Below are 240,763 nucleotides of genomic sequence, written 5' to 3' on the forward strand. Positions count from 1 at the left end.
CAGGGACAAGAAGGGGATGCAAGGGACTTATTTTCATTCAAGTGTGAGCTGTTGCCAGAGATGGAAGCCCCCTTTCCTGACAATTCCTGGGATTAAGTAGAAGGCTATAAGGGCTAACCCAACCAATAAGCCTTCATGAAGAAATTGTGTGAGCTGGTGAACTAACATTTCACCGATTCTGAAGTGTTAACACCCACACATAAGCAGATCAAGGGAGGAAACTAGTGTCATATACAATCCAGCATATGGTAACTACCTTTATGTTGGTCCAGAAACAGAACATTTAGGTGTTCTGTATGAGAGGTAATCTGAGGCCCAAGTCTGGTTCTCAGGAATCCAGATTTTCAGACCAGTCAACTGCATTTTAATGTTAGAGGTGGTTACTGGCTATAAGCCTAAGCCACTCCAGACAAAATTACTATGTTTGGAGACAAAGCACAACATTTCATGGCCTTCTCAAGACTGGCAACTCCCTGAAAGAAGGAAAGCAGAGTCAACTTCTTGTAACAGAAAGCCTGATCTATACCTAATTGCACATCCTTTTCAGCAAGAAGCCTTCAGAAAAAGAGGGGTAATATTGCCCCTTCTAAACTTTCCCATTTATCTTTCAACAATCTAATACTCAATGGAGAAAGGCAGAGATCTTCTAATGATGTTGAGTTAAAAGGCACCTTTAGGTAAAAATTCAGCGTGAGAACTGGCTGTTCACAAGACTGTCAAAGAAACAATTGCCTCTCGAGCCAGTCTCATTTCTTCTGTACATGGCTACTAACCTGAGTTACCTATATTAATATGTGCGACCGTGCACTTCCAACTGCTTAAAGGCATGGACATTTAACTGCACATTGGAAAGCCAAGGCCAAGTTAGATTGAAAATAGGCAACAAATGACCTATCACTTGATCTTGGTGTTGTATAGCAGGTCCAATTATTCAACTCCTACAAAAAGACCTGAGAATGATGTTGAAGCAAATTGCAAGTTTTAAGAGCAATACTTTTTGGAGACAATAAATGCTTTCTTAGGTGCCCCATTTCTCTTGATACATAACTATGTTTCAGGAGGGACAATTCAGGTTTTTTTCCCCCCCCTACAGGTCTAGGGACCTGGAAGTCAATTAACAGAAATAGCTACCTTCTTTTACTCCATCTGGGATCTCTGCTCTCTTAACGTTTCTTTCCACATTAGTCATAATTAAATTGGGCAGATGGTGTAGCTGTTGAAATCAGTAGTCCAATATAATGAAAATGAAGAGTTGAGACATTGGCAGGACAAGAAATTCTGTCATCAGGAAAAACAGAGATGTCTTTGGCCGAGGGTGCAAGTATAAAGTTGGCGGAGCTGCCCAGAGAACAGTTGTCTTCTCTACAGCAGCTAGCCAGACCATTCTTGACCAGAATAAGCACTCTGAATAACTTTAATTCACAGTCCAAACCCATTACTTAGTCCAATTGAAGTTTTGAAGCAAGCAGTCATGTTTTTTTTCAAAAGAAGTAGCAACACAATGGCAATTTGCAAGCTCTGAATAGAAAATCCATGTCCAGCAATTCATATTGGAACACTAATTTTGACCAACAGTGCAGAAAAGTGAAATACTATATCTTTCTCTTGATCCTCACAGGGTCAACTACTATATAGTTCAAGCGCTCCTAATTTAGCACAACACAGGAAGCTGGGCTAAATTTTATTGCTGGAAATTAGGTTGCATGTTGAGATTTGCCCCAAACAGGAACAAGACTGAAAACAATCAGTGTGCTGTTCTCCTACTTTTGGCTTGATGCTACAATGTGAAACCAGCCATGCTGAGAAAACACTAACTGCTTGATATTTGGTGTTCATCTTCCTACCATTTCTACAGAATGCTGTTGCTCCACTACTACTGCTCCCAGGGTAAATATTAGCTAGCTTGGTGATAAGATGAAAATAATATGAATTGGCTGGAGATTTCCCTGCCTGCGAGAGCAAGACAGATGAATAGAACAAGTCTCCTTACAGCCTTTCTCACCTAAGCCATTTTACCATAAGCAAGATTTAAAAGAAATGTCAGTACGACACCAACTTTAAAAAAAAAGAGATGAGTTTATTCCATGATCAGTACAGACCAAATGCATATTCACCGTATTAAAGTAAAACCAATTAATTACTCCAGAGATTGGCCAATACTGACACACCAGTATTGTACTGTATAGTGGGTATTTATGGCACATAAACGTGGAACATTTGAAAGAGTAAAATGGAAACAATATGCTAAAAGTGCTGAGAAAATGATTACTGCTAAAATGTGAAAGGACTTAATGGAAGACAACAGGAACAGGTCTTCCTTCCTGCCAATCCAAATCCATTCCCACCTCCCTCCCCGGAGCTGCTCTGTTGTGTATAAAAACTAATCTGAACAGACTCCATGACATTTAAAACCCAAAATGTAGTTTTCTGGTATTACAGTTAAAAATATAGACTAAAAGTCTGGAACTGAGCAAAATAGAAGCAGTGTCTTTACAGAGTATGGTGAGCTCACCATAAAACTCAAACAAATATATGCCAACTATATTCACTATACAATACAGCCACAGTCAAACACTATTGACAGGGTGGGAGCTTCCCCTGGTATTAAGTTTTCCCCACTCCACTCCACTCTGTAATGAAGAGACAAGAATACCTACTCAAAGAGTTGAGTAGTGCCAATGTATCTGGAGGAAAAGAAACAGATTGAAAGAAACTGACTTTGGTTGGTAGTCTAGCTCAGATTCCTGTCATCCACACAATGCTAAAACAAAAACCTCACTCAAATGGCCAGTTACACTTACTTGACACCTCCACTAAATTATTCCCTTTTTCACAAGCAAACACTTACAGAGAATGGCTCCCAGCTAAAGGCTTGTGGGAAGTTTAGTTAAAGGCAAAGCCAGTGATGAAAGGACCCAAAACAGCTTGTGTGTCTTCCCTGCTAAAGCCAAGGCAGGGTCTTTGTATACACAGCCTCTCAATGCAGAGTGTCTGGTGCTGCCAGCATACAGCACGGTAGCGTCAAAGACATTCTGGAATTCAGAATGCTTTTGAATAGAAAAAGGGTAAACAGCATCAAGTTCTGGATATACTGCAAGTAGGTTTGGCATAGAGAATATCAAGTGATAAGGGGCACCCTTCCCAGCAACTGCATGTCCACTGATGCAAACCTAGTACAGAGTTGACTCATCTTGGTCTCGCTTTCTTCAGTGAGGTTGGGGGAATGGGGTGGGTGGGAATTAAGTCAAATCGTAAGGCAGACTCTGCTGATCCTTCTGAGGCCATAACCGTCACACATGCAGAAAGGCTGCAGGAATGCTCTCCTCCCAGCTGCCAACAACACTATGGAGAGTCAAAAATTTGCTGGGAAATTAAGGAGTTCAGGCGAAGAAAACCAGGTGCTATTAGAAAAGATTCTCTTCAAATATTGCCAACAAATCACTCTGGAAATTCATGTCAATAGTAGATGCCATCTAAAAGGAAAGAGAAAAAGAATGTAGCAGTCATTCAGGTTCACATAAAAAAAAAAATCCCAATAAATTAGAGCAGTAATAGCAACTACCTGATCCAGAACTTTCATCTATAAAAGCTGATCATGCAGATTAAAATTAGCAGAAGCCAGGAGGAAGCCATATTCACTTATCAGAAATCATATACAAGATCATAATACAAAAACATGATACGCTGAGGAATACCCATGAAGGAGTGAAAAAAGAAAAAAAGGTTTACATTACATAGTGACAACAGGAAGGGATTTAGCTTGCGAGAACTGATGGTCCAGATGTGTGGGACTGAGTTAAAAGGGGAGGGGAGGAAGGTCAATATTTTGGGAGAAAGAACTGATAAACTTCAAAGTATATATGTGAAAGGTATATATGTATTTGTAGCATGAACAGGATGAGTTTTTCACAGAAAGCAAATAGTTGAAATAAAAGAAATAAGAAACAAGGAAAGGAAAGGAAAGAAAAGGTAGATGTCTGGAGAGGAAAAACCAGGAAGTTAAAAAAAAGGTAGCAATCTTTCAAATAAACAGTACCAACTTACAAGTAATTTTCTAATTCCCTCAGTATTATTAGTCCTGCTTCACAAATGATAATACAGTATTTTCCCTAAACTGAATAAAATCCAATACTGTTCTAATCTCCAAATAAACATTGAGATCTTTCTTCAAAAGGATCAAGGTACTCATATTACTTGGCTTTATATATATTAGGGATGACACATGTATTTTGTTTTCCTGCACAATTCTAATGTTTCTTTTACTGAAATGTTAAGTGCCATTCGGTCTGTAAGATTGAGGTATATTTACTGGACACTAGCGTCACACTCGGACAAAAGCTGGCATTTCTGGCACTTTGAAAACGACTTCAAAACTAAATTGCCAAGCACGGCCTCTCTTGCTAAGGGAACTGTGAACCCTTTCAAAGCCCAGACGGTGCCATTCTTCTTTTACTTACTGCCTCTCTGCGCCTTCGTTCCTGTTCTTGTTTTCGGAGTTCCTCTCTCTGTTGGTCCAGCATGGACTGCGAAGCCTGCGGTTGAGAGCTCTGTGACGGGGGAGCAGGGGCTGCCGCTGACACCTGCTGCTGAGCCTGGGGATGATGCTGGGGTTGCTGTTCTTGACGCCGCCGGGCTTCCTCGTGAACTCGACGTGCCTGCTCCAGAGCCTCTTCTTCTTCACGACTCCTGTACGTGGATCAGGAATAACAGCAGAAATGATGATCTGGCCTCCGTCTCATAGCATTAGGGAAACTAGAAATCCCACCTAGCCTCGGGACATTGATTGGAAGGTACTGGAAGACCCGACATCCCAGAGAAACATTGGCAGGAACTGTAGCCTGCAATACAGGTAGTCTTCATTTAGTTTTCACAACTGAGATTGAAAACATGGCTGCTAAGTGGAATGTTTGTGTCCACAACTGTGTTCAGGATCTTAATTAGCCTTCCTTTGCCTTATAGTGACAGGGTATGGCTCCAAATGGCTGGGTCAGCCCAAACAGTGGGAACATTTCCAGAACCTGAGTTATGATGAAAATGTGTAAAAGGCCAAATCTTATAACACCTTTGCCCCACTCCTCTAATCTTTGGAAGGTTTACCCTGGCACTGAGATAATTCACAAGAAGAGAATTAATGGATTACAAGAAAGGAAGCAGGCATACCATGGGGCATATACATACAAAGGGATGAACTGGCATTAATTGTATGCCTAGCTGCCCATTGAACAGTGTAGGAGATAAGCAAAAGCTGAAGATGTGGACCTAATTAAAGTCTTGTCTGTCACAGGCAGCAGCTGGGAACCAACTAATTAAAATGAGAACTGAGCTTGTTAACTTGCAATTAGCATTTTGGGGGAAAGTTGTGGCAGCTCAGGAAGAGATTGATTGTTTAGGCAATCTCTTCATTAGCAGTGCAATGTGTACTGACTGACTGTAATGGTGAACAATATGACTGAAACTGATGTCATGAAGGCCGTAAATGCTGATATTTTAGGTTGCAGAGTTACTTTTTTATCATCACTGTAACTGCTGAGGCAGTCATTAAATGCGGTCTACTTGTATGAAATCTCCCATAGGGCACTGAAAAGAATTAAGGCATGGAGGGCCAGCAGAAAAGTGAAATGAAGGGGGGGAAAAAAGAGGAAAATACCAGTTGACAGTGATTTAACCACTAGCAAATACAAGTGCTTATGTTATCTGACTGCCCTGTCTTTGAGTAACATACTGTTTTCAAAAAGGATGAGTCATGGCCAGAATGTTTTGAGATTATTTTTTAAAATTAAATTCATATGCAACCTGACTCCCAGAGATTCTGGTATTTTACAAATAACTTAAAACATAAAAAACAAGACAAGAAAACAACAAGCAACAAAAGGGTAAAGATGCCAGGAAAAAAAAAATGGGTGGGGGAAAAAATAAAGCAAAGCAACCAAAATAAAAATAATCTAGATTAAAAGGAGGCTTAGAATCATCCTCATCAAAGCCCTAATGAGTAGCCAGGTCTTCAGGCTCGTTTAAAACCCCAGCAGAGAGATGCTTACATTAAAGTACTGTTTTAGTTTTTAATATAAATGGCAATGTTTTTAAAATTAAATTACTAAGAAAAAAAGTACTGTAGTCCTTGAGATCAATAGTTTCCTTTGATTCCTCCTTCCTGAATTGTCCTCTGCCAGGTATGCCTTTAATTTTGATCACCAAACAATCCTTAAGGATTGGATAACATTAATTTTGATCACCAAACTTCAAAAGCTATTAGCTATTGTTCCTATCGAATGACAAGAACGAATTCGGTTCCAAACAGTGGTGGGGTTCAATTTTATTTTACTACTGGTTCTGTGAGCGTGGCTTGGTGGGCGTGGCAAGGGAAGGATACTGTAAAATCTCCATTCCCTTCTCACCCCCAGTAACCTGGCTTTCCAGCTCCGTTCTCCTGTGCAGGGCAACAAAAGAAGACCCAGCTGATCAGCTGGGACTCAGAAAACAGAGAATAGATGGGGGCAGGGCCAGTCAGAGGTGGTATTTGCCAGTTCTCCGAACTACTCAAAATTTCCGCTACCGGTTCTCCAGAACTGGTCAGAACCTGCTGAATATCACTTCTGGTTCCAAACCTACACATGTGTTAAATTAAATTTATATGCTGCCTGACTCCTAGAAACTCCGGGTAAAAACATTTTTTAAAAAAACAGCACAAAAGTTTCAACGACAACATACAGCAAAAGGAAAAAAGATGGCAGTGAAAGCAAACCCCATTTGGAACAAAGAAAAAAGAAGAAAAGAGCTTCAGTCAATTGCACCAAACACCTGGGCTTCATCTTCATAGCCCTTCAAAATACCCTGGGGGGAGGGGAATTCCCTCAGAGGGAATTCCCATTCCAGAGGACAGGTACTGCTACTAACAAGGTGTTTTTCCAGAACTCAGCCAACCAGATAATATTATTTAATCAAATGAATTCTGCCACATCTGACCAGCTGGGCAAGATGCTATGACAAGTAACCAGGCCTGATTTATAGATAGTAACCAGCATTTTGAATCACAAACCAACTGGCAACCAGAACTGCTAACAAAGCAGAGGTGTTACATGGGCATACCAAGGTATGCTCATCACTGCCTGCACTGCTGTTCTGGACCAGCTGAAGCTTTTGGGTGGTTTTCAAGGGCAGCTCTATTTATAGTGCATTAAGCTGTTAAAATGTGAGTTGACCATGGCACGAGCTGCGCATCCTTCATGCACTGGGACAGAACCTCAATAGCCTCACTTGGTTAGCCTGGCATCAAAAGATATAATTTTAAAGATATGATGATCATATGCCTCAAACTGGCAGATGTCCTCACCCAGCGGTTTCATGTAGATGTTAAAAAGGGAGATAAATTAGCCTGCAACACCCCATAAATGAGGGTCTAGGGAATGATCTCTCCCCCTCATCCAACACTGACTGGAACCAGGCTGAGAAAGAAGAGAACCCAATCCCCAACCCACAAAACCAACTCAGAAGACACCCTGGTTGACAGCATCAAGAGCCACCAAAGCATCAAGGAACACAAGAATGGATGCACCGCTGCCCTCCCTGCTCCATCACAAGCCATCTATAAGCATGATCAAAGCAGTGTCATTACTAAATTGCAGCCTGAAACCTGACTGAAACAGGTGTGTATCCAGAGTTCTCATCAACTATGGAGCAGCCACCTTCTCAACAACCTTCCCCAGAAAGAGAAAGATGGAGGTTGGTCAATAGATATCAGAGACCCTTGGGTCCAAGGAGAGCCTGTTGAAGAGAGAGCACAGCAATAGCCTTTTCAAGGCTGGGAGCACCACAGCCTCTGTCAAAGAGGCTGACTCTACAACAACGGACCCAACCACAGGTCACTATTTGCTGTTGTCATGACAAGGTTTGTTTTGGTTATTAAGATTTTTCTAGAGGGAAGGCTCAGAATTAATCTTGAAATTTTCCCAAATGTTTTCCCCCACAAAATGTGCTCGCAGAGACTTTAAGGATAACATAAAGTACTTTCTCTCACACACAAAATGGAAGAAAATAAGCACACACACACACACACACACACACCCCTACCTATCTCAACTAATTATGTTTCTCACCTCATTCTTTCCTGTTCCCGCCTTTGCCTCTCCTTTTCCTTCTCTGCTTGTTCAGCTTGAGCTTTCAAGGCTTTCTCACGCTCCTCCTTTTCCCGGGCGGCCCTCTTGAAGTGCTCAAAGCTGTCACTGCTGGATTTTACTGTTGAAGATGGTGTGGTGGGATGTTTCTGCACTAAGCTTGCCCAAGATCCCATATTTTTTATTTTCAAATCCTGTGGAGAAAAGAAGTGCGGGATCAGTAATTAACTTGTAACATGGTGTAATTGGTGCACATGAAAAATCAGAATCTTCCCTTGCCTACAAGAAAGGGATAAAAATAATTTAGCTGGAAATCCCAAAAGTGCTTTTTCAATGACTGAGAATCTCCATAGAAATTTAGCTGGTAACTTACAGATGAAACCCCTCTAACCTAACCTAGGCTGGAACCAACTGGTTACAAATACCCATTTCTAAGGCCCACAACAAAGGAGCTTGAATGCCACTGGATTGTTCTGCATGTCTTTTGCATCAAAAATTAAATTAGCTAAAAAGTTAAATTAATTATTTCTTATGGGTGGTGAGGGTGGGAGTATATTCAGTACAGACAGTCCTAGCCTTTTTTGTACATCAAAGTCTAAACTAAAATTGTAAATGAATATAAGCAAGGAAAACAATATTACCCGATTTCCCAACTATTAAAATCAAGCTTGATGATTCTTGAGACAGTATTTAGAAAACAAAAGATAAAAGTAAAATTGAAGCAAATATTTTCTTAGCTGACCCTCGAATATATCTTGGGATAAATATTATAAAATTGTATTTTAAGCAATGCATAATGTATAAAAGGTCAGTGAAAAGAAAACCAACTGCTACTATTGTGTACTGTTCTACACCCAACTGATTGAGTTCATCAATAATAGGTAGATAAATAGTAAGTTTAATTTATAATTCAGGGAAATTAAAAATGACATGAGTTGGTCAAATGAGGATTCAAGATTGTTGGGGGTAATATACTGACTGTGCAAATTGCTTAAGAGAGGGTTGTAAAGCCCTGAATGATGCGCTATATAAGTCTAAGAGCTATGACTATTGCTAATATTTCTGTATAAACACTTCAGACAATAACATCCTTCTTGTTAGGGAATGGATTATCATAGTTCAGTTAAAAATTGATATTGATCACTAGAGTTGTAAAGCCACACTTGAAATTTAGCAATATTAAAGCTGCTATGGGGGTTCATTACCAACTTTTTTTCCTACTGAGAAAACAATATATAATTCAGTTACCTTTTTAGGTGCTACTGGTGTTTTTGGTTCTTGCTTCTGTCTCTCTTTGTCCTGGACTCCTGGTGGCGCATTTTGTTCTGAAGGTCTTATAACAGGCCGTCCACTGTCCACTGTTTTCATCTCTGTTCCTGAAATAAAAATTACAACTTAACAGTCTTTCTGTCTAGTTAGAATTATTAAAAAAAAAGTCATGAAAACAAACTGAAGTGAAGAATTGGGCTGTCCCCCTTAATGTAAACTAGATCACAACAAAACACACGGAGCTTCTAGACAAAGTGACAAATCACTCACGTTGTTGGATATGTACAGGTGGCTTGATGTTCTCTGGGTGTTTGATAGGATCTTGCCGCAAGGCAGGGCTAAAGGTCTCATTTCGAATGACTGGGGATTGCATCTTCTCCTCTTTGCCCAAAGGCTGCGACTGAACTACAGATGCTGCTCTTAGTTCCTGGCAAAGAAAGACAAACAAACAAAAGCCATAGTAATAATCATGGCTTTTCGTGGCTTTCCCTGTATTGTCTGAGCCTCCCCACCAATAAAAGTTCTTGAAGGAATCTGCTTTCTAATGGATGCTGGAAAAATGTTTATGGAAACAAACATCTGAATAAACTTTTGTTTATAAGATGCCTTTACCTGCTTTTTTGGCTGAACATTTGATTGTGGTGGAGACTGGTGCGGCAACCCCTGGAACGGTGGCATCTGAGGGGAATGCATCATGAGAGGGGAAGGTGCTTCTCTCAAGTGGCCTGGAATAAGTCAGCACCAATGTTTTCAGAAAAATAATAAAAAAAAACTTTGGAAAATGCACTTATGATATTCAGCTGACAACTTGGAGAAAAAAAGCTTTTGAGTTATCTGAGATTTGCTCATTTAAACACCTATTTACACTCAGTAAATTTTCACTTGCAGAACTGTAAATGAGGAAATGTCAGTTTTATAGTTATTTGAAGAAGAGTGGTATAGAAGTGACTATAATAGAATGCAAGGTCAAAAATGTAGTCACTTTTGAACAGTATAAATTCCATCAAAAATATTCATGCAGGGAATAAAAACAAGGCTATTTTGTGGCAGGCCTGGACTAAAATTCCAGTGTTCCAGTCAGCTGACTGGTCAGGAGTCGGGGAGAGTGAGAGCAAGCTGACAATACAGACAGTAGAGGCTGGGGGGGTTCAGCAAAAGAAATTGGGAAAATCAAATTGGGTTGGCTTAACTGGTGGATATGCCATTCTGGGAATCACAATTTATTATGAAGATTACTGCAGTCAGGAACAAAGGCACAGGATAGTACATCAACAGTGGGAGGTAGGGAAGATCCTGGAAAGGTCAGGGTGGGGAGAATATATTGCATTGCAACGTCAGCAATGGGTCAGAAGTAAAGGAAAGGGAAGGTGTTAGGACAGTGGAGATAGCAGGGGCTGAAGACAAGCAAGGGAAGGAAAGTAATTTGAAATACCACATGTGGATCAGAGAAGTGGAACGTATCCACACTAGGGAGGCTCCTAAGAGGAGGAAGAATGCACACCAGAATTTTCTATTTGTCAAATAAAATCATTCTAAGATTCCTCTAGATCAGGGGTGTCAAACTCACGTCGTCCCAGCGGTGTCACGTAATGACTTGGCACCTTCCCCCTCTTTGCTAAATGGGGTGTGGGCGTGGCAAGCACATGATGCATCTGGCTCATAAGCCAGGAGTTTGACAGCCTTGCTCTAGATCAAGCTTCATTTGAAACTTAGAAGAATTTAAAAGTTCTGGGGCTTATCGCTGCCAAAGTATGCCTGACCCCCAAAAATTCAGCAGAAATTTCATACACCAAAGGCCTCAGAACAGAAATAAAACATGTTACATGAATATCCCTATTCCACTTGAATATTAAAAACAAACAAACACTAAGAGTTGTTTGATAGTGGAACCAATTACTCAAAGATGTGGTAAAATCTCTTTTATCAGAGATGCTTATCAAATGCTGGATCACTTTGTATTGGACCATAGGATGAGGGGTAGATTTCTTAGAAGCCTAATGATCCCTTCCAGCAATTTAATTCTGTAATACCACAGAACAGGCAATTGAAGAGGCAAAAATAACATTTGCTTTTATCTTTTACAGGTAACTTTTCCAAATAAAGCGAGTCCACAAAAAGGGACAAGAAACTGAAATGAAATCTAAAAATCTAAGTCACTAAAGAGTATGCTATTGCTCTACAAACATAACTGGATGTAGACCTGCCATTTTTGGAATTTGTAAAGCAAGACCAAGTGAAGGATAGGGGAGAAACAAATGAAGGATGTTTCACTGGACAATGAACAGCAAGCGCATTATTCCTCTTCAGGGATTTAGCTGAATGCATGGATAACTAGAATAGAGAAGAGAATGGGGAGGAAAAGCTGCCCTGTCTTTTTCTGTCTCCAACTTCCACCTCCAACTGAAGGTCTGAAATAAAAATAATGTTGCACTGGCTTGAATGCAAATGCAACTTTGTGAGCACTGGACATCTCTTATTTTGGATTCTGGATTGCTTGTTGAACTCTACTTCTATGAGCTTTTGGAGAGGTAGAAAATAAAATGTACGTTAGCAAAATTTCAAGTTTTTGGTTAAAATGAAATCATCACAGAAAAAAATATATTGAAAGCCATGCCTTCAGCAAGCTTTTAGGTTTCGTATTTTATGCAGTCAGCCATCTTGAGTGTTCCCTCTGAATACAGAAGTGGGATATAAACTGAATAAGCAAACAAACAGATGATCTTAAGAGAAAAGGGAGTAACTTTCATCAGAAAAACCCAGGTTCTTTTAACTTGCTTTACTACATTTCCTCTTTACAGAACTCTTTTAAAGGCAACAAGCAATTTTTCACAAGTGTTAAATCACTATTATGACTTTCATGCACCTGTCCGGATGGCAAGCATCTAAAGACCCATCCATCCAGCTGCCATGTTCCAGGCTCAAACAACTCACCTGTTGCGTAGGGGTCTGGCTTGTGATGTCTTGGTGAAGAGTGGTGCTGGATGACTTGCTGGGGTTTTGACGACTGCGGTGGGGCTTGAGGCTGTTGAGGGGGCAGATGCGGCTGGGGTGGTGGTGGAGGCTGTGGGATATGGGGTGGAAATTGCATGGACTGCATATGGACTGGCCTCTGCTGTGACTGATGTGGTAATTGTTGCCCGGGAGGGTGAGGAGGAGGTTGTAGGGAGGGCTGAGGCTGCGACTGCACTTTCACTGAAGGGAGGAGAGAAGTCTGTGGCTGCACCTTCTGCAACTGCTGCAAGTAGATCTGCATCTGACTATTACTCAGTGGCAGGTTGTGGTGAGGAGCAGGAGGCTCTTCATCCTCCAAAAGCAGCTGGGGAGGCTGGGAGAGTGGGGGCTGGGGAAGCAGAGGCTGCTGGTTAAGAGCCGGTGACACAGCTGGAGGCCGAGAAGGTTTAGGGGGGAGTGCTGCGGCTCGATTACTGGGTCTTGACGGTTGCTGAGGCAGGGCATTGTGCAAAGCTGAAGAGAAAAGAGTAATGTTACATTAAATACTGTGCAACAGGACCCATGATATTACTACTACTACTACTACTATTGATTTATTTTTAATTGCTTAATTAATCACTTAAAATTATGGTTGCCTATTTCAAAAGAGCCAAGGCAAAATCTGTACAAGCAGCTGAAAACTAGATAACTCATTTTGGAGTAAAACTGTAGGAAATATTATAAACCATCTCAAAGAAGGAAAGAAGTAACCCCCTGCCCCACAATTCCCAACTATTCCCTTCATAGTACTTTTCTACTTGAGTACATTTAACTTTATGTTAACTGACATTAAACAGATGTTATTTTCCATTTGCAGCCCATTCTATCATCTCAAAATTTTGTCTTTGCTCCACTGATAGAATTACAAACAGAGGAACAATAGCCTTGATAACATTAGTTAGGATTGTAAAACATACGATCCTGGCTGCAGTGGTGGGATGGAATAACTTAACAAGTAGTTCTTTGATTGGGTAGGCGTGACTGGTTAGTCATGTGACTGGGTGGGTGACATCACTCATCATACCCAGCCCAGCCTCCTGGCCACTTACCTCAAAGGCAGAGGTAGCATTCAGCTGGTTGGGGTTAATCCCACCACTGGTTGGCCCTGCCCCCACCTGTTTTTCAGTCGTTTTTGTCCCGAAAAATGACCTGGAAAAGCCCCCCCAAAACAGGCTGAAAAACAAGCCAGGGCAGGGCCAGCCAGTGGTGGGATTTGCTGGTTTGCTGAACTGCACAGAATCTTAACTACCGGTTCGAACTGCCGCTTCATTTACAGTATCCTGGGTTGATCTGGTGCTCATTTACTGCAAAGCTCCACTGGGAAAGAATGATGTAAGAGAAGGTGGATTGCTAGTTCTCACAAACTCAACATACAGGTTCTAATGCACCTAAAAATAGTTTACCTGGAGGGGACACTACTGCATGTTGATTTAAGTGAGGAGGAGTGCTGTGCTCAGGCTGCTGGGGGAGATGAGGTGGCATCTCAGGTGGGGGAAGGTGCAGAATAGGCTGAGTGAAATGTGAAATAGTGTCAAACATGTTCCCTGGGAGTGGATGCTCCATAACTGGGATCTGCGTTGGAACAAAAGCTGGAGGAGAAGACTTGACTGCGGGGGCTGCTTGCAGAGGGGCAGATGGAGGTGGTGGTGGTGGTAGCTGTGGTGGTTGCACCTGCTGCTGCTGCTGTTGCTGCTGCACCTGTAGATGGTGATGATGGTGATGCTGCAAGGAAAAAAAGCCAGTCCTACAATCAATGCAAAGCAGTTTGGGAATGAGCCATTTTTGCACAGGAAATTAATAGTGGAGAAAGGGTTTTTTCTTCCCTGAAAGTTTTGCCAATGGCATTTTTCTATATGCTTCCTCAACCTCTGCTGTTTTGGTAAATATGAATACTTAGTCAATTCTTTGCAATCAGAGATTGACTCAATAGATGGGCAAAAATAGCAAATGCAATTTAAACATTTGACTGACTGTGCAACCAGCCTTAATAATAATATACCGACTCTCAACTCTAGACTGCTTAGAACAAGCAAAAGAAATTACAGCAAAATCAATAAAAATGAAAGATGGGAAGAGTGATGAAGTAAGGCAACTCAATCTCATTTTCCACAAAGGTGAAGATCCAGGACTTTGCAGGTCTTCTAAATGGCAGATGTAACAACTTAAAAAAAAAGTTAGTCCCTTTATCTATTTTTCTGTCAACTTAGGACTGGTTAGTTAGTTCCAACAGTAAGCAAATTCTTGCCTGTGACCATGGCTAAGAGCTGAAATAATTCAGATATAATGGAGGTACAAACTATTCCTAATGCAAGGAAGCCTAAATATTGTAATTAAAGCACTTCCGTTTCCTTTCAGTACGGTCTAAAAATAAATTGTTTAAAAAGAAATTTGTAGAATGCTTGGCAAACGATTATCATTAATCAACATGTTAATTTATCCCCTCAAAAATCTGAATTATAACATACCTTCTTTTGTTCTCGACCAGGATGCCCTTTTTTCTTAATTTTGGGAGGCATTTCTGTGGGAAAAGAAAATAGAAGATTACTGCATAGCAATGCTTTTGAACATGAATCATTTTATGATTAAGACGTTGAAATTCAAAAGCACAGCACTGATACTTGTAACATATACTGAACATTTGAACCTATTTACTTACTTATTTTACAAAATAAAATATATTTTTTTACAATGAACTATTAATTAGTGTAAGTTGTTGAGGCAAAGCCTCAATAATTTATTTCCCAGCATATCTTTCATTGTGTCTATCTTCCATATAATTTTAAAGGCAGTAAAAAAGAACAATTTTTTTGCATTTAATGGGTAACTCCTGAATTGCCTATAGGAATTTATTACATTATTTGTTCAAGTTTGTGCTGCACATAAATCATCCAATATATTTTCACTCACACAAAAATCAAATTTTGCTTTCATGACGTTAGCTGCTTTTTGGTACTTAAGTTTATAGCGAAAAGATATTTTTCCCCTTTGGGGGAAAATTAGAAAGCTGAGGTAACTCAACTGTTACCTATTTCTGGAAGGACAGTTAGGCTATTCTGCTTAAATTCTTAAGTAGATATGAATGTGTCATATTAAAATAACCTGAAAATGCTATACTGTATATGCCTCTTCTTCACCAAAATTTTTTACACAATCCTAATATAAAATGATAAGAAAAATGTGGTCTAATAACAGATAGCAGTAATACTTGAAATTCATTTTGAAGACAAATTTCTTGTGAGAGAAGAAAAGTTAAATTTATATCTGGTTCGTTGAACCGACTGGCTGCCCCCATGCCCACCCCCTCCCAAGAGTCTCCACATGGCCTGTTTTGGATGCAGGTAAGTGCACGGTCCACGTGGAGGCTCTGGGAGGGCGAAAAACGGCACTCCCGGAAGTCTGGAAATGGGCCTGTTTCTGGCTTCCAGAGGGCCTCTGGAGACCGGGGGAGGCCATTTTCGCCCTCCCAGAGGCCCAAGGAAAGTCTTCGGACTCTGGGGAAGGCAAAAAATGGCCCTCCTGGAAATTCCAGTAGGCCATGCCTACCATGGCCACACCTACCCATCAACCGGGCAGAAGAACCCATTGTTGGGATTTTTGAATCCTAGCCCCGCCAAGGAGGCAACAGTTATGCACTGTGAGCCACAAAATAAATTGAACAAAAGAACTGTAGATACTGAACACTGAAAGCCTGAAACTGAGGGGGAAATACTGTCACTAATTCTAACCAAACTCCTTTTTAAAAAGTAATACTTGGGCTATATGCTAAATTTTAAAATATGGCCAGTACACATTAAACAGTAACGCTTGGACACACTAACACTATGAACATTAAGAAAATCTTATGTTACACATTTTATTGGAACAGAGAATATATGTTAAAAACACATTAGCAGCTCCAAAACACATGCTTTGCTGGCATTATACTATTCATCCAAACATAATAGCTACACTAAAGAGATATACTGCAATCCCATTTTATATAAGAGAACGAAGAGGAATAAAAATATAAAATGATTAAGGCTATGATACCAAAATATTGAATCTGTATTTGCATGGATGAGTAACTTTATTTTTGTGTTTGTCAAGATAAGCTCCCCAATTAGTTCATATAAATAAATAAACTTTAAACTCACAAGACTCTGACATATAATTTGAAGATCACGATTTTCAGAATCTAGTTCATGACTTACAGGACTTTACTCCTATAACAATAATACAGACTGCTTCTAGCATTTTAATTATGAGATGATTTCTAAATTAAGAATTACTGTGTTTAAAAAAGGAAACCTAACTTAAAAATAATTGATGCTACTGTTCTATTGTATTGGGCAGACAAAATTAGGAAAAGCCTGGTGATGTGTTTAGCTTTTAAAAATCAAAAAGGTGGACTTCCTGATTTCTTCACAGAAATGTCCAACGAGTTTTCTTGGCAGCAAACATGGAGATGGGTTTGCTGCTTTCTTCAAGTATTTTATCCCCTCACCCATCCCAAATCCTGATCTAATTTATAACCTTGTAACTCCTCAGAAGTTTCCTATTCAAATACTTATTTTGAATGGGTTAGGGTTTATGGGTTTATGGGATAAACAAGATTGGACATGTGCTGCCATCTCCCGAGACATTAGGCATAGATGTAAATATTTAGCTTAAAATAAGAAAACATTATTGTAATGTAAGGTATTTTCAAGGTCAGTTTGGCAGTATGCCTTCCCTTGAAAAATCACTCTGCTGTGATTAAATCATCAGACTATTCCAATGTCTTCATAAATAGGAAGCTTTTAGTAGTATATACTTGTATTAATTTCAGTAATACACTTTACTGTTTTTTCTTTAGAAGGTTCAAGGGGATAGTAACTGCTCAGTTACCCAGTAATCTCTCCCCGATGAAGTAAGAATTTGAACCTAGATCTCTTGGGTCCCCAGTCCCATATCTTAACCTCAACAATGGCTTTCACTGCATTTTATGTTCTCTAGTGCTGTATTTTACAATTGGGCACTATACTTTATTACTTTATATTATTTGATGTATTACTTGTTAGCATTTCAGGTTTACTGGGCATTCTCAATTGGCTGACAAAAAATACAAAATAAAAGTTAAACATTAGTAAAAATACGTCATAATGTAGACAAGATACATTAGTGCTGCATAAAACCTCTAGATGATAATAAATTTGGAATCATATATAGTAGTACCTTAGTACTCAGCTGCTTTGAAACTCATCAAATTTAGAACCTAAGGCATTTTGACATGAACTTTTTGTCTCAGTACTCATTGTTTGTTTGGCACTCAATGCATGAGCTAGAACTTGACAGTCTCAGCTGCCTTGTGACTTACTACATGATTCCTCATGGGAAAAAATTGTTTCATACTTTTTTTTTTGTACTTATCGCAACTCCTGGAACCAATTAAGGATGACTACTGAGGTACCACTGTATATTGGTTGACCAAAAATGTAGTTCAGGGTGGAGACAGTTATTTGGTTTACAAGAATTGCATTAAAACATAAACCAAAGTAATTTATTTTAAAGCTAGATATAGCTGTTCTATAGGAAATACATTCTAATTGGACAACTATATTATTTTTAAGATTGACTCTGAAAAATTACAGAAGAACTTTTGTACAAAAGTGTACAAAATAAAATATTTTATATAAGTTAACTTTGATAGGGGCAAATCAAATGAATACTTTTCTGTTCAAAAAAGCATTTTGTTTCTTCTCCTTCCCTTCCTCTAGTTGCGCTCAATGTGCATGTCCATATTTGCTTTGGATGATCCATCCAGTTATCTTCCACAGAAGATTTGGAGAGAGGATTAATTTCCCCAGGAAACACCACTGGATTTAATTCTTAAAATATTTCTGGCATCATTTGACTGTAGTTCATTTCTTGTAATGTGTGGCCATGCATTGCCTGAACTATTTCTCTTATATCCAAAGTATATTCCACTGAAGAATGCAACGTAAGCCAGAATTTCACATTTTTAGTGCAATCTAAATTACACTATATTTATTTGTGTCAACTTAATAAAACTATCGATAACATCCTAAGTTGTTCTTCATTACAGGATCATGTAGCAACACTACCTAACATAACTTTTGAAATTAAGAAAGTAGGCCAAAACTGAAGTGTGTATTTTGTTTTAATTGTCTCTGTAGAAATCTTACGAAAATACATGTAGTTCTCAACTTATAATCAAAACTGAACTCAAAATTTCCACTGATAAGCAACATGGCTGTTAAGTGAGTGAGTTTTATGACTTTTTGTGCCACAATTGTTAAAAGAATCACTGCAGTTGTTAAGTTAGCAACACGGTTGTTAGTGGATCTGGCTTCCCCACCATTGACTTTGCTTGTCAGAAGGAACACTGCAAGTGTCATCAATACATGCCGGTTGCCAAGTGCTCAAATTTTGATCACGTGACTATGGGGATGCTACAATGGTACTTAAGTGTGAAGGGGGGGGGTGTCTTAATCACTTTTTTCAATGCCATTGTAACTTCAAATAGTTACTAAAGGTAGTAACAAATATTTCAGAAATCTTGAAACCTGCTTAATCTCAGCTTTAGGTAACTTTTAATTAACATAGCATTATTGAACACCTGTCATTAAATGATTCAAGAATTCCATTTATCACGTTTGCCAAACCTTAAGAATCCATTCCTAAGTGGGTTGGCTTGAAAGTAGTGTATAGCTGCTCCTGTTTATATAAGTGAATTCTTCTATCAGCCACCTAACTATTACTCATAAGGTACCTACAAAGACTGAAGATCTCTGTGAAATGCCTTTCCAGGGGCATAAAAATAGTCTTCCCTCAACTGTCTGTGCATAAACACATAAACAGGGAGGATGTTCCAAGCCTTATTTTTCCTGCACACTTCAAATAAGGAAAATAAAATTTTGAATTCCTATTTGATAATCAACAATAGAATATTTATGATGTGATGTTTAAAGACTTGTTTATTTCCCTATTGAACTTCTAGAGATAGAGACTATTGTCTTATTTTAAAAGGGGGACATGGATATTCATTTTCAAATGTCAAAACTAAGTGTTATTACAATGTTAGTTATTGTAGAAAAAGTAGGTACATTTTTTCCAGCAAAAATAAATTCTTTATTTTTATTATTCAAACAAAAATATAGTAACTGTACAATGACAGCAGATACGCAATTCATGATTAATGCATTTTGAACAGTCAAGGGAAAGAGGAATTACAGCTTTACTTAAACATGCAATTTATACATTCCAATCAAAAAAGGTCAATTTTCCCCATCCCTTAATAAAAATTAAAAACAAATGGTAGGAACAAATGCAAATGGAGAAAAAATTAACAATATTAATAAAGACATTTATTTTAAATCCCCAAATACATATTTTTATTTATAAATAACCTTCCAAAGTAAACTATTTTTTATGATGGAGTTAGAGTATCAATATCTGGGTTTTTGTGTGACTAATTTGGAAGTTCTATATTTTCTTGAAACTGGAAGAATATAGCTACTGCTTTCGCCAATATCAAAATTTATTATTACTAGATATGTAACCCACTAAAACCCTGAAAATTTGGATAATATCAAATCATATATTATTCCTTGTCACTGACTATCAAGCTTACTGAATGATTCTGCTCTGAATGATAATTAAATATGGAACTTAATATTCAGATTTTTCTTACACACGTTTATTTGGGTTTATAAAAAAAGGACAGCCACATACTTCCATAAGTACTGATGTAGATCACAGATTAATTTTTAAGGAACAGTTATAAAGTTGTATTACAGCATGAAAACTCATTGGATTTTTAAAAAAATCTATTTAGAAATACATTTAATGCTATACCAAAATTTTGTAAATAATTAACTAAGTGTTTCAAACCATAGCTATCTTTATATGATTTTCCACAAACTGACACATCCTGTTAGCATTGTTATTTTCTAGTGTAACCTTTCTGTATCTTTCATGCCTGATTACTGAGCTGCTTTTAATGGAAGATGGTTTTTGAAAAGTTTCCCCATATAACAATAAAAGAAGCTTTTGTATGTAACAATAAAGTTTTTGAATATATGCACACACACGCACACACGAAGTGGGGGGGGGGGGCAGCTAAAATTTCTGTAAAAGTTTGGATCAGTTTGGATAATTCTTAATCAGGTTAAAGGATTGGTCTATCTTTCACCTTCACTTTGTTATTAATGGGTAACGATACAAATTCATGATATAGACACAGTAAACAAAAGAGTAACAGATTAAGCACTAAATTATGCCAGATAAAATCATGCACTTAATATACAACTGAAGCAAATTGCTAAGAACACTTTTTTTAAACATAGTTTGTTTGCCATATTTTAAAGCAGAGGCAACATTTTGAAGTGCGCATCGTAACAGGTTACCTAGCCTTGTGCCACAAGCCAGCCAGCTCTTGGATCTCTAGTCTTTATTTAAAATTTCACAGCTGAATCATATTTCAATGAAAATGTTCCTCAGTGAATGCAATACACTAAGTTATGATGTAGATTTAAGGAGTAAAAGAGAATTTGAGAAAAACCATTATAGCTTTTCAAAAAAGCCTAAGTTCCATCCAAATAAAAATATGAGCTAGTTGTAGTCAAGGCCAGGACATGAACTGTCTTCTTCCTGATGGGAGATTATGCAAGAATATAAACTATAACATGGTAAAGTACAGACTCAATTACTCATCTGACACTGTATATAGGAGTTCACAACTGATTCTCCTCCTTACTAAGAAGTCATTATGAATTGCAAAATTGAAAAGGGTGTGAAAGACTTATGTCATCTGTTTCTGATGCTATCTATATTCCATGCAAATCAAAGGTAAAAAAAAACTTAGCTCCTATAGGTAGTCATCGACTTTAGGATCAATTGGGACCAGAATTTTGGTTACTAAACAATGCAGTTGTAAAGCACGGATGTTACATGACTGCATTGTTTAGTGACAGCGATACTGACAGTCCTAATTGCTATCCTAACTCTAGATGTGCAGGTCATTAAGTGAGAAGTGGAGAGATCCAAGGGTAGGAATATGGAGGATAAGGACTGTGCAGACTGCCTACAAGGGGGTGCTGCAGTGTGGCATGAGCTCAGGAAGGCTGGGGCGCACACATGTGTACAAATGCAGGAAGGCCAGACACCCCCCACCCCCGCTATTATAGCTCAGGGGCTTCTTGGAGCATTGTGGTTCTGGGGTTTCAAGAAACCCCTAAGCTGAATCAAAACTGCTGCCATTGAAAGCCTCAGCCTGGCCCAATACCATGGCACAAAAGGGCTTCTTGGCATGCTGGAACCCTGGGGCTGGTTCAGGGGCTTCTTGTTGCGCCAGAGTTGTGGCGCTTCAAGAAGCCTCATTCTGCCAAGCTGCTGGACCAAGCCTGTAGCTCTGGAGCTGGAAGAACCCCTAAACCACAGTGCAAAGCCTAACCCTAGCCCCACCCAGCAGCGTGGTATAAAGGGGTTCCTTAGTGCACCACAGGTCTGGTACACCAAGAAGCCTCTAAGCATCATGCTGTTGCTGAGCCGGGATTGAAACTCTGAGCAGCAGCATAGTGCAAAACCTTTCACACAAAAAGCTCAGTACAAAGGGGCTTCTGGTGCACCATGGCTCTAGGGTTGCAAGAAGCCTGAGTACAGTGTGAAGTCCGCCCCTAGCCCAGCCCACTTCTGTCCACCCTGGGAAGCCACAGCTGCAATTGTCCTGGCCAGCTTGTATTTTATGGTTCCTGCTATCCTGTGCCCTGCTGTCCCCACCTGACCTTTCTCCAGCTGCTGATGAGGCATTTCCAGCCTGGTTCCAAGCAGTTGCTGGCGGCGTGAGACCATTTTCCACACGTCTCACAAGGAAGCCATTGTGCACAACCTGGGGAAGAGAGTCTCATGTGTTCAGCAGCTGCCTTGCAAAGGGTCAGGCTGGCATGCTTGGTCAGCAATGGAAGAAAGATGGTGAAGGTCAGCTAGGGCTGCAGAGGCTGCATAGTGTAGAGAGCCAAAAGGACATAGATGGGATGGGATGGAGAGATAGTGGCTGAAGGGAACGGAAGCAATCCTGCAGGCGTTCAAGTGCGGGCACGCTGTCAAATGCCTGAATTTGGATGACATGACAACGGGGGCATTGCCACCGTGGTAAGTTTGGGGACCAGTCTTAAGGCCCTTCATTCAGCAGGGTTATAATTTTGATTGGTCGCTGAATGAATGGTTATAGATCAAGGACCAACTGTATCCAAGCAAGTGTGGAATACAGATAAAATATACAAAGTTACTGCATTATCATATTAATTAATTAGTTAATCACGCAAACATTATTTAAGTTCTAACTGAATATTACTAATTTAAAATAAAAGGGTGAAGGTAAAGGTTTCCCTATCCAGTCATATCCAACTCTAGGACACAATGCCAAAGGAGCCAGCACATTTTCTGTGGTATGTGGCCAGCATGCCCATATGCCAAAGGCTCACGTGACGCTGCTTCCTTCTTACCTAAGTAGTACCTACTGATCTACTCACATGTTCATGCAATGCTCGAGTGTTGAATCAGAGCTGTCAGCTTTGCAGTTGACAAGCTCAGCGTCTCTAACCACTGATATACAAAACAATTTGTATCCAAACTGGTCCAATTACTTTTGGAGAGTTTTAAACCTCAAAAACCACCACTTAGTATACTGTTTCAAGCTCAAAACACTCCTAAAAGAACTGAAATAACCATTTTGCAACTGAAATGGTGCATTTCAAATTGGAGGCAATTTAGACTCAAAACATACTGCACATCCCTATATGCAAGATACACTTTTTATGTTATATGAAAAAAGAGAAATGGATCAACAATTAAACTCTCTTTCTGCTCTCTGCCAGAGATGTGACATTGGGCACCGTTTAGTAATATATCTGTGTTAATATTCAATCCATGAAGCTACACCTGACATATCTAATGATGCACTAAGCTGTTTCAAAGTGAAATTTTATCCAACCGCAGTTTTACACATTGAAAACATAACATACTTAGACCATGTGTGAAATGATCATTAGTAATCTTAATCACAAGCACAGTTAAAACACAGAACAAGAGAAAGATCTCATTAAAAACCAATACTGACATAGGATAAATATATTATCAGCAAAGATACCCAATGTGACACAAAATGTTACTTAAGCTGCTATCTGCCTGGTAAATACTACCTTCTTTATATTCTACTTCTGGAATAAACCTCTTTAAGTCACTTTCTCAAACACAATGCATGCTAATCTAATAAACAAGCATATCAAGCCAATAATTAAAAATAAATACAAAATACTATTTCACATTGATAAAAACAATAACAACCTATTAGGAGATATTATAAAAATGCCCTTAAGGAATGACATAAACAAATTAAATCAACAGTCTATAGTCGTTTATGAAATAAATGAATAAACTCAATTTCTAGCAAGGCTTTAAGGTCTGATAATAAAGAGCAAGCCTCCCCTTTCCCTTTTTCTAAACAACAACAACAAATCCTATGATAAAAATGAATACTAAAGGAAAAAGTAAGGCACATCATCAGAGCTATCTTTTGTGCCACTAATGAAAAAGAAACTTGTTTTAGAACGAAGACAAAATTAAAATGAGATTTTTCATTACACCAGTGTATATAGACCAGGTGTGTCTAACTCAAGGCCTGGGGCCCGGATTCGGCCCACAGGGTGCTTAAATCTGGCCCGTGGGGCTGCCCTGGAAACAGCAAAGAACCAGCCCACGGTGCTTCTGCTACCAAAAACGGAGGTTGTGAGGGCTCCACGCAGCCCTCCCAGGCTTGTTTTTTGGCTGTGACGTCTTCTGCAGCCCACTGCCACCAAAAAAAAAAAAAAACTACTAGCAAAAGTGGCATTTGATCACGCGAGTGATGTTGAGCTGGCCATGACCCCCCCCCCCCAAGTCAAACACAACCCTGATGCGGCCCTCAATTAAATACGATATGCCTGATTTAGACTACGTAAGGATTTGTGTCTCAGGACTGGTCAAAAGCAGGTAATCTTTGTCTAGTATCAGTGTTTCATCAATACGACGTCAAAATTTATAAACAAGAGGTTTAATGCAGAAATATAAGCCAAAGTCAGCACTATAAAAATAAAAGCAGCACATATTTTTATTAATCTGCTGCACAGAAAGTTTCATTGCAGAATTGTGATTCTAAAGAACCTGTTTTTTTTTAATATATGGCAGCTTAAGAAAGATACATGAAATAATATCTATATCTGAAATTAAATTTAAAACAAAAAAAGCCATTGTAAAGTCCCTATCACTTCACCAACATTAGCTTAAAAAGTCTATTTATATTATTTCCCTTTCTCTTTTATGAACCAACACAGAGCCAGAACAGAAGCCTTTTTACAAAAAAAGCATACTGTACAGTAAAATTCCACCTATTTCACTAAATTTCAGATAAATTTCCTTTCATGCAGCTGGTTTTTGTGACATAGTGTATATTGTTCAAGAAAGCAACCAATTCCTCAACTTTCTGAAGAAGGTTCTTAGACAATGAACAGGAGGAAAAAGAGATAAAGGGGAAAAATGGTTGTTTGAGCAGACTTCCATTTAAAAAAATCAGACTCAATTAAATATGTCTATTCAGAAAACTAGTTTGGTATAATGTTTAAGGCACCAGGCTAGAAACTGGGAAACTGTTGAGTTCTAGTCCCACTTTAGACATGACGCTAACTCAGTGTCAGTCACTTCTACTCAGCGCTAGAAAGATGCAATGGCAAGCCGCTTCTGAACGTTGCCAGTAGAACTGCAGAGACTTGTGCAGATAGTCACCAAGAATCAAAAATGGACTTGAAGGCACATTCACATTTGGAATAGTAGCTTAATGGATAAAATCTCAACTGTTCTTTGAATTGGCCAATACTTAAAAATGTTATAAATGCCAAACATCTACAAAATTAACAGTGTACAAAATTTTATGTATTTTAAATACTTATTCATTAAATTGTAAAAACTGTTTATCTCTGAGAGAATTAAATAACCATGTATGATTTTTTTGGATTATGCAAATACCAAACTTTCAATTAAAAAAATTACACATACAAGTATAATCTTAATGTTATTTTAAAAACAATGTTTATATTTTGAATTATGTGAAATCTATAAAACCTCTCATAGCTAATATCAATTAATATAAAAATTCTGTATGGCAATACAAATATAATTGCACTGCTTTGCCTATTTTCCCCCAAAATTATTTTCTCTACATTATTTTTCTTACACACACACACACACGCACACACAGAGGCTTATATCTATTTGTTTTTTCTTTAAAACTAGTTTAATGTTCTGTTATTTTAGGTGATAAATCATTGTTTCTCTTAGCCTGTGAATTTAATTCATTACATATAAAACTGTATTGGCATCAATTATAAAACGGTTCTGTAAGGTTAAATTAATTACAATGTATAATGTAGTTCATATCAATTATATGGCACTTGTTCAACATATTTGATCCAAACTGGAAGATTTCACATACAGATACATACATATTACTTTAAATACAAATACCAAAATTAAAAATCAAAAGACCAAGCCAGTACTAAAAATACATTTATTTATACAGGAAACAGGTATGGGACTGAGTCTTTAAATAATCTGCATCTAACCTGTTTCTGAATCTTCACTGTCGGAGGAGCTGGACTCACTGGTGCTCTCAGACTCTGAAGAGGAGAATCCCTTCATTTTAGAGGAACCAGCAATTACATCCACTTTCTCTGCTGCAACAAGGTAATAGCATTGTCATTGGATCAGACAATAATCCAGAATCTATTTTTGTGCCATGAAATATTCCTATTAAATATCAGATGTTTGGATAGCTGCTCATAACCACAACAGCTCTTCTTTTTACTTGCTCCCCAATCTAGAGCATCCCAATCTTTCAGATACAGATTACTCTGAAGTGGGTAAACAGAATTCATTCCACTGACAGATAGCTCTGTCTGTCAGAACATAAATGCTCTTTGAATATCATCCCAAGAACTATTTTTCACATAAAAGGTTACCACAGATGGGTATGTTTTCATTAGGTTAATGAAGCATTGATTTCAGAAGAACAGAAAATCTTTCTGATCCATCCATTTTCTTGAAAGCACAAGAACAATTCAGTTTGCTATTTATTGCTTTAGGAAATAAGGGAATAGGAGTTTGAAAATTTGAAAATCTCAAATAATTTAGCATGTTCATGCTCTTGCTATTTTGAAATCTCGCTCTCCCAGTTGTCATTAACTGATCACACAAGTCATTAAACAGAGAATTGGGAAGAGGACCTTCTCTCTGCCCTGGTATGCCTGGGAAGTCCAGGTCCTCTCCCCATCCCACCATGTCCAGGAAGCCTAGGACTCTCCCCACCTCACTATACGCAGGTCTACTTACCTTCGATCTTTTCTGCGGAGGTTTCATTCTTGCCATTGTTGGAATGTTTCTTCTCCAAACTAACACTGTTTGGAGAAGGGGGCTTCCAAACTATTACGGGAAAAGATTAGAAAAATATTTCTAGTCTTTAGAAGAACGGCATTTGCTAGTTTTTCAGCACTCTTCCATGTGCAGAAGAGAAACCTTCTGCCAAGCTGCAGAAATGGGTGCTCAGATCTTCAGGATCCAAGTACCATTTCTGCAGCCTAGCAGAAGAGGGGCTGAGCAAACCACCGTGCGTGGAAAAGAACTCCTCTGTCACGCTGCAGAAATGGGATCAGATCTTCAGATTCTGAGCAATCTTTCCACAACCTGGCAGAGGGAGTGAACTCCTTTTGGCGGGCAGTACTTTCCAGTCAGCCACAAGAGACTAGTCACCACAGCAGGTGGCGGTAACTTGCACTCTTCCCTGCTGGTTTCCCATTGACTTTCTGGAGAAGACAGAAGAGAAGATTGCAAATGATAATCACCTGATTGCAGGGCACTTGGCTACCTGTCATAAATGTAAACAGATTGCCAAGTACCCAGAGTGCAGTCATGTGATAATGTGAGGGGGAGAGCACATTTTACAATAGCCAGAAGTCTTTACAATCATAAAGCAGCCTTTCTGAGGCTGCTGTAACTTTGAACTGTTGTTAAACAACCTGTTATATGTCAAGAACTACCTGTTTATTGTTCTGGAAAAAATAATTTAATTAGCAATAGCAGTTAGACTTTACAGCCCCCTCTAAGCCAGGGGTCTCCAATCTTAGCAACTTGAAGACTTGTGGACAAGCAAAGCTGGCTGAGGAATTCTGGGAGTTGAAGTCCACAAGTCTTCAAGTTGCTAAGGTTGGACACCCCTGCTCTAAGCGGTTTACAGCGTCAGCATATTGCCCCCAACAATTTGGGTCCTCATTTTGCCCACCTCGGAAGGATAGAAGGCTGAGTCAAACTTGAGCCTGGTGGGATTTGAACTGCCAAATTGTAGGCAGCTGGCTGCAGAAGTAGCTTGCAGTACTGCACTCTAACCACTGCGCCACAAAGGCTAATTGCTGGAAAAGGTACAATTTCAAAATGAATGACTCTTGCATAAAGTTTATCATGCTCCAATATTAGTATATTTTCTATCTCTGCACCATAGAAAGTGATTTAGTACATACAGCTGGAATTTGAAACAACTATTCTGAACTTGAAAAATACCTTGTGGTTTCCTTTTTTTCCGTAAACAAGATGTTACATATCGCTCCAGCTCCCGCAAAGTAGATGCCTTTAATGTTTCAAAGTCAATTTCAATCTCATCAGGATTGGAGTTTTTGAGCGAGGGTTCTCTTGATTGGATGATATGGACAACTCGGCCTAATTTTTCACCAGGGAGCTTGTTAATGTCCAGGCTCAATTGTCTTTTTTCTTCATAAGACATTGGCTTACATTTCTCCTCCTCCTCAGACTCATAAACTGGAGGTGGCTTGGTATTCTTCACAGTCACAGGCTCCTTCTTATTACTTTAAAGAACAATTGTAATGCATTATTATATGAAACAAAGTGATTCACTAATTTCATACAAAGATGTTATTCTAGAATGTATTTAAATTTATGAGCATGGTGTTCTACATTCGCAAAGCCACAGTAATGTCTATTTTAATGAGCTATAGCTTAAAAATTCAAAGTTTAACTTTTAAAAATTATTAGGTAGCCTTTGGCAAGCAATTAGAACAGCAATGCAAATCATATAGGAGGCAATCCATATTTAAATATCTTCTGAGCATTGACACAGATAGACTTAAGAGGATCAGAAAAGACTTTGAAGTAGCTGAACTGAAGTTGTAAGGATTGTGCCCACTTTTATATTTCAAGCTGCAGATTTAGAAGGGTCTTTTATAAAATTCCTGTATAGATGACTAGACTGAGCCCAAGGGCAGGGTCAAATGACTAACAATCAAGACAAATTGGCGCTAGGTAAGAGTTAACGGAATTCAAAAGGGCTGGTGGTGAACTTAGCTTCTCTTGTGAGAACATAGCGGCTCCAAAATCATGGAATCAATGAGTGGAACAACTTGCCTCCAGACATTCTGGGTGCTCCAACACTGGAGGTTTTTAAGAAGAGATTGGACAAATATCTGAGATGGTATAGGGGCTCCTATTTGACCAGGCGGTTGGACTAGAAGACCTCCAAGGTCCCTTCCAACTCTATTATTCCGTTATTCATTTGGCCCTATCCTCAAACTCAGCCTGAAACATTTGTTAAGGTCAGAATAACTGGTTTGTAAGTGTTTTAAATCTGAAAATTTTGGCACACCTTGTTTAAAATTATGTAAATTCTACCAGGAATTTAGATAGACAAAATAAAGAAGTTCTGTTATACTTCTAAAAACATTCTCATACTACAGATAAAACTTAAAAAAACACCCTACATATTGGCATATACATGAATATAAAGAGGGAACTGACCTTGAGCTATTGCTATTCCCATTATTCTTCTTAACCTTCTTAGTTGGTGGATCCTTGGCTTTATTTTTTTTATTTTCTTCTACTTCTTCTTTCTTTTTGTGCTTCTCTTTTTTCTTTTCTTTCTTGTCTTTCTCTTTTTTCTTTGGTTTATTCTGCTGTGGCTGTGACAGGGCAGCCAACTGTTCATGCACTGCTTTAAGCTAAGGAGCAGACATATATATCAATACAATTTTCTTTTTTAAAAAAATATTTGTTTTACCTCCTGTCCTATGATGTGATGACCCCACACTCACTTTGGTGTGCAACTAATTGGTTTTCTCAAAACACCTCAGCTCTATGTTCCTTAGTGCTGTGCATGCTTCAAAAATGATTTACAGTTGCTCTGGACCCACACCAAGCAGCCCAAGTGTTTCCAGGTCTCTATGCAAGCCTAAAAAAATTCCACAGCTTCAAGTGTTACACAAATTTTAATATGTCCATACTTTAAAGCAGGGGTGTCCAACCTTGGCAATTTTAAGACTTGTGGACTTCAACTCCCAGAGCTGGCTGAGGAACTCTGGGAGTTGAAGTCCACAAGTCTTAAAGTTGCCACGGTTGGACACCCCTGCTTTAAAGCAATGCCATTTTTTCCAGTCAAAAACCTGAAAAAAATGAACGTGTTCATATAAGATCAAAGGCCCTTTTTCCAAATCATTTTCAAAGAATGCACACCTCCGTGTATGCATGTGCATGCATGCTCACATGTGAGAAAAAGAAGAAAAAGTGCAAAACAGCACACATGAGCAGGAATATATTGAAGCAGCTGTCAATAATGCTGCTTAATGATCAAATGGTAATAATTTGCTGGCCTTTCCTGAGACTGGAAGCAACAGAGTCAAGCTTCTATGATAGATTGGAAGGAAGAAATATCCGTGTTATCAGCAGTAACTTCAGCTTGGCTTAAGGACATCTTTACCTTCTCCTGTGGTACTGAGTGGGTTATGATACTGAAAGTTTTTCTTAACATTCTAAATGTTGAAAGGGGAGCCTAGTGGCTACTATACCCTCAGCACAGGCAACAAAGAAATATCTGCCAGTCTAATACTATCTGGTGAACTTCTGTCTTGGAATCACTTTCCCTACCCAATCAAGACATGATAGATTAAAAAAAACACAGGCACAGGCCGAACCAACTCCTCTTGTGATTGTGAGATTCACAGGCAAGATGGAATTGTTTCATCAGTTGTACAACAATCCCTATCACATTCTCAACTTCAGCAATGGGAAGATGGCCAGGAATAAAGTTGCAAAGACAAAGTGCTTGATGCACTCTTTCCTGCCAGTATGAAGATTTCTGCGGTATATTCAACAACAGGAAACTTCGTAAGGAAGAACTAAGAGAAGAAGCTCATAACCAGATGTATGAAACAGTAAGCTAGAGTGGCTAGTTTTCTTTTGTTAGCTTGTTATTCATGTATATAGTGAAACATTAAAAACTGGAAGGTGTGGGCTAGAATAGGGGTTCCCAACCCCATGTCTGTGGATCGACACCAGTCCGCATCATGACAGAAACTGGGCCGCACAAACAAGCAAAGCCCCATCCGCAGGATGCTGACAGCACACAAAACCATGCCCCCCAAAAAACTTCTCTCCATGGAACCGGTCCCTAGTGCTCAAAAGGTTGGGGGCCACTGGGCTAGAACTGTATATGTATAGTGGGTATGGAAGGAACCAAGCAAAACCTGGTCCCACATTCAAAAACTAGAATTAAGCAAGTAACTGGAGAAAAGAGGATACAGTCAGGGTCAAAAGCAGGATACACAAACGTTTTACCTGTTCCTGGAGCTCTGCTAGTCGCTGAGCTCGTTCTTCTTCAGAATCATCTGATGAACTGTCACTATCAGAAGAACTATCACTGCTGCTGTCACTGGATGATGGTGGGGGCACTTTGGGTTGTGGCTGCACTACTACTGGAGAGGAAGCTGGAACCACAGGTTCTTCAGGTTCATCTGGCATTTTAGCAAACCGCATTTCAAAGACATCCTGGCAAAATACAGTGGGCATATGAATGCTGTGCTTGTAAAAATACATCCCAGCATTATTCTGAAGAATAATGAAGTTTTCTTGTGGCACGCACCAAAATACTAGTATCTCCAAGCTCAGAATTCAAAAAAAAAATGCTCTGATTTGTACCTATCCTGAACAACCCTTTCCTGCAGTTTATCAATCTTTCTGATCAAAATCAGCTTAATCTTGAGGTCCCATTATATATAAGGACAAGGGAAGGGTGTTATCCTGTTCATTTCACCACTGGGAATACAAGAGGCATGATCAGCAATATAATAACATCACTGAGGGTTGTATTTCAAGGATTCCAGAAATGTTGTTTGGATATTAAATATGTTTACTAACACTGACAGAAGTTTAATAATTTTTTCATGATTACTCCAATTAAAAAAACTAGGCCAAAGTATATGAGTGCTTTGCACCTAACATTACACTGGTGTTTGAAGAGAGGAATCAGTAAACATCAAAGTAAGGTACAAAAGCCTTTATCCCTACATATGTAATACGTACTTTAAATACTGAATAACAAACAAATTACAATTCCCAAAGATATAAAATATTTTAGGTTATCTGAAAATTATTCTATGACTTACTAAAAAGTAAACATTTATGTATTTAAAGCAGGACGTTATTTTAAATGATTTTTTTGTTACCTGTAGTTTCCGTGCCATGGCCACTACCTCATGATCTGGAGGGTTATATTTGTAACAATTGGAAAACATCAATCGGACATCAGCTGAAAATTCCTGAGCATCTCTATAATCCCGATTCTCCAATTTGGACTGAAGATTAAACAAAGAAAAAACTTCAATTTTAAATAAGTTTCAAATCATTTTAAAATACAATAAGTATTATTTCCTATAAATAGGGCAAAATATTTTGCCATTTCAGAGATAAGATTATCAGTTTTGTATAGAAGTAACCTGCATGTTTTCTGAATGTATATGAAAATAAAATTATTTTCAACCCAAATGTCATTTAACAGGGTATCTCATTTGTTGATAATCCTATTGATTTTCTGTTTTAGTTTGTATAGTGTATAAGATTACAAAGAAACTGAAATATCTACCCTGGTAGAATAGTTAAAATATGGAAATTAGCTCTGCTTTTCGAATTGCTTTATTTTATAAGAACAGAATGTGAAAAATAAACTAGTATAAAATGGATACTTTTTTACCCAGACATTTTGTTTCTCTAATTTATTTCTCAGGTTCTACTACAATAAACCATGGAATTATAATGCATATTCCAGAATGCATACAGTAGAGAATACAAAAAACCTACCCTATAGATAAGATTTCTCAACATCAATGACTATTGTGCTATGCCATGCTTTTTTTCTTAAACAGGTTTAGTGAATAAAGCCAAATGGTCTAGTTCTCCCATAAATCTAGATCAAAATAGGGAAATGATATTGATGCTTAATGTCCTGTGAAGCAATACTTTATTGCTCAATGCAAAAATGGGAGAATTAGTTCTCTCTAGCAGCAAATAAACTTCTGAACAGGAAATGACTGGAATAAAGAGGTTCCATTTTAACTACTTATTAAAAATATTTTTTCTACGGCAAGTATATGTAAAGTAATATGACATTCATTCAGAAGAAATAAAACTATATCATCACCAAGACCACAAGCTTGACCTTAGGGGAGTTACCAGCACAAAGCAATTCACTTGGTAGTCAGCTTTCATTAATATAGGACTTGTTCATAAATTCTTAACCTATAGTAGTACTTCCCAAGTACATTCATCTCATGTTTCCACATCTACACCCAAAACAAATCTTGTTACTGTTTTGAGAGGAGAAATATTGCTATAATTCCAACACAAAACAAGTTACAATCTGTGCAACTGCTTTCTTAGGAGTTAATCCCTGATTTACTATTGTCTCAAAACTTTTGGTACCACGTGACCAATTATTTTACTAAATAATCTTAAAGTGTCTTTGATGAGAAATAATGTCTAGAAAAGTTTCCTCTGTTCATATTACATAGACAATATGGCCAGTGCATTTTAATGGAGTGCTACAGGAAGATGATAAGACAAACTTTTTCCTTCATCACCCAAAAGCACTTCTCAGGAAGTCATTAGCCAGTGTAGATAAAATTAAGTCAATTTAAATGTCCTGTTGGAATTGGATAATGGGTTTGTGTATCATTATCCAAAGAAAAACCATGTTTACCCAATTTAGGGTAATTTTGAAGACACTGGTGGGCCACAGAGAAGGCTACTTGTCAGGGTGTAAGTGATCCATGGATATGTTGTGTAGACTTGCTCTATTTGATACTATAACAGAGTAGACCCAAAGATGCATTTCCAAAAGGAAACTGGACTTCCTTGATTTTTTTCTTTGAAAAACGTTTCTTCAATGAACTGAAGAAGTTTCCTCAAATGAAGTGAAAAATCATCTTGGATGAGAAATAAAACATTTTCAAAGAAAAAAACCAAGGAAGTCTAATTTTCTTTTGAAAAAAGGACCTTTGGGACAACCATAGGTAGTATTTTTAACATATGTATTTATTACCACATGAGAGTTGAAAAAAAAGACACCCACACTTACTTTAATTGTACTCAGGTCCATGGGATGCTTAATGATATCACGATAATCATGGAGTCCAAGAGCGTCCACATCCACAGGTTTGTAGAAGGGCCATGCATATGCAGCATGTTTCTTAGCAAACATCTCCTTTATGATGCCACCACAATACTTTAATTGCTCTGACACTTTGCTACTGTTACTTTTTTCTACTACATGCTGCTGAGAATCTGGAACATCCTTCTTTGGAGGTTTCACAGGTCGGCTTCGTGGACCTGTCTTGACAGACTTGGGTTCAGCTGGCAATGATGATGATTCATGAACTGGGTCTATTGTAGTAGGAGTTGTAGTGTCTGCTTTCCTCTTCACTCCCTTTTTTGTCTACCAAAGCAAACAGACATTCTATGTAGCCTTCTGTTCTTTATTTGCCACAATGTATACGTGTATATGAGGTTATGATTCCTTGGCATAGGAATATGTTATTATCTATATTTTTAATTGTTGATTATTTTTGTTATCTTAACCTTGTTTATGCATGGTGGGAATGTAAGCCGCTTGGAATCAGTTGACAATTGTAGCGGCATATAAGCCTATTAAAATAAATAAAATAAATGAATGTACCATGGAATTCTCGTAACTAAGCACACTCCATATATATGAAAATAACCAGACATCACGTATAAGTATCTAAAACACTATACAAGGAACAGAAAACAATCATCAGAAAATCTGGCACAGAACTTGTAGTGAAGCTGAATGACTCAATAGTTTAAGAAAGTCAGATTTTTTTCAAAAAATTTTGCTGCTCTTATTTCAGGGATATTATTATTATTATTATTAATAATAATAACAACATGCCATTGTTCGCCACCATGGTCCTAAAATGATCTTGAAAGGAATACTACCTTTGTTTCCCCCAAAATAAGACCGGGTTTTATATTTTGTTTGCCATCAAAAAAAGGCACCGTGTCTTATTTTCGGGCTGGGTGTGGGTGGGAGGATGTAGTCCACTGACTCACCTCACTTGCGTGCTTTGCCCCCGGCCTCTTTTTCACTATCAGAGGCCTTCAGGAACTTTTTTATCCAGCAAGGCTTTCCTGAAGGCCACTCTAGCAGATAACAGAGCTCCAGATCGATCCAGTCTCTGTTATCAGCTACAGAGGCCTTCAGGAAAGCCTTGCCGGCTTTAGAACAAATGGGCCAAGGTGTGTGAGGCCTGGCTGCAGCTATCCAAAGGTAAGTAGTAAGGCAGCTCCACACACCCCATCCCACCCTAGCTTAATTTTTATCTGTGCACCTTGGAGTGGGTGGGGACCTAATTAGGGCTTATTTTGGGATGGGGCTTATATTTGGGTACACTTGTAAAAATCAAGCTATGATTACTTTCTGAGTAGGCCACATTTTCTGGGAAACACGGTAGTTCTTTTGCAATAAACAATTCCAATGGAAGATATGTTTAGCTATTTATCAAATCTTTATTTTAAGCAGTATTATTGAGCCAAGGTAAAAGCAGAGCCATTTTTAAATGCTTCTTCTTCATAGAAGCTTACTAGATTTAGGGTTGGTAACTGTATCTCCATCTAGTTCATTTCATAAGTGTTATAAAGAAAAATGAAAGGAGAGGCTGTATAGTACATATACTACTTTTATTTCCTAGAGGAAGGGGATGAAAAAAAATCCCAAAAAATTCAATCAATCAATAAAAAAAAGATGTTGAAAAGATCGACATTTACGATACTTTATAAAGCCTCTTTTGTATTTGCTTTTAAAGAATTGTCATCACAACCTTATGCAAGTTTATGAAAAACAAATCTGAATTGTTTAATGGAACTTACTAAGCATATTTTAGACATCAACCTTTCATAAATAAATGACAATATTGCTGTCATTACAATGGGAAGACTTGACATTTACTCTTCTATGAAAAGACAGAAATGAAAAACAAGTTTCATGTTGAATACTAGGCTAAATCATGAATGTTGTATTCAGCTGATCTGTCTTTATCTAGCAATTTGTATACATACAGCGCATACCTGTCACTTAAGTTGTATGTTATATTCTGACAAAATTATTCTATTTTTGATATGTGCTTATTTTAGTATTTTACTTTTAACATACACATTTTTAACTTTGTAACTATATTGGTTAAAACCAAATACAATACATTGGTATCAATGTGCTAACTATATATCAAGTATAGAAAGCAATATTAATCAATTCTAATCTAATCTTTGTTGTGTCTCCCCCCGTGAGTTTCTGGCACAAAACACTATATCTATACTAACGTTTTCTACCAATTTCATAACATTTATATGAAGTGTGGTGTGGTGGGAATAGACATTAAACATTCTTAAAGTCTTAGTAAATTTTGTGATCCTTCTAGCCCAGGCATGTAAAACTCAATTTCACTGAGGGCCGCATCAGGGCTGTGGTTGACCTCAGGGGGCCAGGCGGGCATGGCTGACAGGGTGTGCATGGCCAGCTTGACGTCACTTCCCAAATTGCTGGCATGTTTTCTCTTCACACTGGTTAGACCAGGCCAAAGACATGCTGGCCTGGTCTTTCTTCTTCTTCTCATTGGGTAGACTGGGCTGAAGCTATGTTGGTCTGATCTCCCCTCTTCGCATTGGGTAGGATGTGGCCCACAGCCCTTGAGTTTGACACTCCTGCTCTAGCTTATACATTTAAATGTTCATACCCTAATAAAGAACACATTATTTATCCATATAATTCAGTTTTATCTATATTGACTAAAAGCAACTATACATAATTTAAACACTTTTGATAATCTACCTAGAAATTATCAGATTGAATCTTATAATTTTTATAAGCTAGGGGCTCTTGTCCAAAGGTTTCTACATCTTTGTTATCTGAATAGTGCAATAATAATTAAGCTTAATAACCCACTGGTGTTAGAACCCCTAAAATAACCAATGTCTTGCTGAATTAACATTTTCATTTAATCTTTTAAAATTTGAATTTGAGCATTTAAAAATTGAATTTGACAGCACAGAACTGTGCCAGTTATTGGGAGCCCTGCAGAAATAGAGCATTGCAGTATCATAACATATTCCTGCTTCTTAACCTTCAAAATCAGAAGAATAAAAGTTAAAAGTATTTAATGAAGCAGTCTTAAGGAAAGCTATAAAGTACCTGAGCACGGTTTTGTATGACTTACGGCAAGTTTTTCCCTTAGGTGAACAATTAAAATAAGAGGAATTTTAATGTACGCACCTTCATGGGTTGTGCAGATGTTGGGATAATCGGGGTGTGTGTCTGAGAGGGCTGAGGAGCTGAGGCTGAAGGTGGGAGGGGAGGAGGCAGTGCTGCAGGAGGCTGGGGCGGCACCACTGTCATTACTGGTGTCTGAACAATTAGGTCAGGGGTTAGAGAGGGAAAGGAATGAGTTGTTTGCACCGGTTGGGAATTTTGGGGTGGAGCCTGCGTCTGTGGTGGGGATGATGCTTGAGTTGCATTCTGTACCACTGATGCTCCTGCCTTTGATGTCACTGTAAGAGAGTCAATCACAGTATGCATATCAAGTCTCTAAAAATACAAATTGACATTTTGCTTTTTTTCATTTCAGACTTTTTAGTCTGAGAACTCATATTTGTATTTGAATTACAATACAATTTCTCAATGACGAGATATATATATATATTACTAACAAACTCTAACCTTATTCTATTAACTAGTAAAGATAAACCATCCATTTGAAACTATGTATTTTCCTTCTTTCCTTTCTCCATTGTATTTTTGTAATTATACCAGTTTCCCAACTTTTAAACTAAACAGTGAGGGTAAATCTTTACTTTCTGTAAATACATACTGTTCACTTAGATTTAATAATGAGTCAGCTTGCAGGCTGCACTAACCTATGAGTTACTTGAGCATGGCTTATACAATATAATTGGCTGGATTCACACAATATGCAGACCAATAAACTACAGTTTATGCTCACAATGCTTAGATTCACACTACATATTAAGTCAAAACTAAGCAAACTGTATTACAGCTGACTAATGTACAAAACTAGCCTTTATCTGAAAGATTATTTTTCAAGTACAATTATAAACATACATACACATAGAAGCATTTGCTAGTACAAACAAGGAGAAAAACTGAGAGTACAGAATACAGTAGATTAAATATCAATACCTGTTTCCTTCCTACCACGTCCTCTCCCTTTTGTTTGGACTATAACAATTTCTGTTTCTTCCTGGGTCATTTCAGAGATTTTTTGTAAGAAGAGTTTTTCTAGAGCTTCTGCCATCAAAACAATATCATCCCCTGGCTGAACAAATAAAAATATATAAAATTTTAAAAACTCACACATATTTGGAATCATCAATCTGAAGACAGACCAGCCATACTTTTGCCATTTTGCATTGTAGAAATATAGCACGAAATATGGAAGTTACTTTGTCTAGTTGCTATTAATGTAGTCTGCAATCTTTTATGCATTGTAGCTTAAGCTGTATACTATATTTTAATTTCTTTATTTGTATGTTCTATGTTAGTTCCTCTTTTTCCATTAACAGATTAAAAAAATTGCATAATCCTTTTAGCTATCAACCATAGTCCAGAAAAGCTGGAGTTCTCACCTGCACAAACAGGCTGGTTATTAGGAGCCCGTCTTCCTCAGCGCTCTTTTGGTCTGGGCATTTGGTCTCTCCCCACCCCACCCCACGCCAAAGGAAAGCCAGCCGGGCTTCTCCTTCCCTCCTACCCTTCCCCCCACTCAATCTTACTTTGGGAAAGAGGAGAGCGTGCTGGAAACGTGTCTTGGCTTTTCCAACGCGCCTTTTTCTCCGGCGCTCGCTCGCAATTCTTCACGTTCTCCAGGCCTGGCTTGCTGAGGGGGGACAGCAGCCCTGACGTCTCTGCTGCCCCCACCCTCGAAAAAGAAAGCAAGCAGAAACAGCTCTCGCTGGGGCGAAAGAGCAGAGATTGGAAGGCACAGGCAACAGAAAGCGGCACTTTTCAAAGGCAGCAGTTTCCCATCTTCTCTTGCCGGTGCCTTCCTCGATCTCCGCTTTTTTGCCCCAGCAAGAGCTATGTTTTTGCTCGCTTTTCCTGTGCTTTCCCCGGGCAGCGATGGCTTGGGCCGTGCGGGGGGAGGGGGGGCAGCAGAGCAGAGCAGAGCACCAAGAGGGACAAGAAAACTGATGCCAACACTCCATTCTGGACCTCTGAACTGGATGGTGAGCGCAGACTTGCCACCTCCGCCCCCTCCCACCACCACCAGCCAGTACTTTTCTTGCCCTGGGCTGTCCCTACAGCCCATGACCATAGAGGAAGAGCTCAGGCCAGGAGAGGCAAACTGGAAGGTGCGGGAGTGCTGTACAAATGCAAGTAGCGTGGCGTTCCTACACCTTCCGGCCATCTCCATCCTGCCAGCTCCCTCTTGTTGCAATAGCACCATTACCTTGTCCTGCCCGGCGAGGGCTGTGCTGCTTTTTGCAGGTTTGCGCTCAGCCGAAGGGTGGGAGCCAGCAGGTGGGCAGGCTTTGGGGGGACATTTCTCTGCAGCCCACCCAAATTTTCTCATAGCCCACTGGTTGGCAACCACTGCTCTATCTCATGGTTACATTACTAAAAGAGATATACTTTGTGTATGACTAAGTGAGAGACAAACTTGTAAAACTAATTTACTACGGCTTTTTGTTGTTGTTGTCAAATGTAACAGTGTTCTGGACAGAAGTTTAGGAAACTTCAAAGCATGTTTTCTCCTTATAATCTGTAAATATGAAAAAATTGTGGTGGACAGATTCATGAACAACTAACTGGTGGAAAAAACTTGGATCTGAACCTTATTTTACACTGGCAAATTGGCTTTTTCAGAGAAATAGTGTGAAATCAAAATTTGGAAGCATTATTTTCTATTTTTCATCAGTATGGTATATTAATGTTATACTCTTGAAAGGTTTATTTAAAATATTTAAGATTTGTATTAAGGAAAACTATTGTTTAAAAATACTTATAATAATAAACTACACATGTAAAGTACCAGAAGCCATGGCCAGTGAAACTCTTAAGCAAGGATCTTCAAACTTGACAGCTTTTAGACTTTCTGGATTTCAACTCCCAGAATTCCTTCTCCAGTCATGTTAGCTCAGGAATTCTGGGAGCTGAAGTCCACAAGTCTTAAACTTGCCAAGTTTGAAGACCCTTGCTCTTAAGCAAAGTAGCATTGATAAGTGTGGAATTCTTAGGTTTTGTCTAAAGTTTAAATTTTAGAATAAATTATATTTATGTAAACTAAGAAGTACGTAACCTGTAAACGTTGCTACATTCATGCATATATCACCAATTTCAGACCTCCTCTGCAAGAGACTGTTTCAAATATCAGACAAGAAAACAATCTGTTTCCTTCCTGTACCTGCTCTCAACAGAGGAGGTACATTCTAGGTTGATAGACAGAAAAATACAACTTTTCTCATTTCAGTCCAACAGATTATCCGAGACACTATGGCCTTTTGAGAGAGAGAGAAAAAAAAATGCCCACACCTGAAATAAATATACCATTTTACCAAGGAAGGAAAGAAGGAAAAGAGCAACTAGTATACCCAGATTTAAGTCCATTCTTAACTACAAAACTCACTACAACATTCAATTATTTATGTGATGATGAGCCGGTCACATACTATTAGTCTAATATAGCTCACGATTGTTGCTGGAGAAAATGGGGGAAGAAAGTTGAACAACATGCACCAGCTTCAGCTCCTTTAATTTAATAAATTTATTTAAATGTATTTAAATTTAATAAACATATACAAAATAAAAAAATGAAATCTCAAATTGGAAATATACAGGTGATACATCATATGAAAGTCCAATTTATGAGAAAACTAACCTTATTATAGATGTAACAATTTGTAAACATTGTATTGAAGTCCTGGATACATTCTTGAGCATTCCAGTAGTAGTTATTCTCCAAGCGTTTCTTTATTGTTCCCATGTCCATAGGAGTTTTAATAATTTTATAATAATCCTATGGAAAAATAAATATGGCAAATAAAAATTCAAGTTGCAATATATTTTAAAAAAATAAAACTTAAAAACAACATTTCTCATATCTATGATGAGTTGTTGATGCAAATTATTTCATGACTGAAAAACAAGCAGATAGTCCTCAATTTACAACCATAATTGAGACCAAAATCTCTGGTCATTGAGTGACGCGGTTATTAAGCAAGAACAATGTGACTTCTTTACTCCATTAACTGCAATCTCAGGACTCCAAGTTGTAGTTGTTAAGTGATCTCCTGTGTTGTTAAAAATGACATAGCAAAAGAGTTGTATGCTAGAGGGACATGGAAACCCTCAAGCAGGCAGCCTTTTCACTCTCAAGGAGGCTGGCTGAAAAAGGTCTAGTTCAACATTCAAGCAGGATTTTGGTACACAGTGCTTGTAGCATGGAGCATTTGTAGCCAGTCTGGAAAGACAAGAGGGAGTTCTTTTGTTTATAGATATAGCATGCCATGTAAACAAGTGTTTATTAATCAAGGTTTACACTAATCTAGCCACTGTTGCTTTTAACTGGATGAAAGAAGGATTTAGTGTGTTGTGCAAACTCATTCAATTATCCTGACAATTATTGAAATTCATGGCAAGTCAATTTTAGTTTTAAATTTTTAGCACTGTTTGAAGCTAAACACACAGAATCAGCTAAATCATACAATCAGCCAGTATTAATATAAACCAAAGGGAATCCTTTTGGAAGATGGCAGCGACTTGTGATCTTCTCTGGTAACTTCCCTTGGGGAAGCTGGAGAGAAGATCACAAATGGAGTTCACATTTGTGAGGTGCTTGGAACTCATTGTACAGTTTCCCCCCAAATAAGCCCTAGCCTGATTTTTAAGTTTCCACTTAATATAAATCCTACTAAAAAAATAAGCCCTAGTGAAGATTATCATTAGGTAGGGTGTGGCCAGCAATAGAGGCAGCGAGGGGACTGATGGTGTCTGGCAGTAGCCACAGCTTGTGCAGCGCAGATGAATCCAAGTAGCAGGCGGGGAGGAAGGGGTGATCAGGATGCATCCACACGGCCCGTGGGAAAGTCAAGAGTTGGTGGGCACCCATTGGAGGCTCAACTTTGCTTGGTGGCACCATCAGCAGACAGAGGCAGAGGTGCGGGGGAAATGCAGACCATCCTGATGCTCCACACGGGCTGCAGGCAAGCTGAAAGATGCCAAGACGAGCCTTCCATGGCTGGCTGCCACTCAGACCCACCGTCTCTTGGCTTGCCTGCTTGTTGCAGCTGCAAGCAAGCAGAAGTAGGCTGGTGGCCACACAGGGTCCTGCTGGATAAGGTTACTGGAGCCGCAGTCGCAAGGCAAGTGTCGGAGTGTGGATGACTTGCAGTAGGGCCCTCAGGTAAGCTGCTGTGGAACACATGAAATACCTGTACCACCCTGCCTTGTGGCCATGGCACACTACGCAGCCTCCTGTCCTATTGCAGCAGCAAGTAAGCACAAGAAATGGACCTCCCATACATGGAAAAAAATAAGACATCCCCTGAAAATAAGCTCTAGTGCTTATTTTGTGTGTGTGTATACACACACACAATACATACATATACTATACACTCACACAAAATATCATATTGTATATGCTCTTTATATATGCTCTATGTGCTCTAAATATATGGGCTCTCTCTCTCTCTCTCTCTCTCTATATATATATATATATATATATATATATAAATAGATTGGCCTATTTTTGGGAAACACAGGTACGTATGAATAGATTGCCAAGAGCACAGATCACAATCAGGTGATCTTAGCGACCTGAATGGCTGTAAGTTCGAGCACAGCTCTAAATCCCTTCATTCAATGCCACTATAATTTTGAACAATCACTGAACAAATGGTTGTTAAGCAAGAACTGCCTATATCTTGTTCATCCGATAGCCCTACTTAGACAAAATATGGAATCTGCACCTAAACAGCCATCAAACAAGAATTTTAATTGTACTGACTAGACTGGGCGTGGTCAAAATTTATTTTTAGCTCTTCTCCTAAACCAATAGTTGAATATGTTGATTATTATCATGCCCATTGGCAGTTTATAGCAACAGTAGGCCAATTTTTTTCTTACTACTATCTTACTATACCTTTTTTCTTTGGTTCAGTTAATGCAACTTTACCATAATCAAGTTATAGACAAGTTCTGTAACTTTTAGGTTAAAATACATCCTCAAACAAACCAAAGAAATAAGGAGTACCCGTACAATAAGATTTATTCCAGACAATTTACACACTCAAATACAAATGAAGACCAAGAAGCTTTGGGGGTGGTGGTGTATGTATATATATATATAATTTTAATTCACTAATTTTAAGATAAAGAAGCAAAGAAAAGTAGAGAAAGTATCTTTTCCAAAGCCTCATAAATGGTTCCTTTTTGTTCCCCAACGTAGAAATGGTGGTAGACTTTAGAAGAAACCCTCCCATACTACCACATCTTACAATACTAGACTACGTAGTATCAAAAGTAGAGACCTTCAAATTTCTAGGTTTTATTCTATCACATGGCCTAAAATGGACACCTAACATCAAAAAGGTTATCGAAAAAGCACAACAAAGAATCTTCTTTCTGCGACAACTCAGAAAGCTCAAACTGCCCAAGGAGCTGCTGATACAGTTCTACAGAGGAATGATTGAGTCTGTCATCTGCACCTCTATAACTGTCTGGTTTGGTTCTGCAACCTAACAGGACAGACACAGACTTCAGAGGATAATTAGGACTGCAAAAAAACAATTACTACCAACCTGCCTTCCATTGAGGACCTGTATACTGCACAAGTCAAAAAGAGAGCTGTGAAAATATTTACAGACCCCTCACACGTCCTGGACATACATTGTTTCAACTCCTTCCCTCAAAATGACACTATAGAGCAGGGGTCCCCAACCACCGGTCCCCGGACCAGTACCGGTCCGTGGAACAATTTCTACCGGGCCGCCGGTTTGCTGGGCACCGCCATCTTGTTTTGATGAAAAAGTGCTTCCGGTGAGCTTTTCCGGGTAGAAAGTGGTGTTTGGGTGCTGAAAGAATCCTCGCACCTTAGTTTCATCGGGGGAACGGGCTTTGAACAAAACTAAGGCGCGAGGATTCTTTCAGCACGCATGGCAAGGCGAGCAGAGCGACCGTCCCAAAGCCGTTGCGAAGCCCATCAACACAGGTACAAAGGAGGAGTTGAAGGTGGCGGGGAGAAGTGGGGGACGGCTGGCTGGCCGGTCGCTAGGCTCGCCTTGCCATGTGTGCTGATGCCGGTACCGGGCCGCGGATGATTTTGTGATGCCGGTACCGGGCTGCGGCACAAAAAAAGGTTGGGGACCACTGCTATAGAGCACCACTGCACACCAGAACAAGTAGACACAAGAACAGTTTTTTTCCCAAACACCGTCATTCTGCTAAACAAATAATTCCCTCAACACTGTCCAACTATTTACAAAGTCTGTACTACTATTAACCTTCTCATCACTCCTTATCACCCATCCCCTTCCACTTGTGACTGTATGATAGTAACTTTGTCGCTTGTATCCTTATGATCTATATTGACTGTTTCCTAGTATGATTTGATTGCTTATTGTACCCTATGATTATTAAGTGTTCTACCTTATGATTCTTGACGAATGTATCTTTTCTTTTATGTATATTGAGAGCATTTGCACCAAGACAAATTCCTTGTGTGTCCAATCACACCTGGCCACTAAAGAATTTTATTCTATTCTATTTTATTTTCCAACTAAAGAGCAAGTAGCCCTTGCTCAGTGATTGCCTCAACAGCAGTTACTAAAGTGATGGAAAGGGTAACTTGGTAACCAATGTCCTCATTTACAATCTTTTCAACATCTCTTTCTGTCGTATCTTCATTAGTCAATTATTGCATACTGGCCTGAGTAAGATTGTTATTTAGTTAACAGTCATGATTTTTCACTTAGCAAATGCTTCACTTAACAACCTGTGTTCCTGGCCCCAATTGCAGTTGCTAAACAAGGATTACCTGTATGCCCATTCATTTGTCTAGAATTGGACAATGACTAAATAAAATTAAGTTCCATTTTTTCCTCTCCACTAATCTTCAGTGAGAACACAGCTTGAACAGGATAGGAAAAAGAATGGTCATGTCCCATCAAGTCATAATAGAAATAGATTTCTAATTGGAGAATACAAATCATATATGGCTGTTACTATGACTTGCTATACATACACTTACGCATCATTCTCTTAAGACAACATTGTGCTTATAATAAATATTTATTCAATACTGTTCATTCAGTGTGTAGAATGATACAATTTCTACTCAAGAAATTATGTTTCTAAATTAGACAAACAACGCCAAAGAACTGGGAAATTGCATATAAATTGGTATGTCTAAAAGCACTGTTTTTCCAACTCTATCAAATCCAATCTACTGAGTATGTCTATTCTACTTTTTCATTCACTTTCTGTCCCTATTATGACAACTAATATAATCTATCTATATTACTATCCTTATTTTACTATGAATCTCTTTTGCTTTATATTTTAAAAAAGTAGCCCACAGCATGTTTCTGACTGTTTCCAATTTATCAGGAATTCTGAAAAAATGTAACATATATTGCTTTTTCATCCGCATAAAACAGCATATTTATAGTTTATGATTGTTATATCTTTCAAAACAAACCCATTCTTTATTTGCTGTCCATAATTTTTTTAAAAAAATCATTTACATTTAAATTTCCTTTCCCTATGTTAGGTATACTTACAGGGAGGTTTAGTTTGACAGCATCCACAGGCTGCTGAAAAGGCCATGAAAACTGATGTTTCCATAGTGTCCTGAGCACCACTTTGAGTAGGTACTGTAGTTGGTTGGTCATGCGCTTGGGTTTACTAGCATTTGAGGTCTCAGGTGGAGCTGGGTTAATGGATGAAGGATTGCCTTGTTGGGGTTGAGTCTGTGCCTGTGCTGTAGACATTTGTGTAGCTTCTAGTCCATCCCCCATTACTGCCAAATTTCTCAGTCTTGTCCCAGGGCCACTCTCTGAAGACATGCTATCGATCCCATTGCATTCTGAACCAGTCACTCTGCAAAGCAAATTCATAAATTAAATAATTGTATATGTTGCCCAACTCCCAATGAAATTACAAATTATTAATACATTTTAAAACAAAGAACAAATATAAAAAGCACACAAAATAAACAATGATAGTAGAGAAAACAAACATAGATAGGAATAAAGAAAATGTGGCTTCAATCACCTTTGCCAAAGGCCTGGGGAAATAAGGGAAAATTAATGAGTGGTTGATAGTTGTCAGAATCACTGGCTCTAATAGTAAACAATAATCTGGCTGAGTGCAATTCTGAACCAAGATGAAGTCAGTACTAAATGGAGATTCTCCAAAGATGTTAAGTATATCTTTTAGAACTCATCACAAAAAAATATTAATGTAAGAACATTGTTCTGGTTTTCAACAAAAAGAAAACATTCATTTTCTTCTAAAGAATATGGCAATATTAAGCAGATGATTGATGGTATAACACTCATAAAGGTCCATTAAAAAGTTAAATCCTAGCTGTTTTCTCTAGAAATATTAGTACAGTATATCCTTAACCTTTGCTTTTCCCCTTTTTCCTAGAAATTCACCAAACTGAAAATACTGTTTTAACAGTAGAATGATAAATAGGCTCCACACCCATTTGCATCACTCAGGTGACTCTGAAGACACAGATAAACCTCCAGGTGGCCTCAACAACTCTCTAAAAAGAATGCAAATTACCAGCTTTCTTGCAAAGAGTATAAATCCTTCCATTCCTCACCATCCATCCAGAGATGAAGAAGCTTCTTGGATGAGAAGTTAAATATTTTCAAAGAAAAACAAGAAAGTCCAGTTGCCTCTTGAAAAAGCACCTTTGGGATATTTTGATAAGAAATATAGTGGGTTTTTTTTAATGTTGTGCTCAACTTTCAATGAGAAAACTAAACAATTCAATGCTTGTAATATTGCCATCCTAAATTATAGTTAACATTGATAAGAATTAGAATATTTTATTTTCTGTTCTCAATAATCTATGCTACTTAATAATAGATGTTAATACATTTTAAACATATTATGCAAACATACTTTTCAGGACATTGCTTTTAGGGATGCATTACTAGTATGGCTACTATTTATTCATTTTATTCATTAACCATTTTATTCATTGTTTTGTTATGAGCCCTAATTGGTCATGTTTTAAAAGCTGGGGAAAAATTCTGAAAAGCTAAAGTCATGAACTTAAATTTTATAGCAATAATGGAAAGTGATTTTTTTCTCCTCTTTCTTATGCTTTAGTCTTGCATTAAAAAAAAAACCCTTCAACAATATTTTGTACTGTAAGAAACTGCATTGAATACTTTTATAAAGCGCTGCAGTATAGAAGACATCCAGGAGAGGGTGCCAAAAGAATAGAAAATATTAACAAGGACATTCAAGTTCATGGTTCAAAATCCTGTGTCTGCAAGCTACAAATTACAGATACACATTTTAAATGTTTTGCTATATTGTTGGGATACTACTTTCAAAACTAGCAACTACTTGATTACTGGCAATAATTAAATCATCCAAATCATGTCATCTAAAAAGTAGAAGAGGGAACTACAGGGTCAGCTATACTGGACTTACCATATTTTTCGGACTATAAGATGCACTTTTTCACAAAATAGTGGGTGGAAATGTCTGTGCATCTTATAGAGCGAACATGGGCCTGTTTTTGGCTTCCCAAACCCACTGTGCATCCCATTTTTGCCCTCCCTGCCCCCAGAAGCACTCTGCCAGCCAAAATCAGGCCCGTTTGTGGCCTCCCGAATCCTCAGTGTCCCATTTTTGCCCTCCCCAGGGCCCCCAGAAGCATTTTCAGGCTAAAAATGGGCCCGATGCTGGGGAAGACAAAAACAGGACCCGTAGAAGCCTCCGGAGACCAAAAATGGGCAGATTTTGGCCTGCAGAGTGCTTCTGGGGACTGGGGAGGGCAAAAACAGGATGCATGGAGGCAAAAAACTATTTTTTTTCTTGTTTTTCTTCTCTAAACCTAGGTGTGTCTTATGATCCAGTGCATCTTTATAGTCTGAAAAATATGGTAATTCTTACTAACAGAGATGAAATGAAGGAGTTGAAATTGCAGGAATTTGGGGGTAGAGTGATCATGTCATACTGGAATTCAGTATGATGCAGATACAAGCAATAGAACAAAATCAAACTAGTGTTTAGACTTTAAGAGAACCGCAATGAATTTAGGATTGGGAAGGATTCCATGGATGAAAATCTTAAAGGAGAAAATAAATGAAGAAGCTTGGGAGACTTTGAAAAATGAGATTATAAAAGTCCAGTCCAGCAAAATATCCTTGAAAAAGAAAAATAAGAGATCCAAGAAGAAACCAGCATGGTTGCATAAACAACTCTATAAACCGGAAAACAAAAAGGATAAGTACAAAAAGGAGAGAGGGGCACATAACTAAGGCAGAAAACCAACAAGTCAGGAAAATTAAGGGTCAGAACAAAGTAAGACTTGCAACAAATGTCAAAAAATAATAAAAAAATTTTTTATTTCAACATGTAAAAAAAAAGGAAGTGATGACAACAGGGAGAAAGTAGAACTGCTTAATTCATTCCTTGCACGTGTCTTCATACAAAAGGAAAAAATAGACCAATCTAACAAAAAACAGACTAGAAATACTAATTAAAATAGACAAGAAAATGGTAAAATAACATCTGCCTATCCTAGACAACTTCAGATCATGAAGACCAGATGGATTACAACCCAGAGTTCTGAAGGAGGTGGCAGACAACATCCCGAAATCAGTGAACAATATATATCTTTCAAATATCCAGGAGCACTGGGAACTACAAGAGGACTGGAAATGAGCTGATGTGGTTCCTATCTTCAAAAACAAAAAAAAAAGGAAAATATAATGGATCCAGGAAACTACCAGTATAGACCTATCAGCTTGGCATCAATTCCTGGGAAGATCCTGGAAAAGATAATCAAGCAACAGATCTGTGAACACTTGGAAACAAGCAGAGCTATTACTAGAAGCCAACAGGGGTTCTAGTAACAGATCATATCAAACAGATCTTATTATAAGGCTCCCATCCTAAAACCAGGAACTGAGTTTACAAAGTATAGTCAAATGTGCTTACATGGAAGTAAAGCTTAAGGGCTAGATTTGTTTAACAATGGTTTACAGCAGAGTAGGCAACACTCGAATCACAACCACAAAAATGATGGCATGATTTTCCAGTATTTTTGGTTGAAAAACACCTTAACACTGTACTGTATTATTTGTTTAATATACATTAAAAAGTGAACAAATAAAACTCCCCCTTTTTAAGAGGAAAAATTGAAAACCATATCTTCCAGAAGTCCCCTCAATTTCAACATTATAAAACAAAACAAAAAACAAAAGTATCCGAAAACTAAACTGTACTATCAACTATGAAAACTAAAATGATAAATGATTTGATTTGTTTAAGCACAGCATATCATAGGAGCGGAATTATGTAATTATAGTCGGGTGAAAAGTTTCTTACAAACTCAAGTGAATAATTAATCTATGAACATTCCTATGTCTCTCACCAGCTCTAGTAAAAAAAACAGCACTGGCAGCACATGCAAGAGAAATTCAGCAACTTAAGTAACATATAAATGTTAAGCTAGGGGATGGGTGATGTCGAAGAGAAATGAACATGTTTTAATAGGGAGGAAAGCTTTGCTGTTTTCTATTGCATCATGTCATGGTTTAGAAGTACTAATATGTGTGCGGGAGGGGAAGCCTTCCCAGAAATAATGTATTATAAATGCATTAAAGATCATGCGTGGCATTCAATTATAACACTTTGGGGGTTAATGCATTTTGTGCATTTATCCAATTGTGTTTAACAAAAAGCAACAACTACTGCAGTTCATTGTTTGGCTTAGAAATATATAAACACCTGCCCAGAAAAACAAATGCATTTTAAAAATCAGATAATCTGGGGTTAACTGTATCCTGGAGATTAGAGGTGGAAAAGGGAAATATCCTCATTAGTGTGCTGTTCTGATACAACAATCCATGTCATGTTAAGTACCCACAACATGCTCTTAAAGCAGAGGTCCCCAACCCAGCCACGGCCCAATAGTGGATCATGAGCAGTGGTGGGATTCAACCAATGTAACAACTGGTTCGGTGAGCATGTGTCCCCAGTGCCTGGTTTTCGCCCTCCATGGCCTCCTGCAATACTCTGCTGGCTGAAAACGGGCTGCGTGGCCTATTTTTCAGCTGTTTTTGGCCCGTTTTCAGCCGGCAGAGTGTTGCAGGAGGCCATGAAGGGTGAAAATGAGGCATGGCCCCCCCTGCACGTGGTCCGTTTTAGCCACCAGAGGCACCGCAGGCCTTGATATTCCCAGGCCGGCCCAGTGGGCTGGATTTAAGCACCCTGCGCGTCGGATCCAGCCCGCGGGCCTTGAGTTTGACACCCCTGTTCTAGAGTATTGAAAAGCCAAACCTCTGGCAATGGTGCTGGTAGGCAATCCTGTAGATCTAAACATCTCAGCAGATTCACAATAGGGAGACCCTGCTTAGCTAGGAATCACCTGTGGAACATTATGAATCATGACGCAGAGAATTTAGACAACTCAAACCAGAACAATTACCCGGTTTCTTTGTCCAACCTTAAGTGAACTACACGGAGTGAAGGGGCAATGGTCTTACCTGACATGCTCTTTCTCGATGTGCTAAGAGACAACCCAAGGAATAGGTTAGCTCTGCTTTTCTGCTCATTAGACTGAGTCTATCAATCTTTCATAGCCATATCTCTCACGTCTGTGTCCCCAGTTTTCGACAAAGGCAATAATGATTGACCTGAATGTGTTTCCTGGCTTGGCTTGGCCACTCCTGGACTCTGGACCAGACAGCTGCCAGGGTGGGGTTGGATTCTCTCTCAGCACACCAAGAAGGAGCATGTCAGAAGACCAATGCCCCTTCTCCAGTGTGCTAAGGAGAATCCACGGAATGGCACATATCAAAGCAGGCTCATCCTAAGGGTGGGTGGCAGCCTGGTCAAGAGTTCCCAAGTCTGTGTACACCTTCTGGAGAACTTGTCTGCTGAAAGCCGCTTCAGCAAAAGCAAAGACATCCAGCTCCCAACCACGTTGGGAGGACCACGTGCTGCTCTGCATATCTCCTCAATGGAGGCCTGTGTGGCCCACGCTGCTGTAGTGGTTGCGCTTCTAGTGGAGTGGGCTGTCACTCACCGAGGCAATGGGAGAGCCAGAAGCTCATATGATTTGGTGATGTAAGGCCATATCCACCGGCCTATTATTAATGCTGTAACCTTATTACCCAATGTGGAAGGTTGAAAGGATACAAATAGGAACTCCAATTTCTGAAAGAAGGCTGACCTCTTAATATAGATATAGAGAGCCCTCCTGACGTCCAAGGTGTGCCATTTCTTCTCTAGGGCATGGGTCAGGCCAGGGCAAAAATCTAGTAAAATTAGTTCCTGTGTCCTGTGAAATAAAGAATTAATCTTGGGAAAGAACGAAGGATCTAATCGTAGAACCAACCTGTTAGGATCACGGGACCACAGGTCCTCCCTTATTGAGAGGGCTGCCAATTCAGAGATGTATCTCGCCAAAGTGATGACCATGAGAAAAACCACCTTGCAGGTGAGGATGTGAAGACTGGCAGAACGCAACTGTTCGAAAAGTACAGAGGGAAGAGCTTGGAAGAACCATAGGCAGTTCCCAGGTGGGATACTAGTGTACCATCAGAGGTTTTTAATTGGTTGCGCCCCTGACGAAGCTGCGCACAATTGGGTGCTGTGCGAGGGACTCCAGATCCCCGCAAGATAACACGGAAGATCAGACTGCCACTTGTCTGCATATCGTATTGGGTGAAAGGCCCTTGCTAGCCCCTCCTGCAGGAAGTCCAAGATCTGGGCCACCGATATTGAGAGGGAATCAATAGAGGCTTTGGAGCACGAGGTGCAAAAGGTTTTCCAGGTGGCGTTGTAGATCCGGTTGGTAGACTACCTCCTAGAGCAGGGGTGGGCAAACTACGTCCCGCGGGCCACATCCAGCCTGTTGGTCTTTTTAATCTGGCCCGCCGAAGATTGGTACAGAATTAAGGTTGGATGTGAATGATTGAATGATTGCATTCATTTGATTTTGACTTGTAATGACAGGCATTTCAACACCAGGTGGCGCATGAGGCGCAGTGACTTGATTTTGCGGAGATTTTGCAGTTTTTTTATATGTATCGTATCTTGTGCTGATCCGGCCCGTCTGTCAAAATTTAAAAGTCAATGAGGCCCCCGAGCCAAAAAGTTTGCCCACCCCTGTCCTAGAGGCTTGGATGATCAGGATCACTCGGCTGGAGAAGTTGTCCAGCCTCAGAGCTCTCCGCTCAAATGCCAAACGGTTAGTTGGAGGCATTGTGGTTGGAGGAGAGCTCCCTGACTGAGGGAGATTCTGTCTGGTGGAATCTTCCAGGGCCTGGACACTGATAGGGTGACCAGGTTGGCAAACTATACTCTTCTGGGCCATTGAGGAGACAGGCATAGGATCTCTGCTCTCCCCGCCAGTACCTTCCTAATTACTCCTGGGATAAGGGCAAGCAGAGAAAAAGCAGATAGTAGTCCTCGGGGTCATGGAGTGCAGAGTGCATTGGCCCTTTCTGGCCCTGGTGTTGCAAACCTGGAATAAAACCTGGGTAGTTGGCTGTTTGACAGGGTAGCAAACAGGTCCAGGATCGGAGAACCAAACCTTTCAGACAGTGCCTTGAACAGGCCAGGATGCAGGCGCCACTTTAAGTGGTCGACTGTGGCTCAGCTACGGCAGTCCATCTGTACATTGGCTGTTCTTGCGATATGCTCTGCTCTCAGGGATAGATGTCATTCCAACCAGAGTCCCAAGTACTCGACCTCTCGCATGAGGGACCTGGAGCGGGTACCCCCGTGGCAATTGATATGGGCCTTAATGGCTACATTGTCTGTTAGTATGAGCACATGGTGCCCAGAGATTATGTTCTTAATTAAACTTTGACAAAGCCAAGTTCCTTGCTGAGGATGCTAAAAAAAGAATTTTGGGATAAACTAAGAAAGTGATGACTATATATACTATGTGCCTTGGCACTTGGTAGGCTCCATGAATGCATGATTAGATTAGGATTTGGTAAAAAATAAAACTAAAATTGGATGCTAGCATAAGGCAAAGTAAAATGCTAGCTTAAACATTTTTTTTCAAAGTAACATCCTTCAGCCATGCATGTACAACAAACACAATAAAAAAAGTAAAAATGTGAGAGGGCTATAGCCAGTATACCTACTCTTCAGTTAGTGACTGAGTTCCATTCCAACCACCAGGTGATTAAGCAAAATGGTTGCTAAATAAACATGTGATTGAGAGAGATGTGGCAAAAATAATTAGTTGCAGCCATTTCATTCAGATAAGTTGTCTGATATAGCTATGCCAGCGCTACTTGAGTGTGTGTTGTTGTCACATGCATGTTGTTGTCACATGCATGCATTGGTTGCAAAATTAATACTTGATTACCATCATATTTGCAAATAGTTAATAAAGATACTGTAGTTGTTAAACAAGAGCAGGTGTACTTCATTTAAAAATGTATCCATTGCATAGGAAACATAAAGCAGAATAAGGTGACATGCTAACAAGCATTCTACAATTCTAAACACAGTGGTATCAAGTAACCTCACTACTGTAATCTGACCACATCTATTACAACAGTCATTTAGTGAATATGCCCATAATGTTGCCAAATCTCAAACGTGCCTATTGGTTAATTCGCGTTGTTTATTTAAACTATGAGTACCTAAATCTAGGCCACAATGATTGAAGAGGAATTGTCTTAGGTTACATATAAATATATACAATATAATTAATTGTATATAAATAACTTTATTTTAAAATAGTTTTATGATCTTGTGGAGTCAGATTACTAGCTATTCAGGGCTGCATGCCACCTATCGGCCATGAGTTGGACATGCCTGATATAAATATTACAAGCGATCAATGTAGAGAATCCAGAAGATGACTTGGATGGTCATTGAAGTAATAAGTAGTCCTTGCTTAAATCATTCAGCAACCATTCAAATTTATGATGGCACTGAATGAATGGTAGAATAACCAATCCTTGAAGCTATGACTATTACAGTGCCCCCATGATTACATGGCGAAAATTGACAAACAGTTTGTGTTTATAACTACAATATGCACTTCATCTGCCCACCCACCCCTATCTCTGTCCTTTTGGCTACCCTGCCTATTGGGCCAAAAATCCCTGGGTCATGCAGTAGTTTTCTTTCAGAAACTATATCATATGGGCACAAAGCCAATTCTGTAAAGTCTAATTTATATAAGTTGGAACCTGAACTTAAACCAGGGATAGATGGGCCACTTCTCCTCTGTCCACTTCCACTAGCTATTTCTCTTATTGACTATCAAGTACCCTAACATTATTTTTTTTAAAAAAAATTCAAAATAGATTTGCCAGAAACTCAAGTACCATCTACTTACAAAGGGGATGGGCAGTATGTGATTTCAAACCATCCTTAAGTTGTAACTTCCTTCATTCTTCATCACTGGCCATAGTGATTGGAACTTATAAAGCTCAAATACATCAACATCTGGAAGGTCCCATGTTTCCCATCTATGATTTACCATACTGCTTCAGCCCTGATGGAACATCATATAACTTCAAACAAAATATGCACCTACAACACAGCATGTTGACTGCAAATGTGCTCATCCTATGCTTCCACCGCCCCTACCCCAAAATCAAAGATCTAAATGTAAAATATGGAATTTACTTCAAGGCTTCTCCAGGGTTAAAGGTTGAGAAAGGCTAAACCAGAAGCGCACTTATCTGTCAGCATCTTTCACAAAGCAGTGGCCCTGGGAGCTATGGTTCAGCAACACTGGAAATAAAGTTTATCCTTGGAAGGAAGCCGAATAAATGGTTATTTGGTAAAGAGTTTCTTTTTGATTTACCTTAACCATCACATTATTTATCAAATGTTTATACCACTCTTCTCATTATCTAAGTGACTCTGGGCATTTAATAAATTAGAACCATAAAACTTTACAAAAAAAGACACAGTGAAAGATATTTGGAACAGGAAACTCTTATTTTCAAATGTGCTGCCTCTGATAAATATATTCGATCAACACAAAAAAGCCCAAGATACACACAATTAACAAACCAAATCTTCTAATGCAAAAAGAAATAAATATTACCTTGAAGCAGAGCTTATCGCTGATTATTTCCCTCTAGTAATTACGCTCTAATATCCATTTCTGGCATAGAACAATGAAGTACAACTCTGTAACAAGAATGAATTAGATCAGTATCAAAATAAAGGAATGAAGAGAAAAATATTCCATTCCTAACATTTAAATTTGGATAATGAAACTAAACTAAGCCCTAATTCCAGCTTTGCTAAATACAAACCTTTAAAAAACCTGATTTTTTAAAGATGGTGTGTATACGATAAATACCTAATTTATTTAGGCCAAAGATTTATCTATTCTCAGCAAACACTTTCTAAAGCTGACAAGCACATAATAACAAGTTGTTAAACTCCTGAGCATTGAAATACAACCTTAGCAGTTAATACAACTAATTTGATTGTAGATAGACACCTTCATGACTTTTGCCTTTTAAGCCCCTTGTTTGTTTATTTATTGCATTTATATACAGGTGAAACTCGAAAAACTAGAATATTGTGCAAAAGTTCATTTATTTCAGTAATACAACTTAAAAGGTGAATCTAATATATGAGATAGACTCATTACATGCAAGGCAAGATAGTTCAAGCCGTGATTTGTCATAATTGTGATGATAATGGCTTACAGCTCATGAAAACCTCAAATCCACAATCTCAGAAAATTAGACTATTACATGCAATCAATAAAACAAGGATTGTACAAAGAACAATATCGGACCTCTGAAAAGTATAAGCATGCATATGTACTAGGGACTTGGTTTGGGCCCCTTTTGCAGCAATTACTGCCTCAATGCAGCGTGGCACGGAAGCTATCAGCCTGTGGCACTGCTGAGGTGTTAAGGAAGACCAGGATGTTTCAATAGTGGCCTTCAGCTCTTCTGCATTGTTCGGTCTCATGTCTCTCATCTTTCTCTTGGCAATGACCCATAGATTCTCTATAGGGTTCAGGTCAGGCGAGTTTGCTGGCCAATCAAGCACAGCAATCCCAGTGTCATTGAACCAGGTTTTGGTGCTTTTGGCAGTGTGGACAGGTGCCAAGTCCTGTTGGAAAATGAAGTCAGCATCCCCATAAAGCTTGTCTGCAGAAAGAAGCATGAAGTGCTCCAAAATCTCCTGGTAGACGGCTGTGTTGACCCTGGACTTAATGAAACACAGTGGACCAACACCAACAGATGACATGGCTCCCCAAATCAACAGACTCTGGAAACTTCACACTGGACTTCAAGCATCTTGCAGTATGTGCCTCTTCATTCTTCCTCCAGACTCTGGGTCCTTAAGTTTCCAAATGAGATGCAAAAGTTGCTCTCATCAGAAAAGAGGACTTTGGACCACTGAGCAACAGACCAGTTCTGTTTTTCTTTAGCCCAGGTAAGATGCTTCTGACGTTGTTTGTTGTTCAGGAGCGGCTTGACAAGAGGAATATGACATTTGAAGCCCATGTCCAGGATCTGTGTGCGATGGTTCTTGATGCACTGACTCCAGCCTCAGTCCACTCCTTGTGAAAGTCCCCAACACTTTTGAATGGCCTTTTTCCTGACAATCTTCTCCAAGGCGTGGTCATCCCTGCTGCTTGTACACCTTTTTCTTCCACACTTTCCCCTTCCACATAACTTTCTATTTATGTGCTTTGATACAGCACTTTGGGAACATCCAACTTCTTTTACAATTACCTTTTGAGGCTTTCCCTCCTTATGGAGGGTGCCAGTGATGGTTTTCTGCACAACTGTCAGGTCAGTAGTTTTTCCCATGATTGTGATTCCTACTGAATCAGATTGAGAGACCATTTAAAGGCTCAGGAACCCTTTGCAGGTCTTTTGGTTTAATTAGCTGATTAGAGTGGGACACTTTGAGCCTAGAATATTGAACCTGTTCACAATATTCTAATTTTCTGTGATTGTAGATTTGGCGTTTTCATGAGCTGTAAGCCATAATCATCACAATTATGCCAAATCATGGCTTGAACTATCTTGCTTTGCATGTAATGAGTCTATCTCATATATTAGGTTCACCTTTTAAGTTGCATTACTGAAATAAATGAACTTTTGTATGATATTCTAATTTTTTGAGTTTCACCTGTACTAGACATTGAGGTTTGATCTAGCAGTGGAGGACATTAACATCAATCCATGACTGATGGATGGGTCTCTGCATGTCTTTTGATTCACTGCTATCATCCCTTCCATATGGGGAATAGGGCCCATTCAATTGGCAAGCCCCAGGTGACTGACAGCTTAGTGGGATTCCAGGGAGACCTTAGGGATTTTTGAAGTTCAGTTCAGGCCTAGTCACTACCTGCAAAGGCAGGCACCTGGGGCCTTGGATCATATTTGCTCCTAAACAGCCTCTCCTTGTGTGCTGGTCCTAGGGTGTACCTTAGTTTACCAAGCAGCACCAGGATATGAAGAAGTAGAAAAACCATGGTCTTTTTTTGAAGAAAAATGTGAAGTGATATTTAACCAGACGCAGCTAGAAGCTGGTATCATGAATTATTTCATGGTGAAAAGAGTGGCAAAATGTCAATTATTTTTCCTGTCTTTATTTCATCTTCTCATAGCCATTCAGCCACTCTGTTTCGAGCAGTGGTTCCCAAAATGGGCGGTACCACCCCCTGGGGGGCAGTGGGATGCCTTAGGAGGGCGCTAAGAGGCAAGGGGGCACTAAAAGGCGGCAGGGGGGTGCTGGTGGTGGGTCCTTTGCAGGAACCAGTATTCTACCGGTTCATTACCGTTCCCGGTAGTTTGGAGAACCGGTAAAACGGGCCCCTGGCTGGCCCTGCTCCTCTCTGTCCACTCCTCCATTCCCTGCCCAGTCAGTCCTTATTGCACATGTGCGACATCACGTGCATGCGCAACAATCGCTGATGGCCACAGCGGCGTGTTGGAGAAGCAGAACAAGCAAAGCTGCAAAAAGCATCCAGACGCCATGTTTTTTTTATTTTTTTTGGTGCAGCTGGAGTAAAGTTGCACCGAAAGAAAAACATGCAGCATCTGGAGGCTTTTTGCAGTGAAAATTAGTGACCTCCAGCTTTGCTCTGCTTCTCCAATGTGTCACCACCTCTGTGTTCTAGGCACTGGCCATGAAGGCTCACCCCATTGACTGCTGCACCACTCCACTCGGATTTGCTTGGGCAAGTCCCTCCAGTGCAGCGGGCTCAGTGGGGTGGACCTATGGGGCCGGAGCCTAGAATACGGCCGCAGTGGTGCATTGGAGAAGCAGATCAAAGCCGTAGGTTGGTAATTTTCATTGCAAAAAACCTCCAGGCGCCGTGCATTTTTTTTGGTGAGGCTGCAGTCCAGCTGCACCAAAAAAAAAAAAAAAACAAACCCCACACGGCAGCTGCAGGCCTTTGTGACAAGGATGATGTGGGACCAGTGACAACAATAGCTCAGCCCTGGTTTGCCTTCTCTGGCAGCTAGCCACGGAGGAAGGTAAAGTCACGGCCGTGGGATGATGAAAGAGGTTTCCTTGTGGGGGAGGAAATGTGGAGATTAAGGGCCAGGGCCTCTGAAAGGGGAAACGGGGTGATGCAGGATTAGCCCAGGCCTCTGACAGATTAGGCCATGCCTACCTGGGCAGAAAATAGGTAGATAGATTAAGGAAAGAATAGAGAAAGAGGGAAAGAGAGAGATGGAACAAGAGAAAGAGAGAGAGAAAAGAAAAAAGAGGGAAAGAGAGAAAAGAGGGAGAGAAGGTAAGAAAGAAAGAAAGAAAGGAGAGAGGAGAAGTGGATGAGATATTTAGTCCAACCGCCTGCTCCAGAAAAGGTTAGAAGGGTGTATGTGTGTGTGTGTGCGTGCGTGCGCGTTCATGGCTGTCAAAACTCCAAAAACAAGCAAGTAGCTCTGGGGAGGTCAGTCATAAATTAGAACACTTACTAAGCAACCGGCCATTTAGTGAGGACCATTTTGCTAGTCACATGGCCACATCCCCCCAGTCACATGACCACCAAACCCCACCCATCCAGTCACATGACCATCAAGCAACGCCCAGCTAGCAAGCCACCCCCAGCCAGTCATATCACCCCCAAGCCACACCCACAAATTAGGCCATGCCCACAGAACCAGTTAAGAAATTTGAATCCCACCCTGGGTGGGGGGGCACTGAGGACGAGTTTGTAACACCAAGAGGGCGGTAGACTGAAAAAGTTTGGGAACCACTGGTTTAGAGTAACTCTATTGTTATTGAATAGGGGGCCCCTCTGAACATCTAATAGATTATCTGATGAATAAAGCCACTCAGATTGACTTCAACTTGGACCATGAATGGGCAGAGAAGGCTGAGTGACTCCAGAGAAAGTGGACAAGATTCTTTGTGCTATCAGCTTGGCCCCTGTTTACCAGATTGAGGCCCTCCCTTGGATCCTAGAAGGAGCCAAGAGTGATCCATGACTAGGCCCAGGAGGGAAGGATGGTCCTTCTTGCCTTGAAAGATCTGATGATGTGCCACTTCAAAAGGGCATCTTTGGACCCAATGATTTCTGTAATGGACTATGCAGATAACCTTAGGGAACATCAGGAAAAGAAGCTGCTTAGGAAACAGCAGTCAAGAAGGTCAGGACTCTTCCAATGGTTTAATGCTTAGAGAAACAAACTTAGAAAAGTTCTAAGGGGCCAGAGAATAATAAATTATTTCATCAAAAATAGAGCAAAAATCTTTACTGGGCATTTTGGAATTTTGATCTTTAAAATTACTTGATATGATGGGTTATGTAGCAATGAAGTTGCTGAAGAACAAACTACAATGGATAAATCTGAAATTAATTTAAATGTGTATTTAAATAAGACAAAGAGAATATGGAAGTATAAAGAAATTGATGGATGATTCACTGTTTAAAGGAGATGAACAATTATTAGGCCAGAAAAGGAGATCTGGTTTGAGCTTCTTTAGCGACAGACCGAAATCTGTGATTGTGCGCAGTTTCGATCTGTGCTCGCCACTGGAGCGCCCCGAGCCGGCTGGTTTCAGGGCTAAGCCACCCCGTAGAGGTGGTGAAGAGGGGGATAGACTGCCAGCAGGGTCGAGGAGAACTGCATCTCTCCTCCCCAGCTGGCATTACTCCCTTTCCCAAAGGCGGTTGCTGTGGTGGTCAGAAATGGCCACCTCAAAGAACTTGACCGGAAAAGAATGTGCACGAGGAAGATAACAAGAGATAGTTTTTGGCTGACTGGGTCTAACTGGAAAAACAACAATACAAGGTACCCTGAAATTTGAATTATAAAGAACAACATTGTTCCCAAAGAAGTCTTTGAAGCTGCGAATGAGAGGGAAGGGAAAGGATTTGGGTTTTTTTCTTTTCTTCCCTATATTGACAACTAAGAGATTTAAGCAAGAAATTGGCAAAAATCCACTTTGACAGTAACAGGTATTTAAGCTAAAATAAGATGTCAAAGGGATAATAAAGATTTCTGGATTCTCAAAAACTTTTAAAAGAAGGAAAAAAACAAAAGGGTGGAATCTGGAAAAAGGGGGGAGACCACCTGAAAGTGAAAGGAATTAACAGTGAAATTTTAACAAGATTCCTAAAAGATACATTTTAACTGAAACTTTGTAACAAGAGAACCCCAGGAAGAGAAAGTGGAAAAAAGAAGCAAGAAGAAACAGCTTTGGATTATTTGGATTACTTGGTGATTTTTGGCTATTGGATCTAAAGGACTAAAATTAATCGGGTGGTTGTTTAAAAGTTTTTAAAATGGTATCACTCTTGGAAGAATTGATAATGGAACTTAAAAAACAGAAAGAAGATGCACAAGAAGGAAGAGGTTCTTTTGGCTTCGTATTTCAATTTTTAGAAATGGAGATCCTGAACTATGAGAAACAAGAAATACCTGTAGAACAAGAAGGGCGGGACAAGAAGAAGCCATCTTTAATGACCAAGTATTTCTATGTGAGGAAAAGAAAGGAAGGGGAGGGAAAGAGTGAAAAAATTAAGATCTGAAAAAACAACCCAAGATAGTTTGAAAAGTAATTATAACATTAGGAAGAAACAGAAAAGAGAATCAGAATTACAGAGAGAAGGGGTCAAAAAGGGAACGGAGAAGAAGAGAGAAAGGAAAAGAAAGGACAGAACCAGGACATAGAGAAACAGGGAAAACGTACAAGACACAGAGATAATGGGTGAAAACTTAATTGAAAGGGGGATTCTGCAAGGGTATATAAGACAGTATTGTTATATTAGAAATAGAAATTAACTTGGAAAATATGAAACAAGTGTGATTAGAATAATAAAATACTCATTGTAATGTAATGTTTAAAAATAAATGAAATAAAGAGAACGAGAGAATGAAATTAGGAAAGGAGGGGAACATTTTAATTACTATAAATGTGTTATAATTTTTTTTGAATAATCATCTCCTCTGATGGAACATGAGGCTGTTTCCAACATTGTGCAAAAGCCAATCTGGCTGCTGTCAAAATATGTATTATTATATATTTCACTTTTTTTGGTATTTGTTTATCAAAGATCCCTAATAGAAAGGACTCGGGTTTGAATTCGATCTGTTCTCTTGTCGTTTCCTCCAGCCAATTTCTAATTTTCTGCCAATATTTTTGAGCAGGACCACCACATATGGAAGAAAGTTCCCCCCTTTTTTTCATTTTCAGCAATTCGGACTCATATAGGGGTGCATCCGCTAATCTTGGAGGAAGGTGCCATCTATAAAACATTTTATAGGCATTTTCTTTGTATGCTACCGATTTTGTAATTTTGTAAATTTTATTATTTCTACCCCAGACCTTATCCCATTCTGTTATGGTGATACTACGTCCTATATTCCTACTCCAGGCTATCATGTTCCCTTTTACAATTTCTTCTCCTAATTCTACTTCTAATAAATAATTATAAAAAATTTTTTTTTGCCTGATCCAAATAAAACTTTATCTAATCGCTGGAGTTTATTGTTAATTCCAAATTCTTTCTTGTCCTGTTCATATCTACTTTGAATTTGAAGATATGCCCACTGATCAATTTTTAATCCTCGATCTTGAAGTTCTTGCCATGATTTCAGATTTCCTTGCGTATCCAATAGGTCCTTATATTTAATCATTTTAGTAATATGCAGATTATTTGGGTGAATCATCACCTCCATTGTTGAGATCCAAATTGGTATTTTTAAATAGTGTTTTTTTCGTATTTCCTTCCAATTAGTCAATAATGAATCTCTGATTAGGTGTCTGTGAAAATATTTCTGGCTAGTTTTCCCAACATACCATAAAAAAGCATGCCACCCCCTCTGCAAATCATGGCTTTCTAAGAATAATATTCTCTTATTGGTTAAATTCACCCATTCCTTCAACTATACTAAAGAGGCTGCACTATAATACAACTCCCAATTTGGAAGCGCCAGCCCACCCCGCTCTTCATATCCTGCGTACTTTGATTGGGATCATCTGAAATATATAGAGGACTTTTGAATATTGAAAGAATATTCATTTTAATAGCAGTGATCCTGCCAAATAATGAAAGCTGCAGCTTGCCCCATGTTTCTAAATCCTTCTTTATCTATTGCATCAATTTATCATAATTATTTTCCTTAAGTGTGTTACAATGTGCTGTCAACCATATTTCTTTATCACTTGTGTTCCCATAACTTCTTCTAGTTCTATTTTCTGTTTTTCTGTTAAATTTTTGGTCATTTATTTTGTTTTCTTCCTATTAATTTTTAGTCTTGCTATTGCTCCAAATTGTTCTAATTCATTCATTAATTTTTGTCCTCTTTCTATTAGTTCTTCAATGAAAAAAATCATATCATCCGCAAACACTTGCAACTTATATTCTTCTTTCTTAACCTTTAATCCTTTTATGTCTGGGTTCTGTCTAGTTTGTGTTAATAATGCTTCTAGTGATAATATGAAGAGCACGTGTGAGAGTGGGCAGCCCTGTCTGACACCTTTTTCTATTTTTATTGGGCGGGTATATTCCCCGTTTATTATAATATTCGCTTGTTGTGTATCATAAATGGTTGTTATAATATTTTCAAATTTGGTGCCTAAATTCATATTATAAATTTTTTGGATTAAAAATTGCCAATTTAAATTATCGAAGGCCTTCTCTGCATCTAAAAACGTAAGTGCAATTTGTTTTTCGGGGTGGGCTTCGTAAGTTATTCCTGATTTTTCTGGTCGGGAGAAATCCATTTTGGTCTTCACGTATATGCTCATTTAACATTCTTTTTAGTCTACTTGCTATAATAGAAGTAAATATTTTGTAATCAGTATTTAACGATGAAATCGGCCTATAATTTTGTATATATCGGGGATCTGAATCCTCCTTCGGGATCAGCGAAACCAATGCCCCCCTCCATGAATGCAGCATTCTGGCTGCCAATAAGACGTCATTAAAAACTTCCACCATTAAGAGCTCCTATTTGTTCTGCTAGTGCCTTGTACAGCTACCCTGGGATCCCATGTGGTTCCGGGGATTTGTTGTTTTTCTGGTTCTCTATTGCTGATTTCAATTCGAACCAGGTAATGTCTTTGTTTAATAATTCTTCCATTTCTTCCCCAATTGCTTTATCCTTCATTTCATCTAAATAGTTCCTTATCCTATCTTCGTTCACTTCTTCCTTTTTATATAACTCTTCAAAATACTTATGGGCAATTTCTTTTTTCGGTTCTATCTCCTGTTGTATATCCCCCTTTCCATCTATTAGCTGGTATATCAATCACTTTTCTTTTCTTTTTTTTAAAGTCTGTATGATAGCCATCTCCCAGGCTTATTGGCATGCTCAAAATAAGTTTGTCTAGTTGTATTCAAATTTATGATCATTCTCTCTTGTTCAATTAAATTCAATTTATATTTAGTTATTGTTATCTGATTTTGCAATTTTGAATCCTTTGGGGTACTCTGTAATTGAGTTTCTAATTCCTTAATTTTTTGTTGTAATTTGTTTTGCTGGGCGTATTTTTCCTTATTCCTCTTGATGTTATAAGAGATTGTTATACCTCTTATTACTGCCTTCATTGTATCCCAAATGTTTTGTTTCGTAGTTGCTCCATTATCATTCTCCTTTAAAAAATAATTTAATTCCTCCTTGAGTTTGTTGGTATATTCTTTTTCTCTTATTAACTGAGTATTTAACGTCCATCTTTTCTTGGGTTTTTCCCTACCCTTCCATATTATCTGAATTGGCTTGTGATCTGCCCATTCATTGGGTAGAATTTCAATCCCTTTTATCTCATTTGCTATTTCCCCATTCATCCATGCCATATCAATTCGTGTCCATATTTGATGAGGATTTGAATAGAATGTAAATTGTTTTTCCTCAGGATGTAATCTTCTCCATATGTCAATCAAATTTAACTCCTTCATCATTTCTGTGCATATTTTGGGAAGCTCTCTTTTTTTCCCCTTTGTTCCTTCCCCCATTACTGTGGTCTTTTTGATAATCAGCAATAGAATTAAAGTCTCCTATGATACAAATATTTCTTTTTTCCAATCCTATTTTTCCATAAAAATGCTTAAAAACTCTTTTTGATCTCCATTTGGGGCGTGGTTTCCACTAAGAGAATTGGGATGGCATTAATCCAGATCTGCAAAACCAGAGTTCTTCCCTCAGAATCCGACCATAGTAAATCTGCTTTCAAATCCTCTTTAACATATACTGTATCCCTTTCTTTTTCCCCGCATCTGCTGGTGCGGTGAATAGCTCCCCTAATTACAGACAGTCTAAGTATTTTTCATCTGATTTCTTTATATGAGTTTCTTGGAGACATACTATATCAGCATTTTGTTTGATTAGTTTGGCTATTACCCTTTTCCTTTTTATCGAGTTTAAGCCATTTATATTAATTGATAGTAGTTTCTTTTCTTCTTCCATTTAATTAGTTCTGTTTCGCTCTTTTTCTTGTAATGGCTCCAGTCTCTCCTTGTGCCTGGAGATGTGTCCTACTTTCTTCTCTCTCCTGTTGTAATTGAGTATTTCCTTGATTTCCTAAAGTTCCATTTCTGTTATTATGATAGCCTTGATCTTCCTGGGAGTTTGTTTCCAGTTCATCCTTACTGCTCTGGTCTTCTGGGCCTACCAATCGCTCATATAATTCCTGGGCCTTTTCCATGGAGTCTATTTTGATTTTCCTTTCGTCCCAAGAAACGAACATCCCCTCTGTGATTAGCCATTTAAATACGATTCTTTTCTGATTTAGGTAAGCTGCTAAGAATTTATAATCTCGTCTTTGTTCTCTTACTCTTCTTGGTATTTGTTTGAGAACCAAGACTTCATTGCCTTTATACGTGATTGTTTCATCTCTTGACATCCTATATATTATATCCCGGACACTCCTTCTCGCACATCATTTATGGACTTCTCTTGGGCATTTGTGGCATCTCGCATAATTAGTCCTAACGCTGTAAACTTCATCAAACTCCCTCAAAATGTCATCTTTATCCTTTTCTAATAGTCCAGCCAATATTCCTGCCATGAGTTGTTCCAAGTCTTCTTCTTTGGATTCCACTACATTTTAGAATCTCAAGTATGTAGCAGCCTTATCCATCTCTAAGTAAACCAGTGAGTCCTCCATTTCTTTACTCACATTAATTCTTCATCTACCCTTTCTAATTTCCTTTCAGTTCGTTCTGTCCTTTTCTCTACCTCTTTTATTGTTGCTTCACTTTTCTCCAAGGTCTGCTGTAATAATCCAACTTTGTCCTCTACTTTGAAGATATCCGCTTTCATTTCTGCTTTTCATTTCCCCATCTCTTTTAGTTCATTGATATCTGCTCTTGTCTCATGGTTTTTCATCGTTTCTTGCAGCTTCATTATCAATTCCTGTAAAGTCAGCAGAATTGATTGGATGTTGGCATTTGAGATGTTAGCTTGTTTCTCCACTGGTAATGTTTCTTCAATGGTTTTTTGTGCCATGGGCGAAGCTGTTGCCGACGTCGGGGTGAATTTTCTTCCAGTTTTCAGAGCTGTAGTTGCGGAAGTCATTTCTTTTAAGATTTGTTTCTGATGTTGTAATATATTAATTATATTATCACAAATTAACACTGAGTAATAGAATCTCTATATTAGGATTGACTGGTATCTAATTACTTTATCTATCTGCTGGATAGCTGTACTCTTAACTAATTACTGGAGTATAAGTTCTTATAGATAAAAATACTATCACTATATTATTTTAAATCCAAATTCTAAATCACACATATAATTTTGTAAGGTCTCAATGCTCAGCCTCTTCATGTAACATTACATAACTTCATGTAATGAAAAAATATATAAATATTATATCCAACTATATTTAAATATTATAAATAAATATATGTATTATCTAACTTTATTTTAAATATTCTTAAACACAAACAGTATTACATTCGTCCTCAAATGGATTGTGATCGCACAATGAATTATAATATTAATATATAAAATCCTATAGTTATTAATTAAATAATACTTAATGTTCTTACTATTTTCCCTATATATCTAATCAAAGTATAACTATCACTATTATTAATAAATCAATTACATCAGCTAATTCAATTATTTAACAATCAATTACAACAATCAATTTTCCTTTCTCCAGTATACATATTTATAATTATTATAAAGAGAGATTGAAGAAGGAGAGATAGTTCATCATAATGCTGGAGGGTGGGGGAATAAAGAAAAAATGAGCAAATGTATACAGGAAAAGGGGAGTAAAGAAGGAGACAAAGGAATTTCAAAGTAAGTTTTTAGCCGTCTCTAAATTTAAGAGCTTACACTCCAAATGCACCGGAAATGGGGAAGTAAGAAATGCTGAGTAGTGACTGTAATTACACGGTATCTCCACACATTCAGAAGCTTCCACTTTTACTTTTTGTCTTAGCATTCCTTAAGTTCAATTTTTCTGATTTTCTTCATATGGAACCATCACCTCAGTTAAATCAGTATACTCCCTGAGGGGCAGTGAAGTGGTTTATATCAGTTATATTGTTACGATAACTTCAGGGTTTCTAAGTATCGCCTGTGGCGCCGCACTGCCTCTGTTCCGATCTTCCCGTCTCCGATTTAATAAAGTCTTTCAGCATAAAAACTGAGTGAAATTTTCCAAATCATCCACACCTTCCAGCCACTAGATTCCCTTCTATTATTATCAGCGTGGTATATCTCCCGACCTCGTTAACTTCCCTTTTTACTCATTATTATCCTCTATCTTTCTTCTGTCTGCCAAGCCCTTTCACTTGCCTTGCATCCATCTTGGCCGCTTCCTTTTAGGGCTCCGGACAGACACTTGTAACAGCCTTATAAAAGTCTATAGCATTCCAATCATCCTCTCCGCCACTAATTTTCTCTGCCACACTCTTCACCAATGATCCTACAAACTGTCACTCACTCGCTTCTTTACATCGGTGGCAGTCCGGACTTCGGAGCCGCCATTGATAGGCGGCTGTTTCTTGCTTGTTCGGCTCTGGAGGACTCCTCTTTGCTGCAGGGAGGGGGGGTGCCCTCCCCACAATGCAACCCGAGTCTCCCACACGCCGGCACGAATCTCTCCAGGACTCATGCACCCTCAAAGGATCGCACCAACTGCAAAAAGAGATTAACTGAAACCACAGATGGGCTTCTGCATCTCTGTTCGTCCTTGCCTTACCACCGGAAGTCAAATGTGTTATAAAAATTTAAGTGAAGAGAAATATGAAAGAAACATTAAAAAATTATGGAAATAATATAAGCGTTCCTAGAAGTATGATACTCAACTGACAAGGAATGTTAAAGATGTCAAAGATTATAACTAACATTAATGATAGAGCTGAATTGGAATAGAATAAGTATTTTATTTATTATTGTTATATATATATTTTCTCTGTGTGTATTTTAAGAATGTACCAAGCAGAATTCGACTGGAAGTTATGTGTTATATTGAATGTTACAATTGGAAAGGCATAAATTGAAGTTTAAATAAGAGCTGAATGGATAAAAATTAAAAGATACAAAGGTGTCATACTCCAATTAGTAACTGCAGGAGAACATTTTGTTCAATGAGAAAAGAAAATATGAAATTGAAACAGGACAGACAAAAGTATAAATATGACTAGAAAGGTATTGAAACTTACAAAAAAGATATATATAATTGAATTTAGAAAGGAGTGAGATAATTAAAAGAAAGATTGAGAAAAGTAAGGGAAGGGAAAAATAATTGAGAAAATGTTAAAATAGTAATAAGATATGGAATAGAACACAAAGATGAATATGAAATTGAATTTGTGTCTGTATGGAAAAGTGATAACCTGGGACCATGCTATTCTCAAAAAAAGAAAATTTACTTGTATTATGTTTTGTGAAAACCCAAATAAAATTTTTATTTAAAAAAAATGATTAGGCCAGAAAAGTGGTTTGAGTAACTTGTTCTTACTGGATCCACAGTACTGGTGGATCCAGTACTTACTGGTCTGTTAAAATCTCAAAGTACTTTATGACAAGTGATTGTCATAAAGTACTTTGTCATAAAGAACAAAGTTAACTCAGTGGTTTTTAAACTTGTGGAATATTCTTGGGTTAAAAGACAAATACAAAACAAGCTATGGGACTATATTTGAAGGGGTCAAAAATTAAAATTTGAGGAAGGATTAGAGGGTTGGCTTATTTGACCAAGGTTAAAATATAAAATTAGTTATATTTGGTTCCCTTACTGGACTTTTGTTGAAAAAGAACAAATGAAAAGGCTTTTGGTTTTTGCTTTTTAACTTAAGTGATGAATTATGGGGAGAAGATAGTATCTGCTATAGATGAGATGATACTAAACTATTAAAATTATTTTCACTTCCTGGGATGAAGGGGAAAGTTACTTACGTCCTCTTCCCTTTTCCTTTTGACATTTGTTTTCTTTTTCAATTTGTATTTTTATTTTTTTCTAATTTTTTTTGTAGTTTTTATTCTTTCTATTTGTAATGTGTAAAACTATTTGGAAAAATAATAAACCAGTAAACATGACATAAAATAAGGCACTGTATTTGTTGTTAGCTGTTGCCTACAGTTTCAGATAATGCCAAAACAGGGTTATGAATAAAAGTAAAATGGGTCAACGAAAAACTCACTCCCTAGTCATCTGGTAGCTCTCTACATGAGGCTGCCTTTGAATATCATCTAGAGGCTTTAACTGCTCCGGTGTGCTTCAGTAAGCCCATGTAGCACTTCTGTTTCATGAGCTACACTAGTTGCCAATTAGTTCCAAGTATGATTTTAAAATGCTGGTTATTACCTGTAAAGCCTACATGATGTAGGGCTGTCTCCCATTAACATCCATCTAGCTGATTCAACCCTGTAGCATTGGTGTACCCAGATTCCTTCAATTAAATAGCCTAATTTTTAAGGACCTCAGAAACACAACTTCTGTAGCAGCACCTGTACTCTGGAACTAGGTTCACCCCAAGATCTGGATGGCTTCCACTCTACTGTAATTTAGAAGAGCCATGAAGACGTGGCTCTTCACAGAAGCCTTAGACAAGGGAGAGTGAGATTCCTTGCTCCTTTATCTTTGCCATTTTTAAAAAATTCACATATTTGATTGTTGTGAGCTGCCCAGAACCTAGCAAAGCCAGTCCATAGAAATTAAAAGATAATATTTTGTGTGTGTGTGTGCGTGCATGCGTGTGTGTATTATACTCTCTCTCATTCTCTCATCTGGCAGAAGAACTGATATTTATCCTGATTTATGAAATAGCATGATATTTGTTTGGATCATTCATAAAGTACAACACTAATCCCAGAAAAAATATATTCCAGAATTTAAGAATTCTTAGGTCACATTCAGTGTTCAAAAAGATGTGCTTATGTGAAACCACAACAAGTGCTTCTCAAATCTGCTTTGTAAGATTTGGGAGAGTCCACGGATCAAATTTAAAAATATAATTTTAAATATTATGAAAATGTTTCATGCTTTCCAATACCAATCCCAGAAATTATAAAATAGGCTACAAAAATTAAATACAGTACCAACATTACATTTTTAAAACCACAAGTGATTTTATTATAGTCTTTCTCCTTATACGAACTGTGACTATCGGAACAAAAAACTTCTAATAATTACTGCCTAACAAAAATTATATGGAAATCAGGAAAAATGTATTATAATCCAACAACATTTATTCCATTTATCACATATATAATAAAACATTTAAAAACAAAATTGATCCTTTAAAGATTTTAACATAGTTTACAGAATGATATCTTGGTGCATAAGATACAATAAAGCATTATTTGTTGTTGCAGGCTTTGAGCAAAACATTATATCATTTATTAATAAACTTACGAACAGCAGGATGAGAAATTGGGCTTGTTGCAAAACCATGTTTTTATTGCATGGGGATCTTCAATCATACTGTTACAGAGTGAATACTGTGCAACTTGTTTTCTATGCTAATACTATTGCTGTGTATTTCATCATCTTGGTATCAATTCTTTGGTGCAATGTTAAGCATTAAAAGGACAATTGAGGATCCCAAGGTATCTCTGCTTTGTTAAATGGGTAAAAAGTAAATGAAAGCGGTCTGTGTAATTCTCTAAAGCCAGAGAAGACTGTACTTTTTCTTGGTTCTTGGGAACCAGAGTTCCCAAGCCAGAATCACCACAGCACATATTTTTTAAATTGTGAACCATCCAGTCAGCCTAGAGTTGGATGGGAACAAAGCAGAAATAAATAGAATCTTAGTTCCCTTTTACTCATAATTGGAACTATCCACAGGCTTTCATTTCTCCATCAGTAACCAGAGATACAGCAACACTAAGAGATTTAGTTATGGTTTTAGTTATTAAAAAGATAAATAAAATAAAATAAATAAAGCCTTGCTGGATCATAATACAACACTCTACCAAAGACAAACAAAAAAGAAATTACTGGGTTCTTTTTTGTTTTGATAAAGCACCTGTTTAGGTCCCCTCCCTGTAACAAATATGATTTATTTGTGAAACAGGATAAAAAAGGAGGGGACACATCTACATCTGCCTCACATAAGGATATTAGGGAACTTAGTAAGATGCAAGAAAAAGACGACAATGTTAGAATCAGACTCATATAGTAACCAGGAGGAGAACCTCTGCCTTCTCTGCCAGGATTTTCTGTACCACTGCTGATAACAGTGGCACAGGAAGAAAGGCATACAACAGGCCTGGAGGCCACCTGCTGTGGAGAATATTGGTCCCTTCAGCCCCCATGGTGATGAACCTGGTGAAAAATCTTGGCAACTGTGCATTGGCAGGTGTGGCAAACAGGTCCACCAAGGGTTGACCAAATCTCCGAGTCAGTTGGAGAAAAAAGGAAGGATGCAGCCTCCACTCAGCATGGTCTATCATGGCTCTGCTGAGCCAATCTGCTTGCACATTGTTGCTGCCTGAAATATAGTTTGCCTGTATGGACAATAGATGTCTTTCTGCCCATTTGCCTAAGGACTCCACTTCTAACATGAGGGAAAGCTCTGGTACCCCCCTGCCTGTTAATATGGACTTTGGTGGCCACACTGTGTCATCACGAGGACATGCACATCCTCCACATACTGATGACATTGCCGAAGAGCCAGGCAGACCACCCTGAGCTCCAGCTAATTGATATTGTGCACCAGTTCCTCTGCTGACCCAAGACCTTGTGCCATCTCGGACAACAAGCGAGCACCCCAACCTGAGTGATGATCAGTGGTGATGATGATCCTGCCTGCCTCCTTGAAAAACTGCCCTTCAGCAATGGCCCTAGAGAGCCACCATTGAAAGGACTATGGGAATCTTGAGCTTTAACAAAGAATGGCTTCCGCCAAACTTTTGATAAGGCAAGAGGAACCAGAGTTCTGGAATCTGCCTGCTAATTTTGAAGCCGGCACATACATCTATCTGCCAATGAAGCAGCAATGGCCTTAGTAGCAAATCTGGCTCCATGCACAGTGGCATCAGCAGTAAATTCTTCAGCCGCAAACAGCTTATTGATATCCTGGTGGGCTCTAATATCTGAGACTGGAAGTCTATCCTGCAGTTGTCTCAGCCATCTGAGGGAGGCTCTAGTGAAAAAAGCAGCAGCCGTGGATGCCTTCACCGCCTAAGCAGCTGCTTGATGGACCCTCTGCATTGACTGTTCAATCCTTTCTTTGTCAGCTTTGAGAACCTCCTCAGGATCAGAAGGAGCAGATGACAGTGACGCCAATGCTGCCACAGGATCATCTACTACTGGAACTTGCAGGCTCTTGGTAAGTTCCGGCCCCATATTGAAAAATCTACAATCAGTAGTGGATAGACTGGGGCTGGAAGCAGGTGTATCTAGCTGCTTGTGCACCACCTTGAGTAAGAGCTTAGGTATCAGACTCCATATGAGCGTCCCTGCAGGGATCTCTGTCATTAGCATCTAGGCCCGGATTGGCACTATTTCTGGCTTTAAACAGCAAAGACTTGAATAGATTAGGGCAGAACAGATCGTAAAAAGCAGGGTGATTATGAGCCTTCACCTTGAAGAAAGGTTCTCCCCTGCCAAGGAAGAAGGATCATACACTGAAGGATCAGAAGATCCAGGGTCCTGAATTAAGGAACCCCCTTCAGATAAGCACCCCACCTGTTCTCTTGGTGGGATCACAGAGACCTCCAAAACTTCTGAGGAATGATGTCTAAATCTCTGGATTCCTTCAGCTACTCCTTTCTGGATGGCCCATTCTATAATGACCCACATAGTAAGAGGAAACTCTTCTTCAGTGGATTCAGTGGCCCTAAGATCTGCTGCTGTAGAAATTAACGTTGCTTCCACTCCAGGCCTAGGTCTGCCAGTTTGCTGTTGCCAAGGCTCTGAACAAAAAGCCAAATCTTGTAGGTCCCCATAATGCCTGCCTTCTGCATAAATTTGCTGCATAGCAGGACCTTCAGCTCATCTGGGACCAGGCCTGAGCTCTTGTCTTGGTAGAAGGACCAGGCTCTTGCTCCTGAGGAAGATCCTCACTATATTGAGAAGCAGCTGAGTCACCTTTGGAAGGTGATCTGATGTTCCTCCTACTGGAAGCCTTCTGGCTCTTAGCAATTTGTTTTTCTAGAGCATTCTGACACCTTCCTCCGCTTTAAAGAACTTCTTTGCTGGCAAGGCCTTTTTCCTTTGCTTGCTCTTATGAGCCAGAGCAGAGGACGTGGGCTGTGGGTGCATGTCCTGGAGGCCCTGCCTCCCCTAGGGGCATCTGCCATATTGGAAAGGAGGCTTCTGTTGTTGCATACCCACGCAAAGAGAAGTTGATGAGGGGTGATTAGAATTGTGGGGATGAATTATCCTATCCCCCAATGCTCTAGGCCACACCTTCTTCAGCCCTTGTTACCTCAGCAGGATGTTAACATACCCTGCTGGCACTATTGCCCCAAGTAGGGCCTGAAGAATTTGGGCCTTAAACCAGGATTAGGCATGGCCCCAAGGCCTGTAGAGCCTGGTCTACCTCGGAGCTAGGGACACAGTCCCCCACCAGCACAACACGACTCACCCCTTTACCACTATTTATGATCCAGTAGCTTCCGAGGGGCTGATGGCCCAGCGCTGGCCAGCATGGTGCATTGGAGGGCCTGGAGAAGCAGGCCGAATCCACCCACCAAATATAAAATGGCCGCCAAACATTGTGGAGGCCAGAAACAGCCCCTGTGGCTTTTGCCAGCAACGTCGGAGCCGCTGGAGTGGCAAAACACCTGTTTCACGGCTCCGCTGATCAGCTATGAAGCGGAGCTGCATTTTTTAAACTTTTTTTCTCTTCGTGCCTGGAAAGTTTTCCCTTGCAATTTAGTTAGGGAAGAGAGAGGCAAAAACATGTCCATTCTAGCTGAGGACTGAGTCGAAAGCTGGGGGAGTGTGCAGCAACAGGGGCGGAGCTAAGCAGCTTTGACAGACTCAGTCCAATCAGCTAGGAGACAGAGTTAACCCTTTGCCTGGACTCTTGTAACCTTACAAGGGAGAACAGACATGTTACCTAGAAAGGGAAATTAGCAAATGGACTATGTTTATAATTTTGGATCCACCTTTCCTTAGGAATGGTCTCATCACTACTTCTTCTTACTTCCTCTTTTACCGCTTTGGGTGTTGAGGGAGATACTTATCACTACAATCTCCTTTAATAAAGTTATGCACACTCAAAGCTTTGGGTAAGTAAGCCAATTGGATTCCCTCTTCTTAAGTCCTGAGGCTAAAAAATAAGTAGTTGGTTGGTCAAACTCAACCAAGCATATTGTCTGTAATATCTGAATTTACAACTAAAGTTTATACAGAAGACTCTGACCAGTCATGGTCATGTGCACTTTTATAAGCTGAACAGATAAACCATGGCTAATCTGGTAAGATTCTAACCTCAGCAGTATCTAGTCAAGATATTCCAAATCTCCAATTAGGTGAAGTCCCCAATGGTCCTGAATGACTTACAAAAGTTCTGCTGGGTATTACTGAAAGAATTAAATGATGGAAGGATAAAAGCTTTTTGCCTCCATCACAACAAAGTAGGCTCAGTAATAAATTATTGCTCTATAAAATTCATTTATTTAAAACCAGCTTCTAAATCTACCAACCTGCTTCACTTCTCATAGTTAAAATGTATACTAAAAGATGGAATGGCCTACATCATAACTAGCTTGTAATCTGTTCCACAATTAGCCCTTGGCCATGTCTTTGTCATTTTATCTAAAATTCTCTGCTTCCTTCTATCAATTTGATTTCTGTGCTTTCATCTGAAGTCTATGTATCTACTGGCTTCATTTTGGCTCTTTGAAGACTGAGTTAGCAGTGAAAAAAATAATTGGATTGCCAGAAATTGGTACAGAATTCTCCTGCTTAGTTTCTGTTTCCTAGGTCATACAATCCTACTAGATTTTCCTTCTTACTACTTCAAATTTGGCATTTTAATCACCAGTTATGAGCAGAATATCGTGCTGGTATATTAGGTTGATTTTGTATTGAATTTGACCATAAAACTCATCAACCTCTTCTTGATCAATAGCTAAAGCATAAGTTTGGATAATTGTCATATTAAACAACTGTCTATGAAGTATAACTGATTTGCCCAGTCACTGACTATATTATATTCAGATAGTGATTCTACTATATCCTTCATGACTATGAAAGCAATGCTGCTCTTTGCTTTTCATCACTTAAATAGTAAATATGTATGATTTTCTCACTGAAAGCGTCCGATTCCAGACTATTTCAATTGGCTAATGCCAGTATCAATGTGTGCTAGATTCATTTCAACCCTGTGAAGCTTTTCCAAGTCCATGGGTCCTATATTCCATGTTTCCTACTGATCGTATTTGCAGCTTTGGATTTTCTTCACTTGCATGACAATATTAACAACTTAGACATCCACAAAGCTTTAAATCAAGCATCAAAACACCATTCCAGGTAGTTCTCAACTTATGACCATATTGAAGTCTGGCCATTACAATTATAAGTCGTTGACAGTCATAAAGCAAGTCACGTCATGCCTAGACCTATTTTTACAACATTTTTGTGGTGATTGTTAAGCTAACACCATGGTTAAACAAAGATTCTAGTTGTTAAGCAAACCCATTGTTTGCTTTGGGTAATTTTTTGCCAAAAAAGAGAAGTAAATGTGGGCCAGGTGCTGAGTGCCCAAAATAATAGTCTGGCCATTATAACTTCAGAACCAGGTCAAAACTTCCTTTGGGTGGTCTGTCATAAGTCTGAATGGCTGCTAAAGCAACTAGTCATTAGTCAAAGATACGCGTAAAGCTCCTCAGCTCTCCCTCAATAGTACGTTGAGTGTCACCTGACTTGAGGGGATTCATCATCCAGCACTGTATTAACAATCACTATCAGGGCTATCTACAGAGTTTACTTGGGAAAATACAAGGGGATTGTACCGTTGTGTTCCATTGTGTACAAGTGGTTCTTGCTTAACAACTATTTCAACAACCATCTGAAGTTACAATAGTACTAAACGTTAGTATTCATGACCAGATTTTGAAGTCCCAGCCATCCCAGTGTTCCCACAGTCACGTATGCAGAAGACAGCCAATTGGCAACCAGCTTGCAATTACAGCATCAGGGCCCCATAGTCACATGATTGCCATTTATGACTTTCACTACTGGTTTCCAGCAAAGTCATTGCTGGTGGGAGGTTGCAAATGGCAACCACATGATGTTACACTTAACCGCAGAAGCTCATTTATTGACAGCAGGAGAAAGGGCTCAATCTGCCTTCGCTAAGCAGTGGTCATGTGACATGATACTTTATGATCTAATCAGTAACCTACAAAAATTCTAGTCCCAACTATCAGCATAAACCAAGGACTACCTACAGTAAATGATGTCTTTGTCATTGTAATAATCTGACAATATCTCCCATATTGCTGACGCCCAGTACAGATATGGCGGCTTGTTTTAGCTGCAATCTGTGATGATCTTCCTACACAGATGACCCTCATGAAAGTACATACTTTTTGCCATATGCTACTGGCATTCTTTGTTCCTTTCCAGGAAAGCAGCACTGCAGTTACCAGGGTTGATCTAAAATGAAAGATTTTTCCCAGTTTAAAACAAATTTTGTTTCTGCTTTGTACGCTTTGTATTGTGAAGTGAATATGAAATGTGATGCAGTAAATAATTCCATAAAGAATTTGCATCTTGATCATATTTAAGAAACTGCGAATTGTATCTCACTTCTGAACTATCCTCAACTTATCAACTATATTCACAGTAAAGGGCATGAAAGGAATTCAGATTGGAGATTCAGTGGGAATCCAATTAAGTTTAAACAGTTAATTTTAGACAAATATAATTAAGCCTGGAGTGGTGTAGTAATTTATGTTCTGAAAGCAAACAGTGGAAACATATAGAACCATGTACAGGTAGTCCTTGACTTATGAGCAGCTACTTAGTGACTACTCAAAGTTACAATGGACACTGAAAATGGGACATGATCTGGATTTGGAGTTCTAACATCTTGCAATTATCTGACCACAAGGGTTTTTTTTATTTTTTTGCCAGAAACCAGTGTTTACTTCCAATTTCCAGGAAAACACATAATAGTAAGCAATAGATTTGCTTAATGACCACAGTGTTTGCTTAAAAGATCATAACTAGGCAGAGTCACATGATAATCCACTATATCACCATCATAACTTATTACCAAATTTGTGGGCTCAATTATAGTTATAGTACTGCCTGTAGCTACACGGTTAAGTAATGTATTGACATGTTATGTATTAGCTACTTAAGGAAAATAGAAAGCAGTTTCAGTCAATAATATTTTTCAATAGAAAAGCCAAATTTTAGTACATTGAATGACATTGTGAATATTAACATCATTCAAAGGCTTAAAATCTAGTGAGGGGAGATGTGTGTAAGTATAAAATACTCAAGCAACTAGTTTTAAAAATATTTGCATGCTAAAAGCACAGTACATTTGATTAAAATTTTCTGCTCCCCAAAGTTTGAAGTGAAAATGAATTTCTCATTACCATACTCATTTTTAGTTTTTATTTAACATTTTATCACCAAGTCCTCTCTTGTATTTCAATATATTTTATCTCTTTTTCAGCCAAGAACTTCACTCAAGCATTAAGTATATTTAGAAATTCAGAGGTCATACACATCAAAGTCTCTAAATATTCATCTTCAAAACTTCATGGATGTAAAGTACTTTTAGATAATTGAATCCCAGGAATTCAATTTTTAACCAAATGTTGAAAAAGCAGTCTATTCTGTATTCTCTAATAATCTACTTATTCTATCTTGACTTTCTTCCTCTAACAGATCAGAGATAAAAGAATTGAGAATTTAAACAAGAGTACCAACTGCCATCTAGAAAAAAATTGCATCTGTTAGGTTTACAGCACGAATTTTCCTTCTGAAAGCACCCCAAATTAAATTCAAGAAAGGTTTAATCGTGCTCATTCTGTCAGTAGGCAATGGATGCTAGGAGTGTCCTATATTACAGAGTCAAGAAACCTAAGTTAAACACCTTTGTTTGAGCACAGGTTAACTGTACCGACCTACAATCCAGTACTGTATGCATAGCAATAAACTGAAAACAATGAGAAATGCAATCTGAGACTTTATTAAAGAATATCACTATCCAGAAAGCCTTTGGGAATATGGAGGAGCAACTACTGTGGGATCCTCTTAAACTAATGTTTTTTGATCAGACGGGCAGATGGAGGCTTTTGCCCAGGTAAGGCTGTTATGCTAATGTGCCAACTACAACCCATCTTGAATGAAACATTATGACTGTAGCTTGTGTCCTCATAAGAATTTACCTAATTTACTACAGGGCCTTTTAGATGGTGCTGCATTTGAGGACTACTGAAAAATTTCAATTGGACCAAAATGCAGCAACGTAATTCTTGGCAAGTACATTTTGACATGACATCCATGTTTCACATCCTTTAGTATGTATCATTTTGCTTGATGAATAGTTCTCAAAACTCCAAAACACTGCATTTATTAATGCTAGTTTTGCTGGACTAAATGGTGGCAAGGTCTTCTACAGAAGCTGGCAGCTTTTCCTCATGGACCAATAATGCAGCCACCACTTGATTTTCTCCTGCAATGTAGACATTAATCATGGACACTGAGGCCTAAAATAAACAATTCCAACAGACTAAATACAATTAAAAACCACAATACTAACTGCTGTCTAATCGATTAACTATACAGCCTAGACTGATATAAACAGATATTAAAGAGGCATCTATTATAGCATCAGCTATAGTTCATACAATAATCCACTTGCTTTTCAAATACAGAATTGCTTAGAAAAAACATGCAGGTCTTTCCAATTATTTGTTCTGAGTCAATAATACAATATTGTTTCTATTCAGTGCTCTTAAGTAATGATGAATTAAAAAAACAATAAATGGAGCCATTCCTAGCTTTGAATTTTCTTGAAAAAGCATAGGAAAAAACTACAGGCACTTGAAGACGTGTTAAAAGATTAAAATTGAAAAACTTGCAGACCAAAGTTATATTAACATGCATATCTATAAAATGGTACAGTATCTTTCCTAGCTACATTTTCTGATGGCTGATTTGAGTGCAATAAATAGTTCATATTCATGTAAGATCAGAACTTTAACTAAAAAGGGCGTTTTAGATAATTAATCGCAGGTATGAACTCCCAAATTCTACCTCACATAATATTTGTATTGGGTGATCAAATATACCTCAGAAGTGACATCATTTCTAAAAAAAACCTTTTCACTTTTAAAATCCTAGAACTGCAAACTTTCCATAATACCACAAATGACATGGCTACCTACTTTTCATCCTGATCAAGAGAACGTGATGATGTCTATTAAAGGATATATACTGTATGGACATGGATTGGAATGAGTAGCTCTGGGAATTTCAGAGATAACATGATAGTAATAGAAGATTTAAGACATTTTGAGATCTGATTCATAAGACAGGAATGGAAAAAAAAAGTCTATGCACTTAAGCATCTGAAATATTGCAGACTAGAAAAATGATGCCCTTCATCAGCACAGAAAAGTGCAAAACAAATCAGAATGTGTGGTTTGGGGGGGAGGATGACAAATGACACCATAAAAGTATGTCGTGAATCATCTTCATATTCTATGACAAGAACGGGAAAGTTGATGAATGTAAGAAGTGCTGGACACTAATAATAACAATTCCTGATCTAGGACTGCTTTAGGACTTGTGGTCAAAGGTATTTGGAGGACAGCAGGTTCTACACTGTTGCTTTTAGGAACAATTGATTCAAAACATGTATATGATCTAAGATCTCAAATCAGCAAATCAAATTTGTAAAACCACTACTAAATCCTTCCTTTTATGTAGCAATTAAAATGTGAAATAAATTCACATTTTTACATAAGACTTATACTAAGAAAAAAGAACTGCAACAGATTCCTATATTTCCAAAAACTCAAGCAGAAACTTCCAGAGCAAATTGTCACTGTAAAGACATATTTACCATTGATCCTTGGTCTTACTACCATTACAGCATTCCCATGGTCATGTGATCAAAATTTACGTGCTTAGCAACCAGCATGTATTTACAACTGTTGCATGATCCATCATCATAAGAACATCATTTGTCACCTTTCAAGCTTGTTTCTGTTGATAGGGAAAGCTGGATTCACTTAACAGCAGGAGTCATTCAACAACTATGGAAAAAAGTTGTAGCATCAGGTGAGACTTATTTAACAACAGCTTTCCTCAGCAACTGAAATTATAGTTTCAATTTGTGATTGTAAGTCAAGGACTATTTGTTGCTAAGCACCTGAATTTTGATGAGTTATCTGACAGGTTGGATTCGAACTCTCAATATATTTTAAGCACTGCACATAAAGGGCCCACCATCAGAATGTAAATCATATAAACATCACATATATTTATGAATACTAACTACTTAATGCTAAGCAGACAACATTATAATGATAAACACTTGGGGCAAAGTTTTCCATAAAGGTGAATGACTTGATTATTCATTTGAGGAAAAGAATGCTCCACTGATACTAGATATGACTCATATATTTCATATGTGGAAGTGCAGTCTCATATATTGCAGTGTATAAATGTCATTAAGAGTTTTTTAGCATACTTTTCAAAATTATAATGCAAAGCAAATTTTGAATTACACTCAAAACAAATGAAAGGAAGAACTGTCTCCCCAAATACTAGTTTTGCCTATATGACCAATAGTCTTTGTGGCTTTTTGTGTCCAAAAATGATTTACTGAAATCCTAGAGAAGGGATAGCCTATGTTGCAGGCAATGAAAATGGAAAATTTCATGTATGACAAGCAAAATTGTAATTGTTAACTCTGCCAATCATAAAAGCTTCTGGTGACTATTTTAATCGTTTATATTTTGCAATTATGCACAACTGCACTATCTAAACACTTCATAATGGAATTATTTTTTTTCATCAAAATAGTTTTTCCTTTTGAGTAGCAGCTTCTTTTTTAGTAATCAACAACTATTTACCCTTCAATATAGCATACAAACTACCGTATCAGATAAATTAGCTTGCTGTCATCTATACTAAGACTCTTTAATCTCTACTATCTCTACTAGGGATGATGAAATTGAGAAAGGAGAAATACAAATAAATATTTACTTCAAGAGCTTGTCTGTTTTTAAAAATCTTCTAAATAAGTTGCAAACATGTTTACATATATAATGTACACTAAGAATCAAGATGAAAAAATTAAATTAACTATTTTCATACAAGGTGAGTAACTGCATGGCCAGGGAGATACCTGGTTAGTCAATATAACTATATCTATAACCAGTGAAAGCTTGAGTGATTGGAATACAAAAATATATATGACTGAATCACTTTGATAATTGACCAGGATGTCAAAGTTTTATTTTGTTACTTACAAGATAAAAACAGTTTACTCCAAACCAACCTGTCAGTTTAGGTTAAGAGACTGATTAATAATACCGAACAAAATCTTTGATATTGTAAATTTTATTAGCCACCTAACCTGCAACATAACTCTAAATTAAACACAAACAGGAACTGATTGTGCCATAGCATAGTAAGCATTATGCAGTTTACAGAATCCAGTGATATGTTAGATAAAATGATTTTTCACTTATCCAGGTAACTATTTATACAAGAATGAGTGACAGTTATCTCTGACTTATTTAAATGGGAAGTTTTCACGTTCTGAAACTGCTGTCGAAGGTGAGACAGCATATTAAGAATCCCATTCATCGATCGATGAATTGCATTCATGGAAGTTTTCTTTTGAAAGACCTAGTAGGAAAGGTATCCTTTAGAAATTAAATAGCAAGATGCAATCGTTCCTTCTGCTTTTTCTAAACAAATACTTGGATTGCAATCCATGCTTACATTTAAGACCACACGGAACTTTTCGCCTAGTGCTAAGCCTTTTATTTGACCGCATGGGAAAAGGACGGGGAAAGAGAGAACGGTAACGTGTAAAGAGAACATTTGAAGGGAAGTGAAAGTTCAGGAGAATCACAAGGGAGGCAATTGAGTTTTAAAAGGAGCCGTTAAGAGGTCAACGGCCGGCAGCGCGGACCATCCGGTCACAAGCTACTACCGAGCTCGACACGGACGCCAACTGCGGCATGGCTAGTCAGGATGCCGCTCCCCGCGCCACTTCAGCCTTCCCGGTCAGGTTACAAAACACGAGAAACGCTGTGCTCTGGGAGCCAAGAAAGGCACCCAAGGCCAGGCAGCAAAAGCCTCCGCTCTCGGGGAGTCTCTGCGGGCCAAGGCAGGCACACAACCCCGAGCTCTCCTGAAATGCCAGGTGGGGGCGGCGCTAGGAGTGGAGCAGCGCCAGGCCGGGCCTGCGGGAACCACCGCCGCCGTTAGCAGGCGGGAACGGCGCGAAAGGCGGAGCGGCCCAGAGGCGCTCCTTCCTCCACAGCCAGCCAGCCTTCCCGTTCCCCTTCCACCAACTATCGCTGCCTACCAGCCGGCTGCCCTCCAGGCCCGGGCCGCAGCCGCTACCACCACCGCCGCTTCCCCCTCCTGCTCGACGACAAAATGGCGGCGGCAGGAAGTATCATCAGCACCCGCCCCGCCCAGGCTCCCTCACTGCGCCACCCGCGCACTAGACTGGATTCCCAGGCGCCGAGTCTCCTCTCTTTCGGCGCACGGACGGAGATCTACCCCGGCGCGCAGCCATCCGGATCAGCCGGCAAAGGCGGGAAGCGCTCTGGAAACGGAGTCCGACTTCCTAGCGGTACGCGCTGAGGACACAGACACGCTTACGATAATCGCGTATCCTACAGGGGGAAAACGACGACGCTCTTACGCAAACTCCGCAACCTCTCCAAGCCCTCTTCAGCGCCTACCGCAATCCGCGTAACCGTGCAAAATATCAAATCAACTACCACGCAATCGCCCCCGCATACAGTGTGTCCGGTAACTGCGAAATATGCATAAAAACAGACAGAGAAAATGCTCCTTTCACTCTCGGAAAATCGTAGGAAAAGCCCCATCACCAAACGGCGCAGATTCAAAAGACCTTTGCGCAATAGGCCCCGGCGCAAAATACGTAATCCGCCTGACGCAACGGTCACATTACGCAATGCGGGTTACGCCGGCAAGGCAACGTAATTACCCAAGGAGAATACCAACCTCCGCAGCCTCTCCCGGCCCGGCCCAGCTCTTACCTGATACCAAACGATAAGCCGCAGCAGGCTGTGTTGCCACCGATCTTGTTATCGGAGCAAATACCGTATAGCCCCGGCCACAGACAAAGCTCCACACTCCTCTTGGAGGGTCGAGGATCCAAAAAAAAAAAAAAACCCGATTAAAGCAGACCGAGCGACGGGCAGCGGGACCAGCAACAGCGGCACTACGCTGACCTCACCGCGCAGCGCGTTACGTCATCACGCAGCAAGCCCCGCCTCGCGTAAAACAGAGGACTTCGAATTCTCAGGCACGCCCCTTGAATCGAACGGCGGTGGGGCTGGCGAGGAGGGGGAAGTTGCCTTCATTTCTGCGACGGTGCTCGGGAGCGAGCGGGAAGTGGAGTGGATGACGCCTCTGTATTTAAAAGATCCCTATTGCTAAGGACACTGCCTTTCTTTCAATAATGTCACAGTTACGAGAGGGTTAGCTTTCTCTCCAGTACGATACCAGTCCCAGCAAGCCGGAGGATCAAGGTTCCCCTCCCGCTTGCCAAGATGCAGCATTCCAGATCGGTCCATTTGTGAACGCCACATCAGACCGACCTCCGATTCTACTTCTATCAACTCTGTGCTGGTTCCAAGCTTAAAAAACTGGCTTCTTCACACGAGTTCTTCGTGATGATCCACTTTCCCCCCCAAAGCGGGGTTCCCACATCAGACCTGCAAAAAAATCAAAAATAATATCAGGACAGCCGCTAGATGGATTCGTGGGGTTTTTTTTAAAAAAAAAATCTCTCTCCTGCCCTCTAGTGATGCCTTCATTTTTTTTTCCTCTCCACCTCTGAAGATCCGACCGAGTGTATAACACACGGAAGCGCGTCGCTAGTGCACATAGACCAAACAAGCCTTTCTGTGGGCAACCCTTGCGAATGTACCGATTTGCCGGAAAATTACTCCGAATCTGTCCCAAAGGTGCTTTTTCAAGAGGCAACTGGGCTCTCTGTTTTTCTTTTTTTTGCTTCTCCCCAGAAGAAGCTTCTTGGACGAGAAGCGAAATGTCTTCAAAGAAAAACTAGAAAGCCCAGTTGCCTCTTGAAAAAGCATATTGGGGACAACCATGACCTGGGATGGCTGAGAAGCTCTACACGCATACTCTGAATCTGAGGAAGCAACGCTCTCCCCTCCCCTCCTCCACAGACCGAAGGTTGGTCTCCCAAACGCTCTTCTTGCTTCAGCTCCTTGCGACAAAACAGTCCCCGTGTAGTAAAGGACGCCCTCGTCGTCCCCTCGCTCAAGCCTCGGCAGGCGGAGCGGCCTTGTTCGCGCCAAGGACTTTAACCATCCAGACACACTTTTACCTCCGAGGCTGTGGCGCAAAGGACGACCGACCGCCTTGGAGCGGAAGCTTTGCAAGCTGAGGAAAAGGACGCCAGCTTTTTCCTTGACAAATTTAGATTACGTGGAATTAGGATTGCTGGCCGCCTTGCATCGCTCTCCTCTCCATAGAAGAGAGAGGTGGTGCCCGGTCACAGTTACCACGAATCACTCGCGCTGCCAGTTCGTAAGCATGCCTTGAGACCAGTATAGGTAGTTCTTGGCTTACGACCATACTTGAGCCCAACATTTCTGTTGCTAAGTTAATTTTGCCCCATTTTTTGATCTTTCTTGTCACAGTTGTTAAATTTATTTATTTATTTTGTTAAGCGATTATAAGATAACAGATATCAGTATAAACATAGTTATGACTCGATGAAATGAAACACTGGCAGCTTAAAATTCAAAAGCAATACAATAAAAAACAAGATTCCCCAAGCTTTACAGCAGTGCATGCTTTCTTTCCAATTCAGGGTCCTCCATAAAAAGTAGATGTTTGGTAGAGATGTTTGGGATAAAGAGAGAGAGAGAGAGAGAGACAAGCTTCTGCATTTGTGCATTAAAAATGGCATCGTGATGATTTTGGAATTTTTGAGCTATGACATAGATGAAGTAGTTTGGGAAAGGGGCAGTATACATGTTCCAGGATGGCCTGCTGAGATAATAAGCAGCCTCTGGCTCCAGGTGCTGTCAGGCTTATTAACCACTTGATAGTTCCCCTTCAGATGAATACCATGAGAAGGACTAGCTTTCTACCGAACTCAAGATGGCAAAACAGCTTTGCAACTGTTTCAACAAAGATCAGACATTCATGTTCCAAAGGATGGATAGCTGCCTTCTCATTTGACTTTAGACAACACTCAACAGATCTCTTCACCACCAAATTGGAAATGGAAGGACCAGAGGTGGTATTCAGCCAGTTCTGACAGGTTCTGGAGAACCGGTAGCGGAAATGTTGAGTAGTTTGGAAAACCAATAATGGAAATTTTGAGTAGTTCGGAATACCGCCTCTGACTGGCCCCGTCCCCCTCTCTTCTCTGCCTCCCAAGTCCCAGCTGATCAGCTGGGTCTTCTTTGGTTGCCCTGCACAGGAGAACGGAGCTGGAAAGCAGATTAGTGGGGTGGGAAGGGAATGGGGATTTTACAGTATCCTTTCCCCTGCCACGCCCACCAAGCCACACCCACAGAACTGGTAGTAAAAATTTTTTGAATACCACCACTGGGAAGGACCAAACTCAAATGATAATACCAAAGGAAGGGATGGCACCCATTAGCAGCTCTGCTTCAAACCCTCGAACAGACAGTATTGCCAGCTATTACTAATAACAACTTTTGTCAAATTGTACAGGAAGATTGTGGAAGTGTGGATAATCATGAATGAAACATTTTAACCAAAACATGTACTCCAATCGCATGCCTTATATTCCCTCCTTCCCATGATAGCGTCCTTTTAAAAGGAAAAAAAAAGTGCAACCAAGTAGAAGATTTTAGGTGTCAACTACATTGGGATCATCAGCAGAGTCCAGCAGTTGGGAACCAAAGCAGTGGTATAAGAAACAATTCCCCCAGCAGCTGTAGCAGATGAGAAACAGAGCGGCCAAGAAGACCAAGGCACAGATTGTGCAAGGTTTCTGCTCCAACAAGAAACTCAGAAGGTAGAAGCCCATGAACATTGAGTGACTGAACCACAAGGCTGGGTTGAGGGGTTTGGGAATGAGGAGGATGGGCAGTAAGCACTGGAGACAGTACATGATGCCTGGGGAACAGGATGTCACAGTGATGGCAGCAATCCAAGTCGCAGTATGAAATTTCTTCTCTGCACATTCAGCTCTTCACCAACCAGGTACTTAGTCTTCATAAAACTTGGGAATAATGTGCAAGTAAATCCTAGTGCATGCAATTTCATTGAGAGAAATCTTTTCCTTTTTTTGTAGCTTTGGTGTTCAGTGTAGCTAGGTAGTCTTTCTTCCCTGCTCTCCATGCCATAGTGCCCCGTCACCCCTCGCCACGCTAATTTGCTCACATATAGAAAAAATAAAAAGAAATAGGACAAGGACGGTAGGCACTTTGGTGCGCTTATGCACGCCCCCCTACAGACCTCTTAGGAAAGGGGTGAGGTCAATAGTAGACAGTCTAAGGTTAAAGTTTTTGGGGTTTGGGGAAGAAACCACAGAGTCAGGTAGAGAATTCCAGACATTGACCACTCTGTTGCTGAAGTTGTATTTCCTGCAATCAAGTTTGGTGCAGTTTACCTTGAGTTTGTATCTATTGTGTGCTCGTGTATTGTTATGGTTGAAGCTGAAGTATTCATTGACAGATAGGACATTGCAATGTATGATTTTATGTACGATACTTAGATCAGACCGAAGACAGCGTAATTCTAGGTTTTCTAGGTCTAGAATTTCAAGTCTGCTGGCATAAGGTATTCTGCAAGGAATAGAGGAGTGTAGAACTCTTCTTGTGAAATATTTCTGGACTTTCTCAACTGTGTTAATATCAGATACATAATGTGGGTTTCAGACTGATGAGCTGTATTCGAGTATTGGTCTGGCAAATGTTTTGTATGCCCTAGTTAGTAGTGTGGTATTACCAGGGAAAAAGCTACATAGGATTAGGTTAACAACTCTTAATGCCTTTTTGCTATGTAGTTACAGTGGGCTTTAGCACTTAGATCATTAGAGATGAGTACTCCAAAGTCCTTGACAGAGTTTGGATCATCAACAAGGTCTTGACTAGTCAGCTTGTATTTTATTTTCTGATTATTATTATTTTTTGCCAATATGTAAGACAGCACTGATACATAGTCGAGGTCTTTTTGAAGAGTAGCAATATTGTCGGTGGTGTTGAAGAGGTTTACATCATCAGCGAAGAGAACACAGTTGTTCTTAATATGATCACAGTGGTCATTTATGTAGAGTATGAAGAGAGTTGGTCCTAGAACACTGCCTTGGGGGACACCACTGTTGACAATCACTGCAGTTGTTAAATTAGTGATTTGGTTGTTAAGTGAATTTGGCTCCTCTGTTTGCTGTGCTTGTCAGAAGGTGGTGTAGGAAGCCCCCCACCACCTCAGATTAAAATATTCTTTATTAATATTAAAAGAGGCAGAATATTATATTTCCTAAAAGGAGAAATGGAGAAACATGCTCTTACTTAAAGGCAGAAAGCAGCCCCAATTTCCTGCATAGTTAAACAGCCTCCAGCAGATGCCTGAAATCTTTAGAGATGGATATTTTGTGCCCATTCAGGAAGACTGAACCAAACTATTCACAAACAAAGCACCTTCAGATCCAGCTGATGGGATTAAAATTTACATATTCCACCCAGAACAGGATGTGATCTTTAGGACATAATAAGATTAACCCACTGCCATTAGAATAGCAAAAGACACAAGGCTCACTACATTGCACAACCCCCAAAGCAGAGTCCTATAAAAATCCATCTATAGCCCAGGGGTCAGCCATCCCAGTAACAAGTTTCTGTCAATGAAGTTTCTGCAATCCAAATAAACCTTTCCTTGCAGCCAGCCATCCTCCATTTTATTTCTAGCACCTTTCTCCTGGCTTGGAACTGGACCGGATTTTTGTTCCAACAGTGGCAAATGGTGTTCACATGGACACTTGCAACAGTCATGAGTAAGTTGCCAAGCATCTGAATTTTGATCACATGACTATGGCGATGCTGCAATGGTCTTAAATGTGAAAAACTGTCATAAGTCAGTTTTTTCAGTGCCATTGTAACATTGAACAGACACTAAATGAACTGTTGTAAGTTGAGGACTACCTATAACTCCAGCACTCTCTGACACCATTTTTTACTCCAGATGATGAATGAAGATTTATTTTGCTTCTATTGTCTGACTTAATAGCAGATCTGGATTAACTAAGTGGATGTGGAGAGAGACTAGTGAAAGTATAACAGTCAGAAGCATGGCTAACACTGGCAGAGTTATTAGTTGCCCAACTATCTTTCATCCAGCGTTATTTATCTGGGACATTTTCCAAATAAGACACACTGCTCTAGAAGCAGTTATGTACTGTGAAGAAATAAATTACATAAAACATGTTACTTTGGTGTTCTCACTACAGTTCTATTGAATAGTAGTGCTTGTATAAAGCAATCAGTTGCAGAGAAAATGTTGCACCTGTGCTCAACAGATAAAAAAAATGTATCTATAGGCCTAGACTAATGGAAGATCAATATTCCTCTGGAATTTGCCTATTCATAATTTTTGGAAGAATACCTTACACATCTGTACAGTACAGATAGACCTCGACTTTCAACCATTTAGTTAATGACTGAAGTTACAATGGCACTACAAAAAAGTGATACAACCAGTCCTCACACCTACAACCATTGTAGCATCCTGGGTTCATGTCATCATTTGCAATCTTCCCAGTCAACTTCCAACAAACGAAGTCAATGGAGGAAACTGGATTCCTTTAATGATCAGATGATTCAGTTAAGCAGTGATTTGCTTAAGAACAGTGGCAAAAATGATCATAAAACCAGGCACAATTCACATAACATTAATCATCTATTTTCCATCCTTATTAAATACAAGGTACTTCCAATGTGATTATTATTGTATTCAGCAAGCAGATTTCCATTTCATATTACTATAATGCAAATATTCTAAAATTCACATACATTCTGACCATTTAGCAAGGAATGCTGCATGTAGGATAGGAATGACCGAGATCTACTCATATCTTATAAAACCATTATGTAAAAAAATGTTTTCCAAATACCACTTCCCTGTATAATTTTTGTTACTTTTTAAAAGTTCATATTCTGTGGAAAAATTTTGAACCCGGCATACAAACTTTTAAATATATGTCTATGGAGATTCTCAGTCATCCTCACTGAAGAAGCTTCCTGGATGAGAAGCGAAATGTCTTCAAAGAAAAACCAGAAAGTCCAGTTGCCTCTTGAAAAAAATAATAACTATATGTTACTGAGAAGAGTGTAGCTCAATCGTTAGCTCTTAGTTTTAATTTAAAGAACATTTATAATAATCAGCTGTAACATTTATCAACCCTAATCACTGAACCTGAACTCTGAAATATGAAAGAAATAGTAACTGGATCATAATTATCTTACCTTCAAATTTGAATAAGCTACAAATGGGATGTAGAATGAGATTCAACAAAATTCTAGAATCATACAAGTTGGAAGGACTCATTTAGACTATGTAGACCCATATCCTTCTCAATGTAGGAACCCAGATAAAGCATCTTGTTTCAATGTTGCTTGTAGATATCTTAACAAATGTTGGCTACCACCAGTATGGATAATTGGGTGCACAGTTGAATTGTTATTATTGCTGGGTTGTGTGTACTTTTCTAATATTCTATAGCAGTGGTTCTCAATGTTTTCTCCACCACAGACCTCCTTTAAATACCTTTTGTAGCCACAGATCATGGCCACAGACCACCAAGACTTAATTCAAGATTTCAGTCTTAACATTTCTTCAAAGCTTCGTGGACCCCCTATGACATTGTGCCTCCCTGGGGATCCATGGACCACAGGTTGAGAAGCACAGTTCTATAGGCATCATGTAGCTTATATATACATATAGATATACAAATTGTCATCTTGCATTCTGAAATGAAAAAAACTTGATCTTCTAAATGATAACCATTCAGATGTTTGAAATATACTAATATTTGCTCAGGCATTTTTTTCTCAAAACTAAGTATGCACAACTTTCAATTTCTCTTTAGAAAAGTAGGTTTATAGCCCCTAAATTACCCTGTTTATTAACATTTACTTTTGAAGTCCAAATGTTTAATTATGCAGTTTTGTTTCAGCATGACGTTGTAAATTTCTACTACTGATTTCCTCAACTATGCCTTTCCTATTGATTAGTTTTAAATCAGGGAGAATTGATTTGTGTGGTTTATTTTTTAATTTAAAAAAGCAGTTTATTCTGTTAATTTGCAGAATTCTGGTCAATGACCACAATAAAGAACTAATTAAATGACTGGTTTTCTTAGTTTTCTTGTGCAGAAGAGAGTTATCTGCAAGAAAGCAGACATGTGCTACATCTACACATTTAAACTCAATTCCTTTTATGGAAAATGTGTGGATGTAGCATATCCATTGTGGAAAATGGAGGCATATCTGCTAATTGAAGCAGAGGAATAAATTATACATCCTCAAATGCTGCCCCAAAGTCCCTATTATAGTATTAAGCTGAGCAGAATTTGAAAACCTTTGTGGGTTGCAAGTACAGAAGGCAGTTCTGTCATATTATAAAAATTCCACGAAGAAGACCTGCCAAACTGGTGGTCAATGGACCAGATGAGTCACATGCAGCCCACGCCCACCCTGGCTCCGCAAAGGCAAAAAATGTCACGATATGTCAGCTGACATGATTGTTTGACACCTGTGCATTAGCGCAAAGTTGAATTGTAAACACTAACATTTTATCCAACATCCAAGTTGATCCTTAGCTCTTTTGATTTCACAATTCTGATTGCTTTAATTTGAATCACCAGAATTACAGAATTAAGGCAAATGTCATAAATTAACACCAATGTCACAAATTAACAATTAAAACCAAATAATCAATGTATTTGCAAAAGCCTACAACAGCAAATCTCCATAATTTTCCACCATGACTCTTTTAGCTATCCTTATCTTTTTCTCCAGTAGTTTTGCTTCCTCTTCTGCAAACATATTGGAAGAAAATGTTACCTAACCAGTATAGTTACAAATCTGTGGGTTTGTGGTAGTTTTCAGTAGCACATGACTATGAGCAGACAGTTAATTGAAACTGTAGTTCAAAACATATGGAATAATCACATGATACACCCCAATTCACTCACTATGTCTGTATTAAATGAAAGTTTGCAGATCTTGAAGAAAATCATATTTATTGTGAGGAACTTATTCTGAGCCTATATATCTGGAAACAATAATGAACAGAAAAACACCTACATTAAGCATCAGAACTGTGATGACATAAGAACATTATTTCAGATATAAAACAGGGAAATTTACGTACAAAATACTTGCCAAACAGAATATTGAAGGAATGTTCCCTTTCATAGAAAGTGATAGGTAGAAGATAGCGTTTTCCAAATTCCATCAGTGGAGGGAATTTTTTTATAAGGATTCTGTCCCAGGCCGAGTATTTTCAGTATTTTCATAAAGCAGTTAAAAGAGGGGATAGAATTATGCTCATTAAATTTGCATATGATACAATGTTGGAGTGTGTCAGTGGTGGGATTCAATTTTTTTTTACTACCGGTTGTGTGGGTTTGGCTTGGTGGGCGTGGCAGGGGAAGGATACTGTAAAATCTCCAGTCAGAGGTGGTAGTTGCCGTTTCTCCGAACTACTCAAAATTTACGCTACCGGTTCTCCAGAACTGGTTAGAACCTGCTGAATACCACCTCTGTATTGCTAACACTCAGAAGCAAAGTTCTAAGTTTAAAAGGATTTTGACAGCCTTGAACACTGGACCCTTGTAACAAAATACAATTAATTGGTAAGAAATGGAGGGATATGAACTTGGGTAGGAAAAACTGGATGCAAGGTACAACATAGGACATCTGGATGTCCTAGTACACCACAGTTTGAGTCAAGTAATATGTGACAGAGGTGCTAGAATGTCTAGCAGTATCAAATATGTATGAGATCGCTGTAAGTTAGTTTTCTATGCTGACTGATTAGATCATACCTAGAATACTACACCCAATTCTTATCACCAGAATTCAAGAAAATGCTGAACTGGGAAGAGTGAAGATGGTGAGAGGCTTAAACAACTGGGTATGTTGAGCCTTTGGAAGTTTGAAGAGTGTTCTCCCGATCAGATCAGACCAAAGGATAAACTCCATAGGAAGATATAACTATACAGTTGCTGTGAGGTGATGATGGCAATTGGGACTGGAATTTCCATCACTAAGCAATGTGGTCATAAAGTGCAATGCCATGTGATTATGTCACTTAGCAATGGCAGTTCTAAGATTGCAGTTAGTCTTGGTTGCAGTCATTAAGCGAGGACCATATGGATTGTTGACTAAGGATCTCACTTGACTGCAACTTCTGACTTCCTGCTGGCTTCCCTATTGACTTCACTTGTGGGGAACCAGTAGAGAATGTGGGAAATTACAGCGGTTCAATAGTGAGCACACTGCAACTACAAGGATCCATTTTAACTACCATTCACTCAGTGCCATCCTAACCTTGAACAGTGTTCAAATGAATGGTTGTAACCCGAGGACTATCTGTACTTTATTGCGATAGGTAATATCAAAATCTTGCATATGTGATTGTGTTATCCCTCCTCTCCTTTTATCCCAGTGAATCGGGGAGATGTTTCCACTTCCAAATATTACCTTGCTTCCCAGAACTCAGAATGTTTCAGCCCTCCTTGACTACAGGAAGACACAATAGCACAGTGCTGTCACAGAGAAAATATGGATGTATTATCCATCTCTCACAAGGTAAGAACAGAAAAAACAGGTGAAAGCTTTATAAAGGAAGACTTAAACTTAAAATTAGAAGGAATTTCCTGAAAGGAACATTAAGCAGTGGAACAGCCTGCCTTCTGGAGTCATGGGTTTCAAATTATCACAGCAGGTTTTCAAGCAAAGTTTGGAAAGCCATTTATCTGGGATAGTATGAGGATTCTTGTCTTGGGCAAGGCACTGGTATACACCTCCAAGTCTTTCCAAATTCTGACTACTGTACATGTATCAGAAGTAAATCGATCAATAAAAAACGCAGTTCGTTATTCATTAGTAGACACAGTTTTGCTGTTTTGAAAATGAACATGGACTCCCTTGCTGGAAATTATACACAAATTTGGAAACTTCTACCCACAAAGCACATGTTCTGCTAAGTAGTTGGCGTTATAGCATGTCAGCCATGTGTATAGCATGGAGAGTCCTATCACTGTGATTTATTCAATAAAGGTTGATTAACAAGTCACTTAGTACAATGTGATGATTAGGTCCTTGGAAATAAGCACTCATGAAATGCAAAGAAAAATGTTTATGGCCAACAGTAGGTATTTTAATTCCAAGCTATCAACAGTTCTGAATGATCTTAACTAACAAACATTAATGGAAGCCAGATAGTCTGCTTTACAAGCTGTTGTGAATAGAAACCAATGCCTTTACTAAAATAGGTAATCACACGTTTGATAACTAGGTAAGACCTCATTCCCTTGGTTTTTGTTTTATGCAGGGGCATGGGCAGCATATAAATATATTAAATAAATAAAACTTCAAAATAGGGCACTTTTGTGGAGCTTTATTATGTGACCTCAGTGAAAATTGACATTTTTTCATAGCAACTGGATAGATTCTTCTGCCCATTTTGAATACACAACTACTAACAAAAGAAAAACGTTTAGAAATCATTTAAAAACATGTGGTTTGGGTATGGTTAATAATTTGTGAGCGTGGTTATGCAATACACTTTAAATTATTTGTGCGCAGAACAAATCATAAAACAATATTGTTAGATAATAATTTTGTCTCTCTTTTTTCCTGATAAAAGGTTGAAATTGCTATTATCCTATATAATTGATACAAAAGTTTGACCTAGAATTAATATTTATTCAGCTTTTTATATACTATCTGAAAAGTTTATTTCTCTTATCTAATAGCTCTGTTATTCTGAAATAAGAAAAGAAGTTTGCACCCTGAACTACAACAGTCTATAATACAGGACTTTTCGCTTGAATAAATTATGTTTTCAGTGCCTGTTTTGGAGCCAATTAAACTAACACCAGACAGTAATTCTCCATGTTGGAAGTTTATTTAATTGCCAATTCAACAAAAGAGTGTTCATTCTACTTTCAAATATTATGCTACAGGCATCAATCATAACAATTTATCTATGTTTTACTGCCCTTGATATTGCTTCATTATTCCTGGCATGCAGAGTTTTTGACAATCTATTCTCCAAATAATACCCCTCTGATAGATTTTGGGAGACAAGAGGGAGGTGAGACTGCAGTTGTTGCAATAACATTCCTCCCAGTGTATGCTTCTCTATCAACATAATGAAGAAGAATCAGCTTATCATTCCCTGTACAACTTCTGAAATAATGCACAGCATAAACGACAACTCAAGTGTGATACACAGTAAGTTTGTGCTTAACATTTTGTATATAATTAGATGCTATTTTTCATGCAATACTGCAAACTGGCTAAATGACATTAACAGTCGTTATGGCAAGTTCTTTTTCCAGAAACTTAAATGAATAATCAACTTTACAAGAGAGAAAAAAAGACATTTAACATCTACTCCCTCCCTGTTTTCAAAATGACACCATATTTCCTTTCTGCATCGGAAAGTGAAAGCCAAAAGGATTTCAGTATCAACACATTTATTTATTTCTATTATTTCTATTTGTTCTAAATGCAGGAAGGTATCAATTTACAGCTAAGTAACCTGACCAGCTTGCCAATTTCTACCTTATTCACAATACAGTACAAGACTGTTTCCCATACAGAAAGATCAATCCTTTGCTTCAGACAAAAACAAAGCTGGCAACAATTCAGGAATATATACCAAAAGATTATGAGGAGGAAGTACTGAAAAGATTATACAGCAAAGCAGGAAAAACACCTCCACACAATCATTCATTTGGTGATTCCTGAGACAGCTCTGTATTTGTTACCCGCACAGGATCCTCCTCAACACGGCTGCTTTCAGCTGTTATTATTTCAGGGGCGTTTTCCTTCCCTTCCTCCACAAACTGCTGCTTTTCCACTTGGACTTCTTCGGCTTTTGCATCAGGATTTTCTTGAAGAGGTTCTTCTGCTGTTTCTGATACACCTGGTCTCTCTTCTGCCTGTTCTTCCTTCACGTCAGTTTCACCTTTTGAAAAACCTGTAGCAGAGCAAGGTGCTTCATCTTCTTCTGGTTTACTAGATTCAATGATTTCACTGGTTTCGATCACCTCCCCAGTATTCTCCCTTTTCTCTACAGTAGCACTTTCCTTTTCACCTTCAGTGCCTTCTACAACTTCAGATTCTTCAACATCTTGGTCAATACTTTCATCTGTAAATGGATCATCACCCTGATGAAGGGAGGAAGTACAATGTTATCAGTGTTTAACCATCTGATCTTGTCTTAGAGACTCTCAGACCTAGAATACAGAAGTTTGAGACTGAATGTCTGAAAAATGAGTATCTACTTCAGTGCAGAAGGGCTCCTTCTTCTGTCTCAAATTACCCCAAAAATTGTTTCTATATTTTATTCAAGGTATTATTTTTTTTACGTATCACTGTTGGCCACTAAACCTCCTGAGACTGACTAAGTCTCCGACTTACAGTAGGATGAAAGAATTCCAATAGGTTCACTATGGATTTATAAGGGTAATTTTACAATAAATGGAGTAAATATTAGGTAAAATACAGTACTTGTGACCTCTGTAGACTATTCATTTCTCAAATTACTTTTAGAGCATAAAATTTAGGGGCAGAAACTCCAATCTTTAAGAAATGGCCAGTTTTATTCAACAGCCAACAAGTCAGCTCTCTAGATCCTATTAAGCAAAGTCCAGCATTGACTCAGGGCTATAATTAATCATGGATACTTACAGATTTCAGTGGTATTATTAAGTAGATTACTTTCTGTCCAAGAACACTAGGTGGCAACTGTAATGGGAATTGTACAAATAGAAGCCATGCTAATTTTATTCAGATTGGGGTTAGGTTTTGGCATTGTCTACCACAGGAACAGGGCTTTTGTTTGATTCTATAGTGGATTTTGGTTCTTTAATAAAGAAAATAACATATGAAAGCATCAGGCATATACTAATGATATGCCTGTCCATTCCATGATAGTATCCAAAATCACTATGTTCCCTACTCCCATCCTTGTAACTCTTGTCTAATGTATGTACAATAAACAGCAGCATCATGCTAAGGGCAGAATCTAGTCAATTACCTGATTGCACAGAAGCAACAGTTTCTGAACTCCTACATTCATGGGGGTAGTGAGTGAAGTCCCGTGCCTCTCTGTATCCACAGAATCCCACCCACAGAACAGGGCTGAATAATGATTTCTCTATCTAGAAATTAAGAATCTGTTCTATGATCCAGAAGGATCAAATTCAGACCTGACTGCCATTTCCATGAAATAAGTTTCATGCACGTGTAACATAAGTAGTCCCTTCTTCTTTGACTGAAAAACCAGCCAATCGGCCTTATTTATTGATGTTCTGGACTTTTCAAAGAGCATTAGGCTCTACCCTGCAATTTGGATTTGTCCATTAATTGCTATTAAAGAAAAAGGGGAGAGGGATTCAGAGTCCCAGATTGGTGGAGACTGTCACAAGCTTCCTCAGGAAGGGCAAGGTGCCATCATCCTTTAGGACAGGAAGCATTAAGTTAGTATTTCAAGACTTATCTCTTGATGTCAACAATCTCACCCTGCCTTTAGCCTTCCTTTCTTGGGGAAGGTGATGAGAAGTGTTTTGATGGGGCATCTCTGGCATTACCTGGAATCCTCAGATTTCCTTCACCCCTTTCAGCTTGGTTTTGCACCTGGGTATGGTACGGAGACAGTGCTGGGTGGGTCGAAGATCTCCTCCTGCTGATGGACAAAGGTCAGGGGTCCATGCTGATTCTGTTAGACCTGTCGGCAGCCTTTGATACTGTTGATCATGAGGTGTTGCTGAGGCACCTGCGGACCCTAGCAGGGGTAGACGGAGTTGCGCTTGAGTGGTTCCATTTTTTTTCCTCCGAGAGATCCCAGAGGGTGGCACTGGGCAACTGCTCATCTGCCCCAGGGCTCTCTCATGTGAGCTACCGCAGGGTTTATTTTGTCACCCCTCTTGTTCAACGTGTATGAGAGGCCGCTAAGGGAAGACAGCCTCAATATATGGGCCATCAGTACCAATAAGAGGCTGATGTTCTCAGCTCAAAGTCTCTTTCAATGGACCCAGAGAGCAGTGTCTCAATTTTGCTAGTGCTTGCCTAGCAGGAACTAGTTAATTGGCAGGTGGTCAGTCTGAGTAAGACCAAAGTGTTGCCAGTGGGAGAGGGTGCAGACACACAAGACCCCATGATTCGTGTTTGTCAAAAGAGGGTCCCTGCTGAATCTTGGATTGCTCCTTGATTCCCAGGTCATAGTAGCAGCCAAACTTGCTTTTCATCTTCACTTGGACAGACGATTGCAATCTTTCCTCTCAGAAGTGGAAGTCATCAATTATCTATGACTAGGTATATGCTACATAAGAAAACCCTTGATGGTCACCAGAAGTTTTCGCATGACATGCAAGTGCCCATCTAGGCATGCACTCTTTCCATCATGGGTTTATCACACTCCTGCTTTGGAGACTGTACTGCCTTCTCAATTCTTAGCAAGGCAAAGGGCTAATCTGATCATGACCCACAGAGCCATATGCAAGTATTTTTGTCACCTAATATATCAGTGTCTAACAGTTGAGATTGGCTAAGCTGATGTCAATTATTTCTATACAGGATTTTTGGGAATACAGGGAAATAAATGCTTTGACTTTGGAATGCTGGGAGATCAAAGCAGAGCTATTTCATTCAAGAAAGATTAGTCCTTGCCATAAGCAAGAAACCCAGTACTTTATCCACAAACAAAAATATTTCAGACAGTGCTGATTTGGGGCACTAAGCTCCCATTTAGGGTTTTACTATACTGTTCTCATCAAATTTAATTTTAATTTCTCCAACACCACTTAGAAACAGCTAAAGACTTCTTATACATTTTCTGCTAATTGTTAGAATAAGTATCCAACTTATCCAATGTATCTGAAAAAAAGTGAATTCCACACTATTTCTAGACTCAGACTATGCATAACTGGACAAATAGCATTTTACATGAAAGATACATGCAGCATACTCAGTAACTAATAAAATGCTCAGTCAAGACCAAACTGGAGTTTCTGCTCCACTGCTCTGACAGAAGTTGGACTGAGCAGCAAATATCCTGCTTTCTTACCTTGAGGTACTTTTCTAGCATTTTCACAATGTGCTTGCTATTTAGGACACTTTTAGCAATATGAAAACTAGCCTTCTTGAAATGTTCAGCAGCCGTCTGAAAAGAACACATACAATGTATAAGTAATTCTAATTATTAAGTACAAAATAACCATGAGATTGACACGGAAAATTGCAAATATTTAAGATTAAAAACAGTAAATTCTTTTGGGGTTTTGTCTATACAGTTACATAGGATTCAATCTAGAGATCTATAGCAGGGGTGTCCAACCTTGGCAACTTTAAGACTTGTGGACTTCAACTCCCAGAATTCCTCAGAAGTCCACAAGTCTTAAAGTTGCCAATGTTGGACACCCCTGATCTATAGTTTCCTTTATAGGACCTTGTTTTCAAGGTAGAGCAGGATAAAACATTTTTTCCTGCAGCTTACCTGGACCTATGAAGCCCCACTATACTGTTCCAATTTGGAGAAAATGAATAAAAATCATTTTCCTTCAGCAGACCCTCAAGTAGGTTTCCTTTCCTTTCATGTCTAGAAGACATTTTCACTCATGGAAGCCAACTATTTCCAAACCTTGTTAATCAAAATCTTTGTAACACTTAAATATAGAACAGGAAATTAAAATATGATTGTGTAAAGCAAAGGTTCTTTAAATGTCTCTGTTAAAGTTGATTCATACCACCTATTAGTGAAAAAAGTGAATCTATATTTCTACAATACTTCAAACCATTTATATTTCAAAAACTTTCTTAAGTCTATAAGTCATAAATTGTCCTTTTCCTTCCTGCAGTAAGAATGATTTATTTTACGTCCATTAACAACATTCCTTCTCTTTTTTTTATCAGTCTGGGTTAAAATCACTAATAATCACAATTTAGTCTAATGGCAGAAAAAGTCAAACTTACTGCTTCTGAAAAATAAAAGCAATCCTTATACTATGGAAATATTTCTATAGTATTCATCATTTTTATTTAAACTGAAAAGTGTTTGTCACTCTATAATGAGGATTGGCAGTACTGAGAATGCAAGCATAAGTATCTGATTTTGAACCTTATATTAACCTTTGATTTTATACAGCGGGTTTGTTGGTATTAGACTGGAACTATCACATAAACAATAGTGAAAGAATTAAGTACACTCCTTTGAAATTTTTAATGTATTTTTCATATATTTTAACATACAAGCATTTTATGTTAATTTCAACATTAATTTTAAAAAAACCATAAATGCAAATTTTACATGTGGAAAAAGTATGTATGGCCCCTATCACCCTCCTTAAATATGAATCAATCAAAACCCAGATCTAAATCCCATGAAGATGTTGTGAGGTGATTTGAACCAGGCTGTGCATACAAGAACACCTCCAACACTGAACAATTGAAAAAATGGAGGAATAGAAAAAAAATCATCCCAAACAATATCAGAGACTGTGAGAAAGTTATGGTAAAACCCTCACTTGAAGTTGTTTCTGCCAAAGAGGGTGATATTATAGCCAAGAGAAGACTTACTTTTTCCACAGAAGGATATGCCATGTCTGCAATTTTTTGGTTGAATAAATGATTAAGTCAATTTTTCATAGTTTTTTTTTGTTTAGTTATATCACCTTTAACTTTATATATTGTTATAATGAAGATAAATATTTATATGTCTGCACACATTAAAAAGAAAAGAAACTTTACATAAAATGTACTTACTTTTTACAGAATGTTAGTAATAGCCTGAGGCTTATAAAAGAATTATGTATACCACCCTTAAATGATTTGACTGACAAAAAAAGGAGACATGAAAATTCTTTGAACTTTAACTGATCCCTGGATGAAAGATAGCTAACAAAATAAATGTATCTGTTCTTTCTACACGTCCCTTTGCTGCAAGGTTGTTATCTTCCAGAGGTAATAGACTTGTCCAAAAATAAATAAATTTATTTTGCTTACTCTGCGATTCCTATTGTGATCAACAGATCTCAGATGTCTCTGAAGAAGATGTTGTTGTGCAGGAATTAGCATGTCACAAGCCATACAGTGAGCAGCTTCTATCTTCTTAAAAAAGTGCTCCTGGCCAATTCCTGGAAAAATATAAATCAGAAGTTTTCCATAAAATTGGAACAAAAGCTATTGACAAAGTCCTAGATATGCTATTAAAATTACAAAAATTGAATGTTCCCATTCAATGCTGGGGTAATAGAAATGAAACACATATTATTTACCAGAACAATAGCTATAATCTGAATATGTAAACCAGACTTCCTTTTTTAAAAAAACGTTCATATGGTCATGATCACTATTAAAACATCTTACAGCTTTTAAAAGTAACATCACTGAGAGCCAGTTTGGTACAGTGGTTAAAGTGCTGACCTAAAAACAGGAGACTGTAAGTTCTAGTCTTGCCTTAGGCATGAAAACCAGTTGGGTGACCCTGGATTGAACCAATAGGAGGAGAAAGGAGTATTATGTATGTTTGTCATCTTGTGTTATTTATAAAAAAGCAAAGACAAAATAAAAATAAATAAATCATGAAGGAAAAGGATTATAAGATTATCATGTAATGTCTAATAGCATTATTAGGGATGTAAACATAAAATAAAGTAACATTAAAGAAATACATTTTAGGTGCAAGTGAAAAAAGGTTGTAGAGTATGGAGTTCTTACATTTTGGTAATGAAGTAATTCAAGATTCCTGATAGTTCTTACAAGATTCTAACGAATTGGTACTATAAACCTGAAAATAAGTTCTTTCACTGCTCTCTGCCTGTTTTCAGTTCACTCCATCTTATATAGGATTGCACAACATTTGAGAAATTAGAAGCACAGTTCAATTCCCCAAACCTCCAAATGAAAGAAAGGATTTATCCCAATATTAATTTTAGCAACAACAAATAGCACATAGACTTGCAAACTGCTTCATATTGCTTTATAACACTCTCTGGGGGGTTTCCAATATCAGCATATTGCCCCCAACAATCCGGGCCATCATTTTATTGACCTTGGAGGGATGGAAGGCTGAGTCAACCTTGAGCCTCATCAGGATCGAACTCTAGGCTGTGAGCAGAGTTTGCTTGCACTGCAATACTACATTCTAACCACTGCATCACCAGGACTTGGGGTCTATGACAAATTGTCATGGCCAACTTGCCACAGCTAATATCAAAGAAATGATAGAATAGGATTGTTAAAGAAAGGATGCCAAAGGAGTGACAGAATGAAATGTGAATGATAAAAATTGAAATATTTTTTATTTATTTTAAATAATTAAATTGAATTGCTAAATTGTCCTGAAGTGAGTTGTCCCATGATGAATTGTCCTGTGGCCAATTGTCCCATGGTGAGTTGTTCCATTTTGCAGGGCTTATGTCTATATGTATTTGTATTCTATTCTACTCGACTGACTCGCTGAAAGAGAACAAATTGGTTGTTTCACATGCTCTGGCTTTCTGATGCATAAGGCAACCGTTCTCATCGGGTGCCTGTAGACATGTTGGGTTACAGTAAAGACTGAACCTAAAGACATAAGACATAAGATTTTATTTGTCATTACACTCGCAAGCGGGTGCAACTAAATGAGGTGCTCTTCCACAAGTAAAACTGGACAACACCATTGAAAGAAAAATAAAATTAAACACAACAGACCATACAATAATCTCTATACAATTTAAAAATGTAAATACCCCATTACTCTCAGCCATTAAATTCCACAAAAATCTTATGACCCTGCATTCAAACTCAAAACTGCACTTGGATAAAAACTGTTCTTAAATCTAGTCGTCCTTGTTCTTAATACCCTGAATCTCCTTCTCGATGGTAATAGTTCAAAGAGCTGATGTCCCGGATGAGAGGAGTTATTCAATATATTAAATATCTTCCTCTTACATCTATTCCTATACCGTTCTTCCAAAGAGGGGAGTGAGCAGCCAATGATGTTTTGGGCCATCTTAATCACCCTCTGAATTGCCTTTTTCTCTGCCACTGTGCAGCTCGAGAACCATACACAGAGACAGTAGGATAATATACTCTCAATTGAACTCCGATAGAAGGTAGTCAGTAGACTCTCAGCCAGTTGTTGTTTCCTAAGAATCCTTAGTAAATACAACTGTTGTTGTGCCTTCTTAATTAAAGCAGCGGTGTTTGCACTCCAGGTCAGGTCATTTGTAATGATGGTCCCGAGATACTAAAAGCAGATGCTAGATCAGTCTCCCACAACTCACTGTTCTAAATGTTCTTTTTCCAAATCTCTACATTATCCTTGGAACTGCTGTAAATGACCAATTAAACCCAGACTCAAGGCACTCTCAGTAATTGAGCTACTGTATATTAAGTGATATATATCCCAAGGTCATGACTGCCCAGTCCAACCAAGGAAAGCTTTGCTCTAGCGGGAAAGTTTTGGACAAGGGATACGCTTTTTTGAATTCTTGGGGAGAAAATAAAAAGAAATTTCTTAGCCTGAAATTTCTTAGCCTTTATCTTAACCCTGAACAGGGTTAAGATAAAAATAGAATAATCTCGTGTTTAATGCCCTGATTAAAGGAAGACCAAAATACAAATGTAAAATTAAAAAGTCATTTGACAAGATACACATATCTTGTCTCCAGTTTTTTGTTGTTGTTGTCATTGTTATTCCTGCATGATACTGCATTGTCTGCTATATTCCTGCTGTCTCAAATTAGTAGTTGTTATATTTTTTTCCTTCTAAATGTCAACTTTCTTTTCTTGCATTACAAGTTGCTCTTGTTTAACAACATTAACTGGACCAGAATTTCTGTTACTAAGTGGTCCTTAGGTGAAAGTCCTTAGGTGAAAGTCCTTAGGTGAAACATCAAGTGATCATACCGCTTAGCAACAGCAGTTTGAGTATTCAGAGTTACATTTCCCTATTAAGCCACAACTGTGCCATCGATAGTCCAGAACTCAGCCCTGTTGCACTTGTTTCTGCTTTCCTGATCCCCACTCTTTTTGGCCATCCTGCTGTCCACTGCCTCTAGTGCCCATACTGTCTCCCGCTAACCTTTGCCATCTTCCTCCCTTTGCTGACAAGGCAAACCTAGTCTGGCTCATAGAGTCAGCAGCTGTACAAGGCCTTGGAAGGCTTCAGAAAGGCTGTGCACAATGAGGAGCTAAAGCCAACAAGAGCCCAAGCCAGCTGTTGGTTCATCAGCAGTGAGAGGAAGATGACAAAAGTCAGCTGGGAGTGGCAAGTAAGGACAGTGAGTGCAGGGCATCCAAAAGATATGGGGTACAGGCAGGTGGAGGGTCCCATGCAGATGGGCTGTCGAGTGCCCAAAGTTTGATCACACGACTGCAGGGGCATTGTAACATCTGTTATTTCAAGGACCAGTTCAAAATATCATTTGTTCAGCAATGACATAAGTGAGGACCACCTATATAGATTACTTAAAACATTATTTCTCAAGGGATTAAGACAACTGCAGCATTGTGTACAATTTCTAGATGATAGTTAAAGCATATCAAATGGTCTTCTATTCTTAATAATGTTCTTACCCTTAAATGGGTCAGGTTTTGGTTTGGTACCCTCTTTCTCACTCAGCTCTTGTCGGCGCTTCCCAATTTTCTTGTTTCTGTTCACAATGTATTTCTACGGAATGAGAGTAGACATTGTTAAATATACAAGTTACTGGCCCTAAATTATAAATAAAAGCAGCCCAATAAAATATGTTTTTGCAACTACGCCTCCAGCCTTATGGCAATACTATCTTCCCAGAAAGTTAATTAATAGTTAAGTAGCAATGTACAATTTCAATTACATTTTTCCACTGAAAGCCTTAGTTACTACTTATGAAAATGTACAGCAGAAGCCTTTATAGTGGCTCTAACAAATCATTTATAGCAATAATAAATTTAATTTTACAAAAACCCATGAACTAAAACGTGTAGCCCTTCAAGCAACTTTAACATCTTGTCTAATTTGGAAATTTAACTATTTAAATGAGTACTGAAATATTCAATCTAGGTTTTATGTTACTTAGAGGTATTTTTAACTGCTTGGAATCTTTTGGAGTGAGGGTTACAATAAATCTAAGTAACAATAACAACAATAACAAATGTTTTAATAGTTTTTCACTTTTTTAATGATTAAATTAATTAAACTGTTCAACAGCGAAGACAGTTAATTGTTTCTAATTATTTACATCAATTTAGAATTTTCTGAAGGTATACCTGCAGGAATTCCACTGTCTTATCAGGTAATTTGGTTCTAATGTATCGCAAGACTTCTTTATGAAATTTGCTTTGCAAATGTTTCTCCATTTCTTCATTCTCAAAAGTTCGGAACTTACAGATAGAGCAGGCAAACTGAATTCTATAAGAAACCATTTTGTTATAAAATGCAGTTTCAAAAGTATGAAGCATTATGAAGTTAAATTTATAAATTAATAAATTAAGTACAATTCATCTTACAAATTTGACAAAAACTATGACCTAATTTAATTTTGAAATGTTTTCTCCAATATAACATATAGCATTTTAATAAAGCAAATATGTCAAGTATCCGGGTTAAGAACGCTCTGATCTAAGGATGAACTATAGTTAAGAATGGAGCCTGCTATAGCAAAATTCAAATTAAATATGAAATGATTCCAAACAAATAGACAAGTTGTTCATTATACAATACTAGTTACGTAGTATTATACAATACTACTTACGTAGTATTATACAATAATGCTGTTCTTTCTTACATACACATTCAACTTAAGGACAGATCTTGGGAATGGAACTTATTCTTACACTGGGGACTCTAGACTGATGTTGAATTTTCATTTTACCATTATAAAAGAAACAATGTTTTAGCAGTATTTTTTTTTCCAACAAGACACTATCTTTACTCTCATAGATATTCTTCTGGAAAAACATTCTGTTAAGTTTTGTATTACATTCATTTTTATGGTAGTGTAACATAAATGTTTATTTTGTACATATTGTACACTATAGGAAATATTAATAAGAGTCTAAATAATTGCCCTATGAATGGGGCTACAATTAAGGAATTTGAATATATTTGTGGTTCTGTTATATCTTTTCAGAAATTTATAATTATTAGCACATACTTAGATCAATTTCTGTATTCCTAAGATACATACTATCATCTATATTCCTAGTATTTGTAAACAGGAATTGTAGATTAAACACCTGACTAGATGATAGATTACAAGCTTCAAAACACACATAACTGACTGACAAGTAAATCTATCAAAATAGAGTTAACACCATTCCCAACCACCAATCAAATCTTTCCCAAGAAACAATAGGCAGTTCCAATAAGGTTCCAGCCTTTATTTGCGCTATTCATATGATTCTGAGGGCACCGATAAACCTCCATGTGATCTCAATGACTCTCAGAAAGAGTGCTAACAATCAGATGACTGCAAGGAATATAAAGCCATCCATCATCCAACTTACAGCCAGGACTGAAGAAGCTTCTTGGATGAGAAACAAAACGTCTTCAAGGAAAATCAAAGTCCAGTTGCCTTTTGAAAAAGCACCTCTGTTTATCTAGTGATCTGCCTTGAATTGGTGGGGTCAAAATCTCCTGCTAAATTACTGCCTGGCTTGGTGGGGGTTTGTTGCATGGTTTAGTCATAGCTGGGCTTAGTACTACTGGAACACAAATGTAGTAAGTGTGTCCAGTTATGCTGTTATAGATGCATATGTGGTACTCAAGAGTGCAAATGTGGTAGCAATTAGACCACCAATACAAGAGGCCTATATTATAAGACCTGACAGAAAGATAGACTTCCACAATTACCATCAGTGGGGTAAAAAAAGCATCAAAATTGCCCATCCAAAGTAGGAAGCCTGCCTCCACAACTGTGACGCTTTCTAACAGAAGCAGGGATGGTCATAAACCCTATAAATGCCAAGCAAAACACTCAAAACTATAAAATGAACAAGCAATGTGTTACCATTGTGGCACTCAGAAGACAGTTGGCAGGAGCCCCATTGCTTCATACAGAATGTTGCAAAAAGCAGAGCTCGCTCCAAAATCTCAAGCATGGGAACATTCCAGTGGTATAGGCACCAATGTTGTATGTTAATCACAGAAATCATATTAAACAATGCAGGCTATTTTCTTCTGGGTATAATTTCAGAAGTTTCGAATATTTCAACTAGTGATACCTAATCATATGAACATTTTAAAAACTAAAATAAATATTTTATACCAAAGAAGTACACCACCTCAGGTTGCAGGTTTGTATATATCACACAAAAGTTTGGATATAAACCATAAAAGGTTTCAGTAATTGTTGACAAAGTATAATACATTTAAAATGATAATGAAATAACAGTAAATAACTTGGAAATAATTAGTGATATGTAATTATACATTTATCTTTATTCATAAATTAGTTTATTTTTTCTCTTCACTCCACCCACTAGATTTTGATATGTAGCTCAGTAAATACAATCTTATGTATGCTTACTTTAAACCAATTTTTATTTGTTTTAATTACCTGTCCATTGCACGGTCACGCATTCGATCCCTTTGCCTCTGTTTCTCTTTTCTTTGTTTTGCCTCTTCATCATCATCATCACCGCCATCACCAGTTGCTACAGAAAGTCATATTTAAGAGGCAACATTCATTTATTTATCCTCTTTGACCTATATGCTGATAATCTCGTGGGAATAGTATTAAGAAACAAGTACCACAATTTCATGTTTAATGTAATTTCAAACATTTATTTATACATCATAGACTCAGACACATATGCGTAGTTTTACTACAAATACGAAGCTGACCTAATTTGGCTATTTCAGACCTGTTTAATACCTGGATGGGAGATCACCAGGAAACAGCAGGGCTGTTCATTAGGCTGAGAAATCAAAGTAAACATGTAATGAAAGATGGCAGTGTAATGTAGCTAAGGTGTCGGGACTAGAACCAGGGAAACCTAGTCCACACACAGCCAGAGAAAATTTCTAGGTTGCTCTTTCAGACCAACCTACCTCACAGGAGTTTTGTGCAGAAAAACAAATGGGAGGACTTTCTTTTTGCCACCCTGAACTTCTAAATGAAAGACAAGTTACAACTCAGTCATTCAATCATACGACAAAGAACATTACAAATTTGACTTTATGGTGCCAGTAGGAGCTGAATTTGACTGAAAGGTGCTTCAATTTTGATAAAGCAACAACAAATACTGATTTCAGTCATTCTGAGGTTTTGCTTATAAGCATTTAGGGAAGAAGTCACCAACTATTTTGGAACAGTAGGCACATGTAGAATTTTGAGAACAAGATAGGGGAATGTTATCATGGACAAAGTTGCCACTTTAAAAACATTCATTAGCAGTAATTCTCTGGGCACAGCCACTTACTATTTTATTTTCTAAGAGCACCTCTGGGATTTATAGGGATGTCAGAGACATTAATGGAAATATGGATTGTTCTTGAGGCAGATGGTTGTCACCTATATTTTTTTTCAGTTAAAATAATCTAAAAATATAAAACTAGATGAAGAAGGAAGCTTCCAAAGAACATACATGTTCAAGGTTTACAGATATCTGGTGTATTATTACAATATTAACCTAGATTTAATGAGGCCATGGCCATGGTTATAGATAAAAAGGCCATTAATATATTCTAACAAACTAAAATGAAATCTTGATTAAGCAGACTAACTGAGGAAAAGTGAAATTTGTTATTTGGGAATCTCACTGAATTAAACAGAGGGCATCATGAAGATTTGTGGATGTCATTATACCAATGACACAAGCCACAGCAGAAATTTGTTTCACTGAATCCAAAGTTTGTTATATCAAGACCTATGCAAGAATTGTACAACTTGTATATTTATTAACTATTCTTTTTTTTTTAAAAAAAAAAACACATTATAAGCAGGAAAGCTTGGATATTAGAATGCTATCCCCAAAGAAATAATAGTGGTTCAGTCTAAAGTTAATTTATGTTTCCAAGTGAAAAGAAACATCGCTCTTTCAATTGCATCTATATATCTTACCCTACTTTTTCCTTTGAGAGCTTCATTGCCTCCTTTTATACTCCTTGAAAAAAAGAGGAAGAAGCAACACATTAATTCTAGAGTTATAAAGAAATTTATATAAAGTGTGTTAACAATGATTTTATATTGATTTTAAAAATATTTAACAGAAATACAACTTCTGAAAATTCAACTTTTAAAGGCAGAATTTGAAAACAACTTTCAGAAGGCTGACAAATAGACTGATTTTATCGATTCAAATATAAACAACTTATATTCATTTAGATTAAATCCTCCCTAGTTCTTAGAACTATAGCCTCTTCTATTTGAAGATGTATTCATTCCAGTATTTAAAAATTATGGAAAGTGCAATTGGACTTTTGGACAGCAGGTAGTTCAAAACTAATGGAAGAAAGGGATTTCAGGATTCACATGTGCTCTTTTCAAGCATGCTTTGCGGAGTAAATAATATTAAGCTCAATCTGCATTTAGGTTACATGTAGCACAATTGTCTCATAATTGGAAATGACAATGTGGAGATGAGATAAAAAGTCTCTTTTCAGATAAATGAACTGTACAGAGTGTGCTGGTTATATGCAGACAATCGTAGGCAACCATGAAATTATCTTCACTGTTATACTGATTTTCTGAGGAGGCAATAACACTTACTGTATCCTACAATGATTTAGCTTTTGATCAGCCTTTGCTGACCTAATGATGGGATGGGAAACAAATATTTTTCTGAAAATGAATTCTTTACTTTGTATCATTTTAGGTACTGATGATGTCTCAAGCAGCTGATCCAGCTTTTCTCGCAGTGGCCCAGAGCAACATCATACAACTTCTTAAGACGTTTCATCTCTGGAGACAGAATGATTTTGTACATGACTAGTAGCATTCTTGGAATGCACAAGGATTACAATTCCCTGAATTCCCAGCAAGCATAATTATTATCTTGTTGGTTGGAACATAAGAGGTGTAGCTTCAACACATCTGGAGGCTGTGCTTGATAATATGATCTTTGAAATTAGAATTCTAGAGTAAGAATGAAGCAATTGTCCTGTGTGCTATGAAGAGCAAATGCTTTCTTTTTACTCTGTATTGAATTACAGGTAGCCCTTGCTTTTACTGACAGTAATTGGGGCCAGGTACTCCTTTACTAAGCGACACAGTTGTAAAGAACAATGTCATGTGACCACACCAACATATGATGGCAGCTTTGAATGTCCCACCTGCCATCATTAGGTGAATCATGCGCCAATCTCGTGTGGTCACATTAACATCATTTCCAACCTCTTGTTGGATTCACTGAATTTGTTTGCAAAGACTGGTGGTGAAGGTTGCAAAATCGTGTAGACATGATTGTGGAACACTGCGACATAATTATGAGCCAGTTGCCAAGTACATGAATTACAATCACATCACTGTAGGGACAGTGCAACAATCACAATGAGGACCAATTGTAAACCCCGCCACCTTTCAGTGCCGGTGTCACTTTGAACATTCGCTAAACAAAAGGTTAGATGAGGACTATCTGTATATTTTTGGGACATTAAATCTCTAAGGAACAAAAACTTTAAAGAAATAAAAATGGGAAATTGCACTGTTCCAATTGCAATGGTTTTCAAAACTGCATATGGCCCATCATGAACATACTGTATATTATTCTTATTTACTCTATGAATAGAATAACTCATACACTATTTATAATACTTTTCGCTTCAAAGACATGTCAGAAAACAACATTTTCATCTTATTTGGGAAAGATACTTACACCTTTATCTCCTTCATCTGCTGACTTATCTTCTTCACCATCATCTGTCAATACACAAGATATAAAACCACTGTGAATGCATGGCTTCTATTTTTCAACAGTCCAAACAACAGTATCAGTTTAAAACAATAGTACCGTTATGCACAAGATCTCTTTTCTGAACCATTTTTATCTAGATATGAAAAAATTATAATTATTAAAAATGAATACATTATTTTAAAAAATGACAATGCTGTGAAGTTCTGAGTTTCAGAGACGCGTTTCTACTGAATGTGGATGTTGCCAAAGTATAGAATAGATTAGAAGCTAGGTATTAGTCTCAGCAAATAATGCATCCAGATCTCAAAATAAATTAAATGTTTACCATTGTCCGAGTCATCTCTTTCACTTTCTGTCTTTGCCTGCTTGCTGTCAGGTTCCTCTCCACTTTGGGGTTGTTTCCGCTTGTATAACCCGCCTTCATTATCTGAACGCCCACCCAGACGACCACGAAAAGCTCTCCTCTTGGGCTAGGGACAAGTTGAACAAAACATTCTTGGCCCATTTATTGACACCAGCAGTGTACTAGAGAAGATTTTAAGAATGCTTCTTGCTATTCCTTGCTGATCGTAGCAATATCATTTCCATCGAAAAAATTAAAAATTGCAAGGAAAGACAAAAAATAAGATGGTATGCATTTGAAAATGTAAAAAGAATAAGATTATCACAGTTACTAAAGTAATCTCAGTCATAATTATTAAAATAGCTATGAGAATACCCAGTATTAGCATGTTAAACTTACTCTGCCACGTGTTCTGCTGAATCCAAAGGGCATGTTCCCAGGAATCCTTCCCATTCCTTGCATTCCCATCATGCCATAATCATAATCCCCATAGTTGCCATACTCTCCATAGTCGCCATAGTCTCCATAATCACCATAATCCCTATACTCAGGGACAAGTGCTCGAGAAAAGAGTGACGGTAGCCTGTTGGGTCCAGGTCCTCCCATATTCCTCCCGCCCATGTAATTCATTTCATTCCAATGTGTAGACAGCCGTTCTGTACTTGAGGGCATGAAGTGGTCACGATTGAAAGTGTTTGGACGACCTCGATTTTGGACCCTCCCTCTAACAAAACCATAGTTGTTTCCTCTGTTACCAGGTTGATCTCTGCGGTTACCAGGACCATCATAGTGACTTCCGAAAGTATCATTCCGATCTAATCCAACTTCATTATAATCATAACTGGTTCTGTACAGATCACGGTCAGGAACTGCGGCTCTGGAGTCGTATGATTCAAAAGACTCAAATCTGAAAGAGCTGTATCACAAGTAAAGAATCCAGTCAGTAGCTAGGAGAGATTTTAAAGAACTACCAATACCCATGTTAGGGATGTTCCAGTTCAGTTGTAACGATACTGTCTATTGAACAGGTGAATATCTGTCATAGATGCAGAAATCCACAGCCATCATTCACTGATAGGTTGTGAAGTAGTTAGGCTGGGAATGAACTCCACCTGAGAGCCAAGAACCTCTACACAATCAGAACTGATAACGTGGGCAAAACAGATCCATCATCTGATGTATTGGACAACAGTTTTACACACTTTATAAGATTTATGAGTAAATACTCCATATTTTTATCAGGGGCTCATGGCAGCAAGAGATCTTGAGGAGACCTGAACTCACTGATAGCCTCACATTGCAATGAACAAGAACATAGATTCACTTTCGCAGCTACTAAGATAGTTGGCCATGCAATTACAAAGACAGCCAGGGAAGTGATTGAAGCCTGCCAAACAGGGCCCCTTGTCAGTCAACAGGAGTGCTGATTTACCACCAGCTTATCAGGTACTTAGGAGCCGAGGGATTGGCAGCCCAAGGAAACAACAGCCAATTGCCAGCCAGTAGCACACCAATCAACCAATAGGAAGGCGCCACATACATACAACACATATATAGCAGCCCAAAGCAAGTATTCCAATAGAGAGAAGTTCCCTGAAGATGTTATGGCACGAGTCTGAAAGCTTGGAACAGTAAACCTCTGGTCCTGGTGACTGACGCAGACTGAATCTTGCTCAAGGCAGTATACAGAACATTCTATCCCCTCTTTTCACCCCACAACTATTCTGATAGGTTGGACTGAAGAAAGTATCTGTCCAATGCAAGCTTCCAGGGTCACTTTGGACCTTCCAACAGGTTTTGCACTACACCATGCTGGCAGTTCCATTATTTTTTTCCTCACGGATTGCTACCAATTTTTCTGTTGAGTTATCTGAAGGGTCAGAAAGAAAAGCCTATGACCAAGAAATCTATTCAAATGGATTATTTCCCCTTTGTCACAAATTTCTTATTTTAAAATATTATATAATATTTATATTTTATTTGTTTAAAAAAATACCTGGGTAGCAACTTTAAGGGACCATTATTCTAAAAGGTTGTAATGATTTTTCTGGAGAAGCAGGTCACTACTTACTATGGGTTGAAACAGTCTAATAATTCAGATTTGATTTGGAAAAGACACTTCAAAATGTGCAGGACGGCAATCTCAAAAACAGTTATGTGACTCATTATTAAAGTTGTGCAATCAATTATCGGTGCAACATTTGCAATCTAATCATTCTTCCAAATCAAGCCTATTACCACTGTAATAGAGAAAGGAAGCTCCTTATCAATATATTAAATAGAAATTATTGTTTTCCTTGAGACAACCTAGCCTTATTTCAAAACAAATGTTTTGGCTTTTTGGAGCTCTGTGTGTGTGTGTGTGTGTGTGTGTGAGAGAGAGAGAGAGAGAGAGAGAGAAGAAAGAGAGAGAGAGAGAGAGAGAGAGAGAGAGAGAGAAGGAGGCAGGCAGGCAGGCAGACAGACGGAGAGACAGAGAGATTTACGGCAATTGCCTGAACAAATTGCTGTGGCTTTCTTGGCAATATTTTCAGAAGTGTTTGGCCTTCCTAGGGGTGAAAAGAATGATAGGCTCAAGGTCACCTAGGTGCCTTCTGCCTAAAGTGGGACTAAAATGTAGCTTCCTGGTTTCCAGCCTGATATCTTTAAAATCGCTCTCTTTGGACTAATCTATGCAGGCAAAACATTATCCCATCAGTTTTTTACTGAAAAAATCAAGTCTTAAAAACTGATTAAAAATAAAATTTAAATTACCTTCCCTGATCTTCCATGCCTTCTCCAGCATTGCCACTGGTTTCCTTTGATAGCATATCCAAACGCTGGTTTATTTTTGCTATGATGGAATCGGAGTTTTCTGCCTCCATTGTTCCTGTATTATAATTTACAACTGGCATACTAGTACCCATTGTCATGTCAGAAGCTTTAGAATTATTCCAGGTAGTTGGGGGAACAGTAGCATCATAGTTATATGTGGGACCCGTGGTAGTGTTACTGGCTTGAGCACCATAATAATCATAACCTTCATAACCTGGTTAAAAAAAAAGAGATAAGTCTAGGTTGCACAACCAACAAAAATAGAATTTAGAAGCTTTCACCTAAATTAATGGAAACCAACTCCATATCAAAAATCATACACACCTTCAAATACAACAGACAGAAATATTTACAGTATTAGTTTAATGCTGTTCATTGCTTTAAGACCAAGGTCTGTGTTAAACGATACGCCCATAGATGTACAGTATGAGGTAGAGACGATACTTTTAAAAATATAACTACCATATTTTTCACTCCATATGACACACCTGACCATAAGTCGCACCTAGATTTAGAGGAGGAAAACAAAAAAAAGTATATTGTAAATCGGAACCTGAGAGGACCGCAGATAGGTGTCCTCTCATGTGCCAGCTCTGCCTATTGACTCCTGGACTGCAGAAAAGAGACAGAAGAGGCAGGTAATGACAAATACAGAGGAGGTGGATTACAGCACTGTAAAAGGACCCTGCTGCGGCAGCCCGGTTGCTATTCACCAAAGGACCGGCACTGTAACTTTAGGGGGAGGGGAGTGCATCCTATGGAGGGAAAAATATGGTATCACAGAACTGTCATAAATGTTGATAAAAGAACATTTATGCATAGCTTCTTGAAAGGAATTCAAAACTAATGTTAGAAAGTATTACTTTTACAGAAAGACCAGTGGAAGCTTGGAGCCAACTTCCAATAGAGAGTCAATTATCAGTAACTGAGTTAAGCATGCTTGGGAAAAACATATATCTATCACCTGACAAAAAATTAAAAAATAAATTAAAAAATAGTAATAATAAAATTTAAAAAAATAAATAATTCACAATTCAAAATAATAAATAAAAAGAAAACAAAAATGAAAAATTCAAAGGGCAGACTCAATGGGCTACTGGGTCTTTTTCGGCCATCTGTTTTCTGTCTTTTTAAAAATAAAATACAAAAGTATAAACTGCAATGGACCAAAATATGTCCAACATATCTTGATGGCACGTATCAGGCTCCTTGTCACACCAGAACTTTTAAAGTATTATTTTAGTATAACAAAACAATCATATTTATATGGAGCAATACTTATAGTCCCATATATAAGTTTCAATGAGATGGTAAAGAATACCTTAGGGGTATAATGCACCTTTTGATAAATCCAGTAGACACCTGATGAGTCTGAAACTTTCCTGGAACCCACTGCCAGACCTTCCCTTTGCCATATGCTTCCCTCCGCACACTTTGGAATGCTTTCCAAATGTTTTATCTCATCATTCTGCACTGAAAATTGCAATTTTTGAAAGGGATGCGTCCTTGTTGTAGGTCATTGATCCTTTTTTACTGTTAGGTAATACTTTGGGACAAAGTTCAAAATGAGAAACACATGGATTTATGTAACTTATATAAGTAAAGTGGATGCCACTTTATTTCTAAAAAAAAGTGGGGAAAAGGCCTCCCATTCTCTTTCACTGAAAAGCAAAACTTTGGAAAAGTAAGCAAAACACATACCTTGCCAACTTCCTATGTTCGTGGCATATGTACCTTAGTGAGACACAGACAAAGTTTATTTCTACCTTAAATACATCGAGATTTTTTATTTAACATGTACATAGCCAGTCATCTATCCAAAGAAATAATTAACATTTCAACCCAAATGAATAAATCAATTAAAAATAAATGTATAAAATGTTATTATTAACATAGTTAAACATAACAAATAGGCCCCAAAGCCACCAACATTATTTTGATTTTAGAGCTTGGGGAACTGCCAATTTTCACAGGCTAAAAGAGTCAATTCTATTTGTATCTCCAGAGGGAGGCTGCATTACAAGTTTTCCTTTGTCTTCTTGTGATGCTCTAGGCATCTGTTATGCTGCTTCATCTCCTGGTTCCTCTGAAAACCAGGGAGCTCTCCAAGAGAAACACGCATAGAGAATCTGCATAAGTTCTATGTGGTCTAAGGTAGGTCTACCAACCTCTGAGCCGTGGCCCAACAGTGAGCCATGAGCTGTTTGCAACCGGATGGCAGAAATGGCGGGTGAGCACGCGCGCACACACACATCTCCATTTGTACAAGCAGCAGGCGAGCATGTGCACACGCTCTCCATTTGCGTGAACAGAAGGCGTGCATGCAGGGGTGGGATACGACAGGGTTAATTACCGGTTCGGGATTTATGAGGTTCGGTGATTTATGATGTGCTTCCCTGCACGCTGTGAGATGCGTGCCTGTAAATCGTCATCAGCACGCTGCGTGCAGAGAAGCAGCCTTTGAAACAGCCCTCTTTTCCTGCTTTTTTAACTGTAGGTGTGCCTCGTTCGGCAGCTGAAGTTGAAAAATCAGGAAATAAAGATTAGGTAGGAGCCCGGGTGGACAGGTGGGCAAAAACATCAGCAGACATAGAACCGGTTCTATGTCTACTGCTCTTCAGAGCTACTGGTTCTACAGAGGTGGACAAAACTGGTAGAAACCCACCCCTGCGTGCATGCACACTGCTTGTGCAAATGAAGCTGCACACGCTTGGCCGGCCACTTGCACAGAACCATCCCCTACGCCATCCTGCTGGTTCACAAAGCCAAAAAGGTTGGGGAATTCTGGTCTAAGATGGCTGCTTCCTAATTTCAAGCAGTGGCTAAAATCTTGGTGAAACCGAAGACCACAGTTTTAGGGACTACCCCATATGCTTTCTGAAACCCCTTCAAGCAACCTGATCAAATGGGCTTTCTTTCTTGCAGTGGGAGCAGCTTGGAAAATGCACATTCAAATAAGTATGAAGTTATTCTTTATTGTATACCATGGCAAAAATTTAGCATTAATATTATATATTAGACAAATCAGAAATTAACACTAGCTTTATTAAAATTAGTGAAACAAGTGATTCCAAAATCTTCCTATACAAAGGATATTAAATGATTTATGTCAAGAAGGAGCTGAATATTTTTATTTTACATAAAATCAAAGCTCTAATTTATATAAATTCTGATAGAAATTTGCATGATAGAAAACTGACATGAACTATATTTAATCTAATAAGCCCAAAAGAAAATTACTCTCAATATATTTCAATATACTTTGAAATTACTCTCAAAATATTCTGCTATTGAAAATTCATGCTCTTAATATGATATATTTAATATATTTTGTGACTCAGGTTTAAAATAGTCATGATTATAATCAACTTATCAGTGTAGCTATATTTATTTTCTTACCATGAGTATTGGTGTTATCAGTACCCCAAGAACTATAACCTGTAAAAGAAAAGTTAATATATTAATAAATTTTAAAACTCCACAATATATTTCTAAAGATTTGCTCTGTATCTTCTGTATTCATTCAGAGGTTTATCTTCAATACATTTTGTGTATCTGATAGGAATCAAACCATTGTGAAGTTGTGTGTTTTCCATTGCTACCAATAAAATAGGAAATCAGGCCAAATGCCAAGGTTATACACAATGACTTACATTTTGTTCTATTCTCCGTAACTAATTCTGAAAGCAACATTATACATGGTCTATAAAATCTTCTTAAGCAAACTCTTATTAACCAGTCATGCTTCCCGAATGATTAGTAGGAATTAAGGATTATCTGAATTCAACTCTTTCAAATGTGCAAACTAAGAATACTGAAATATGGAAGATTTTACTTAAAAATAATTTAGTTTCATATCATACAATACAGAGAAACAAATCCTTATCTGGAACCAAGGTTTCTTATGAAAAGTACCAAAAACCCCTCTGAAAGGAAACAAAATAAACAATTCATTTTATACTAAATGAATATTTCAGGAAGGAAATGCTTGAACATATAAAGCTAACATTACGTACTTTCTGTAGTTGTTGGTTGTTTGCTTCCAGATATTTCATTACCTGACTAGGTAATACTTGCAATGTGGCTTTACTCTCTGTTTATGTACAATAGTTTTCCCTGCCTGCATTGGGAGGGCTGTTGTTTTCTCCTTGATAGTTCCTTCATTAGGTATTGTTTTCTGTCTGTCTGCCTGCCTGCCACTTATCTGAATGTTGGTTGCTACAGATGATGGGGTTTTGTTTCCTTCTTAGCTTTATTATTTTCTTGCCCATACAATTGTTTTTATTTTATTGTCAAAACACTAATCAAGGAATTACCAAAAAGAAAACCACATCACCACTATCACTAGTAGAGCAGGCTACTTTACATAAACAGGGAACAAATCTGATACTCACTAGCACTGATGATGTTACTTAATTGGGTAATGAAATGTTTGTAAGCAAAGGACCAAAATCAAAGAGCATCAAGCACTCCAAAGTTCATCCCTGAGCTAAATATATTCTCTTCTATTGGATTATGTACTTTATGTAACACAAATCAAGGCAATATACTAAATAAAATTGGAATAGAATTGTGACACTGACATTTTCTATAAAAAAATAAATCAATTTCTTCTGAGAAATTAATATAACTGATTCCTATATGTATTCAAAATGCAAATAGTTATAAACATTACTATAAATATTACTACTTTTATAGGTGTACTCTTTTAACATGTTCTCATTAAAGTACTTCAGAACATTAAACTAGCAAGCAACCGTGTCCTATTCTCAGAGACTGCTGAGACAAATCCCTGCAGTTTTCTTGGTAAAGTATTCCAAAAGTGGTTTAACACTGCCCCTTTCCTAGGGCTAAGAAAAAGTGATTAGCCAAGACCACCTAGCTGGCTTTGCGCCCATGGTGGAACTAGAATTCCCGGAGAGAGATAGCGGGTATATATGAGATAGCGTGCAAATATATGAGAGGTAGCAACCCTCCCTTGGTCTTTTGAAAAAGATTAAAACATGGCTCTGCAGCCCCATGCAGGAAGCCCAGAGAGTTGGCACCCTGAGAACCTTCCCTCCTTTTACCTTTTTAACTAATTTTCAACAGTTCAATCATTCTTGTCTGCTTTTAAATTTTTTTTTTTTTAATTTTAAAGTCTTGTATGCTTTTTTTATATTTTAACATTTTATTATATACTGTCTCGAGTGCCTCTCTGAAAAATATGGGCAATTCAAAAATGTGAATTCCATCATATATACACAGTGTGAATACACATGTATTTGTTGCATTCTCTGGTATAACTATGTTAATTGTTGCAAAAGAACATCATTAAAATTGTTATGTAATAAAGAAATGGAAACAGCAGCAAGATTGAGAGTTCCGATTTTTTTACATAGGATCCTAAACCCTTTCAGTCATTATGTAGTATCATATAGTCTCTTATAACACATAATGCCTGGCATCTTGGATTTCAATATTCAGCTAGCATCACAACTGGCAAGAAGTTTGTGGAAGCTATAGTACAAGCATCTGGCAGGGACCCAGGTACTTGCTGTTGCCTTGGATACCAATCAGGATTATTATGGTATAATGATTTCTACACTAAACCCCATTTTATTTGTTTTTAAGATTCCACTTTATAGGGGGATTAAGTTTAGCATTCAAAACTTCCATGAGTATTGAAATATCTAGTTATTCCGTTTCATAGGAAGTATCATTGCTTCTATATTCATGCTACCTGTTTTATTTTCAGTACTACTACATCTACAAGATCTGAAAACACTTTTGACAGAATGAAAGATGACTTAATAAAGCTGAATCTCCTCTGATCTTAGCCTCTGGATACAATTAAAGAAAAGCAATAATGTACACAGATATTTCTAAGTTACATTAAAAAGGTATTCCCTTTTTTCCCCTTGGTGTATTATCCTCCTCCCTCTCTAAACAGCTATACTGTTTACAAATAAAACATTTTAATAAACACCCTGGCATTTTAAACCAAATAGGCAATATATCCACACAATACTCATAACAAACAATTTTCTAGTTTGACAAAATGCACTGTACCATAACATAATCACATAAGTTGAGTTCAGTCAACTCGCTAAGCTTCAATGTAGCTGGCCAAATTTGCGAGTGCCTGGTGCCACCAATAAAGTCAATATATCACTTGCTACCATTATAAATGTCACAGAGCCCTCAGACCCTGGGTTTTCCCCACTGCTCAGTTGAAGTACTCTAGTATTTATTTATTCACCCTTGAACTGGCAAACAACTACACGTAAGCATAAAATGTATTGTTTCCCTTCATCCTATTTTGCCTGAATTCCAAAATGATGAACCGCAAAACCGATTTTACACTCCTTGGGTCTATTCTGGAGTGTGTGAAAACAAGCCCCCAAACACTACTTTAGCACTTAGGACTGGGACAAGATGGAAGACATCGTCATGGAGACCTGACGGGGAAAAAAACGAGGTGGCTAGGCAAGTTTGTTCTTCCTGACAGTGAGAACAATTAATCAGGGGAACAACTTGCCTCCAGAAGTTGTGAATGCTCCAACAGTGGAAGTTTTTAAGAAAAGGTTGGACAACCATTTGTCTTAAATGGGATAGGGTTTCCTGCCTGAGCAGGTGGGTTGGACTAGAAGACCTCCAAGATCCCTTCCAGCTGTTGTTATTCTGTATCCTGAGATAGGTAAGAAAGCAGATGATGGCCTATTGACACTCTTAATGGGCATGTTGGCAATCCGTAACACACTGCGATGAGGGTTGTAAGGGACGTGTGAAGGGGGGGGGGCGATTACGTCCCTCGTAATCTGCTCCCGCCTGTCAATTGAGGGGGAGGGGGCTGGCTGTGGAAATACAACGCGGGCCAGAATGAGCTTTTCAACCGATTGACTGGTCCGCTTCTCTTCCAGCCAGAAGCGCCGTCGGCGGACAGGCAAGACCCACGAGTCACTGTTTACAAACTGGAAGGCATCGACCTCCGCGACAGGCAGGCAGGAAGAGAGCGTTATCGCGAGCAGGACTTCCTCCACGCCATTTTGTGTCGTCTTTAGAAATAGGACTTCGGTCCTCCTTTCTCGCTCGGTACCGCGAAGGTGGGGGGCGGGGGGGTAAAGGTAAACTCGAACCGCCTGCCTCGCTGGCCAAATAGCACTCCGGTCACCAAGCGGAACCTGGGTGAGGGACAAGCGCAAGGTCCAATCACCGCTGCCGGCGCCTCTCCGAGAAAGAAGGCACCGACACCGAGGGCTGCGCGACTCGCAACTGGTACTACGTAATTGAGAAGAGAAACCGGTTCTGTTAAAGCCCGAAGCTCTCCTTACACTCGCCGGAGCATCCATCGGCAGGACTCACCGTAACTTTGATCCATGGCTTCGCTTGGCGACCTCTTCCCCACCACGGACAGCTACCCACCACCCGAGTGCGCGAGCGCCATATGTCGCCACAGATTGGCTTCTGCCTCTATTCCTGAAGTTCGATTGGCCGGACGTTTAAACCGAAGAGGGTCTGTTGCTCCCGCCTCCCCGTATGAAGGTCGTTCCCATTGGGCCGTTCGTTAGCTTGCCTGTCGCTGGACATCTACGTTCTACGCCTTCCGACGCCCGGAGAACTTTCCTTATTTGCAGCTAAAACGGTTTGTGCTGCTAGAGAGATTTCCGGTTCCCATTTCTGTCCGTTTATTCTTCCAGTAAGGAGAGGCGGCTGGTGCTTATAAGCGTTCAGAGGACTAAACAGCAAACGAAGCCGGGTGGGCTGAGGTTCGTTTTTATTACTTGCGAATAATGAAGGACGCCGTAGATAATTTGGCGGCTTGAGCTTTGTCTGAAAAGAACCTTTAGATCAGAGGTCTCCAACCTTGGCAACTTTAAGACCTGTGGACTTCAACTCCCAGAATTCCTCGGTCTTAAAGTTGCCAAGGTTGGAGACCTCTGCTTTAGATCCAGTCTTTTGCTTGGAGGGGCGGGGCGAAGGGCAGGCTGACATTTCTCTGAGTGAAGCCCACGTGCCTTTTTGTATTGCTGGGAGTTTGGACCAATGAACTCTTATAAAAAGGCTTCCGTTATTTGGCCCGTCAGTACTTTCCCTAATCCAGGTCTCCAAAGTTGACAACTTTAAGACTTGTGAAGTCCACAAGTCTTAGAGTTGCCAACTTTGGGGACCCCTGCTCTAACCCTTTCCTGGTTTGGTGGATCCGATTTGAAATGCATTTGTAATTTTTATTTTTATTTTCGTCTCTGTTCACCATGCTGGCGCTACTACTGCACTACATTTGAAAGGAATTCCGCGAACATGTTCTTTGCAATGGAGTTTATGGTTCAGGATATAGTGCAGAAAATAGGATGAGGAAATGTCAGGTGATCCCAGCCTTTTTCTAAATAATTTTCTATGTAGCTCAACTGTTTGACACTCCCCCTGCCACCCATCATGTTGAGCTGCAGTAGGAAATGACTTGGATGTGGGTGCTGATTTTTGAAACTACTTTCTGCCCATTTCACTTACATGGTTAGAGAAGCATCTTATTAACTTTGTTATTCATGGAAGATGCCTTATAGTGTGTACAACTATTGGTCAATCCTCCTCTAGTTTTGTTCAAACTGACTAGCAATGGCTCTCCAAAATGCCGGGCAAGAAGTTCTCATGAGACACATCAGTGAATGTGCAAGCTTTGTAAAAAGTACATGTACAGTATCTACAATACAAAATTTGAAAACAGTTTTGTCTCCATCTGTCACTAAATGTAGTTTATCAACTGGTGAGGTAACTAGTGCTTTAACATCGTAAAAGATTGTCACTGACGCTATTGGTATAAAATATAATAAATCTTGTTGGTCAGGCTCTAAGGATTGGGAGGCACCATTCTGTTGGCCTTTCTCTGTGGCCAATGCTAGTTGTGCGGGGGTGCCTCAAGACTTAGATCTTTCTCGCCTCCTATTCAACATCTCAATGGAGCTGTTGGGAGAGGACATCTGGTGGTAAGTTTGGTAAGCTGATAATGCCCAATTTATTTACTCCATGCAGATGAAGTGATGCTGTTCAGGTGCTGTAAAGGCTTGGGTGAAGAGAAACTGGTTGTGACTCAAACTGAGCAAGATGGAGTGGCTTTTGCATTTTGGGTTAGGTTGAAGAGAATTGACATCTCTGACTCTGGATGGGGTAACATGACCTCACACAGTTCTGATATACAGTTCTGATTTGGGAATCCTCCTGGACTCATGGTTCCTGCTGAAGCAGCAGGTGGCAGCCGTGGCCGGGGAGGCTTTGTAAAAATTCATCTTGTGAACCAATGCCCATTCCTGACCCAAACGGCCTTTGCTCATGGTCACTTAGAACAAGGGTTTAATAGTGTGGGAAGAGCCCCCTACCCAGAATAAAATATTCTACAGAATATTAAAAGAGGCAGAATAGAGTATTTCTCCTAAAGGAGAAGAGGAGAAAAATCTCATAACAAAGGCAGAAAGCAGCCCATCTCTCTGCTATAGGAAAACAGCCTCAAGTAGAAGCCTCAAGAGGCTAGACTTTATGAATGGGTATTTTCTATTTCTATTCTTAAACAAAGGGCAGCCAGCAGCTCCAAATAAGCAGCATCATAGGCAAGGAACTGAAACTGACAAAATTAGCTCAGACAAAACACCTAGGATTCGTTTTTCCCCTTTTGCATGTAGAGCCAGTCACAACCCCTACATGACCCTATAGGAATCTGGCAACTGCCATTAAAGGACATATTCTTGCACAGGAACAGGCATCTCAATTACAAAGCCCCCCAAATTGTATAAAAGCCCATCTACTCTCAATCCAAATTTGTCAGCCACCCAGAAACATGCTGTTGTTTCTGGCTACCAAATAAATGGAAACCACCTTTCTAAATGTAGCCTGCCTCCAATTCATTTCTTCCAGATTGGAATGAGAAAACCAGACCATATTTTACTTCCAATAACAGCTCTGAAAGAGTACTACATTTATATTTGTTTCCAAATAAAACAACTTTTACCTTGAAAGAGTAACAGTCCTATGTTGCATTTATGATAAGTTTAAACAAGGGTTTGTTGATATTGTTGGTTGTATCACCAATGAATGTATTACAGATTTTCCACTGCTTCTAACAAAAGGTTTTGTGTAGGTTTTTATTGTTTGTTATTTATGTGCAGGGTTACATTACCTATTCAACAGACTACCTCCAGATGCTGTCAGCCACATCCATTCACTGCTAGCACTATCATTCCTCTGCAGCAGTAGTTGAGGACAGAGCTCAATCTTTAACTGTCCCTCCTGCTTTATTCTATGCCACTCTTGTGACTGTAATGTTATCTGCCAGGTTATTTTGGGACACAAGTGTAGTATTTATAGAAGAGGATTACAGTTCTGATCAAAAAGAACCTCACTGAAAGGAAACAGGAACAGAACAGCTTGGCATGTGCAGTTTATTAGTCAACTTGGTGACTACCATTAATCAGGCATCCCAAGCAGCTACTACATCCATCTGTCAGTCATTAATGAGAGAAATTAGTGGTTCTAATAAAGGAGAATATTTGTAGCTCAGGGTTGACATGAAGTGTCCTTGGTGCTCTCTGAGCTTGCTTGTTTTCTTGCAGAGATTTCATTATCCAAGCTAGGCAACATCATCAGTGATAGTAAGGAGTGCACCTTTGCAGTCAGTTTATATTCTAGTCAAGTGGCTTGCCCTGTCAGTGTTAGTGGGGCATAGTCTTAGAGATTCTTTGGTTGGGCTGTTTGCTGTTGGCTTTTTCGGCAGTTTCTTGATTGGAGTATTGTTTATTTGATTGGATGTTAACCTTGGAGTTAATCCATGCTACTCTAGGTGCTGATAGCTGCTGGAGAAGTGCTTGGGTCATTTTGTTCCCTTTTTGGTTGGTTGTCTCCAGGGAATTCCTAGAAGCCTGGCACTGTGACAAATCAACCACCAATAGACACATAGACACCAACATCTATAGACTATGCAAAAGAGACTATCACCCAGCCCAAAAAGGAACAAAAGACCCAAGCACTTCTCCAACATCAGGCCAACAATCAAGTAAACAATATCCCAATCAAGTAAACAATATCCCAATCAAGAAACTGCCAAAGAAGCAAACAGCCCAACCAAAGAATCTCTAAGACCATCCCCACCAACACTGATAGGCAAATCACTAGAATATAAACTGACAGCAAACTGCACTCCTTACTAGAAGGGATGATATTATCTAGTTTGGGTAATGAAACCTCTGCAAGAAAACAAGCAAGGTCAGAGAGTACCAAGCACACCTCAAATTGGTGGCTATTTTCCCTTTAAGGTGACATTAAATGGGAGGGAATGTCAAGTCAGAAGCAGCCACCGCCAAAAGTTAATGTAGGTGGGACAAATCAAGTTTTTCTGAACTTGTCCTACATTAAAGCAATAAGGACAGCACTTGCCAAGTTAATTATTGAAGTAGAACAGACAAGAGGAGCACAAATTGCTAGCAATAAAGGAATACGTTGCACTATTAAAGCTGAAGCCTGTAATAATAATAAAAAAATGATCATAGACTGAAGGAAAGTACTTGGCTATCTTGATGTGCCTTTGTCTTTTTAAACAATAAAATCTGAGCAGGTGGTCCCATCAACCCTTTACTGATTTGAAAAGCAAAGCAGGATTAAACCTGGTTAATATTTGAATGGAAGAATGTCTGACTCACTAGACTGAGATGGCATAAAAATGTATTATAAGGTGGTAGTATCAAATCACTTCCATAATGCTGCCAAGGAAACTGCCAAAATGCAGTCACTAGAAGTTAAGTTTAACTTGATTTAAAAATGTTTATACAGAGAGAACATTGTTGTTCATGAAAAATACAATTTTAAAAACAATTGAGGTGCAAATTTAGTATTTCATACAGGAACACAGACAAGCAGAAGAGAAACTTGTGTTGCAGCAGTGACAGAAGATGAGATGAAATTATTCTATGTAACTCTTTATAACGTAAGAATATATATTGTTTATAAAGAAAGGCATTGATGCTGGCATTCTTCTCTTATGCAGAGATAAAAATTATAGTATGTGTTATATGGAAATAGGATTAAGGACGGTACATTTATACAATGAATAATTTTTAAACAGTTGGAACTAGAGACAAAAACAGTCTCTTGGTTATCTGGTCTAGGAGAACACCTGATCTTCTGGAGAACTGCTGCTCCACCAGTCAACTATGCCACTATAAACCCTTTCTTATGCCTACCAATCTATTTCTACAAAAGTAGAACAGCCAAATCTTTCTCCTGACTCTGTAATCTATCTTGCTGCTCTAGTATGACTTATATTTTGGTTTCTATTTTTCTTGGACCAATTCCAGAGGTATGATCTTTTTAATCTCTTCTCAAATATTCAATCCATCAATTTCTCAGGTGTTTTCCTACAGTTGTCAGTCAGGCTAAATTAAAATAACATAGGCAAAATAATTTTAACATTAACTATAATATTGCAAAAGAATGGGTGCGTTCTTTTGCAAATCCTGTTCTGCTCGTGGGTGAAAAATCCACAAGCAGAATGGTATTTTTAAAATCATTTTTACCTTGCCTGTTTAATAACAAAAGAACATTTTGATTAAATCCCCAAAGCTTGTTATTCTCCCCCCTCCAGTTTTCTTGGAAGATAAAATTTTAAAGCCTTTTCCTAAGCCACTTGTATCATAGGAAAACACTTTCTGAGATAAAAACATCTTTAAAACTTGAGCTGTTTGTTCAGTGACAGCTAATTACAATATATACTCTGTAATTCACAGGAAAAAGGTATTACAAATATTTTCCTATTATATATTTTTTTCATTCAGAATCTAATAGTTGAAGAACATCAACACTTTACACCAATATGAATTGAAATTCTTATGTGAATATGAAAAGCGCATAAAAGAAAATTATTCTACCATTTCAGTCATAGACAGCAAGCAAAACAAACTGGTTATTGTAATATCTCCTTTGAAGTTAAGAAAACCATGAACAAATAAAAGCATATATTAGTTTATAAAGTTGGGCTATTACTGTTCTCTTCCACCTTTAAGTTTTTTTTTTTATATGACCTCAAATTGTGTTGAAGAATATTTCCAACTTTCTGGACAAATTAGATGAACAAGCAAAAGATTTTAGGGGGCAGGTTACATTGAAAAATGGAAGTTTCCATTAGACTACAAGAATTTGGAAACTGTAATAGGACAGACTATTTCTTTGATTCTCCTATAATAATACCAGTTTTGCAACAGTACATACATATAACAACTCAATAATTTCTTAACTTTGAGTACAACGGTTTAGAAATGTGCTTTTGAACTTTCCAGATTGCAATGTAGGAAACAATTATAGATACCTTAAATAGCTACTCCTACATGAAAGAAAAAGGGCTTAACTCAAAATGCAATGTGGAAACCAATGGCTGACCCATGGCCAGATCCTGTACATATATATTCAGGAAATTCCTGAATATCTATTTAATTGAATAAACATAGTTGCAGTCATCTGCCTATATAATTTGGAATAAAATCAGTAACTATAGTAGCATTTTCTTTCAAGTATACAGATTCAAATTTTCAAAATGGTCTTAGGCAGAAAAACTGGGTAATCGCCATATTATGTTAGTAATATGTAGCTGGAGTATCAAAGCATCATTTTCAGATGAGGCTCTACAAAGTAATTGGTTAATTCCCAACCTCATTAATTCTATTCAAGATTGCTTCCCATCTAGTAGTACCTTATTTCAAACAGGAGGGGTTTCCTCTCCAAGATTTATGTCCCAGCTGGAGTATATTGGAAGGGGGGGAGAGAGGAGGTGGAGAGAACAGGGTCAAAGGAAGAAAGTATCAGATTCTGGGAAAAAGTTAGCATCCTTCATCAGTGCATACTACCCTGTACAAATATCCCAATCCAGAGAGAGAGAAGCTGAAAAGCCAGTATGGTGCAGCGGGGAAGGTGCTGGATCAGAAACCAAGGAGATTTGAGAGTTCCAGGCCTGCTAGGCATGAAAAGTGGCTGAATGAATCACTCACTCTCTCAGAACAACCCACATCATAGGTGATTGTTGTGAGGAAAACAGGAGGCAGGAGAATTAGTTTTCCCCTTTGAGTTTTATATATATAAATGGCAGGATAAAAATATAATAAAAAGAACACCCCTGGTTTTAAAATTATATGAAAATATAGATTTGTTTTAGTAAGGCTGAATCCCAAGTATAATTACTCAGTCTATGAGTAAATTTGCTTACAAATTGACTAATAATCCAAGAAATAATGCATTTGAGTTACTCTAAAACAGGGGTGTCAAATGCAGGGCATCACATGTCGTATCACAACTTTTCCCCCCTTTGTTAAACTGGGCATGGGCATGGTCAACATGTGACTCATCTGGCCCACGGGCTGCGAGTTTGACAGCCCTGTTCTCAGGTAATGGTAAATGCTATTTATTTGGAATTAACATGTGGCTTGATAAACGTTCAGACTGATGTAAAGAAAATTCTCATAGCACCTAATATCATTTTGCAAAAACATACCACTGGCATGTATGAGCCCAAATGTTGAAAGAAGATGGAAGATTTACTGAAGTCCTGTATTGGCAACATGTCTCTGTCAGTTATTTCCTGAAAACTAATACCTCAATGCTGTTTTGTAAATTTTGTATTCCTTGTTCAGCCCAACCACTAATACCTTTTAAGATACCAATCCATATGTATAAATACAAGTTTATATTGGAATTTCAGTACTCCCAACATTCATAAAATTTATTATCTACAATTCGATTGAGTACAAGACAAAGCTACCACTATGAACATTTGAGTCATTATACATTAAGAATAAGCAATACATTGAAACTTTGTCAATGTTTCAGTTTCTGTCAATTCGATACATTACTAAATGCTTTTTCTCACAAAACTTATTTTTACATGTTTCTCCAGCAGCTATTTGCTGCTTGAGTCTTAAGGAAGTAGTAGTATAATAAGGCAGAAAGACCTCCACCCAGTGTGTAATGATTCCTTCACTCACCCTTGTCTTTGCTAATGTAGGTTTCCAGAAAAATATGTCCATTGAATATTTTCAGGTTCCATTGCTTGATCTCCACTATAGGAAGAAGGCATGTACATAAAGAGAAATGAAAGGATAATAAATTGAGCATGAACAAGAATATCAGTATCTGTATCACTTATTGCTTGGAAACTGGGGTAGCAGCAAGGGTTAAACTAATAGCATTAATGCCTGAAATTCTTAATAAACAAAGAAACAATGAAGCAATACTATATTCTGGCAAATGCAGCAGAGGTGATTTGGAGGATTTAAAATGAGACAACTGGAAGACCTGCTTTGAAGGGAATATTTAATGTTTTGTAACACTCTTCATCAGTAGATTTTTGTTGGGCTGCTATAGACTTCATTTTCAGAACATCCATCTAAAATAAGCAGAAACTAAGAAATCCTCCTGATTTCAAACAGAACAATATAAATTAAATTTTTGGAAAGTGCCAGAATGCATTTATTTCTCCTTGAGGCTTTCTGCACAATAACAAGGTTTCTGCTTCTGTCAGAAACTTACACATATAGCCCTAATAGTGTTTTATAACCCACTGTTGCAAATGTTCCCTCTTAAATAAAAGCACTGCAAAATTATTGTGCTGACCAAAGTCTTTTTTGAATATTAAAAGTAAAAAGATAGAAGAATGCTACACTTGCATGGAAGATATTCCAATCATGCAGAATTTAAAACCCAGAATTCTGCTACTGACATTTTCAGACGAGACTAGCTATGGAACTAAAACATTTTCAACTATATACAAAAGTAAATGGGAAAATTTAGAGGTTATTTATCCTTTCAAGGTTTAGCATGGTATAAGCCAATTGACAAAATTTGATTTTGATTATTTACTAAAAAAAGTATACTTCCCTAGTACAAAGCCACTTAAAAATTGTACTGCACAAAATCTAGCTAATACAATGAAAAGTTGGTTAAAAAAGCTATTTTCAAAAACACTTTACAAATAAAGGTTGTTAACTAGGTGAAAGTGAGGTCAATGAGAACCAAAAGCCACGTGCCATGGTGTGTCACAAATACAGGTATGGTTTTAGAAGATTTAATGCAGAGTCTCAAAATGATTCAACCTTCTTTGCAAGTTCACTCATCAGGTGGTTCCATCTTCTCTGAAGGTACAATGTCTTGTGTTTCTTCTGTTTTTTCTTTTTCTTCATGTTCTGGATTCTGCTCAGTAGCAAAACTTTCTTGAGATGTGGTCAAATTCCATTCCTCCATTTGTCCTTGTAGTTCTTCTCCATCACCTTTATTTTCTGCACTTTCATCAGCCACTGGATTTTCCTCAGAAGGATTGTCATCACTTTTACTTTGCTCTTCATTTAGGTTTCCTTCACCTTCAGCTGCTCCTTCCTCAATGATCCCACTTGTTCCTGCCTCACTTTCTTCATGTTCCTCTTTCTCTTCAGGATCATCTGTGAAGGGATTCTCGCCCTACAAAATACGACACTGTACTGAGTTTTGGACATTTTAGTCAGAAATTATCAATGCCCAGAATTACAAAAAGACATGTCTTATACAAATATATAGTTGTGGTATTATTTTTATTAATGCAATGGAAATGACACTTGAAAATAATCAAATGACATAATTCCACTAATGGAACATCCAACAAACAGATCTGTTTTAAGAGATCAACAAAGTTTCTGCTCCAGATTTGGAATACATATTGAATTGGAAGAAAGGAAAACTAAAACTCTTGAATATGTGCTGACATTTTGCATGCTGCTAATATCTTCAAAGCAGATCTGAAACTTAACTTGGGCAATAAGTAGCAGAGTCTTATATGTGCTGTGTATTTAGTGGAGCAGAATGCTTACAACCAATCACTAACTGCCATGTAAGACACTAACTGCTATTTTTCTGGTATGAATTATTTGGATCCTTATACATTTCTATTATTTCTCTATTATTTTGATAATGTTGCCAGAGTGCTGATTCTCTCCAGATTTATTTTGTGAAATGGTCCTTGCAGTTGAGGTCTGAACATAAATAAAAAAAAATGGATAAGGATGAAACTGAATAGACCTATTTTGGAAACCATGACAATCCAACCAAAGCACATCTTGATAATGCTGTTCGGTAAAGTTTCCAAAAGGAGAGAATATGCTATCCATTAATGAGCATTCCAGAGTCAGTCACAATGAAATGGGAACCATATAAATTTAATAAATAAATAAAAATTAATTAGCCAGTACATTTTTTAGTTTTTATTCTTATGAGGTATCATTTTAAAAAAAAATCCATTTTCAGAGGAAAATAAATACAATTGAGAAATACCAAGTACATTTAAATTGAAATGTCAGTAATCCTGAAAACTGGAGCTAAAGGTGAATATAATAACTAGCAATAAAGGAACTTGTTGCACTATTAAAGTGAAACCTGTAATAATAAAAAATGTAACCTAAGAAATAGAAGTCTGAGAATCTGGACTCAGAAACAAAAGCTGGATACAGAAAAAAAACCAAAGAATTTGAGTGCAAGAAGAGAAAATAAGCACACATGTAATACAAACATCAGTAGTATGCTGGGGGGAAAAGTATATCTAAAAGAAAGTCTCAGAAAAAAATGTTTGCTAACCTTTAGATACCTCTCCAATTTTTTACTGATAAGTTTATTGTTAAGAATACTCCTTGCAACTACTAATGATGATTTCTTAGATTGTTCCATCATAGCCTAGAAAACAAAACCAACAACAAACAAAAAAAAAGAAATCATGCATATCATTATTTACAACATGAATGTACATCTTTTTCATTTCAAAGCGACATTCACTTAATGTTAATCATTCATTTAAAGGAGGACAAGGTAAGGGTAGAGGCATAAGTTCAGCTATAACAAAAAGCAAGTACCCTGCATGTGTCGTTCAATTACGTTCCATCATTAATCTTTTTTAGTAAGTTAAAATGACCATCAGAATAAATGTATCTGATATATATTGGACCACTCATAAATATTCTGTTGCTTCAAGATACTCAGAGAAAACAGTGAATTGCAAGCAAAGATATCTATATATTTTGTGTAATAAGAAATGTACAAAATCAAAAGGGAAACTGCATCTTTAATCACAGAAATGAAAATATAGGATGCCACTTGTAACTATATAATAAATTTATACAGAAGAATCTCGTTACACAAAAATAAAAACTAAAATACTAATATATACACTGTAACATTTCTTAATTTTATTTTGAAATGAACAGGCATTTATTACAATTTATATTACTATTTTAGTAATGAATCTGCAATTTTTTGGGCAGTTACTTGGATTGGATTTGACTTTAGACTTGGACTGGACCTCGGTTAGGCTTATTCTGCTTTTTGGTGGTGGGGGGGGGGCTGGTTGAAGACAGGCAGATTGTGTTTGCTCTCTGGCTGTAGATACTGTATTGCCATGCCCACCACACCCATGCTGTGCCTATTCATGGTGGAGCTGCAGGGAACTGCAGGCACTCAAATGCAAGAATGAGCCAGAGATTATATGAGGTTGAAGTCAGCTGAAGCACTGAGGCTTGCTATGAGTATTAGAGTCTGGGGCAGTGGGACACTTGGCAGTAGATGGAGACAGCTGGAGCACATGGACCTGCTGCTGGTTGCCATTGTTGAGCTGTATTGTATTTTCATTTCTTTGCTGCTGCCATCTCTCATCACACGGATCAGATGATGGCATGGGACTTTCCCTCTGTAGAGGCCAACCAGGACTCGGGGGCTTGGTTTATTGGAGAGGCTGGGTGAGTGGGATAGCAGTGTAGTGGCAGACTGCTGTGGACTCCAAACATATACATCATGCAAAGCTTTTTTCTCCAACAGCTGCAAAGAAGATTATTTTCCTCCCCAAATTTGTCAGGTGAGTGTTTTGTCCCTATGCTACCTTTAGGGCGAGAACCTGAAAAGGGTATTGGCTGTGGATATTCTATTATGATGTCTGGAGATTATGAAGATCTACTAGATGGAAAATAACAGTTTCAACTAAACCCTGGCAAGACTGAGTAGCTTTGGGCTTTGTGCCTCTCTGGTTTTGGGACTTTACCATTTTAGTACTAGACAGGTGTGCACTGGACCAAATAGACCCTATTAACAATCTGGGGGTTCTCCTAGATTCATAACTCCTGTTCAAAGAGTTAGTAGCAATTATGACTAGGAAAGCTTTTCCACAAGTTCATATCATGTGCCAGTTACACCTATTCCTACATTCATGGTCACTCGTTCTCTGTCACTTCCCAGTGACTATTGCAATGTACAGTACTCTACCTTGGGCTGCCTCTCTCTGATGAGTATCCGGAAATTTCAGTGAGTGTGAAATGCAGAGGTGGAAGCGGTGATATGTTTCTTTATGAGCTGTATTGGTTGCCAGTTTGTACTGGGTCCAATTAAAAGTGCTGTGTTGACCTTCAAAACATGGGACTAGGTTCTGTGAGGAAGCACCTCTTCCTGATTTAATCTACCTATCAGATCCAGCAGAAAAGGCATGATATGGGTTCCGTTGCCTAAGGAGTTACATTTGGGGGGCTTTAGCAGTGGGCCTTTTCTGCTGTGGTGCCCACAATGTGAAGTCTTCTCTTCCCTGAGGTGAAGTTGGCCTTGTCAATATTGAGCTTCAGGAAGTCCACAGAACTGGGGAACACAGGAGATAGTTAACCAGTGAAGTGACTCCACTATTTTTAACATTCTTTCATCTAAAAGTCTTCGTTTTTTAAAACACTTTTTAATGTATAAACTGTTTTAAGATTTGTTGTATAGCCCCTGGGGTTTCTTGTTTCTGAGATTGGCAGTTATATAAATTGGTTTAATAAATTTTAAAAAATTCACTTACTCTACGGTTGTGGTTATGATCAAGAGATTTCAGATGTTTCTGGATGATTCCATATTGCATTGGGATGAAAAGGTCACAGGCAATGCAGTGAGCAGCCTCCACCTTTTTTACAAAATGTTCCATGCTTATATCTAAGTAAAATAAAGTCCATACATTACATCCTGTAGGAGAATACGCATTACCATAAGATGACATCTGTCTATCAAGGAACCTAGAAACATTGCATCTTCTCTAAGGTTCTGGAAATATCAGCAGATTAATTCAAAAAATAAATTTAATAAATATTGATGGAACTGAATAATAACAAAAGATGGAGACCTATCCATACAAATTAGAAAAAGGAAGGGTGGGAATAGATCTTCATTTTTTAGGATACTGTCACTTGTAAATAAAAATATTTTTCTAAGAAATATCCCTATTCTGTATAATATCCTGAAACTGCTATTATTATTATTATTACGTATTCTTTCCCATGAAGTAGCTATGAAATTATCTTGACATGGGGACAGATCCCAAAGCTGTGTATAAGCCTGGAAAAATTAACTCACTATACCAATTTAAAAAGATGTTTCTATGTGCTCCTGTATGCCATGACTCAAAAGATCTTTGCTAGCGGAATATAGAATTTAGGACCATTATACAAAGAGTATTGAAGCATTTGCTAATCAATACTCTGGCATTTTTATAATAGTTATACAAAAAAGGAACAAGTATATACTTCACTTTATACCTGATTTTAAGAAACTTTCAGATAAAAAATATATATACCTTGTGTTAGATCTTGGTCTTTATAAATCTGTTGTATAACTGCATTAATATCTTCAACTGCTTTACGGCGTTCTTCTGTCTTCTTTGTTTTATTAGTTACATATTCCTGCATTGAAGAAAACTTATGTTAATACTAAAACAAATGCTAGTAAAATTCAGAGTAGGCCTTCTAATGAAATTCCATTCTCAATTCCTCTCCCAATTCCTGCCAAGTTACATTTTCATTTCTTTCTAAGAATTAAAAAGAGCAAAGCAACCATGTTACTTTATGGTGAAAAATACAAGTAAACAATCCTTTTCTGGCATATTTTCTGGCAGTCCACAATTAACTGCTATAAGTGGGACTGCAAACTGTCACTAAGCACTGTGGTTGTAATGTGAAAAAAACCACATGACTGTGCTGAGATATGATGGTAGTTCTTATTGTACTTCTTAAGTGCCACATCATGTAACATTACTCGCAAATGCTTGCTAGCTTCTCTATTGATTTTGCTTATTGGAAACAGGATGCAAAGGTTGTAAGTTGAGATCATGTGACAATGGGATACTGCAACTGTTGTAATTATGGGCTGGTTGCCAAATGCCTGGGTTAAGATCATGTAACTGCATGAGAAATGGCCACAAATCTCTTAGTTCAGTACTGTTATAATTTCAAATGGTCACTGAACAAGGGCTTGTTAAGCAAGGACTGCTACTCCTTGATTTCTTTCAGAGGAAAGTATCATTGATGCTTTTGGAAATATGAATAGAAGGCAAGTTTAAAGAGAGAAAACTCACCTGCAGGAAGTCAGCAGTCTGCTTCGGTAGCTTGGTTCCAACAAATGTAAAATGCTCTTTATGAAATTTGCTTTCCAAATGATTGGTCATCTCATCTTCATAGAAAGTGCGATACTTGCACAATGAACATACAAATTGAATTCTGTAAAGAAATAGCAAATAAAATAATTATTTAAAGATTTGCTTTTTTTGAACAGTATATTCATTGGGAACTTATCTTGAATTTAGGAAGAGAAGCTGATGTATTTTAGATATATACCATCTTTTCCAGCACAAAAAGAATCTTCACATGTTGTGTTTTATAAAACCATTCTGAAGTCTTATAATTTTGCTCTCTGTAAATCACCTGTCCCTAAACATAACTTGAGAATTACTGGGACTACCAGCACCCTAATCTTAAATTTGCTTATTTTTCCTCTATATAACTGCTCAAAATTCCAGTAACAAAAAAACTCAATGCAAGGCAGAATTATGAAAAAATATTGGTTTCTTTCTACTATAACTTTTCTCTTTTACTATTCTTCCTAATCCTAACTCAAAAATAAGACATCAAGTCAACTTTCATCAAGTCAACTTTCATCAAGTCAACTTTCCTTATGTTAACAGTTTGGATGTTTTACAAAACCAAAACATGTAAATATAATGAAATAATCAAATCTGAAAGAGAAAAGACCACCACACAAAAATGGACAATCTAAATACTAGCAAAGAGCGCTGGTTAGAATGCAGTTTTACAGGCAAACTCTGCCCACAGCCTGGAGTTCGATAACGATACAGCTCAAGGCTGATACAACCTTCTATCCTTCTGAGGTCAGTAAAATGAGGACCCAGATTGTTGGGGGAAATATGCTGACAACTGTAAACTGCCTAGAAAGTGCTGTAAAGCACTGCGGAGCAGTATATTAGTCTTAAGTATTATTGCTATTGAGTCAAGCCTTCCCACAGAAACAGCTTACCTTTCTACCATACGATCACGGTATCGTTTTTTTTGCCTCTCTTGAGTTTTCTTCCCAGCCTGCAATTTGCGCTTAATTTGGCTGATTTCTTCTTGAATTGTCAGAGCACCTAAATATATATATACAGACAAACACAATACAGAAGCCTGATGATGGCAGATGAGATTCTGCCGGAACGTTGCTACAACTTTAAAAGCACAACTATAATGACGTGGGAAAATACCCAAACAAAGCTGAATACCATGTATATATACACATACACATAATTATTTCTATACACATACATATTAAAATAATATCTATTGCTTTAAATACAAAATCAGTTATTTATAACAACTTTAAAGAAGCATATGAACATATTTACTCTGCAACCTTTGGAATGATATTCTTATTTGCTATACAAATTAGAACTAGGTGTGTTTAGAAACTATGAAACTAATTTCTTTTGGTCATAAAATGTAGCTAATACATCTTACAATTTGTTCAGTAAAGATTGATTACAAGTGCTATGTTGTTGAATATGTTGATCAGGAGTTAGACATTATCTTACAATAGGATTGTTTTACCATCATCAAATTTTGGGCTCACATCCCCACATGCCTTCAGACAATGTTATTTATATCAAGGATGCAAAATTATTTCATAGTTATATCTATAATCTCAATTTTGAAATGTAGTAAGACATCAAAAATTAGAATTTCTGTGTGTGAGGCGGCCAAGAGGTATTAACACACAAAATATGAATTTACATCTGATTGCAACAGTAAATTACCAATAATGTACTATTTCCAAGCCTTTTAATTTCATATCATATATGGTCAAATGACTTCATTTGTAAATTCAGATGATATACTATTATGTATACTACTGTCTGAATATTTTTATGTATAATTATGTCTTACAAGTTTTCTCTTTATAAATGTTAGAATAAACATAACTGAAACTGGTAAACTTATTTTAATCTTTTTTCTGCTTTAATGTTTTATTCTGTAACCTGGCCAGAGTTGTTGGATATAAGATGGGTGGCAAATAAATTCTGCAAATAAACAAACAAACAATGGTACTGCACAAAAAGTAATAGCTAATAGCTATCCTAATAGCTTTAAGTACAAAACTGAATTATAGTTCAAACTAATCTTGGATTTGATCACACATACAAGCTGTAAACAGAGGTCTTCTCCATCTGCTGTCCTCTAGATCAGGGTCCTCAACCCCTGGGCCACAACCTACTACCAGGCAATGAGCTATTCAGAACCAGACTGCTCAAAGCACAAATGGAGCTGTGCATGCGCACATCCATTTGCCCCCACTCTTGCGGAATGATCCCCCTAAGTCTGCAAAGCTGGAAAGATTGGGGAACTCTGCTCTAGATATGTTGAATAACTGTTCCCATGCAATTACAGAAGTAGTTAAACATATGTCGATTGCACCATGTTGGGGAACATTAAATAAGCCCGAAGACTGCACAATTTCCCTGAAGGACTTGCTGATTACATGTAGTGTGATTCCATTCTGGTTGGCATTTTTGTGATCAATATATATGTTTTGATAACTCAGTTGAAGTTATTTCCTTACTACTTAAATAGAAATTCAGTGGATAATCATCCTAAAATATTTTACCCAAAGACAGATTACTCAGTATGAAAATACTGAGTAAACATTGATCTTTTAGTGGATTTACAATGTTGATAAAATGGCCATGCTAAAACTAACGAATAGAAACATTCAAGTTTGTGCAACAAATCAATGGAGAATTGAATTGGAAGAAAAATAAAATTTAAGTAACAATATTGAGGGATAAGAGTAACAAGAAGACAAATTCAATAACAAGTTAAAATCCCTACTGGAGATTTCCAATAGGAAATTTACCAGCAAACTAGCAAGAAACTATATTGCTTGGAGACAGGCAATGTCCCATTTTAACAAGCTGGACCAGAATTATAAAGATGGAAGGAATGTGAGGCATTCATAAGCAGAAGAGACAATTCCTATGTAGGCTTCTAATATTCTTCCCATGAAATAAGTTCTGTGTGGTAACTATCTTCTTTACCGGTAACAGTACACAAAAGTAATCATTTGACTTAGGTGGAAAGTTCCTCAGAATGCTAATGAAGGAATCTGGAATCTGCTACTTCCTGCTCAAAACAGACCAATCCAGTCCTCATCTTCACAGTGTGACAACAGTAACTACTGATATTAAAAACAATCCTATCCAATTATTCCATTATTATTCTCATGACACATTATTTATAATTTGAATAAATAAAATTAATTTAGCTAATTAAAAGTATCTAAGCTAATTAAAGAACATTAACTGATTAAAGTGATGATAAGATACATTGGCCTTTAAAAGTCAAAGGGTATTTTCCCCCCTCTGACACTTGTAAAATGAAGGAGGTTCGGAGTCTAATTAGTTTATTGATTAATTATTAATCTATTGCTGAGATTGCAGTGATTTTTGGAATGAAAAGTTCAAAACAGTATATTACCATTATGAAAGAATAAAATTTGTTTTAGGGAAATATTAAGCGTTAACATTTTCCAATACATTTTGCAACTCTACTAATTTACCAGTAAGCATTTTGATCATGATGAATTTACGTACAAGTACTAAGATGACAATTTATTTTTCTTAAAACAGATTATGGCCTAATCTGTAAGTAAGCTCGGCATTAAAGATAAATGAAATACTTCAATTTGTAGTAAAACAGGTATTAATTTTTACAATCTCAGTTCTTGCTAACACACAAATCTATGCATATTTATACTTGCCTTTCTCTGATTCTTCTTTTCTTTCTTCATCTTCAGCACCATCGCCCTCTCCCTCCTGAAATTATAATAAAGAACAATGAAGAATGGGGCTTACAGTCAAGGTCACAACAGATCAAGTAATCAGAAGTACTGTTAGCTATCAAGATGGTTTAGAGTGAAACAAAAATGCTACTAGGCTAATTAATAAAGTACAATTGCACATATTAATATTAGCAATAATTAATAATTTATTTGCAGACAACGAACCCTAAGAAATATATAATGTTCAAAATTTCAGAATTCTATACAATCCTTATGATTTCAATGGTTTTAGGAAATATCTCTATAATTACTCTGAGACAATGATTATTTAAAATAAAATCAGAAGTAGCATTTGCTCTGAATTTGGAGAGCAACCTAACTTAAATCTGTGCAATTTCAGATAAAACAATTGCTATGTTAAGGAACCTCCTAGATACTGTATATGCAGACTCAGATATAATATGGGAAAATGGAAGTATGCCAAGTGGTCTTTCACTTTTGATGTACACCATCCAACTCTGGCTCTGACAGAAATCTATGTTAATAGTATCCCAGAGTTTTGTATACAATGTAAAACAATGACACCGCAAATCTGTAAACAAAATTACACAAATAAGGTGCATTTGAACTAGTTATATACCAACAATGATACCCAATGTATGAACAACAGAGCGAAGAGCAGGGGCAGCTGACTTAATCACAATCATCTTTGCACAGAACCCAATATAATGCAAGGCCTAGGATGAGTTTGCCCTTCTATTTGAGCATAAGTACAAATTAGCAATGCTTTTTCTTTTCACTCTAGACTAATGCTCTCTATCAGTAATATGCAGTCCATACCAGGTCTTCAAACTCCCAGTCCACAGGCTGGATGCATGACAGGCTGGCCATGCCCACGCTCAGTTTAACAAAGAGGAAAAAAGTCCCGATATGTCACGTGACACTGCCATGACAATGTGACTTTGACACCTTTGGTCTATACTAATGCCCACATGATAACAGCAAAAATATGGATGAATATATAATGCCTCCTTCCCTATTACTCTATTTGACTATTCAGTTCTTCATTATGTGTTTTAATTTGAACTTGCTAATAACAATGGAGTCCTTCAATGTGGTTTCAGTTTTTTCGTTTTCCAAGTCATTTGGTTGACAAATACTATTATTATGAAGATATCTAATATAGCAGTATTACAAAATGAATACATAAAATGACAAAATCCATTAACACTTTTCCTTCAAAACTACACAGCAGAATTGCACCACTGCTACATGCAAAGAGAACAAATCTTCACAACATAGTTATTATCAAATTAATCCGACTGTACTATATGTGTTTACATGATCCAGCCACTCAATTTGATGCATTGGTCAAATTGTACTGAGTACATCAGATTGCTGGTTTTCTGTAACCATGTATTTTAGTAATAGTGTGTTATTTTGCTTTGGCTCTTTACAAAGCCCTTGACCCATTATTTCTTCCATTTTTCTTCTTCAATGAGCCCTAGATATAGGATTTGGCAAAAAAGAAAAAGGAAAAAAAAGACATAAAATGGGGCAAAACTCACTTAACTTCCTTGCTTAGCAATGGAAACTTTGGGCTCAATTGGGGTCTTACACCGAGGACTACTTGTACTATATAGAAAGATAAATGAAACCTTTGGAAATTGACATTATTGGTAGTTGACATGATTAGAGAACTGCAAAAGCAAGTCATAAAAGGCTACCACCTCTGCTCAAGTCACCAACTCATTTCCTTTACATTTTTAATTAAGAAAAATATCAAGGCAATCACATTGCCAAGAATTCCTATTTAGCCAGCTCAGTAAAGTTCGGTGGGCATTTCTTGTGGGTGCCAGCAAGATTTTTAAAATGTAATAGTCACATTTCTAATTTATTTTTGATAGCTGGATTTGACTATATAACTAATTTTTTCTTCAGAACTGCTAGAATTAATTGTATTAGATTAATTATATTTCTAGTATGCCTTTACATTGGTCCATCAGCCTGAAAAAGAATATTTAAGCCCTTATCCTATATCCCTGGAAATTTGTTGTTTTCAAATTGTAGATTCCCATGATTTACTCATTATTCCTATACTCGACTTACAACCATCAATTTATTGACTGCTCAGAGTTACAACAGTGCTTTAAAAAGTGACTTATGACTATTTTTCACACTTACAACAAGTACAACATTGCACTGTCACAAGATCATATGATCACCAACTGTAATCTTCCCAACCAGCTTCTGATAAGCAAACTCAATGATGAAAGCCATATTTACTTAATGACTGCATGATTCACTTAACAACCACAGAAATTCACTTAACTTGTGGCTAAAAAATTGTAAAATGGGGCAAAACTCACTTAACAACTTCCTTACTTAGCACTGGAAATTTTAGGGTCAATTAGAGGACTACCTGTACTATATAGAAAGATAAGAGATAAAATATAGATACTATCTCTCTCCATCTAATCATTTAACCACATTTAAATGGAACATAATACACTGCTCAAAAAAATAAAGGGAACACTTAACACAATGGAACACAAAAGTCAATCACACTTCTGTGAAATCGAACTGTCCACTTAGGTAGCAACACTGATTGACAATCAATTTCACATGCTGTTGTGCAAATGGAATAGACAACAGGTGGAAAGCATAGGCAGTTAGCAAGACATCCTCAATAAAGGAGTGGTTCTGCAGGTGGTGACCACAGACCACTTCTCAGTTCCTATGCTTTCTGGCTGATGGTTTGGTCACTTTTGAATGCTGGCGGTGCTTTCACTCTAGTGGTAGCATGAGACGGAGTCTACAACCCACACAAATGGCTCAGGTAGTGCAGCTCATCCAGGATGGCACATCAATGCGAGCTGTAGCAAGAAGGTTTGCTGTGTCTGTCAGCATAGTGTCCAGAGCATGGAGGCGCTACCAGGAGACAGGCCAGTACATCAGGAGGCTGTAGGAGGGCAACAACCCAGCATCAGGACCACTACCTCCACCTTTGTGCAAGGAGGGACAGGAGGAGCACTGCCAGAGCCCTGCAAAATGACCTCCAGCGGGCCACAAATGTGCATGTGGCTGCTCAAACGGTCAGAAACAGACTCCATGAGGGTGGTATGAGGGCCCGATGTCCACAGGTGGGGGTTGTGGCATTTGCCAGAGAACACCAAGATTGGCAAATTCGCCACTGGTGCCCTGTGCTCTTCACAGATGAAAGCAGGTTCACACTGAGCACATGTGACAGACATGACAGGGTCTGGAGATGCCGTGGAGAACGTTCTGCTGCCTGCAACATCCTCCAGCATGACCGGTTTGGCAGTGGGTCAGTAATGGTGTGGGGTGGCATTTCTTTAGAGGGCCACACAGCCCTCCATTTGCTCGCCAGAGATGGCCTGATTCCCATTAGGTACCGAGATGAGATCCTCAGACCCCTTGTGTGACCATATGCTGGTGCGGTTGGCCCTGGGTTCCTCCTAATGCAAGACAATGCTAGACCTCATGTGGCTGGAGTGTGTCAGCAGTTCCTGCAAGATGAAGGCATTGATGCCCGTTCCCCAGACCTGAATCCAATTGAGCACATCTGGGACATTATGTCTTGCTGCATCCACCAACACCACGTTGCACCACAGGCTGTCCAAGAGTTGGGGGATGCTTTAGTCCAGGTGTGGGAAGAGATCCCTTAGGAGACCATCCGCCACCTCATCAGGAGCCTGCCTAGGCATTGTAGTGAGGGCATTCAGGCACGTGGAGGCCACACACACAACTGAGCCTCATTTTGACTTGTTTTAAGGACATTACATCAAAGTTGGATCAGCCTGCAGTGTTTTTTTCCACTTTAATTTTGTGTGTAACTCCAAATCCAGGCCTCCATGGGTTGTTAAATTTGATTTCCATTGATAATTTTTGTGTGATTGCGCTGCCAGCACATTCAACTATGTAATGAACAAAGTATTTAATAAGAATATTTCATTCATTCAGATCTAGGATGTTTTATTTTTGTGTTCCCTTTATTTATTTATTTTTGTAAATTTTACTTGAGTTTTCACAAAGAAAAAAAAATACAAATAAAACATCTTTTTTGAAAGTAGCATAATCCCGGGTTACATTTCTTCGTACAGACACAAATTCAGGTTCATGCTCATTTTTATATTCTATCCCATATCTTATTACTATTTTACATTTTCTGCAAAGCTTCTCCCTCTTTTAATTTTCTCAATTTTATTTTAATTATCTCATCTCAATTCAAATCATTGTATTTATATTTTTTGTCTGTCCTGTTTCAATTATTATCTTTTCTCATTAAACAAAATTTCTCCTGTAGTTACTGATTGGAGTATGACGCCTTTATATCTTTTAAGTTTATCCATTTCACTCTTATTTAGGCTTCAATATATACCCTAAAGTTATAACATTCAATATAATACATAACTTCCATTTGGATTCTGCTTGGTACATTCTTAAAATACACACTATATTCTTAAAAAAAGAAAAAATTACAAATGTATGTAATTAAAACAACACGTTCCATTCCAATTCAATTCTATCATTAATATTAATATTCATTAAAGTCTTAACTTCTTTAACATTACTTTTCATTTAGGTATCATACTTCTATGGGAACAATTATAAGCTTTCCATAATTAATTCCCCCTCCTCTTCACTTGTATTTTATAAAAAATAACTAATTAAAATGTTCCCGTTCCTTCCTAATTCAATTTTCTCATTTATTTTATTTCACTTATTTTATTAACAAACATTTCATTACACTATTTTATCCCTCATTTTAATCATACATTGTTTCCAATTTTCTAAAGTTATTTCTATTAGTAATATAACAATACAATCTTATGTACCATTACAGAATCCCTTTTTCAGTTAGATTTTCACCCATTATCTCTAAATAAGTCCTGTTTCTCTGTATCTTGCTCCGGTCCTTTGTAACTTCTTTTCCTTTCCTTCTTCCCTCTCTTCTTCTCTCTCCTCTTTTTACCCCCTTGTCTCTCTACCTCTATTTCTCTCTTCTGTATTCCCCTTTTCTGTTGCTTTCCAGTATTATACTTATTTTTCGAATTATTTTTCTTTTCTTTGGTTGTTTTTTTAAGTCTTAAATTCTCCATTCTCTTTCCCCCCTTTCCTTTTTCTTCCCCACCTAAAATTACTTGTTCATTAAAGATGGCTTCTTCTTTGTCCCAGTCTTCTTGTTTTGCAGACATTTCTTGTTGTTTCTCATAGTTCCAAATCTCCATTTCTAAGAATTGAAAAACGAAGCCAAAAGAACCCTTCCCTTCTTGTGCATCTTCTTTGTACTTTTTAAGTTCCATTTTCAATTCATCCAGAAGTGGTGCCATTGTATAAATTTTTAAACAACCATCTGATTAATTTTAGTCATTCAAATGTAATAACCAAGAATCCAAAGATCACCAAATAATCCAAATACATGCAAGCTGTTTCTTTTTGCTCTTTTTTTTTCACTTTCTCTTCCTGGGGTTACTGTTTAGTTACAAAGTTTCAGTTAAAATGTATCTTTTGGAAGTCTTGTTGAAGTTTTACTGTAGATTCTTTTTAACTCCAGGCAGTCTCCTCCCTCTTCCAGATCCTGCCCTTATTCTTTTTCTCTCCCTTCCTGCTTATGAAAAAAAAAAAAATTAGTGTCCAGAAATCTTTATTATCCCTTTGACATTTTGTTTTATTTTCAGTTTAATTGCCTATTGATGTCAAAGCGGATTTTTCCAATTTCTTATTTAAGTCTCTTAGTTGTCAGTATAGGGAAGGAAAGAGAAGAAAAACAAACAAACAAACCTTTCCTTTTCACTTTCCTTTGCTGCTTCCGACTCTTCTTTGGGAGCGATGTTATTTTTTTTGTAAGTTTAAATTCCAGGGTACCTTAGTTGTTGCTTTTACAATTTGACCCGATCAGCCAAAACTTTCACTTCTTATCTTCCTCCTGCACATTCTTTTCTGGTCGAGTTCTTCTTTGAGGTGGCCATTTCTGACCACCGCTACAACCGCCTTTGGGAAAGGGAGAAATGGCCAGCTGAGGAGGAGAGATGCAGCTCTCCTCAACCCTGCTGGCAGTCTCCCCCTCTTCACCACCTCTAAGGGTGGCTTAGCCCCGAAACCAGCCAGCTCGGGGCGCTCCAGCAGCGAGCACAGACAGAAACTGTGCACGATCACGGATTTCTGTCTGTCGCCGAAGAGACTTCAAACCGGAATTCCATGTTCCCTTTATTTTTTTTGAGCAGTGTATAATGAAGATGATCAGAGCCCAATCTTTTTGAATTTATGCCCTTTGAAGCTCTTCTCTTTTTTTCAGTTTTGGCATTTTTACGATAACATTTCTGAGGCCCTGAGAAGGTTGTATATTGCAAATCCATTTGAAGAGAATTCAGATAAAAAGTAGTGTTTTAGATACATACAATGAGCCCAATTTCTCACCTTGTGTAAACTTTTTCTGCAACTGGTATCTCATTCACAGATTAGATGAGGTACAGAGCACAATTTATACACAGGCCTCAGCAATATATCCTGCAATAGCCCCAATCTACCACACAACACTAACTTTATTACATACTTCTGCTTACCTCTACTCCGAGTCTTAGTGTTTCAATTTTTCTAGCTATTTCATTTAATGTTGTGCTAGTTCTGTTTACAACTGCAGTCTGACTCTTTGAATGACCAGCAAGCTTCACTTGGTTTACTTGCTGCCTACATAGTTACTACACATGCTTTATTTTATCTATACTAAACTCATTAGCCTTATATGACCAGCCTGCAATTACTAATTATGCTTTATGAGAAAAATGACTTACAAGAACTGTTTCATTAATTCCTTAAAGTAATTTGGTATATGTTGTTATTCTAAAGGACTAAAGAATCCACAAAATAGCTCATCAAAGCCATCATTCCACAGACTAGGTCTATAAAGTTTTAACCAATTATTTTTCTTTTGCAATCACCACTGTAGTTTAATAAATCTTCGTACAAGTGGAATTTTGGTTATAATTATGGTATATTGTATGTGCTTCAGAAGCCTAACAAGATGTAGAAACAATCAAAGTAAATCTGACTGAATAAACTGGAAAAAAATCATAGTTATACCAGTTATATCTTTGTAGAATCTACAGCCGTGACTGCGAACCTGTGGCACGCAGAGCCATTTTTGCTGGCACACGAGCCGTAGGCAAACTTACCTTACTGCACATGCACACGCCTCACAGCTGATTTTCTTTTCCAGTTGGTTTGAGGTCTTTTTCGGCCTCCCAGAGGCTTGGAAAAAGCCTCTGCAAGGCTTCTCAGACTGAATTGTAGGCCTGTTTCGTCACTTCCAGCAATGTGGGCCTATAATTCAGTCTGAGAAGCCTTGAAGAGGCTTTTTCCAAGCCTCTGGGAGGCCGAAAAAGGCCTCAAACCAGCCAAAAAAAAATCAGCTGTGAGGCATTTTGCAGATAAGGGCGTGGGAGGTGGGGGATTGCAAGCGCATGTGGAGGGGGCATGGGGAGGGGGGAGCACATTGTATTCTGGGTGCTGGCATGCGAGTGCAGGAGTGCTGGCACACTCATAATTTTTGGCACAGGAGCCCAAAATGCTTAGCCACAACTCATCTAGAGTATACTATTGAACAACTGCTCCCTTCGAAACCCCATTTCATGTACACCCTACTGTAAAGTAGATGTTTCCAGCTCAGGGATTAAGGTGCCTTGAGAGAGCTTTGCTCTTTAAGCATTCCTTCAAAACTGCCCTAGCCACTGCTCTTTGTTCTTTGTACAACAAAACTAACAATACATCATTCATCGCTATGCTGGGTTAGCTTGCCAAAGGATCCTTTCCAACTCTTGTCTCTATTATATCAAATGAGAATGATAAATCTTTGTAGTAAGACTAAATTCAAACTCACATTTTTAGAACCCTTCTCAGCAGCTTCTCCTTCAGGCCCTTCTTCTAAAAAGAGCAGCATATCAGGTGACCATGCATAATACAAAATAGCTGAAACATTTAATCAAAAATACTGGTGTGTGTACACACACACACACACAAACACACACACAAAGTATGCAATGAAAATAAAACAGGATTACTTCTCAATCTAGATAGACTTTAGAAGTAAGTTCTTACCATTATCAGAGTCTGAGTTATCTGAGTTATCTGTTTTTGCTGCTTTGCTATCAGGTTCATCAGAACTGTTAGCTTGTTTACGTTTATTACCAGTTGTCTCATTCTTTATTCTTTTCTTCTATGAAGAGAAACATAGGAGTATATTGAGCCTTAAGTAACAACTAATTATTTTCTTATTATCAATAAAAATGTATTGAGACATACTTTTTTATACTCAAATTACCTCAAACAGCTAAAAACATGCCCAGATTTAATTTGGTCTATTTCATACAAAGCTGAAAGAATTTTTCTCCAAGGACTTTTCTCCAAGATTATTGGTTCATATATGGGATGCAATGAGAGTATCCAGGAATAGGTTTTTTTAAAAAAGCAAACATCTGAAACAAGGAATCTGTTTCCTATAATTAAAATAATAAACAAATCACTTAACAGATACCTTTGCATTCTATTTATTTATTAAATTTATATGCCCCCCTCACTATCCAATTAGCATTGATAAGCAAGCAGTGCTGCATGCAGAACAGTATTATTACATGTGCCACCCTAGAGGCCTCAGAACTGTCTGTGCCACTGCTTTCTGAAACAATTGTAGCTTCCAAATACCCTTCAAGAGTAGGCCCATGTAGAGTGCCTTGCCATAATCCAGGTGAAAGCTGACCAGGGCATGAGTGAATGAGCACAGGGCCTCAAGATCCAGAAAAGAACTTGTACACAACACAAAGTAGCACAGAGCCATTTCTAGCCACGTTTGCCACCCACTCTTTGAGGAGTTTGACACTGGGCATTGGTGAAGAACATTAAAAAAAATGGAGAAGATTGCATAGGTACTTACTTTAAAATCTGCATCCCACATTTTCCAATTTCTCCTCATTCGTTGTTTCATGCTGCCTCCTCCAAAACGCATATTGCCAGAGAAACCTCGCATGCCCTGGAACATGTTGTAATCAGGGAACAGTTTGTGGGAAAAAAGCGATGGTGGTCTATTGGGGCCATGGCCCCGTCCTCCCATTGGTACTGGTGGGTCATTCCATTGTCCACCCATACGCCCATATGAAGGTGCCATGCCTCTGTTATTTCTTCCATCTCTGGACCAGTTTTGACCCCGGTGGCCAAAGTTGTCACGTGCTCTGTTGTGGTACTGGTCCCTGCGGTTGCCATAGGAGTTGTCATAGTGACCTTCATAGGCATTGTCGGATTCATGTTTGGCCTCACTGTATTCATAGCCAGATCTGTATGGATCACGATCATTCATTGAAGACCTTGAGTCATAGGATTCATATGTATCATACCTACAAGAGTTGCAGAGTAAGGTGAGAATCTAGGTCAATAGTATACAGAGCACTGTATTTAGGAATCTGTAATAGAAACAGTCAGAATTCTATATTCAGTAAAATCATTAAAAGCTGAACTCATCAGGAAGCATACTCATTGTGCATTACGGTAGAAAATAAATACTGCAGCTTCATACATATAAGGGCTGAATAAAAGAATAATTATCAAGTTTAATCTCAACAAATCATCATAAAAGTAATCTAATGAAATTTACAAATATGCCTTCACCTGGGAGAGTTATGCAAATAATTATATTTTATATATAATTAAATTTTATATTATATCTAGTCCTGATTCACATACCAATTTCTATATATATTTTACTACGTTAAACAAATGAAACCCATGGGAATGACTTTACAAAATAAGTTTCTACCAATTTACTCTATGCTATCAAGTAATTTTTGAAAGAATCAGAAATCATTAGCTATATAAAACAATATATTTCATACATGATACCTAGCCAGTAATATCTTCATTGTAGAAAAACACCAGAAACAACATCTAAGAAAATAATATTTTGTGCTTCTTATAATGACAATCTAACTTGGATACTTTTTTCAACCTGAAACAGCTTTGAGTTACCACTATTTCATGATAATATTCATGATAAAGTTCTAAAGATTCAAGCTACTTTTATTAAATTGTAATAAAGTGTTTGTATAGTTATCCAAATGTAATTAAATATTTGAAGCTAAACCACTTTTATTTCTGTAGCATGTTGTTTTGACTGCTATGGAAAACTAAAAGTCATGCTGTGTAAATAAGTCAGCACTGGACACAAGTACACAAATTATGGTTGGTATCGAGGATCTGAAAGCAAGGATATGGAAAGGAAAGAATGGCTGAGGAGGAGACTTTAAAAGCTAACTCAGAATAGAAAACAAGGCAAAGTGAATTGGACCATTGACCAATCTTATAATCCTCATACCAATGTATAGCATAGTATGGCTCACTGCTGCAATTTTCTGTGTTTTCTTAGAAATTTGAGTATTTAACCACAATGTAGCATTAGCCCACTAAGGCCAAATAAAAATGCCCACTCTGTATGATATAACTGAAATCTGGAAAATTCTGAGAAGGAAATCTCACTGATTTAAGTTTGTACAAAATTGCCACTTTAGCCATTCTCAACTTGGAAAAGTTATTTTGTTGATGTAATGCTTAGGAATCCTTATAAACCTTTCTAAGCTTTATGTGTAGAAACCATTCCAGCCTGTAAAGAATGAGTCATAAAAACAGAAATAACTATTCGAATGTGGCACAGTTATCTGCAACAACTCTTTTTCTGAAGGCAAGAAACATTTCAATGAACAGAAAAAGTAACAATGTATCACAAAAATATATTTCATACCAATTAAATTCTAAACAATTTTGTTAATTTCCAGAATATACTTTTATAGCAATGAAAAACTGTCGGGTGGAACAATACAGTCAACTTTTCAGTAGCATTTTAAAAATAAAAATTATATTAAATGGCTCTACAAAACCAAAAGCTAGTTTGGGAAGCTAATGCTGTATATGTTAATGTATGTCATTACAATGAGAAGACAATACAAGATATGTCTACTTCAGTGACTATATTTCAACTACTCAGCCCTTATTCAACAAAGGAATATGTAATTAAGAAAAAGTTGGAATATAGTAATCATTTGATTTAATGATACTTAAATATTTGTAGCTCCAGATATAAATAGTAGATATATCCAATTTAGACCAACCTTCTATATCAGTGATGGCAAACCTATGACATGTGTCAAAGCCACACATTTTGAGTGAAGACAACCGTTCTCAAAAGTATGGCTTGTTCTTATGTGATTTTTGGAGCCTGTATGAGAATGGGATGTGCTCGTGTGCCTGTGGAAATTGCGCGAGAGGGTTATGCTCTTGCATGGCCACCAGATCCTCTGAAAATCACATGAGAATGGGTCATGGTTTCAAACAGTTTTCAGGGGCTGCAGAGGCCATGGAAGAGCATACTCTGAAGCCATTTCAAGAATGAAGAACTTGTGCAACCTGGAGCTGTCTCGGATAGACCACAGGGGCCTATCAACAGAAAGAAAATACTGATTGAAGGCAAGTGGCACCCTGGTGATCACACAGAAATTTGGACCTTATTTTTTAAAATAAAAGAATATATAAAAATTGATTTTCTTTTGTTCCAGGGATGCTGTGACAGGTTAGCAAAATCAAGTTAGGCAGTTAGGCAACTACTAATTCTAGTATAAACAATATATATTTTAATCATATAATATCTAAATGCAGGAATTTCAAAAGCAAAAATGTAAATATTCAAAATGTATTTTCTTTAAACTAACAATGTATACATTTACATTAACAATGACACATACTGTACACTAAGGAGACATTCTCTTTTTATGAATTTTTAATTTCAACTGACGCAAAATCCAGAGAAACTCTGCCTAATGGATTTGCTATTTGAATGCGATGTAAAACTGCAGTCTTTGGATAGGTCACTGTTTTCAGAAATTGATCAAAGTACTCACACCCACATTTATTTCAGAACATTTTATTGCAATTCAGCTACCATATTTTCATAATTCAAAGACATATTTAAGCACCTTACCTGTAAAGTTCAATTAAAAGTACAAACTTAGCTAAGTCTGTATTTCCCATAAGTTTTCGGTAGTAGTATGGAGCAATGTTTAGGCAGCAGCACAATATTAGATAAACATGCCTTCCAGAAGCAGTAACTACCCTGTTCTATAACTATTACTGAACCTTTGTCTCTACACTCACCTGTCTCCACCTGAGCCATAATGTCCTCCTTGCATCGTTTCAGTGTCTAGATGAGATACCATATCTAAGCGCTGGTTAAAATTTGAAATTACATCATCAGCGCTGGTGCCAGTGGATGCGTTAAAGTTCATGTCTGCATTTGAATTAGGCATTTCCCAAGAGTTTGAAGTGCCCATACCATACCCATAATTGCCAGAGTTATCCTGACCGTATCCATATCCATAATTATAATCTTCGTAACCTGAAATAAAAAAGAGTTATTGAGTTTTCTTTTTAGATATTTAGAATGCTATTAGGCCTGTCTAATACAAGATTGGCAGCACCAAGAATATCACTTTCATGTGGCTACACTTAGAAAAATAAATTTTGTATCTACTTCCAATTCAACATATAAAATTAAATCTTATTTCGATGACAGCAGCGTTTGATACATGTCTTGAGAAACATTCATTCCCATCATACCTAAAAGTAAGTATTGCTAAGTCTTCGTCTATAATACCACAATCCCATCTGTAGATCAATTTTAGGACAAAGCCATACAATACAAAAGCAGAAATAACATCATTATTTCCAGTCTATTCGGTTTTCTAGGAAGCTGCCCGCAACAAAATATTTATTACTCTAGATAAAGATACTACTTGATATTTGGAGATAGAAAACTGCAAGAGAACTATAGTTTAGAATATTGATGGTACTTTTCTTCACTGAAGGAGATATTCTGTAAAAAGTACTCAGGTCTTGCACATTTAAAAAAGTATGAATTAACAAAATTGCATAACTGGGCAAATGTACAGGGTTACTCTTCTAAGGCATGGAAAAGAATATACATCATGTAAGAAAAGATGAAGGATATCTATTTCAACTTAATACAGTTTTGTGAGCAAAGAACATTATTTATTTATATTTCATATTTCTTAATAGCCCGTCTCTCTTAGAGAGAGGCTCTGGATGGTGCACAATATAATCAATAAAATTAAGCATTAAATATAAATATAAATTAAGAATTAAAAATAAGGGTCAATATATATATAATAAAAACATATGAAGTGAAAGCATTAACTATTAGGATGTCGATTAAAGAAGACTACTTCATGAATAAAGACAGAATATATATTTACATATTTATATATAAGTTAAAATATATCTATATGGATACATCATGTAGCTGAAGATTCCACAAAAGCATGCAGTTCAGTATCTGAATTGCAAATAGTTATTCTAATTAGGGATTCAGATATTTCAGTGATTTGAACGAAGAATATTCTACATTTGTTCTGAATTTTATTTAAAATTGTATTGATAACCCTCAAACAAACTGGACATCTTAATCATCTGTATACCTTCTACATTATGAAAGTCTCCACTTTCCCAAAGTATTGTTTCTCAAAGATGTAAAGCAGTGGTTCTCAACCTTTTTGTTCACTATGGACTCCCTTTAAATACTTTTTGTGGCCAATGGACTATGGCAACAGACCCCAAGACTTAACTCAAGATTTAAATAATAACATTTCTTCAAGCCTTTATGGATCCTGTGACGATATCACGGATCCCCAGGGGGTCCGTGGACCACAGGTTGAGAACCACTGATGTAGAGGATGATATAATTTGAAATCTTTAGCACACAAATATTCAATTTATCTATTTGAAATGAAGCCCTCCTGTGTTTCATTAGGTTAATTGTAAGGTATAACTGATGAAAAATTTGAATTCCCATGGATGCATGAAGTTCTACATTATATATTTAGAAAAGTGCTAGGCAGGGAAGCCAGATTAGGTGAAATGTTGCAAACACTTTTAAAAATAAATACTTTTTAGGATGCATTTAGTAACTACCGATGGAACTATAAATATTATAAAATCTGCCACCATAGCTTAGGGTCCCAGCACCGGTCCATGGCATGTGTCAATGTGGAAGCTTCTCAGATTTTTTAATTTTAATTGGAGTTGGGTTTTTCTGGAACCCTGACAGCATGTCAGAAATTGGGTGCGCAAACAAGTGAAGCCCCATCCACAAATGCGGGCAGCACACAAAACCATGTCCCCTCAGGTCTGCAGAAAAACCTTTCTCCACGGAACCGGTCCCTGGTGCCCAAAAGGTTGGGGCCGCTGCTATAGCTCATAGGGTGTACCAAAATTCATTATGAAGGTCAAAGATCAGTTATAGCTAAGCATCAATTTTACTGATTTACAGGGAATGGTGCAGTTATATAAATTTGGATTTAATCATAAATGAAAAGACAATATAAAAAATCATAATTGAATTAATAAAAAATGTGACATTTTGGTATTTTTTTCTGGTTAAATTAGTGTGATCGAGTTATCTGTAAAATAAATGCTAGCATTCCATTAAAACTGTACTTACCTCTATTTATTCCAGAATTCCAATTTCCATAACCTAGAAAGAAATTTCCAAATGAGTATTTCTCAAAATGATTCAGATTTGTGTTTATATGTAAATTGATATGTAAATTGATAGTGCTCCACACTCTATGCCACATTGCTCTACAATTTTAATCTCATTTATGGATTTCCCTTTGCTAAAATCTTAAATTTGTGTATTTTTCATATTCTGCAGTATAGTGAGATCTGGAATTGAACAGCCTAAGGCTTATGTTCAGCTGGTGAAGCAGCACTGTATACCTCTTTTTCTAGAATTTACTGTAGAAATACACTGCTCAAAAAAATAAAGGAACACTTAACACAATGGAACTCCAAATCAATCACACTTCTGTGAAATCAAACTGTCCACCTAGGTAGAAACATTGATTGACAATCAATTTCACAGGCTGTTGTGCAAATGGAATAGACAACAGGTGGAAAGCATAGGCAGTTAGCAAGACATCTCCAATAAAGGAGTGGTTCTGCAGGTGGTGACCACAGACCACTTCTCAGTTCCTATGCTTTCTGGCTGATGGTTTGGTCACTTTTGAATGCTGGTGGTGCTTTCACTCTAGTGGTAGCATGCGACGGAGTCTACAACCCACACAAGTGGCTCAGGTAGTGCAGCTCATCCAGGATGGTACATCAATGCGAGCTGCAGCAAGAAGGTTTTCTGTGTCTGTCAGCGTAGTGTCACATGATGTCCATCCAGAGCATGGAGGCGCTACCAGGAGACAGGCCAGTACATCAGGAGACGTGGAGGAGGCCGTAGGAGGGCAACAACCCAGCATCAGGACCGCTACCTCCACCTTTGTGCAAGGAGGGACAGAAGGAGCACTGCCAGAGCCCTTCAAAATGACCTCCAGCGGGCCATAAATGTGCATGTGGCTGCTCAAACAGTCAAAAACAGACTCCATGAGGGTGGTATGAGGGCCTGAAGTCCACAGGTGGGGGTTGTGCTTACAGCCCAACACTGTGCAGGACATTTGGCATTTGCCAGAGAACACCAAGATTGGCAAATTAGCCACTGGTGCCCTGTGCTCTTCACAGATGAAAGCAGGTTCACACTGAGCACATGTGACAGACGTGACAGGGTCTGGGGACGCCATGGAGAATGTTCTGCTGCCTTCAACATCCTCCAGCATGACCGGTTTGGCAGTGGATCAGTAATGGTGTGGGGTGGCATTTCTTTAGGGGGCCGCACAGACCTCCATGTGCTCGCCAGAGGTAGCCTGACTGCCATTAAGTACTGAGATGAGATCCTCAGACCCCTTGTGAGACCATATGCTGGTGCGGTTGGCCCTGGGTTCCTCCTAATGCAAGACAATGCACGACCTCATGTGGCTGGAGTGTGTCAGCAGTTCCTGCAAGATGAAGGCATTGATGCTATGGACTGGCCCGCCCATTCCCCAGACCTGAATCCAATTGAGCACATCTGGGACATTATGTCTCGCTCCATCCACCAATGCCACGCGGCACCACAGACTGTCCAGGAGTTGGGGGATGCTTTAGTCCAGGTGTGGGAGGAGATCCCTCAGGAGACCATCCGCCATCTCATCAGGAGCCTGCCCAGGCATTGTAGGGAGGTCATACAGGCACGTAGAGGCCACACACACAACTGAGCCTCATTTTGACTTGTTTTAAGGACATTACATCAAAGTTGGATCAGCCTGTAGTGTTTTTTCCACTTTAATTTTGTGTGTAACTCCAAATCCAGGCCTCCATGGGTTGCTAAATTTGATTTCCATTGATAATTTTTGTGTGATTGCACTGCCAGCACATTCAACTATGTAATGAACAAAGTATTTAATAAGAATATTTCATTCATTCAGATCTAGGATGTCTTATTTTTGTATTCCCTTTATTTTTTTTTAGCAGTGTACAATGGTGTGATCTAGTGCTGAAAATTTGAGGAAATACATTAATATATATTCTCAGATTAGAAGACTATGGAATTATGTTTAATACGTAGGTAGGTAGATAGGTAGATAGATAGGTAGATAGATAGATATGCTGAAAGTATAGGCAGAATAGAATAGCATTCTTAAAGAGATTACTGGAAACAACATAAATATATATAATCCCTTAGATCTGTCCTTATCTGAATATTGATAGTTATATATGGAAACCTTATCAAACAACCATAGTATTAATCTACAGTCACAGTATCCATTTCACAGAATACTGACAAAAAATTCAAAATAGAAAAGTATAATTTCTGCACCAATTATATACATTTATTACTTCCTAGTAATAGTTTCTTAACAATAAAGAAGCAGCAAGACAATTCTTTTCATGGGAGTACCACCATTACTGAGACTTACAAAAGCAGGTCACTAAATGATTGCCCATATGAGAATATTTAAATCTTATTATACCATCCTACCTTTCTTCATGACCACATATTATCAGTTGTTGGTTCTTTAAGAAAATACCTAAATACAATTTCTAAATACTCCTAACAAATCTATCCTATAGAAGTTGAGAAGAACAGTATCATTTTAAATGAGAAAAAAAATCTAATTGTAGGTACAGGTAATCCTCAACTTATATCCACAACTGGGACTATGAATCCAGCTTCTCCAACGGGCATTTTTTGCCAGAAATCAGCAGAAAAGGTTGTAAATTGCAATTACATGATAGTAAGACACAGCAACTGTTTGCAAATGCGAGTTGGTTGCCAAACGCTCCAATTGTGATCCTGTGACTACAGGGGATGGTACAATGATTTTAAGTCATTGTTTCTAAAACTGTCATAACTTTGAACCATCATTAAACGAACACATCATAAGTCAAGGGCTACCTGTAATAAGTTGTATATTACGTAAATATTTATTTCTCAAGTGCTGTCCTAGAAGGAAAAAATAGAACTGATAGTCTGAAAATTATTTTTGTAGTTAACTAAAGTGCATTACCAGAATAGCTCCATATGCTCATTGTATTATAGCAGTAGTGCCCAACCTTTTTGGCACCAGGATCCAGTTTAGTGGACGACAATTTTTCCACAGATCGGGGGTGGGGATGGTTTGCTTTTGCCTGCTTGCTCATCCACTGCTTCACCTCCAGCTGTGTGGCCCAGTTCTTAACAGCCAGAGACTAGTAGTGATCTGTTGCCCAAGGGTTGGGGATGCTTATATTATAAATTGAATCTTATACTGCTATCCAGGCAGTCAAAGAAAAAAAATCAATGTGTGATATGAGGGAGAATGAAAATGCATTATCTGACCCTGGCTCTTCATTATGCTACATTGATCTGACTACCCAAGACTGCAACAAACTTTTTTGTGCAAAATTTGCATTCTTATTAAAGATCTATCTACTGAAAGTATTATGCCTGTTTATTTTTAGCCTTCAACTGGGTTAAATGGTGCGTCATAATGCAAAAGTTTGGAATCAAAGAACTTCTAATGGGCTAACTTGGTAACCTGGTTTGGTTCTACAACCCAACAGGACAGATACAGACTTCAGAGGATAATTAGGACTGCAGAAAAAACAATTACTACCAACTACTGCCTTCAATCGAGGACCTGTATACTGCACGAGTCAAAAAGAGGGCTGTGAAAATATTTACAGACCCCTCACATCCCAGACATAAACTGTTCCAAGTCCTTCCCTCAAAATGATGCTATAGAGCACTGCACACCAGAACAACTAGACACAAGAAGTTTCCCCCCCCCCGAAAACCATCACTCTGTTAAACAAATAATTCCCTTAACACTGTTCAACCATTACAAAGTCTGCACTACTATTACTATTAAACTTCTCATCACTCCTTATCACCTATCTCCCCCACTTGTGACTGTACGACTGTAACTTTGTTGCTTGTATCCTTACAATTTATATTGACTGTTTCCTAGTTTGATTTGATTGCTATGACTATCATTAAGTGTTGTACTTTATGATTCTTGCTTCTTAACGAATGTATCTTTTCTTTTATGTATACTGACAGTATTTGCACCAGGACAAATTCTTCATGTGTCCAACCACACTTGGCCAATAAAGAATTCTATTCTATTCTATTCTTACAGAAGGCATGCAAAATTTAGGAGCAATAACTTCCACTGGGTTAAAATGTGGTAAAGTTGTAGCCACTTCAGTACTACTGTGCTGCTATGGTCGGCTGTGGCCAAATGATCATCGTTTTCAATGCTCCCTGCAAGCTTCCCACAAGGAAAGTCAACTGGGAAGCTGGCAGGAAGCTGAATTTCCCAGACCAGAGGACAGATAAATGGCTGCTGCAAGGTCGAGATGAGAGTGAGGGGTGCATGGGGCTGCAGGGAAGAATTAATGCAAGTAAGAGAGGAAATGAAGGGTGAACAGGAGATGCCACGTGGATTGGGAAGGGTGCATGGGAGAGGTATAATGTGAGCCAGGGAGGCTGCACAGGAGTATTGAGTATTTAACTACCGTAGAAGAATTGAACTGGAAATGGGCTGGTCACATAGCAAGAACAACTGCAGTCATAGAATGGATCCCACTTGATAAAAAACGTCGACAAAAGAGACCCAAAACAAGATGGATTGATGACATCAGCAAGTATTGTGTGCCCAATTGGCAAAGGAAATCTCAGGACCATACAGGTTAGAAACATGCAGAACAGGCCTTCATCCTGCAATGGATGGATTATGGCTAAAATGATATTATGAAGAAATGTAATTTAGCTGATAACATAAAACTTCTAAATGTCTGAAGGAAGAGAGTTTTTAGCATGTAATGATTTCTACCTGTCAAAGTATTTGTATGGTAGTGTGTGCCTCATGAAATTTTATCTGCCTAACCACCCTATATCACAACTGTTTTACTTCAATACCTCATATTTAACATAAAAAAATAAAATCCCATTTCATCTCATAGCCATCCTATACATATGATTGAGTTGCAGCTCATGGAAGCTTATGTGTTATAGCAAAATATGTAAGCCTCAAAGATACTATGAGAGTCTACCTTATTTGTAGAATACTAAGGAAAAAAACTTTATTTAAAAACCAAGTAGGGTAGTCAGAACTACACAAAGTTCATTCTATACACCAGCATCAGGATTTTACTGAAGTATTTGAAATCAAAAGTGGCACTAGAATTTGAAAAATTACTTACATGGATTTTAAGACTTTGGAGCTAAAGAAGATGCTATACACACACTGACAGCAATCACTTTTGAAGAAATTGAGGAGGCCTATTTAGCTAACCCTAACTCAGACCTCACCAAAGCATTACAGAAAAAATGTTGTAACGTATGTATGAAGACACAGAAAACACCCAAGATAACCATAAAGATTCTGAACCTCGCACCCAGCTTCAAAAAAAAAAGTCTAAAAGTTTCTAATACAGGTAGTCTCGACTTACAATCACAATTGAGGCCAAAATTTCTGTTGTTAATTGAGACATTTATTAAGTGAATTTTGCCCCATTTTACAACCTTTCTTGCCTCAGTTGTTAAGTGAATCAGTGCAGTTGATAAGTGACTAACCCGATTGTTAAATGAATGCGGCTTTCCCATTGACTTTGCTTGTCAGAAGGTCACAAAATATGATCTCATGATCTTGGGACACAGCAATGGTTATCAATATGAGCCAGCTGCCAAGCCTCTAAATTTTGGTCACCTTATCATGGGGATACTGGAAAGATCATAACTGTGAAAAACGGTCATAAGTTTTCAGTGCAGCTGTAACTTTGAAGGGTCACTAAATGAAAAGGCAACAGGCCTAGCAAACCCCCCTCTCTCTCCCTCTGTCTCTCTGTGTGTGTGTGTGTGTGTGATGTATTTAAAGGGAACCACCGCCGAGGTGGGTCCGTCTTCCCTCATCCCCACTCCTATTAGAACTACTGGCAAGGACGGGGCAGGAGCGGGGACCTCTAGGCGTGCGACAGACTTTATACCGAAGATGCCCGGCTCCCTTTCCCTCACGCCGGCGGCGCAGAGGATCGATGCCGCTCTTCGTTTCTCGCGCCTTCCACAAATGGGCGGGGGAGCGGAGGTTGAGCCCCGGTGACCAGAATGAGGCGAGGCCCCTCACGAACCCTCCTTTCCGACGGGCCAAAGCCCCCGCTTCCCCGCCCGTTTCACAAGAACGATGAACGAAAGGAGGCCGGGCAGAGCCTTCGGCTTCGACCACGGGCGATGGCGAGGGACTCGAGCCAGCAATGCCTGAAAACAGGGGGTGGGGTGGCGGTGGCAAGGCTCGTGACCCCACCCCCGGACTGTTGCCATGGGCTGGGCCTCCTCTCAGTCCCCTCCCGTAGAGTCAAAGCCGTGACCGTCCTCAGCTCGAGAGCCCCCGTCTTCTCACCCACTCCCCTTACCTGAATAGCTCATGATGGCGGTGGCGGTGGCGGTCCCGAGCGCTTCCCACCCGTTACCTTCTGCGCCAGACAGCAACCGTAGCTGACTTTAACCCCGCCTCCCGACACTGTTCGCCGTGCTCACTTTCCCTAGCTTCACTCTTCCATTGGTGACGGTAGCCCTCCGTCCCGCCCCTTTCCGGTTCTATTGGGCCGTGTGGGTCCAAAGCTCCGCGGCTCACTCGGTAAGGAAAACGTCCGTCAGATCTATTGGGTGAGCGGTAGGTAAAGAGGGGTGTCAGTTGTAGCCCGCCAAGCGAACGACATCTTCCGCTCGACGTCCTCAGCGAGGGCTAAACTCTTTATCAGTTTTAGCGGGCTTTATTGTCGGGGACTAATTTGCATACGCTGTTTTCTAGAGGGTAACGGTGTTTCTTTCACGCCTTTAAATGGGAGCCGCCGCTGAATTCTTGGCTTGGCTAGGATGAGCGCGCCTTTTATCGGGAGCTGCCCATCGGAATGTACAACCTGTTGTGTCGCCCACAACACAAGCGCGCACAATTGGGGTGGGGGGGCGGAGTCCTTGTGTGCGGCGAACTCTCTTCCTTCCTTCGGTCCCTGAAGAGCCTTTGAAATGCTGGAGCGTCCGTTTCCCGATAATGAGGGGGAGGAGCAGCCATTAAGCGGTATCGCAGGCGGTCCCAGCGGGCGATGAAAAGAAAAGAAAAGAAAAGAAAAGAAAAGAAAAGGAGGCGGACCGCGATGATACCCGGCGGGGATTGAGATACTGCGCATCGAGCGACGTGTTTTGTGTAGGCCGGGCCCATCTCGCTTGGCTACTTGTGGGAATCGCTTGAGCCGCCCCCTCGTGCAGAGCACCGGCGTAATAAGCTCATGGAGGATATCAGTGGGGTGGTTAGAAGTCGAAATTGACGGCCCATGGTCAGTGCAGAAAATCAATAAATAGGCTGTTCGTTAGAGAAAAAAAAGTTTCCAATCGAGATACCTCTGGGATCATAGTTCGTTCTTATGTTGGATTAAATTGAAACCATTTGAAGGACCGTTACATAACATCCCGGGTTATATGCAAGTTGAGATTGACATGAATTAAAACTTTCGAGTCAACTCCTGTTGACTTCAGAGACATAACCCACACAGTATTGTTTTCTTGGCAGTTACAGAACTGATTAGTCATTGCTTGCCCTTCCAGGTCCAGTTTCAGGTTTGTTTTAATTCTTGGGCTGCAGCACAGATCTCTGCAAATAGTCCTTTCGAGCTAAAGAGATTCATTGCTCTGCAAATTTTAGCCTGCTAATTACAGTGAATATATAAAAGCATGGCTGCCTGACAAGAGAAAATAGCTCTTGGCAGTGAGATAAAGGCTACTGCCTTTTCATTAGACTGGACTCTGCAATACAATCTACTGCAATGCAGCATCGTTCTCTAATAATGAAACACCCCTTGAAAGAGTCTGGCTAAAAATCTTGCTAAATCTGATTTCTGAAAATCTAGCTAAATCAGACTTTTAAGTAAGGGGCTCTGAAGTAGGAGCTGACAGACTTCAAGTATTGGCTGCTTTTTAAATCTCTGGCATCGCTTCCTATTGAGGCCCCATGTTTTCAATATAAAAACTACAGTACTGCTACAGAATGACACCCAAACAAAACCTGTGGAACTGCTAGCAAGTGGGAGCATCTGGTGGGCCATGGCTGGGCTCAGATAGTTTTTATCTAATTATATTACCTGTCCCAGGATTGCAGTGCAGCACCCCTCAGGGATCAGATCAGCCTGCATCAAAGTAGGCACAAAAATTGTTACTTCACTCCCACATCTTTGGAAGAGGCAGACAACAAGGATCCAAGAGGGGGTAGGCACTAAACAACTGGACCCTGTTGCTTGTGGTACAGTTGGATACCCAAGAGCTTTGGCTTCTACGGTCTTGTTCAAATATTTAAAGAATTGATTATGGGTTTTCCATTGACTCTTTTGTTCCTCAAGAGATGCTGCCATTCTCCTTGAATGTCAGACTCAAGCCTTTACAAATTAGCATATAGCCACTTAAGAAGCATGGCTTCTAGCTAGTCCAGGCTTGAAGCAGTGTACAGATCTGGTCATTTCACTTTTGGATGCCATTTCTTTTATTACGAAAGGCAATCACTTATCAGGCTGCTAAGGAGTGTAGACTGGTAAAGAACATTGTGTTGTTCAGTTTTGCACTTGTTCTCTCCGGTATTGCTTATGAGAAGGTTCTTTCAGTTCGGGCAAGATGAATTGCCAAATTGTTTCTATCCTTACAGAAGCAGTAAAGTGAGCTCTGGAAGGCAGCAGTGGTAGAGACCACAGTTCTGAGTTGACTAGATCTGTCCATTCTAGCTGGGAAATTTCATGTGGCTTAAAAAATGCCTGATTTCATAACAGATGGGGAAATGAACTGTTGCTGACTTTGACAGACTCTTGGAACTGGCCTGATGAAATTTTTTTCAGAATCTTTGTGGACTTCTTATTTTTAAGCAGCCATGACTTCTGTTTCTTTTGCAATTTTTTAATGCAACAAATGGATATGGGATGGGCTAGGAGAGCATACTCCTGTTCGGCTCAAGCTTTATGTGATCAAAAATGCTGGGCTGCAAAATAAAACTTGTAGGATTTTCTCCTTTTCATCAGCACCCCCACCCCCACCCCCGGAGGTAAGGGATACCCTATTTTTCATATTCCCCCAAGCACTGATTGGTAAGTAACTCACATTATTGCATTTGACAACATTCCCCCACCCCACCCCACCCCAGACACACTTTATTTTATAAACAGGATTTTACATGAGTCATGGTGGCACAGTGGCTAGAAAGCAGTACTGCAGGCTGCTTCGGCTCAGTGCTGGTTGCCTGCAATTTGGCAGTTCAAATCTCACCAGGCTCAAGGTTGACTCACCATTCCATTCTTCTGAGATGGGTAAAACAAAGACCCAAATTGTCATGGGCAATATGCTAAGTGTATAAACTGCTTAGAGGTCTGTAAAGCACTATAAAGCGGTATATAAGTCTAAGTGCTATTGCTATTTAGCTGAATTTGTTGCAAATGTATAGTTTGTTTTTAAAATCTTTCTTAATGACACCTCAAACAGCTGTTTGATCAGTTTAATCAGAGTCAGGTAGAATATTCCAGACATTGACCACTTTGTTCCTAAAGTCGTATTTCCTGCAATCAAATTTGGTGCGGTTTACCTTGAGTTTGTATCTATTGTCTGCTCTTGTATTGTTGTGGTTGAAGCTGAAGTATTCATTGACAGGTAGGACATTGCAGTAGATAACTGTATGTACTATACTTAGATCGGACCGAAGGCGGCGTAGTTCTAGGTTGTCTAGGTCTAAAATTTCAAGTCTGGTGGCATAAGGTATTCTGCTATGAGTAGAGGAGTGGAGAACTCTTCTCATGAAATATTTCTGGACTTTCTTGACTGTATTAATATCCGTTATGTAATGAGGATTCCAGACTGATGAGCTGTATTTAAGTATTGGTCTAGCAAATGTTTTGTATGCTGTAGTTAGTAGTGTGATATTACTGGAGAAAAAGCTACGCAGGATTAGGTTAACAACTCTTAATGCCTTTTGGGCTATGTATTATTAAGCCACTAAATTGGAAACCTTCAAGGTGACTGATGTTTTTAAAAAATCACTATACATCCATTCAGTGTTATCACACACCAGCTCATGGCCTATTTGAAAAGCCCAATTTTTCACCGCCTTTCTAAAAGCAAGTGGGAAGGATAGGGCTGAGCAGAGTAGCAATATTTTCCAGAGTCCAGAAGTGATAACATTCCAAGGCATTTCTCTAGAATTCAGATGGCATTGTTTAACAGAAATATATCAACCCCTGCCAGATAGGTCAGGCAGTGAATACCAGAGAAAAGTGGTACTGAGACATGTATATTTTTATAGATGACAACCTGTACTTTGAATTACACCTGGAAACACAAGTATCTGAGGATGTAAATTTGAGCTGCAAAAATCCAAAAGACCACAATATCGTTTGCAGTGTGTAATGGTCACCCAGAGATTTCTATCCCAAATCTGGCAGAACTACTGCCTGCTATATTCTGATAACTGTCTCATGGCATTGTTTCCTGCTCACCAATCCTAGTCATGCATGCTAATATTTTTATCTACACCTATGTATATTGTGTGTCTAATTTTCTAAAACTCACCCAGTTAAATATTTATTTTAACTCATCCAGTTAAATATTCCTGAGGCAAATGTTTAAGATGTAACAAATCTATTTGTGGATTGAAATGCATGTCATTTAATCATGTTGTACTGTTTTTATACATATTCTTCCCATTTTTGATCCATTAATTTGAATATACTATTTGAATTACTTTTTTCTTCTACTGATTAGTCTGACCCCTTCAATTAGATTGCTTCTTTAATTATGCTTAACTTCTTCTATTAACCATTAGGCAAATTTTACAGAAATACATGCAATAGTAACTGAATGACTAGAGTTGGGTATAGTAACTCTATATCAACACACCATTATGACTTTTTTTCTGAATGAAGGAACTCTATTCACAATGAGCTTTATGGTTTTTGACTATATTTGTGGGAAGGCATATTTGTTCCTTTAATAAAGACCTTTGTTCTATCAGTACATGTGAAGCGATTTTCTAGTTTTAATGAAGTGCAAAGCTTAGCTAAACCAAATCAGTCCATTTTTGCCTCTGTGTGGCTATCAAAGCTAATATGAAATAAAACAAGAAACATATATTTTATGACCCCTACATGCTTTTTATAGAAAGCAACTACTGCAGCAAGTCAACGCAACTGATTTTACATTAAGATATGAGCATAGAACCTATATAAGATCATGATAAGATTCTCACAGATTCTCAGATTCGTTCTGAGTTTCAGAAACAATGAATAGTTAAATCAATATTTATGATTTGTGTTTTTCTTTTGAAAAGCTTGAATAGCATTTTTCAATATTACATAATATTCTGCCTGCTTCCTCCTATCCGATTCCCATTTCAAAAGAAGGAGTCCAGCCAGGCCTCTGCCCCAATCAGCTGACAGTCAGGAAGGGAAAGGTTTTGGGAAGCTTGTTCTGGAGCTGCCACTTTTTCATGTAAGGAGCTGGCTTCCTCAAAGCCTAACAAGAATAGGAGAGGCCTGCAGTCTCCCAACTGTCAGCTGATTGAGACAGAAAGCTCCAGAAGCAGCTGCTATTTCTGCAAGGAATTTTTGGTGCACTGAAAATAGTGGCCACTTCTGGGATGCAGTCCTGTGGTCCAGGGATGATTAGCCTTTCCTAACATAAAGTTCACAGATCTTCAAAAGGTATGTGTGCAATGGGTGTGGGAGAGGAGCAGCGCTAAGATCTGTGGGTACACAGTGTGTGTGTGTGTGTGTGTGTTGCAATGTTTCTGTGGTCAGTCATAACGGCAAATGACTTGGGCACATTACAGCAGCCATACATTCATAATATCATTATAAACAGTTTTTGGAGTCTGTTGTCAATTTGAATGGCCGGTTGCATCTTGAATTTAAGAGATCAGTTGTGTGGACTTCCAGTTTGGGCTTTTTTGGCGATAGACTGAAATCCGCAATCATACGTGGTTTCGATCCGTGCTAGCTGCTGGAGCGCCCCGATCCTTTGGAATTGGGACTGAAGCCACCCCATAGAGGTGGCAAAGAGGGGGGAAGCTACCAGCTGAGTCGAGGGGAGCCGCATCTCTCCTCCTCAGCTGGTCATTACTACCTTTCCCGAAGGCAGTTGCAGCGGTGGTCAGAAATGGCCACCTCAAAGAGGAACCCAACCAGACAAGATTGAGCAGGAGGGAAGACAAAGGGGAGAGCTTGACAGACTGGGCTAAGCAGAAATAACATCTAAGCAAGGTACCCTGGAACTAAAATTATTAAGAATGTTATTCCTAAAAGAAGATTTTTAAAGAGGCGGAGAAGAGTCAGAAAAGGAAAAAGTACTTTTTCTTTCTCACATGGACAGTTGCAATTGGCTTTTAATGCTAAAAAGAAGAGATTTAAGTAAGAAATTTGTGTTAATTTACTTTGACACTAACAGGCAATTTTAAGCTGAAATTAAAGTGTCAAAGGGAAAATAAAGACTTTCTGGATGTTCTAAAGCCTTCAAAAGGAGGAAAGTGGAGATAAAAAGAAAGGGTGGAACTTGGAAACAACAGAGAGTACCACCTGGAAATAAAAAGAATTAACTGAAAATTTAACAAGACTTCCAAAGGATATATTGTAACTGAAACTTTGTTACAAGATAACAGAGCCCTGGGAAAGAGAAAGTAGAAAAAAGAAGAAACAGTTTTGGATTATTTGGTGATTTTTGGAATTTTGGGTGTTGGATTTTTAGTGGTTTGAATTAAAATTAATCGGGTGGTCGTCTAAAAGTGCTTAAAATGGCAGTACTCCTCGAGGAATTAAAAATGGAACTTAAAAAATGAAAGAAGAGTCTCAAGAGGGAGGAGGATCCTTTGGCTTCACACTTCAATTCTTAGAAATGGAGATTATGAATTATGAAAAACTAGAAATGCTTGAAGAACAAGAAGGGTTGGACAAAGAAGAAGCCATCTTTGGTGACCAAACAATTCAATGTGGGGTAAAATGGAAAAAGGGGGGGAAAGGGAATTAAAAATACAAGATTTGAGGAAACAACTAAAAAAAAAAAAGAATAGTCTGAAAAGTAAATATAACATTAGGAAGAAGCAGAAAAGAGGATTACAGAGGGGAGAATCAGAGAAAGAGGGGGACAAAAAGGGTGATGAGAAAAAGAGGGGAAGGATAAAAAGGAAAAGAAGTTATAAGGGACAGAAACAGGAAATAAACAGTGGAAACATACAAGGATTAAAGGTATTAGCCTATTTAAAAGACATAAAGATAATGGTTAAAATATAAATTAAAAGGATTCTGCAAGGGTATAAGATATAGTGTTGTTATATTGGAAATAGTAATGAGCTAGAAAATATGAAACAGGTGATTAAAGTGAAAGACAAAACTGGTATTGTTATATAATGGAATGTTTGCTAATAATTAAATGAAATAAAGAGAGAAAGGGAATAAAAGTAAAAGAAGAGGGAATAAGAGGAATGAATGAAAATACTTTAATTGTTCTTAAAATACATTGTATAAAATACAATTTAAAAGAAATGTAAAAGATTTATAATGAAATCAATACCAGTTTTCAGGATGAATTGGAATAGAATAACTACTTTATTCATTATTGTTATATAATTTTTCTTTTTTTAGAATTTAGTGTGTATTTTTAAGGGAAAGTACCAAGTGGAATTAGGTTGATAAGAGTTATATGATACAAAATAGATATTAGAAATTGGATGTTATAATTATATAATGTATAAATTAAATGTTTAATGAGATTTGAAAGGATAACAATTCTAAGATATAAAGGTGACACACTCTACTTGGTAATCATAGGGGAAACCTTGCTTTTCAATGCCTGGAAGGGGAGGGAATTGTTTTTTTTTATTCTCCCTTTCGGGATGATGATGGAAAAAGAATGTATGGAATTGTAAACAGGACAGACAAAAGTACAAATATAATGACTAGAAAGATATAGAAATGTAGAAAAAGATATGTAATTGAATTAGAACGGAATAAAATAATCATAAATAAGGTTGAGGAAAGTAAGGGAAGGGAAAATTATTGAGACATTGATAAAATAGAGACAAGATATGAAATTGAATACAAAGATGAATATGTAACTGAGATTATGTCTGTATGGAGATGTGATAACCCGGAATCATGCTGCTCTCAAAAAGATATTTGTATTATGCTTTATGAAAACTCAAATAAAACTTTTATCAAAAAAAAAGAGAGATCAGTATCTTGAGGACTACCTGTATGATATGGCATGCATATTATAGAGCAGTAAGGCTTGCATCTTGATTTATTTACCATTTTTCTGGTTATGACCTCACTAATCTTAGTGATTTTCACTATTCAATTTTCAATTGAACTAAAATCAACAATTAAACTTTGCAAAGGAATGTATTCAGCTCACTAAAGTGGTTATTGTTACAAAATGCCTTGTTATTGTAGCTTTCTGTGTTGTAGTTACATGTGGAGGGGAAAACTCCTTGACATGGAAATTCTGGTTTTAGATTAAGATCATTTCATACCTTAAGGGGTGACTGAATTAATATTTTAACTATCAAAGGAAAGTACATGGATTAATACTTTAACTATCAGAGGGAAAAATTGCATCTCAAAATAAATATCCTCTTGATAAAAATGAGCTTACTGACACTACTGATCCCTTAAAAATGTAAGACCTTAATTATTGTTTTGATTGCCCTAAGAAATTTAGTTTACAATCTCCTATGCCACATTAGTTGTGAAAATATCTTGGATAAAGAACAACATTTTTCAAAAGCTTAGTTTTTCCATTAAGAGAAAAGAAGAATGAGAAAGCACACAATGCTTCAATATATGCTAGGTGGTAAGATCTAGGACTTTTTCAGGAAATTGTTTCCATATCCACTCTTGGAATTCCCTCTACATAAACTCCAGGTTTGTCTGTCTGTCTGTTTCTCTCTCTCTCCCTCATTTCATATTTCTACAAAGACAAAAAGCACACATTCAGTTTCTCCATTTTGTTTCCAGAACAGAAGTTTAATCTAATATACATATTCCTAGGTACAATAATAACCAGAATATGCCTATTGAAAAAGTTAAAGGGTAATTTCTCTTCTAGCTTTGATCAGCTTGAGTTCCAAATAAAAACAAACGCTCATTATTTCTACACAAAACTAGAGTTTAAAAAGTTGAGGTTCAATGAAGAGAAAGAAGACGGCAACGGTAATCGAAAACAGGAAAGCAGAAATTCCAGTAGGACTTACTGTTGCTGATCCGGGAACTGCACCAAGTGCCTGCTAGAAAGGAAACAACATATAAAGCCCCTCCAACAAGAAGTCCAGAAGGCTGTGCGGCAAGTTCGTCAGTCGCTCCTGGATATAACTTATTAATTCAGAACTGGCCAGAAGGACATGTCATCTTCAGGCAGAGGTCAATCATTAGCCCAAGGCTTAAGATAAAAGAGAATCTTATCCCTCTACCAAAATCAAACTGCCATAGTATTGCAGAGTAGGATTACCTACATATAAAATTCCACAGGAAACAAGGATAACCAACTGACGTTAGGAAGTAAGGAAGAGGCAAACGTATATGGTCAAGAAGTTCTTGATTTCCCCTATAACGTACTGGGATGGAGAACCCCATTACACACAATTAGAGGATGTGAACATGCACAACAGGATCCAACGTCCACAGAAACTAAAGACTTGTCATCTAAGGAATCAAACATATATTAAGGTCACATATAGAATCAATAGCTTTCCCCCACACAGCAAATTAGCTCTTCTTCTACCCTCCCAGCTTATGTTTGGGCTCAAAATGACCCCCATGTTCACAACTTTCACTAGAACCTCACATTCATCTCTCTCACCAAAACATCTTCTACAGCCTGAACTGCAACATAGCGAGTGAAATGTTTTCTCCGTGGGAGGAGAGTGTGTCTTTGGAAAAAATTGCATTTACTGGGAGGTTAAGGACAATTCTTTTTTGCTTTTTTTAAAAAAAAAAAAAACCAACCATCCTCCCTCTGTGCAGACAGTACACACACAAGAAGCTCTAGTGTGGAATGCCACTGCTATCAATAAGGACATCTCCAAAAAAAAAACAAAAAAACCCCAACTTGGTTTTGTTTAGTGCTCAAACTCTGGACTCTTCTCTTAGCCTCTGAAAGTCCAAATTAAGTCTACGAATATCTGGACTCTGTAGCGAAACTATAGAACCCAGAAAAACAAATGTTGTGTTCACTCCTATTTGTTGAACATTATTCTTGTACATTTGGAAATATAAGGCAGAAAGCCTGGAATGCTGGTGCTTCCTAAGAGCTTTGCTATTGGGCTTCAGCTACAGGTGGTGCTGCAGGCATATCAGTCCCACTTCGCAACGGATCAGCCTTGGAGAAGTTAGTCTCCAAAATGTGGCGCTGAAGATGCCGCACCCACTCTTCTTGGATGGAGAGGGGTCCTTGAAACTCCACTTCACAAAATCTGCAGAAAGAACATGATGTCAGTTAGTGTCGTTAGGATGCCAAAGAGTGAAACTTTATATATGCAAAAAGATCTATTGAGATTCCCGATTTATCTCTTTGTTTCTAAAGAGGTTTCAGAAAAGAAAAATTGTCTGAGGTCACACAGATGCATGGTGTAGCCACAGATAATCCCATGATTAATATACTGAATTTGGGAATTCGTACAATAGAAGAATGAGACAAACCTGCACTTTAGTGTGTAGATGTTGCCCACAAATTTCACCAAGGAAGTCTGTGGTGGCCTAGGAACCAAAGAGGGCACTGGTCTTACTCTGGGGGCTGGCTGGCGGACCTCTTCAGCCCTCTGTTGCAAGTCACTGGATTCCTCTTCCCTATGTAGAGGAGCCTCAATGGGCTTAGCCTGCCTCCGTTCAAACTCTAATGAAGAGAAAGATTCAGTTCAAAAAGTGTGATGGGATATAGTAAATCAATTGCAGATCAGATAGAGGTTGAATAAAAAAGACCTTTTAATATTAAATGTATTCAGGAAAGTCAGTGCTGGAAAGGCGGATAAGAAAAGGGAGTCTGAAAGTCACATCAGATCTTCTGCCCATTTTAGAATACAACATTATCGGAGCTTTTAACCTAACGGTCTCTTAATTAACCTTACTCAAATGCTTTACTATAACTACTCAAACCATTTGAACCATCAGGCACAGGCAATGAGGCTTTTACAAAGTACCAGCACTCAAATCCCTGCCAGCACACCCACCTCCCCACAAGGAAGCTAATACCTCCTCTACCAAGACCTTTCTCTCCAGCAAGCTTTGCAATGCATCTTCGGCTGGCAATCTTAAGAGCAACGACTCACTGTTGATGTTATGTTGCTGATGCTCTTCCACCTTTACAAGCGACAAAGGGGACGTGATTGCAGGTCGCTCACTGCTGCCACAACCATCCACAGCTTTACTGTGCTCGTTTGGCATCATTTCCCCACTTAGGCTTCTGCTCATCAGTGAAGGGCTGCCTGCATGCAGGCTCAGAGCAACTCTCTTCCCAGAGGCATCACCATCACGCAGGTGAGCAGCGTTGCGGAACTTCTTTGCAAAGGGCCGGCCACCTTGGATGTAGCTGCGATAGGCTCCCGCTTTCTGGGGGCGATGCTTGATCCATTCACTTAAAGTCTCAATTGGGGATCCATTCACACACCATTCAGTTACGCCAAACTGTCTGAGATGTGCCCGAGCATGGCTGGCTAGTGCTTTGCGGTTCTCAAAGTAGAGGCCACAGAGTTCACAGCAGGCTTCACTGGCTGGAAGCAGAGAAGGCAGGGAGCTAGACTGAGCAAAATCCTCAATAAAGGACTTAATCAGCAGTTCAGAATTTGAATGATACCCTTACCTGTTCCATCTCATGATTTCTATGTCTCCCTAAATATTACTCAGGATTAAGGCTTTTGAACAGTTCTGTTTGAAAACCCTAACACACTGTTTTCTCCAACTCTTAATATCCTACTTACAAGCTAAGTAAACTCACTATTCTTTGCATGAAAACAGTTAGGCTGCAAATACCTTTTGGTCATTTTGAGGGCATGGAACTATGATTGAAAGACAGTAGTTTATTTATTTGTTTGCTTGATACTCACTTCTGCAAATGATGAAACTTCTTTATCAACCATGATGACAGGGTGGGAGAATTAAACATACAGAAAGGAAGAAAGATATGCTCACAATTATACACCTTAAAACTATCCCAATAGATAATGATTTGCACTAAAGAGCTTGCAAAAAACCGCTGAGTATACTACTACTACAGGCTTGAAGTTATTATAAAACAAAATAAAATACCCAGAGTTACTTTGGCATCTGTGCCTGGTTTACTATTTAATCATCCCATCTTTTTCACTCTACCAAGTCAGAAAGCAATTCAATTTCACAAAGAAAAGCCCCGTCACCGAATTCTGAATTTTATTTGAATCCCTCTCAAATCCTTTCCCTGTACCTTGATAGCACTTACATGTATGAGTGGGCTTTTCATGTAACAACTTGGCTTTGAATGGTAATTCGGTCTGGATGTATGTTTTATGTTTCATTTCATGGCCACTCAGTCGTTCATCTGACAGTGGCCGTTTAGCAGAGAGTGGTGCCAAGAATCCCTCCTGTGACTTGAGTAAGGACAAGGACATATCCCGACCAAGATGTGGTTTTCCAGTCTTTCCGCCCAGTGGAGACAATGTCATGGGCTGCAGAATTTTCCCAGGCAATTTAGGATCAGCTCCATCGTCTCCCATAGATGTGGGAAGCTCAATGCTCATTGTGTTTGGCTCCTTCTTTATCAAGCACGGCTTGTTCTTTTTCTTTATGATTTCACGTAATGTATCAATGGGAGATCCATTGACTGACCATTCAGTTACTCCCATCTGACGTAAGTGAGACCTGGCATGGCTGGACAACCCCTTCCGGTTCTCAAAAAACTCGCCACAAAATTCACAACGAATTTCCCGGACAGGGTCTGCACGAGCAGCTTAGAGAAAGACACACACAGAAAATGTTTAACAAACAAGGAACTAGCAGTAAATCTGAACACTATGATTTATTTCTACAGCATTTTTCAAGTCACATAAGGGTGGGCAGATCCAACCTTGTCTATTTGTCTATATTTATGCTTCAACCATTTACAACTTAGAGGATAGCTGTTCTCCAATGTTGCCAAATTTTTAGATTTTCAGCAAGGGATATATGCTGGTTGGAGAATTCTAGTATTTAAAGTCTAGGGCATCCGGAGAGCTCTCAAGTTTGGGAAAAGCTACTCTACAATGATTGGCTGTTTAGACCTGTATTTTGGGAATTACTAAATGTTTTAAACCTTCTTGCTTTATTAAGAAACTATCAAAAACAAAACTATCCTTTTCCATAGTATAAAATACATTTGCATACACAGATAAAATTGTCAAAATGGCATGCAGTCTCCTGTTATCCAAAATTCACTGCCTAACAAAACAAAAACAAAAAAATGAAATATCTTATGAAATTTGGTTTCATTTAGATGTGCATCAAAAAACTATGTCGTGTGGGCATCCAATACCCATTACTAACACTTACAGAGATTGAGTGGAGACATCTCTTCCCGTGGTGACCAGGCTCTGTCGGACAGATGCGATTCATTATGAAGTCCCCCAGATATCATTTCCCGCTTGATTTCCATTCGTAATTGGTCTTGCTTCAATTTCTTATGCAAAGAAGAAGGAAGCCCGGAGAATATTTTTCTAGCGGTTGGGGGAGGGGAAGAGGTAGGCGAGTGTCCCATAGGGCTCCCTGGCTGCTGTGCCTTCTTAGAGATCCCAGGCATGTGGCTTTCTCCTGGGCTACAGGGTTCCAGAGAGCCTCCAAGAACCGACTGGGTCACTGACTTCTGACCATGTGCTGGGGAACTTGAGGTACTGGTCCGAGGTTGAGCTCGCCTTTTCAGAATTTCTCGGAGTGTGTCAATTGGAGAACCGTTCACGTACCACTCAGTCACTCCCATTTGACGTAGATGGGATCTGGCATGGCTGGAGAGCCCTTTGCGATTCTCAAAATATTCCCCACAGAATTCACATCTGATGTCCCGCACAGGTTCTGCACCAGAGGCTGAGAATAAAAGAAAGAAAGAAGAGCCAGTAAATTAATGTGACTGAAAACAATATGCAGGAAAAAGCAGGATGATGTGGGTACCAACTATGTATTCCCATCCAATATGGAGTATGAAGCAGATATATAATGCAAGGGTTTTTTTCACAAGCAAAGCTGGTATTTCAGTAAATTTGGCCAAAAGAATAAACACCAATAATTCCAATAAAACACCATGAAATCTAGGTTAAAGCAAGGCTCCCTGTTAATATGGACAAAGAACTGAGAACAGCAGAAAATGTCCAATTAAAAAAGGGTGAACACAGCTGATACAAGATCGTCTAATGTTAAAGTATAGCACAGTTATATAGTTTCCTTCTAATCCGACTTCATTCAGCTTTTGAGGGAAGAAGTTCACACATTTCCATGGCAGTTACCACATAGTCACTGTTAAAATACAAAAGCACACCCGCCCCCCGCGCCGTCTGCATTAAGCACACTGGCTTATTGTACACTTGAGCAGTTAATCCCAAAGTATAAATTAATAATTATATTTTCCATCCCATCATTCAATGTCTACATAAGTCTCCCTATAAAAGAACTCGCCCCCAGAAAGCTTGGGGAAAACCACCAAGTGTCCTTTATTTGCCACCATGCAATTGTCTTTAGGTAATACAGAACAATCAAACAATTGTTAAATCAAAAGGGTAGGAAGATACCCTTTGACTGGTTTTATCTAATTACATTAAGGGAGGAAAACAGCTATGATCTTAATTACCTTGAAGTTACACTCCTTCACCCCTGATACGGGATGGTGAAAACATTAGTTAAAGCCCTGATATAAATGGCAAAAGAAACCATCTTCATCCTAGTTCTCTAAAAGCTAAGACTGTATGTGTCAAAGAGAAACATATTGGTATTCAATATTCTGTAGCGAATGAATACAGCTAGTGAATGCCCTACAAAATGGAGAAGTCAGAAACCAACCCAGGGCCACAAAAAGGCCCAGGGGCTGCAAAAGAAAAAATGTTTTAAATAGCAAAAAAACAACAACACCAAACCCTTCCCTTTCTATAAGGTACTATGTGGAGTCCACACTTGTCTTTTGATATTTCTAACTGCATAGAAAACAAGCATATCGCTGGGTCATACCTGGGTCAAGGTTTGGTTATCTATTCTGACCAAATAGAGCAAATGCCCAGAGAAGGAACTTCAGCATATATGCAGAGGCCAGCTGGGAAAGGTTTACCCTTGAAGGGAAAGTGCAATGGAGATTGCAAGCCAAAGAGTATGATTCTCCACCCCATTACTGGTTAAATCAGACATAAGGCAGGTAATGACAAGAGGTCTGCATTTCTAAGTGCACAGCTCCATGTCACATAAACAAAACTAGAGGGGGAGAGGGGGAGGAGGAAGAGAAGGAGGGGACAATAGCCAGTGCTGATAGAACCTACAGAGATTGAGTGGAGCCATCTCAGCATCTGATGCCCAGTACGCACTGGAAGAAAGACCCTGTTTCCTTTGTAGACTGGCCACAAGTGACAGCCTGTGCCCATGTGGCTTCAGCTTCTTGGATGGTGGAAGGGAGTGAGGTGAGAGTATAGATGGCTGTTTGCCCAAAGGCCTTGGTGAGTGTGCTTGTTTCATGCCTGTGGTAGGTGTTGCTGTAGCTGTACTCTTTGGGCTGTGTCCATCAGAACTCCCAATCTCCCCTAATGAGTCTCTCTCGCTATGGATGAGAGAGGAAAGACGGCCTTTGAAGTCTTCATTTTTGATGAGATCATTTAAAACATCAATAGGAGATCCTTTAGCATCTGGATTGCTCACTCCCAGGTGTCTCAGGTGGGCTCTAGCGTGACTTGACAGCCCTTTTCTGGTTTCAAACCAGGCACCACATAATTGGCAGTCAATTTCTCTGCCCGAGTCACTATCTACAGCTGCGGAAAAAAAAAACATTGATCACAAGAGATACGATTACATAAATAATGTGTCTCAAGCACCTTTTAAAACCTGAAAAGGACTTTTCCCTAAAGGTCTCGTTTCTTAGAAAGGGCATGTTAAAAATATTTACCTATAGGAGTAATTGATAAACAACTCCAAAGGAGAGGCTTGTTATTCACCCTTAGCAGAGCTGCAGATTTAATAGTTAAAATAAACAATTTTGCAGAAGAGATATTTAACATTTCCTTTCACTGACCCAGGTCAATTTTTCCAACAACGTTCTCTTTTTTGATGTATAGGTTTGTTCTATCTCAGCTTAAACCAACAGCTGTTTAAGTATGCGTAACTACTTTTGAGAATGGAATATAAAAAGTTAGTTATAATGTCAAATTTCCAAATATCAATTGATGCCAGAAAAATCAGATAGCCGACAGAACAGTGCTATTTGTATTTGCCTAATATTTCATGACTTGAAGCTCCTTACCAATCTGGTCAGCACAGCTAAATGACATTCAACTGAGTGGAATTCTTCCCATAAGAAATCATTTCTCCCATCTATCCATTTGCTAGAAACATCTTCATTTAATAAGCTTTCATTTTGATTTCAAAATAAGACGGATTGAGAAGACACTGTCATACCTTTTGCAGTGCTGTGCCTTTTATGTATTACAAAATGTAAAACTGACAGGAGTTGTTAGTTGGGTTTTGCAGAACTAATATTTTAAGAGCTTATTTTAATTAATTACATTTATGCCTATGACAAATGTACACAAATGTTCAGAAAAGCCATATAAGCCATAAAGAAAATAACAAGTTATAGTTTAAAAATCTTCTATTGGATATGTAAGACAAAATAATATTTGACATTTCTTCATTCAAAATAAAGGCAGCATAGGTTTTTAGAACACAAAGTATTTAGAGAAGACATCCATTTAGAGATGAGTAATAGCTCAGAGCAGGATTGGAAAATTAAAGTTTCTGGTGGCAACCTCTTAAGCGTTATAACTGATGCAGAATTGTACCATATTTTAGGATTGTAATTAAAAGTTAAACTATTACATTGTGAACAGTGTGTCTGCCCTAAATTTATTCCGAAAAGCAACAAACAGTACTTGGATACACTATATAATTTTTAGTCAGTGAAACTAGTGTAGAATTCAATGATGGGATGAATATATCAGGTTGAAATACATTTTGCATAAAAGTAGTGCTGTGGACTTTACTGCTGATACAACAATGAAAAGAACCACAACAGAAGCCTTATGTATTATTATTCCTTATCCACTTCCTAGACATAAAAAGTTATCTTAGAATCCTTGCTCAAACCCATCAGACAACTGCTCTTTCTTTATAATTCTACTTACCTCAGCCTATATGCAAAACTAAATGAAATTCACTGTAAACTACCAGTAACAATTACTAAAGAGCTGCAAAAGGCTGAATCAATAGCACAGACACTAAAAACTCTCCAGTGCAAAAGAAATCACGGTAGGATAGTGGATGGCTTATACCATTTCTACAGATTTCACAGAAAGGCTGAACAGATTTAGCCCTGAATATAGAAGCCAGAAATATATGCTAAATTAGTTTCAGATCAGAGAAGTTCCATTATGAGTCACAAGTCCACAAATCTTAAAATAAATCCCAACAACGATGGCAAAAAGGAAAAATGTGCATGTAATTGGGGGAGGACCGTTGTGTAAACTAGAAAGAATTCTTCAGTCAGAAAACTAGTGATGCTAGTAGCATTAAAGTACTACCTTGTATTCTATAATTATTATATATTTTTAATGATTATTTCTTCCCAGGAGTCTAAGAATGTAATCTATTATTTTCAAAGGTAATGTAACTTTGCTCAAGATTTTAGAAAGAAGAAGATGGTGTTTATGCCTGCTGGCCCTTTAATGGAGAAATATCGTTGAGTTCCAACCATAAGAACATATGATCTCTGGGCACAAATAAAAATGGCACACACAAAAGCTTCGCAGCAAAACCTGGAATTGTGTAAGTATGAGGGAAAAGCTGGACAAAGAGACTGCTAAATTACATAGAATTGCCTCTTTTGCTGAGATGAAGTATTTAGGATTTTAAAAAATGCAAAACCCACTTACTCGGAGAAAAAAAAATGCTCCATCTAATTGACACATAATCTCAACCTCAGTAGTTCTTTTAGAACAGAAATCTTTGCACCAGATCAAATGCATCCTATTTGTCTTATTCGCTCATATGGTGCATGTCACAAATACTATACTGTACACAAGTTGCGATGTGTGTGATTGGAGTAACCCAGGTAAAGCCCAAAGTTGTAAAAATGCGTCTCCCGACTGGGCAATCCTGCAGAGATTCACGCTACAAGGTAAGGTGCAAGTCAAAGAGCTCCCTGCAGTAGCAACCTGCAAAGCCAGCTCTCCTATTTGCAAGCAGCATCAGGATCAAACAGACTCACTTAGATTTAAAGGGCCTTCATCCTCCAGTTGTGACCACTGTGTTTTAGGTGAATTCTGCAGAGGGCCCAACGGTAGCTTGGGGCTTTTGTCTTCAGGGTTCTTTTGTGGCGGAGAACCAGGCAGAGCAGATGCCATTTTCTTGAATATGGGAGATCCTGGTTGGGAAACATTCTTGGGGGTGAAACCTGGAGGGGATTTGATTGCTTTGTTTACAGGTGGCTCTTGTGACCTTTCCGAAGCTTTGTCGAGAGGCAGCAGCAGTGTTGGCCGGGAGGACCCTGCAGACCTTTCTTTGGGAGAGGCAGATTTTTTGCTAAGACTTGGAGAGACGGGGCTGCTGTCCACTTTTCCCTTCTGTTTCATCAGTTCATAAAGTAAGTCGATAGGAGCTCCACTGCTCTCAGACTCAGCCACACCAAGCTGCCGTAAGTGAGAACGAGCATGGCTGGACAGGCCCTTGCGGGTCTCGAAGCAGGTGCCACAGACCTCACATTTCGTGAGGTTTGGTGCTGGAAAGAGGAGAGTGACTGATTGAGACAATGTTAAGCTTAATCCTAGACTATCTTTGCTACCACTCAGCAGACCAGAAATGTATTTATGTTATCTTGTTTGGGACCCTTCTCCACAAAACAGCCAGACTTAGATGAGGAAAATGATTTCTGCAGTCTATTTTACAACAGATACATTTGCTAAATGATAAGTGGTGGTTGCAAATTTCTTCAGTAAAAATCAAATCAAGATTAACTTCTCATCCGTTGTGTAGCCATCACTCTGAAACATGTTCACACATAAACTCGTTTCAGCTGCCTTACCATAACTAAATCCTAGAAATCACACAGGATCAATTCCCTACACTGCCTAACCATCTTAACACAACATTGTAACTCTTACTAGACTTTCAAACTTATGGCAAATGTAGTTTCTCATCTGTTGCTGGACATACAGCAGTAACAGGACTCTATTATATATACAGCTGCAGTGGGGAGAGATGAGAAATAGGGTCTTCCTCAAGTATCCACAGCATTCCATCTAGTCTACTGAGGGATCAAATATATCTGTCTCTTCTGGATTTTTTTTCTTTCAAACTTCCTGTTATAACAATATGATATGATTTTAAGAATTAGTGCTTAAAAATAATTATTTTCCTCCCAGTGTTTCTTTTGTGTTTTTTAAAATATATAAGCTTTTGGAAGGGAAATGTCTTGTTTTTATTTATATTTTAGGTTGCTCTTGAATTGTTTTCAGCTGAAGATCAAAGCAAAATATTTTAAAGAAATATAGCTATTGATTTGCTATATTAAATAAAATAAAAAGATGCCTATGTTTCAATCTTCTCTATGTATCGTGCCTGTTTCAGAAATATACAAATGAATATACAAATCAATATTTAAGATTCCTGCAAAATAAAACTTCATACAATCATGAAAAAAACTTGTGAATCCCCAAGTTATATTTAATCTGGAAGCATTGTGACCTACAATGTGATCTGAATCTTACCTAGTTCCTATTAATTTATTGAGATATTCTGGCTAAACAAACAACACACATCTCCACTGAACACACTGAATCAACACACACACTCTCTAGATTTAATAACTGGTGGTACTTCCTATAATATCAATGACTTCAACTAAAAGTTTCCTGTATCTGTTGACAAGTCCTACATATCAGTTTTAAAGTATTCTGTCTGCTTCTTTTTACAGAGCTACTTAAATTCATTGTAATGTTGGGGCTTGTTTTGCCCACAAGATTCAATTAGGGTCAGGGTTTGGGCTGAGTCATTCCATATGAAATTTCTTCTCCTTCAGCCACTCCCAAGATTTCTTGGTTGCTTAGGGTTATCATATATCACGATCTGCATTTGTTTAAATTTCAGCTCAAGAATAAATATCCTGATTTTTTTTTGTAGAATTTGCTGATAGAATCTAGAATCTACTGTTTCATCAATGAATGTCAGACTTTCAGATTCTGAAGATGCAAAGAAGCTTCAAATCATTATCTGGCTACCATGTTTTATAGCTGGCATAAGTTTCTTTGTTGGAATGCATTTTTTCCCTCCAGATGTAATACTTCTCATGAATGGCAAACATTTCCACTGTAGTCTCATTTGTGCAAACACTTGTTCATTGTTTTTTTAATGATGGGCTCATGAACACTGATAAGAGACAATGCAAGAATGGCTCATAGATCCTTTATTACCTCTTTGTAGTTTCCCAGTTTCCCATAGTATTGTATATTTTGTTTTCCGGGTAATTTCTGCTGGACCACTTCTCAGAAAAATAACAATGATACTAGAGTACATTTTTTTCAGTCTGTATGCTATCTCCTTGATCATGGTCTGACAGAGGCCAATAACTTTGGCAATGATTTCAGTACCATTTCCATCCACAAGGGTATCACCAAACCCTTTTCCTGTAGAGTCTGTAGAGATCTCTCTTGATCAGAACATGATTCATTTCCATAAACTTGGATCAGGAAGAGCAGATTCCAATGGTAACAACTAACTGTAATCATCAACAGCAGATTTCAGTTGTGTGAACTCCTTTTTAAAGAGGAGAACACCTTAGACTCATACCTGATTGTTAACTTATTTGCCTCATATATTGACTGGAATATCTAATTCGACTTACTACTTAAGAGAGGTGGTAACCTAAAACTAAAATTAACTTTTCTACCAAAAAACCAGTAAATATTGATTCAACGTGTTCAGTAAAGATGTGACACAGTGCACTGTTCTAGTATTGTTCATTTAGCCAGTAGTGCAGCATTGGATAATTCTACAGACATCTTCTATTATACTGTCTCTGTACGTACAAAAAGATTTGTGGCTACACTTTATAACAATGAGAAAATATTTTGAGTCTCATTAAGTACCGTATCAATGCATATTATGGTCATCAATTCATATCAGAAAAAGGATACTTCAATTAGATGAATGGTAATCCTATTAATGAACAAAGGTGTATTTTCACATACAATTTTGAATTATTTTTAAAATGCATGAAAATATATAGAACAGCATTTCTCAGCTCTTTCCTTTAAGCAGGCTACTAACATTAGCAGCAGCATTTAAAGATTACATTTGACTCACCCAAACAGCATCTATGGTATTCCAAAATTAAATTAAAAATTACATTTGAAAAAAATTAAAATATCCAATATATGTAAGGTTGCTAATCTTACTTGCAAAATTTGAAGTGGGTTTCACAATCTCCTGAAATTTGTTTTTCATTTGATATTCAGATGAAGGGTCACCTGAAGTAACTTTACAAACCATTAGAATAAAATCATTAGTAGAACTATTCTACCATTATACACATAAACGTTTTGAAATTTTTATAGATTTATTTATGTAATATTTTATCTAGATAAATAAAAGTTTTTAATCATGAAAATTGTATACTGGGCAATAAAATCTATAATTAATATTCACCCTACACATCCTTCACACAAGTTATAAATGATTAGATATTTATTAAAAGTAAGCTGAGGCACAGAGAAGAGTTTCTCCACCATGGATACCACACAAGGTTCAGTAGCAACCGTGAGAGACTCACATTTGGCATCCTGGGAGTCTGCTTTGTTGCTTGAAGATTCAGGAGAAAGTGAGGTTCCTATTCGGTTTGGAATCTGATCTAGTGATCCAGCCAAAGAATTCTTCTTCTGGAGGAGTGGCGAGCTCATCTCTGAGGTAATCATCTCCTCTTCTTCCTCAGAAACCATAACTACCAAACGACAGAAGGGATTATAGGGATTGAATTGAAAACTGTAGATTAGGAGTGTGACAATATTAAGTACTATATAAGTTATTCACTACTTGACCAGGTTAATTAAGAAAAAATCTTTTTCCTGATGGACATAAACTATACTAAGCTAACAGTGCAATCTTATGTTTGGAATTAAGTCCTGCAAAGATCAGTTAGATTTAGTTTTGCTGCATATGTATCTTATTAGAAAAAAATAGAACATTAAAATAGGATATTCATAATACAATCCTTATTTTTCTTCAAAATGTACATGGAATATTTTTAAAAATCAAAATATGAAAAATAAAATCAGCTATGTACAAAAATTACAAATCAGATTATTCCATTATACATAAACATAACAGCCAACTAAATTTAAAAGCTTGAAACATTCAAACTTGAAGGAACAAAATAAAAATACCAGAGATAATTAAATAAAAAAAATCTTTAGGTAAATAAAAATAAACGGATTGTTTCCTTGGGTAGAAAGTCATAAAATATTTTGAATTAATATTCACTGGATGAACTAAACAAATTTATTAATGAAAGGTAATATAATAACATCTGAAATTCTGCTACTCGCTTAGATGCCAGTTTCTATTTCAGCAAACTTTCCTGCTTGTATATATGAACATAAGAAAAGCCCTGTGAGATCAGACCCAAGGCTCACATTGTACAGCATGCTCTGCCACATAAGTGATCAATTTTTATTCATTTCCCATTCTGGATTGGAGAATGATAACCTCCTCCTACCTAATTCTCAGCAATTAGTATATAATGAATGCTGCTTGTAGCCAAGGGAGTGGTTAAAAGCCATTAGCATTAATATTTATTGATCCCTTCATGGGTCTGTTCAATCCCCTTTTAAATCCAAGTATATTGGTTGCCCATTCTACAACTACTGTGATTAATTATGCTGTATGTGAAAAAGTATTTCCTTCTTTGGTCCAGAAACTCTTTGGATTTAGTTTCAAAGTACCTCACTCAGTGGCATCCAGAATTCTGTTAAGCATATAAAAATTAAGTGCACACATAGAGGAAAAATTGTAACAATAAAATCCAGTTAATTTAAATCATTACCTGAAGGTCAATATGTCAATTATTCAACTTACAAAATGTTGTAATTCGTAACTGGTAAGATTACCAATTACCATAATAAAATAATTTGAAAACAAATTACAAAGGCAATGTTTCCCCATAACGGAGGGGGAAAACTTCCAATCAAAACTCTCCATGAACCACAATTCTATTAAAGCAAAGTGTTAGCATAGTGTATTGGGACCAAATCTCCACTCAACCATAAAGATGACTGGGTGACCTTGGATCTTCACTTCCTCAACCTATTTTATTTCATAGGTCTGGTGTTAAACAATTTATCCTATCCTAAGCTCCATGGAACAAAAGCAGGGTAGGAATGTATTTAATAAAACATACTTTAAAATAACTTCTGGGTAATTATATGTAGGTTCAAACTACAAAGAAGAACACTGAGAAACAATAGTAAGTTTGGGGATCTTCTATTAAATAAAACTGATTCAATCTTTGGTACACATCAGAGATAAATATATTTTATACACTTGGGAAATTAATTAACAAAATCAACAGCACATCAAAATATAAATACTCTGTTGTATTATTTTATCTTGTACAGTTAGCTTTAAAGACAGAATCAATCATTCTGGAGTGTTTAAATCCGGGCATATATGAAGCATTTTTCCCCATAACCATAGCACCAACATCTTATATATTTATTCACAGTGTAACCAGTCCCTTTCATATGCCTTTACGTTTTTAGCTAGATGGGTTAATAAACACTACATTTTAAAAGGATTTTCAAAAATCCATCAGAAGACCGATATTCATAAGCATGAAGGCCGCTCTTGTTTAGAACTGACACGATTAGGAAATGGTAACAATTGAGTGTGGAAGATTATCCTCGTTACCCCGCTCCCTTCTTCAAGGACAAATATGCTTTATGAAACGAACTCTTCTCCAAATACCAGGTTTCCCCGTTTCAGAGGCAGGGACCAGACGCGACAGGCGCTGGCCAGTGGCTGTGGGTGCTGCAAGCTGAAGGAAAAGGCGGATGAATGAACGAGGACCACTGTTGTCGTTGAAGACAGGGGAACCGAGGCCTTGACATAAAAGAGATCCTGGCCTGCGATCGGGCAGGCGAGGAGAAACGGGGCGCAGCTACTTGTCACTCAACGCCCTCCGACGCCTCCCTCCAGGGAGCAACCAGCGCCGCGATCTCTTCGGGCGCAGCCCGGGCTGATCCGGAGGCCGGGAAAGGGGGTATCCGAAGAGGGAAGCGACATCTAAGCTGTCACGCCGAGATCGGCCTTCCTACTGAGCAAGCCGAGTTTTCCCTTTTGTTGTTTTGTTTTAACTTCCAGGGTCTTACCGGCCTCCGAAGGCGGCCCCGCACCCTCTTCCTCGTCTCGGGGCCGCGCCGCCGCCACCGCTTTTGTCGCCTTGGGCTGAGAGAGGGTGGAGGCCGCCATCTTGGCTCCGGCACATGCAGGGCGGCAGCGAGGCGGGACGGTGGAGCGCCGAAAACTCCAGCTGAGATTGATCAGCTGAAATAATCGAGCGCCGAGCCAAGCGAGAAAAACCAGCTCCGGTACAGCCAATAAGTATCTATAGATCGGGAGCAACCCAGGAGCTTTCCTAACAGCCAAGCTAGAGATTCAAGGGGAACCATTCCAGCACTAAACTACCGATTTGGCCAAATCCATATAAGGAAAGGGAAATTCAGCTTATTGTGCCAGCAGTAACGACCGTAATCACAATTTAAGCTCTCTACACTGCTCGGGGATTTAGATAAATTAATCAGTTTGCTGAACTCTTAAGCGGAAATGTTTTTCAGATTCTAGCATCATTAACACAACGGATACACCTTTATTTATGAACAGATAGCATATCTAAATCACAGCTTTTATTAAATTAGCAAACACTTAGAATTTAATTCACTCAGTACTTATTGCATCCTAAGGTCAGATTGCTTTCAGACTTATAAAAAGAGCTGAAGAATTTCATAAAAATGATTATCACAGATATAAATTCATTTTGGGATTACTAAAGCTTTAAAGGACATATTTTGTGAGAAGCATCTGCTTGAAAATTCTGAGGAAGAATGCACTGAAAATTCTGAACTATTACTAAAAAGCTACAAGAGGTGTCAATGCTATCAGGAGCCAAGATTGATTTGAAGGGGAAAAAAATATTTCAGTGCTACAGAATAGTTATTTCTGTCAAAAGATTATTTTTTTTAATCAAACATCTAAATCCAAACTACAAAATGGTTCTTTTATACTACAGGACACCTAATTGTCACAACTGCCAACATGGCTACTTGGAACTTCCCCTTATTATGAAATGCTCTCCCAAAGACATGTGTCATGACCACTATTTTTATATGAGTTTCATTGCACTTTATTTAGAAAAAAAGATACTATTTCATGAAACCTAATGAAATTGTGTTTCAAACAAAATTCTTCATGTACCAAGTCTCCAAACTGATTCTTGGCCTGAAATTCTGACAAATTAAACCTGATAAACTACTAAATATCTACCTGTCAAAATTACTACTCATCACAGTTCTGTAAATGAATGATTTTCTGCCAGCTAGGGAGAGGGCAAAATTTTCTCCATGGTAAATGAGGAATAGTCCATCAACTGTACACCAGAACTGAGACAATTGGAATAGTAATGTCACCCCAAATGTATGCTGATTAATTATTATGCTGGTTGATGGGTAGAGAGATATAACTTTAACTGAGTCATAACAAAAAGCTCTTTGCCTAATTTTTTTTCAATTAAGATGGACTAATCATATCTTCCAATAAGGTCATATTTATTAAAGTTGTAAGTTCTTTACCACTTTCTTAACTTTTTCAAAATAGAAGGTACTCTCTATTTTAATACACTTTCATATACACATTATATCTCTAGACTATTGTTCTATACCCACTTACCAAAAAATAAGTCCTATGAAATTCACTGGGTGTGGCTTCACAAAAGACACAATACAATTTACTTTTGTATGTAAAAAAAATAGATTATATCATTTATTACAATCTTACATTTATCAATTCCTAATGAGATGAGATTTATTCCAATGTAAATGAAAATTTATATTGGAATAAATCTCCAATGTATATTGGAATAAATTTATATTTATTTCAATAAATAAATTAATAAATAATAAATACTTCAATTTATATTGGAATAAATAAAGGTCAGCAGTTCGGCAGTTCGAATCCCGAGCACCACATAATGGAGTGAGCTCCCCTTACCTGTCCCAGCTTTTGCCAACCTAGCAGTTTGAAAGCATGTAAAAATGCAAGTAGAAAAATAGGGACCACTTTGGTGGGAAGGTAAGAGCATTCCATGCACCTCCAGATTTAGTCATGCCGGCCACATGACCACAGAGACGTCTTCATACAGCACTGGCTCTTCAGCTTTGTAACAGAGATGAGCACCACCCCCTGGAGCTGGAAACTACTAGCATGTATGTGCAAGGGGAATCTTTACTTTTTTAAATGCAGATTAAAGAACTAAAATTATTTAATAAAATTATTTTTAGGTTTTGATTAATCAGAAATGCTGAACAGTCTATATTTAAATTACTGATATGTTAGAAATGATAGGTTTTTTTAAGTTATGTTATTAAAATATATTAATGAAGCTTGGTATATTGAGAAGTAAAAGCTAGCCTCAGAAACCTATTTTAAAAATATGCTTAGTGATGTTTGGATTCCTAGCCTTTCTTAGAAAACAAAAATAGTAAACAGGTAGTGCTTGACTTACCACAGTTCATTTAGTGACTTTTCAAAGTTACAACAGCATTGAAAAAAGTGACTTATGACTTTTTCACACAACTGTAGCAGCACCCACAAACCACCTGATCCAAATACTGGCATATATTTATGACGGTCTCAGTGTCCTGGCTTCATGTGATCCCCTTTTGTGACTTTCTGACAAGCAAAGTCAATGGGGAAGCCAGATTCAATTAACAACCATGTTACTAACTTAACATCTGCAGTGATTCATTTAACAACTGCGGCAAGAAAGATTGTAAAATAGGGCAAAATTCACTTAACAACTATCTTGCTTAGCAACAGAAATTTTGGGTTCAGACTACCTGTATGGACTACCTGTCTAGGGCTTTGTTTGGAAATAGGCCTGCTTGACCAGCAAAAAAAAGTATGGGATTGAAAACTATCCTATGGAAAAATCAGGAGGTACAAAAGTGCAAACTTGCAAAATTTATTTTGTAATGTATGGGTATAATTTTGTCTAGCCATATTTTCCATGGCAGATATTGTGGAACGTGTACATTCTCCCAGAGTAACCATTTTTGGGGAGTGATAATATGCTATCAACATTTCAAAAGTCACCTCTAACTTAATAACAAATTTATCTACTTTGATGCTAATTTAACATTATTTTCCTCCCTATTTACACATGGTCATGATATGTTTCAAATGAGGCATTCTGAAAAAGAATGGGAGAAAAAGCAGAGTAACAACAAATCAATGCATCTGTATAATTAATTTTTGATGAAGTTGTGGTTTTTTTTCTTTTCAAAACATAGCTTACTGTCATTCAAATTGCTCCAAGTAGCTTGCACTAATGTGGAATTTGGTGCACAGCTGGGATCCCTAAACCCCTGGGCTACAGCCCACTACTGGGCCTTGACTTATTTGGAACCAAACCACAGAAGTGGCAGGCAAATGCTTGCACATGCATTTACCCACCACTTGAACAGAACCATCTCCCCGCTCCGCTGATCCACAAAGCTGGAAGGGCCTCTGCAGGGGTGTGATTCAAATGTCTTAACAACTGGTTCTGTGGGTATGGCCTAATGTATGGGTGTGGCTTGCTGACTGGGCGTGGCTTGGTGGACACATGACTGGGTGGGCATGGCTTGTATGTAAATATTATATTATTTTTTTTTATAAAAAGAGCAACTTTTACCCAAAATCAGGCAAAGCAGGCAGGCAGATTGAGTTGCTCACACAATCACAGATTCACTTAGAGATCTACCATTCTGCAATCTGCTACCTGAGTCTGCAATGAAAAATAGAAGTTTCAGTCCTAAGGAAGGTTCAGCTCTGCATTTAGATTAGCTAGAAAGCAAGAAATCCAATGATTTCCTGCTTTCTAGCTAATCTAAATCTCCCGGCACAGCAGAACAGCTGATGGTCGGGGGAAAAAAAAAGGAAAAATAGCAACTTACCAAACCAAGGTTGATGGCGCACATACCAGGTAAGGAGTGAGTGGGTGGGGAGGGAGGGACGGGGCCAGCCAGTGGTGCAATTTGCTGGTTCTCTGAATTGGGCAGAATGATAACAACCATTCTATAGAACCAGTCTGACCAGGTAGAATCCCACTCCTGACCCTCTGGTATACAGAATGCCCGCTAAAAGCCTAGGTATTGTATCAGCTGCTTATATCAGTTCCTACACTCTTTCATGTATTATAAGCAGGTCCAAAAGTTATTCAAGTGCAGAAAATGTGAATTCAGATATATTTACTTTCAGTAGAATTCTAGGCTATATTAAAAATTGTTTGCCAATAGTAAATAAATGGAGCAACTCTTTGTGATCCATCCTTGAAAGTTGATACAAGGTTTTTCCTCTTTTGTAAAAAACTGTACAGTTTTTATGAATTAAACTCCATTTTTTCATGCATTTCCTATTTCAAAATTGTGGAAAGCTTGGCTACCAGCATTGCCAATTATTCCAACAAAATTCAGTGAAGCAATCAAATGAGGCTGCAAGATTAATTTTTTAAAATGGTCTGGTGGATGTGGAATACCTAACCTTCTCCTGGGGATAAAACTGATAATGGTACTACTTATATGCTACTTCCAATACTAAAGAAAGCGTATTTCCAAATACTAATTGCTTAAAAATAGGAAGGTTGGTGCTTTCAAATATTCCTTGAAGTGTTCTCTCAATAAGTTTCCTATTGTGGGAAACAGAATAAAGGATTGGTAGTCCCTTGGTTTAATCTAACACTCTTATGTTTAATTTGCCACTTCATCAGCTGGAATTTCTATTTTTTACGCTCTAATTTTGCAAGCTTATTAAGCTCTCAGGATGGAAGTTCTCCTGTGGGTTGCTTTCTGAACATTTCATTACCAGGCTAGGTAACATCTTCAGCAGAGTTTAGGGCGTGTCAGTGTTCTTCTGTTTATAAGGACTTTGTGTGGTCAGTAGGTCTTGTGATAGTGAGGTCATGTCAAGTGAGGGTCCCACCAGTTCAGGGTCTTGTGATGGGTCAGGTGTAAATCACCTGTGAAAGTCTTGGGATGGGGAGGTTACATCAGGTGAGGGTCATTGGGAGGGTGAAGTGCTGCTTGGGGGAGGCTTGCGTGGGTTGTTTAAGGGTCGGTGCTGTCTCTGGTTGGCTGTGTGGTTGATTTGGATTCTGAGGGGTTTGTAGGCTGGTTTTAGGTCAGTGTGTCTGTTGATGGAATTGCTTGTGGAGTGCCAGGCTTTGATGATCTCACGAGCGTGGTGGGTGATAGCATGGCTGATGATCTTTGTGTTGTTCCAATTGAACTGGTACTGTTTGGTGTCAGTGTGGGTAGAAATTATGGATTTGGGATTGTGGTGTTTTGACTTCTACCTGGTGTTCATGTATCCTGTTTTAACTGATCTACTGACCGCACGAAGCCCCTATAAACAGAAGAACACTGACACTGATATACCCTAAACTCCACTGAAGATGTTACCTAGCCTGGTAATGAAACATTTGGAAACCAACATACAAGCTTGGAGAACGAACCTTTACCCTCATCCTATACCTGAGCTACAGATATTCACCACTATTAAGCTCTATTGCTGTGGACCCTTTTGATCAAGGAATTCTGGTCGGTAGAGTTCAGAAGAGCCTTTTCTGCTGTGGCTCCTGCCTCTGGAACATGATGCCCTTCCTAAGGTGAGGTCCATACCCATCCTTTTGGCTTTCCAGAAGGGCCAGAAAACTCTGCCAATTGGCCCAGGGGCCTGATGAGGATGTGTTATAGTGGAAGTAGCTAATGACTGAAATATGACCTGGAAATATGAACTCCAAATTCCAGCTGATGAGGTGGCAGATTGGACATAAGAGCTTCTCCCCATGTGCATCTTGTTCCCTTCCTTGCATCTTTATTAATTTTTGAATCAATTTTAATGTTAATATTTACTGTTTTCATGACTTAATTTTTATCTTGTTGCTTTTATTTGGATGCAAGCCACCTAGAGATGCCTCTAAATGAGATAGGTGTCATATAAATTTAATTAATAAAGTATCTAAAAGGTATAATTTTTTAAAGAAAGTTTCCTTTTCTATTCTTTACACTAAAAATATGCTTCAGGAGTTCTCCAACTAAAAATAGGCATATTACTTAAATAATATGTATGTCTTTTTAAATGTTAAATATTTCCCTTAATATTCCACTGTGTCTTTTTAATTATTTCATCTTTTTCCTTACTTGAAAATTCTCTTCATGCTACCTTGGGGATTGCCACCATATAATGTGAGTACATTTTCCACTCAGTACAAGTCACTTTGCTAATGGCTTATGTGGATTCAGATTGTCATTTTTTATATACAACTTAAAAAGGACTTTTTGCAGTTTTTCACAATTTCATAAAAGTTTATCCTTAAAATAATTTGGGTCAGCTTCAGATTCTTTTTTACTTTATTTTTTTTTATCTCAACCCCAATTAATAAAGAAAGTATATTTATTTTGATCCTCTGAAGAAGTTGCTTCTTTTGTCTGTACAAGAGCTACCTGTTGTATTCCACCCTTTTTTGTGCTTTGTTTCTTTTTATAGAGTATGTACATTGTCAGGGAAATGTTTAATGAAACAGACTTTACCATAACATAGGAATACAATAGACATACTCGTATTCTATGTACATATACCCGTCAGATTAAATCTTATGTCCTCTAGGTGTGATAGGCTACATATTCCCTCACTGAGAACTTTTGCAACTGAATACCGAACAAGATTATATTTTAAAGACTTAAATATTCTATGCATGCCTTCCCTCAAAGAGAACAGCAGAAACTGCAGCCATTGGGATTATTTTTCTATATCATTGTGATATTGACACTTCTAAATTCTTCATTAATTCTTCTCCCAATTAATAAAAACTATAACTGCATTGATGATCTTCTCTCATATTTCATCATTTTTTAGTTCTGTAGCTTTTCCTATATATTAAGGTAAAGCTTTCCCCTATCCAGTCTGTCCAACTCTAGCGGGTGGTGTTTATCTCTGTTTCTTAGCTGAGGGAGCCATGTTGTCTGAAGACATTTCGATGGTGGTGTGGCCACCATGACTATTCACCAAAGGCACACAGAATGCTGTTACCTTCCCACCAAAATGATACCTATTTATCTACTCTCATTTGCATGCTTTCAAACTGTTGGATGGCCAGGTCCTGGGAAAAGTAATGGGATGTAACCCCGTTGTGCTCTTGTCTCGAATCTGGGGTATCAGCTTTCCAACTTACAAGGTCAGCATCTTTAACTGCTGAGCCATTGCACCTCCATTCCTATACATTAAGACTGGAAAATTATGCCAGTTTGATTCTAATTTGAACAAATCTAGATTGCATTACCTAGTTTGGTCATCTCACTGTTAATTTAAATGCATTAGAAAAACAACAGAATTCTGTGAGTACTTGGAACATAACACCAACTTCCATTTTATTGATTGATTATGTATCTCCAAGTTCTTTTTGACTCTTAGCAACCACATAAGGTAAATTTTCTCCATGACAATCTATCCCTAACTTGTTCTTTCAAGTCTCCCCACAGTAAATTCATTGCCACTGTATCTGAATCCAACCACCTTGTGCTGGTTGTCTACTTTCCTTCCAAGTTTCCCAGCATTTTCAGAGATATAGATATTTACATAATATATCAGAAGTAACATAATTTGAGCCTGGTCGTTTGGCCATTTGTGAGAACTTTGGGTTGATTTCTTTAATGAGCCATAGGTTTATTTTCTTGGCTGTCCAGGGCATTGTCAGGAGTCTTCTCCAACAACAGAAGTAAAAAGTGTTAATAGTTTTCCCATCTTGCTTCTTTAAAGTCTATTTTTAGCTTCTACAGAGTATCACAGAAAATGCTATGGCCTGCAAAATTCTCATCTTCGTAGGCATAGACACATCACAACACTTGAGTGTCTTTTCCAAGGCCTTCATAGCTGTTCTACCAAGTGCTAGTCTGCAGCATATTTCTTGACTGTTCGTTCTTTTATTGTTGATGGTTGAGTCTAAATTGCTTTTTATATTCTGTCTGCCCTCCAATTTGATATCTTCATTGTAAATTCTAAGGTTGGTTGTTCTACTTCTTGACATTAGTTTGGTCTTTTTTAAATTTTAGTCCATTTTTTCACTAAGCTCTTTTAGTACTAGGGATTGCAGACCCTTTATGTTTTTAGCTATCAGAATAGTGTTATCAGTATAGTGCAGGTTACTGGTTTTTCTTCCTCCAGTTTAAAACCATGCTTATCTTTTCTGATCCAGTTTCCTTTAATATATATTTGGTATATAGGTTGAATAAATGAGAGGAAAGCTTGCAGCCTTGTTGCACTCCTTTGCTGATGTGAAGCCAGTCTCTTTCATCAAGTTCTGCCCATATTGTGACTTCCTGACCTGTACATAAGTTTCTCATGAGGACAATGAGATACTCTGGGATTCCAAATTTTTCTCAGCACTTTCCACAACTTGACCTGATCAACACAACCAGAGGTTTTTTTCTAATTGATGAGGTATACACTGACCTCTTTTTTGCATTTGTTGGCTTTCTCAATTTTCCAGCATGCATCAGCAATAACTTTTCCTACTCTTCGGCCTTTTCTAAAGCCAGATTGAACATCTGGTATCTCTTTTTCCACCCAGTATAGGACTCTAGTTGGTGTTAGATGATTATGTCTCCATATTAATTTTATCAGGGAAGTTTTCTTTAATTAATGTTTTTATTTTCCTGCAAAAATAAGTCTAACATGGGCTTTTTTTGAAATCATTATCATTATTATTATTATCATCTCACCTTTATCATCCATATTTCATATGTTGCTGGTATATCCATCCCAGAACATACCATAACAGCATGGTTTAAAAACACCATAAAGGTTAAAATTGATTTCTTAAATATTAGGGAGAAAATTAATAAGGATTGCATTATGACATCAATGCTTGTTTTTCAAACAATTCTAGCTTTGCTGCTTTGAAAAGTTGCCCACTGATTTATTATAGTGTGAATGTGGTTCAGCATTTCACAGACTGAAACTGTCTCACCATCATCTCCTTAAATTGCTTTTTGCCAGCAATAAACGCAAACTAATTACAGATACCCTGACTTGGTCGTTTTCCATACAGTGAACATGTGTTATTGGTCATGTTACAAATTTATGCCTTCATCACATTTGTACTTTCTTTCTGTTCTATTTCTCTATTTTCTCCTTTTTTTCCATCTTCCTCTTTTAACATTTCCCCACTTTGTTCCTCAGACTTTAAAAAAATATATTGCTGTTCTTTTTTTCTTCAAAACTCTAACTATAAGGCAAGGTACAGGCTTAAGTTAGGATTGAGCCATCTATAATCAAATGCTGTAGAGAAAATGAAAATTAGTACAGCTGAAATTAGCTAGAAGCCAGCCTGTGTAAGAAACTAGTATTTTGTGATAAGCACTTAAACAATAAGCACTTAGACTTATATACTGCTTTATAGTGCTTTACAGCCCTCTCTAAGCGGTTTCTGGCATCAGCATATTGCCCCCTAAAATTTGGGTACTCATTTTACCCACCTCGGAAGGATGGAAGGCTGAGTCAACCTTGAGCCTGGGGGGATTTGAACTGCCAAATTGTAGGCAGCTGGCTGCAGAAGTAGCTTGCAGTACTGCACTCTAACCACTGCGCCAGAGAGGCTCATCACAAGGAATGTGACATCACGTACCTTGTGATGTCACAAGGTAAGCTACAGATTGTTGCAGTACTTCTGTGTGCAATGTTGTGTTGCAATTTTGTCATTTGCCCCCTTTTCCGTACAAAATCATGTCATACTAGTGAAAACACTCCCCCCTCTCCCCCCTTACAAATCAGCTTTCTATGGCTCTCCACAATGGACCTATAAAAACCACTGCACTTCAACTGCACTTCCATGTTTTCAGCAAACGCCACCATTTACATCATGCTGTTATCAAGGAAACTAGAGAAGGCAGAATATTTAAATTATATCGGCACTGTTTCCTGGATACACATACAGTTTAAAAGGTGCTTACCATGTCTGAAAGCCTGCATGGTCTCATCTCCCCAGGAAGAAGGGAAGGGGGGAAAAGTTGATTGTGAAATGCTGTAATCAGATATGGGGAGTGTAGTTTTGCAGGGCCCAAACCCAAGCATCTCTCTTTCTTCATTTGGAGATGAGGGGTCTGTTTCCATCACATACTGCAACACGGGGTGTTGTTCAGATGAATTGGCTAGTAGTTCCTTCAAGATATTAATTGGTGAAATGGTGAGCTCCCAGTTAGTGATGCCAAAATCCCGCAGGTGGGCCCTGGCATGGCTGGATAACCCTGCACGTGTGTCAAAGCCAGCTCCACAGAATTCACATCTCATTAAACTGAACGTACTGGGATCAAAGTTTGCAACTATGAAAAACAAAATAATAATCAGTGTCATATAATGAAACTGAGGGGCCATTCAAAAAATCTCTATTAGGTCATAATGTAATAATATCCAGCTATTACAAAGATATTGTAAAATATTTTCAGGAAATAAAATTGGAGAGCATACATACCCATTTTCACGGAAATTAAAAAAAAGGGAAACATTGAAAAAATACAAATTGAATACATACTACCTTTTTTCTTCTTCTTTTGGAAGGAAAATTTTTGCTCAATAGCTTTCACTTCTTCTGCAGAGATGAAGTGACGGACATTGTAGCTCACACCCACCCTGTTCAGGTGGCCCCGCACATGATTGGCCAGACCAATCCCATTGTGGAATCTGTCAGGACAGTATGGGCATTTTCTCTCCTCATTTTTCAGCATTGTGGAATCTGCACCCAGAAGATCATCCAGTTCAAGAGATCCTTCTAGAGAGGAATCTAACAGGAATACACCTAAGGGAAGAGATTCCTCCATTCCAAAGTGTCTTGCAGGTGACAACTTTTTTCTCAGATTCTTCATCTTCGGCTTCTTCCTCTTTTGGGGATAAATATTAATTTCCTCAACAAGAACAATAGGAACCATTTGATGTAACTGCTGTTGCTGTCCTGCTGATAGGGTTGTACAATCCATTGCCTTCAAAGTGCCTACAAAAGTCCTTTTGAGTTCCAAGGCAGATTGAGGGATAGCAAAAGGGTTAAAGTATCTATTCTGTGCTAATTCTATTTCTGTCATCAAAGGGAATTCTTCTTCAGTCGTCCTAATATTGTTCATAGGTAACCATTTGCACAGTTGTTCCTCCAACCCACCTGTATGGCTTTGGATACTCTCTCTCTCAGCCTCAAGTGGCAGAGTTGTGCTTTTATTTCTCATTTGGTTCAAGGCATATGGAGAATAACTTTTTGATGAGGTAAGAGTGGACATTGCCAAGACATTCTGCGAGGAGTTATAGGGAGCTCGTTTCCTAGCCCGAAATCCTGGCATTGGGATGTCCTTTATATTAGTGCCATTGGTTTTATGAAGTTTCGGATGACCTGCTGTGCACTCAAGGAAAGAGTTGTAGCGGGGCATAGTTTCACAGTGGTACTGTGGAAAGAATCTGTCTGTTTTGCTCAAATAATCATTTTCCAAAAAACGTCCTGACTCGCTAGATCTATAGTCATCCCTACTAGTCCCAGGTTGGTTCATGTCTGCTTCTGAAGTCTCTGTGTTCCAGGGCAGGTGGGAATGAGCATATTTCATGTGTTCTTTTAAAATATTTTCATCTGGTGCAGGGAAGCTGCAAAGCGTGCAAATGCTAAGCTTTTTACTTCTACTGTGTGCATCATGTGCAACTTGAGATATATGTTCATTTGGCCTGAAATGTTTATACACATTGTGCATAGAGCTATTCTGTGGTTCATTACAAGCAGAACTGCCAAACACATTCTTCAAACCTTGGTTTTTCCTCTCCCTAACATGCATTTTTGCATGCCGAACAAACACTTTAGAAGAATTGGTTCCAAACACACATTTTGGGCATTGTAGCCTGGCATCTCTCCCTTCATCTGATAATTCATTAAGCTTCTGAATTTCTTCAATGATCTTTTCTCTTGATTGCTGATGAAGCCTCCTATGCTGGTCTAGAGATTCAATGTCCCCAAAACCCCATCCACACTCATTACAGGTCAACTGATCCAGACCTCTAGTGTCTTCTTTGTCCTGATCCAATCCTCTGTTATGCTGAAGCATATGATCCATCAAATGTTCTTTCATCTTAAAATAGATGCTACACTCAATGCATGTGTAAACAGTTGGATCCCCTTCTTGGCCAACATCGTCTTTTTCTTCCTCCTCCAAAAGGACATTGCACATGTAAGGTCTTGTTTCATCAAAAGTGCTACAGGAAGGAGATTCCACAGACCTTAGGGGAACATGTTCCATAGTGTCTTTGTCAGTAACAGTCCAACCATGTTTATGAACAACAAGATCCATAGCTGTCTGAAGTCCTGATTTCTCTAATGCCCAGTCAGTTGGAATAGCAGAACTTATTTCATCTATATCAGAATCCACTGCCTGTCCCTTCCAGGGAGAGAACACACACTCTACACTGGTTGCTTTGTTCAAATGGGGATTGAGCATTTTTCTAAATACTGGTAAAGCCAACAAAGAAGCTTCTCGTGCAGACCGTCTCTTAGCAGACAGGTTTGTTGCTACATCTGGTGATTTACTTGTGTTTTGGGGGAGTGGCCCATGCCCTTCTCTGTGCCCAGAACTCCAATCAAATCTGTGAAAGTCTTCTTTCTCCAATGCTTGACTTTTGTTCAAGTGTTCTTTGCTGAAGGTGTCTACATGCTTTGGTTCACTGCTATGGTATCTTTCATCTTCACTAACAGTCTGTACTCCAACAAGTGGTGGTAAAGCCTGAGAGTGTAAGTGCTCGGTCTCCCTTCCTAAATCCTTAGTATTCACCTGCAGCATTGTTATGAGTTTGGATTCCACTGCAGAATTGAATTCCTTTGGGTTACAAGGATTTCTCCATTCAGCTTCCTTAGAATTCATTGAATCCTTCAAACCAGAAAGTTTTTCTAAAGTGCTTTCCTCCCTGGAGACACTACCCATTGTCTCCAGCGTAGAGCAATCCCACAAGACATTCGTGCTTCTTTGATCCAAGGATCTGTTAGGATCTGCTTTACAACAGCCTTTCCTGAATTTTAAACAGTCTTCTTTCTTGTTGCTGAAAAGAACAGTCAAGGCATGTCAGTTAAAAACTATAAATTGAGACAATTTTTTTTATTATTAGTCTATATGACTATTAAGGCAAAATTGCTGTAAGTCCAATGCCAGTTTTTTAAAAACTAATTAATAACAATCCCCAAGGAACTATCTTTATACTGTGAAAACTCTTGTATCTGTTTGTAACCTTCCATTGGATGAAATAGTACATTGTAAGGCAACAATGATTGAACCAAGGAAACTCACATGACAACCTTTCAAAAACACAAAAAAGTTACAGTAATAGGGAGTCGTGTGTGTATTTAACATGCATGAAAATTGGTTCTTATATTCTGTGGCTCTTGGCAACTGCTTCCTCATTCAATAGTGGAAAAATTTTGTAATTTTTCACTGTTGCATTCATTTGTTTTAGATTCCTTGTTCACTTTTGGATGGCAGATTCTTTCAACACAAGCTGCAAATGCATTATTTGCTTTCTAGAATAAAAGACAAACTTGCACAAAACTATATTTCAGTAAACTTTCATCAAGTTAATATACAATATATACAGCAATATGTCCACATGAGAGAATAAGTGTACATATTATTTGCTGAGCATATAGAAAAGGAATGCAGAAATTGTGGCCTTTGGATTTGAGCTGTGGTGGTGCAGTGGTTAGAATGCAGTACTGCAGGCGACTTCTGCTGACTGTCAGCTACATGCAATTTGGTAGATCGAATTTCACTAGGCTCAAGGTTGACTCAGCCTTCCATCCTTCCTAGGTCAGTAAAATGAGGAACCAGACTGTTGGGGGGCAATGTAAGTGACTTTAAGCGTAAATCACTTAGGGCTGTAAAGCACTGTGAAGCGGTATATAAGTCTAAGTGCTATTGCTATTTGCCAAAATAGCTGCAGCAATCACAACCAGAATAGTTGCTATTTGCCAATATTAATAATGTGGGAGACTGAAACTCTTGTTAGTTTCACAGCCATACTCCTATTACATTATTAATATAGCAGCTTCATATTAAAATATGAAGCAACATACTAAAGGCTTTAAAAGGATAATATTACACCAATTTTAACCATATTCATTTTTTTCTGGCAGTCTTCCACAGCGTTATATTTTTTTCACAATTTTCAAATAAATGTACTTAAGATCAATCCTCAGGTGGTAGATATGTTGCACTGATCTAAAATTTACATGTATCTGGCTTGATTATGCCTCAATTCAAAGAGAGGCTATGGAATTTCCCCAGAAGGATTATATGGTGAGGTTATACACTTTATTTTGCATGACATTAAATGAAGCTTAATGTTCCAATGCAAGTAAAAAGTAAACTGAATGTTAAATCTCAGAAGAATGTTAAAATACTAACTCTTTATTGTAAATGCGAACACTTACCAGGCTTCTTTCTTCTGAGTTGTGATAGATATGATACCATGAGAAAGGCTGACGTCACCTGCCAGATAGAAAAAGTAACATTACAAGCTGGCAGCACAGAATATTGAGGGTTTTGTATAATTTACAATCATGTAATTTCAAAGCAATGTAGCGTTCCCAGCAGATAAACTCACCCAGTTTGTGTGTCTTCATAGGGGTGATTTTGGATTAGTATGGGATTTCTAACCCATGCTATTTAATCTTGAACACAAACAATTTGATATAATCATTTTTGCAGTAAAGCAGTTTAAAATAAATAACAAGAGATTTGAAATTAAGCATGCCCATGCATTTTTTCTTACACAAATCAAATTATTTAGTCATGCTTGGTTTTGCTTGAATAATTTCACCTTTAGGGGTGAGACCATATATTTTGCATTTTCCAAACCACCCTCAAGAAAAGAGGTATTGAGGTAATCTTTCTTCCTCTGATTTGGATTGAAGCAAAGTTGTTGCAATTTTAAACATAAAGAACAATGTACTTAAAATAATGTGTGTGCTCAGCTGCCAAAAAAGCCAACACCATTGTAGGCTGCATTAACAGAGGGATAAAAATCAAGATCATGTGAAGTATTAGTACCACTTTATAATGCTTTGGTAAGGCCACACTTGGAATATTGTATTCAGTTTTGGTCACCACAATATAAAAAAGATGCTGAGACTCTACAAATAGTGCAGAGAAAAGCCACAAAGATCATTAGAGAACTGGAGGCTAAAACATATGAAGAACGGTTGAAGGAATTGGGTAATTTAATAAAAATAAATAAAAAGGGGGGTTACATGATAGCAGTGTTCCAGTATTTGAAGGGTGCCACAAAGAAGAGGGTGTGAACCTAACTTCCAAAGCACCTAAAGGCAGGACAAGAACCAATGGAGGGAAACTAATCAAGGAGAAAAGCAACCTAGAACTAAGGAGGCATTTCCTGACAGTCAGAACAATTAATCAGTGAAATGATTTGCCTCCAAAAGTTGTGGGTGCTCCAACATTGAAGGTTTTTAAGAAGAGATTGGACAACCATTTGTCTGAAATGGTATAGGGTTTCCTACATGAGTAGGGGGTTGGACTAAAAGATCTCCAAGCTCTCTTATTCTGTTATTTTGTTAATACTCTATCTTCTAGATCAGTTAGGGGAAAAACCTGATTTTTCACATGATATAAAGTGAAGAAATGAGAGTCAGAAATTGCACATTTTACATTTTAAAAAGGCTATTATGACGTCCTCTCATAAAGTCCTGTGCTGCTTCCTCATGGTGGTTGGGGGTGTTCCTGGGAGGGATGAGCAAAGAACACCAGAACTATATGCTAAAAGTATATATTCCCAGCAGGGACTACCAAAGGAATGAAAGTCATTCCACCTGCACAGCTAAAACAAGAAGACATCTATATTTGGCAGCAGTGATATTGAAACCAGATGATGGGAAAGAAGATCCAAAGCTACAAAGGCAGAATTACAGAAGGAACATGGAATGCAAGAAGCAAGAACATTGGGGAGCTTCAATAGAATGAAAGATTAAGTGAAATGACTACAAATTTACATTTTAGACATTAGAGAATTGAGATGGATTGAAAGTGTACATCTTTAATCAGACTGTTTAGTATTCAGGACATGAAAAACAAAGAAGGAACGGCACTGCTTATATTGTTACGAGGAGTATAGTAAGAACACTACATAGCTACAGTGCAATGAATAACCAAATAATATTGATGAACTGTTGTGTATAACTTTTTAATATGGTGATCATTCAAATTTATGTTCCAGCTGCCAGTACAGAAGAAGAGGAAGCTGCTGTATTTTATGATCATGTTCAACTTGACACCGACAGAAGATGCAAGCAAAATGTGTTGCGTGTGATTGGAGACTGGAATGCCGAAGTTGCCAATCTGAAAGAGGAAAAAATAATTGGATCGTATGATTTAGGAAGCTAAAATAAAGCAGGAGACCAGCTTATAAATTTCTGCCACTCCAATGAATTCTTCATAGCTAACACTGGCTTCAAACAACCAAAACAATATCTCAATACATTAACATTATCAGATGGAATATATGGAAATCAAATTGATTATGTTGTTTCTAAATGAAGTAACTCAATTATAGCATTAAAGACATAGCCAGGTGCTGACTGTGGAACAGATTCCAGACTGCTCATGTGTAAATTCCAAGCTAAACTAAAGAAGAAGAAAACGAGTTAATTTGTACGAGATGATCTTGAAATATGCCCATTATTTTCAAGGATAAATTAGGAATGGTTTTGAGATTCTGAACCTAATTTTTAGAAAACAAGAGGAACAGTGGAAAGAATTTAAAGAATGACTTCTTTAAGGTTTAATGTGAAAAGAGACTCCCAGAAATGAAGAAACAGAAGAAAGTAAAAAGGGAGTCAAAACAACTAAGGAAATTGCCAAGAAGGGAAGCCAAAGCCAAGAAAGACCAAAATCTCAGAAAGAAATTTAACAAAGAATTACAGAGACAAGAAGTTAGTAGAGACAAGAAGCAGGATTTCAACATCATGTGTAAAGACACTGAAAATGGAAACAGATATTGAAAAACAAGGAATGTCTTTCAAAAGATCTCTGAACTCAGAAGTAGTTCCAACCTCAAATTGGTATGCTAAGAAATACCAATGGACAGATAGCAACAGATTCAAAGGAGATTAAACAAAGCTAGGAGTGTACTGAAATACTGTACAGTAAGATCAACAGCCAAGATTCCTTGGAAAATATTCCTTACTTATAAGAATCTCTAGTACTAGAATTTCTAGTACTAGAAGTTAGATCAGCATTCTTTTGACTGCCAAGTCTGGAGGCCACAGGAACTGATAGAATACCCACAGAACTTTGGCAAGCAACAAGAAGAATCAGTAAAAGCTCTAAGCATATTTGGAGAATGACATAGTGGCCAACAGATTGGAAGAGGTCAATCTACATACTAATACCAAAAAAGGAGGCTTAACGGAGTGTGCAAAGTATGACACAGTATCCTTAATTTCACATGCTAGTACAAATATTGCTTAGGATCATCCAATACAGATTAGAGCGCTATATGGAAAAAGAGATGCCAGATGTTCAAGCTGGCTTTAGAAAAGGCCAAGGAGTATCAGACATTTATGCTGGTGGGCAATGGATAATTGAGATAGTCCAAATACCAGAAATAATTTAGCATGTGCTTCATTGATTATAGGAATGCCTTTGGCTATGTTGAATGCATTAAGCTGTAGAAAATGCTCCATAAAATGGGAATCTTATTGTCCTCCTGAAAAATGTATATACAAGTCAGGAAACTACAGTATAGACAGAACTTTATGAAACAGGATGGTTCCAGGTTGGCAAAGAAGTTTGATGGCTGCATGCTATCTCCTTAATTATTCAACCTACATGCTGAATATACAGTATATTAAGAGGAGCTGGATAGGAAGAAAATGAGTGTGACAAATGGAGAAAGAAGCATCAATAAACTGTGCAATGAAGATAGTTGGTTATTAATCATTGATCAACTCTGATAGTTAAAAATTCAAAGGATTTAATAACAAAAATCAAGAGCACACCAAAAAGAATGGGACTAAGATTGAATTTAAAGAAGATAGAACTAAGGACAACAGGTAGAATAACCAGCCTTATGACTGATGATGAAGATATCAAAGTGGTGGATAGCTTCTGCTTTTTAGAATCAACCCTCAACAGTAAAGTATCAAACAATGAATGAATATGCTACAGACTAGCACTTGAAATAAATCATATGAAGGCCTTGAAAAAGATACTAAAATATTGGTTGTGTCTATACCTACAAAGATAGAACCATGGCATTCTCTGTGACATTCGATGGAAACAAAAATTGGAAGTAGGAGGTTGACTCAGCCCTCTATCCTTCTGAGGTCAGTAAAATGAGGACTCAGATTACTTGGGGCAATATGCTGACTCTGTAAACCACTTAGAGACGGCTGTAAATCATTGTGAAGCAATATATAAATCTAAGTGCTATTGTTATTACAACTTTTGAACTTTGGGGTTGGAGAAGACTTCTGAGAGTATTATGGAAAGCCATAACAAATGAATCATTGAACAAATCAATCCAGAGTTCTCATACAGGGCATAAATAATCATACTCAAATTCAGATACACATTATGTAAAGACATAATTTTCTAGTGAAGGCTGGGCTGGGAAAGGTGGAAATAAAGAGAACAATCAGTGGGAAGCTGGATAGACTCAGTTATAATGGTGTTCAGCATACTATTGGAACACCTGAACATACCAGAAAAGGGACAGATCACCAACGGAAAATCTGTTTCCAGTATGTGACTGCTAAGAGTCCACCATGACTTGTTGACACAATATATCAATCAACTATAATGTATATATTACATTATAGTTGATTGATATATGGTAGGGTAGTGGTTAGAATGCGGTATTACAGGCTGATTCTGCCTACAGTCAGGAATTTGATCCTAACTGGCTCAAGGTTGACTCAGCCTTCCATCCTTCCAAAGTCGGTAAAATGAGGGCCCAGATTGTTAGGGATAATTATGCTGACATTTGTAAACTATCAGAGAATGCTGTAAAGTACTGTGGAGAAATATATAAGTCTAAGTGCTATTGCTATATTTTGAACTAGTCTGTTTCTTTTCTAGGAAATTTGGTATTAAGAGCCACAATTTTTGCAACATTAGATTTTAGATTAGCTATCAAAATATGGTTAAATGGTTCATAGCTATCAAAATATGGTTATGTTCAAACAGAAACAAATATTCATGTTCATCCATGGTCTAATTTATTCTAACTCAGCAAACTCTGAATAATTCCTTTTTATTCTACTATAAATACAAATATTTTCTTTCAAATTTTGACAGTCTTTTGTGGATGAACCACATTTTTAAAAAATATGTAGAAATTACTAAAGTTATGTTAATGCAATATTTTTGAGAATAAGCCAAGAGAAATTTCTCTTGGAAAGATGAATTGTGCCAAAATAAGAATATCTGCAGTTCCCCCCCCAAATTATAAGCATACATATATCTTAATTGGCTAACTTTTCCAAAATATACTTCATATTACATTACTGTATGTCCGTATTTTTTGCATGTCTACATTTAGAATAAACCTTCCATTATGTTTCAACTAGCAATTTCTGCCTATCTCACATTACATTTAGAATTTACCAAAATTTTGTAAAAATTGTTGTTTTAACAATTCAGTCATGTAGGATGTACCAAATCTTGATTCTGTGTTAAAGTACTGACAAACTTCAAGCAAGATGGTGTCCAAGTACAACATGTGTCCTTAAATCAACAGATTTTATCTTGTCAGAACCCAAAAGCTGTTAAAATGGATTAGAGAGGCAGAACTTGGCATTTACCATCCTATCTTTACAGTTCTGAAGAGTGGAATAATCTTCAGTTGCAGATCAATGCTGATCAAAATTGTAAACAGCATTTGATTGCCTAAATGGAAAGCCAAAGTTGAAAAGATAATAGAACCATTATCAGCTGCTTCAGATAATATGGGAAATTCTCTCCAGAACACTCAGAGAAATTTTATAACATTGGGCTCCAGGGAAGGCTAAAAAACATCTTCCTTGGAGGATGTTACAAATGTATTAAATCAGATATGAGAATAGTAAATTCTCTTCTATACAATTACACGCTCTGGCCAAAAAGCTAGTGCTGCAAAGATTGAGTGATACTGAATATCAATCTGAAATCAGTTTCCTTTGTCAGAGCTTTAGAATTCTATTAGATACAAGTTCCAAGGAATCTGCAAGCTTCTTGTATATTCTCACTTCCTTTAAGTTCAGGAAAGGAATTTTTTTAAGGTTAGGTCCCATTGGTGCTTCTAATGTATATGGCTGCTATGCCCACATCTCTGTATCCCAATATATAAGGCCTTATGAATCTGGAGAACAGAAGTACTCCAAAATGTTCTTCTTTACTGCAATTCCTACAAAGATATTTGAAGCAACATTTTAACTTCTCTTTTTATTGTGAATGCTAGGGAGAACTGATAATTTGTATAGCCACTACATACTATCAGACTTAAATCGTGACATCACCCACACGGCAGCTAAGTTTATCACTGCAATAATTAAAACTAAGCAACAACTAACTTTAGACTCAACCTGAGAGCTAAATATCCTTGGACTATTTTTTTTTCTCTTCTCTTTCTCTTTTCTCATTTAATATAACCCTAAATTATAATTATCATAAACTACTAGGTATTAAATAAGCATCATTAACTACGCATACTGTAATATTACTGTACTGTATATCTCTGCATTTTATCAGCACATCTTAAATTAGCTAAAATTAAATGTATTAGTATTTAAATACTATACTAGACTGTTTTACAATAATATAGCTTGGTACATACTTCAGTTTTCTCTGTCTTGTTTTTATATATGGTTTGGTACTCCTGTTCTTATCTGTTCTTTTAACTTTCTCTTCCTTTTTCTTTTCTTGTGTAATTGCTCAGTTACCTTAATATCATTTACCTCCCACTCCTATAATATTGTTATTGAATTGTACCTACAGTACATCTAGTCATCGGCTATGATAGAAGGATTTGATCTGAATAAGAAATCTGCTTGTTTCATCTTGGGGTAGATGAACAATTTTATATCTATATTATTCTAGTTTTGGTCTGCTTTTACAATTTAAAATGATCAATTCTAATGATAGTTCATCTATTAATCTTGCTTCTTTCCTCATTTATATATGGCTATAAGTAGCATGCCAGAGCAAGATAAATTATATGGGTGAGTCACAAATGGGAAGTCTCAATGAGCTGTATATTGCAGCCCCCATCTCATTCGTCCACAATGATATCAAAAAGTTATTCTACAATACTTTGTGGAAGGCTTTTCTGAGAGACATGGTGGAGAAGGGGGAAAAAATCTAATTATTCCTCCTGTAGCTCTGTAATTTTCCTGAAAATAAACTCTACCGAAGATCCTAGAAACAGTTATGAAAGGCTGAGTCTTCCCCTTTCTATTATTTTCCATTAGCATCTCACTCTCACAGGCATGACAAGACCAGAAGCAAAAGAGATATGGCTCAAAGGAAATACTGCTCAAGGTGCTGCATCGTTCTGTGGCCTCTCTTGCCCTTTGTATTATTTATCTGGAAAATATATTGTTGCTTAACCATAATCCATTTGCTTAGCCATGATCTCAGCTTTATATGAAACAGTGAGCTGTGGTTAATGTACAACGATCAATATGCAGTTATAGTCACAGGTTAAGACACTTTAACTCACTATCTACCCTATATGCTTGACATGGAAAACATACTAACCCAAAACAATAAATATGGCTTGTTGTATTATCATGCAAATATGGTTACCATGGAAAAGATGGGGTGAAGAAAATATCACAAATCTAGAAACCGTCTAATGGAGAATGGAAAGAGGCCTACCTTTAATCCACTATTTTTGTTCTCCCTTTTCATGTTCCCTCCATATCCTCTATTTGCCCAATCCAATCCCAATTCTGCCAGATTGGCTTGGGGACCAATGGAGGAGCTTCCTGGATGTGTTTGGCTAATTAAGTTCAATGCCACTTCTTCCCCCCCACCATTGTGTCCAGCTCCCTTCTCTGCCATCTTGTCTCTATATAATTGTTAATATTTTTAATCTGTTATCTTAATCATGAATGTTTTTTTAAATGTTTTTCAGGTTTCTCATGTTGTAAGCCACCAGAGTTGTTGGACATGAGCCGGGAGGCAGTAAATTTTATAAGTACATAAATCAACAAATTTTATAAATAAATTAATCCTGACTCTGTTTTCTCTGATTTCCTCAACCAAATGTATCCTGTCTATCCCCTTTTATCTCTACCCCACTCTCCAATGGCCTTAACATTCACCAAAATTCTTACTCATATCTTTATGTAACTATATACTTATAACACTTTATTTTTATTTAATTTATGGAGATAATGATCAATGAAAAATGTAAACAATTGTAAATTAAACAAAAACATCTTTTAAAAATCCTTTTTGATGCCAAATTTTAGTGGTATATGTTTATGTGTGTGAGAGGGAGAATGAGTTACAAAGGTCCAATGAGAGAACCTAGCAGCTATTCGGTGTGTGTGTGTGTGTGTGTGTGTGTGTGTGTGTGTATTTACACATGCTCATAAACATTGCAAAGCAATTGTAACTAACAGAAACTACCTACGGAGCAGAAAGGCTGTAATATAAATTAAATATTTTATTCGAGTATGATTTATATGCAAAATAATTAGCTGCCTATACACTGTAGAATTTAAATAAATACTATTTATTTTAAATGTATGCATAAAGGTATACAATAGCTTTTTAAAATATGTACAGCAATATAGGTGTCTAGTAATGTTTTGGAATTAATATAAGTTTGGACTCTTGATTTGCAATAAGTATATCTTTAAAATATATTTTTAAAATTTGTACTTCTACTTCTTAAAGATCCCTAGGTATTAGATAAAATTCTGAGATTTTTGTTGAAAGAATTGAGCAATTAGGAAAAAATATTCTTAGGACAGACATAGGAAAAAACATTTTGGAATATTAAATGGTGGAGCTCTTCAGGCAAAACAGCTAAAATACAGATAGTAGAGACAATGACAAAGGTAGAGCTACAGAATTCTTTTGTTCATAGGAGATTCAGAACACTCTATTTTTAGAAACTTTCAGAGGAAAAACAGAGCAATTTATCTTCTGCTGAATATGAAACTATACTTGGTCTATAAGACTTCATTTCTTGGAAAAAGCAAGAAATGAATTTAATATTTTGCTCTTAGCTGAGCAACACTTCACCCTCCATGTTAATTTGAAACTAAGTCTGCATCTTAATATTAAGACTAAATTTTAGAAAAGGTTGAATAAATGCATAGAAGAAAACCAGATTCTCCCTTTATCCATAGGTTCAAACACTGATTGATTCAAGTGGCAAAACATTCCAAAATCTAAATGGAACGGTATGGTACATTATTTTTTTAAAAGCAACAGTTAGAATAATCTGATTGTATATGACAAAGAAATACAACATATTTCTCACTCATTAGCAAACGTAAAATATATTTAATACTCATTAATACATGTAACAGAATAATCCTCTAGGTTTTTTTTAAATTTATTTTGGCACTGAACAATTTGCCAGTCTTTCCAAAACAATCACTATGAAAAGCAGTTTTTTACTTCATTTTGTAGTCAGAGGTTATCACTATCTTAGAAACTTTGAAAATATAATCTTAGAGTACAGCAGTGGTGGGATTCAAATTTTTTTACTACCGGTTCTCTGGACATGGCTTGGTGGATGTGGCAGGGGAAGGACACTGTAAAATTTCCAGTCAGAGGTGGTATTTGCCGGTTCTCTGAACTACTCAAAATTTCCGCTACCAATTCTCCAGAACTGGTCAGAACTTGGGGAATACCACCTCTGGAGTACAGACAGACAAACGTTTTCTCTCCTACTTTATTTTAAAATATCAGTCACAGTGAGTCATAGTAATACTTTTACAAACAGAAAAAGTATCTAAATTTTCGTTCTAAAATTTTATACATTATCAATCTTTTAACTTTTTTAAAAATAGAAATGAGACAACCTTAAACTAACATTATAAGCTAAGGAAAAAAATATTCATATTTTACCATTTTGTTTAGACTGCCCCTGCACATCTTAATCAAGGGAAAGATCACAACGATCAATTAAAAAATCTGGCAGACTACTAAGAAATACCTGGAGAATAGAATAGACTAGACTAGAATGGAATGGGTTTGGGAATTGGAATAGAATGGGAATAAGCTTTTCCACAGTTAGCAGAGCAGCAGAAACACTGGAATTGGCTACAGTGGTGAAACTTGGAGATGTTCAGCAGCATCCTTTTAGGGTGGCAGCAGCAGCAGCTATAAATTTACTACTTTTTAAAGAATTGTGGGCTGCACAAGGCTGCTTGGCAGGCTCCAGGCCTCATGTGCAAACCTGCTTTAGATCAATCTGTCAGAAAGATCTACTGAATTATTCCTTAATTTCACTTTGATTTGTATACGTCTTTATTTAGATGTTTCAGAAGGTCAGGAGAAATTACAGCTCCAAAACATTTTCTGTTTTCCTACTTTATTGTATTAAAATGCTTAGTTTACACAATTCTCATAATGCTGATATTATTTTCATTGCAGATACTCTGAGAAGGTTAGAAAGTCTCATCAACTTTTATGTTTACATTTTAAAGATTGGATGAATTGTAGAAAGACGTTGGAATTTCCTCCACAAGGGATGTTTTTTAAATGTAAAACATGCACTCAGATGTTATGCTTAGCTATGCCCCAGAAAGTTAAGTTTGACTCCTGGTGACTGTGTGGAACAAACTTTGTAGTAATTATGTTTTTTGAGGTAATCTGCAGTTTTTATGTACTGTCTTCTCTTTCTTTCGTTTTGCTCAGTTATGCCAAATATAGTATTTGTTTCTAGTTTATCTTCTGCTCAAAATATATGAGTTTCTACTTGCCATTGGTCTACAACTGATTGCTTCTCCTTACAGTTCATGGTACTGTTGGTAACAATTTCCAAATCCATGATTCAAAATATCTTCTTTCTTTTTCAGTGTTCAGCTTTCATGCTGTGCATTACCAAGACAAGGATCATTGCTGTTATTATTCTGATTGTTATTGACATTTAAATGTCTCTGTGATTTTATCTGAGAGCCTTTCCTCATTTACATTTAAACTCTAGCACAAACATGTCATAACAGCCTTTTCTGGTTGCTATGATCCTCATAACATTTCCTTCATTTGATCCCAGCCCAGTGGTGGAATTCAGTCTTTTTACTACCGGTTCTGTGGGCGTAGCTTGGTGGGCGTGGCAAGGGAAGGATACTGTAAAATCTCCAGTCAGAGGTGGTATTTGCTGGTTCTCCGAACTACTCAAAATTTTCACTACCGGTTCTCCAGAACTGGTCAGAACCTGCTAAATACCCCCTCTGCCCCAGCCTATATTTGAAGCACTATTAAATCACCTTTTGCTGTAACAGTGGAAAAATGATATTTCCATCTTACCCTATATAGGTATGCTCTGATGCACTTATATTTATAAACTATAAACAGAGGTGGTATTCAGCAGATTCTGACCAGTTCTGGAGAACCGGTAGCAAAAATTTTGAGTAGTTCGGAGAACCAGCAAATACCACCTCTGACTGGAGATTTTACAGTATTCTTCCCTTGCCACGCCCACTAAGCCACGCCCACAGAACCGGTAGTAAAAAAAATTGAATCCCATCACTGACTGTAAACTGTTCTCGTTCAGTGATCTCCAAGGGAAACTATCTGGTAACTATATGCTAGAGCAGGGATCATGGCCACGGCAGGGGGAAACAGCGAGCAAGTGCACATGCACGCACATCCTCACTTGCAAGAGCAGTGGGCGAGTGTATGCATGCATGCTCCATCTGCATGAGTGGCGTGTGCATGTGCACACCACTCGCACAAACGGAGCCATGTGCATGCTTGCTGGGTGCTTGCACAGAACCATCCTCTCTTGCCCCCAACCTGCAAAGCCGGAAAGATTGGACTCTGTGTTAGAGAAATGTACCTCAAATTTAGCAAAGATACTAGCAAATGTTATTGTTCCTACAATTATTCTCACCACTATAGTGGGGAGGAGGCCTAGATCTCCCAGATATAAGGGGAAACCTAGGCCATCTCCTTGGTAATACTCTGTCTATTTAATGACCTCAAAGTCACTCAACAACCACCACCGGGAGAGCTGGCTTTGTAATTTTTGAATGAAACAGTCACATGGCATTTTGCTTAATGACCACTTCATTCAATGTCCAAGATACTGGGCCTAGCTGTCTTTGTAAATGGAGGACTATTTATATCATTTAAAAATCTAAGATCATTTTGCAAATAAAAATTTCCACAAAGTAAACATCAACATTCAATTAAGAGGCCAGTGTAAATGTTTTTTTTCTCAGCACCCAAATTTCTGTAGATAAGAAACTGGCATAGGGATACAACACTATAAAAGCTAAAGGCAAACTATGGTCCATGTGCTTTCAACAGGGAGAAATGCTGGTCAGGTAGTTTCCCATGGAGATCACTGAATTAAGAACAGTTTACAGTTTATAAATTTAAACCAGACGAATTTAGAACTGCATATAAAATACCATCCCTGCAATAAGGGAAATATCTGATTAGGATTGCAGTGATTGGAAGTTTCTTCTCCCTCCAAGCTATTTTCCTGATAAACAGTTTCCCTTTGTCTTCAGAGTTGGATACTTCAAATCACTGACAATAAGGAGAGGAAAAACAATCTTGTTCCATCTCTCTGCATTTCCCATAAAGGGAAGCTGCAAATTAAGCAAGGCACCTTGACCTTTTCCCTTGAAAGACGTGATGCATGGGAGCCAACAACCAATGTAAGGCAGAAGTCCCTCCAAATGAGACTTCTTACAATGTACAAAAAGTAGCAATAGTATCAAAACAAAAAGCTAAAACAAAACCAGTTTGAGTTGTAGTTTCAAATAAACCACAACCAAGCCAGAAATACACTGATTTAACTTCTGAACATAGACAAAAGTTTGGCGGGTTCTTTTAGCCTGGTTTAGAGTCTTTGTATGGAAAAGTCTTAAGGTATCACACTGAGAAATAATTTAAAAGGGAAGGTATTCAGCAGGAAAGCTAATAGGAGATAAGCTTTTCTTTGCTATTTTGCTACACAAACTTGAAACCTTCTACATCTTTTCCTTATTTTTTTAAGCTACTCAACAGACTGTTGTACATCTTCACATCGAACAAAGGGCTATACTGATAATACTCTTATTTATGACAAGATTGTTTTATCAATATCAATTTTAATGAAAGACACAACACAGAAGGCTGATAACAAATAGTATATGCATTAGGTGGTATAAATAACAGTATTTTTCATACTGATGTCTATAGAGTAAAATGAAAATGTCAGGGTTCAGCTAATGTTGCAATTACAGTAAACCTTGTGCCATAGGAAAAAAAAGACTCCAGCCAACTGATCAGCACAGTCTTTAAGCACTTGGCCAGAGACACCGTCAGGACCAGCAGCCTTTCTAAGGTCCAATAGTTATGATGCAAAAATAACTTTGTGACCAATCCTTGCATTCAAACCCCCTTCACTTCTGCCAATTTTGTTATGCTGCAGCCTGATTTTTCACAGTTGTTGAAATTCATCTTTTCCCCATTACTCTACATTCAATTCCCCATAATGACAAAGTGAAAACAGAACTTTAGAAATGTCTGTAAATAATTGTTTTAATGAAAACACAAATTTAATTTGGCATTAATTATTCTGGCATGAGAGCCGTTTTGGTCTAGTGATTAAGGAACTGGCTAGAAACCAGTAGACTATGAATTCAAGCCTCACCTTAGGCATGAAAGCCAGCTTGGTGACTGCGTCAGTCACTCTCACTCACCCCAACTTACATCAAAGGTTGTTATTGTAAGCAAAGGAGGAAGGAATCTTCTATATATATATATATAAAAGAGAAATACCATTTATATGTCATCACAAAATCTCCAAAACCGTAAAGCCTACAAACTTGAAATTTGGCATGTATGTTCCTCTTGGCATCTAGGTGCTCACTAAGAAAATATTTTTCGAAATGACTATTAGTATTTCGTATATTATTATTAACACCCTTTGATGCTAAGGAGTTCTACTTCCCCTGCCCACCTGCAAAACACAAGCAGAGGAGTTTCAGTTTCAGTTTTAGAGCACCAAGCAGCTTTAGTACAGAGCAGTTGAGCTAACCCACGCCCTGGCTCCTTGCTGTCTCCTTGCTTACACAGCAAAATACTGTTTCAGTTTCCATGTTTCAGCTTCCAAACACACTGACAGGATGTGTTCAGCCAGATGAATACTGGTGGATGCTGGTAGGCAGAGGCACAATTTTCTCCCCTTATTTTCCTCCCCCAAAACTAAGCAAGATCACATAGTTTTGTAGTGAAGCATGGGTATAGAGCTAGTATTAGATATTTTCACTACTTGCATTATTTTTAAAAATAATAAAGGCAAGATGAAAAATAAAAAATAAAATTAACCAGCTTTAGATAAAACAAGCTATCAGCTACATCATTACATTTTGCCCAATTAAGTGTAAAATCTGTGCTAAATTCATTCATAAATTCTGTAATTTTGTGACAAAATATTCAGGGAGGCATTGGAAGCCTATGTTATACTTTTTTTTAGAAATATCATCATCCAACAGTGGTCTTCTCTGCTGTTGAGTTAAATGCTATTCTCCCATCCTTCAGTTAGCACAAATCCTTACAAACGAAGGCGAATATATATGTCCTGGGATAATGTTGCAGGGTCCAATCTGGGTCATTCACCAGGACCAGAGGCTCTGTCTTCTGAGCTTTTGGACTCATACACAAATTCTTACTGTATAAATTTTGTTCTCCTCAATACTGATCCCTTATCTGCCTTTCTTCCAATTTACTGTTAACTATATGGCTCTAATTTTTTGTGTGTGCAAAACAAAACAAACAAACAGACCATTCAATTTTAATCCACCTTATTATGAACATCTTCTCATAGCACAAATCTCTTGAAATTCATAGCCCACAGCTTTTCAGAAATACATTTAAAGGGATAGCAACATGCTAGGTGGCATTTGCTTTTAATTCTAAATCCAGAGGAGGTCTTCCCGAACAGCTTGTTGTTCAGTAATATTGACTGAAGGTATGGTGGTTTTTAGCATTCAAAGTTCCTCATTCCTGCTGCTCATAGTCAAAAAACATCCATTGTCAAACTGCAAATTTAAATATCACTAATTCAATAACATGATTACAAGTGCCTCAGAGAAGGGAGCTAAAAGAGACAGCTGTTAGGAAGAAAGAGCAGCACATTATGAAAGAGATCCTTGTGTGCTGGCTGTCAGAGAGGCTTTAAGACGCTGGCTGAACTGAATTACCCCCAGTGTGAGATCAGGATAAAAGCAAGATAATTCTTTTGGTCAGCAGGACACACATTACAAGATCCCTTTTCTCAGTTTCACAAACTATCCTGGATACTTCCTGTTCCATCAGCTAGCCACCAAGACCTTTGCTTGCAAGCACCGAGAAGCAGGTTTTGTAAAAGCAGGTTTACATTGGCATTTCTGTACTATTGAGATTATGTACTATTTACAATCTACCCCAGTCAAGGGTGGGATTCAAATTTTTTAACAACCGGTTCTGTGGGCGTGGCTTAGTTGGTGGTCATGGCTTGGTGGTCATGTTATTGGCTGGGTGTGGCCAACTCAATATCACTCACATCGAGGCACGCATCTCCTTGCCTGGCATCTCATGACTCTGGGGATGCTGCAACAGTTGTAAGTGTGAAAAATGGTCATGTCACTTTTTTCAGTGCCATGGTAACTTTGAATGGTCACTCCATACAAGCAAAGTACCAGCAAAGGAGGGGAAAAATCCTCCAGAGAAGTTCCTGAGACAGGAAGTCTAGTCCTGCCAAGAATGTAATGAGGGTTAACAGAGAGGCAGTTTCTGTAAGCAACTACCAGAATGTTTCCTTCCTGCTTTCCTTATAGGATTAGGCCAGTAATTTCTTCTAACAACTGGTTCTCCAAACTGCTTAGAATGTTAACAACCGGTTCTAGTGAATAGGTGCAAACTGGTAGAATCCCACCCGACCCCAATAATATTCACGAGTGGTGGAAAAAAAAAACATAAACAGCTCAACATGTAGCTTGGAGTTTTTTGTCTAGTAATTAGCCCAACTTAACTTAATATATTATGTCAAAAGTCAAAGTCTATATATCAAGGTAGCAGATAGATAGATAGATAGACAGACAGACAGACAGACAGACAGACAGACAGACGCTTTAAGGCTTTATCTAAGTCCTTCTATTTTAATATCAGACATCTGTCTTTGCAGTCTATACTGGAAAATGTTAAGTCAGACAACAAGAATCTATGTAACTATTTATTTATTGTATTATGTTTTAAAAGATGGTAGAAGAGATTTCTGGTGAAGGAATTACTTTCAAATAAGATATTGCCATTCTTTGAGCTAGGCAATGTCAAGTAACAGATGCAATAAAGATTCGAGGAACGTTCTTCATTGCTGCAAGACAGAATAACAGAATCTTGAAAACCTATGTTTTTCTCTATTTCATTTTATACTAAACAAAATCAGGGAAAAGGGTATTTTGAGTTTCTTTCTCAGAACTGAAAAATATTTTCTAAAACTCCTTACTTACCTTAATAATTCCTTTTCACCTCCCCTCCCCTCCCCTGTTCAGGTTTATGGACTGTAACAGATACCCTTATTTAGGGAACTTGGGGTGGAAAATCTCTTTTCCATTTCCTCCAATTTTTCTGTGTAGAAGTCTGGAAGCCTGCCTCTTTTGTGGAGGACAGGCAGTCCATATCTTTCCCTCTTTTGATTTGTCATTCCTATCAGTGCCACAAGTAATCTCACACTTACTGTATCAAGTTGGGTGTTATTGTTGCTATACAATAATGAAAGTAATTTACATATATTAATAATGTAAGTATTTCTATAAAAAGGATCACTTTTCTTAGATACTTCCCTTGGGTTCTTATTCAACAATTTAGCACTGTGTTTGATTTGGAAAATATCGCATGTATCTTGCAAACTTCCATTTTAGTGTAAAGAATTAAATATTAATTAAAAATGAGTTGATTTCAGTGTAATACCTTTGCAGTTATTGTCTACAGCAGATTTACATATGCTCCAGAAAAACTTTGGTATATTCCTCAGTATATCACTAAAACATATTGTCAAATACTAAAATTTAATGTTACCAAATGAAAAAATAAAATTAATTGTGTTAACTACTTTGATCTATTTTAAATGTGAATTAAATTGAAATTAGTGTTTTTTAATTTGCCCCAATTTTTTGAGTAAAATAGCACAGAAATATTCCAAGAAATATCAAGTATAGACCTCAGTCCACAATAATAATAATAATAATAATAATAATAATAATAATAATAATAATGGCTGCAAATCTGCAATTTGTCTTGTGAAACAGAGAACGGTTCCAGTATTTGCAATATGGCACAGTTTCTTTACTTAGATCAAGGGCTGAAGAATGAATTATTCTGCTAACAGGAAGGCTATATAAGGGAAAAGAAAAACAACTATGTGTTAAGTGGAGGATCTAGGTGAAAGATAGCAACAGGGAATTATCAAGACTTCAGTTTTCATAATTATTTGCCACTGGCCATGCTGAATATAGTTGATGAGTGTAACACATGTAGAACATGGCAGATCTTTTATTTTACATAGGCCAAATAAAGAGATTTTTATAGAGATTCTGAAAAGGATCTTTGTAAGAGTAAAAATTTTCAAATGCTTGTCTGAGATATGTGATAGTTAGTTGATCTCATTCCAATGATATATAAACAGAGTTGTATCACTGTTTGCATTGTTTAATTTCTCATTATTTTATCAATGACTTTTAAAATAAGCTTGACATAACATAGCTTGAATTTCTAAACTGTACAATGTTTATTTTGGAAAGGTACTTTGCTGTTAAAAACATATATAGAGTATGATTGCATATAAATATTAGTTATAATTTATAACTAATGCTCTTTTCATTAAAAATATTAAGAACTGTATAGGTGTCTATATTAGGTAATGAAAGAAAGATAAAAATCAGACTTAGACGTATTATATTTTTAAAACCTGGCTTCAATAGCTAGAATTTTTAGACGTTTATGAGACCATTTTACCTTTTGCTTACCATTACCAATAAAAACAGTTATTTTAGAATGATTTACATCTTAAAAATTATTTCCTCAAAAAAAAATTACAAAATTGTTATTACTGTATATCATAATATCCACAATGTCAATATTTCAAACTAGGCACAATCTTTATAAAATCTATGAGTACAACTCCAAATATTGGGTCATATATTTTAGATCTACAGAATTATATTTACTAAAATTATCAGGCATGAAGAACCAGGTCAACAGGTGAAGGTTCAATTAAACTGATTTGTTGCTACACGTCTAGCATAGGAATCTTCTCAACTAATGATTGGCACCTGCTTAGATAAGGATCAACGAGACTCAAGAGGGTCAGGCTTGTTTTGTTTTGGATACCTAGGGTTTCTAGGCTGATCCCACTTTTCACCCCACCCCTAGGCTCTGACATCTCTTCTACTGAAACACAAATTTCTTCTTGATTTTAAAAATATAAAGATTTAATCAAATCATTTACATTCAACCAACAGCCATAATCTAATGATATTTTGAAACATCTTTCATGTAATTCAGTAATTTTTACTTCTGTATAAGTACAATGAAGTCAGGTACAATGTAATTTGCTAAGTATACAAAGTGGAAAAACATTCAAGAAGGCAATGGCAAACTATACTTCCAATGCTACCAAAAAACCAGCATGGATGTAGTCACAAAGAATTGAGATCAGCTCAAGAGATTTTTTTTAAATTTATAAACGTCTAGAGCAGCAGTCCCCAAACTTTTTGGCACCAGGGACTGGTTTCGTCGAACCCAATTTCTCCACAGACCTGATGGAATGAGAAGGACACAAAACCTAGACCCTCGCATGCGGAATTTACAGTAGGATATTTACACTCCTATGAGAATCTAATATCTGATTATCTGAGATGGAACTGAAGCAATGATGGGGAACAGCTGCAAATACAAATGAAGCTTCACTCGCCTGCCCGTTGCTTTCCTCCAACTGTGAGGCTCAGTTCCTAATAGGATACTGACCAGTCCATGGCCCAGGGGCTAGGGACCCTTGACCTAGAGATTTATAAACCAAAAATCAACAGCTACAAAATAGTATTTTGACTAACAGATGGAAAAAATATCAAGACTATTTGTTTTATTGAAAAATATTAACTATCTCTAATTTGAAGCTGAATCCATTGTAAAAATCAAATATGCAAAAGGCATAAAGGAGCAGTAAAGATCAGCATATAGCTAAGTAGATGTTTCTATTGCAATACTGGCTGATATCTGGATCTTCACATGCTTGACATGGTACAGCAGGTAACTCAAATTACAGTACATGAAAAGTTTATAATAACTGAAATCAAACCTCAGGTATTGTTTTCTCTTTCTTTCTCTCAGAAAATGAACATTGAAATGAACACTGAAGACATTTCTTGTCTTCACTTTTACCAGAAGAAACAGGATCACAAACACACTGTAGGCCAAAAAAGCCACATTGGGACAGAGGCCCATTGTTTTTTAGCTGTCTTAAGAATTCTGTTAATGCAAGACAGGATTAACCACATTTAGAGTTTATTTTAAAAAGAGACACATAAATTTTACAAAATATTAACTTTGTATCCATAGGATTAAAAAAAATATTTTAATGTATTTTAATATTTTTTTAAAAAAAATCTTAAGAGATACAAGCTTTTGTCACAGACTCCAGAAATTTAGAAAATATTTGATAAAGTTACCAAATTCTTCATCATCTTTATCAGGGGTGTGGTGGCCATCAGGTCAGATGCATCACGTGTAGGCTACGCCCACCCCAGTTCCACAAAGGGAAAAAAACTACACAATACATCACGTGATGGCAATGTGACATGGCAAGTTTGACACCTGTGATCTTCATGAATATGTTCATCAAAATTATAGCAGCAAAAATGAAACCAATCTAACTTTTCACACGTACAAGTAAATACGAGGGATACATCAATTAATTCCCTCATTCCAGAAATGTGGCATCTACTTCAAGAGCAAAACAACAGTTTTAGTAAGTAAATATAGTCCATGTTTAGTGACTGCTATTGGAACTGGCAACTCACTAAGCAAAACAGCTGTTACAGTAAACGGGAAATCATGTGACTGCAAGGGTGCTTATTGGATCAAAACTGAGACTTTACATCTGTCACTTTTGCCTGCCTTCTGAGCTCCTTCCCTTCCTTTGACATGGTAAACCCAGGATATTTAACAAGAAGGAATTAATATCTGTATTTACATTGATTTGAGAGGAAGGGATTCCAAGAGAATAAGCAGACTGACAACGGGAGTACATATTGAAAGCAATGCTGGCACTGGCAGCTTCAAGTGCATAACATAAACAGCTTGCTGCATTCCCCACTAAGTGCCTGCTTACTAGTCTCTTGTCATCTTTTCCTCTCTAAACTTTCTGCTCTGGAGTAGAATTAACCAGGCACATGAGAAATTGCCTACAGCAATTGCTTGCTTTTTTTCTTTCTCCCCCCACACCTCGCAAAAGGGAGAGATTGGAGAATATATAAGCATACAATGGGAAATTATGTGGGCTGTTTGTGTAGCTGCAAACACCAGCACATTGCTTTCAACGTGTATTCTTCACTGTGTACTTCCTTACTTTCTTGTATTGACTTTCTGTTCAATCTCTCTGCTCTAAAATCAGGAGAGGGGGAGAAAAGCAACAGCACATTACATTCTGATGGCAATGTCAATCACATGATTAAGAGACAGTAGTAGCATAACTTCAAAAGGCCACTGAATGAGGCTGTTGATAAATGAGGATTAACTGTAGAAATCATCTGAAAACAATCATAGAAACCTGCTCACTGAAACAACACTCTCATTAATAATAAGTTTTATGTTGAGTTATCCTTCCAGTGGAAGTTTCCTTCTCCAAGATCTCAGCCCGGATAGGTGCCTCTAGATAAGAAACAAAGCACCTCAACCTTTTAAGTAAATAAATATCACACAGCATACTTGGGCAATTGGCCAATTTCTTATTCATCAAAATGCCAATTTATCACATGTATCCTACAACTGTAATTTTCACTTTGTCTAATTAGTTGAGGTGGGAATTATATCGTGCCATCTTAGGTGCACTGCAAACTGGTCTGTGGTCAGGATTCTGAAAGAAGAACCTTTGCAATAGTTACCTCTGACAACAAATCTATGGCAGCTTCCTATACAATTTCCTATGTAAAATGTCAGAGATACACCATTATAGACAGCTGAAAGGAGACTGGTCATTCAGCACATAATAAACCAAGTTTATTATGATTTCTGATCCAGTTTCCAGGTGCACCACATACTGAACTGCGAATATAAACTTTTAGCTAAAAAAAGAATGGCTTTTAGTCATTCTGGCTGTGAAAGGTAAACTTGAAAATGTGTGAGTGAGGCCTAATGAAATTTCACAGCTTCTTACGAAGCATGTTTTTCAATGCTCTGCATATTTCTCTTTGTTCCTTCATGACCAGAAAGAGCTAACAAAGTTGGCAAAAAGAAAGAAAGAAAAAGAAAAAATAGGCAAGCAGAAAGACATTTATATACTTTTTAAAATTTAGCTATTTCTGAATGTTATTTGGAAACATTTGAGCAGGTTTTCATTTTTCTTATATGTAAATAAAAATATCCAAGGATGGATTCACAGACCATAATTATCAAGGAAACAATAATCATAGCAGATATAAAAATATAAGAGAGATCACGGTTAATACTGTCATTCAGTCCCTAACATCCAAAACTAATAATTCTGATACATTCCACACAATATTTGCCGTACTAATGAATTACTGTGGGGAAAACTGTTTTTTGTTACAAAAAAACTACATTTGACCATGAAAAAGGGATATTTTTTACTCAGCTTGATGGAACACCCAGAAAAATAAACTTTATAGAGTTCCAAGGAAATGATACCCAACAACTAAAATTCAAGTCACAAATCTCCAATGGACAGAATTCTACCATGTAGAGATTTGATATTGTATTTATTATCATTTATCATTTCTATAATTATACTAAATCCTTGACTTACAGTTCATTTAGTGACCATTCAAAGTTACAATGACACTGAAAAATGACTTATGCCCATTTTTCTCACTGACAACCATTGCAGCATCTCCATGGTCACGTAATCAAAATTTGGATGCTTGGCAACTGACTCATAGTTATGACAGTTGCTGTGTCCTAGAGCCATGCAATCCCCTTTTGCAAGCTTCTGACAAGCAAAGATAATGGGTAAGTCGGATTCACTTAACAACCATGTTACTAACTTAACAGCTGCACTGATTCAACTTATCTGTGCCAAGAAAATGGGGCAAAACTCACTTGAATGTTTCACTTAGCAAAAGAAAGTTTGGGCTCAATTGTGGTTGTAAGATGAGGACTACCTGCATTGTATTTCTACACCTCCTAAATTTCTTCTAATAACACATCTTTTTGATTAAGGGTACACTTCCTTGTTTCACTGTATACTTCATTAGGAGACAAAACATATGTGGTATTCTAGCATGCAGTGTCAATCTGAGGCAGCCAAGAGACATATCCAGAGAAGGATCTTATTCTGCAATTACTTCAATTGAAATAAAAAAATCTGTAACCTTAATATGTTTTCCCACCACTTATTTAACCTTCTACATGAACACAATGCACATACAAGATGCCCGGATGGTAGGACTGCTAACTAAAAACATTCCAAGACTAGCTCCTCCCCCCTCCCCAATCTAAAAGATTCAACACTCAAGCATTTTTATGGACTTCCTTCCTACAAGCCTTTTGTGAGATTTAAGGCTTCATTTCTGCTCCTTAATTTCATCTTCATGAAAAAGAGTACGAACTATTAGATCCCACCAGTGGTAGGATTCAAATTTTTTTACTACCGGTTCTGTAGGCGTGGCTTGGCAGGTGTGGCAGGGGAAGGATACTGTAAAATCTCCAGTCAGAGGTGGTATTTTCTGTTTCTCCAAACTACACAAAATTTCTGCTACCAGTTCTCCAGAACTGGTCAGAACCTGCTGAATACCACCTCTGGATCCCACCCACATCAGTGCAATCACATTGTATATTTTATGTTCCCAAACAGGCTACAAAGAGTTGTCCCCCGCTTGAAAAAGCTTACTCAGCCCCATTTGCAGAAATTAACAAAAAATTACCCATGCTTCCTAATAAAAAAGGCAAAGGTTTCCAACTGTGTCCTTAACACTAGGTTATGTGTTTATTCTGTTCCTATGTATCTGAAATAAACATACTATAGCCACATTATATACTTCCAACCTTAATCCAATTATCCACAGCATAAGAATTGTATTTAGATCTTTCTGTGATTTGGTTCTTGACTTGTTAGATAATTCATTCATTTTCATCTCAGGGTGCTCTCTGGACTCTGTCTTATCTCTGGAGCAAGAAATAAAGCCTTATGAAGCCTGCCATTATATAGTACTAGACTTACCTGTGACTTCACAGTCTTCCAAAGCAGCATCTGAATCTTGATGAATGAACACGGATAACAAACTGGTACCCTCTTTATGACTATACATCTCAGTCACTTTCCCTTCACTATTCATGGCTTCTAGTTTCTCTGAAGAATTTGGGACAGCCTCTTTCAGATCAATCCCCCCTTCCTTTGATGCCCTCAACAAAGCTATGAGCTCAAGAGATGTTTTTGCATCTTTAAAAAAAGTAGGAATTCTCGCTTCACCTTGGGGATACTCAAGGGCAATAAGATCCTCTTTGTTTGACACAAGGGTCATTGGCACAGCTTTTCCTTGGTCATCCTCATGCTCTTTCTCCTGTTCTGATAAAGCAGTGGAAACCGATTTCTCCATTCCTTGTGGATTCCGCTGTGTCAATTTCACAAACCAAACATCAAGGCTTTGGTGGATTTGCAACAATTACTGCCAGACAACCTATAATAAAAAAGGTATCATAATGTCTCGTGTTTAGAATAATTTAGAAGGATGAATTTCACACGACTCTTTTTGAAATATGCTGATTGAAATATAATGTACCTATTACAAATATTCATTATGTGATTTAGAACAAAAGTCTCTTATCTAGGGGTAGAGATCATTTCAAAACTATTTTATTCAACAGAATAAATATAATAATATACACCAAGTCAAACATGTTTTATTTACAGCCTTGTCTTGCCTGTAAAACAGCTTAACTCAGATGAAAATCTATAACATAGGTATCACAGCTGCAGGAGGATATTGATATATGGCTGGAGTAAACCAAGAAAGTGTGAGATTTCAAGCACCAAACTTGACTTCAAGCATCAAGCTATACTGCCCTATACAAAATAGACTTGAGTAAAGTCACTTTAATATTTACTGCAGAAGACAAGGATATGACATACATATTTTGAAGCCTTGACCACTAGAGTTTTATAGTATTAGAGAGCTTTCAACTTGATTTGTGGCACATTGGTGTCAGAAATTCTATATAATGTATAGAACAGCATTTAATGAGAAGTATGTCTCAGTTGCATTTTATCTATTGTGGGATAATTCCTCACCATATTCTGAAATAAAAGTATAATCTGAAGCTTTCATGACATGCATGAACAGAGACAGTTGTCTATATGTATGCATGGGAAGGGAAATAGAAAAAAAACACCACTAGCAAGTATATCATTCTCAAGCAGGAAGCTCTTTCCTATTGGTCACTTAAATGTATGACTAGTCTTTATTACAGATACAGTCAGTATTTCATTCAGCTGTATTAAATAACTATTAAATGTAGAATTGCAATCTATGTACAATTCAATAAAAAGCAATTCCTAAAAGGAAAACACAGTTTTCTCCAAAGAAACATAACTATCTATACCCTAGGATTTATACTGAGTTTATTGAATTACACAGATGAAGATACATTATGGTAGGAAAGTCGTATCAAACTGACAATTCTCAAATCCTATGTTATACATATTTTTAACATTTTGCTCTATTTGGTAAGGAGTTATTACAAAATAAATCAGAAAAAACAGTGCCACAACAAGAAATAAATAAATAAAATAATTTTAAACATCAGTTAATCAGTCTTTTAAGAAAACTTTTTAAATAGTCTCAAATGAACAGGTTTACTACCTGATACCAAAGGGACCATAAAATAACTATCAGACAAGCTTTTCTAGGAATGGCATTTTCTGTTCAGGTCAGCATTCCAGTAACCATCTGCCAATCTCTATTTGGCAGGAGACACCTTGAGCAATCATCCTGACTCCAAGGTGTTCATGTAATTTTGCCATGATTTCTATTATCTCTTTACCCAAATAAACTAACTGCCCATGTGACCATATTTCTTTCTGTATAAACTCTTCTTTCAAAGTAAGATAAAACTAGTTGAAGCTACCTTTAAGTAACTTTTTTAAATAAAAAAAATCCATGTCTAAATTTAATTTGGAATTCCATGATGTCTTATATAAAGAGTCGCAAACCTTTTTGGCCTGTGAGCCCATTGAAGTTTTGAGGATGATATGGCTGGGTGCTATCATAAAATGCCTGGTATGAAGTGTAGCTAATATGTCGTATTGGAATGAAATATTCCTTTTTAAGAAAGGAAAGAAGATGAAATTAGAATGCAAGCACACTGTTTTAATCCCATGTTTCTTGTATAAATTCTCAAAAAGGTTAGCTAATTTCATAAAATAACTTCTAAAAAATTTTCTAAAAATAATTTTCCCAAATAGAAGATTAACTTTGAAATTACTTCTTTCAAATGCAAAAATGAGCAAACCCCATAGTGCAAATATAGTCATTCTTTCACAATCATGTTCAACAATAAATAAATAAAGGGAGAAACGGAGACAGATCTGGTCACATCCAAGTTTCTTTATCTTGAGTTCCTACATAAATGACAGTTGACTATGTTCACATAACTAAGCCATGAACAATAGTTTACAGATCACAAGGACTTACTTAATTGTAAGCCAGTCCCCTCCCAGCCACATTGTCATTTAGTAAGTGTGTAAATCTAGTCACTGTTTTTCTATTTCCAAGATATTACATGTATATATTATCTTCATCTGTTATACAAACAATCATGCATTCTATTCCTTAATCACACAAATATAGACATCTGTCTTTTTCTCTTCTACTCTGTAAGGCTGATTCTTCCTCATTGAGTCAATCAACCCTCCAATTTCCTCTCCCAGGCTCTATTTCTCTCCTATTTGTTGGCTCTTCCTACTTCTTTCTGAAAGAATAGGAAGAATTAAGGATGACTATCCTTTTGACTTTCAAGCATAGTTAATTGCAATAAGTCTGTTCCTAATTTAGCTGGTTGGAAAGCAGAACTGGCCTCCAACTGGTCTACCCTACTTCTAGGGATACACATTAAAATGCACTTTTCAATTATATAATTTTGCTGAATCATATTCAATTTGCAATCTACCATTCAATATATTTTTCTTAAGTATAATTTCCAAGTCAGTTATTCCCTATGTGTCATTGTGTTCCAGAAGTTATAGACAAAACAGAAAAATGCTTCTGTTCTTCTGTTAACCTATGAAGTCCATTAATGGGACACTCTCACCAAGAGAACTAAATTCAGAATTCTAGCCACTGAGATCATACTTTTAAAATAAGTGTACATAGGATCTAGAATTTGAAGTATATATTTTTCTCTCATTTCATGTCATAATATCTACTTTTTGTTCTGAATTATATATGAAGTGTTAACTACATCCTGCAGTGGTGAAGAGGAAAACAGGCATATTAATTAAAAGCAAATATATTAGTCATAGACCACTTTATGAACCCATATACATTAAATTATAGTTAGCTTGAAAAAAAAGACAAATTACTGTGGATGGTCATATAAGCTGTGATCAAGTCACAGTTTTGATAAACTATGTGTTTTGTCTATTACATGACATTTATCACATTTGGATGACCAAATTGCTATTTATCAAATTTATATAACTGCCCATCTCACAAGAAGCAAAAAAAGTACAAAAACAGTTTAGTTATTAACATAAACATAGTTGTATTCAAAACACTATCAACACTGCATAGCATGCAAAGAAGTACCCCAGTGTGTACATGGAAGTTGGATAAAATTGCTGCACTTCATTGTTTTTCATGAATAACATTTTAAACAATATATTAAGAGAGATTGGCAATACGTATTATCTCATCTACAGTCAACAGTAGCTGGTTCTAATGGACTCAGATTGTTTCCTTAAACAGTAAGATTCAGACAATTTATTTGGAATCAAGAAAACATGGTTATTTCATCCCAAAACCAATGCCAGTGGAAAATCAACAAATACAGTTACCACTAGGAGGAGATAGATATTCATAAGTGAAATTAAATGAGCTGTCTGCAGCTGTCTAAATACATATACATGGTATGTGGGTAAAAACAGAAGACAACCACTTCACAGTTTCCTCAGTATGTCATATTTATTATATCTTTATTCTATATAAATTGTTCTTGAATGACAAATTGACCTCCACCCAAAGGTCAATAGTCTCTTCAACATGCCTCCTTACAATCTGCTTTGCTGTGGCAAGTACCTAAACTGACCTTATAAATGTTATTGGGAGTTTGCAAAGATGCTACGCCAGAAAGGCAGTAATCAGCAGAATGATGGTGAACTACAGTTTAGTTTTTAACATAGTTGCTCTAACCTACCTCCGACATTCCTCAACTGGGACCTTTGTGTTAAATAACTAAATAAGACAGGGCACTAATTTGTTATAAGTTTAATGCATACAGCATATTGAATATAGTTGATTAATACACTGCCATGATTCCCTCGCCATGCATCTTTGACAAGAAAAGCACATTTACTCATGAAAGAAATCATACTGAGTAATTTATCTCAGGTACAAATGTTAAAAAAAGCAAAGGTACTACAATTTGTTATTCCAAATGGGAAATGTAAAAATGTGAAACAGAAGCACTACTGCTTGCTGAAATGAAAAATACTCAAGAAAAACAAAATGTCATTATTATCATAATTTACTAAACTACCAGAAGTCCATATAGTAAGGTTGTGTTTATATATTATGTTAAGTCATGCTTTCTTCAATAAACTATAAGCTGGATTCATATAACACACTAAGCTAAAACCAAACACAGTGTGTGTTAATATAGTGTGAAAGCAATTAAAATATCATAGTTTTAATACCCTTACTTGAACATTATTCAAAATAATCCACACAAAATACTGGACTAGGAATATGATCATTGCTATTTAAATAAACTAAAACTTATGCACATTTATTCATTCTGAAGTTGTGTTATTATATTTACAGTACTCTTAGAGAAGTGTATGTAAAATTGCAGTGATGAGGAACAAAATTGTACTTCTGCTTCCAGAATTTATAAAAAAGTTACACAGATATAACTTCCTTTAACCGATTATCATATGTTGCTTTACAGTATGTACTGATATATCAAATCTTTGTAAATGAAAGAGAAAAAATTGTACAAGAGTTTGACATGTATAAAATGCTATTTTTATTTTAAAAAGTAATAGCACAGTTTAGGTTAGGTCTCAGTTCTAAAGAAATTACAATCTGAATTTCAACTATATAGAAGGCAAAGAAAGAAATGATAGAGATGACAAAGAGAAGGAAAAGAATTGCCAATAAATGTTTTCAGCAAACATTTCCCTGCTATGAGTAATATACAAACATATACTTCAATTATTAGTTAATAGACTTCCCATTACATCATTAATTCAATAAGGTCTTATGATGTAGAATTCAGTTAACCGAAAAACGTAACCACATACTAGGAAGCAACAAGGATTTCAGTTTTTTAACAGCCATATTATAATCTGCAATTTACTTAAGGCGAGTAGCAATTGCTAAGTATGAATGGGAAAATGTCTCTGTTCCAACTAAACCTTGATTGTTACTCTCAGTATAAAAAATAGTTTACAAATGTAAAAAATGTTCCCTCAAGGATCTAATCCCAAACCAAAGCTGCTTCCATGAATATAAGAATTTCTTCTTAGTTATTTTAATTTTTTTTGCTCATTGCAGATATGAAAGTTACTGGCAACAAAACCTGGTACTTTATTAAACTACATTTCATTGTTATATTTTGAAGCTCACATTCAATCTAAGGCTATAGTTAGAATGGCAAGAATCTCCAAAGCTCTTCTTCAAATAAGAGAGAGAATATTATAATTGAGAATACTATAAAAATCTTTATTTATATGATGACTCATAAAATGCTATGGTGGGCATTAAGACTACAGAATTAGGGAATTTCTGAGTCTGTGTCAGTTGAATCTATTGGATAATCATTCTATAGATACAATTGATGTAGTAACTGCTTAAATGAGCAAAAATATACATGTAGAACTGACATACTGTGGACTATGCTTGATAGAACATTCTATTAAATTTTAAAGAATTACAAGTTTATCATTTTTGCTACAATAGATTTAAAGTTACTGTATCACTGAAATATCTAAGAAGAGACTGTCAACATACAGTACATAATGTAGTCTAATGTGGTGTCTTTGAATTCTGCATTTTGTAACTTTTCCTAATATCCAGGAAATAGCAGCGAAGCACTCTGTAAAGTAGTTCTTTGAAGCAAAACTATAAACGTTTTTGTTATAAGCAGCTAAAGATACATCCTTTTGGATAGCTCTTGCTATTACTAATATCCTTATTCCATTTCTCTCTTTCTTACAATGTGTGTGCTCTTGTGTATGTGTGTTTGTGTATGTGTTAGTATTTCATAATAAGCTGGGAGAGAGAAATAGTAAGGATTTTCACTGGAAGTCAGTTCATTTAAATTCCATTAAAATTTTGTGAACTGGCAAGACAATTACAGATTAATATTTGAAAGAACCTCTAAGTGAAGCAAACAGAAAAGGAATTATAAAAGATAAAAATTATCCTTTTACAAATCTATCCCTAACATCATTGGTGCCTAAATTTAACAATATTATCTCCTTTCTTCTCAAAATGATTAGTTTACAATTTTGGTTGTGAACAATTAAACATAGCATTTATCCTCACTGATGATGTTCATCACATTTTTGCCATTGCTTGTTCGGTGTCACTTTCAGCACCAGCCTCCCTCAGAAAACTCAGGTCTCAAACTATGACCATACACTTTTTTATTTCAAACACAAGCAGGTTTTGGATGGTGTAAATGTTATATAAGAATGATAACAGGAAATATTTCCCACAAGTTATAGAATAAAAGAATCTATAATAAAGAATACATGCCTGAGGAATCAAGTATATCCCTATGTTTCCAAATGTATTTTTCTTCCAAATAAGTAGGTTTAAGATTGTGTGCCTGGGTATTGTAGTAATTGTTTCACTGGTTAGCTATTCAGGTAAGACCCCAGTAAACTGCTTGATCCAAAAAAGCACATGCCAAATGAGCAGCCAGTTTCAGTGACAGGAACCTTAAAATAATAATTCTAGGCATTCTTACTAAGAAGCAGTTCCCATTGAGTTCAAGCGAATAATTGGATACAAAAGTGCAATCTTAAGGAAAATAAATTTTATACAGGCCATGCCTATTATTAGTCACAAGCCATGCCCATCATCCAGAACAGACAATTGTTTTGAGCTAGTTGAGGCTCAGCCCTTTCAGATGCAGCAACTTCAAATTTCACAAGAACTTTGCCCAGGGCTAAATCATCATAGAAACAATCCTCTATCCTGAACAATTTATTCCACTCACCTGGATGGTCTTATGCTCCCCACATCCAAGAGGAATATGAATTTACTCCCCCAGCGAAGAACCTCGACAGACAGACCCAAGCTCACACCTTTTCATCGCCATATCGTCCAAATCTTACCGCCAATGGCTACCTTCAGGAGTCTAGCACTCATGAACCGCTGAGTGCCTTACAGGGCCACTCGCCCCCTTCCCCTGCACCTGTCCTGTCTGAAGTGACCTCCCAGCCGCCGCCGCCGCCGCTTCTTCGACTCTTCCAGCTCCTCCGCTGTCCCCGGCCAGCTTCCACGGGACCTGTCATTTGCCCCGTGTGAACGCAGCTGCAGGAGCCGACCACCCTCTCCTCGCGCCCCTAGTAAAAGGAGCCGGACCCGCCACCCCGCCCGTGGCCTACCTGCCACTCACCTCCCTGACAGCAGGACTGGTTTTGCGGGCACACTCTCGCCTCCCTGTCACTTGTCTTCTCCCCCCCGCCCCCCGCCTCGAAGCGCCGCCCCCTGGCTCCCTCCTGGCTCCATCCCCTCCGGCCAGGTCCTTCTTCCCGGTTCCGCTCTGCCTCCCGGGTCATACTCACCATCCTGTGGCGGGGGCCGCCGCCACGCCACCCCACCCCCGGGCGCTCAGGGTTGGGTCGGCTGGTCTGCTTGGCTCGGGCAGAACTGCTGGCGTCCCTTCCTCTTCGGTCCCCCGCCCGGCTCCGGCCTCTCCAGCAGCAGCAGCAGCAACAGCAGCCGAGGCTGTCGCGCCGGGGACATGGCTCCTTTAAATCCCCTCCCGCTCCGTCCCGCGAAGTCCCCCCCCCCACCTTTTCCCTCTCTTCCCTACCCGGCCAGCCCAGCTGGCTGGGCTGATCCGACCGCCTCTCCACCCCTCTTCCTTAGAGTCGCAGGCACAGAGCGTCTATAGCAACACAACGGCCGCAGCGCCATGTTGGGGGAAGCGAGGCGAGACGCTCCCCTCTGGCTCGCGGGTGACGTCACAGGCAAGGGAAGGGCCTCGGGCTTCATTCTACGGGAGGCCCCGGATCCGGCTCTTTGCCAGGGATCCGGCGTCGCGATGCGGGGCCGTGCGAAGCAAGCCGAGGTTCCTCGCGGTGGCAACGTGGCTTCTTTGCAAGGCACACACCCCTCCCCGTCCCCGGAAAAGTGAGCTGAGGCGGAGCGACGTTGTATGCGAAGGCAGGTGGTAATCGGGAGGGAAGCGGACAGGTGTCCAGACTCCTCCGCCTGCAAACCTGGGCGGCGCGATCCCTTTAAACGGGAGCAAAACCCGCGCTTGAGCGAAGAAAGTTCCACGGCTATTTACTGCGGCACTCTGGCGCGCGCCTATCTGGAACCAAAAGCACCGCTGAAGATGCCACAATCCGGGCTGGAAGGGGACGAAGACAAGAGAACCGCCGGCTGCTGGCTTGTGCCCTTGTTTCGGAAGGCCGGCCAGCCTGAGAGGAGCGGTCGCGTCGAAGAAGCCGCCTGCACGAACAATACACGCCGATTGAGATGATTGACTCATCCCTGTGCTTTTCTTTTTCCCCCAGCACAAGTATATAGGCTCAGATATCACTTGGGCAGGACTTCGCAACCCGTTCTCCATACCCAGCCAGCCAAGCAATGTTAATGGTGAAGAAAGGCATAAAGGGATTTGAAACTTTCCGAAGAGGTTGGAGGTTGTGGGTCCCCCCCACAAGAAAGTTAGGTTATCTTCTTTCTAATTTGCTTTTCTTAAAATATTTTAATTCATAGAATGAAATGTAGAAATTGGGACTGTGCAGCCCAATTCAGTGTATGTCTATATGTACAGGTGAAACTCGAAAAATTAGAATATCGTGCAAAAGGTCATTTATTTCAGTAATGCAACTTAAAAGGTGAAACTAATATATGAGATAGCCTCATTACATGCAAAGCAAGATAGTTAAGCCGTGATTTGTCGTGATTGTGATGATGATGGCTTACAGCTCATGAAAACCCCCAATCCACAATCTCAGAAAATTAGAATATTTCATACAATCAATACAACAAGGATTGTACATAGAACAATATCGGACCTCTGAAAAGTATAAGCATGCATATGTACTCAGGTCTTGGTTTGGACCCCTTTTGCAGCAATTACTGCCTCAATGTGGCGTGGCATGGAAGCTATCAGCCTGTGGCATGGCTGAGGTGTTATGGAAGACCAGGATGCTTCAATAGCGGCCTTCAGCTCTTCTGCATTGTTCGGTCTCATGTCTCTCATCTTTCTCTTGGCAATGCCCCATAGATTCTCTATGGGGTTCAGGTCAGGAGAGTTTGCTGGCCAAGCACAGTAATCCCACGGTCACTGAACCAGGTTTTGGTGCTGTTGGCAGTGTGGGCAGATGCCAAGTCCCGCTGGAAAATGAAGTCAGCATTCCCATAAAGCTCGTCTGCAGAAGGAAGCATGAAGTGCTCCAAAATCTCGTAAACGGCTGCGTTGACCCTGGACTTAATGAAGCGCAGTGGACCAACACCAGCAGATGACATGGCTTCCCAAATCAACACAGACTATGGAAACTTCACACTGGGCTTTAAGCATCTTGCAGTGTGTGCCTCTCCATTCTTCCTCCAGACTCTGGGTCCTTGGTTTCCAAATGAGAGGCAAAAGTTGCTCTCATCAGAAAAGAGGACTTTGGACCAGTGAGCGACAGACCAGGTCTGTTTTTCTTTAGACCAGGTAAGAGGCTTCTGACATTGTTTGTTGTTCAGGAGCGGCTTGACAAGAGGAATATGACATTTGAAGCCCATGTCCAGGATCCGTCTGTGTGCGGTGGCTCTTGATGCACTGACTCCAGCCTCGGTCCACTCCTTGAGAAAGTCCCCAACACTTTTGAATGGCCTTTTCTTGACAATCCTCTCCAGGCTGCGGTCATCCCTGCTGCTTGTGCATCTTTTTCTTCCACACTTTCCCCTTCCACATAACTTTCTATTTATGTGCTTTGATACAGCCCTTTGTGGACATCCAACTTCTTTTGCAATTACCTTTTGAGGCTTTCCCTCCTTATGGAGGGTGTCAATGATGGTTTTCTGCACAACTGTCAGGTCAGCCATCTTTCCCATGATTGTGCTTCCCACTGAACCAGACTGAGAGACTATTTAAAGGCTCAGGAACCCTTTGCAGGTGTTATGGCTTAATTAGCTGATTAGAGTGGGACACTTTGAGCCTAGAATATTGAACCTTTTCACAATATTCTACTTTTCTGAGATTGTGGATTTGGGGTTTTCATGAGTTGTAAGCCATCATCATCTCAGTTATGACACATCATGGCTTAACTACCTTGCTTTGCATGTAATGAGTCTATCTCATATATTAGTTTCACCTTTCAAGTTGCATTACTGAAATAAATGAACTTTTGCACAATATTCTAATTTTTTGAGTTTCACCTGTAGATCTCAATAAGTACTTTTCAATGTAAACCCCAATGAGTAAACTGGGGAGTACTCTATAACATGTACATTTAGGTTTGCAATTTTGATTTTCATTCACAATTCAGAATGAAACTTTCATTTTTAAGTGAGTCACACTCAATTTTACAACCTTTTTTACCATAGGTATTAAGCACTATGGTCATTAAGCGAACATGTAGTTATTAACAAATTTGGCTTCCTCCATTGACTTTGCTTGTCAGAAACCATTTGGGAAGGTCAGCAATTATGATCATGGGACACTACAACCATCCTAAATCTATGACTGTTGCCAATTTTTATCGTGACCACCGGGACATTGCGCTATTTGTGTGTCATAAATCACTTTTTTCAATTTACTGTCATAAATTTGGTCACTAAACAAATGGTTGGAAGTCAAGGACTACCCATATAATCAGACATTGGCTTTCTTCTCTCACTCTCACATGATTCTAATCTTGTGTTCCTCTAGCCCATTTCATTCAATTGGAGTAGACATCTATATTAGTCAATATTAGTAATAATTCATTACAATAACACTATCAAAATCACTATTTTTAGTTTAATATTTTTAAGATCAAAAGGAAGAAGAGACACAAATATTTTGAACTCTTTGGAAGAAAAAGGAAGCGCTGTGTGGTTAAATGTTTGTTGAATTTTAGTAAGCATAATAAACTTAACAAAACACATTTAAGCATGACAGTCCTTCAAAATAAGCCTAGTCAATAAACAGACATTAAAGATTAGAAAGATCCTGTATTACTTTATTGTTGAAGGATATAAACATAGAATCTTAAAGGTCTGTCAGAGTTTTCTTCTGCCCTTTTTATACCAAACAAAATCAAGACAGAGTTGCTTTTATTTTCTCTTAAGGGTTCCTACACACCTTTGTCAAAATTATTTTTGCATGCCTGTATACCGTATGTCATTAACACACTTATATATATGCAGCTGGATATCATAGTGATTAGAGTGCCACCCTTGACGTTGGAGAGTAGGATTCAAATCATGGCTGGTACCTACATTATCAGTAGGGGTTCTTGGACAAAGATTCCATAATGCTTTATTTGCCTACCTCAAATATGACAAACTAGGAGTATCATGCCAGCTTGGACATCACTTGGATTAACAAGGTGCGCCTCATATATTTGGGAGCCAGGACAATTTGATAAATGAGCTACTGGAAGAGAGTCTGGAATTGATGGAATGCTACTATAACAGGACATCTAATGTGAACGAATATATGAAATGTTTGAAGAAAATATGGATGGACAGAAGATTTGTATCTACACTAACTGAGGAAGAGCTAGTTACCTAATGCTTCAACATAGCGAAGAGGAAATTGCTGTCACAACTTGAGATAAACCAATTGCAATTACATGTCAAATTCAGAAGATCCGGAAGAATTGGATATGCAGCCAACATTTGAAACTGGAACAAATGTTGGAGTATTTTTGGAACCCTCTGACATGCAAAAGTTGATGGGGAAACCAGAATCACATAAAAGCTATGTTAATAACTTAACTGCAGTGTTTCACTTAACAACTGTGGCAAGAAAGGTCATAAAACGGCAAAACTCAACAGCTGTCTTGATTAGTAACATAAATTCTGGGCTCAATTATGATCCTAAGTCAAGGACTACCTTTATACTGAGGGTTGATTCTCTGTTGTTTCCACAACCCACCCAACTCTACTGTGAAGAGTCTGGGGAGAAGAGTCATTATCTTTTGCATACAAACTTCTGTTTTCAGGAAATTTGATTTCCCCCCACCCCAAGCCTCTATTTTTAATTGTGTAATTCATTTGAAAAAGGGACTTTAGTCTTTAGAGAGAAATAATTTATATATGATTGGTTATATAACTATAATTATTTGAGTAATAAAAATCAGATTACTCTTAGGGGAGTTTGAAATCCTATATGACCTTGAATTCAATAGGAATTCTGAATAGATGGCTATAAAACCCATTTTTATGTCACCTACTATACACTTCCAGAGAATAATATAACTACCTTACATAGTACAAATAATAATGCTCTTTTTCTGTTTGTAAAAAGTAATTTATTTAGATCAAAATATGCAACAATATGAAAACCCCAGAAACTATTGATTGTAAATAAAATAAGAATGGATGGTCTAATACAATTATTCCTAATAAGAATATTTGTAATACAGAATGAGAGGACAGAACTCTCTTAAGATTTTCAACATAAGGAAATTATCATTTCCTATAGATCAAAACATTGAATCAGGTACTGAATTATACCATCACAATATGTTGTATCAGTGACTTGACTGATAACATTGCAACTGCAGTTTTAGAGGTCTTTTTATGTCTAAATTTAAGTACAGAAGAACATTAGTAGGGTCAAGATAGCTATTGAATAATAGAAACCTACTTATAACAGGATAATTAACAACTGCTCTTTAGTTGGTGAAAGTTGTACCCATAAAACATCAATATAATTAAAAGATCTCAAATTTCAAGAATCAGCCCAAACCAGGGGTGGGTTTCTACCGGTTCTGTCCACCTCTGTAGAACCAGGAACTCTGAAGAGCAGCAGACATAGAACCAGTTCTGTCTGCTGATGTTTTTGTCCACCCACCCACCAGGGCTCTTATCTGATCTTTATTTCCTGATTTTTCAACTTCAGCTGCCGAACGAGGCACAGCTGTAGTTAAAAAAAACAAGAAAAGAGGGCTGTTTCAAAGGCTGCTTCTTGGTAGCAGCAGCAGCAGCATGCTAATGACGATTTACAGGTGCCTGGCTCACAGCGGGCAGGAAGCTCGTAAATCCCGAACCGGTAGTTAACCCTGTCGTATCCCATCCCTGGCCCAAACAAACCCCAGCATAATGTGCTAGTGACAAGTGATAGTGCTTTGGCATACACCAACAATATAGCAAACAATAAGAGAATAGACACACTTGATTATATTTGTGTATAGTATATTTAAAATGATATGAAATATAGAATACTGAAAATAGGACATTAAAAAACTAGTATGATAAATGCTTGATCATATATATTAGTCATCTATATTCAAATGCAAATACAGCAACTACAGCTCTTTCCCTAACTTAGAAAGAGTAAGCACATTAGCACAGTAATACTGCCACCAAGTGACTTCTCAGAGACAGATTTTATCTGTAGATCAGCAATGACAGGGCTCCACAGACACTCTAAACATTAGTCTGGGAACAGAAGTAAATCTTAAGGGACTTCCAAAACTCTTGAACAGCGGGAGACATGTATATCTCCAATGAGTTATTGTTCCAAATTGAAACAGATAGTATGCTTGCTTGGTCCCAAAGCATTTCCTTGGTCACCCAACATTATAAGATTTAAATGAGAGGACTCTACCTGACAGGCAGAAACAACGAGACAGATGGTCCCTCAAATAATAAAGCCATAAGCCATGAAGGGCTTTATAGATAATAACATCTTGAATTATATCTGGAAGCCAACTGGAAGTCAATGTGGTTTGTGGAGCAGCCATGACACATGGGAATAACAGAAATCACCCATTGCTACTTGTGCTCTTGGATCAGCTGTACTTTCCAGAGAGTCTTCAAGGGTAGCGTAGCTTACCAGAACACATTGCAAAAGTCCAGGCATGAGGTGACTGGAGTATTAGTGACCCTCTGAAGGGTGCACTCTTGGGTGCAACTGTTGTTCACGACAAATCAAGGAGGATCCAGTTCTTTATGGGGATTGCACACTAGTCTCAAATAGAGAAGTACAATCACATTTATCAATATTTTGCTACTTAATGCTCTTAGTGTTCAGCCCTAAAGCTGTGTACTAAACTGTATCCTGTACTTCAGTTCCTATACTTAGCAAGATACAGACAGTGCTAAGAAATACAATATACCTTATGTGTTCTGTATTCTGTTCATACTGGTAGGTATTTCTAATCATATGAGTGGAAAATAAAAATTAATTTGAGCATTGATTTTTTTCTTGCCAGTAGGTTTTCATTGATTTATATTAGAATGTTAATGCTGTTGCTTTAGCTATTGTACCTATGTACAATATGCTGTTAAAGGTTTTAATTTAATAAACTAATTTTCTAAACATAAGTACTTTTTAAACATTAAAATCTGATTATACATATTTTCATCAAAATATCAAGAAATATGTCATTACATTGGCCAATTGAGACACAAACAAATTCTATTTTTAAATCATTGCTTTCATATCAAACCTAGACAGCTATTTATACATTAATAATACAGGATAGCATGATGTTTCACATAATATTTATTAACTAATTTTCAAGATGATGCTTTCTTAACTTCACCTTGGTCAAGATGTCTCATTATTATTACAATATTATATACACAAAAATATGAAATCCCAGTTGCCAATTTTTAACAGTGTTGGCCTGAATTCATACAGAGATCTTCCCAAGCACCTAACATCTCATAACATACCAGCATAGTATATATGCAGATCCAATCAGGTGACTTTTTGACAAATGGACATTTTGTCAATGTGCAGATTTTTTTAATACACCAGCTAAGGCTTTTTCCATATGGCACCCAGTGTCCCAGTAACCACAGACTACCACTGTCAGTTTATGCAGTAGTAGTTTTACTTTTATATTATTTACTTTTATATTATTGCTGTTGTCTTTGAAACGTTTACTAATTCTAAGAAATGTCAACAATTGCAAATTTCAGTGCATTGATTTAACTATTGTCTTCTCCATATGTGATTGATGTGATTACCCCACCCCCAGGGCTCTTTTTCAGTATTTACAAACACTCCGACTAGGTCACTGCCGAGATACTGAGGAGGATGATGTCATCTGAAAAAGCACATGTCTTGTTGCAGCATGGAGGCTTGTTAATTCCTTCCGGGACAGGCCTCCGTTAAAAACGCCGATTGAACATGAAATAATGGAGGTAGTATCCTGATAGTCTATATACATTACTTATTATTATTTAGCGCACCAAAACGATGTGATTTTGTTAATCGGCTATTGCTGCTCTGCATGTTATGACCTCCATAAGCAGTCTAGAGCATTATGGGTAGCATGGTTTGTAAACCAACTGCAGACATTTGTGTTGGATTAAAGAACAGGCAAGGATTTCTTCTAATGACTGGATTGGAATTGGCCAGCATTGGTAGGTGTTGAATTAACTATTTAGTCCAGAACATTATCAAAGAAACATATATAAACTATCATATATTTTATTACAAAGGGTTTAAATATGTTGTTCAGAAAACCACATTCCAGATGAAGTAAAATCCTATATTTTTTAAAGGATAATTTAATTTTATTAAAAATGTAGGTCTTCTAGCACAATAATGCTAAGTGAAGCTTCAATAAACAGATTGATTCTCCTATTTTAAAACACTGCCATTTAGCAAAGCATGTTTGGTAGGTGCCTATCACAATATTTCTCTCAAATATATCTGTAAACATGATGAAAAAATATTTTCATGGTGAAAAGCAACTTATTGTAGCAGTCTTGGTGACATGCAGTACCCTGGCAACAATTGCCATTTAAATCCTGGAACAAGTAAAGATTTGGCCACATGCAACATTTCATCAGCAGATATATATTCATCATATGCCTTCCCCCTCCAAAACCCCTTCCACCCTTTGTGTAGCTTGCAGAGTTTCTTTTAAACATTTGTTTTATCCAGAAATTTTGTATTGTGTTTCCCAATTGAATTATGGCACTTAACGTGTTCTGTTTCAACTCAGAGAAAATATGTAAAAAGCAAAAGTGCTTTTCAAAGGGCAACTGGACTTCGTTTTTTCCCTTGAGGATATTTTGCTTTTCATCCAAGAAGCTTCTTCAGTTCTGAAGAAGTCCACTTCTGACTGAAGAACCTTCTTGGATGAGAAGTGAAATGTCTTCAGGGAAAAAGCAAAGAAAGTCCAGTTGCCCTTTGAAAAGCACCTTTGACTGAGAATCTCCATAGACATGTAACTTCAAATATCTTCAGTGAACTACTACACCGGAATTCATTGATACTCTGTTGTGAATATTTATTAGTAAAAACAACCTCTGAATTACAGTATATGCCTTAGGAGGAAAAACTTATTTTAGAATGGGGCTGCTTTTGGTATTGTAGCGTGCAATTTATTTTCCTGGCATTGTTCAACAATTTAATTTATTAAGTAATGAATTGATATCTGGAATTTCAGATGATTGCTCTGCTTTCTATCACAGTAATGCTTTTAGAATGAACTTAGGATACTATAAAAGTATCCTAATTTTAAAACTTATTTACATACAGATACTACTATCAAAACTGTTAATATTTGCTCATTTGCTTCTAAACTAATGGAAGTTTGGCAGTAAATCAGTATAACAAAGACAAAAGCATAAATCCTTGCATGTGAATAATTAAATATTTATTTAAAAGATTTATATGGCTGCTCATCCTGGATAGCTAAACAAACAATAAAAATTATCAAAACACAAAACCTTAATAAGAATTGCTAATACCTCACACATCAGCATTCTGCATTATTAGGCTCCATTCTCAATATGTCCCAATGCTAGTAATTTAAATTTAGCAAAATACCACTACCACTGAAATATATCTGCTACTTGAAAATAGACTCTACAATGATTGTACTGGAACTCCACTTTATTGTATGGGATATAACAACAGAATCTTGAAAGGTTGTTTTTATAGTTTCTCTCTGCCTGCTCTATAGTATGCAGAATTAAGGCAGGGTTTTTTTTAGAGTCTTTCTCTCTCTCTCTTTCTCTCTCTCTCTCTGGAAATATTCTTATTAGGAATGTTATTATTATTATTAGGAATAATTAAGGGAAACTTGAGCAAGGTCATCCGATACATCATTATACATATAACTGTGGCGAGAATAACCTTCGCACAGGGATGGAAGAAGGAAAAGATACCATCTGAAGAAGACTTGACACAAAAAATAATGGCTTGTGCGGAACTGGATAAATTCACAATGGAATTAAGAGGCAAAGATGATTCAGACTATTATGCGGTTTGGGATAGGTGGTACAAATGGGTGGAAGATAGAAATAAGAGCTGATGTATAAAAGGAGAGGTATGTGTTAATAACGACATGAACACTATTAATGTGAATAGAGATTTGTATTTTTATTTTTTTTAAATAAAAATATTAAAATAAAATAAAATAACCTGATCTAAAACAAAGAGCAAACCTAGCGCTAAGGATGGGCAGTTACTTTTTCAAGAATCCCTATTTGCTTTTTCTAAAATGGACTCCTTCCATTTCCATCATATAAAATATTTTTCTTTGAGCTACACAACAAATACTGATTATCAGTGGCAATAAATAATACTTGAGGACAATCTACTGTAAAATGTCAGGAACTTTAAAATAAACATTTAAGTCTTCATTTAATACACAGCATGGTATAAAATATACAAATGAGTCTTGTAATCAAACATAATTTTAAAGTTCAGTATAAAAAAACCACTGTTAAATTGAATACTATAACATTCAGAAAATAGTTTATTAACTGGGATGGTGTTTAAAAAAACATATCTCATTGATCTTGAACAAATACATAGCCTCCAATTAGTTCTGTCCTCAGTTTGAAACATCTCTCACTTAACCACAAGCTCTTGTGTATGGGCTATAGCAGCTGGTATTTTTCAGCTCATTTTAGATCATGAGTTGTTATGAGAAAATATTGTAGAAGGAGAGTCTTGTTAGTCTATGGGAGCAAAAATCAGAAGTCTTCATCTTGATGGATGAGATTTAGCTCCATGGCCTTCTTTTCATCATTGCAATGGTGTCAGAATAACAGTTGGAAGGGACCTTGGAGGTCTTCTAGTCCAATTAAGGTCTGGTGGCATCTTTTCTAACAAACATAAAAAGCTTCTTTTAGGCTCAACCCAAAAAGGAACAAACCTTCACTGTCCTTTGTAAGCACAGATATTAAAGCTGAAGCTCAAATATTTTAGTCATGTAATGAGAAGAGAGGACTGATTGGAAAAGACCCTGATGTTAAGAAAAATTGAAGGCAAATGGATAAGAAGACTAGAATATGAGATGATTAGATAGTGTCATCCATGCAATGAACATGAATTTGGGCAAATTTGGGAGACAGTGGAGGATGGAGGGGCCTGGCATGCTACGATCAATGAGGTTGTGAAGGGCTGGATACGACTGAAGAATATATTTTTCAGAAAAAGTGCTTTGATATTTTGCTGTGAGGATAAACGAGAGAAATTTCTTTCCATGTTTCCTTTCTTAGATTCATGGAATAGTAGACTATAAACATGAATGAAATAAATGTATTTGACCAAATCAAAGGACTAGACTATCTTCTCCCCACCTCTCCCCCTCTCTCCCACCTCATATAAATCAACCTGCTCTTTACTATCAAAGGTCTTTCTGTGGATCCATCCTTTACCTGAGGCAAACCAAGGATAGGGTCTTCCATGCTTTGGTTCCTGCTTTTGCTGCAAGATACCCTCTTGAAATCAATTATAATATTTTCAGTACTATTTTCAAACTTCCTTTTTAAAATAACTTCTGTAATATTGTGTGCTCCTTTAAAAATGCTAAAGGTAAATAAATACAAATGTTTTGAAGTTAACAACAGATTTGGTGTATTGTACTCTGATCTTCAAAAAAACCCAACCCCCTCTTGTTTGCTAAACTTGGCTGAAAATGTGAAACATATATCATTGTTCTGTTTATGTTATGATTTCTTGGAAGAGGATTTCCAAGATCTTATGCAGTTATCCTTTTCAAACCATCCTGTAAATGCCAAGGGAATCTGGGACTGTGAGAGCTGTAATAAAAGCTGACTTTTATAATCTTGGTTATATTTGCTAGTTCCGTGGATAAGCAATCCTATCAAGAGAAAGTTGTTGTAAGAGGATAAAGTATTATTTGCTTTGATCTGCCAAACAGAACCATTCATTTGGTGAAACAGGGCATACTGTTAGGACTATCAACCTATTAGAAGTAAAACAATATATATTGGGCAAAGTCATATAAATATAAACATGTTTGATAGGTATAATGCACATAAAAGGTGTATACAGAG

At 37.9% G+C, this 240,763-nt stretch overlaps 5 protein-coding genes and 1 long non-coding RNA gene across 32 annotated transcripts; 1 reads left to right on the forward strand and 5 right to left on the reverse strand.

Moving 5' to 3' along the window:
- Positions 1-2,056: 2,056 nt before the first annotated feature.
- Positions 2,057-83,361, reverse strand: BRD4 (bromodomain containing 4). Of its 9 annotated transcripts, none has more exons than XM_026696232.2 (22): positions 83,127-83,349; positions 55,088-55,173; positions 54,368-54,526; positions 45,579-45,897; positions 40,679-40,816; positions 37,981-38,116; positions 37,057-37,331; positions 33,847-34,203; positions 31,940-32,068; positions 31,053-31,262; positions 29,241-29,440; positions 27,993-28,294; positions 26,006-26,116; positions 14,837-14,889; positions 13,775-14,093; positions 12,312-12,845; positions 9,993-10,105; positions 9,651-9,807; positions 9,360-9,487; positions 8,094-8,305; positions 4,458-4,686; positions 2,057-3,473 (listed from the first exon to the last, which is right to left on the reverse strand). In XM_026696232.2, exons 4-22 carry the CDS (start codon positions 45,861-45,863, stop codon positions 3,405-3,407), a joined length of 3,957 nt encoding a protein of 1,318 aa, XP_026552017.2. In that variant the 5' UTR covers positions 45,864-45,897; positions 54,368-54,526; positions 55,088-55,173; positions 83,127-83,349; the 3' UTR covers positions 2,057-3,404. The 9 variants fall into 9 exon arrangements, with proteins under 9 accessions (XP_026552017.2, XP_087780807.1, XP_087780806.1 ...); XM_087924681.1 differs by lacking the exon at positions 83,127-83,349 and adding an exon at positions 82,621-82,714; XM_087924680.1 differs by lacking the exon at positions 83,127-83,349 and adding an exon at positions 82,421-82,500.
- Positions 83,362-85,689: 2,328 nt separating this feature from the next.
- On the reverse strand, positions 85,690-86,452 carry LOC113433586 (apoptosis inducing factor BLCAP-like). Its single transcript, XM_026696226.2, has one exon. It carries the CDS (start codon positions 86,210-86,212, stop codon positions 85,949-85,951), a length of 264 nt encoding a protein of 87 aa, XP_026552011.2. The 5' UTR covers positions 86,213-86,452; the 3' UTR covers positions 85,690-85,948.
- A 7,012-nt stretch (positions 86,453-93,464) lies between these two features.
- AKAP8 (A-kinase anchoring protein 8) lies at positions 93,465-121,212 on the reverse strand. Of its 3 annotated transcripts, XR_003373683.2 has the most exons (14): positions 120,667-121,212; positions 116,722-116,760; positions 115,024-115,056; positions 113,263-113,536; positions 110,908-111,424; positions 110,491-110,635; positions 110,129-110,170; positions 106,868-106,964; positions 104,577-104,718; positions 103,902-103,995; positions 100,341-100,471; positions 98,407-98,502; positions 96,932-97,125; positions 93,465-95,506 (listed from the first exon to the last, which is right to left on the reverse strand). XR_003373683.2 is itself a non-coding variant. In XM_026696222.2 (13 exons), the coding sequence occupies exons 1-13, from the start codon at positions 120,680-120,682 to the stop codon at positions 95,063-95,065; spliced, it is 2,070 nt and encodes a 689-aa protein (XP_026552007.1). In that variant the 5' UTR covers positions 120,683-121,212; the 3' UTR covers positions 93,465-95,062. The 3 variants fall into 3 exon arrangements, 2 of the variants coding, with proteins under 2 accessions (XP_026552007.1, XP_087780823.1); XM_026696222.2 differs by lacking the exon at positions 96,932-97,125; XM_087924697.1 differs by lacking the exons at positions 96,932-97,125; positions 115,024-115,056 and having other exon boundaries at positions 120,667-121,107.
- A 6,813-nt stretch (positions 121,213-128,025) lies between these two features.
- Positions 128,026-159,520, reverse strand: AKAP8L (A-kinase anchoring protein 8 like). 4 transcript variants are annotated; one of them, XM_087924698.1, is made up of 14 exons: positions 159,343-159,520; positions 153,026-153,058; positions 150,664-150,904; positions 147,404-147,860; positions 146,572-146,689; positions 146,354-146,397; positions 138,433-138,487; positions 135,661-135,769; positions 134,705-134,846; positions 133,928-134,033; positions 133,160-133,290; positions 130,927-131,022; positions 129,420-129,780; positions 128,026-128,387 (listed from the first exon to the last, which is right to left on the reverse strand). In XM_087924698.1, exons 1-13 carry the CDS (start codon positions 159,353-159,355, stop codon positions 129,433-129,435), a joined length of 1,893 nt encoding a protein of 630 aa, XP_087780824.1. In that variant the 5' UTR covers positions 159,356-159,520; the 3' UTR covers positions 128,026-128,387; positions 129,420-129,432. The 4 variants fall into 4 exon arrangements, with proteins under 4 accessions (XP_087780824.1, XP_087780825.1, XP_026552010.2 ...); XM_087924699.1 differs by adding an exon at positions 158,510-158,672 and having other exon boundaries at positions 128,026-129,780; positions 159,343-159,448; XM_026696225.2 differs by having other exon boundaries at positions 128,026-129,780; positions 150,847-150,904.
- A 3-nt stretch (positions 159,521-159,523) lies between these two features.
- Positions 159,524-177,723, forward strand: LOC148126973 (uncharacterized). The gene is made up of 3 exons (XR_015741774.1): positions 159,524-159,566; positions 176,783-176,946; positions 177,605-177,723. It is a non-coding gene; the product is annotated as an uncharacterized LOC148126973 (long non-coding RNA).
- Positions 167,947-229,080, reverse strand: WIZ (WIZ zinc finger). Of its 14 annotated transcripts, none has more exons than XM_026696220.2 (13): positions 228,895-229,080; positions 221,101-221,557; positions 197,918-197,975; positions 194,009-196,533; positions 193,431-193,799; positions 180,947-181,114; positions 177,389-177,898; positions 174,456-174,938; positions 172,495-173,022; positions 171,410-171,916; positions 170,265-170,705; positions 169,639-169,831; positions 167,947-169,412 (listed from the first exon to the last, which is right to left on the reverse strand). In XM_026696220.2, exons 2-13 carry the CDS (start codon positions 221,474-221,476, stop codon positions 169,256-169,258), a joined length of 6,315 nt encoding a protein of 2,104 aa, XP_026552005.2. In that variant the 5' UTR covers positions 221,477-221,557; positions 228,895-229,080; the 3' UTR covers positions 167,947-169,255. The 14 variants fall into 14 exon arrangements, with proteins under 14 accessions (XP_026552005.2, XP_087780817.1, XP_087780816.1 ...); XM_087924691.1 differs by lacking the exon at positions 228,895-229,080 and adding an exon at positions 228,726-228,862 and having other exon boundaries at positions 194,012-196,533; positions 221,350-221,557; XM_087924690.1 differs by lacking the exon at positions 228,895-229,080 and adding an exon at positions 228,715-228,790 and having other exon boundaries at positions 221,350-221,557.
- Between the last annotated feature and the right edge of the window lie 11,683 nt (positions 229,081-240,763).

The sequence above is a fragment of the Pseudonaja textilis genome, chromosome 2 (assembly GCF_049901715.1).
Source record: "Pseudonaja textilis isolate UNSWEBS1 chromosome 2, rPseTex1.2, whole genome shotgun sequence".
Lineage (NCBI taxonomy): Eukaryota > Metazoa > Chordata > Lepidosauria > Squamata > Elapidae > Pseudonaja > Pseudonaja textilis.

Excerpts from the sequence above, each read along its gene's own strand:
- AKAP8L (XM_087924698.1), bottom strand. Across the intron at positions 150,905-153,025 it reads GAATTCTGGAATAAATAGAG|GTTACGAAGATTATAATTAT; the intron begins GTAAGTACAGTT and ends TTTTTATTTCAG. Across the intron at positions 134,847-135,660 it reads CGTGATCGTATGGTAGAAAG|AATTCAATTTGTATGTTCAT; the intron begins GTAAGCTGTTTC and ends ATTTCTTTACAG.
- WIZ (XM_026696220.2), bottom strand. The coding sequence starts at position 221,476 with ATGGAGAAATCGGTTTCCACTGCTTTATCAGAACAGGAGAAAGAGCAT. Across the intron at positions 171,917-172,494 it reads GATGTCTCCACTCAATCTCT|CTGCTCGTGCAGACCCTGTC; the intron begins GTAAGTGTTAGT and ends TCTTTCTCTAAG. Across the intron at positions 169,413-169,638 it reads ATCTACACACTAAAGTGCAG|ATTTTGTGAAGTGGAGTTTC; the intron begins GTTTGTCTCATT and ends TTCTTTCTGCAG.
- LOC113433586 (XM_026696226.2), bottom strand. The coding sequence starts at position 86,212 with ATGTACTGTCTCCAGTGCTTACTGCCCATCCTCCTCATTCCCAAACCC.
- AKAP8 (XM_026696222.2), bottom strand. Across the intron at positions 103,996-104,576 it reads AGACAGTGGAATTCCTGCAG|AAATACATTGTGAACAGAAA; the intron begins GTATACCTTCAG and ends CTCATTCCGTAG. Across the intron at positions 100,472-103,901 it reads AAAACCTGACCCATTTAAGG|GAATTGGCCAGGAGCACTTT; the intron begins GTAAGAACATTA and ends ATATTTTTCCAG.
- BRD4 (XM_026696227.2), bottom strand. The coding sequence starts at position 45,863 with ATGTCTTCAGAGAGTGGCCCTGGGACAAGACTGAGAAATTTGGCAGTA. Across the intron at positions 26,117-27,992 it reads GAAAAAAAGGAAACCACAAG|CAGAGAAAGTGGATGTAATT; the intron begins GTATTTTTCAAG and ends ACCTTGTTGCAG. Across the intron at positions 9,488-9,650 it reads ACCTGTACATATCCAACAAC|GAACAGAGATGAAAACAGTG; the intron begins GTGAGTGATTTG and ends TTTTTATTTCAG.